Below are 248,947 nucleotides of genomic sequence, written 5' to 3' on the forward strand. Positions count from 1 at the left end.
GTAGAGTTCTCTGTGCTATGTAGCAGGTCCCCATTGGCCAGTCCTTCCATATACCTCAGTGTGCATATGCCAATCCCAAACTCCTAGTCCTCAACCTGTCCCCTTTGGTAATCATAAGTTTTTCAAAGTCTGTGAGACTGTTTCTGCTCTGCAAATAAGTTCATTTGTACCCCCCCCTTTTTTTTAAGATTCCACATAAAGGTGATTTCATATGATGTTTGCCTTTCACTGTATGGCTAACTTAGAATGATAGTTTCTGTGTCCATCCATGTTGCTGTAAATGGCATTATTTTGTTCTTTTTTATGGCTGAGTAATATTCCATTGCATATATGTACCAAAACTTCTTTATCCATTCCTCTGTTGATGGACATTTAGGTTGCTTCCACGTCTGGCTATTTTAATAGTGCTGCAATAAATATTGGGGTGCATGTATCTTTTCAAATTATGGTTTTCTCTTGATAGATGCCCAGGAGTGGGATTGCTGGATCATATGGTAGTTCTATTTTTTGTTTTTTGAGTAACCTCCATACTATTTTCCATAGTGGTTACATGAGTGTACATTCCCATCAACAGTGTAAAAGGATTCCTTTTTCTCTACACCCTCTCCAGCATTTATTATTTGTAAACTTTTTGATAATGGCCATTCTGGCTGGTGTAAGGTGGTACCTCATTATAGTTTTGATTTGCATTTCTCTAATAATTAGTGATGTTGAGCATATTGTCATGTGTTTTTTGGCCATCTGTATGTCTCATTTGGAGAAATGTCTATTTACATTTGCCCATTTTTTTGACCGGGTTGTTTTGGATTTTTGATATTGAGCTGCGGGAGGTGTTTATATATTTCAGAGATTAATCCCTTGTCAGTTGTTTCATTAGCAAATATTTTCTCCCATTCTGTGGGTTGTCTCTTTGTTTTGTTTATGGTTTCCTTTGCTGTGCAAAAACTTACATTTTATTTAGGTTTTGGAGTCTCAGTCAGGTATGCTAACCGAAAAGGCTCAGAGGGGGTTACTTTACACGTCGTAATCCCGTTCCAATTCCTTGAAAGTGTTGTGGAATCCTGGGCTGCCTTCGCTGGGCGGAGAAGTGCCCCTCCCCCGAAGCCCAGAGCTGTCTGCCCCGCACCGCCTTCGGCGCCACCGCACTGCATGCTGGGAGTCGTAGTTGCAAGTGTCTGTTCTGGAGGAGAGATCAGAGGGCATGGGAGTCAGCCCGCCCCCTAGCTGCTTGAGCTTGCGTTTTTTCCGCTTCTCTCTTTCGTTCTCTCACGGGCGGAGCCTTCTGTGAGCACTGCAGGATTTGTCGGTGCTACCGTCTTTCTTCTGGGTTTCAATAAAGTTTTCCTCTTGCTCCCCGTGTACGGAGCTCAAGATGGCGGCCTCCTGGTCGCCCTTGGTTACTCTCCGCTTAGCGCAAAGCCGGCTGAGAGGGAGATGTGTTGGGTGCAGGGCCTGGGCCGCTGCTCTCGCCCCTCCGGCCACCGCCCCTGGAAACTCTCTCTGTAAAGGTCAGTGACTGTGCCTGGAGTAGGCCGAGCCGACTGCATAGGACCGGGGCAGTCACCCTCACTCCTCGAGCTGCTCGAACGCCTACTTGGTTCATAATTTTCGAGAGGTTTTCTCCAGAGGAGTTTCATGCTCTCTTGCATTTTCTGTTACAGTCTGCTGATGAAGGAGCCCTGGGCACTGAGGGAGGTGGCTGAGAGTGACCTTCATTTTGAGGGTTCAGAGGTCGACTCAGGGTTCGTTCCCTCCCACATGTTAGAAAGTTGAGACGTTGTAAACCCAAGTGGGGGAGTACCTGGCATGAAAGAATGCAAGTGTCAGGTTAAGGCCTGGGGACTCTTCATCCTGCGCCTTTCCTGTTGACCTGGGACTGTACCTAAAAGCCAAGCCTCTGACGCTTGCAGGCCCTTTTGGCTCTCTGGCTTCTGGGAGTGCAAGTGTCCGAGCATTCCCAGACTGAGGGATTGATTCTTTTTGTTCTTTTCAAATTACTAGAGGCTTCAGCAAGGTCACTTTGTCACCAGGCTTGCTTCATATATTCATTCATTCATTCAAATTGTTACGTGTTTCTAAATGAATGAACCTATATTTTGAGTAACCAAGCCCACAGGAGTGATAATTTTACTGCTCTATTCATATACTCCCACTAAATCAGGGCTACTCAATGGCAAGGACCAGGTGTCATTGGTTCTTCAGCACTTAGCACAGTGTTTGGTGCCTGATGGGCAGATATGTTTTTGAACGAATAACATTATTCCTATTGCTCACTCATCCAAATTCTTGAACGCTTTCCTTTTTTCATTTTTTTTAAATCTTCAGGCATCCCTCCCCATACATCTTAAAATGATTCGCATTGGCTAATTTAGCTAAAACTCTCAGTCTTTGATTGTTATAATCGATAAAGTTGAAATTGATGCTAGAAATGTGACTACAGGTTTTTCTGCAAAGTTTAGTGTAATCCACTTATATAATGGAATATTTTGGTAGCATGAGATTTCCATCATAATATGAACTATTGTTAAATTTTGAACTAGACAATTCAAGCAAATGCTACAAAATTCAAAAGGGAAAAGAAAGAATATGGTAAAGCGTTGACTTTCTTCCACTCCTATTCCATAGTCACTCAGTTTGCCTTACCAGAGGCAGCTCCTAATACTTGTTTCTTATGTATTTTTCCAGAGACATTCTGTTTATATACAATCATATGTTTATAAATATATGTATTAAAAAGTAGAAGTGGTAATATACACGCTGTTCTGGTCCTTTTTTTTTTTTAATTCAGTGTATCTTGGGGATCATTCCATATCACTAGGAGTAAAACTGCTTCATGTTTTAAATGGTTAAAATAGAATTTCATTCTATGCATGGACCATGATTTATGAAATTTAGGATTTAAGGAATATGATCGTAATAACATGAATGCTTATTTTGTGTCATGTAATATGCTAAGTGCTTTCTACATACTTTCTCTTGTTTAATTCTCGTTATCAATTAGGGGATAATCAATCGAAGGGTGCGGAAGTTACATAGCTAGTTAAATGCAGAACTTGTGGGTTCAAGTGAAGGCTATACTTGGACTTACATCTGAGCCTAGGGATTGTGCTATTAACCTGTACTCAGAATTTATCCAGTTTTGAATGTGGACATTTGATGAAAATGCAGTTGGATGTCAATTTAGTTGTATGTAGAGTTGCTACTTCCCCCTCTTTAAGTAAAAGAAAAATTAAGTTGAAGTATTATTCATTATTTAGAGTCTGATTTAAGTTTGTTTTCTATCCTTTTCTTGATTTTTTGTTATTTAACGGTTTACATTTATATTTTATCTTCATTTAAGAAAATCTTTTCAAGTCTACTGTTTGCTACAGTGTAATGTGAGGGAAGCATTAGCTTGATGTTAAACAAAGGAAGGAAATAAATGAAGGAAAGGAATCAGGGGAAAGGAAGAGCATGTTCTTTGTTTTTATGCTTCATGTAAGCTTTAATTCCAGCCCTGACTCTAAGACATTTTGGATAGTGGAACTGTGAAAACTTTAGGAGTCCTAAAATGCTGTTCATTCAAATCACCTACCTGATGGCTTAACTTTAAATTCCTTACGAAAAACAATTTATTCCATTTTGGGATTTAATGGAATATTAAACTTAAAAATAAGTGTATATACTCAGTTTTTATTTCATTGCTTATTTTCTCTTAGATATATCTTCATATAATGAAACATTAATTCAGCCATCAGGTAGTTATGGGGAAGCATTTTATTAGAAATTAGAGTGGTCATGGTGTGGGTGGAAAATGCCTCAAAATTGCTAATTCAGTTGAAGCCTTGTTTTAAATATGTGGAGGGGGGAAAGTGAATGAAATTGGGTCCCAGACCTTGAATAGCTCACAGTCTTGGAAGGGAGATGAAATTACAATAGATAACGTTTATTGAGCCCTTTCTGTGTTCCAGGCAGTCTGCTAGCAGTTTCTCTCTCATAATTTGTCCTCTCGATTTTATGTATATATGTATGTATTTATCTTTTTAGGGGCAAACCTTTGGCATATGGAAGTTCCCAGGCTAGGGGTCCAGTTGTAGCTTCTGGCCTATACCACAGCCACAGCAATGCAGGATCTGAGCCACTTCTGCAAGCTACACCACAGTTCAGGGCAACACCGGATCTTAACCCACTGAGCAAGGCCAGGGATCGAACCCGAGACCTCATGGATAGTAGTCGGTTTCATTACTGCTGAGGCATGACTGGAACTTCCTGTTATCTCTATTTTATAAATGAATAAACAGGCTGGCCACTCAAGTGGTATTTGAACCCAGGCATTTTTGCTTCGGAAGCATAAACTTAACCATTCTGTTCTACTAGCTATTTACCATGGCAGTGAACATTAACACCATGGTGTAGGCCCACCTAAAGTGTTGTAGGACTACAGAGGAGAAGGGAGCTCTGCTTGGAGGGGAGGGTGCTTTTTAGCAGGAGTGTAGAAGTGAGTTGCACCTGGTCCTTATTGGTGTATAGTCCTCAGGGAATGCTGCTGGTGGCGAAGCTTGGAAGGTGGGCTGGATTCTGGTTAGCAGAGTCCTCTATACTGTGTGAAGGTGTGTAGGCTTAGGGGGTACTGAGCCTGGAATTTTCTTAAGGGAAGTGATCGGATCTGTTTTAGCGTGATTACCCTTGTGGCCACCTGAAAAAAAGATCAGAAATGCCTGGATAGGGGAATATTGGAAGCTTGGCGATTATTTAGGAGAAAGTTGTAGTAGTTTGGAGAGAGTGATTTGGGGCCTGAATAACTGCTGTGATAAAGATGGAGAGCAGGCCAGCAAAGGAGGGAATGCAAAGACACCACCTTGGTAAAACTGACGGGCTTTGGGGGAGACAACGAAAGAGAAGAGTTAAGGTCAATTTGGGTTTCCTATTTTGGATAATTTAATGACATAACATTCTATTTATCAAGGGAAACTAAACAAAAAGGCCAGAGGCATTTTAGGGGGAGATTCCGTTTTGGATATGTTAAATTTGAGGTGTTAATGACAGTCCATGTAAATGAGTCTATTTGTAGGAAATATGGGATCTGAGTCTAAGAAAGTTTATATGAGGTGTTGAGAGCCATGAGAATTGAAGGACCAGCCTGAGAATATTTTTTTTTGTCTTTTTTTGTCTTTTCTAGGGCCTCTTCCTGCAGCATATGGAGATTCCCAGGCTAGGTGTTGAATTGGAGCTGTAGCCACCGGCCTACGCCAGAGCCACAGCAATTCGGGATCTGAGCCTCGTCTGTGACCTACACCACAGCTCACGGCAACGCCGGATCCTTAACCCACTGAGCGAGGCCAGGGATCAAACCCGCAACCTTATGGTTCCTAGTCGGATTTGTTAACCACTGCGCCATGACGGGAACTCCTAGCCTGAGAATATTTGTAAAATGAAAAGCAGAAAAGGCTGGGGATGACCTCGTCAGAGAGCAGTTAGTGAGGTCATAGGAAAAATAGACAGAAGCCAAGGAGGAGAGTGCTTCTAAATTTTCTAAAATTTAGAATTAGCATATCTGTTTTACTTAGGCTAGGCTTAGAAATTAAATTTATTTCGTAGAGGCAAGGTAATATGAGAGTTATGTCTTGTGATTTCTTTTTATTATAGTGTCCTTCTGTATCTCAATGTTATATTTTTAGATCTCTCTATTAACTGATGATTCATATTTACCTTTGGGTCACAATCTCTTCTTTAGTACATGTTCACTGGAAATCTTGTTTAGGTATTAATATGAGTAGAACTAACCCACCTGCCATATGAATTGGTATTATTTATTGGTTGTATAAAATAGTGGTTAAGAAAATGGGCTTTGGACTTTTATTACTCAGATGAATAATACCAATGTGAAACTTAATGTTTCTTGGATTTCCTTTAACAATTATTAATATATTAGAAAAGAATATTCATGCTTTCTCCAGAGACTGATTTACTTCTTTCAATTAAGTTTTTTTTTTTTTTTTTTAATGTCTGCATCTACAGCATATGCAAGTTCCCAGGTCAGGGGCTGAATCTGAGCTGCAGTTGCAGCCTCTGCCACAGCCGTGGCCACACCAGATCTGATCTGCATCTGCAACCTATGCTGCAACTTACGGCAATGCCAGATTCCTAACCCACTGAGTCAGGTCAGGGATCGAACCCATATCCTCACAGATGCAGTGTTGTATCCTTAACCTGCTGAGCCACAATGGGAACTCCATGTATGTGTGTGTGTATATATATGTATATATATATATATTTTTTTTTTTTTAAGCATAGCACAGCTCATTACCTGGCAGAGCTAGTGCCGAGATGTAGTTCTTGGGTGGAGGGTGGGCAGCTGAAATAGGGTAGGTTTAAGAGTAAAACCCATAGAGCTCTAGAGGCCCGGAAATGGGTTATTGGTCTACCGTAGAGTAGCGCTGCTTTATACCTCAAGAGCTCATTCTCTTTAGGTAGATGAGGAATTTTTAAATGAGAATAACTATTTTGGATTTGTCTTTTCACAGAAGTACCATAGAAATAATAGATACCAAGAGTCTGGAAATTGATCGTTCAGCCTTGGGCCCAGTGCAATAACATACTCTACAAATTCTGATGAAAAGTCATCCACCCTCAGTTTGAATATATTTGACACTGTTTTCCTAGGCCACTCATGTTTCTCTCTGACCTGTGACTAAGATTTGTTCTAATTTTTCTCTTAAGAGACTTTTGAATATGTCTTTTCTTCCTGCTGTGTTTTATCTTCCTTGCCTAAGGTCCTCTGTTGAGGTCTTATTTCTACGTGTGCCCTGCTGGAGGTACCTGGTACTTTAGTATCCAGAATCTTTTTCATAACCTTCTTTTACTGTCCTGCTTGTCTGTATTTCTTCTCCCCATTTAGCTCATACTAGAAAATGCTTTTCCAAGTCATTATCTATCCATATTTTTGACAAGGTATGTCAGTTTTCAACAATTTTTAAAGCTGGAACGTGTACTTCTTAGAGCAGTTCCTTCAAAGCTTCCTAATGCAATTTATATCTTAAATGTAACTCCTGTGGATTCTGTTTAAAAATTCTCATTTATATGTGTGGGGGTATAAGATTTAAAATAAATGAGTATAACAAGTAGATGTTATTTTTCTTTATTGTTTGAAAGAAACTAGGTCCCTTAGATCTCATTATTAAATAGTGTTTGAACAGGGTGAATATTAAGGAGTTACTCAGTATGCTAGGCCATGCCTGTAATTACTTCAGAATAGCTTTATTCAGATTTTTAGGCAGTATTTTACTGATTTGTTATGAAATTTAAAGTACTTTCTCTTTCCTTTTGTAAAGTTATACACATTGGCAGATTTAAGATTAACCAGCTTCTAAAGGAAAAGAATCATAACCAGCAAGCATTTAGTTTTAATTTTCATAATTTTTCTATTTAAATCAAAAGCACCCTTTTAAAGCCCCTAAATCAGCCTTTTATAAATAAAGTAAATCATCTTGTGATGCATTCCTTGATGATGGCTTATGTTGTTTTTCTAAAGAAAGAGTTTAATTAAGATTTGATTTTCTTCTATTCTGCACTTTGTTTATTCATCCCTGAATCAAACATAAGTCTTTAATGTCACTGGTAAATCTGACTTTTTGGGTTACTGATGACCATTGCAGTTTTCAAAAAAAGCAGCTGAATATTTGTCCTTTGGGTATGATTAGAACATAATAGAGCATAAACAGGTTGCCTGTGACCTTAGCATGGGTTTCTGTCATTGTAGGAGAACATTTCTGGTCAGTGGCCACTGTTTACAGTTTGTTAAAATCAACACAAATCTACAAAAAATTCATGAGTAATTGTGAACACAGGATTTGAATAGATGTTTAATAAATATGCATTAAAAATCTAATTACAGTAATGAAGTTTACAGCTGAAATTTTAATCCAGCCCTTTAGAAATATTAAACGTGCTTTTCCTGATTGTGCATTTTTCTCACAGCAGTTGGGTAAACATTTTAAACTGGAAATCTAAATTCCTTATATAATTTTGATTTCATTTAACTGAGTGTGGTTCTTTTTGGCAACGATCTTTTTTCTCTTTGAGAAGAAGTGAAGCTTCTTTTATTCCATAACTATTACTTAGAAGAATTTTGATCACTTCTGCCTTAGGACTGATGAATACATGGGATACCATATGAATAATAAAATATGACCTGAGGGTGGGTTAAGGATCTGGTATTACTGTGAGCTGTGGTGCAGGTTGCAGACATGGCTTGGATCCTGCATCGCTGTGTCTGTGGCGGTGGCGCAGGCTGGCAGCTGTAGCTCTGATTGGACCCCTAGCCTGGGAACCTCCATATGCTGCAGGTGCAGCCCTGAAAAGATGAAAGACAAAAAAAAAAAAAATTAATTAAAAAAAATATGTATATAACCTGAGGGAGTTCTCCTGTGGTGCAGCGGGTTAAGGACCTGGTGTTGTCATTGTGGTAGCTTGGGTCACTGCTGTGGTGTGGGTTTGATCCCTGGCCAGGGAAACTTACATGTAAAAAAAAAAAAAAGAAAAGAAAAACAAAATAAAATGTGATCTGGAAAGACTAAATTGTGACTTTGGTTCCATACTATAGTACTGGATCTATCTATTAATTTGGTATTTAGGTTTTCTTATCTATGGAATGTATTAATCATCCTAATTCTACCTTATGTACATGTCATTTATGAGGTTCAAATAAGTTATTATATAATATGAGAAAGTCATTTGAAAACTATAAAAAAGTTATATAAATGTGGGGCTATGCTAGGAGTAATTGAAACAATAATACTGAAATGCTAGAGGTGGTGGGTTCCAGTAAATGAATAGAGATGGAACGAAGTTAGCTCTGTGTATAATAACCAAAACATTTTAATTTTGGGGGAAGACTCACTGATATTAAAAATGGCAAAAGGCTCAGTCTAATTCAGTGCTGTGAATTCTATGAAACGCAATTTGGGTTTTTCCAAGATTGGGCAGCGAGCCTCTGTAGATAACCAGAGATGATTTTTGCTATCCTGTGCTTAACTACTTTTTCTCTGGCTCTTCTGAACATCTTGAAAATATGAGCTACTGCTTTCATCATGCTATTTCAGAGAAAGGTGTTGAAATTTGATTTATAGTATGCAGGTAAGTCACTAAGGTAAAATATCTTCATTTAGTAAGATAGTGCTTATGGGTATTGTTTTCAGAGAAGCTCCAGTTGTTGTGGATTATTTGCTGTGCAGCAAGATATGAAGATAATGTTTCATAGGATAAGAATAACAGAGCTGAAGAGGACCTCTGGGTTGTGTAGTCATATGTCAGATGAGAATGTAGTTTCTGTCTTAATTGTTTCCTTTTGAGGTATCTTTATGAATTTTTGGGTAGCTCTAATTTCAAGAAAATTCTTTTAAGTTAGCTGAAATTTGAGCTTTTCTGTAACTTATCTCCACTCATCTTGACTCTTTCTCCAGGCACAACATATGTAATTCTAGTACTCATTGCACTTAGGACAGTCCTTAAAACATATCAGGACTGATAATATGTATTCATTTATTTATTCATTTATTCATTTGTTATATTATGAGTTGATTCCTTGTCCCAGTTCCATTTGACAATCTTTAAAACATTAGAGGCTCATATTTCTCCCATTCAACTATTTACTCATCCATTCATTCCCAATATATTTCCTGGTGCCATCTATGTGCTAGATATGGAGTGCTAGGCTATTAGTTACTCTCTCCTCAATGTCAACTGTCTTTTGTCTTATCAGTCAAATCTTATAAAATAGTTTCTAGATCTTTGAATTATTTCCCTTCTTGAGATTACAGTCTGCTTTCTGAATGTCACTCTGAAAATGCAGCCCCCATATCTCAATATATTCCTTCAGACATGTTTGGCCAGAGCAGTCTCATAGGTTACCATTTCTGTGTTCCCTTGCATTAACTTGAATTCAGATCATATTCCTGTCTCACCTTAAAGATTCCTAGGGCTGGAGTTCCCGTCGTGGCGCAGTGGTCAACTAATCTGACTAGGAACCATGAGGTTGCAGTTTCGGTCCCTGCCCTTGCTCAGTGGGTTAACGATCCGGCGTTGCCGTGAGCTGTGGTGTAGGTTGCAGACGAGGCTCGGATCCCGCGTTGCTGTGGCTGTGGCATAGGCCGGGGACTGCAGCTCCGATTCGACCCCTAGCCTGGGAACCTCCATATGCCGCGGGAGTGGCCCAAAGAGGTAGCAAAAAGACAAAAAAAAAAAAAAAAAAGAAGATTCCTAGGGCTCTTAGGTTGGGTCTCACCAGTTTGTATTTGATTAGTTATTTTTTCCTATTAAAAATTACTTTTGCACAGCAAAGGAAACCAAAAAGAAAACAAAAAGACAACTTACAGAATGCGAGAAAATAGTTTCAAATGATGCAACCGACAAGGGCTTAATCTCTAGAATATATAAACAACTTATACAACCCAACAGCAGAAAAGCCAATCAATCAATGGAAAAATGGGCAAAAGACCTGAATAGACATTTCTCCAAAGAAGATATACAGATGGCCAACAAACACATGAAAAAATGCTCAACATCGCTGGTTATAAGAGAAATGCAAATCAAAACTACCCTGTTATCACCTCACACCAGTCAGAATGGCCATCATTAATAAATCCACAAATAACAAGTGCTGGAGGGGGTGTGGAGAAAAGGGAACCCTCCTACACTGTTGGTGGGAATGTCAACTGGTACAGCCACTATGGAGAACAGTTTGGAGATACCTTAGAAATCTATACACAGAACTTCCATATGACCCCGCAATCCCACTCTTGGGCATCTATCCGGACAAAACTCTACTTAAAAGAGACATGTGCACCCGCATGTTCATTGCAGCACTATTCACAATAGCCAAGACATGGAAACAACCCAAATGTCCATCGACAGAGGATTGGATTCGGAAGAGGTGGTATATATACACAATGGAATACTACTCAGCCATAAAAAAGAATGACATCATGCCATTTGCAGCAACATGGATGGAGCTAGAGAATCTCATACTGAGTGAAATGAGCCAGAAAGACAAAGACAAATACCATATGATATCACTTATAACTGGCATCTAATATCCAGCACAAATGAACATCTCCTCAGAAAAGAAAATCATGGACTTGGAGAAGAGACTTGTGGCTGCCTGATGGGAGGGGGAGGGAGTGGGAGGGATCGGGAGCTTGGGCTTATCAGACACAACTTAGAATAGATTTACAAGGAGATCCTGCTGAATAGCATTGAGAACTTTGTCTAGATACTCATGTTGCAACAGAAGAAAGGGTGGGGGAAAAATGTAATTGTAATGTATACATGTAAGGATAACCTGACCCCCTTGCTGTACAGTGGGAAAAAAAAAAAAAATTACTTTTGGAGTTCCCGTCATGGCGCAGTGGTTAACGAATCCCACTGGGAACCATGAGGTTGCGGGTTCGGTCCCTGCCCTTGCTCAGTGGGTTAACGATCCGGCGTTGCCATGAGCTGTGGTGTAGGTTGCAGACGCGGCTCGGATCCCGTGTTGCTGTGGCTCTGGCATAGGCCGGCAGCTACAGCTCCGATTCGACCCCTAGCCTGGGAACCTCCATATGCCGCGGGAGCGGCCCAAGAAATAGCAAAAAAGACAAAAAAAAATTACTTTTATATAAAAATACTACATTTGCAGAGTAGAAAATACGGAAAATATAATTACTGTTAACTTTTTTATTTTTAAGTATACTTATTGAAGTACAAGATTGATTTCAAAAGGTACACAAATGAAAAGCCTACTGAATTTTCATGAAGAGGATAGATTTGTGTAAATATAGCCTAAATCAAGAAATAGAGGGAGTTCCCGTTGTGGCGCAGTGGTTAATAAATCCGACTAGGAACCACAAGGTGGCAGGTTCGATCCCTCCTCCATATGCCGCAGGAGCGGCCCTAGAAAAGGCAAGAAAAAAAAAAAGAGTTCCCAACCATGGTTACTGGTTGGAAATGAATCCAACCAGTAACCATAGGTTGCGGGTTCAATACCTGGCCTTGTTCAGTGGGTCGAGGATCTGGCATTGCCATGAGCTGTGGTGTGGGTCGCAGGTGTGGCTCAGATCCTGGCGTTGCTGTGGCTGTGGCGTGGGCTGGCAGCTGTAGCTCCCTAGCCTGGGAACCTCCTGATCTAACTTGGGAACCTCCATATGCCAGGTGTGGCTCTAAAAAAGGAAATAGAACATTTGTAGTAACCAGAGGCTCCAATTTTACATTTTACACCCTCCAAGTCACTAGCTTTTTACATCCTGTTTTATGTTGCTATTGATTTGTAGCATCTGTTGATGGATGCTTAGGTTGTTTTCAAGTCTTGGCTATTCAAATAATGCTGCAGTGAACCAGAGGGTGCAGATATTTTGAGACAGTGATTTTGTTTCCTTTGGATAAACAGCCAGAGGTAGTATTGCTGGATTCTATATCTTTTTTTTTTTTGTCTTTTTAGGGCCTCATTCGAGGCATATGGAGGTTCCCAGGCTAGGGGTTGAATCCGAGGTGTAGCTGCTGCCCTATACCACAGCCCCAGCAACTCAGGATCCCACCTGCGTCTTCAACCTACACCGCAGCTCACAGCAACGCTGGATCCTTAACCTGTTGAGCGAGGCCAGGAATTGAACCTGAGTCCTCATGGATGCTAGTCAGATTTGTTTCCACTGAGCCATGACGGGAACTCCTAAGACGGTAAATTTTTTGTTGTTGTTTGTTTTTTTTTGTTGTTCTTGTTGAATTGTGTGAGTTGTTTGTTTATTTTGGAGATAAGCCCTTGTCATTTGCATCATTTGCAAAGATTTTCTTCTATTCCATAGGTTGTCTTTTCGTTTTGTTTATGGTTTCCTTTGTTGTGCAAAACTTTTAAGTTTGATTAGGTCCCATTTGTTTATTTTTGTTTTTATTTCTATTGCCTTGGGAGACTGACCTGAGAAAATATTTATATGGTCGAGGTCAGAGAATGTTTTGCCAGTGCTCTCTTCTCGGAGTTTTATGGTGTCTTGTCTTATGTTTAAGTCTTTAAGCCATTTTGAGTTTATTTTTGTGCATGGTGTGAGGGTGTGTTCTAATTTTATTAATTTACATGCAGCTGTCTGATTTTCCCAGCACCACTTGCTGAAGAGACTGTCTTTTTGCCATTTTATATTCTTACCTCCTTTATTGAAGATTAATTGACTGTAGTTGTCTGGGTTTATTTCTGAGCTCTCCATTCTGTTCCTTTGATCCAAATGTCTGTTTTTGTACCTATACCACACTGTCTTGATTACTGTATCTTTGTAACTTTGTCTGAAGTCTGGGAGAGTTATGCCTCCTGCTTTGTTTTTTTTCCCTGAGGATTACTTTGGCAATTCTGGGTCTTTTATGGTTCCATATAAATTTTTGATACACAAAAGCTTTAATTTTGATTAAGTTCAATTTATTTTTTCTTTGGTTGATTTTGCTTTTGGTCTCTTATCTAAGAAATCATTGCCTAATCTAAGGTCATCAAGATTTACAAATATGTTTTCTTCTAAACATTTTGTGGTTTTAATTCTTTCATTTATGTTTTTGAACCATTCCTCCTGGGATTTAATTGTTATTTATTAAGTCTGAGTTTCACAAATGATTGTGATGTCCTGGCATGATTTAGTTTAGAAAGTCCACAACTGTTGGAGTTCTGCCTGTGGTGCAACAGGATCAGTGGTGGGCACAGTGGGTGGGCACAGTGGGTAAGGATCCAGTGTTTCTGTAGCTGCAGCTTAGGTTTCGGCTGTGGCTCAGTTCTAACCCCTGGCCTGGAAACTCCATATGCTATGGGGCAGCCAAAAAAGGAAAAAAAAAAAAAAAAAAAGAAGTTCCACAGCTGTTAAGAGAGTAGATCAGGGATTGGCCGATTTTTTTCTGTAAAGGGTCAGATAGTATTTTTGTCCTTGCCTGCCTTATGGTCTCTGTTGGTAACTATGGTTGGCCCTCCATATTTGTGAGTCTGGCATCCATAGATATGGAGAGCCAACTGTGTTCATTGCATTGTGCCATTTTATAAGAGGGGCTTTGCAGACTTTGGTATATGCAAGGGCTCCTGGGATCAGCCCCCTGCAGATACTGAGGGACAGCTGTACTCAGCTCTGGTACTGTAGTGTGAAAACACCCAGAGACAATAAATTAAAGGGCATGGCCAATTTGTCCTACAAACCATAGTTTGTAGAGCTCTTGACTAGATAAATAGTCATGTATATATATATATATTTTTTGTTTGAAATGTTTTATATATTTGTATTTTAAAGCTATCTATAAATTATTTTCTTACGTAGTATGAGGGGATGATCTAAGGTAATTTTTTCTATCATCATCCACTTGTCCTGATGGCACTTGTTGAATATCTCTTGGCTCTTACTGCTTAATTCCTTTATTCAACAAATAATTATTGTGTGTCTATCATATACCAGACATTGTAGCTGCTAGGTATACAGTGAATGAAACAGGCATGGTACCTTCTTCTCTGTAGCTTACAATCTAGTTGAGAGGGACAGACATAAAATAAATAACAAATATATCATTATAAGTTGGGTGATAATAGAAAAGAATGGTGGTACTCCCTCTTTTACTGTATATTTAATTGTTCCATAAAGACTTCCTTTTTGAATATCTAATTCTATTCATTGATTTTTTATTAAAATGTTTCATATTTATTTTCTCATCTGGTTGGCAAGATCACCCTCATTAGTTTGCTTGTTTATGATTTTCTAAGGATTTTAGATTAGGATTTTGGTGGAATTGTGTTTAATCTGTAAATTTGTAAAGAACTGACAATGTTATAAATGTTGTGTCTTTCTTTCCAACAACACTGTGTCCAGTTTTCCAAGTTTTCACTTATGCTTTTGGGAGAGATTTTGTTTTCTTCACATAGATCTTTCAAATTGATTGTCAATGTGACTCTCTTCTTTATTCTTGACTTTTTTTTTTTGTCTTTTTGCCATTTCTTGGGCCACTTCCGCGGCCTATGGAGGTTCCCAGGCTAGGGGTTGAATCGGATTTCGGAGCTGTAGCCATTGGCCTACGCCAGAGCCATAGCAACTTGGGATCCGAGCTGCGTCTGTAACCTACACCACAGCTCATGGCAACGCCAGATCCTTTAACCCACTGAGCAAGGCCAGGGATCGAACCCGCAACCTCATAGTTCTTCGTCAGATTCGTTAACCACTGAGCCACAACGGGAACTCCTATTCTTGACTTTTAATTATAAGTAAGATCCTTTTTTGTCTATTGTATTTCCAGCTGGTCCTTGGTAATATATCAGAAAGATAAAGCTGTTAAAATATTTTTCATTATCCTTCTTTGCTTAAGAGGGGGTATAATTAAGCCACTGAGTTCTTTAAAACTCTTAAGTGGCTTCCTGGTACCTTCAGGATTAAATTCAAATTGCTTATCACTGTACGGCCCTGTGTCTGTCACTTGGCTCCTTTATGTTTCTCAAGTAGCCCAACTCATGCCCGCTCTGCTTTCCACTTTATATCTCAGCCATACTGACCTTGTTTTATTTTCTTTAGTGTGCCATCCTCTCATATATCAAGCCCTCTCCCAGCCTAATGCATCTCCTTCACTTCCATCTTTCTCTAGCTAGCTCTGGTTTGTCCTTTTGCTCTCAATTGAAACATCATTTCCTTGAGTACCTTTCCTTACCTTCCTAACCTAGGTCACCAACTTTGGCTGTATGATCTCCTAGCTTCATCCTCTTCCCCACACTTTAATAAGCTCATTTGTATCTCCCCCAGTCCCTTGTCGGTATTTTGAGGGTAGTTACAGTTGTCTGTCTAGCTGGTTGTCTTTGAAGTTTTTAGTACAGAGATTTGCACTCTAGAGATGCGTTATGATTATTTGCTAAATTAGTTGTTGCATAGGCTTTCCACTTAATAGGTTTTCAATCAATTCTTTTAAATATAATTAGGTGGGTTTTTTTTTTTTGGTCTTTTTGCTGTTTCTTTGGGCCGCTCCTGCGGCATATGGAGGTTCCCAGGCTAGGGGTCGAATCAGAGCTGTAGCCGCCGGCCTACGCCAGAGCCACAGCAACGCGGGATCCGAGCCGCGTCTGCAACCTACACCACAGCTCACAGCAATGCCGGATCCTTAACCCACTGAGCAAGCGCAGGGACCGAACCTACAACCTCATGGTTCCTAGTCGGATTTGTTAACCACTGCACCACGATGGGAACTCCTAATTAGGTTTTTGAATCTAATTGTACCTGATGGTACTTGGTATCCCATTTTTTAGGACATCTACATCATCTCTAATCCTGACTGGGATCCTGCATTGATTTGTCTCCTAACTTTGTGTTGTCTTTGTATTTGAGGGCTAGGTCATTATGTCTTCATTTAATACCAAATATATTAATATTTTTTTCTCAAAGCTCATGAAAGTATCCGTAAATATAGTTAGCCAAAAGTCTTAAAAGTCATGGGAAATGTAAGGGCTTTTAGATTTATATGGAAAGGAATTTCTTTCCTCTAACACTTCAACTTTAGGCTTTTAGTAAGAAAGCTGCTGCTGAAGTTCCCATTGTGGCTCAGTGGTAACAAATCTGACTGGTATCCATGAGGATATGGGTTCAATCCCTCCTTGCTCAGTGGGTCGGGGATCCACTGTTGCCATGAGCTGTGGTGTAGGTCACAGACTTGTCTAGGATCTTGTATTGCTGTGGCTGTGGTGTAGGTCAGCAGCTGCAGCTCTGATTCGACCCCTAGCCTGGGAACTTCCATATGCCGCAGGTGCAGTCCTAAAAAGACACACACACACACACACACACACACACACACACACACACACACACACACACACACGGAAAGAAAAGAAAAGAAAAAAAAGAAAGCTGCTGCTGTTGGTAGGTTTTAGAAGAGTGTGTTTATCAGCAGAGGCAGGTTGACCCCTCAGGTAGGGCAGAGCTCTAACTGGGCCTGAGGAGGATGAAGACCCCAGTGTGGATTGCTGGTTGCTCCAAGAGGCCTGAGTACTTTAAATTAGAGGGCCTGAGTGAGGTTTGTGTTTTGATTTTCTGCTGCCTGGCTGCAATAAAGAGGAGCACAGCCTTCACTTATGGATGGTGTTATGGTGGTTTTAATGAGGACCAGATCCTGGTGGTTTGGGGTCACTTTGCTTCAGATCCTATCTTGCCCATTGGCTTAGATTTTCTGACCTTTTTAAGGTATTTTAGTTTCCTCATTTGTAAGAAGTAACAATATCTACCTTAGATTTTTTTGGAGAATATACTGTGTCCTGGGTATGTAATAGTCATTTATTAGTGTCTTCCTTCTCTTTTTTTTTAACCTTTCAGAATTCTGTCACTCATAAATTTTCAAATGAATCCAAATTTTGCAAAGAAAACCTTCAGTTGTTAAAGTGAATATAAAGCTTATAGATTTTCTGGGTTACATAAATACCCCTTGTGATCAGTTGATTTTGTATAATGTTCTTAATTCTACTGAGGTAAACACACATAATGCCTTGAAGTAGTCAGATTCATCACAAATTGTATTGAATATTTCTGGACATACAACTGTCTAGAAAGGAATGATGCAAAAAGGTAGTTTTCTGTTCCTTGGCAACTCTTTAAATTTGTAAGGTCATGTTTTATTTTATGTATTTTCAATTCTTTCCTTTAATCATAGGATATTTTTGAGCTGAGAAATCTTTTCAGAGTGTTTTATTATAAGGTGTAGGCACTTTACTGACAAATTGTATGTAAATTTTCTGCATATTTAACCACATCTTTATCGATTTTGAATATGAAGTTGGAGATGGGTTCTCAACAAATTTTTAACTTCAAGTTTTAAGACAAAAAACTTTTTAAGGATGAAGCGAACCTTTAGGATAGCATTTCTAAAAGGAAAATGCTTACTTTCTGTTGAAATAGTCTCGTCCACCATTTTACTTCAGTTTCTAAAGAATATCTCAGATTTTCTTAACTATTTGCCTTTGAGTAGAATTTGAAATTCTATTCCAATTTAAAGACCAAAAAATACAGAGCCAACACATCTCATTTGCTCTTATCACCCCAGTTCTATGGAGACAGTATCAATACAATTAAGCTTTATGACATGTGTCTTAGGTTTCTCGAAAGAAACAGAGCTGATAGGATGTATGTATATTTAGAAAGATATTTATTATAAGGTGTAGGCACATGTAATTATGGAGGATGATGAGTTCCAAGATCTGCAGTCAGCAAGCTGTAGACCCAGAGACCCAGGAGAGTTGGTGGTGTAGCTCCAGTCCAAAGGTCCGAGGACCAGGAGAGCTGATAGTGTAGTTCTAAGCCAAAGACCCGAGGTGATGTAGTTCCAGTGTGAGTCCAAAGGTCCAAGGACCAGGAGAGCCAACAATATAGTTCTAAGCCAAAGATTGGCATGCTTAAGACCCAGGAAGAACTTAAGTTTCAGTTTGAGTCCAAAGGCAGGAGAAAACTAGGGTTCCAGCCTAAAGGCAATCAGGCAGGAGGAGTTCCCTCTTACTTACAGGAAGGTCAAACTTTTGTTCTTTCTACCCCTCAACTGATTGGACGAGGCCCACCCACATAAGGGCAGCAATGTGTTTTACTTAGTCTAAGTAAGTTTCAGATGTTAATCTCATCCAGAAATACCCCCACAGACACATGCAGAATACTGTTTGACCAAATGTATAGTCACTCCACAGACCAGTCAAAATTAACCATCACAACATATGTCAAGATTATTGTTGTCTTCCATGTGTCAACAGCATTTTCTCTCATGTTCTTAAGATGCTTGTCGCAGTCCAGATATCTTGATTTCAACAGTAAAAGCACAAAGGCAGGAAGGAATGAGTTTCTGTCTTGGTCTCTTTTTGAAGAGGATCAGGGGAAACTTTGGTGGAAACTGACTTTCTCTTAGGCCTCATTAGCTAGGATGGTGATCATGTACCCATCTGCCATGGTCCAGAGTCAGAAATGGTTGAGTCAGGAGATTAATCCAGAGAGTAATGACTCCAGAGCCCATACTTCTTTCACTGTAACATCCTGCCTCCCTGCTGGACTATGGGTACAAATGCTGGCTCTGCCACTACCTAGCTATGGGAACATGGACAGTTACTTACTTAGCCCCTCTCTATCTTAGTTGTTTCACCTTGAAAGTAATGTTAGTACCTACATCAGAGGGTGGTTGTGAAGATTAAATGAGTTAAGGTATGTAAAGTACTTAGAAAAATACCTGGCACTTTGTGAGTACTCAGTAAAGGTTAGCAATTGTTGCTACTGTTGTTATTAGCTATATTTTCTTGGTCAGTTTACTTAACTTGCAGTGCCAACTCTCTGATCCAAAGCAAGAACATCTTTGGAGTGTTGTTAGAGTTTCTTAACTGGTCTCTCTGCTTCCACTAAAAAAAAAATATGTAATATCTATAAATAATAGTAGATTTGTTGTGTATCATACAATTTACCTATTTCTGCTTCCTTTTGCTCTTCTATTATTTTCTACAGAGTGATCTTTTTAAAAATTGTGTCACAGCCCTTGGAGTTCCCATCGTGGCTTATTGGTTAACGACTAGGAACCATGAGGTTGCAGGTTCGATCCCTGGCCTTGCTCAGTGGTTTAAGGATCCAGCGTTGCCATGAGCTGTGGTGTAGGTTGCAGACGCGGCTCGGATCCCTTGTTGCTCTGGCCCTGGCGTAGGCCGGCGGCTACAGCTCCAATTCGACCCCTAGCCTGGGAAACTCCACATGCCGCAGAGAGGCCCAAGAAATGGCAAAAAAAGACCAAAAAAAAAAAAAAATTGTGTCACACCCCTAATCAAAACCTTCTACTTGTTCTTAATCCTACTCATCAAAGTCACACCCCTGATCAAAACCTTCTACTTGTTCTTAATCCTACTCATCAAATCTACATTATTTACCATGGCGTAAAAGACGCTGAATGGTCTGGTCTTTCCTTTCCTTTGCAACTTCATCTTGTAAAACGCTCCACATTGTTCATTTAAATCAACCACATAAACTTTATTTTTCTTCTTTGAAAATGTGAAGCTTATTCCCATTTTCACTTTAGGGCTTTTGCTGGGACTTTTCTCTCTGCCTGGGAAGTTTTCTCAGATATTCCTCAGGTCTGACTCTTTTAGGCATTCAGGTGTCAACTTATGTCACTTCCACAGGAAGGCATTTCCTTATAATCTATAGGAGTCCTCCGTCCTGTAGCATAGTGCTTCTCAGTCTTTTTGTGCATATGATACACCTGTGTATTTTGTTAAAAATGCAAGTTTTTTTTCCTCTTTTTATGGCTGCACCTGAGGCATATGAAAGTTCCCAAGCCACGGGTAGAATCAGAGCTGCAGTTGCCAACCTACACCATGGCCACAGCAATGCCAGATCCAAGCTGAGTCTGTGACCTACACCACAGCCATAGAACACCAGATCCGAGCCACATCTGTGACCTATGCCACAACTTGTGGCAACACTGGATCCTTAACCCACTGAGCGAGGCCAGGGATCAAACCCACATCCTCACAGAGACAGTGTCAGGTTCTTAACCTGCTGAGCCACAGCGGGAACACCCTAAAAATGCAAGTTTTGATTTAGGTCCCTTGGGTGGAACCTGAGATTCTATCTGTTGAGGTCCCTGGGGATGCCCATCCTGTTGATCACAGGTCTTAGGATATCACTTTTATTTTCACTAGTGTACTGATCATTACCTGATCCTCTCTTGCTTCTTTAATTTTTTGTCTATCTTCCCCTGTGGAGGGACGGCCCCACAAGGAAAGGAATTTGTTTTCAGTGTTTTTTGTTTGTTTGTTTGTTTTTACCAGTATCAAGAGTAGTGCCTGAGCTATAGTTGGTTCTCAAGAAACCTGAGTGAATGAATCAATGAACAGGTTTATCCATGGATTTTTTTTAGTTATTTGTATACTAGCATTATTGTGGGGAGTAATACAAATAAGTAAGTTACTTAGTTCTTGGCACACAGGTGTTCAGTACATGTGAGCTGCTATTAATTGGAATTCCTTCTAAAACTCTAGGTGTTGGCAATTCTCTTTAAAACAGTGGTTCTTAACTAGTTTTTGTGCACAAACTTGTTTGAAAATCTGGAGTCTATAGTATATTTAGAGATTACCTCAGAAAAAATGCGCGCGCATGTGCGCACGCGCACACACACACACACACACACACACACACACACACACACTTTTCTTTTAATTTCAGAGGGCTTTCAGACCACCCCTAGTCTCCACCAGCCTGTCATGGATCCTAAGTTAACACCTTGTTTTAAAAAAAACCCATGTGGGATTTCCTGTCATGGCTCAGTGGTAACAGACCCAACTAGTATCCATGAGGACGTGGGTTTGATCCCTGGCTTCGCTCAATGTGAGCTGTGGTGTATGTCGCAGACCCAGCTCAGATCTGGTGTGGCTGTGGCTGTGGCTGTGGCTGTGGCTCTGGCATAGGCCAGCAGCTTTCATCTCCAGTTTGACCCCTAGCCTTGGGAGCTTCCATATGCAACGGTGTGGCACCAAAAGAAAAAAGAAGAAAAACCAAACAACAAAACCCATGTGAATTTTTATTAGGGCTATTAGTGACAATTTGCCTTTTTCTAATTTCTTTTATAATTGTGCTGTTGAATTGCCTCTTTTTTCTGTGTTAGAGTTTACCAAGTACCACTGAGAAGAGTATAATTGTGGTTTATTATATTATTTATCAGTGTGATAATGAGATTATTTAAGTGGAACATACTAGTGTAGACTGCAAGACTGCAGAACTTCAGAAGAATTTTTTTGCTCTAAACCTCTGTCTCAAGATGAAAACTTCAATATTGGGGGAAATCAATTCTTTCCCTGCTGATAATACCCCCCACAAACAAATGTGGTGTATGTTCTTAAAACTCAGCAGATTTCGTATAAGAAGTGTGCCAAGCATTAAACCCACAAAGTGGTAGAGGATAAGAAGGGCAAAGATCCTCTGTATGCCCAGGGAAAGCAGCCTCATGACAAGAAGCAGAGAGGCTGTGATGGGCAGATTAGGCCGGTTTTCTGAAAAAAGGCTAAAACTACAAAGGAGATTGTGCTGAGGCATGAATGCATGGAGCCTAGAAAGTGCTACAGATTTAGGGAATGCTGACTATTAGGACATGCAAGCATTCTAAAGTGGTAAACGATAAAGAAGAGAAAGGGCTAAGTGATCCAGTTCTAAGCTCAGTCTTTTGTTTTATTATGAACATAATAAAATCTTGAGGTTATGCTCACTTCAAAAAAAGGATGGGAGGGCTGAAGTAATCACAAATTGCTCAAAGCCTGGGGAAACTCTTTTCCTGGGGGAAAAAAAAATAGAGGTACTTGTTAAAATACTGTCTGGAAAGTTATATTAGTCAGATGCTAGGGCATCATGATATTGACTAAATTTTATAGCAAGTGGGCAATGGAGTATAGTGGGATCTTCCTAAAACTTAGTTTAGGAGAAAGTAGTGAAATAAGGTACAAAATTGAGGTATTGGAACAGCGCAGACTTTTTGTGTCTCTAAAATCTTCCATTTATGTTTGTAGATTAGTGTGTGGATCTTCAGAATGGCATTTTCCCACTGTCCATTTGGAGTACAATACGACAAATTAATACAAATCAAAATAATATGGCAGTGCATCACATAATTTGTGTACACTGATGTAGTAACAGATTTAATTTAGTGCAGCTTTTGAGAAGTCTTTTGTGTGTCAATTTATACAGCTGCTATCCAGGCCTAAGCTGGCCAGTCTCTCAGCCTTGAGTATCTTGACTGGCTGATTCTCTTTCTCTTTCTCTTTTTTTTTTTTCCCCTGCATCTGCTGCATGTGGACGTTCCCAAGCTAGGGGTCAAATTGGAGCTGTAGCCGCCAGCCTACACCAGAGCCATAGCAATGCCAGATCTGAGCCGCATCTGCAGCCTACACCACAGCTCATGGCAACACTGGATCCTTAGCCCACCTGAGCTAGGCTAGGGATCTCACCTGCATCCTCATGGATACCAGTCAGATTCATTTCTGCTGAGCCATGATGGGAACTCCTCTCTTTTTAAAAAGACTTTATTATTATTATTTAGAGCAGCTTTAGGTTCACAGCAAAACTAGGAGGAAGATACAGAGATTTCCCATATTACCCCCCACCCTACAGGTCCCCTATAATCAATACTCCCCAATTATCAATAGCCTATAGCAGAGTGGTACCATTTGTGACAGCTGATGAACCTGCGCTGACATGACATCATCATTCCAAGTCCAAAGTTCACAGTTGGGTTCACTCTTGGTATAGTGCATTCTACAAGTGTGAACAAGTGTATAATGATGTGTCCATCATTATAGTATCATACAGAATATTTTCACTACCCTAAAAATTCTCTGTGCTCTGCCTGTTCATCCCATCTTCCTATCCACCTCCTCCCTTTCCCTTTTTACTGTCCCCATAGTTTTGCCTTTTCTAGAATGTCATATATTTAGAATATAGGACCTTATAGTATGTAGTTTTTTCAAATTGGCTCTTTCACTTAGTTATGTGTGTTTAAGTTTTTTCCCTGTGTTTTCATGGCTTGATAGACTCATTTCTTTTTAGTGTTCTTTGGATATACCTGCTATCCATTCATCTACTGAAGGACATCTTGGTTGCTTCCAAGTTTTGGCAATTATGAATAAAACTGCTATAAATATTGCTGTGTGCAGGGTTTTGTGTGAACATAAGTTTTCAGCTCCTTTGGGTACATATCAAGGAGCATAATTGTTGGATCCTGTGGTAAGTGCATGTTCAGTTCTGTAAGAAACGGCTAAACCATCTTCCAAAGTGGCTATACCATTTTGCATTCTCAGCAGGAATAAGGGGTTCTATTGCTCCACATTCCTGGCCAGCATTTGTCAGTGTTCTGGATTTTGGCCATTTAATAAGTGTGTAGTGGCATTACATTATTCTTGTAATTTGCATTTCCTGATGAATAGGTCTTTTGATGTGGAGATCTTTTCATATTGTTCTTTATCATCTGTATATCTTCTTTGGTGACCGGTTTGTTAAACTCTTTGGCTCGTTTTTAATAAGATTGTTTTCTTGTGAAATTTTTTTTTTTTGTCTTTTTGCCATTTCTAGGGCCACTTCCGTGGCATATGGAGGTTCCCAGGCTAGGGGTCGAATCAGAGCGGTAGCCGCCGGCCTACACCACAGCCACAGCAAGGCGGGATCTGAGCCGCATCTGCAACCTACACCACAGCTCATGGCAACACCGGATCCTTAACCCACTGAGCAAGGCCAGGGATCGAACCTGAAACCTCATGGTTCCTGAGCCACGATGGGAACTCCTTTTCTTGTGAATTTTAAGAGTTCCTTGTATATTTTGGATAACTGTCCTGTATTTTATCCTAGTCTGTGGCTTTTCTTCTAATTAGATCATGACATTGTCTTTTGCAAAACAATTTTTAAATTTTAATGAAGTCTGTCTTATCAATGATTTCTTGTGCCTTTGGTGTATCTAAAGTCATCACCATACCTAAGGTCATCTAGGTTTCTCCTGTATCTCTTGTGTTTCTCCTGTGTTATCTTCTAGGAGTTTTATAGTTTTGTGTTTTACATTTGGATCTGTGACCCATTTTGAGTTCATTTTTGTGAAGGATATAAGGTCTGTGTTCAGACTCTTTTTTTTTTTTTGCATGTATATGTCCAGTTGTTCCAGCACCATTTGTTAAAAAGACTGTCTTTGCTCCATTGTATTTCCTTTGCTCCTTTGTCAAACACCAGTTGGCCATATTTATGTGATCTGTTTCTGGACTCTCCATTATGCTCCATTAATATATTTGTCTATTCTTTTGGCAATACAACACTGTATATTAACCTTGTATCCTGCAACCTTACTATAATTCCTTATTAGTCCCAGGAGTTATTTTGTTAATTCTTTTGGTTTTCTATATAGATGATCATGTCATTGCAAACATAGACAGTTTTATTTCCTCCTTCGCAATCTGTATACCTTTTATTTTCTTTGCTTATCTCATGGCATTAACTAGTACTACGTTGACAGGCGTGAGGAGAGGGGCCATTTTTGCCTTGTTCTAAATTTTTTTTTGTTTTTATTTGGCTGCCCTGTGGCCTATGGAGCTTCCAGCCTAGGAATCGGATCTGAGCCAAAGTCTTGACCTAAGCCGAAGCTGTGGCAATGCTGGATCCTTAACCCACTGTGCCAGGCTGGACATCAAACCTGCATGCCAGCGCTCCGAAGACACCGCTGATCCCATTGCACCATAGTGGGAGCTCCACCTTGTTCTTGATCTTAGTGGGAAACTTCTAAATATATTAAGTATGATGTTACTATAGGGATTTTTAAAATAGATACTCTTTGTCAAGATGAAGAATTTACCTCTATTCCTAATTTACTGAGACGTTTTAAATTTAATTCATGAATGGATATTAGAATTTGTCAAATGCTTTTTCCACATTTATTGATATGATCATGTGATTTTTCTCTTTAGCTTGTTGATGAAATGAATTATATTAATTGATTTGGAAAAAATTCAGATGAGGGAGTTCCTATCATGGCTCAGTGGAAACGAATTGACTAGTATTCATTAGGACTAGTATTCATTGGCTGTGGCATAGGCCGGCGGCTACAGCTCCCATTTGACTCCTAGCCTGGGAACCTCTGTATGCCACAGGTGCAGCCCTAAAAGGACAAAAAGAAAAAAAAAATTCAGATGATCCCTTTTATTTAGAAGCCCTGCACCTCTTTGTTTCAATCAAGTCACGTAGCCTTTCTTCAGCTTATTAGAAAAAACAATTCTACCTAAAATATAGTTTTTTTTTTTTTGGTCTTTTGTGCTATTTCTTTGGGCCGCTCCCGTGGCATATGGAGGTTCCCAGGCTAGGGGTCGAATCGGAGCTGTAGCCACCGGCCTACACCAGAGCCACAGCAACGTGGGATCGGAGCCGCGTCTGCATCCTACACCACAGCTCACGGCAACGCCGGATCGTTAACCCACTGAGCAAGGGCAGGGACCGAACCCGCAACCTCATGGTTCCTAGTCAGATTCGTTAACCACTGCTCCACGACGGGAACTCCATAGTTGTATTTTTTAAATAAAAAAATATTGCCAGCTTGTAGAGACGTGGGAGGCCAGGTGTTGCATATCAACTTTTATCATTTCTCTACAAGTGCTGCTGCTGCCATCAGTATCCTTATGCTTTCTTTTGCAGAAGACATCATTTCTTCAATTTCAGCATTTATGTATTACCTATTCTGTTGCTTCTCAGCCTAAATTTATTAACACTTGAAGATATACTTGCCATCAGCCCTTCAGAGTGCTGAGACTGACTCCTTTCAATGGCAATTAAGAATTCTTGAGTAAAAACAGTTTTTTTCTGGGTCTTAAGAATGTGGTTTGTATATGTCTCTCATCTCCTGGAGCTAGCTGTATTTGTAAATGAAATATTAGATTTAAGTTCTGTTGTTTTCTCTACAGGATCCACTCACTAGAGAATGTTCTTCACATCTGTTTTAGTTCTTGCTGCACCAATAAGAGATATCACAATGGAAGGCAGTCCCCACTCCGTGCTGAGGAATCTTTGGTTGTGCAGCTTTCTAGAGGGATCTCTATGTCTGTGCAATACATTAACTCCAGCCACACTGAGTTCACAAGGTTTGAGTATTTCTGCATTGCAGCTGTTGTAACAGTTTCCTATGGGTGGTCAGTATCTTCATGGTACTTGTGACCCGCGTGGAGGTGCTAGGGTGCAATGAAGCAAAGAGGGTACTGTTGCCCTGTCTTGGCCCCCCAGCCACCATCTACATTAAATAATTTTAAAATGTTGAATCAGCCTTATGTTCCTGGGATAAATCTCACTTGTTCGTAGTGTGTAATTCTTTCTATACATTGTTGGATTTGATTTACTAGTACTTTGTTGGGAATTTTTGCATTTATGTTTATGAGAGATATTGGTGTGGTTTTCTTTTCTTGCAGTGTCTTTGTCTTATTTTGGTATTAGAGTAATAATGGTTTCATAGAATGAGTTAGGTAGTATTTTTCTGCTTCTAATCCTCTGAAAGAGATTTTAGAGAATTAGTATAATTTCTTAAGTGGTAGAATTCACAGTAAACCCTTTTGTGCCTGATGCTTTCTGTTTTGGAAGATTATTAATTATTGATTAAATTTCTATAATAGATGTAGGCCTATTCAGATTGTTTCTTCTTGTGTGAATTTTGGCAGATTGTGTGTTTCAAGGAATCTGTCCATTTCATCTAGGTTATCAGATTTATGGGTTGAGTCATTCATAGTGTTTCTTTATTACCCTTTTAATGTCCAGGTGATGTCTCTCTTTTATTTCTGATACTAGTAATTTGTGTCTTCTCTCTTTTTTTCCTAGTTAGCCAGAGGCTTAACAGTTTTATTGATCTTTTCAAAGAGCCAGCATTTGGTTTCATTGATTTTTCTCAAGTTTCCTAAGGTGGACACTTTAGATGATTGATTTTTCCTTCCTTCCTTCCTTCCTTCCTTCCTTCCCTCTTTCTTTCTTTCTTTCTTTCTTTCTTTTCTTTTCTTTTCTTTCTTTCTTTTCTTTTCTTTTCTTTTCTTTCTTCTTTCTTTTCTTTTCTTTTCTTTTCTTTTCTTTTCTTTTCTCTTTTCTTTTTCTTTTCTTTTCTTTTCTTTTCTTTCCTTTCCTTTCCTTTCCTTTCAGAGGTGAAGTGGGCTGTGCCCACAGCACATGTGAGTTCCTGGGCCACAGACTGAACCCTCACCACAGCAGTGACCTGAACCTCTGCAATGACAACAACACTGGATCCTTAACCTTAGATGGTTGATTTTAGATCTTTCTTCTTTTCTAACATATGCTTTCATTTCTATAAATTTCTCTCAAATCACTGCTTTTTCTATTTCCTGCTTATTTTGATAATTTGTATTTCCATTTTCATTTTCATTTAGTTCAAAATATTTAAAAATTTATCTGAGTTTTCTTCTTCTTTTTTTTTGTCTTTTTGCCTTTTCTAGGGCTGCTCCCGTGGCATGTGGAGTTCCCAGGCTAGGGGTCTGATCGGCGCTGTTGCTGCCAGCCTACGCCAGAGCCACAGCAGTGTGGGATCTGAGCCGCCTCTGTGACCTACACCACAACTCATGGCAATGCCGGATCCTTAACCCACTGAGCAAGGCCAGAGATTGAACCTGCAACCTTGTCGTTCCTAGTTGGATTCATTAACCACTGCGCCACAATGGGAAGTCCCGAGTTTTCTTCTTTGACCCATGTATGTTATGTAGAAGTATATTGTTTAATCTTTGCATATTTTAGAGTTTTCCGGTTATCATTCTGTTACTGATTAAACTAGAAAGTTTAATTCCATTGTGGTCTGAGAGCAGACATTGTATGATTTCTGTTCTGACTTTGTTAAGATGTGTTTTTATGGCCTGGAATGTGGTCTATCTTGGTGAATGTTCTATGTGAGCTTGAGAAGAATGTGATTCTGCTGTTGTTGGGTGATGTATTCTATAGATGTCAATTATAGACGATTGATTGATGCTGTTGTTGAGTTCAACTAAGTCCTTACTGATTTGCTGCCTGCTGGATCTGTCCACTTCTTCTAGAGGGGTGTTGAAGTCTCCAGCTATGATAGTGGATTCATCCATTTTTCCTTATAGTCCTGTCAATTTTTACCTCATGTAGTTTAGTTTGATGTGGTTTGTTAGGTGCATATGCATTATGATGGTTATGTCTTCTTGGAGAATTGATTCTTTTATCATTATGTAATGTCCTTTTTTTTTTTTTTTTGTCTTTTTGCCATTTCTAGGGCCACTCCCGCGGCATATGGAGGTTCCCAGGCTAGGGGTCTAATCAGAGCTGTAGCCACAGGCCTATGCCAGAGCCATAGCAACGCGGGATCCGAGCCGCGTCTGCAACCTACACCACAGCTCATGGCAACACTGGGTCCTTAACCCCCTGAGCAAGGCCAGGGATGGAACCCAAAACCTCATGGTTCCTATTCAGATTCGTTAACCACTGAGCCATGATGGGAATTCCTGTAATATCCTTCTTTATCTATGATGACTTTCCTTGCTTTGAAGTCTGGTCTGTCTGAAATTAATATAGCTACTCTTGTTTTCTTTTGATTAGCATTAGCATGGTATATTTTTCTCCATCCATTTACTTTTAATATGAGTGTGTCTTTGTATTTAAAGTGGGTTTCTTTTATTTATTTATTTCATATTCATTTTTTTTTCATGGCTGCACCTGTGGCATATGGAAGTTCCCAGGCCATGGACTGATCCAAGCTGCAGATGTAGCCTACTCTGCAGCTGCTGCAATGCTAGATCCTTTAACCCATTGTACCTGGCCAGGGATTGAACCTGTACCTCCTAAAGTGGGTTTCTTTTAGACAAAATACAGTTGAGTCTTGTCTTTGATCCACTCTGACAGTCTCTGTTTTTTAATCTATTCATTTATACCATTGATTGTGTGGTTATTGATATAATTGGATTAATATCTACCATATTTGTTACCATCTTCTATTTGTTGCCCTTGTTATTTGTTCCTATTTTTACTTGCAGTCTTTTTCTGTATTTTGTGGGGTTTTTTTTGGCCACACCCTTTGTATGTGGAAGTTCCCCAGCCAGGGACTGAACCCATGCCACAGCAATGACATGAGCTGCTGTGGTAACAAGGGTGGATCTTTAACCCACTGCACCACAAGGGAACTCCTGTGTTTTGTGGTTTTAATTGAGCAGTTTCTATTTTTTAGTTTTCTCTTTCTTAGCATATAAGTTATACTTCTTTTTTCATTTTTTTGGTGGTTGCCCTAGACTTTGTGATATACCTTTCATCTGATCCAAGTCCACTTTCAAATAACACTCTACCATTTCATGGGTAGTGCAAATACTTTATAATAACAAAATAATCATAATTCTTCTTTCTTGTCCCTTATATCGTCTCTGTCAATCATTTCATATATATAAATATGCATATATGTATATACTTATATACATATAATAACTGAATACATTGGTACTATTATTACTTGAATAAATTGTTATTTGTTAGATCAGTTAAGGACAAGAAAAATAAAAGCTTTTTTTTTTTAACCTTCACTTATTCCTTCTTAAATGCTTTTCCTTTATGGAGATCTGAGTTTATGAACTATATTATTTTCATTCTTTCTAAAGAACTTCTTTTAACATTTCTTACAAGGCAAGTTTACTGGCAACAAATTCCTTTAATTTTTGTTTGCTTGGGAAAGTCTTTATTTCTCTGTTACCTTTTTTTTTCTTTTTTTTTTCTCCTTTTTAGGGCCACACCTGTGGTATATGGAAATTTCTGGGCTAGGGGTCGAATTGAAGCTGCAGCTGCTGGCCTGTGCCACAGCCAACAGCAATGTGGGATCTGAACTGCATCTGCAACCTATACCACTACTTGTGGCAATGCCAGATCCTTAACCCACTGAGAAAGGCCAGGGGCTGAACCTGAATCCTTATGGATACTAGTTAGATTCTAATTCTGATAAACCACATTGGGAACTCCCTATTTCTCCTTTACTTCTGAAGGATAATTTTACAGGGTGCAGATTTCTAGATTGGTGGGTTTTTCTTCTCAACACTAAATGTTTTGTTCTACTTTCTTATTGCTTACATGATTTATGAGACGTTGCATTTAAATTATTCCTTTTTTACCCTATAGGTATGGTGTTTTTCTCTCTGGCTTCTTTCGGGATTTTTTTCTTTTCTTTTTTTTTTTTTTGTCTTTTTAGCTATTTCTTGGGCCGCTCCCGCAGCACATGGAGGTTCCCAGGCTAGGGGTCCAATTGGAGCTGTAGCCACGGGCCTACGCCAGAGCCACAGCAACGCGGGATCCGAGCTGTGTCTGCAGCCTACACCACAGCTCACGGCAACGCCAGATCCTTAACCCACTGAGCAAGGCCAGGGACCGAACCTGAAACCTCATGGTTCCTAGTCGGGTTCGTTAACCACTGTGCCACGACAGGAACTCTGGGATTTTTTTTGTTTATTTTTGATTTTATGTAGTTTGAAAATGCTATGCCTAGGTGTAATTTTCTTGGCATTTATTCTGCTTGGTGTTCTCTGAGCTTCCTGGATCTGTGGTTTGGTGTCTGTCATTATTTCAGGAAAATTCTCAGTCATTGTTGTTTCCAATATTTCTTCCGTTCCTTTCTCTCTCTCTTCTCCTTCTGGTATTCCAGAAGGAGAAAAGGTATGCTACACTTTTTGTAGTTCCGTAGTCCTTGAATATTCTGTTTTGTTTTGTGCATTCTTTGTTTCTTTGCCTTACAGTTTTGGAGGTTTCTGTTGATATATCCTTAAGCTCAGAGATTCTTTCTTTAGTTATGTCCAGTCTACTAATAAGCCAATTAAAGGCATTCCTTATTTCTGTTACAGTGTTTTCATCTCTAGCAATTCTTTTTGGTTCTTTCTCATAATTTCCATCTCTGCTTATATTGCCATATGTTCTTGTATGCTGTCTTCTTTATACATTAGAGCCCTTAGCACCTTAATAATAGTTGTTTTAAATTTCTAGTCTAATAATTCCAATATCTATGCTATGTCTGGTTCTGATGCTTACTCTGTGTCTTCACATTGTGTATTTTTGCTTTTAGTGTACCTTGTAATTTTTTCTTGATAGCCAGACATGATGCACTTGGGTAAAGGGAACTGCTGTAAATAGGCCTTTAGCTATGTGGTGGTGAGGTGTGTGGAGAGACAAAGCATTCTATAGTCTATGATTAGGTATTGGTCTTCTAGAGAGCCTGTGCCTCTGGGACTGTGAACTTAATAAATGTTTGTCAGTTTTGTTTTTTGTTTGTTTATCAGTTTTTTCTCTCCTCTGAGGTGGGGAAGGATGGCTAGAGTGGGCTGCGGTTGCATATTTCCCTTCTTCCACATGCAAGTCTAGAGTTGAGTGGAGCTGAATATTTCTCTTCTCTCAGGTCATTTAGGCACTGATTATACCCAAGGAGTTTAGGTAAATAGTTTCCCTTGATGGCAGGCTTTTCCCTTCCCCATGCCAGAAGCACAAAGCAACTTCTCCTGTGTTACCATGAGAGCTTGGTCAAGTTCCTGGAAGTAAAATTCATAAACGTGTACCCCCCCCCCCCCCACCATGGTTCGGTACCCCTGGAATCTTTAACTCTCAGCATTGTCTGCATTCAGCCTCCATCAGTTCCTCACTTTCAGTTCAGATTTTCCTTCCCTGGCAATGTATCCTGTGGTGGTTTCCACTTATGAGCCTCTACTACTGAGAGCCATCACTCCCTGTATTTGCCTGTCTTTCTCTTCAGGCTTGGGGAAGCAGTTTGCCGTGTGTCCTTCCTTTTCCTGTGGATCTGAGATGTTGATTTTTCTGTCTGATCGGCTTTTTACTTATTGTTAGGATACAGTGGCAACTTATGAGCTCCTAACATGTGGTCCTGGATAACCCATGATTCTCTTTTTATGTCTGCTGACTACCTGAAGTAATGCCTTGTCTTCAGTGTGCCTTGGTTTTCTTTTTTGGGAAAAATGAATGAAATTACATACTGCTAAATAAAGATATTAGGTTAGTAAAAATAAAAGTGGAAACAAGGGACTTTAAACTCTCTGAAGGCAGGTCCCAATAGAAACAATGTACTTTGCTCACAGTCCTTATATTTCCTATGAATAACTTTAAAAATTAGATATTTTATAATTATGAATGAGATTATGAAGACTGAGGAGTAGCTATTGGACTTGGCAACAATAGGCCTTGGGTGAAGCTGTCTTTGTAGAAGCTTGATCGCAGGAGGTTGAGAAATGAGCAGGATGTGAGAGAATAGGCAGAAAAAGTAAAGGCAATTCTTTCAAGTGGCTTGGCTGTGAAGGGAAGGAGGGAGAGCAGATGTCTAATGGCTGTAGGGTTAAGAGGTTTCATTGTTGCTATTATTTTTTTTTAAGATAGGACAGGGTTGACCTGATATGAAAAAAGCTAGTAGGGAGGGGAAAGGATATGCTGTAGTACAGAGCTAGTTAATGAAGAGAATGACACCTCTGAAAAGGTAGGAAGGGAAGGGATTCAAGGAATATTTAATAAGCACCAATCATATCAGGTCTATTCCCTGGAAAATACAGCTTGAATAAAAGAGACAAATTCCTGTCCTTGAAGAGCATATTACTAGAGGGGACAGACAGAAAAAAAAATAGGTAAGTAAGTATAATATATAGATAGCCTTTAGTGTAACTAAACCTATTGGTTCTTAAGGTGTATGTAGTAAAAGTACATGTATATAAAATACGGGAGAATATCATGCATAGAAAGATCTTTTTGGAGTTCCCCATTGTGGCTCAGCGGAAACGAATCTGACTAGCATCCATGAGGACTCAGGTTCGATCCCTGGCCTTGCTCAGTGGGTTAAGGATCTGGTGTTGCCATAAACTGTGGTGTAGGTCGCAGATGCGGCTGGGATCCTGCATTGCTGCGGCTGTGGTGTAGGCTGGTGGCTGCAGCTCCAATTCAACCCCTAGCCTGGGAACCTCCTTATGCCACAGGTGCAGCCCTAAGAAGACAAATAAATAAATAAAACTGTAGGAATCCTTTGAATTTTTGTAGATGTGAGGAAAGTGGAAAGATACTCTTTCCAGTAAGGCAAAAAATAAAATGTAAAAAAAAGTGTTTTTTTTTTTTTTTTTTGTGCCACACTTGTGGCTTATGGAAATTCCCAGGCTAGGGGTTGAATCAGAGCTGCAGCTGTCAGCCTATGCCACAGCCACAGTAATTCAGGATCTGAGCTATATCTGCAGCCTACCCCACAGTTCACGGCAATGCTGGCTCCTTAACCCACTGAGAGAGGCCAGGGGTCGAACTTGCATCCTCATGGATTCTAGTCAGGTTCATAACCCCCTGAGCCACAATGGGAACTCCCAGAAAGATCTTTTTTTCTTATTATTTCTTGCTTTAACAAAATCTCTTATTACATAAAACTTGCTTTTCAGTTATATATATTTGTATGTATATTGGGTCATGATGTAGAAAGAAGGTCCAAAAAATTGAAAGCCACTGATTAGGGGACAAGTGAAGACATTAATAGCCTTTGATGGAATGAGAAATAGCTTGTAAGCTGTAACATAAGAAAAGAGAAAAGGATGGAGACCAATACAGGTGTTTGGAAATCTAAGTAGCTGAGGGTGAGGTAAGATTTTTGTGGAGAAGAAATTAGGCTGGCAGAGAGTTGGCCAGAGAGGCTGCCAGGAGACTGTCCAGTTAGGAACCTGTGTGAACAAAGGCATGACTATGAAATGAAAGAATGGAAAATGTTTGAGACACAGCGAGTAATCCAGCTTGACTACAAGGCAGCCCACAATATTGAATTTACCTTTGTACTTTCCATTCTCCCCAGCTTCCTTAACACTTCTGCTTTTGCCATCCTAGTTTGGGCCAGTGTTATTCCCACTTAGAATAGTTTCATAACCAATTTCTCTGTACCCAAATTCATTTTGCATGCTGTATGGCCAGTTGATTTTGATAGATGACTGCTACATTTTTTTTGTTGTAGTTCTTTCACTCACTTAAAATAAATCAATCTTGATATTCTCTATTACTCATTGCATATGGTGGGTAACTCAGTCATTTCATGTATCAATAGATGCAGTTTGGTGAGAAGAGGGAAGGTAGTCTGAAAATGCAGGCTGGGGCCCTGTTATGGATTCCTTGAACCCCAGAATGAGGATACTATCTGTGTTGGGGATCCTCAAGACTACCCCCAGGTTTGGTAATTTGCTAGGAAGACTCAGAGAGCTCAGCGTAGAGTCATACTCACAGCTATGATTTATTATAGCAAAAGGATACAAAGCACAGTCAGCAAAGGGAAAAGGTGTGGGACAAAGAGGAAATGAGGCACAAGCTTATACGCATTTTCTCCCAGTGGAGTCAAACAGAACATGCTTAATTCCTCCAGCTACTAACTGTGACAACAGATGTGAGATGTTGTGATTAGGGAATTCATTAGAGACTCTAAGCCTAGGGTTGAGTGGTGATCACATAGGCACCTTCTGCCTGGCATGTGCCAACATTTCAGATTAGTAGAAGGAGGTAGGTGTTCAGCAGAAACCACATTGCTTGTATGTGGTGCGAATATTTAGGAACAGTGAGTTACTCTCACCAGTTCTGGAAATGATGGGAATCCAAGTTTCCAGTCAAGGCCCAACTTTTGCAAGCAAACATTTAAGGACAGTAGTCTCAGGCCTGCTGTGTTAACTCTTTTCTTTTCTTTTTTTTGTCTTTTTTTTTTTGTCTTTTTGTCTTTTCTAGGGCCGCACCTGTGGCATATGGAGGTTCCCAGGCTAGGGGTCCAATCGGAGCTGTAGCGACTGGCCTACACCAGAGCCACAGCAACGCAGGATCTGAGCCGAGTCTGCGACCCACACTACAGCTCACAGCAACACCAGATTCCCAAGCCACTGGGCGAGGCCAGGGATCGAACCTGCAACCCCACGATTCCCAGTTGGATTCGTTAACCACTGAGCCACAACGGGAACTCCTGTGTTAACTCTTTTCTGCACACTATTCTTATGTAATGTGATTCTTTAAGGTAGGGAAGTGGTTTTAGAGGCTGCTTTGGAAATGGTTTGGTATGGGTTTGGTAATGAGGGATACGTGAAGAGGAAGGGACTTTGTTGTCCCCACCTCCTTTCTCTTAAATAAATGGAAGATCCCACAAAAAGTTCTATATATAAAAAAGCTGGTGCTGTTAAAATTGCTTGTGAAAACCACTCCTTTAAACACTGAGATGAATGTCAAGCAAAATATTGATAAAATCACGTTTGGATTTTAGCAAGATGGTCGCTGTAGTTGATGGAAGATATTTTTAGAGATTGTGGTAGCGGTAAGTTTGAGGTGTTGAGGTGATCAGAGGCAGGGAGGCCAAGCCAGAGGTAATGAGAGAGTCTGGAAGGAGTGGTAGGTAGTGTGAGGAAGGGAAGAGGGATTGGACTGGAGAGTATTTAGGGTGTAAAACTGAGTAGCACGGATGACTGATTGATTGGGTAAGGGCCTGGCTCACAGCTGGGGACAGGGTCTGTGGGATAGAGGGAAGGGAAATTAGCATTATCTTAGGTTTCTTTCTTTCTTTCTTTCTTTCTTTTTTTTTTTTTGTCTTTTTGCCATTTCTAGGCCCACTCCTGCGGCATATGGAGGTTCCCAGGCTAAGGGTCTAATCAGAACTGTAGCCGCCGGCCTACTCCAGAGCCACAGCCAAGCGAGGTCCGAGCCGCGTCTGCAACCTACACCACAGCTCACAGCAACGCCGGATCCTTAACCCACTGAGCAAGGCCAGGGACCGAACCTGAAACCTCATGGTTCCTAGTCGGATTCGTTAACCACTGCGCTACGACAGGAACTTCTAGCATTATCTTAGGTTTCTTGCTTGTTTGACCCTATCGACTTAAAGGAGGGAGTGGAAAAGAACGTTTTCCCAGGTCCTAAGATTCTCACATCCTCCAGTGCTAATGGGTATCCAACAATTCAATTCTGACATTGTCTGCTTGGAGGTAGCATCAGCTCTCCTGTGTTAAAGGGCCAATCTCATAAACTGGTCCCCCTTCATATGCCAGCTGTAGGTGGGCTGTTTAGGCTACACACACTGCAGCCTGGTGGACCACAAATTTGGGGGTTCTCACAGCCTGCACCTCAGGTTTGATGATTTGCTAAGCTTGATAATTTGCTAGAAATGTCTTATAGAACTCAGAAAAAACACTTATGTTTATCAGTTTATTATAAAGGGAACAACTCAGGAGCAGATAAATGGAAGAGATGCATAGGGCAAGGGATAAGAGCAGGGGTGCGGAGCTTGCATGCCCTCTCCAGGCACCTCACCTTCTCCAGCACCTTGTGGTGTTCACCATCCTGGAAGCTCTAATCTCCCTGCCCGCCCCCCCCCCCCCCCCCCCCCCCCCCCGCCCGCCCCGGTTGTTGGTAGGTGGGACTGAAAGTTCCAACTTTAAACTCTGGGTCTTTCTGGGGAGCAGTCCTGAGCTATCTTGGGGCCCTATTCTGAATTCATTAACATGAACTCAGAAGTGATGGAAAGAGGCTCATTATGAATAACAAAAGACACTTTATCACTTAGGAAATTCCAAAAGTTTTAAGAGCTCTCTGCCAGGGACTCTGGACAAAGGGCAAATACGTTTCTTCTTATACTACTCTGGTAAGCATCTCCAGTTGCTGGAAACCTTTATGAAACTTTCCACCTATGCCTCCAGCTTCAACCCTGAACCCAAGCCTTGTCCGTGGTCCTGTGAGGCCTAGGATTCCAGGGGACCTTTCGTCTGGTTCTCTTTTGCAGGCTATTAGCCCCCTGTATTAGTTAAAGTACAATTTAGGCCTCTGTAACAAAGAGACCCCAAAATACACTGCTTGAAAGCAAGATAGACGTTTGTTTTACATAAAAATCCAGGCAGGTGGTCCAGAGCTGGTTTGGCAGCTCAGCATTGTTGGGGAACTTTGCTCTGCTTTGCTCAGCATTCTGTGTGCCTCTCCTTGCCAGGTTGGCTCTTCCAGCTGCAGTCATGGCACTTTCTTTCCAGTCAGAGGGAGGGCAGGAAAAGGGATGAGGGGGATTTGCCCTTTCCCTTTAAGGACTCTGGAGCAGGGCTGTGCATATGTCAGCTTACACCCCCTTGGTCACGGGGCCATCCTGGCTGCCAGAGAGGCCGGGATATGGACTATTTCACTGGGCAGCCTTGTGCTCTGCCAAAACCTCTATTCAGAGAGGAAGAACAGTTCCTGGGAATAGCCCTGTGCTCTCCCCAGCAGTCATGGTATGTTTGTTTAAGGAATTGTTTTTTCTTTCTTAGAAGAAGATGGAAATCATGTTGTGACTGTTAATTTTTTTCTAAAGAAAGTAATTTTCATATTGTTGAAACAAAGAAAACATGGTATTCAGTGTAACAAGAGAAACACTGGCAAGGTACCCTTGCAAAATCTTTGGCTAGAAATGTACCAGTTTGTTTCTCATTGAACCTGCGTCAATGGAATTATGATTGGACTTAACACAGACAGCTGGTTTTCTTACCGGAGAGGCTAAAAAAAAGGATCATTAGAATACCTCCCTGCTTTGAAGCAGACCCTCTGTTGTGTTCCACCTCTTTATGTCCAACCTAAAGGTGATGGAAAAGGGCAGGGATCTTGTAAGCAGAGGGCTGAAGTCAAGGTGGTAACATCTGAATGTGGGGTTGTTTTGAACAGTGAATAAAGAGGTAGTAGAAAACCCTTTATGCTAGCCTTGAAGTCTCTGCCCTGGGACTGAAGAACCAGATTTAGGCCTAATGCAAAGAAAGGCATCACCCTTGCTCGGGGGAAGGATCTGATGAGCCCACGTGGCTTGTTCAGTCGAGTGGAGGCAAAGCAGAGACTCGAGTTGGGGGGGCGGTTAGGCTTCCTAGAGGAGGGATTATATTGATAGCGTAGGAGTTTGGAGTTTATTAAAGTGAGATAATTATACTTATTATACAAATGTGTTTTATATTATTTTCATCAAAATGATATGTACAACTGCTGAAATTTATACAGTCATAACCGGCTAAAAGTTTTAATGTGACCATTAAGCAATAATATAGAATCTATGAAATGTCTTTATTTCGGAATGTTTCAAATTTTACATATATTTTTGTTTATAGCCTATACAATTCAGACCTCTGAGAGTATATCTCCAGCTGCTGCTACAGAGGCTTATTCAAAAGCTTTGGCTGTTTGCCATGGACCACTGGACCACTATGACTTTCTGATCAAAGCTCGTGAGCTAAAGGATGATGAACATCAAAGAAGAGTCATACGGTGTTTGCAGAAATTACATGAGGACCTTAAAGGATACAGTATAGAGGCAGAGGGCCTTTTTTCAAAGGTGAGGTTTGTGTGACATTAAAGATTGAACAGTTAAAAATATAAGCATTTAAAAAATGAATTAAATGCAGTTGGGTACAATCATAAAACAGCTTGAAAGTTTCCTATTAGTTCCTTTGCTTTAAACAAGCTCTTTTGGATCCCCGTTCCCGACCTCTTGATGTTCCATAGCTTTCTTTTGCCTTCAGGGGCTTCAAATAGCTTCATATTGAAGTATTTAAAAAATACCTAAATACCAGTCCAAGTGAAAACTTGCGTGCAGTTCAAAGCTCCCCCTGCTTCCAGCACAGGCCTGGCCCAGCAGTGGAGAAGGGGAAGTGACTTATTCTCTCTCCCTCCTTCTCTCTCTGCTGGCTTCTTTAGGTCAGAACGAGGGGGATAGAAGACTGGAGCGAGTGAAACTGCAGAGTCTTAAGTGACCAGTGAAGGGCCTTTAGCGTGGCAGATGCTGGCATGCCAGCTCTTTGTAAGGGGTTTCGGATGGGATCTTCAGCCACAAGGACCTCCCCACTGCTCCACTCTGTGGCTGAGCTCTTAGGACTCTCTCGGAACAACCTCTCACACCACTGTGTGGGGCTGGGACATGCTTGCCCTTGCACTTAGCCTTGTAGGACTGCTCTAGCCAGGTCACCATCATGGTGTAGAGGTATAACATCTTCTTTCTTGAACCCCTCATGCATGGGCAGCTTCTGCCATCCTCCTGCCCTTGGGCTCTGCAGGTGGAAGAAGCAAGCCCCAGTGTCTGTCTTTGTCCTGTACACCCCCATACTCCTGGGGACATGGGTCAAGTTCTTCTGTGAACTTGTCCCCACCCTGCTTTGATTGCTGCCTATAGATTTTCTCACCCAAAGGATGCCTGTTTTGCCTTAATTCTAATCTCTTTGGATACTTCTCTTGGGGACTCCGAACCACCCCACCACTGCCAACACACACACACACACACACACACACACACACACACACACACACACACACACACACGGCATGAGGTTCTTCTGGGGGAAACAACTTTCTGCCTTGATTACTTTTTTTTTTTTTTTGTGGCCGTTTCTTTTTCTTTTTAAGTAATTTCTGCATGGATACAACTAGAGCTTCTCTTTACTACCTCCCCTGTCCTCAACTTTGAGTTTTTGCCAAAATTCTGAGACAGCAAGAAAACCCCCATTCCTTATTCTGCTATGGAAGCCACTGTCATCAGAGGTGTCATCCTCAAATCGTGAAGGATATTAACAGCGATAAGAATTAGAATATGTTTCAGCCTAAGAAACTAGTTTTCCTTTAATTGACTGACCAAACCACCTTCCCACTGCCCTTTTATTAGAAGGTCTTTAGAAGAAAGTACTGAATAACTATGTTAGTAGTACTTTATTTAAAAACTCTAATGAAAATTTTACTTTTTTTTGTGTGTGTGTGTCTTTTTAGGGCCACACTGGAGGCATATGGAGGTTCCCAGGCTAGGGGTCTAACTGGGGCTACAGCTGCCAGCCTGCGCCACAGCCATAGCAACAGCAATGCCAGACCTGAGCCGTGTGTGTGACCTACATCACAGCTTTTGGCAACGCTGGATCCTTAACTGACTGAGCGAGGCCAGGGATCGAACCCACAACCTCGTGGTTCCTAGCCAGATTTGTTTCTGCTGTGCCACGATGGGAACTCCTGAAAATTTTACCTTTTTAAAAAGCACTTGTGAGTGTAATAAAATACATGGTTTCGTTTTTATATAGAGAAAAAGACTTATTGTGTTTACATCTTTTGGTTAAAAGGAATAGAGAATCATTTGAGTTTGAGAAAAATGGAGATACAGAATAAGATTACATAAGAAAATAGGAATGGAGGTCATATCTGTCACTTAGCCAGGCTTCACAGATGAGGCTCAGATCTGGCGTCGCAGTGGTGTAGGCCTGCAGCGGTTGCTCCAATTCAACCCCTAGCCCAGGAACTTCCATATGCTATGGGTGCAGCCCTAAAAAGACAAAAAAAAAAAAAATCGTACTCCTAAGAAATTTTCCTGTAAGGGTAAACCATAATGTTAGAATAAAATGCACCTTCTTCACAAGATGCTAGAATTATTAATCAATGAGAAGAAAATTGGTGGCAGACAAATTTCTAGACAGGCTGCTTTCACTTACCTACATAATGTTGTTTCCTCTAATAAAAATTTGAAAAAATTATGAGCAGATGACCATGCTCTATGAGCCACAAACTCTGGAAAAATGAGCATTTATGAACACTTTTCTTCTGTTATCAAATAAAACCTACAACCAGGTTAATTGACACATTTAATGTATGCATAATTGTTATTGTGTTGTGAGGTAATTAGGCATAAATGGTAAGTAGTTCATGTAAATCACTATAATTAGAATTACTTTTACACAGCCAAATCAAGCATTTCTAGAGTCATGGAGAGAGAATTAAACAGAGTGTAGAGCTACTCTGAAAATTTCTGTTTCCGTTAATCAGGGGTACATAGACAGCCAGGTTTTACCATCTCTTGGGAGGAGACACCATAGCCAAAGAGACCTGGGAATTGGGGAAGGGGAGCAGGGGACAAAATTCCTTTTCCTTTTCTCCTGCTTTCCACAAAATAATTTTGTTTTCCCCTAATGAGAAATTATCTCCTTTTAGCACCTATGATCTTTTATTTGAATATTGCTCCTCAACCTCCTAAGAACAAGTGCATATAGCAGGGAGAAAAGACCTGTGCTAACCTAAGGTCTTGGTGCTTTCCTTGACCTGTCTTCTAGCACCTGGAGGCTGAGAACAAGAGACCTAGAATGCTGGGCTGTGGACTTTTCTCTCAGGAGATGCAAGAGGTCTAGCTGTCTGGATCCCTTCAGTTATTTATCCAGGATGGGTGGTTTGCTGTTTTTCTTCAGTTCTCCCTACTCTCCCCAGCTAAGGGAGTGAACAATATTGTCTCTGTTCCTCTTCATAGAACCGGTATTTCCTATAGGTGAAGCAGGTTGAGCAGTGTGATTTAGGTAAAGCATCCCTGATCCCTGGTAATTTATCCTTTAGAACATCATAAGCAGCACTGGATATGAAATAGATAACATCTATAGCTACAGCTTTATTAAAAAGACCAGGCAACTATCTATCTGTCTGTCCATTTATCATCTATCATCTGTGTATCTATTTTGGCTGCACCTGTGGCATATGGAAATTTCCTGGCCAGGGATTGAATCTGAGCTGCAGCTACAACCTTCGCCAGCAGCTGTGCAGTGCAAGATCCTTAACCTGCTGTGCCAGGCCCAGAAATATATACATTTTTTTTTGCTTTTTAGGGCTTCACCTGCAGCATATGGAAGTTCCCAAGCAAGGGGTTGAATCAGAGCTACAGCCGTAGGCCTAACCACTGCCACAGCAGTATCCAAGCTGAGTCTGTGACCTACACCACAGCTCATGGCAGTGTCAGAGCCTTAACCCACTGATCGAGGCCAGGGATCAAACCCACAACCTCATGGTTACAGTCGGATTCATTTCCGCTGCACCACAACAGGAACTCTGAGAAATGTTTTTAAATGAATATTTTCTTCTATCAAATTTTTATGAAAGCTGAAGCAAAAGATTATGTCCTAACCCAGTGACAGCATTATCTGTAAGAAAGTGAGATTGGGAGTCAAGCTACATTTTGTTTTGTGAACTAACACAGGCCGACTCATTTAAAAAATGAAATTTGAGAAGCAGTGTAATGGGTCTGCTTCTGTCTCCAGAATAAACCAATGTATTCAACTACATCTTAAGTTTTGTCATGGTTCTAAAGGTAAAACTATGCCATTAACCTAGATGAGAATTTTTTTTGAGTTTTTTTTCTTCCAATTTTATTGAGATATATTTGACATATAGCATTACATAAGTTAAGGTGAACCAGCACAGTGATTTGACTTACATGTACATCTTGAAATGATTACTGTAATAAGTCCACTGAAATCCATTATCTTATATAGATACAAAAGAAAAGAAAAAGACAAAAAAAGTTTTTTCTTGCAATGGGAACTCAGGATTCACTCTCCTAAGAACTTTCACATTTAACATACAGCAGTGTTAATTATATTAAGCATGTTGTACATTACATCCCTGGTAATTAGTTCCTTTAACTGTGGGTTTGTACCTTTTGACTACCTTCATCCATTTCTCCCATTCCTCACCTCCCAGATGAGAATGTCTTTTGTAAATTCCTTAAAATGAATGTAAAGAAAAGGGGTATAGCCCTATTTTATAACGTCTAAGATAGGTATAGCCCTGTTTTACAACGAGCTTTCAACAGAGCAGATGCAAGTGGTATTGTTTTATTTCCCTCCAGTTTCTTCTCATTCAATGCATTCTTCACAGTGTATCAAGAATACTTCTAACAGGTAATCGGATTGAGCCATTCTCCTGCTTAAGGCTTCTCACTGCCCTCAGAGAAAGTACAAACTCATTAGTGTGTTCTACAAGGTCCTTGAGAGCCTGCCTGGTTCCAGCCTCTTGCCAACCTCATCTATCTTTGTTCTCTGCTGGCAATAAAAGCACCAGCTGTGACAAGCTAGTTGAAGATCCTTAGAGAAGACTGGGGCCTTCTCTTGTCTCCGGGTCTTTGTTAATACTGCCTGTCCTCCTATCCTTTTACTATGGCCCATCTCACGTTGTCCACCTGGTGACCACATACTCCTTTAGGAAGTATAATATTGTTTTCTGGTTCTTCCAGGCCTGCAGACCCTAACTCACTGCCTGGTACAAAGTAGGTGCTCAATGCTCAATCCATATTTTTAAATGAAAAAGATATGATTATTTGAATGAATAACAAAGCCATCACTGAAGATTCAAAAAATAATTCTCTGCCGACTCTGAAAGCAGTTGTCCTGGTGGCTGAGTCTATCCATGTGTCTGTGTGAGATTACAGGTGTTTCCCGTAAGTTCCTATATTACTTACTTCTCTTTGGACATGTTTGAGTTCTCATTTCCTCCATAGTATCAGTTCTTAGAAAATCCAGGAGAAGCGAGGAAGGCCATTTTAATTCCTCAATTTCAGAACGTCAAGCAGGTTCAGACTGAAGAATATTTTCCCATCCTTCTTTTGCTAAACTCCGGGTCAGTTTGAGAATCATGCTCATGACCTGGACGTCCCTCAGAACGAGTGGTGGACTGGAGTAGATCACACCTGGCTTATCTTCACCTAGGCTGCTCCAGAATTCCAGCATCAAGAGTGGGCGAACATAGCAGATTTGCTGAGGAAATTGTCTCCTGCTTTTGTCTCCCACTCACACATATAGGCACTTGGAAGTGCTTGTCGCTTGAACACATGGAGCATTAAAAAGTCATTTCCATCTTCAAATTCTAAATCAGAAATTGAGCCATTTCTTATGGTAGTTGTTTTATAGGTTTAACCCCCCACAACACACACACACACACACACACACACACACACACACACACACACACACACACACTTGCTAGTTATTTAGGTACTTAAAAGGCTTAATTATATTAGTAAACTGAACAAATTGGTATACCGTGGGTTACAAGGGTTCTTTGGCAAATCAGCTGAAGGCATTTTAAAAAGACTTTCACTTAAGAATTTATGGGTGCTAATTCTTTAGTTTTTAAAGATCTTAGAAACCTGGAATAATGTACTTTTATCAAACAGTAGTCTATGTTGAGAATGATTTAATGCTTGTTTTAAAAGATGTAATTATGCTCAGCATTCCAGCTGGAATCATTGTCTCGTATTCTGTCATTTTGGGGAATAATAATGGAATGGTAAGAGGAGTGGGGAGAAACAGGAAAAGTGGTATTCCTGCATTTTAAATAAATTGAAAACAACACTTTACTTTAAAGCATCACTGTTATTATCTAATTGTTGGAAGGGAAGTTATGCTGGACTAGCAGATAGACAGTAACCCAGGAAGGTGAGGGACATTCTATTTTTTTTTTTTTTTTGTCTTTTGTCTTTGTTGTTGTTGTTGTTGTTGCTATTTCTTGGGCCGCTCCCGCGGCATATGGAGGTTCCCAGGCTAGGGGTTGAATCGGAGCTGTAGCCACCGGCCTATGCCAGAGCCACAGCAACGCGGGATCCGAGCCGCGTCTGCGACCTACACCACAGCTCACGGCAACGCCGGATCGTTAACCCACTGAGCAAGGGCAGGGACCGAACCTGAAACCTCATGGTTCCTAGTAGGATTCGTTAACCACTGCGCCACGACGGGAACTCCGGGACATTCTGTTTTAACTTGTGACTTTGTTGAGAATCACCCTGGGTTATTTAAGATTTTTTTTTTCTATTATAGTTGATTTTCAATGTTCTGTAAATTTATGCTGTACAGCAAAGTGGCCCAGTCATTTATATATATATATATATATATATATATATATATATATATATCCTTTTTCTCACTTTATCTTAACATCATGTTCCATCACAAGTGAGTAGATATAATTCCATATGCCATACAGCAGGATCTCATTGCTTAGCTACTCCTTGGGTTATTTTTTAATGCCATAATTTTTGTATCATAAGGAACAAGGATAAAGTTAGAATAATTAAATCAAAATATTGGGAATGATGGTGACAGGTGTTTGCTTTGCAGAAATTAAAGGAATAGTTTTGAGAGCAACTATCTACCATGCAAATATGCAGGTACTTTTGGGCTAATTTTAGACTTCGTTCAAGAGTAAGAGTGATACAGTAATTAGTTACCTTACCAAATTTTGTTTGTTTTGTTTTTGTTTGTTTGTTTCTCCCCACTTTTTATTTTGGAAAATTTCAACAATACAGTTAAAACCACTAGTGATTAACATTTTGCCATATTTGTTCTCTCCCTCAATATTTTTTCTTTAATGATCTGAAATTAAGTTGTAGCATTATAAGACTCAACCTCCAAAAACCTCATTATGTATCTCCTAATAAGGGCTTTCTCCTGCATAACTATATCACCATTATCACGCCCAAGAAATTTAACATCAATGTAGTGATAACTAAAATAGGGTCACCCAATTCAGCAAATAAAAATATGGAATGTCCAGTTATACTTGAATTGCAGATAAATAATCAATGGGTTTTTAGTATATGTATGTCTCATGTAATGTTTGGGACATGTATATACAAAAAAATTGTTTGATGTCAATCTGAAATTCAGATTCATCGTGTATTTTATCTGACAACCTAAAATATGAAGTCCATATTCAAATTTCTTCAGTCGTCCCCCAGATGTTTTTTTTAACTGTGTGTATGTGTGTGTTTGGATCCAAGATTCATGCTTTACATTTGATTCTGTCTAATAAAATTTTGGTAGAACAATTATCAGATATTTACCTTAAAAAATATAAACCCTGGATTAGATTCTTTCTGTGAAAATGGTCTTTTATGTATATAAAATTCAAAACATAAATTTTTACTAAATATAATGGTTTGGAGTGCATGTATAACAACTAGGACCCAAAACACTAGTACATCGTTGCATTTCCTTATTGGACAATTGGCAGTATATTCATATTCTTTAAAAAAAAATTAATGATATTTTCCTGACACTTGCTTTTTTTATTCTCCTCCATTTTGATTTAGGTTATTATGGTAAGTCTCCTAAATTTGAGATACTCTCTTGACTAGATAACTTTGAGTTTAGGTTTTTTTTTTTTAGATTCCACATATGAGGTCATTTGATATTTGTCTTTCTCTTTTTTTTTTGTCTTTTCTAGGGCCATTCCCACGGCATATGGAGGTTCCCAGGCTAGGGGTCTAATGGAGCTACAGCTGCCGGCCTACGCCAAAGCCACAGCAATGCAGGATCCGAGCCGTGTCTGCAACCTACACCACAGCTCATGGCAATGCCAGGTCCTTAACCCACTGAGCAAGGCCGGGGATGGAACCCACAACCTCATGGTTCCTAGTCGGATTTGTTAACCACTGAGCCACGATGGGAACTCCTTCTCTTATTTTTTTTTAGTATAATGCTCTCAGTGTCTGTCCATGTTGTCACAAATGGCAGGATTTCCTTCCTTTTTAATGGTTGAATAATATTCTAGTGTGTATGTGTGTGTTTGGGTGTATATAATATTTTCATCATTCTTTCATTATTCATCCATCATCGGACACTTAGGTTGTTTCCATGTCTTGGCTATTGTAAATAATACTGCAGTGAACAAGGAGGTGCAGATGTCTTTTGGAGTAACTGCCATCCTGTTTTCCGTAATGGCTATAACAATTTACATTTCTAACAACAGTGCGTCAGGGTTCCCTTTTTTCCACATCTTCAACACTTATTTCTCATTTTTTTTTGATGGTAGCCATTCTAACAGGTGCGAGATAATAGCTCATTGTGGTTTTGTTTTGCATATCTTGATAATTGGTGATAAGCATCTTATCATGTGCCTGTCAGCCACCTGTATGACTTCTTTGGAAAAAATGTCTCTTCAGAGTTTCTGCCCTTTTTTGTTGTTGTTGTTGTTTTGTTTTTGTCTTTTTGCTATTTCTTTGGGCCGCTTCCGTGGCATATGGAGGTTCCCAGGCTAGGGGTCTAATCGGAGCTGTAGCCACCGGCCTATGCCATAGCCACAACAACGCCAGATCCAAGCCGCATCTACGACCTACATGACAGCTCACAGCAATGCCGGATCCTTAACCCACTGAGCAAGGCCAGGGATCGAACCCACAACCTCCTGGTTCCTAGTCAGATTCGTTAACCACTGCACCACAACAGGAACTCCAGTTGCCTTTTTTTTTTTTGTCAAATCCAAAAAGTAATTGCTGAGACCAATGTCAAACAGTTTACTGCCTGTTCTCTTTTAGGGTTTTATGGTTTCAAGTCTATAAGCCATTTTGAGTTGGTTTTTGTGTATGATATAAGCTAGCAGTCCTGTTTCACTTTTTTGCATGTGGCTGTACAGTTTTCGCAATACCATTTATTGAAGAAACTATCCTTTACTCTTGGTTCTTTTGTATACCTGTGGCTCTTTTGAGATAAATTAATTGATCATATATGTGTGGGTTCATTTCTGGGCTTTCTCTTCTGTTCCATTGATCTATGTGTTTTACTGCCAGTACCATACTGTTTTATTATAGTTTTCTCTTGAGAATAGATACTTTCAGATACTTTTATAAATACTTACATCAGGCCACTAATATAGTTAAGTAAAACATATTATGACATCAGTTAGAATGCTTTCAGTTGTGAATAACAGAAAACCCAACTAAAATTGGGTTAAACATTTCAAGTAATCAGTTGGCTCATGAAGAAGTCCAGGAAATTCTATAGGTAGGTGCAGTGTATGAGAGCCCAGGCTCCATTACTGACTTGGAGATCTTCTTGATTTTGCCTTCCTATTATTTTGGCTTTGTATTCAGCTTGGGTTATGTCAAAGTGATAAACTACCATCACATCTATGCACCATATTGCCCAGAAGGCAAGAGCTTTTCTTTTACTTAGTGTTGAACAGAGCTCTGCTTGATAGAACTTAGGTCATAAGCTCATCCTTGGACCCCTCATCTAGTTGCAGAGCATAGAGCTGGGAGTGGGGTCATTCTCACTTGAAGGATATGGCTGCTGCACAGTTGTGGAAAGAGTGGAATGGAATGGATGTGTGAGGGAGTTGAGGCATAGTTACATGTAAAGATAACTTCCAAAAAGAAGACATGCATTTGAGGTATTTTCTTTTCTTTTCTTTTCTTTTTTAGGGCCACACCCACAGCATATGGAGGTTCCCAGGCTAGGGGTTGAATTGGAGCTGTAGCTGCCAGCCAATGTCATAACCACAGCAACTCGGGATCCGAGCTGCGTCTGCGACCTACACCACAGCTCACGGCAACACCGGATCCTTAACCCATTGAGTGAGGCCAGATATTGAACCTGTGTCCTAATGGATACTTGTCAGGTTCATTAACTGCTGAGCCATGACAGGAACTCCTGAGGTATTTTCTAGTAATATGGTGTTTGCACTAAAATTCCATATTTCACCAAGTCTTTTTGTGAAACATTTGAGAGACGTCTGACTGAAGTTGCTGTGGCCACAGAAGGATCTCTTATTCTAAAGTGCTGAGAATCCAGTGGTCCTCTGACTATGATTATAATCACCATCACCTCAAGACACTTGTGTTTGCTTGTTTATGCAAGGCTATGATTAAGGTAATAAATGTAAAGAAGGCTGATTTATTTTAGAACTAATGGCTGTTTGGAACTATCCACATTGATTCTGGGATGAACTCAAAGCATATGGTCCAACAAAATTTTCCTACTGCTGTCTTCAGACTTTGTTTGTTCTATTTTTCTTGCTTTTGTTAATATAAAGTTTTAAAATACATTAGGTAACTAATATTGATTGTAGGGAAGATCAGTCAATTAGCAAGTGACTTATAAACCAGAGATAGGGATCCCAACAAAAGACAGTACAGGAGTGAGAGGGGGAGATTTTTATGACAATGAGTCAGCTCTCATCTTTTGTTTCTGTATGTAGTCTATATCCAGATTTTTTGCTTTTGCTGTTTGTTACTGCTCACCATTGCCTGTAATTCATTAAGGCATTAATTCAACACTCATTTTTGAGCGTCTGCCCTGTGTGTTGTGCTGTGGACACTAAAGTGGTTTATGTCCCTGTCCCTGCCAGGAGGAGATCCTGTTGTAGTTTAGCAGCATCAGGAGCTTGTCTTCTAGGCGTTGTGTGGGGGTGGCAGGTGGTGGCTGTGGTTGTATGTGACTTCTTATGCATATGTTCGCTCCATCCTTCTCCCCCACTTCTCCTCATGGTCCCCACAAGGCCCTTTGTTTCTGAGATCTTCCCCTCCCAGATGCCCACCCTCGGGGCCTGTCTCTCGAGGGTCAATCTGTCTTCTGCCTTTCCCACCCTGCTTTCTCAGCTAACCCTCCTCTGTCAACGTACCATCTTCTAATGCCTTGTTAAAATCTGTAATCACTGACTTTTCTAGTCCTGTTCTCTTCGTACATAATACCTTTTTTTATTCCTTAACTCTTCTTGTGTTGTGGCCAATGGGTCCTCTGTCAGAAGCATTATCTTCTCTTCTTTAAATCAAACTTTTTAATGGAAAGGGAAAAAAACCCATGTATTCTTGGTAACAAATTAAAACGTTATGAAAGAATGTTTAATTAAAATTAAGTCCCTCTTATCACCTCCATTCCCTTTCCAGAGACATTCACTGTTGACAGTTTCTTGCAGAGCCACCCCCCATGAGCTTTCTCTTTCTTTCATGTGAATGTTCTACAATTTAATAGCTTATAATAATGGTATAGTATTCTATCATATAAATATACCGATATCCTACCCAAATAATGGAATGATAACATATCCTATTAGTGGACTATACCTGCATCTTTGAATACATGTGTAGGTACTCCTTTAGAAATGGAATTTTTGGGGAGTTCCCGTCGTGGCGCAGTGGTTAACGAATCCGACTAGGAACCATGAGATTGCGGGTTCGATCCCTGCCCTTGCTCAGTAGGTTGCCGATCCGGCGTTGCCGTGAGCTGTGGTGTAGGTTGCAGACGCAGCTCGGATCCCGCGTTGCTGTGGCTCTGGCATAGGCCGGTGGCTACAGCTCCGATTAGACCCCTAGCCTGGGAACCTCCATATGCCGCGGGAGCGGCCCAAGAAATAGCAACAACAACAACAACAACAACAACAAAAAAGAAATGGAATTTTTAAAGGGTATACACCTTACGTTCTGATAGACAATGCCAAAGAGGTTGTAGCAATTCATAATTTTACGTTTATGAGCCTTCCTATCTCCCTACATCTTTTTTTTTGTCTTTTTTTTTGTCTTATTGCTATTTCTTTTGGGCCGCTCCTGTGGCATATGGAGGTTCCCAGGCTAGGGGTCTAATCGGAGCTGTAGCCACTGGCCTACGCCAGAGCCACAGCAATGCGGGATCCGAGCTGCATCTGCAACCTACACCACAGCTCACGGCAACGCCAGATCGTCAACCCACTGAGCAAGGGCAGGGACCAAACCCGCAACCTCATGGTTCCTAGTCGGATTCGTTAACCACTGTGCCATGACAGGAACTCCTCCCTACATCTTTGATTATACTGTATCCTCTCAGACTTTTAGATTTTTGTCATGGTGATATTTCATTGTTATTTTAAGTCACATCTTTCTTATTTTGAATGGGATTAAGTATACTTTCAAAGGTTTAAGCCATTTGCCACTTGTTTTTGTTATTGATTTAAAGGCTATTTTTTTAAACTAAGGAAATAAGTTCTTGCCTGCAATAAATGTTACAATTTTTTGCAATTTATTATTTGCCTTTTTACTTTTCTTAGTTTTTTTTTTCCCCCTCCAACAGAAATGTTTATTTCTTTTAATGTATCTATCTTTTTCTTAAACTTTGGGGGTTTATTACACTTCAAGACTAAAAATAAATTCACAGGAAGATGTTCATAAAGATGCTGAGGAGAAGAATTACAAGAGAAGTGAAAAATTTAACTTGACAGGCTATGGTTCCTAAGAAAGTGGTGGGGGAGGTGAGGACTGAAATCCAGAAATTGATAGAAGATTGCATAGGAAGAGGAAGCATCTTCCTTTGTCCCAGGAGGGAGAGAGGAAGGGGGGTGCAGATATGGGTGGGATTGCAATTTCATATAGGAAGTTGAAGGAGTTCCAACCCAATGTCTTCTGTTTTCTCTTTATGAAGAAGTAGACATCTACTTAAAGCGATAGAGGAAGTGTAGTTTAGCTTGCATGAAGCTGAGAAGGCTCCAGAGAATTGCTGCAGGGACAGAGGGTGAACTAACCAGTGAAACAGACTTGTTGGCACGATAGAGGGTTTGACACGATGGAGGAACCCTCCTCAGGGCTTTCAGATGTTCCTCACCAATCTTCAGAAGTCTGAATGAACAGGAGGGAAAGTCAGTATCTTAGTATGAGGTTTTTCTATTTTTAGCAATCCTTTAGTCATCCTTCCATAATTTATTTCTAGTTTTATTCCATAATGGTTGGAGTGCAGTGATTATTTGGATTTATTGAGGTTTCCTTTATGGCTTAGAACATGGGTGATATTTGAAATTGTGCTTCATGTTTTTGTTGTTGTTGTTGCTATTTCTTGGGCCGCACCCGCGGCATATGGAGGTTCCCAGGCCAGGGGTCTAATCGGAGCTGTAGCCACCGGCCTATGCCAGAGCCACAGCAACGCGGGATCTGAGCCGCATCTGCAACCTACACCACAGCTCACGGCAACGCCGGATCGTTAACCCACTGAGCAAGGGCAGGGATCGAACCTGCAACCTCATGGTTCCTAGTCAGATTCGTTAACCACTGCACCACAACGGGAACTCCCTGCTTCATGTTTTTAAATGTATTCTTGATTTGTTTCGTAGAGTTTGCCGAGATAAAAAATAGCTTGAGTGTACATTAATGTTCAGATCTTTGAGAGGGGTGTGTCAAAGGGTTTGGTGTTTCTTTTTTCATGGTCCACATGTTTGAATACAAGCAGATACCACTACATGAAGTCTGCAGTCTTCAGGGTGAGCAAGTGGGCCTTGTGATTAGGCATGCAGGGGTGGGCTGTGACCTGACACTTCCCTGTGTCCTGCGCTGCACCCAATAGATAAGGAAATGGCAGCTTGTAGTATTGGGTGTGGCTTACCCAGAGTCACACAGCTCCTAAGTAGCAGAACCAGAATTTGTACCCAGGTCTTTTGGGTTCAACTCTAATACTCTTCCTCTATGTCTTTTACGTTTAGTGGAGGTAGGTGACAGTTTTCCACTGTCTTAGGCTTACCATCTGCACATCACTGTACTTTACCATCTGCTTACCATCACTGTACAATGTCACTGGATCTTTATCAAAAGCCCATTAGAGAAGGTGTCATCATTGCTACTTCACAAATTCCCTAAGATATAAGTAACACGTCAAATCTTATAACTGGTCACTGGAGAAACTTATGTTCAGATTTTCAAGTCTTTGTGTAAAGTGTGTGTATTTTAGGAGCTGGGCATATATCAGAGTCCTGGCAGGAAACTGTTCACAGCAGTTTCAAATAGAGACTCAATCAAGAGATGACTTAGTCTCGGGCTGGGCAGGCCCAAGGCAGCAAACAAGGGATGGAGGAGTGAAGGAGGAGCCTGAATAGAGCTGGAGCTGTGGCCCCAGGGCCTGGGGGTTCTGGAGGGATGCAGCTCTTCCAGAGACAGGGCACTGAAGCAGGGAGGGAAAGGGATTACCCCTCCCTCCTGTCTCCTGGAAGGAGTACCTCCCAGGGGCAGTACTAGCCAGCAAGGCTAGCATCTCACAGTGGAGAGCAGGATGGATGAGACCGGGGGTGGGGGTGGGGGTGGGGGTGGGGGGGTGTAGGGATGGGAGCACATGGAGAATCCCAGCACCCAGGAACTTCGCCAGGGTGGAGTGCCCTGAGACAGAAGAACAAATTAGAGGAAATTAAAACATTGAAAAAGGAAATTTAACGGACCCGAAAATAGGGTAAATTGTGAGAAAATGTAAATTAGAAGCATGTAAATGATGTGAGTTCCTGTGTAAGTTAGTTGTTTTGAAGAAAACTGTGTGAACCTAACTCTCCCTGAATTCACCGCTATGAATAAAGAATTAAAAACTTCTTTAAGACCCATTTTACAGCCTTCTAAAGAGTCTTACTGTTCTCCATTCGATCCTCTGATTTCCCCCTTAAAATATAGATTTTAAAATCATTTGAAATAATTTCAGTAATTTTTGGAAGACTGAAATTTTATTGGGAGAAAATGAGCTTGTCTCTCCAAATGAACATACTTGATGTATATAATATAGTTAGATAATATCTAACATTTATCATTAGAGGAGTATCCATTTTGTTGATCAGTTTATTTGGAGTAAAATCTGCATCTTAAACAGTGTTTATGCCGTGCTAGATATTTATGATCCCAGATGTTTGAGGATCTTTTCCTTGGGTACTCCACAACCATATCTCTTTTTCATCTTCTAAATATTGCCATAGGAGATCCCATCGTGGCTCAGCGGAAACGAATCTGACTAATATCCATGAGGACTAATGGGATCGAACCTGCAACCCCATGGTTCCTAGTTGGATTCATTAACCACTGCCGGAGGCTACAGCTCCGATTCAAACCCTAGTCTGGGAACCTCCATATGCCGCAGGTGCAGTCCTAGAAAAGACAAAACAACAACAACAAACTGGATTTTATTCCTGCCATATAGTTTTTTTCTTTTTTTTTTTTAGGGCCACACCTGCGGCATATAGAGATGCCATGGCTAGGGGTCGAATTGGACTGGCCAACACCACAGTCACAGCAACGTAGGATCTGAGCCCTGTCTGCAACTTACACCACAGCTCACAGCAACGCCGATCCTTAACCCACTGAGCAAGGCCAGGGATTGAACCTGCAATCTCATGGTTCCTGGTCGGATTTGTTTCCTCTGCACCACAACGGGGATCTCCTGTTTCTGCTGTAGTTTTAATAACTTCTTTTCATTTCTGTGGCATACCGATTATATTGAGTACAGTTTTAATTTTGAAGTTTCTTTTTGCTGTCTGTGTAGCCTCTGTTTCCCCTGAGTTTTTCACCCCTGTGTATTTGCTGTGGCCTCCAACTTTCATAATGGAAGGGTTTTTTTCTTTTTCTTTTTTTTTCAAATTTCTATTGATTTTTGGCTGCCAATTCACCTTAGAGTCTTTTCAGATACTAATGAACTGACTGAAGGCTCCATCTTAAGAGGTTTGTTGACTAGTGTGCTCTACTATAAGGTGATCTAATAGGGACCCAGTTCTTTCTTTGGGAGAAACCCATATGTAAGTGCCTTTGGGCCTTTTTTTTCTGGAGACCATTCAGTTTCTCCAGGAAAAGGCTTCTGATCTCTCGCATGGTGAGAATGAGCCAGCCTGTTATGGTCTGGGGAGCCCATTTGTGAAAGCAGGGGAAGATTACATGGTTAGTAATTTTAAAGGGATATAAACTTAAGTTGTGTAACTTCAGAGCCTTGCTCTGAGCTAGTATGATTCTTGCCTCCTATATTAAATCTAAGTGGGGCCTCATAGCCTTTCACATTGTTTTTTTTGTACTTATTCTATGCAATAGCCCATTTTAGCCCTGTTGTTAGGAACACTATATATATGATGACATTAAATTATTTCCATGTTAGAGATTTCTAATTTGTTCTTAATTTGCAGCTTTTTTCAAGGAGCAAACCTCCAAGGGGCCTGTATGTTTATGGAGATGTTGGTAAGTGTGTTAAAGTAAGTTTTAAGTGGTCCAAACAGAAAGTTTCCCAGTTTTCACTCAGGAATAACTTCTATTTCTATCCCTCAATCCACCACCAGCAAGGGAATAGGATGAGAGGAGGTAAAATAGGGGAGAGGAGAGGAGGGTAGTTATCTTAGTTCTTATTTATTTATTTCTCACAGCGTGACTGCTGTTGAAGGCAGGATTAGTTAGCATGTTATGGTGCAAACAGTAATGTATTATGTGAGTTGATCTTGGGGAAGGAAATCACCTCTAGATAGCTTATTAGATAAATCAGAATCTCATTGCTCAGTGCCATCTGACTCAACTTAATACTTAAAAAAAAAAGCTGTTCATTTTTACTTTTAATTTCCACTAGTATTTCTACCTGTAATCTAAGCCCTTGTCCTCAGTTTCATTATTATTTTTAATTTAATGATAGTGGACATTCTGAACGACTGGTAACATTTCCTTGGTCTCCTGCTCTCATGCATTGGGCACAAAGACTCACCTTTTCTTGGAATCCTTATGAATTATTACTTACTTTCTAATTTTTCCTAATCAGTTGCTGTTGTCTTGCTTCTCCCCTGACTTCATTCTTGTTGGAGTTGTCTGTTTTCTGGTTTCTGTTTCCTTTAAACAGACCCTTTGCTCCTGGTCCCAAACCTTTCACCGGTTACCTACCTTCACTGCTGTCATGAGGGTGTCTCCTCCTTCTTCTGGCCTTGTGGCTTGTCAGTCATTTCTTTCACTGCATCCTCCGAATGCACATTTAATGTAACGAGGTCATTTTTGGGCCTCGACTGATAAACAAGCTTCAAGCTCCCCTAGAGCCATTGCAAGTCTGTATTGTGAGGAAGTTGGTGGCAGAAATTAATGATCCTAGGTAGATAAAAAAATAATAGGAGTTGAATAAGTAGTTACATACACTGCCTTAAAGATCAAATTGTGCTTGGGATTTCCCGTTGTGGCTCAGTGGTTAACAAATCCGACTAGAAACCATGAGGTTGTGGGTTCGATCCCTGGCCTTGCTCAGTGGGTTAAGGATCCGGCATTGTAGTGAGCTTTTTAGTAGGTCACAGATGCAGCTCGGATCTGGCGTTGCTGTGGCTGTGGTGTAGGCCGGTGGCTATGGCTCTGTTTAGACCCCTAGCCTGGGAACCTCCATATGCTGCGGGAGCAGCCCTAGAAAAGGCAAAAATACAAAAAAAAAAAAAGATCAAACTGTGCTTTTCTGGGTCCTCCCTCTTCTGGTTTGTTTACTAATGCCTCTAAATGCCTTTTTTATATTTATAGATTTAGAAAACCTAATAAATAGAGAATTGTTCCGTTTTCAAAAAGTGAATGATAGAGATTCTTCAAGTTCTTCAAACTTGTAGATTTAAAAAATGTGAAATAAACTCAAACTATTCATTTTCTTAGTTCATTGGCTAGTTGGTAATTTTGACACCAGTGTATACTTACTTCTTATTTAGAATGTAATTTATACCAGCCAGTTTTATGTGTATGCAACTTTAAGTATGGTAGACAGATCTCATTCTGCTGTCTTTTCTCCTTTTTTTGCCCCTTTGGAGAACGTTTACTTTCTAAACCTTCACTTTTGTGTTCAGTCATTGCTAAAATCAGCATCTTTTTTTCTCCTGTTACCTTAACCACTTAACCATAAATGGAGATGGTTAGTTAAAGCATAACTGTTTCTGCTTCTGCAAAAGGACTTAAAACAACAACAACAACAACTATGAAAGACATTGGATTTTAGTTTGGAAAATACAGCCATATCTAAGGAATTGAAGGGAGGTACAATATACATAATTCATCTGAATGCTTAAAAGAATTTGAAAAAATGTGATAGCATGGGATGTTCACACAGGCTGGGGGTGTGGCAACCTTTGGCTAGGAATATCTTTACAATGTAGAGAGAGGAAGAGAAAGGAAATCTGAAATGGGAACTGAGATCAACATTTTGGTGGCCATACTCAGTTTAGTTTAGAATACTTACAGAATAGGTAATAAAAGATTGGTCAGATTCTTATTTGGGGGGCTTGGATTCTGGGAGAATAGACTCAGAATGCCTTGATAAGCTCTTATTCTTTATTATTTTCCGTTTTTTAGACTTAGGAAACAAGTATTAAATTTTTGAAAGACTTGATGGAAAAGAGATGTCTGTTTCATAGTGTCCCCTTCCTTCTCCTTATTCCTGCCCTTGGCTTGGCCCTGTCACTCTACTCTTTCTTCCTAGATGTGTTGGGGTGATTGACTCAGACCCTCAATTCAGGGAACCCCAAGACCATTGATATCATGGTTCAATATTTCAATGTTTTCATTAATAAAGTGCTTATTAGCACATCTCATGCACAAGGCAAAAGCTGCAGTAATAGTATCTTGTGGCTGCGTTTTTACCCTACAACTGGCTTTCTTACAGCATGGTTTCAGCTCTTGACTAGCACACTGAGTGGTGATGGCAGGGTTAATGATTTCTCTGGTAGCTTAGAAGAAAATAAAGTACATTTGTGTTTATAAGTCACTTTTTTGCTGTCTCCTGGTTTAACCTCACCTGTTTTACGTTGATAATTTGATCGGTGGAAAGGTAGGCTGATTTTAAGTTTAGGAGTTGGAAAGTAAAATTCCGCTGGAGTAGGAGGCAGTGAGGGAGGCTCTACTTTCAGCTTCTTCCTGCAGGAGGTCAGCTCTGAAAAGGGTGCCACTAGAGGGGGCTCTCGAGTAGTCATTTTGGCTTCCCAACTATAGGCTTAAAAGCTAGAACTTTAATAAGAGTTTTAGGTTTTACAAATGGCTTTCCTAATAAGTATCTTTTCTTGAGAAGATTACAGAGTTTTATTTAGGATTCTGCAGAGACCAATGAAAAAACTGTGAAGTAGGTGAAACTTAGTGTTGATTTCTTCCCTACTTTCCCCCAGCATCTCCTGTCACTTCACAAATGTTTGTTGAGCATCTGCCTTGTGCCAGGCAATCTCTTGTTTCTGGAGATGTAATAGTGACACAGCCTTTGTTCACCCAAAGCTTACAAATTGTGGTAATGGCTTTGAAATATTTTCGAACATGACTCACTGTAAGAAATATATTTATGTCCTGAGGTACTGTATGCTTGAATGTGCATACCACTCACATATACATACATACATACAAAAAAACTTCTTTGTCCTGTAGGATTTCCTCCAACCTAGATTTTACTGATGCATCTCTGTGGTGTGATGTGAGTCTTCAAACTTTGTCTTTTTTCGAGATTGTTTTGGCTATCCTATGGCCTTTGCATTTCCACATTCATTTTAGAACTAGCTATAATTTCTTTAAAAAAATACTGGGATTTTGATTGAGGTTATGTTGAATCTATAGGATAATCTTACAGAGAATTGATTATTTAAACTTTTGAGTATTCCAGTCAAAGAGCATGGTATATTTCTTCATTTTAAAATATCTTTAATTTCTCTCAGTAGGGTTTTGTGGTTTATAGTGCAGAGATCTGCCATGTTTTTTGATAAATTTATTCCTATGTACTTTATGTTTTCTTTTCTTTTTCTTTTTTTAAAGCCACATCTGTGGCATATGGAAGTTCCCTGGCTAGGGGTAGAATCGGAGCTGCAGCTCCTGGCCCACAGCCACGGCAACACCAGATGTGAGCCACACCTATGACCTATGCCGAAGCTTGCTGCAAGGTTGGAGCCTTAAGCCACTGAGCAAGGCCAGGGATTGAACCTGTATCTCCACAGACACTATGTCAGGTTCTTAACCCACTGAGCCACAATGGGAACTCCCTACTTTGATTTCTAATGCTACTGCCCATGGTATTGCATTTTAAAATTTTAATTTCTATTTGATCACTGCTAGTATATAGAATCAATTGATTTTTGATGACCTTGATAAATTCAGTGATTAACTCTACTGGTTATTTGGGAGCTTCTTCAGGATTTCTTATATATGCAATCATGTCTGTGAATAAAAACAATTTTACTTTTTCCTTTACAACTTGTATGCCTTCTAGTGCTTTTTCTTGCCTCATGGTACTAGCTAGGAACTCCAATACAATTTTGAATAGAAATAATGAGAGTGGATGTCGTTGCCTTATGTCAAATTTTAGGGGAAAAGTGTTCGGTTTTCTGCAGTTAGTATCATGTTAATTGTAGGGTGGGTGTGTGTTTAATGTATTAGTTTTGGTATTGTGGAAAAATAGATATAACACAAAATTTACCATTTTAACCATTTTTAAGCCTACAGTTCAGTGGTATTACCTACATTGACATTGTTGTGCAAACATCAATGCTCTTCATCTCCCAAACATTTTTATCTTCCCGAACTGAAACTCTGTATCTATTAAACAATAACTCCTATAAGCCCCTCCCTCCTTGTCCCTGGAAACCACCATTCTACTTCTGTCTCCATGAATTTTATTACTCGAGGTACCTCATATAATTGGGGCCATGTAATATTTATTCTTTTGTTTCTGGCTTATTTCACCTAGCATAGTGTCTTCAAGATTCATCCATGTTGTAGCATGTGTCAGAATTCCATTCTTCTTTCTTTTTTGCTTTTTAGAGCTGCATGGTATATGGAGGTTCCCAGGCTAGGGGTTGACTTGGAGCTGCAGCCGCCAGCCTATACCACAGCCACAGCAACTTGGGATCTGAGCCACGTCTGCGACCTACACCACAGCTCATGGCAATGCCAGATCCTTAACCCACTGAGAGGGGCCAGGGATCAAACCTTCATCCCAGCAATCCAGAGATGCTGCTGATCGCATTGCACCACAGTGGAAACTCCTATTTTATTTTATTTTTTACTAGGAGGTCTATTTTATTTTACTCATTTATTTATTTATTTTGCTTTTTAGGGCTGCACCTGCAGCATATGGAGGTTCTCAGGCTAGTGGTCGAATCAAAGCTACAGCTGCTGGCCTACACCACAGCCACGGTAACATCAGGTGCAAGCTGCATCTGCAACCTACGCCACAGCTCACAGTAACACCAGATCCTTAACCCATAGAGTGAGGCCAGGCATCAAACCTGCAACCTCATGGTTCCTAGTCGGATTGGTTCCTGCTGCGCCACGACGGGAACTCCTGGGAGGTCAATTTTAGAGTTATGTTGTCAAGTTATTCCTAAATTAATTTTGATTGGGATTGAACTTTGAAATAGTTTAGATAGCAAAAATATTTTCCATAATTGATTTTGTTTCTGAGTATTTTTAAACCTTTTGATAGACATGACCAAACTGGCTTTCAGAAATATGTCAGAGTGCTTATTTTCCTGTCTTTGCCAACATAAAATGATATATCATTGGTGTTTTAATTTGTATTTGTATTCCTTTTATTTCTAGCAGAGTTAAACTTAAAAAATATATATTTAAAGATATTTAGTTTTTGTGTGTCATTTGAATACTTAAGTTCTTTGCACATTAATCACCCTCCCCTCCGTTAATTCTATATTGTTCAGTATCCTTTCAGTTTCAGTGAAGGAAAAAAAAAAAAAAAGCCAGCTGAATTAACTGAACTAGAGATGGAATTATTTGTTGGTTTAATGGTTAAATCAAGTAGATCTGAACTTAAATGATAATTTAGGAGTCTTTTCTTCCCTCCATCCCTTTCTCTTCTCTATCACCTTTTGGTTCTACTTTCCTTATTGTTGGCTTCATTCTTGGTCATCATTTTTTTATGCTATAGGAAAGATGGCTCCTGGAATCTTCTAGATTGATCTCTTAAAAGGAGAAGGGGCCATTCTCATTTTCAGAATCCATATTAACTCCTCCTGGGGACTGCTGACCTAACTGGGTAATATCCCCACTGCAGGACCAACGACAGTGTATAGGGTTATGGGGTATTTTGATTGACCCAACTTGTGGTTGATACTACCCTCAAAGAAACATACTCAGTAGAGAAGTTTTCAGAAGGAAGATAGTTAAGACAGGAAAAAAAAAAGCTGTATATTTTAGTTTCCAAGAGCTCTTTGTATCTTAATGATATATAAGCTTATTTTCCCAAGTACCATGAGGACAAAGATTTTTGTCAGTTTATTTCATTGCCTTATCTTAAGTACCTAGAATATAGCCTCACACATGGTAAGCAATCAGTAAAAATATGTTGATTAAATAAGAATATTAATTTTATTTATGGTGATTTTGATATTCAGAAGGTTGGATTTCATGTGGCTAAATCTATCAGCTTTTTCCTTTGTAATTTCTTCTTTTTGCTTTTATTTCCTTTTCATATGATAGTTTTGTTATATTTTAAGCCCATTTTGGAAAAAGAGTTAGCACACAGATTATGCTCAAATATGTAGTGTTCACATTTTTGGTTAGACAATTTATAATTTTTTTTCTGGATATGTAAGTACACTATGCTTCATGCAGCAGAATTTGAAACTTTATTAATTTACTTCATTGTGTGAATGTAATAATATAAAATTTGCTGCCACTCACTGTATCAAGAGATTTGTACTGAATTTTTTTTGTTTGTTTTGTTTTGTTTTGTCTTTCTGCCTTTTCTAGGGCTGCTTCCCACGGCATATGGAGGTTCCCAGGCTAGGGGCCGAATCAGAGCTGTAGCCACTGGCCTACACCAGAGCCACAGCAACACGGGATCTGAGCCACGTCTGCGACCTACACCACAGCTCACGGCAACACTGGATCCTTAACCCACTGAGCAAGGCCAGGGATTGAACCTGCAACTTCATGGTTCCTAGTCAGATTCGTTAACCACTGTGCCACGACGGGAACTCCTGTACTGAATATTTTGCAAAAATTGCTTTTCAATCTAAATGATCTCCTTGTTAAAAAATCTGTTTGATGAATTTTAATTTTCATAAACAAAAAACTTTCTGACAATTCAAATGGTATGGACCCAAAGTCATCTGATGGAGTGGAGGAAGGCTCAATAGATTTAAAACTCAAATAATTTTCCTCAGCTGCCTTCAAGGTTAGTAATTGCTCCTGTGAAGAGAGCCTGGCCACTGTGGTGGGGTGGTTGTTGAGGAAGCAGTGAGAATGAAAGACAGTACCAACATCCCCTAGCCTGCCTGCCTGGGAATGCCAGGTATGAGCCAAGCTTGACTACTGCCAGCATCCCGAAGCTTTGGGCTTTCTGCAAGGGAATAGGCTTCCTGCGTGTGCCTTATTAAATGCTTAGGCTCTTGACTCTTCAATTACTAATGCAATCATAGTGATTAAAAGTTTCAGAGTGCTGAAAATTAGATACTTTAATTTTAAGGGTTAACTGTATCTGAATTTTCTCAGGTAGGCCTCATTTTGAAAGCCTATATTCTCAGCTTTTTTAAAAAAAGTGTTATAGGAGTTCCCTTGCGGGTCAGTGGGTTAAGGATCCAGCATTGTCACTGTTGTGGCTCTAGTTACTGCTGTGGCATGGGTTTGATCACTGGCCCAGGAATTTTTCCATGCTGCAGGCATGGCCAAAAAATAGGGTTATAATTGGCAATCCAACAGCTCTAATCTACATCTCTTATTTAGTTTCAGTATTTATGTTAGACGCTAATCTGTTTTCTTATTTTTCACTTTTGAATTTTCCCATAGTGCCTAAGACAGTTCCTCATGCTTAGTAATGGCCCAATCCATGTTTATTTAATTACTAAGTTATTTTATTCATATTGGTGCTTTTTGGAAGAGAGACTGAAGAATGAATAATCCGTAAATCTTGCCAATTTGTGAACGTAGTTTTTTGTTTTTGTTTTTGTTTTTGGTGTTTTTAGGGCTGCACCCACGGCACATGGAAGTTTCCAGGCTAGGGGTTGAATCAGAGCTGTAGCCGCTAGCCTGCACCACAGCCACAGCAACGTCAGATCTGAGCTGTGTCTGCTACCTTCACCACAGCTCATGGCAACGCCGGATCCTTAACCCACTGAGCGAGGCCAGGGATTGAAACTACATCCTCATGGGTACTAGTCAGATTCGTTTCTGCTGAACCACAAGGGGAACTCCATGAACATAGTTCTTAAGAGGACATAGTCTCTGTAATGTTAACTCTATGTTGTATTTCCTAAAAACAGGATTTTAGCAGAAAAGGGTAATATCAACATTTTATTTTTAACTAGTTTAACATAAAAAATAAACACTTTGAAAAAGTAACACAGTCTTAGGCTTTCCAGTAGCAGAGTGTGGTTTCATTATCCCAAATCTAATGAACAATTATTAGAGCAATCAGTACATACTGTTTAATAATATTCTTTTTTTTTTTTTAAGGTACAGGGAAAACAATGGTGATGGACATGTTTTATGCTTATGTGGAAATGGAGAAGAAAAAACGGGTTCACTTTCATGGTTTCATGCTAGATGTTCACAAAAGTAAGTTAATGGTCTGAAAGAAGTGATTTTATTTTATCTATTTTTTTCTTTTTATGGCCGCACATGTGGCATATGGAATTTCCTGGCCAGGGGTCAAATTGGAGCGGCAGCTGCAGCCTACACTGTAGCTTGCAGCAACACTGGATCTTTAACCCACTAAGTGAAGCCAGAGATCCAACCTACATCATCACAGATAGTGTTGGGTCCTTTAACCCGCTAGCCACAACAGGAACTCCCTGAAAGAAGTGATTTTGAAATGGGTAGACATTACCAAATAATTTTCCTCATTTTATAAAGTTCTTAATCTTTTACTCTTTTAAAACATTAGATTTTTGATGTAAGAAAAATTTTATTTGGTTTCATTTGTTCGGTGCTATATTGAAACGATTGGTACTGTGTCCAGATTTGGTCTTAAAGACAAATTCAGCGTTTCCAAATAAGAGAGTAGAGGTAACTGTGAAGGTCAGGCATTTTCTCTTTCTACTAAGGATGAATAAGAAATGTTAAAGCCTCACATATTTTATAGAGTTATTATTGGTTAGGCTCTTTCCTTTGTGTCACCTTTAGCATGAAGGCTTTCAGCTTATCCTTGTAAATATGTTTTATGGCTTTGTCATTGTTCTCATGTTATTTCATCTTTGCATTATTTGTTTACCTAGCTATGCTGTAACCTCCATAGGGCAGGAACATTGTATTTTTGTTCAAATACTTTTAGTACACACATAATGAATGAAGTGGGACTGGCTAGAAACAAGGGAACATCCTGCTTAGATATGCTAGACATAGAGGAGGATCACCTTCTGTGCCTGTGCCCCTGAAATCCTCAGGGCGGAGATCCATCAGTCAGCATCTAGTCATCTAGTCTATCATCTCTCAAGTGATTGAAAAATGGAGATGGAATGACCACAAAACGTCCTTGCAACCATGAGACTATAGTAATATGTGAACAATTTACGTTGAGGTAGAGAAAATGCAACTAACCTCAATAATCGTATTTGTTTCTGGAATTTAAACTTCATTTTTATGTTCACACTAATGTTTCATATACATATTAAAAATTTATTGTGGTTGTCTAAAATATACTACTAATACGGCATTTGGTTTAATTTCATTTAAGGAATACACCGCCTTAAACAGAGTTTGCCGAAAAGGAAACCAGGATTCATGGCTAAATCATATGATCCGATAGCTCCCATAGCTGAAGAAATCAGTGAAGAAGCATGTCTCTTATGTTTTGATGAATTTCAGGTAAGGTAGAGATGTTTCATAAGTGTAGAATTATATACTGAATGAAGTATGAGTATTTAAATTCTATTTTATAAATTGATTTAATACATTATCTGTTATGACTTTAATTTTATTATGTAGTCCAGAGGTTGGCAAACCATGGTCTGCACAAGACAGATCTGGCCCATTTGCTTTTGTATGGCTCATGAGAGAAGAAAGATTTCTATATTTTTAAAGGGTCATTTAAAAAAGAGAAAGAAAATGCAATAGACATCATATATGACTTGAAAAGCCTAAAATATTTGCTATTCAGCCTTTTATAGGAAAAGTTTGCCTACTACTACATTCTCATCAGTGGATTCACATTTCCCCTACACTATGATGGAGATGATATAATGATTACAAAATAACGTCTTTAAAGATGTTTGAGTTTTTAAGTGTTAGGTAAAAAACGAATGATTTCCATATCTCATTAAGCCTCACACCTTATCTGTGATGAAGAGAGGGAACTGCCCTAGTTGAAATTTTAAAGATTATTCTAGTTTTAGGATTTGAAATTGTGCATTTAACCTGGTAGTAAGTTATCTCCTGATCTTTATTTCTTATGAGAGCAAATATCACATCAAGGCAAACACTATGTGTTACGCTTTTTCTGTATCCTAAGTCATGCCCTATGTTATAATAGTAATAATAATGATGATAAAAATTTAAAAAGATACTCTAGGTTAAGAATTACTTCCTCTTTATTTTACTGTTTTCTTTAGTAGTTCTCAAATGCAATAGCTGGTTTTTCCAAGATGCTTATCTTAAGAGCAGTTGATTATTGGACTGAAAATAGAAAAATCCACGAGTACTGAGTATAGCTTAAAAACGGCATCACACTCAAAGCTTTAAAAAAAAATATTTCTGGAGCTGAGTGCAGAAACTCATGTGTCTGACTGTCTAGCATAGAGGCCCAGAGAACAAGAGTAGGAAACTAACATGTTATATGCCTACTCTGAGGCAGACCCTGGGTGACTCATATATCTCATTTAAGCCTCACAAAATATTTGTAATGAAATGAGGAAATTTCCTTAGTTGAATTTTAAAGCTTCTTCCAATTTTAAGATTCTCTGAAATTAATGCATTTAAATTGGTAGTGAGTTCTTTCCTGTTCTTCTATGCTTAAAAAACTGAGTTAGTGGGAATATGATGTGGCCAGGATACCTTTATCCCAAATGAGGCACCTAGGTCTCTTCAAGCAAATCAATACACACAGCTAACAGTGGTCCTGATTTATGACAGAGGAGAAAGGAGAATTTTCAACAGGAAAGGCGTTGTACTGAATCATCTGGGAAGGAGGAATTTTTACGTCTTTCTCCCTTCGGTCATATCAAGACAGGCTGGCATTCACCCTTTGTATTCTAGAACTACAAAGGTCTTCAAAGGAAAGGCTCGTGGAGAAGAGATGTTCCTCTGCTCTTTTGAAAAGAGGTACACCAAGAACAACAAGTACTTCCAAAGAGAAGGGCCTCATTTAGTTCTAAAAATAACACAAGTGAACAGTTACTGGTCTTTACAATAAAAGTCAGTGATGAATCAGTGACGGCCATCTCTTTTGGTTTCTCATTATGAGTTTTTTAACCAAAATATCTCCAAAGAAAATTGAATTGACACAGTTAATTTTTTATCCATGTAGAAACCAAAGTTTTATTGAAACAGAGAAACAAGTGATGTGAACAAAGTACTATTTCTCTATGTTACTTTTTCTTTTGAGTTTATTTGTTTTTATTGAAGTATACTTGATTTACAATATTGTGTTAGTTTCAGGTATGTAGCACAGTGGTTCAGTTATATGTATATTCTTCAGATTCTCTTCCCTTATAGGTTATTAAAAAATGTTGAGTATAGTTCTCTGTGCTATATAGTAGGTCTTTGTTGGTTACCTATTTTATATATGGTAGTGTGTTTATGTTAATTTCCAACCTCCTAATTGATCTCTCCCCTTATCCCATATCAGCTTTCTTTTTAATTTTTTAAATTTTTAAAAAAATTTTTTTGTCTTTTTGCCATATCTTGGGCCGCTCCTGCGGCATATGGAGGTTCCCAGGCTAGGGGTCTAATCGGAGCTGTAGCCACCTGCCTACGCCAGAGCCACAGCAACGAGGGATCCGAGCGTCGTCTGCAACCTACACCACAGCTCACGGCAACGCCAGATCCTTAACCCACTGAGCAAGGGCAGGGACCGAACCCGCAACCTCATGGTTCCTAGTCAGATTCTTAACCACTGAGCCATGATGGGAACTCCTCTATATCAGCTTTCTTAAAACAAAATAAACTTTTAGATATATGACCCTTAATACAGTCTCCTTTTGCCACAGTGTTTAGATAGTTGACACAGTTAATTTTTTATCCAGGTATTGAAATTAAAATTTTAAAAGTATATTAATACCCAAGCTTTGTAAAATAATTCATGGTTTACAAAGTGTTTTTACATCTTTACTTCATTTAATTCTATGAAGTAGTTAATTTTATTTCTGTCATACATATAAGGAATATAAAGGCATCAGAATTTCCTAGGTATCATGTAAAAATCATTACCCATAACTTAAAAAAATATAATTTTTTAAAACATTTAGAGAAATGATTGACATGTTTCTGTAACTGAGGACCGCTAGCAAGACTGTTTAAGAAGTTTAGGAAAAGATATAAATCTGGTAGCACAAAGGAGATCCTAGAAGATTTATGGCAAGCAGGGCCAGATGACCCACTAGGCACAGTACGTACAGGGATGAGGGTCCATGATACTTGTGGGAGCCCACAAAAATATTTTAATTTATTTTAAAATTTGAAGAAGTGAATATATCAATAATGAATCCAGCCTATATCTGTTGGCCTCCGAATTACATTTGTCTTGTACCAACACACTTATAAAATATACTGTATGTATATATGTGTGTCTGGGTGTAAACTTTTAATTGCGTGTGGGGCTCATGAAGGTTAAAGGGCCCATGAAAGTTGTAACGCAGCCTTTATAATGAGGTCCTAACAGAAACCCATCTGGTTGCTCTGGCCATTCTCCCCGGAGTTCAGATTTCAGAAGATTGATACATAATTGGGAAGAAGGAAACAAAAGCAACTATGTATCAGGATGAGTGAAGTCTTGCAAGGGAAATGCAGGCAACAAAAAGGATTTATCAATTATTATTATTATTTTTTTTAAATTAACTCTTTATTTTTTTATTTATTTATTTTTGTCTGTTGTTGTTGTTGCTGCTATTTCTTGGGCCGCTCCCGCGGCATATGGAGGTTCCCAGGCTAGGGGTCGAATCGGAGCTGTAGCCACCGGCCTATGCCAGAGCCACAGCAACGCGGGATCCGAGCTGCGTCTGCAACCTACACCACAGCTCACGGCAACGCCGGATCGTTAACCCACTGAGCAAGGGCAGGGACCGAACCCGCAACCTCATGGTTCCTAGTCGGATTCGTTAACCACTGCGCCACAACGGGAACTCCGGATTTATCAATTATATTTAAAGATGTAATATATATATGTATATACATATAGAATATATAGCAAAATATAAAGGATGATTATATAGTAAGGAAGATTAACATTATAAAATGTTGCTTGTTAACAGTGAGGGAGTAGATGTGATGGAGCTGCCCATTATTGCCTGCTTTATCCAGAGCTGCTTTGATGAACAGTCACTCCTTTACTCATTCATCTCAGTTGTCTTTTTTGTTGTTGTTGTTTTGTCTTTCTAGGGCCACACCCACTGGCATATGGAGGTTCCCAGGCTAGGGGTCCAATCGGAGCTGTAGCCGCCGGCCTACGCCACAGCCACAGCAGCACAGGATCTGAGCCGAGTCTGCGGCCTACACCACAGCTCATGGCAACGCTGGATCCTTAACCCACTGAGCAAAGCCAGGGATGGAACCCACATCCTCATGGATACTAGTCGGGTTCGTTAACCTCTGAGCCATGACAGGAATTCCCCATCTCCATTTTCTCAAAGAGCCTTCTTCCATACCGCAGGACCCTATCTGTCCTACAATCAAATGGCCCATGTCTGGACATCTGGTCAATGAATAGCTAGTCCAGAAGCTTGTCAACAACCTTGAACTTGCATGGTATGGCCTGGAGATTGAGCCAATCATATACTTTTCATGTGTATTTGAACTAAAAGGCACAGAGGGAAGTTCTTACTTATTAAATGAGATAGGAACAAAGAGATATAGGAAGTAGCCGAATCACTTTAGGGGGAGGAGTCCTAGGGTGCACCTTAGACAGCTGCTGAGCTCTCCCCAGCTTTTGTAATCCCAGACCAATCTCTAGCTCTTCTTCCCAGGAGGTGCTCTCTGTGCTCTTCCATCCTGGAGTCCCAAGGATAAACCCTTTTTCTTTAGCTGAATCTCTTGTGCTTACTTCCTGCAAAGAGTTTTTGATGAGAGTGGAACTATTCAATTCAGATAGTTGCTCCTATCTTCCCTGTCAGGAAGGATTTCCGTCCAATCTAGAAAAGATAACATAAATAGAAGCACTGTGTGGAAATGTCACCTTCCTTAATATAAAATCTGTTACCTCCTGTGGAAGGAGAATTACCTGATAAACCAAAGCCCAAGAAAAGCAAAGAAATGAGGTATCTGTAGGATGCTTTTGGCTACAGGTAACAGAAAACCCTAACTTAAAAGGGCTAAAATTCTCAGGCAGGATGTATGATGCTGTGTAAAATGGTGTCATTCCCCTTGTTCAACCCCTCCTGCTTCCTCTCTGACCTTATCTCCTATGCTTTCAGACTCACTCAATGCTCCCTACTGTTTCCAATCCTATTTTCTTCATAGATTAGGGAACCATAGTTAATTGTGGGTGTTATACCAAATGCCTCTTTCTCAGCATTGCTCTGAAGAAAATAGTGCAGAGACAACAAAACAAGACTGAAATCAAAATTGATTGCTTTTATTTGATTGCAAATTTCAGTTCAATATTCTAGTATGTTAGAGATGCCTGAATGTCCTAGGATGAAAAATGTTAATAGTCTCGTCCCCCGTCCCCCCCCACTGCCCCCCTCCCCAGTCCTCTTGGAGTTTACCATTGTATGGAAGAAAAGACCAATTTTTGCATATACTCCTTGTTCAGAAGAGCCAGGGAAAGCCAGACTATAAGGGCAAGAATGTGTGCCCTAAGGGCAAGGTTATCACTGAGAGAGCCTAGATTTCTTAGTTTCAATATCCTGGAGTATCTTCTGCTGGTCTTAGAGAAGCTCCTCTTGCACACCACAGCTAGATTAATTACAAGTCCAGATCTCTACCTGTCCCCCCTTTTCTAAAATCTAAGAGGGTTAAAAGGATGCCCCAGAATATTGCTGCACCAGCACTCTGACCCTTCAGGATCCATAAGTTTAGAACAAACAAGATGAGCCTTTGTGCTGGATGCTCTTTTTGGATGGAATGGCCTCCCCCCACCAACATACCCATCAGAATAACTCTCACACTTCTTCAGATCTTTGCTCAGTCACCTCCTTAAAAAGGCCGATATGCTGTTTAAAATTGCATTTGCCATTTACCCCCACGCTTCTAATGCCCCTTACCCTCCTTTTCCCCATAACATATGTATTATTGTTATGTTTCCTGTTTATTATATATATTCCTCTATAGGAATGTAAACTTGAAGGCAGGAATCTTTGTTTCGCTAATTGATGTATTGCAAATACCTTGAACAGTATTTGAGAATGAATGAATGAACAATAATAATGAGTGAATAAATGAATGAATAAATCCTAGTACCAAGTGATAGCTGTTAGAGTAGTCCCCCAACTAGTTTCTACTTCCTGTTTTTATAATGGCCTGCATTTTTCTGTCAAAGTTGAATTATCTTATCATTTTTGTCTAATGAAAAATGGTTGATTTTTCCATATCTCTTTGTTTACTGTTAAAATCTCTCTTATGAACTGTTTGAATCAATGCCTATTTATTTATTGGAATCCTTGTATTTTATTAGCATTTCTGTAGTAATATTAGCTATTGTTTATTAAGTGCTTTTTATGCACCTATGTTCTTAACTGTTGCACTGTGCTATGTATCATTTCATCTACAGCTAAAATTCTATACAGCTATATTTAAATAATATGGACTTATACTAACATGCATAACATACATAGGTAATAGTCATAATTAACATTTCTTGAGGACTTACTGCATGTATCATAACAATTTTACAGGGTAGGCATTATTACTGCCTTTATTAGACTGATGAGGAAGTTAAGGGTCAGAGAGGTTGAGTAACTTGTCCATGGTCACACAGCTGGTAACTCAATGTGAGTCCACCATCACTGCTCTTATTAGAATTTCTAGTGGAAATAGCTCTGTTATATGTTCTCTTTGATATATGTCTTCTGGGTTTAAATATGTAGACCTAGAACTGAGTGGGCTTTTAGTAAATGTTTTATTTTTATTTTTTACTTTTTGTCTTTTTAGGGCTGCACCAGTGGCATATAGAAGTTACCAGGCTAGGGGTCTAATCAGAGTTGCAGCTACCAAGCAACACAAGATCCGAGCTGCGTCTGCGATTTACACTGCATCTCATGGCAACGCTGGGTCCTTAACCCACTGAGTGAGGCCGGGGATTGAGCTCACCATGGATACTAGTCAGGTTCTTTACCCATTGAGCCACAGCAGGAATTCCTTAGTAAATGTTTTAAAGATAGAACTTAAAAATTATTCTTTTTTTTTTTTTTTTGGTCCTTTTAGGGCCGCACCTGGGGCATATGGAGGTTCCCAGGCTATGGGTCAAACCGGAGCTGTAGCCTCTGGCCCACGCCAAAATCACAGCAACTCGGGATCCGAGCTGCATCTGCGACCTACACCACAGCTCACAGCAGCACCAGCTCCTTAGCCCACTGAGCAAGACCAGGGATCGAACCCGAGTCCTCATGGATGCTAGTCAGATTCGTTAACTGTTAACTGTTGGTTAATTCGTTAGCCATTAACTGGAGTTCCCGTTGTGGCTCAGCATAAACCAATCTGACTAGCATCATAGCATAATATTTATTTTACTAGGAAGATGAATGGGATTTATTGCTGCTTAAAAATGGGAATATATTATTTTTTTCTGTGCTCTTGAGTTTAGGGCATTTTTAAGATTATATTTTGGTAGCATTCAGATTACATTTATAGAATGTATTCCTCACTAGCTTGGTCGTCTTTACTAAGAATAGCATTTCAGTTTTACCTGTAATAAAGATACACTGTTCTTATCTTGTTTAGAAATTTGTCTAGATAGGATGTTTTTATGTGTTCTAATTGCTGAAATAAATGGTTTTCTTAAGGGTGTTCATTATATTCTCCTTTAATATTTGTATTTCTCATTAAACCAGTTATGATTCTGAAGATAGCAGAATACTGAAGGAAACTGAATTTTTAAAATATGTCATTTCTTTCTGTCTCTTTTTAGGGACACTGGATAGATGGTTTACTAGTATATTCCAAAAACAAAAATTCTGATGAACAGAATGTCATGCAAAATTCTCCTTTATAAGCTATCAGTATCATTTAAAAAATAGTTTTGACCATTTTTTATAAAACAGGAAAGCTATTAAGAACTGCTAATAAAAGATAGATGCTTATTTTTGTGCTAATACTAATTACCGATAATGCATGCTTATGTTTGTCATTCATTACATGGCACTGTACCAATCAGTAGATGACTGAGACTCAAGCACTTACACATGTAAATTAACAAGTAGATTTTTTTTTTTTTTACTTAAGTGAGTCATAATGGAAAGCAACTCTAGGTCATAAAAAATCTTTTCTCTTTAATGCTAATGAAATGTCTCCACTCTCTGTATTAGCAGACTACCCTTAGTGGTAATCTGTAGCCTTCTCTTTTGTTTCTGGTGGTAATGAAATGCTGGGTGCTGAAAAAGCTTGCTCTTCAAGAATGTGTGGCCAATTGTCTTCTGTTCACTTATACTGTAAAATTGCTGTTCCCCAGCAAAGCTGAACAAGTGCGGGTACAAGATCAAAAGAGTATACATTGGCACCCAACTACACCAAGTGACTCCTGCTTTATTAATTAGCCATCGCTTCGCCGAGTTAATTTACTCGGCTAGAGCAAAAACATTCCATAATACAAAAACAACAAATTATAATTCAACCACAGGTTTTATTGTTTGCTTTCTTCAACTTTCAGTTTAAACCTTTGCACTGTGTTATAAACGAAATGTCCCTTCACGTTTCTGAAACTTAGGGCACAAAAGCTCTAATTTTTTCAAGAACATCAATGAGATAGTTAAATGATCATTTTTATTCTCTAAAATTGGGTAATTTTAATTGATATCAGTCTTTTTAAAAGTCAGTGTATTGGGAATCTAATTTAAAAGTGCAGTTGCTTCTAAAATTTGCAAGCTTGTTCTGTCTTCTCATCAGAAATGCCACTGGTGTTTAAGCATTTGAAAAGGGCCTTCTCTGTGAGTGTTTTGGCGGAAGCAAAATTTGACAGTGATCCTAAGCTCCAAATTAAATAATATCAGTACCACTTTCCTTTTCATTTTAATCACCACTTTGTAAGTTCCTGAAGTCTTTTTAATTTAAGGAATCTTAGTAGTTTTTTAGCTAATGTTTTAAAGTTATAACCTGAGACAGAAAAAAAAATCTGCATATCCTCATATCCTGGTTTGGTTTGGTTTTGTTCAGGTGAGAAGGGAATAATTAAACTTTTGAGTAAAATGTCAGCTGAAGGAGAAAAGTGGTTTAGAGCTGTGTCATCCAGGTTGTTGTTGTTAGTTGTGTTATAACCACTTAGTTGGTAACTTAGTATTTTGATCTAATTTGAAAGAATTCTGCTAGTTTCTCTGTATGTTAACATGTTTAAAAATAACAGTGAGATATATTTTGTGATAAATTTTGTGGATATAAAATAAGTTTTATTGAGATTATCTAAAATGTGCTATTAAAGAAAGATGAAAACATTTTTACATGGGGAGTATCTAAAATCCATGTTATTATATTCATACAGGAAGGTGCAATGATTAATATCACCCTTCACTATATATTTGCTTTTGATGTCAGCTTCCTTCCCTCACTAATTTCTGTATTTCTTTGTGATTTTTAAAAGCTTTTTAAAAAGTTATCATTAAAATTACTTGTTAATTACGGATTTTAAAAATAATTTTAGAAAAGATCAGTGGTTATGTGTATCTCTGTAACTTGGAATAGTTTTATCTGCATTTTGCATTTCTGGTTTTGTGAGAAGCAATTTTTTTTTTAAAGCACTGTGTTAATCATTTTTGTAAAATTTTTTTTTTTTTTTGGTAGAAGGAATATTTGTGTTTGCAAAGGTTAGCAGAGCCTGGCTGTGCTGGAAGTGACTGCAGTGCCTTTTGATTATTCATGGACAGTAATAGAAGGCACTTAAAAAGAACAATGAAATTGCTTATTTTTGTGATGGGCCATCTGTTGAATTGTTTTGTGCAACAATTGCACAATAGTATCTATGTCATATCATTCTATTTTCAACAGCAGCTGATTATGTCTCACTGGCTACTTGTCCTTATTTCTGAAGTCCCATGACCATTTAAAGTCACCTTTTCAGGGACCTTTGCCAGAAAGGTATTAGAAATCTCAAACAGCCTGTGTATATATTTTTTTCTTTTTCTCTCTTTCTCCTCTTTTTTGGGGGAGGGAGGCTGTATGGGAGTCGGAAGAGGGAGTTGGCCATGTTAGTTCTAATTAATTAGACTTCCTAAATGTTAGGACAATTATCTATGTATTCCACCTGTAGTTCTATAAAAGAAGTTAACATAGAGTCATTTGATAATTTGTGTGGAAATGATAGGCTTGCAAAAAAGAAGAGTCAAATTTAAAAAACTACAGTCTTTCCTGCTTTTAATTATCTACTCCTTTCTTCATGATGATAATTAGAATTTTTCTCTTGGAATTTACTTCCATCGTAGAAAAAGATGAGCCATTAGCAAATTTGTTAGAGCAGAAGTGAAATTAAAATAAAACAAATGTGTTGCTGTCCATAGGTCACTGACATCGCTGATGCCATGATTCTGAAACAGCTTTTTGAAAATCTGTTCAAAAACGGGGTCGTCGTTGTGGCAACATCCAACAGGCCACCGGAAGGTAAAAACAAACATTGTGCTAGTCTTATCCAATTAGGTGAAAACTAACAAGCTTTTACAAATCCACAATTTTGTACTCATTTTATTGTGTTAATAAATCTGATGACTTTGCTTTTCATTAGTTTTATAGCCGACTTAATCTAAAAAATCAGTCAGTATTCGTATTTGATAAAGGTTTATATTCTTAGCAAGCTAAATCCAGATGATCTCCCATGTTTTATGCATTTGGAGTTTTTCTCTGAGTATTAGATGTGTCATATGCACATGTCAAAAAATGTAGGCCTTTCTAACTGCTTTTCATGGACCGTACGTAAGAAACTCAGTGAAATGAAAGACAAAACTCCTAACCGAATCTTGGAAAAAGACTTAAAACTTGCCTGCATAAGTAGTTTTTGATACTTGATTTGTCATTTCTAAAAAAGCACTTTTGGCTTATTAGGACATTATTTAATAATTCAAATACAAGAATATGTAGATAAAAACAATGTTTAAAATCTTCTCTCTTTTAGCCTCATGTGGTCAGTTGAAGGTTGAAGGAACCAAAAATAATATTTTATGCATTCTTAATGTGAACATCTGACTGGAATACTATTCTGCCAGTTATCTGCCTGGCTAAATCCTTACCTTTTTCAGGTCTGTGCTCAAAGGTTACTTTGCTAATGTAGCCTAGACTTATTTCCTTATTTGAATCTACAACCCATCCTTTTTTCCTGGCATTACTTTCTACCTGCTTATTTTTTTTCCTACAGCATTTATGGACCCACCACATAATTTACTTATTTACCATGTTTATAGTTCATTGTCTGTCCTCTTCCAGGATGCAAAAGCTTCATGAGGGCAGGTTAAGGATCTGTAATTATTGTGGGTTCCATCCCTGGCCAGGGAACTTCTACACGTTGCAGGTGTAGCCAAAAAAAAAAAAAAAAATCAACATAAATAAATATCGAACATTGTAGACAAACTAGCTGAAATGTAATTGGAAGAAAAAAGGATCAACTACACAAATACAGAAAGAGAGAGACCTAGTTTGACAGTAGCTCACATAGTAATATCTGGGTAAGGGAGTTCCCTTCATGGCGTGGCAGAAACAAATCCAACTAGAATCCATGAGGATGCAGGTACAATTCCTGGCCTCACTCAGTGGGTTGGGGATCTGGTGTTGCCGTGAACTGTGGTGTAGGTCGCAGACCTGGCTCAGATCCCACTGTTGCTGTGGCTGTGGTGTAGGCTGGCAGCTTTAGCTACTAATTTATGCAGATTTTTTTTTTTGCTTTTTAGGGCCACCCCTCCCCCCCCATATGTGGAAGTTCCCAGGCTAGGGGTTGAATTGGAGCAGGTTAAGGACCTGTAATTATTATGGGTTCGATCCCTGGCCAGGGAACTTCTACATGTTACAGGTGTAATATTAGATTATCGAGGGGGCCATGAGGCTTGACTCCACTCCAGCCGACTTGTTGATTTAATAGTAGCTTCAGTTTTACTTTTAGACATTCAAGGATAAATTATGTTCATAAAGAGCAAGGTGTGGAGTTTCCGTCGTAGCTCAGTGGAAGCGAATCTGACTAGTATCCATGAAGGTGAAGGTTCCATCCCTGGTCTTGCTCATTGGCTTATGGATCCGGTGTTGGCATGAGCTGTGGTATAGGTCACAGATGTGGCTTGGATCCCGTGTTGCTCTGGCTGTGGTGTAGGCCAGTGGCTACAGCTCTGATTCAACCCCTAGCCTGGGAACCTCCATATGCCACAGGTGCAGCCCTAAAAAGATAACTAACTAACTAACTAACTAACTAAAGAGCAAGGTTCTAGAACAAGCTTGGAGCAACCCCCTAAAAAAGACTGCTGAAAAAAAAAATTGTAGTTGGCTGCTCAAGCACAGTGTGGTAAACTGAGGAAGGACACCATAGGAGAGGTTAAGGAATACTCTGGAGCTCATAGCTTTGTAGGATTAAGCAAAGTCATAGGCCCATCAAAGTAGCACACAGAAATCCAAGGTGGAGCCATCCTTCTGGAGAAAAATGAAAGTCCAAGGTATGCAGAATTCCAAAAGTGGGCATGAGCTACAAACTTACAGAAAGCCTTTTCTAAATATCTATCTAAATGGGATGCTTAGCATACCCCAGGTTTTTTAGCCACAACAATCATCTTATTATTAGTTTAATATTTTAATATAAAGACAATGGTATGTGTATATACCATCTCCTGATAGTGTATGTATATATATATATAATTTCATGAGTGAGAAGACAAGACACAGATTATGTATGAATCTCAGGAAAAGGTAAACATATAGGACAAAGAAAGGGCCAGTGGTTGCCAGAAGCTGAAGTGGGGAGGTGTTGACTACAAGGGGCCATTCCAAGAGAATTTGGGAGGTTTTGGAACTGTTTTGTGTTCTGATTGTATTGATGATTCCATAGAACTGGACAACAAAAAAGTTAATTTTCCCGCATAGATTCAAAACAAATCACATGGATGGTAAGTGGCAGAACAGGGTTTAGAACGTAGGTTTTATGACCCTTTTGACACATTGTCCTCTGTCTCTCCTCCTTATTGGTCATCACTTATCTTTGTCTACCCTGCTCCACATATAATATCCTCTTTTCCAGTCATCAAAATACATTCAACTTTTTCTTTAGGTCATGGCTTTTAATCCACAGCTCCCACACGGTTGGTATTATTTTAAAAATAGCATCTACTGGAGTTCCCGTTGTGGTGCAGTGGTTAATGAGTCCGACTAGTAACCATGAGGTTGCGGGTTTGATCCCTGGCCTTGCTCAGTGGGTTAAGGATCTGGCGTTGCCATGTAGGTCGCACACGCGGCTCGGATCCCGAATTGCTGTGGCTCTGGCGTAGGCCGGTGGCTACAGCTCCGATTCAACCCCTAGCCTGGGAACCTCCATATGCTGCGGGAGCGGCCCTAGAAAAGGCAAAAAGACCAAAAAAAAAAAAAATAGCTTCTACTTATTCTCAGGGTGTTAATGAGAGGTGGGAGGAGAACCTTCCTGGTGGAGGGTTGAGGCAAAGCCCAGGGGATGGAGAGAGAATAGCTCATTTGAGGAACTGAAGGGTAGCTGCTGTGGCTGGAGTGCAGTGAAGGAGGGGAAGTAGGACTTAGGTACAAGAAGCATCTGGAGAAGTGAGAGATAGGACTTTATAAAGCAGAAATAAGGATTTTTGGATTTTATTCTAAAAGAAGTGGAAAGCCACTGTGGTGCTTTAGGCAGGGATTGGTAACATCAGATTTGGAATATCACTCTGGTTATAGTATGAAGAGTGGGTTATGGGCTTGGGTGCAGTAATATGATGGACTTGGACACCTATTAGGAGGCTTTTGCAGTATGCTGGGCAAGACATGATGATAACTTGGTATAAGACAGTGATTCTCAATGGGGAGGGTGCTGTTTTGTAAATCAGGGGATATTTGGCAATGTTTGGGATATCTTTGGTTGTCACAACCAAGCAGGATAGGGGGTGGGTGCTGCAACTGGCATCTAGTAGGTAGCAACCTGGAATTCTGCCAAAACATCCTGTAATGTACAAGGATACCCCAACAGAAGAGAAATATCTGGCCCCAAATATCAGTAGTTCTGAGGTTGAGAAGACCTGATACAGGGCGATGCCAGTGGATATAGAGAATATAGATTTGAAGTCTATCTAAGAAGTAAAATGGATAGCACTTGATTATAGGTTGGATACTGAGGAAAAGGGAAGGGATAGTTTTTAAATTTCTGGCTTGTACAACTAGATGGGTACTGGTGCCTTCATTCAATAAAGATAGAAAAATCTGGAGGTTACAAGCCCAGAAGATACTGCCCAATGGAGAAGAATGCCATATCCCCTCCCCCCACCTTGACTCTTTAGGCTCTTTGTTTAATCTCCTCCCACATCCATTCCTTCCATTTCTACTTATAATGCATCAGTTTTCCTGGGCAAGAATGGGGGTCGTTGGTAGAGATTTCAGTCATATCCTCATCTTTTGTCAGGTAATAACTTACTTGTTAGTTTATAGGCAAATACATTATTGATTTTTCATAGAAAATGATCAAACCGTTTAATAAATAATAACTTTGATAGAAAGTAATTGAGAGCCAAGTAAAAGCAATACTAGAATTTGGAAACTTAGGAGAGAAGGTATCTATGGAGGGGAGTGGTCTGGGAAAGTCCAGGAGAAGAAAAGAAAGGGAAGTAACACTTGGGGCAGTGAAGGGAATAAGGTACCAAAGAGTGACTGCATGTCCCTGTTTGTTTTCTAGTCCGTATTTCTAGGTCCTACCTTGCTTGGGTCTAAGGCTTCATCCTCTCTACACCATGTAGTTGTTAAAACTCTAAGCCAGTATTAGCTCATATTACTCCTTTAGCTTTTAGCTTCCTGTTTGTTTACTGGTCTGCAGGGATTTTACCACTTTCTTGAACACATTACAGAGAGAAAGATTTTAAGAACAGCTAGGTGAATAGGGAGGGGAATCACCACTCATCTTGATTATAGGGTTTCTCCAGGGTTAGTCATACCGCTTCTTTTTTTAAGGTTGTGTGAACAGAACCCTATATACCCTAATATGGGAGCAATAAGTAGGAAAGGGAAGTAGGTATTAGAAAATTCTGTTTTCTTTAAAAATCAAGAAAACATAGACTCTAATATGGAAGGTCTAAGCTGAGAGAAGACAGATTGAGTTGAAAACCATTGTACTAAGAAATCAGCTGAAATAAAAGAAAGCTAGATGAAATAAACAAATTTAATTAAATCAATTAAAATCAGCATTAGAAGCACTGAAGTGAATTGAAACTATAGGAGATGAAATCAGTGATGTAGGGAAACAGGTTAAGAAGCTCTGCCAGTGTGTAGAAAGAGAATAAAGAATAAAATGATAAAAAAAAAAGGTAAATAAATACCCTGGAGGAAAGGTGATCTTAATATGAAGTTAGTAAAAAGAAGGGTTTGAAATAAGAAAATTGATCATAATTGTGACTTGAGTATAAATTACTGCTTGCTTATATATTTGTAAATTTGTCCCCCATGGAGAAAGGGTTTACAGATCATGAATGACACAGTATCCTCATTTGTGGCACTGATAGCTAGGGAAAACAGTCCAAGTATTTTAGAATTTAAGATACACCTACTTTTCAAATTCCTAGAAAAGACAAGATCAAAGTAAAATTATTTCTTAAAGCAAAACGTAGAAAGCAGAAGAAACAGCAAAAAAAAAAAAAAAAGATATATGAATAAAAAGAAGAAATAAGATCAGGCATGACAATGACAGGAAATATAAATGAGTGATGTTCCTCTATTAAAAAACTTCTGGTGGGGTTGAGTAGGCTCTTAGCCAAATGACCTTCTTGATGTCAGTGATTTATACATATTGAACAAAATATATAATAACAACCATCCGAGAGTCCTAGGAGAGGGGACATAAAACTTGGAAGAGGATCCAAAATGGAGAGAATTTTCTGTCTGTTTGTTTTTTTTTTTTTTCTTTCCCTTCCTTCCTTCCTCCCTTCCTTCCTTCGCTCCTTCCTTCCTTTCCATTCTGTTCTGTTCCATTCCCTTCACTTCCTTTCTTACTCCCTCCTTTCCTCTCTTTTTTTTCTTTCTTTCTTATGGCCTCACCCAAGGTATATGGAAGTTCCCAGGCCAGGGACTGAACCTGAGCCTTGCTGCAGCTTATTTGCAGCTTGGCAACACTGGATCCTTTACCCCACGGTGCTGGGAAGGGGATCAAATCTATACCTCTGCAGGGATCCGAGCTGCTGCAGTTGGATTCTTAACCCATTGTCCCACGGTGGGAACTCCCTCTTTTTCTTTTTTTAAAATGGCTATCAGCTTTAAGACAAGTAAAGTCAGTGTTATAATGGGTGACTAAAGTGGTAAAAATCATAATTCTTCTGCCCAGAAGAACCAGATGACAGTTCAGGGCAAGCATTACTGCTGGGAAATATGCAAAATGAATCTCAGAAAGAACTAGATTGATATAGCCCCAAGTTCTGTGTATAATTCCTGTCCAAATCTCTGACTGACCTATGAACCATACGTTTGCAGGGTAAACCACAAGCTTCCTAAGAAAAGGATACTGAACTGAGATTTGAGTTTATGGTTTGAGTCTAGCCAAGGTAGTTTCCCACTAAAACAAAAATGGCAGCACTCTTAGAAAATGAAACTGAGTCCACAAGGTCTAGGATATCATCCCAAAGTGGAAAATGAAGAAAATATGACCTATCCTTAAGAGAAAAAAAATCAACAAAGACCAACTCCAACATGACCCAGATATTGGAATTAGCAGACAAGGACTTTAAAGCTGTAACTATAACTATAATTTGGAGGGAAATGAGGTAAAGAAAATATGTTCATAATGAACAAAAAATAGGAAATCTCAGCAGAGAGATAGAAATCATAAAATAGTACCAAATTTAAATTCTATATCTAAAAAAGACAGTATCTTAAATAAAAATTCACTTCATGTGCTTAATAGCAGAGTGGAGATAAGAGAACAAAGAGCCAGAGAACTTGAAATTATCCAAAGTGATGAGTAGAAAATGATAGAAATAAAGAAACAGAGACTTAAGAATTTGTAGACCCATAACAAGCCTTCTAACTTTTTTTTTTTTTTTTGCTTTTCATGTGTAATATGGAGGTGCCTAGTCTAGGGGTCAAATAGGAGCTGAAGTTGCCAGCCTATGTCACAGCCACAGCAACACCAGATCCAACTGTGTCTCTGACCTATACCATAGCTCATGGCAATGCCAGATTCTTAACCCACTGAATACCTAGCCCACATCATCATGGATACTGGTTGGGATCATTACCGCTGAGCCACAATGGGAACTCCCTAACATATTTCTAATTGGAATCCCAGAAGGCAAGGAGAGATAATGGGCAGAAAATCTTTTGAAGGAATATGAATGAAAATTTCCCAATCTGGAGTGAAGACATAAACCTACAGGTTCAAGATGCTCAACGAAATCCAACCTACCTAAAGAGACAAAAGACCTGTACTCTGAAAACTATAAGACACTGATGAAAGAAATCAAAGATGACACAAATAGATGGAAAGATATACCATGCTCGTGGATTGGAAGAGTTAATATTATCAAAATGGCTATACTACCTAAGGCAATATACAGATTCGGTGCAATCCCTATGAAATTACTAAGGACATTTTTCACAGAACTTGAACAAAATATTTTAAAGTTTGTTTGGAAGCGCAAAAGACCCAGAATAGCCAAAGGTATCCTGGAAAAGAAAAATGGAGGGTTGGGGATTAAGACGGTGGAATAGAAAGACTGGAGCTCAACTTCTCTCCTAAAAACAACAAAATTCACAAAGAAAGATTGAGCAATCTTCACCCAAATGGACCGGAAACCTTAAAAAGATATCCTACTCCAGAAGCAAAAGAGGAGGACACATCAAGAGGTAGGAGGGGTGATTTCATGATATAAACAACCCCATACCTCCTGGGTGGGAAGCTCCACAGACTGGAAACTAACTGGTTCACAGAGACTCACCTGCAGGAGTGAGAATTCTGAGCTCCACATCAAACTCTCACATGTGGGGATCTGGCACTGGAAGAAAGAGCCCCTGGAGCATCTGGCATTGAAGGCCAGTGGGGCTTGTGCACAGGAGCACCACGGGACTGGGGGAAATGGAGACCCCATTCTTAAAAGGTGCACACAGACTTTCATGTGCACTGGGTCCCAGGGCAAAGCAAAGTCTCCATAGGAATCTGGGTCAAACCTGACTGCAGTTCTTAGCAGACATCCTGGGAAAACAGGAGTGAACGTGGCTTGTTGTGAGGGAAGGAGATTGAAAGCAAAGCTCGGGAATACTCAGCAACTGTGCCTTTTTCTGGAGGTGGCCATGTTGGGAAAATCTGGCCCCACCCATCAGTCAGTGCTGATAAGCCCCAGGGCAAGCAACAATCCAGGTGGGATCATAGCCCCACCCCTCAGTAAACAGGCTACCTAAAGACCCCTCAGGCACACAGCTGCCTCTAATCCCATCCAGAGACTAAGCCCCACACACCAGAGGGATCAGCCCCTCCCATCACAAAGCCTACAGCAAGTGCCCCATACAGACTTCACCCATGGGGCCGGGGGCGAGGGGGGGGGCAGGCAGACATCAGAAGTAAGGGAGGGAGTTCCCGTCGTGGTGCAGTGGTTAACGAATCTGACTAGGAACCATGAGGTTGCGGGTTCAGTCCCTGCCCTTGCTCAATGGGTTAACGATCCGGTGTTGCTGTGAGCTGTGGTGTAGGTTGCAGATGCGGCTCGGATCCTGCATTGCTGTGGATCTGGCGTAGGCCGGTGGCTACAGCTCTGATTCGACCCCTAGCCTGGGAACCTCCCATATGCCGTGGGAGTGGCCCAAGAAATAGCAAAAAAGACCAAAAAAAAAAAAAAAAGAAGAGAGGCTACAACTCTATTATCTGTAAAAAGGTCACCACACCAAAAACCTATAAAAATGAAAAGACAGAGAACTATAACTCAGATGAGGGAGAAAGAAAAAACCCAGAAAGTCAGCTAAATGATGAGGTTCTCAGCCTCCAGGAAAAAGACTTTAGACTGTTGATGCTGACGATGATGCAAGACATTGGAAAGAAACTGGAGACAAAGATGGATAACTTACAGGAAACACTAACCAAAGAGATACAAGATATAAAACTTAAGAAGAGATGCAAAATACAATAACTGAAATAAAAAACTCAGCTAACAGCAGAATACAGGAGGCAGAAGAACGAGTAAGCGAGGTGGAGGACAGATTAGAAGAAATTACGGATGCAGAACAGAAAAGAGAAAAAAGATTGAAAAAAAATGAAGAGAGTCTCAGGGAACTCTGGGACAATGTTAAATGCACCAACGTCCGTATTATAGGGGTGCCAGAAGGAGGAGAGAGAGAGAAGGGGACAGAAAAAATATTCCAAGAGATGATAGTCGAAAACTTCCCTAACATGGGAAAGGAATCGCTCACTCAAATCCAGGAAGCACAACAAGTACCATATAAAATAAACCCAAGGAGGAATACACCAAGTCACATATTAATCAAACTGACCAAAATTAAAGACAAAGAGAAAATCTTGAAAGCAGCTAGGGAAAAGAAACAAGTAACATACAAGGGAACCCCAATAAGGTTATTGGCAGATTTTTCAGCAGAAACTCTGCAGGCCAGAAGGGATTGGCATGATATACTTAACGTGATGAAAGGAAAAAACCTCCAACCAAGATTACTTTACCCAGCAAGGCTCTCATTCAGATTTGAAGGAGAAATCAAAACCTTCACGGATGAGCAAATGCCGAGAGAATTCGGCAACACGAAACCGGCCTTACAACAAATACTAAAGGAACTTCTATAGGCAGAAAAGAAGAGAAGACGGAAAGAAAAAAGAGCAACAAAAACAAATCCAAAGCAATTAGTAAAATGGCAGTAAGAACATATCAATAATTACCTTAAATGTTAATGGACTAAATGCCCCAACCAAAAGACATAGACTGGCTGAATGGATACAAAAACAAGACCCATATATATGCTGTCTTCAAGAGACCCACTTTACTTCTAGGGACATATACAAATTGAAAGTGAGAGGATGGAAGAAAATATTTCATGCAAATGGGGAACAAAAGAAAGCTGGAGTAGCAAGACTCCTATCAGACAAAATAGACTTTAAAATGAAGTATATTTTAAGGGACGAAGGACATTACATAATGATCAAAGGGTCAATCCAAGAAGAAGATATAACAACTTTAAATATCTACGCACCCAACATAGGTTCACCGCAATATATAAGGCAACTGCTAACAACCTTAAAAGGACAAATCGACAATAACACAATCATAGTGGGGGACTTTAACACCCCACTTACAGCAAAGGGACAGTTCAACCAGACAGAAAATCAATAAGGAAACACAGGCCCTGAATGATGCATTAAATCAGATGGACTTAATAGATATTTATGGGACATTCCATCCAAAAGCAATAGAATACACATTCTTCTCAAGTGCACATGGAACATTCTCTAAGATTGATCATATCCTGGGCTACAAATCCAACCTCAGTAACTTTAAGAAAATGGAAATCATATCAAGCATCTTTTCTGACCACAACACTATACGACTGGAAATCAACTACAAGAAAATAACTGCAAAAAACTCAAACACGTGGAGACTCAACAACATGCTACTAAACGACCAATGGATCACTGACGAAATCAAAGAGGAAATTGAAAATACCTAGCAGCAAATGACAACAAAGATATGACACTCCAAAACCTGTGGGATGCAGCAAAAGCCGTTCTAAGAGGAAAGTTTATAGCAATACAGGCCCACCTCAGGAAACAAGAAAAAGCTCAAATAAACAAGCTAACTTTACTTTTAGAACAGCTCGATAGAGAAGAACAGACAAGACCTAAAGTTAGTAGAAGGAAAGAAATCATAAAGATCAGAGTAGAAATCAATGAATCAGAAATGAAGGAAACCATAGAAAGGATCAATGAAACTAAAACCTGGTTCTTTGAAAAGATCAACAAAATTGATAAACCCTTATCCAGACTTATCAAGAAAAAAAGGGAGAGGACTCAAATCAATACAATTAGAAATGAAAAAGGAGAAGTAACAATGGACACCACAGAAATACAAAGCATCATAAAAGACTACTACATGCAACTATATGCCAATAAAATGGAAAACCTAGAAGAAATGGACAAATTCTTAGAAAAGTACAATCTTCCAAGAATAAACCAAGATGAAATAGAAAAGATGAATCGACCAATCACAAGAACTGAAATGGAAACTGTGATTAAAAAATTCCAACAAACAAAAGTCCAGGACCAGATGGCTTCACAGCCGAATTCTATCAAACATTTAGAGAAGAGATAAAACCTATCCTTCTGAAACTATTTCAAAAAATTGAAGAGGAAGGGATACTCCCAAACTCATTCTATGAAGCCACCATCACCGTGATACCAAAACCAGACAAAGATATCACAAAAAAAGAAAACTACAGGCCAATTTCACTGATGAACATCGATGGAAAAATCCTCAACAAAATACTAGCAAACTGCATCCAACAATACATTAAAAGGATTGTACATCATGATCAAGTGGGATTTATCTCAGTGATGCAAGGATTCTTCAATATCTGCAAATCCATCAGTGTGATACACCACATTAACAAACTAAAGAATAAAAACCATATGATCCTCTCAATAGACGAGGAAAAAGCCTTTGACAAAATCCAACACCCATTTCTGATCAAAACCCTTAAGAACGTGGGCATAACAGGAACCTACTTCAACATAATAAAGGCCATATATGACAAACCCACAGCGAACATCATTCTCAATGGTGAAAAGCTGAAAGAATTCCTGCTGAGATCAGGAACAAGACAAGGATGTCTGCTGTCTCTACTACTCTTCAACATGGTTTTGGAAGTCCTAGCCATAGCAATCAGAGAAGTAAAAGAAATGAAAGGAATCCAAATTGGAAAGGAAGAAGTAAAACTATCCCTATTTGCAGATGACATGATACTATACCTAGAGAATCCTAAAGACTCTACCAGAAAACTGTTAGAGCTCATCCATGAATTTGGCAAAGTTGCAGGATACAAAATTAATACACAGATATCGATGGCATTTCTATATGCTAACAATGAAAGAGCAGAAAAAGAAATTAGGGAAGCAATCCCATTTACCATCACATCCAGAATAGTAAAATACCTAGCAGTAAACCTAAAGATGATACAAATAGATGGAAAGATATACCATGCTCGTGGATTGGAAGAGTTAATATTATCAAAATGACTGTACTACCTAAGGCAATGTACAGATTCAATGCAATGTCTATCAAATTACCAAGGACATTTTTCACAGAACTTGAACAAAATATTTTAAAGTTTGTTTGGAAGCACAAAAGACCCAGACTAGCCAAAGACATCCTGAAAAAGAAAAATGGGGCTGGAGGAATCAGGCTCCCTGACTTCAGACTATACTACAAAGAAGCAATCATCAAAACCATATGGTACTGGCACAAAGACAGAAATATAGATCAGTGGAACAGGATTAGAAGCCCAGAATTCAACCCACGCACCTACAGCCAACTAATCTATGACAAAGGAGGCAAAAATATACAATGGAGAAAGGACAGCTTGTTCAATAAGTGGTGTTGGGAAAACTGGACAGCCGCATGCAAAAGAATGAAATTAGGATACTCCCTAACTCCATACACAAAAATAAACTCAAAATGGATGAAAGACCTAGATATAAGACCAGACACTATAAAACTCTTAGAGGAAAACATAGGCCAAACACTCTGACATAAATGACAGCAACATCTTCTCAGATCCACCTCTTAGAGTAATGATAGTAAAAACAAAAATAAACAAATGGGACCTAATTAAACTTAAGAGTTTCTGCACAGCAAAGGAAACCCTAAACAAAACAAAAAGTCGATTCACAGAATGGGAGAAAATCTTTGCAAGTGAATTGACTGACAAGGGATTAATCTCCAAAATTTATAAACACCTTCTGCAGCTCCATACCAAAAAAACAAACAACCCCATCAACAAATGGGCAGAAGATCTAAACAGACAGTTCTCCAAAGAAGACATACAGATGGCCAAAAAAAAAAAAAAAAAAAAAACACATGAAAAGATGTTCAACATCACTCAGGATTAGAGAAATGCATATCAAAACAACTATGAGGTACCACCTTGCACAAGCCAAAAGTCTACAAACAATAAGTGCTGGAGAGGGTGTGGAGAAGAAGGAACCCTATTACACTGTTGGTGGGATTGTAAATTGGTGGAACCACTGTGGAAAACAGTGTGGAGATTCCTCAGAAAACTAAACATAGAAGTACCATTTCAGCCAGCAATCCCACTCCTGGGCATCTATCCAGAAAAAACCATGACTCGCAAAGGCACATGTACTCCGATGTTCATTGCAGCACTCTTTTCAATAGCCAAGACATGAAAACAACCTCAATGTCCATCAGCAGAGGAGTGGATCAAGAAGATGTGGTACATATACATAATGGAATATTACTCAGCCATTAAAAGGAACGAAATACTGGCATTTTTAGCAACATGGATGGACCTAGAAATTATCATGCTAAGTGAAGTCAGCCATACAATGAGACACCAACATCAAGTGCTTTCACTGACATGTGGAATCTGAAAAAAGGACAGACTGAACTTCTTTGCAGAATAGATACTGACTCACTGACTTTGAAAAACTTATGGTCTCTGGAGGATACAGTTTGTGGGGTTGGGGGGATGTGCTTGGGTTGTGTGATGGAAATCCTGTGAAATTGGACTGTGATGATCATTATGCAACTATAGATGTGACAAATTCATTTGAGTAATAATAATAAAAAAAAGAAATCCCAGCAGAATAAATACAAGCACACACTGCTTAGGTACATTGTAGTCAAACTGCTAAAAACCTAAGGTAAGGAGGAAATCTAGAAAGCAGCCAGAGAAAAATGACATTAAATACAGGAGAACAATGATTAACTATTGATGACTTCCAGTAGAAACCATGTAGAGACAGTGGAACATCTTTAAAATGCTGGCGAAGAAATTGTTAATCTAGGATTTTTTTTTTTTTTTTTGTCTTTTGAGGGCTGCACCCGCGGCATATGCATATGGAAGTTCCCAGGCCAGGGGTCTAATCAGAGCTGCAGCTTGCTAGTCTACGCCAGAGCCACAGCAACACCAGATCCGAGCCAAGTCTGTGACCTATACCACAGCTCATGGCAATGCCGGATCCTTAACCCACTGAGCGAGGCCAGGGGTTGAACCCACTACCTCATGGTTCCTAGTCAGATTCATTTCTGATGCACCACGACAGGAACTCCTAACCTAGAATTTTATATCAGTCAAAAGTTTCCTTTGGAGTTCCTGTTGTGGCTCAGTGGTAAAGAACTCGACTAGAATCCATAAGGATGCAAGTTTGATCCCTGGCAGTGCTCAGTAGGTTAAGGATCTGGCATTGCTGTGAGCTTTGGTGTAGGTTGCAGATGTGGCTTGGATATGGCATTGCTATGGCTGTGGTGTGGGCCATCAGCTTTAGCTCTGATTCAACTCCTAGCCTCGGAACTTCCATATGCAGTGGGTGCAGGCCTAAAAAGACCAAAAAAAAAAAAGTTTCCTTCAAGAATAAAGACATTCTGATATCAAAGAAAACTAGACAAATTTATTGCCATCAGATATGCACTACAAGATATTCTAAAAGAAGTTCTTCAGGTGAAAAGGAAATGATAACAAACTTTGATCCTCAAGGAGAAATGAAGAGCATCAGAAATGGTTAATATTGGGCTAAATATAAGTAAGTAGTTTTTCTTCTTACTTTCTTAAAAATAGAAACAATTGGGAGTTCTTTGGTGGCTCAGTGGATTAAGGATTTGGCATTGTCACTGTTATGGCTCAGGTCACTGCTCTGGTGCAGATTTGATCTCTGGTCTGGGAATGTCCACATGGCCAAAAAAATAGAAGTGATTGTTTTATGAGAAATTATGACATTGTCTTGTGGGGTTTATAATACATATAGATATGATGCACATGACACCTATAACAAAAAGGAGTGTGTTTAGATAGATTTATATGGCTGCAAGTTTTCTGTATTTTTTTGGTGCAGTATAATTCTAAGTAGAGTGTGAAAAGTTAAGGATACAGTCATACTTTGGAGATACTGCAAGTTCAGTTCTAGAACACTGCATTAAAGTGAATATTGCAATAAAATGTCACACAAATTTTGTTTCCTAGTGCATTTAAATGTTATTTTTATACTATAGTCTGTAAAGTGTGCAATAGTGTTATGTCTAAAAAAGCAATTTACACACCTTAATTAAAAATACTTTAGGAGTTTCCATCGTGGTGCAGCAGAAATGAATCCGATTAGGAACCGTGAGGTTGCAGGTTCGATCCCTGGCCTCAGTCAGTGGGTTAAGGATCCGGCGTTGCTGTGAGCTATGGTGTAGGTCGATGATGCAGCTCGAATCTGGCGTTGCTGTGGTTCTGGCATAGGCTGTCAGCTGTAGCTTCAATTAGACCCCAAGCCTGGGAACCTCCATATGCCACAGGTGCAGCCCTAAAAAGCCAAAAAAAAAAAAAAAACAAAAAAAACCCCACCAAAAAAATAAAAAAACTTTATTGCTAAAAAATGCTAACCATCATCCAAGCCGTCAGTGAGTTGTAATCTTTTTGTAATATAGTATCAGAGGTCACTGAGTATAAATCACCATAACAGATATAATAATAATGAACAAGTTTGAAATATTGTAAGAATTACCAAAATATGACCTAGTGACATGAAGTAAGCAAATGCTGTTGGAAAAATGGTGCCAGTATATTGCTCGACACAGAGTTGCCACAAACCTCTAATTTGTGAAAAATGCAGTATCTGCAAAGCTTAATAAAGCAAAGCACAATAAAGTGAGGTATGCCTCTTTATATCGTAACCCCTACAACAGCAACAAAAGTAAAATGAACACCAGTTGACAAGGAATTTTAAAATATATACAAATAAAAAAAAAAGTCAAGAAAAGAGGAACAGAGGAAGAAAAAATAGGGGAGATAAAAAGAAAACAAATAAAATCATAGACCTAATATGAAATGTTAAGTAACTTTACATTCTAGTTAAAAGATAGAGACTATCAGAATGGATTAAAAAATATCGAGATATAGTTTACAGGTAATTGAAAGTAAGTGGATGCAAAAAGATAGACAGTACAAACAGCAAAAATACAAGGTTTGATGTGGGCTTAGTAATGTCAGATTAAATTTGACTAAGGCTGGCCCTGCCCATCACTGTGACCTCACCAGACGATGCTCATGCTAGGCTCTGCCTCTCTGGAGTTCATGGCAGCAGTGGACCTGTGCCCCTGACTCCTGAGCCTTCGTGTTGGAGTTTGTCTTCTAGAGATTACAGTTGTGGATTAATCAAGTATTATGTGGTGGTTTGTGGAAAATATATATATATATATATTTTTTTGCTTTTTAGGGCCACAGCCCCAGCCTATGGAGGTTCCCAGTCTAGGGGTCCATTCGGAGCTACAGCCACAGCCACACAGGATCCAAGCCTCGTCTGTGACCTACACCACAGCTCTACTGAGTGAGGCAAGGGAACGAACCTGAAACCTTATGGTTCCTAGTCGGATTTGTTTCCTCGTCACCATGATGGGAACGCCAGAAAATAGTCTTGAGCCTAAGATCAGTTCAACCACAGGCCATCTTTTGTCTAGGAGAAAAATAAATGACATAAATTCCTAATCTGGGATACAACTGCACAAGTACGATATTCTGCCTTACCACCAATGTACTACTACAGTTAGCTTCATTTATAGTCATCAATGATACCAAAAAGGAGAAATATTTTCAGCACTAGGGAATGAATTAAAAGATCTCTGACAGCAAATCCCATCTAATTTCGTGGTTGACTTTGCAGGAAATTAAATGTGATATTATTGCCAAAAGGAATTCAGCCATATAATTTTTGTAGAGATCAGTGCAAAACCCACAATGAACTTAAATGATTCCAAAGAAGTTACGCAAAGAATTTCATTCACTCACACCAACCCTCCATCTAGTACTAAGGGCTTCAGACTCCAAGGACAACCTTTAGAGTCAAAGTGAAAGCTGTTGTTGGATGAGCCTCAGCCTTTCACACTTGATAATGAAATAGATGGTTCTAAACATTAACAGGAGAGTGAGTCTCTGCCACTAGTTTTTGCCTGACTGATTTGGGGTCTTCTTCCTGTAGAAGGGATTTCCAGAAGTACCCAAGATCTGTTTTCTCATTGAAGGCTCCAGTCATGTTTTCATTCATGGAATTATGTTATAAAAAGAAGTCCTGATGTGAAAACCTATGTCACTGGTGTTTGACTTTACTGAAAATAAATATATAAGTGTAAGTGTATGGATGTTAGTGCATTGTAATAAAGATTTTAGGTAACATTTTCTTCAGTTTCTCTTTCATGATTCTTTAAAAAAAAAAAAAGCATAGAGCTTATAATTTCCTTGGATTCTCATTGTCACTATTAGGGGGATTGCAACCATTTAAAATGTCATAGGATATCTAAAGTAGAGGCTGGCAATTGTTATTTGAATCAAAATTGGATTCAAGAGTTCCCACTGTGGCTTAGCAGGTTAAGGACCTGATATAGTCTCTGTGAGGATGTGGGTTCTATCTCTGGCCTTGTTCAGTGAGCTAAGGATCCAGCGTTGCCACAAGCTGAGGCCTAGGTCACAGATGAGGCTTGGATCCAGTGTTGTTGTGGCTGTGGCTTAGGACTCAGCTGCAGCTCCAATTAGACCCCTAGCCTGTGAACTTCCATATGCCACAGGTGTGGCCTTAAAAAAAAGGGATTCAATTTATAGGACTATTTGTAGGATTGATGGAAAGGATTTCATCTTCCAGTCATCTCTAAAGCAGTTTCATTCAAAATAGTCGCCAAGGATACATGTGGTAAATTAACATCAACAACAATAAATGCGTAGGTCTCCCTAAATTTTCTTTCTGATTCTTTAATTTGATTTTTGTTTTTTTTTGTTTTGTCTTTTTTAGGGCTGCACCTGTGGCATACGGAGGTTACAAGGCTAGGGGTTGAATTGGAGCTGTGGCTGCCAGCCACAGCCACAGCCACAGCCACGAAGGATCCAAGCTACATATGTGACCACAGCTCGTGGCTACGCTGGATCCTTAACCCATTGAGCGAGGCCAGGGATTGAACCTGTGTCCTCATGTATGCTAGTCAGATCCATTTCCACTAAGCCACGACGGGAACCCCTGGTTCTTTAATTTGTGTATGCAAACACATTATTGACACTCAGCAATAACAATGTGAATGAATTTCAGAAACATTAGACTGAGTTTAAAAAGCCTTATACAAAAGAATATATATTCTATAATTTTAGTTTTATGAGATCTAGATAAGGTTTTATGGATTGCTTTGGGGACAGTAGTATATGCCTTTAACTTATCACAGGCTTTGCAGACTGCCTCAGGTATAGTATAAGGATTTATTACAATATACATCCATTTTTCTCCTCCCAGACTTTGTATTACTGTGTTCATACACTTTATTTCCATGCATGTTGTAAATCCCACAATATATTGTTTTTATTTTTGCTTTATTTATTTATTGGCCATGCCTGTGGTATGTGGTAGTTCCTGGGCCAGGACAGAACCTGTACCACAGCTATAACCAGAGCCACCTCAGTGACAACATGGGGTCCTTAACCCTCTGTGCCATAAGGGAACTCCTATTTTTGCTTTACATCGTTATCTTTTAAAAGTGTTTAGATAATGATTTTTAAAAAGGCTCATATTTACCCATTGTTACCATTTCTGATGCTCTTTACTCCTTTATATATTCCCCAGTTTTCTGCCTAAGGACTTCTTTTGAAGATTTCTTATAGTTGTGGTGTCCTGGTGATGAATTCTTTCAGCATTTGTATGTCACAGAAAGTCTGGCTTTTTTTTTTTCTTCTTTTTTTTTTGTCTTTTTAGGGCCGAACACATGGCACATGAAGGTTCCCAGGCTAGGGGTCCAATCAGAGTTGTAACTGCTGGCCTACACCACAGCCCTAGCAACTGGGGATCTGAGCCGAGTCTGGGATCTGAGCCGAGTCTGCGATCTACACCAGAGCTCATGGCAACGCTGGATCTTTAACACACTTAGCAAGGCCAGGAATCAAATCCGCGTCCTCATGGATACTAGTCGGGTTTGTTAACCACTTAGCCACAACAGGAACTCTGAAAGTCTGTATTTTTAAAGTATATTTTTGCTCAGGATAGAATTCTGTGTTGATGGTTTTGTTTTTTCTCTTTTGACCTTTAAAGATGTTATGTTGCCATGTTCTGGATTGTGTTGTTCCCATTGAGAAGTTGCTATCATTTTTATCCTTGCTCCTCTGTATGTAATGCATCTTTATCCCTCTGTCTGCTTTTAAGTACACGCCCCCTTTAATCACCAGTTTTAAGCAGTTTGATATAGTTTTCTTCATGTTTCTTGTGCTTGGCTTTTAATGAGCAGTTTAGATCTGTGGGCTTGTAGTTCTCCAGGTTTGTAAATAATTTGGCTAATTTGGCTATTATTTCTTTTTTTGTTTGATTTTTGTTTTTGTTTTTGTTTTTTTAAGGGGTGCACCCCCCCACAGCATATGGAAGGTGGGTGGCAGCTGTAGCTCCCTTATGGGATCTGAGCTGCGTCTGTGACCTACACCACAGCTCACGGCAACGCCATATCCTTAACCCACCGAGTGAGGCCAGGGATTGAACCCTCATCCTTATAGATACTAGTCAGATTCATTTCTGCTGCACCTTAAGGGGAACTCTGGCTATTATTTCTTCAAATACTTTTTCCACCACCTCCTTTTTTCCCCTTTGCATACTTCAATTATGCATATATTCAATTGGTTAAAGTTACCCCAGAACTCACTTATTCTCTGTACATTTTTTCTTTTTCTTTTTCTTTCTCTCTGTGCTTCACCTTGGCACAGAGAGTTTCTTTCTATTGCTGTGATTTAAAGTTCACTAGTATTTTCTTCTTCAGTGTCTAATATGCTATTATTCTCATCCAGCATATTTTTCATCTCACATGTTGTAGTTTCCATCTCAAAAAGTTCATCTTGGGTATTTTTTAATATTTTCCATGTCTTTATTTGATATGTTCACTCTTCCAGCTGCTTGAAACATGAAATACAGCAATAACTTTTTTAATGTTCTTATCTTCTAAATTTATTAACTATGTCATTTCTAGGTCTGTTTCTGTTGATTGATTTTCTTCTCATTCTGGGTCATATTTTCCTGTTTCTTTGCATGCCTGGTAATTTTTTATTGCACGGCAGACAATATGAATTTTATTTTATTGGGTACTGGATATTTTTATATCCCTCTAAATACTCTTGAGCTTTATACTCTTCCTTAGAAACAGTTTGATTCTTTTGGGTATTGCTTTTAAGTTTTGTATGGTAGGATTAGAGCACATTTATTTTAGGACTAATTTTTCTCACTGAGATAATTCCCTTCTTGGTATTCTGCCCAACACCCCATGAATAAAGAGGTTTTCCACTATGACTGGTGGAGACGTACACTTTTTCCAGCCATGTCTGAGCCTCAGTGATGGTTTCCTTGAGTATGTTCAGATGATTCTTTCCCTGATTTTGGGTAGTTTCCTCACTCGCATATGATGATCACTACTCAGCTGGGGGCTCAACTGGGACCCTTCTCAGATCTTTAGAACTTTTCTGCTGGGTACCTCTCTTTTCTCTGGTACACTCCCTGTGAACTCTAGCTTCCCTTTCTTCCCTGGACTATCATTCATCTCCCAGGTGGGGGAGACTTCCAGTCTCTGCTTGGGTTCATTCTTCCTTTGCAGAGTGCTATGAACTTTCCCCAGGCATTAAGATGGGGGCATTTGTAGAGCTCAGTGCATTTGTTACTTATTCTCAGGGTCAACTGTCCCTTGTTCCTGGTGTCCAGTGTTTATACCAAGCTATGAACACCAGGGCTGGGGATTATGGAAGGCCACTATCCATAATCATGGATTCAAGGAAAGCTTGATAGAGAATGTGGCATTTGAACAATAGATTGTACAGTATTAGAAAAGAAGGTTAAGTCATGGGTTCTTGCTGACTTTTCTGCCTAGGATGTCTTTTCTTCCCCTTTGCTTGGTGGCACCCTGATCATTTTCCCAAGGTAGTCTAATCTCATTATTACCTGTAAGCTGCCTTTGAACGCAGATAAAACGAGTAGCTTCTTGTTCTGGGTCTTAGGTTTATACCTTGTATCCTTTTTAACTTGTATCGTGGTTATGATCTGGTTGTGTCATTTGTGACAAGTCCAGTTGGTCACAACATGATTCTGAAAATGTCTACAAGTTTCAGCCTCATTAAAGACTTTGCCTCTAAAATTCTAAATATGCTAATCATGGGCTGAGAATTCAGCAAGTTATTTTAAAAACTCTGAATATCAGTTTCTTTATCTGTAAAATGGAGGTAGAAATATTTACTTTGTAGTATTGTGATAATTTGTGTACAGTGTCTAGCAAATTGCCTGGCTCCTGGTAGGTGTTTTGTAACTCATAGCCCCTCCTTTTACTAATCTTTTTGTCTTTAGCACTTATTTCAGTGCAGACAAATAATAGGTATTCATGATATGTTGAATTGAATATAAAATTATAATATACAACTAAATGGAAAAATTTAATTAGCAGTATTATCAACCCATTTAATAAAATACTGTTTGAACTCTAATTAGTCGTTTAAAAAGAAGCCGAATAGCTCTTCCTGCTTACATGGTCAAAAAGACACCATTTTCTCTTAATCTATACTAAAATAAGAATCTCCTAGAAGGATAAATCAGATTAGTTCCATAAAGCCATATAATTATTATGTGCTAATTTATAGGAAAATTCCTTTTAATTACCTATCTTAAAAGTTTTTCTTACTGTAAACCCATATGTACTTACATAAATAAGCATTATTGCTCCTGTTGGTTTTGACACTTGGATTTTTAAGGAAGATCTGCATATCCATGTGCATATCCCAAGTTTTTATGTAGTTTCTTGTAATTACTTTAAAAATCCTCTTTGCATGTATTTCATCTGTAAGTATTATTACAGTTATTCACTGTGGAGAACGTAGAGGTCCTTGTACCATTCTCAAAAAATGAATGTCCCATAATTCCAGTACTCTATCTTATATGACCAAGTGCTCATTTAGCTCTGTTTAGAGATCATTAAAAAATCATAGGCAAGAACTTCTGATGAATTTAAAAATAGTATTTAGTAAATAATGACAAATGTTGATATAAATGTATTATAAAATCTTTATGTCTAAGAAAAATAATATTAAACAACTAATATTAAAAATTTTGGTAGCTAAATAACATTTCAGGAGATGGGTCTATTGTATTGATAATTAGCATAATATTTGAATTGCAAAAAACTCTTCAATTTAATGAGTACAATCCTTCTCCACTTAAGTGTCTTATAAAAACCTAAAGGTTTTCAAGTGAAATGAATTCTGTTTAGAATTTTGTTTAGAAAATACTTCCCAGAGCAAAAAGTTTGAATTATATATCCTTGTAAAGGCTGATTCTTTTTTTTTTTAAAGTTAACCTTTTAAAAATTAAATCCCAAAGACTTAAAGGCATTGTTATTCTACTTTAACCTTGCTGAGTGGAAATCTTTTAATCAAGAATATTACAAGTGAGCCTTTACATTTCTCATTGTCATTAACCTACTAAATGGTGCATGTCTATTAAACTACATCTCAGGGCCATCCTTATATGTTCATAGAAAAAGATATTTCATAAGTAAGACTAAAAGTTACCTTAACATAGATAAACTTCCATTAGTGTAATACTTTAGTTTTAATTCTTTAACATTGCATTCTTTGATATTTATTGCTGTTGTGTATATATTTTTTTCCCAAGTAAGTTTTCAAAGAGCTAATTGACGCATAGTTGACATATAATAAATGGCGCATAATTAAAGGATACATTTTAAAAATATTGACGTGTATATAACCTCCCATCACAATCAATACAATTAACACTTCCATCACACTCTAAATTTTCCTCTTCTCCTTTTTTCACTTCTTTCTGCCATCCCTATCCCAATCCCTCCCTCCCTCAGACAATAACTGATTTGCTTTCTATTACTGTAGATTAATCATCTTTTTCTAGAGTTTCATGTAAATGGATTCACACAGTATGGGTGGTGAGGTGTGTCTTGCTTCTTTTACCCTGCATAATTATTTTGAGATTTATTTTATATTTGTGTAAGAGTAGTTTATCTTTTTGTTGTATTTCATTATAAAGATATGCCGCAGTTTATCCATTCATCTAATGATGGGCATTTGAGTTGCTTCCAGTTTTGGGCTGTTATAAATAAAGCTGTAGTTTTTAGCTGTTATGAATAAAGCCGCTATAAACATTGAGTGTGTTTTAAAAATTACTTCATTTTTATTTTTTACCACTAACTGGCAATCCTGATTGTCAACTCTTATCGTACAGCACCATTTTTATACACCTTCCCCAGCAACTTGGTAACTAGGGAAGACTATGAAAATACCTGACTTTAAACCCGTTTCCTGAATTTTACCCATTTTACTCACTCAAGATATTGATTATAGGAAAGAAAAGATCTGATTTTAAATTTTGAAATCCTTACAATCTAGCTAGCATTATCTTACCTTTTTCTAACATCCCTAAATAAAAATTTTAAATGTAACTGAATTTAAAGCCTGTAGTCCTTAATTAACCAGGAGCTTATGCAAATACTTTCTTCACTATAATGATGTTGTGATGAATATTTTTCCAAAGAGAATAAATGTTTCCTAATGACCATATTTTATTTCCATAAGTAAATGTGGCATTTGAAATCTTAGTTATAAAATTTTCTCTAAACAAGAAAATATAGAAAAGATTTAATAATGCAATACTTAAAAAGAAAGACTGAGATATAAGCTAACTTGTGGTGTTCCTCAGTGAGGACTTTTTACTGTTTCCATTTTATACATTTTTATTTTTTATTTTTTTGTCTTTTTGCTATTTCTTGGGCCGCTCCCGCGGCATATAGAGGTTCCCAGGCTAGGTAGGGGTCGAATCGGAGCTGTAGCCACCGGCCTACGCCAGAGCCACAGCAACGCGGGATCCCAGCGGAGTCTGCAACCTACACCACAACTCACGGCAACGCTGGGTCGTTAACCCACTGAGCAAGGGCGGGGACTGAACCCGCAACCTCATGGTTCCTAGTCGGATTCCTTAACCACTGCGCCACGACGGGAACTCCACATTTTTATTTTTAAAATCTCATTACTTTATAGAGTTAACTTTTGTTTTATTTTATTTATTTCATTTTTTTTTTTTTTTTTTTTTTAGGGCTGCGCCCTCGGCAAATGGAAGTTCCCAGGCCAGGGGTTGAATCAGCTACAGCTGGTGCCCTATGCCACAGCCACAGCAACCTGGGATCTGAGCTTCGTCTGTGACCTATACCATAGCTCATGGCAATGCTAGATCCCCGTCCCACTGAGCGATGCTAGGGATAAAACCCGCATCCTCATGGATACTACTTGGATTCATTTCCGCTGCGCCACACCAGGAGCTCATAGAGTTGACTTTTAACAGGAATGTTTTATATGCCATAAAATTGCAACCTCTTGGAAAAATATTGCAAGTCTCTATTTTTAAAAATAAAAAAGAATATAAAGCTTAAAATCTGTTTCTCCTTTCCCCTTGTTTGTTCTTAACAATATGTATTTTTGTGTGTATGTGTATAAACATACATACATCATGGCACATACATATATAAAAAACGCCATTCTAAGGTAATAAAAGCCACTCATTTATGATATGTAATTGCATTACACTTATAGGCTATTAAGAATGGAGTTTTATTTAATTTTTTTTTTCCTTTTTGGCCACATCTGTGGCGTCTGGAAGTTCCTGAGCCAGGAATTGAACCTGCACCACAGCAGTAACCTGAGCTGCTTCAATATAATACAGTATCTTTAACCTGCTGAGCCACAAGGGAACTCTAAGAATGGAGTTTTAATTTTTAGGTAATTTTTTTTTTTTTGTCTTTTTGCCATTTCTTGGGCCGCACCCGCGGTATACGGAGGTTTCCAGGCTAGGGGTCTAATCAGAGCTGCAGCCACCGGCCCATGCCAGAGCCACAGCAATGCAGGATCCGAACCGCGTCTGCAACCTACACCACAGCTTACAGCAACGCCGGATCGTCAACCCACTGAGCAAGGCCAGGGATTGAACCTGCAACCTCATGGTTCCTAGTCGGATTCGTTAACCACTGCGCCACGATGGGAACTCCGGTAATTTCTTTTAAATTAAGTTGGCTTTGGAGTTCCCATCGTGGCTCAGTGGTTAATGAACCCGACTAGCATCCATGAGGATGCCAGTTCGATCCCTGGCCTCGATCAGTGGGTTAAGGATCTGGCATTGCCGTGAGCTGTGGTGCAGGTTGCAGACTCGGCTCAGATCCCGTATTGCTGTGGCTGTGGCATAGGCTGGCAGCTGCAGCTCCGATTCAACCCCTAGCCTGGGAACCTCCATACGCTGCCAGTGCGGCCCTAAAAGGCAAAAAAAAAAAAAAAAATTAGCCTTAATGTTATTTACCTTAATGGCAACTATATAACCTTGATATAAATACATGCACAGTTTTATTGAGGTATTTCCTTAAAAGGCTAATTTATTATACAATTTTATGTACTGAGAACATTTATTACAGTTTGAGAAAAGGAGAAATATTTGTTTCCCAGTAGAATCTGTATGTTCAAATATTATGTACTTTTAAACATTATCAGAGTTTTATGTTGAGTTATTGATTACAATCAGTTGTGATAGTTTCCAAATCCTTTGCTTGCTTTTTATTATGGTTTAAAGCTAATTTGATTGAATGCCTTTTGATATTCTTTCTGTGATTGTTTATTTTTTCTCTTATTAAGAATATAGTACATTTTGTGTAGTACCAGAATACAGATCAGTTTGGGTTATTTGTGTTCTCTTTTGCTTCTTTATATTTTTCATCAGAAGAAAGCTTTATTTGCTAGACTAAATTGTAAGCTAATGGTATGATTAGTGAAAAACTAATACTGATTTTTTTCTTTCAGATCTCTATAAAAATGGACTCCAAAGAGCTAACTTTGTACCGTTCATAGCTGTACTTAAGGTAAGGAGAATCACTTACTTGTGTGCACTGACTAATATCATATTGATTGATAATCAAGGGATTTGATAGGATTGCCATAGTCTTGTATTCAAGCAGAATTTATTTTGTTATTCAATAGTAATAGTCAAAGACCCTGAAGGAGAAAAGAACCTTTTTTATATAGTATTCATCAATGTGTACACAGGAAAATTTACAAAATATAGTCTAAATTATTGTCTAGCTGAAACATTTGATAGTTTGCATTTTATAAATTTTAATTTGAGGTTTGCTCATAAATATTATAGTGGAATGTTTAAACTTATACATTGATTTCTGAAAAAATGTTTAATGTTCCCTGTTTCCTTCAGGTTAATGGCCATTAACATGTTTTCCCAGCTATTAAAGTTGCTATTCTGGAGTAGCATTATTACAAAAATATTATAATATATTTAAATGTGATTGCCATCAAGTTATCATGAAATTATGTCAAGTTGAGGCACATAAATAGTTTAAATATTTGTGTGTGTCATCACTGCATAGAGTTTAAAATAGTCTTCATTACAATATGATTAAGAATAAAGTAGCCTTCTTTTCACTGTTAATTTTAATAATTTTTTTACATGATTATTTGATAATTCTACATTATACCAATGTTTATTGGGAACCTACTATGTGCCAAGTGCTACATTAGGCATAATGGATAATTTAATCATTAAGTAGGCTATGTTTCTTGCTTGCAAGTCATTTATAATCTAGTTGGGCATATAATAGGAATACAAATACCTGTAACACCATGCAAAATGTAATAAGTACCAAAAAGAAGCATATGTGCCAAAATATAATTCCTGAAATTCTTTGGTACTTAATTTTTCCCTGTTCATATCAACATATCTGAAAAAAGGACAAAGTTGTATTTTTTTTTAAAGATTTAAGGAGAGGTAAAAATATTTTATCTGCAAATATTGTAAAGATATAGTCAGATGATCTTTTTGGGATATACTTAAGTTTGAAATATACTTTAGTTATATTTTTGAAATGTACTTTAATTTTGTTGTTAGTGCCAAACTTTATTCCCTGTGCTATACTTAGGAGAATCTAAACATCTGTTTCCTTGACCAATTGTAGGTTCCCAGAGGATTTAATTTCTCTGAGATATTTATAGACGTAGGAAAAAAGTACTTTTTGAAGATTTATGCTGTTAGTAATTTTTCTCCCCTTTGTATTCATGTTTCGTATTTGAGGAGAAGGTGGATTTGCAGTGTTTTCTCCATGCCGGAACCCAAAGTAATATGGTGTATGTAGATACCAAAATATAAACAGGGAAGCTAAGAAAAATAGATGCTAAAAATAATTACTTCATGTAGCGTAAAATATACAAAATATAAAGAGAGAAGCCACAAAGAATGAAAGAAGTTAAAAGGTTCTCAGGGAACTTTCTTGTTGTATTTTTTTTAAACCCCAAACCTTATTTTTTGGTCAGTATTTTCATGCTTAACATATAATAGCATTACTAATAAGCAAAGTATTGGCCAGATTGAATTTAATTTCCTTTCCCTTTCCCATTCTTATTTTTTAAAAGAGGAAGAAAAACCAAAGAGATAAATAATCTAATTTGAAATCCAACAAGAACGAGTTAAATAAACAATTTGAAATTGAACATGAACTGAAATTTTCAGGAAACTAAATATGACATTGGATGATAAAGGGTCTAAAATGTCTCATTTATTTGAAAGACTTTTCACATATAGCAAAACATCAGCCCATTTGAAATGTATGCTAGAGTTGCTTCCCCTGGAGGTTTTTCGTGGGTTTATAAGGTTTCCCTTGTAAGGCAAGTTTGTTTCATATTAATTTAAAAATTATATTCTGCCTGTTCACACATCTGTTACTCTTTCAGTTTAGTTCAGCTGAGAGACATGTATAGTAGAAGTCAGTCTTAAACAAAGAGGAAACTTAGTTTAATCAAAGGAGATTATAAACAAGATAGAAATTTATTTTGGGAAAAATAGCTTGTAAAATCCATTTTCTCTTTTATGTTTTCCTCTGTGTATCAAATGATAACAAGTTTGTAATTCACCACAAGAGTTTGTGATTTGTTGGAATATTGCAAAATGACTAACACTTATATAAGCTATTCGTAAATAATATTTTCATAAGATAGTAGAAATGATGAAGAGGACTAATATACAATGAAAAGTCATAGGTCCATCCACAGACAATATGTGATATAGTCATATAATGAAATATTGTTCTAACATAACAAAGAATGAAATTCTGAGGTGACACATTATGGCTGCCTCTTGAAAACATGTTAGGTGAGATAAGCCAGATATAGAAGGACAAATGTTATATGATTCCACTTATCTGAAGTACAAAAGGCAAATTCATAGAGACAGAAATTAAAATAGGGGTTACCAGGTGCTAGGAGGAAAGAGGAATGGAGATTTACTGTTTTATGGGTGTAGAGTCTCTGTGTAGGATGATGAAAAGTTCTGGAAATGGATAATGGTGATGGTTGTGTAACATTGTGAATGTACTTAATGCCACTGAATTGTACACTTAAAATGATAAGAATGATGAATTTTATATTATGTGTACCTAACCGTAATTTATAAAAGAAGAAAGGAAAAAAAGCCATAGGACTGGAAAGGATATAAAAAATGATCAGGTATATTTCCTCCAGGAACCCTTTGTAAAAAGCAAAGGAAAACAAAACAAAACAAAAAATCCAAACTTTTCCATATAATTTTTACTGTCGTTTAAGCAGGGAGGTTCCTCTTTTGCTCTCATATTTTCTGAGTTTATTTTGCTGTTCTTTTTTTAATTTATTGAGATTAATTTTTTTTTTTTTTTGGTCATGCCCGCAGCACATGGAAGTTCCCAATGCATTTAAGGCTATTTATTTCCCTCTAATTAGCTGCATCCATGAAGTTTTGATTAGTATTAGTATTTTTACTCTCAAGTTCAAAGTATTTTCTAATTTCCATTGTAATTTTTTTCTAACTCATGGGTTATCTAGAAGTATGCTTCTTAATTTTCAAACATAGGAGAAATTTCTGGTTATACTTTTGTTACTGATTTCCTGATAACTACTTAATTGTGCTGTAGTCAGAGAAGGTACTCTTTGTGACTTTGTTCTTTCAAATTTGTTGAAACTTGCATGATGGCCCAAAATGTGGATAATTTTTATAGATATTCTCAGCATTCTTGAAAGTGATACTCTCCAGTTACATTATATGATGCATATAACATCCTTTAATGTTTATTATTCTATTTAAATCTTTACTCATATATTTTTCTATCAGTTACTGAGAGACTTGAAAACATTTCTGACTGTGATTGTGATTTTTGTCCATTTCCTCATGATTATTCCACTGTCCTAACATATTTGAAGTCTGTTATATACTGCATGTAGACTTAAAATTATTAAATATTGCTTGTGATTGGAACTTTTTAAAATCATTTTTATCAAGTGGTAACATTCCTTTGGTTTAAGCACAGTCATAATTTTGCGTTGAAGCATTTTTATCATGTCTGCTTTCAAATCTTTTTTAGATAATTGTTGTGTCTCTGTCATGTTGCTGTTGGCATTTGTTGATAGTCTCTGTACATTCAATTTGAGGTCCTTGTGGGTTTTCGCTATGAGTGATTTTCAACTGGAACTTGGATGTTTTCATAATTTGTCATAAGATTTTGGATCTTATTTCTTTAAATCAATACTTTATTGTGGTGAAATATATATAACATAAAATTTACCATTTTAACCATTTTAAGCGTACAGTTCAGTAGCAGTAGTACATTCACATTGTTGAGTAACCATCACCACCATCCATCTCCAGAACTTTTTCATCTTCTCAGACTCAAACTCTGTGCTCTGTTAACAATCACTGCATATTCTTCCCCTTCCTCAAATCCTGGTAACCACTGCTCTACTTTCTGTACCTATGAATTTGTCATTTCTAGGTAGCTTATGTAAATATAATCGTATTTTTTTTTGTATTTAGCCTATTTCATTTAGCATAAATAACTTCAAGGTTCATCCATGTTGTAGCAGGTGTTAGAATTCCATTCCTTTTTAAAACTAATATTCTATTATATGTATATACCAGTTTTATTTATTCATTCATCTGTTGATGGGTATTTTGATTGTTTCTACCTTTTGCCTATTATGAGTAATGCTGCTGTGAACATTTGTGTACAAATATCTGTTTGAGTTTCTGCTTTCAGGTCTTTTGTGTATATACCCAGAAATGGAATTGCTGGATCATGTGGTAATTTTATGTTTAATTTTTTGAGGAATTACCATACTGTTTTCCATAATAGCTGCACCATTTTACATTCCTACCAATAATGCACAAGGGCTCCAGTTTCTGTATATCCTCTCCAATGCTTGTTACTTTCTGCATTTATAAAAAATGATAGCCATCCTCATGGTTGTTAGGTGGTATCTCAATGCGTTTTGATCTGCATTTTTTCAAATGATTAGTGATGTTGAGCATCTTTTCCTATCCTTCTTGGTCATTTGTGTATCTTCTTTGTGGACCTTATTTTAAAAAACTTTCTATTTTAACTGGCTATTTTTGACTTTATTTTGGAAGGAGGAGAGCCACTGCCTTGTTACTGCCAGATATGGGTAGAAGTACAGGTTCCCTATTCAGCCTGTTGTCATGTGGAGGCAGGTGTATTACATGATACTGCTAGTGGAGGGGTTCTCATTTCCACTGACCCAGCAGTGGGAGGATGCTCATTATTGGCTGGCAGGGATGAAAGTACCAGCAGCCTGTTTGGCCTTGTTTGACATTAGCCTGGCAGAAGTGGTGGGGTGCTTCATTACATCCTTGTGAGAGTGTAATTCTAGGCTCCCTTCAGCCTTTGCTGGAATGGGCAGAGGTGGCACCACAATTTTCCGGGTTATTTGCTGCAGTAGAACAATTATTGTCAAAAAGTTTTCTCTCTTGTTATGCTGCCATTTTCCTGGCTAGAGAGAGCAGGCTTTTTTTATGGTCTCATTTGTCTGTGTCCATTGGCATTTTTGAGTTGCTTCTTCAGCTCCAAGTCTGAGATATATGAGTCCAAAAGAAAACCAGAGAACTAGAGTTCCCGTCTTGGTGCAGCAGAAATGAATCCGACTAGGAACCATGAGGTTGTGGCTTCAATCCCTGACTTCGCTCAGTGGGTTAAGGATCTGGCGTTGCCGTGAGCTGTGGTGTAGGTCACAGATGTGGCTTGGATCTGGCATTGCTGTGGCTGCAGTGTAGGTCGGCAGCAGCAGCTCTGATTACACCCCTAGCCTGGGAACCTCCATATGCTGTGGGTGTGGCCCTAAAAAGACAAAAGACAAAAGAAAAAAAAAAGAAAAAGAAAACCAGAGAACTCACCATTCTGTTATTTAAGTCTTGAGGCCCCTTGCTGTTTTTTTTCCTTTCTACTTTTCAGTGTTTTCTTATGTTTGTTTCTTATGTTTGTTTTCTTCTGTTGTATATAATTTCCAGAATTTTGAATTGTACTTAGGAGGAGGAACAGGGGGAAATGTATCTGCTCTGTTTTCCAAGAAGCAAAAGTCAGTTTATTAAAAGTTCTTGTCTGCTAATTCCATTATTTCCGTCATTTCTGGTTTTGTTTGATGGTCTGATTTCTTTTTTCCCCTGGTTGTGAGTCCTATTTTCCTGCTTGGTCATTGTGATGGGATGCTGGACATTGTGATTTGTTACATTGAGTCTCTGTACTTCCTTTAAGGCTGTTGACTTTTATTTTGGCAAGTGATTATTTCTTCAGATCAACGTGATCATTCTAAGGCTTGTTTTTAAACTTTGTTAGGGTGTATAGTATAACCTTTATTCTAGGATTATTTTAGCCCTTCTTCTAGATGTGACCCTTCTAGCTTCTCTACTGAATCCCCCCTTAGTGTGTACTGAAGTCTCTCTACTCTGGCTGTTCAGAATGCTCTATCTCCCAACTTTGTGTGGATTGTTCTTTGCCTAGTCTTGTCAAGTCTCACCATAAACACTCACAATTTAATATATAACGAAAGATTGCAGACCTTTTCTATGTAGATTATCTGGAGCTTTTTCTCTGAATAGCTTCCTCCTGTGTTAAAATCTACCATACAAATTCCAGTTGTCTCAGATTCCCCAAACCCTGTTCATCTCCTCCATTTATTTAGACTGCTGTGCTGAAATCTAGACGTTGCCCCTAGATGGAAGGCCGGAGAAAATGTAATGCTCACTTGCCTAATTTATTTCCCGCACTTCAGGGATTGCTATCCTTTCTACCCATTTTTTTTTTTTTTGTCTTTTGAAGACCGCACCCACTGCATATGGAGCTTCCCAGGCTAGGGGTCTAATCAGAGCTGTAGCTACCAGCCTACGCCAGAGCCACAGCAATGCCAGATCCAAACCGAGTCTATGAACTACACCACAGCTCATGGCAATGCCGGATCCTTAACCCACTGAGCAAGGCCAGGGATTGAACCCGCAACTTCATGGTTCTTAATTGGATTCGTTTCCGCTGCGCCACAATGGGAACTCCTTGACAAAACAAGTGAAACATCTGATGTCAGATGTAACATAATGGGTAGTGGGTTGCTATGTTTTGAAAAGTGTTTTAGAGATTTATGGCAGGAGGGCAGAATTGAATTTCACCTACTCTGCTATGGCCAAAAGCATTATCTCTTCTTAGTTTTAATTATAAAGAAGAATAATGTAGGGTTTTTTTTTTTTTTGTCATTTGGAAACTCAGAGCCATATTTTTCCATAGATACAAATACATAAATAGAATAACTATAAAAAAATCAGTGATGTTTTTCTCTCTCATGTTTAGAGGGTTTGTTAAGTAAATGATGGTACAGTCACAGGAGGGGATATAGTATAGTTATTTAGAATGACATTTTGGAAAAACTCGTGATAATGTAGAATAATGCTTGAGATCACATGAGTGAGAAAAATACAATGTAAAAGTATATCTTTTAAAAAAAGAGTATATCACTCTCTCAACTTGGGAATTGATACACATTCATGGAAAATACTAGAAATACACATTCCAAAATATGAATAGAGCTTATTTCTGAATAATAAGATTATAGATGATTAAAAAAAGATTATATATGATTTAAGTTATCTCTTTTAGACCTTTCAAAGATTTCTGGAATATTACATTGGTTTTACAATAAAAACCATTTTTTAGCGGGTAAAATTTTGCCCACCCTTCTTAGAAAATTAGGAGATGTGGATAAGACTACCCACATTCAAAACTGAGAAATCAGCAAAAAGCAGAATGGACTGAACATGGGTCCTGGGTATAGAGACTATTATTTAAAAATGGAATGGCAGGCATAAGAAGGAGGCAGCAAGAGCAGATAGGAGAGGTATACATAAACTGACAAGTGAAAGCATATGAAGTATATCCTTTGGAAGAATTATCTCAGGATATGGGAGATTTTTTTTTTTTCAAGTTAAAACTGCTATATTTTAAAAGAAATTAAAGAAGTTTTGTACCATGAAATAAGAGACGAGAGATGAAAAACTATTAAGATTAGATGAAAAATGAGCTTCTGAGCAAACTACTTTAAGATTTTGTACCATGAGTCAAAATTAATAACCTATTAAGGGAGATATTATGGTAAGAAAACACTGGTGGTGGTCATTGAATTTGATTAAATAGTGTCTTAGTGTGGTCTGTAAATCAGTCAGTAGAATTCTCTTCATATCATGTGTGAACTTCTGTAACTTGGTTAACTATAGAATGCAAAGAGCATAGAAAAGGGGCCCCAACCCATGCTAGAAGTTTGAGTAGAGGGCATGGCATATGTCAGGAGTATTTCGAAGGAGTGGATTTGGCTTAAATTAAGAGCTAAATGACAAATTAAAGTTATCAGTCAAAGTGGGAAAGGGCATTCATCATGGAGGAGAAAGCACACAGGAAAGGCAAGGGCATGAGAATTAGAGATTTAAGATATTGCGATTAGTACTTAGCTCATTGAGATTTTCATAAAATAATAGCTATTACTATTCTGTTTACTTGAGGCTTAGAAATTATTTAGAACTCAGATGCCTCCCACTTCCCTCTCCTTCCATCCATGTGATAAAAGCAGAACATGTTTTATTTTGTATACAAGTAAAAAAAGACCATTTTGGTGGTTAACATGTTCTTATTTATATAAAAAAGAAGGTTAATATTATGATTATTGTGCCTGCTTCAAACTTGAGACTTCATATGACATAATGTCCTAATTTTGCTCATTTATTCTTGAAGAATCTTTGTTTTGATTTTAATAAAACTTAGGTAATTCTTCTGAAGTATATGGTCAGATACAGTTGTGAAAGCATTTCTTGGTATTTACATAGCACCAAATTATAAAATTAAATACATCTGTCTCAGACTTTGCACTGTAGTATTTTAAAGTAGACGATGGTCATCTATACCAGGAGTAAATAAACCTCAGTTAGTGGCCAAATCTGGCCTGCTACCTTCTTTTGTAAATAAAGCTATATTGGAAAACTTCATACTCATTTTTTTATGTATTGTCTATGTCTGTTTTCACATTACAGTTGTAGAGTTGAAGAGCTGTAGCAGAGAACTGTAGTCTTTAAATCCCGAAATATTTACCATCTGGCTCTTTAAAGAAATTTTCCCTACCCTTGATCTAAGCAACATACAAAGGACAGAGAGACAATTATTCTAATAACATGTAAATAGTCCTTGTTTTCTATAAACTCTTGACTTGTTTTATGTGATGGAAATCATGTGTCAGCATAGATTCATTAGGAGGAGTTGGAGAAGGTGGAGTTTCAAGACCTTATCAGATAAATAGTTGATTGAAGGGAGGATGCCTGGTGAACTAATGGCAAGAGGGTGGTCCGGTATCAGTTTCAAATAATTTGGTGACTTGAGAAATGTCAGATTTATTAGGATAAACTTTCTGAATGTATACATTTAAAAAGAATAATATCTTACATGTACATGCATTGAGTAATACTTGAACAAAATTTCACTGCATGGTAAACATTATTTAAAATTATTGTGGCTAAAAGAAAAAGAGGACCAATTTGTATTTTGATCAGTTTCTTAGTTTAATTTCATCTGAACTATGGTTATTGGCCTTCTTGATAAATAGATTGCCTGGCAAGCATTGCTTCTTCCCATTTGATCAAATCTAGCACTCCATCATATTTTGGAAGGTGTTTTATGTTTGAGTAAAAATCTCCCTTTTCACTCTATCCCTTATACCTACCTCAACTATTGTCTTTGATTCATCCCGTAATGAGCTCTGAAAGAGATAAATGCTGTTTTTAATTTTTCGAGCTAAAAAAATTCTCCATGTGGGAGTTCCCATTTTGGCTCAGTGGGTTAGAAACCTGACTAGCATCCATGAGAATGTGGATTTGATCCCTGGCCTCACTCAGTGGGTTAAGGAGCCAACATTGCCATGAGCTGTGGTGTAGGTCACAGATGCAGCTTAGATCCCATGTGGCTGTGGCTGTGGCTGGCAGCTGCAGCTCCAATTTAATCCCTAGCCTTTGACCGCTGCCACAGGTGCTTCCCTAAAAGGCAAAAAGAAAAAAAAAAAAGAATTTTCCATGTGAATTTCGTTAACTTTCTTTTTACTTGATTTAACAGCATGGACAAATCTAAAATAATCCTCCAATGGGAAGTGTTCCTGTGCAGTATTGTGTATAGTGTTTTTGCCACAGAAAATTAGATTCTATTATCAATAATATAGGACTTTAACTCTCATTGACACTAACATTTTAGCAAACTAATTCTTACATTTTTACTTTTGTTTAAACCTGAATTAGGTGATTAATAGATTATGGAAATAACTGTAAGCTAGTCAAAAATAACCAACAAGGAATTCTATAGTATAATTTTTTTGATACGTCTGATGATGAAATTAGAGAAAAATGAGATACTAGCATTAACACTTATAAATATGAATTTTCCTTTTCCTGATAAAGAGCCCTTCATTTGGAAATCATCATAATCTTAAATGATTTAACATTGTTGGGTTTAAATATTCAACATGAAAATACTTTGTAATCTAAGGTAGTAATAGTTTTGTTATTATTACTATAGACTTTATTTCTTCTACATGATTATTTATGTTTATCAATAGTTATGCATCCCTTGTCTAAAACAAAAAAAAAATTAAACTATATATACATTAGCCTTTGTGTTGTTGTTTGCTGAGGAATTTTATTCCCCCAAGGAATCTTAGGCCAATATGATCTTTTTGAGTCTATTACGATGGTGTGATATCCAGTTATAAACTTGAGCAAAATTGTGTGTAACCCTTATATAAAATGCTTCAGTGTTCAGCCTTTGTCCAAACATATGCATTAGGATTTATAGACTTGCTATGTGTATATTTGTCATTTTTTTTCCAGCCACAAATTTCATTTCATTGGTGAAATTGATTTGTCAGTTTGTTTGCTATAACTTTCAATACTAGAGGTTTCACAGGGCTTAATAATCAGAATCAGTGTCAGCTCCACTGACCTCCACTGTGTTGTCACCTGAGTCAGCCTAGAAGGGATTAACCCTTTGTTAGTGTGATAAGGTCTTTACTTATAAGTTGGCTTTTTAATACTTAAGATTGAAAGAACCAAAGAAGAGAACAAAACTAGTAAACTGAACTCCTGAATTGAAAAGGGTTTTGGCTTTGCTACATAAATCATTGGTGTTAGTTTGAATTTTAGTATTTAATTTTTTTGATAGCTTTTATTTACTTACTGTTTTTAAAAATTTTATTGGAGTATAGTTGACCTACAACGTTGTAATAGTTTCAGGTTTACAGCAAAGTGAATCAGTTATACATATACAAATATTTATTCTTTTTCAGATTCTTTTCGCATATGGGTTAGTTACTGAATTCTTTTCCCATATGGGTTAGTTACTGAATTTTAGTATTTAATATTTTACAATAACAAAATTACTATTTGACTTACAAAACATTCCTGTAATTACCAAATTTTAGGCTAGGTAAATTAAGAAAATTACCTAAGATATTCTCATAAACTATTTATATATATTTGAGAAAAAAAAAATTTCAAAATTAGCTGTAGTACAGACACTAAACTTTATTTGTAATAGTATTTTTGTGCTGTGCCCATGAATTTATGACTATCTAGAATAAAAATTGCTGTGATATGGACTTAAAATATAATTTTTGTCCTTCTTCATACTAGAATATACACCTTCTATTAGTCAGGGTCTACCTATGAAGAAGTCATTTTGGATGTATGCCTTTTAAAATAAGATTTTCTGTAAATGTCTTACATAAAATGAGAATAACGATTTCCCATGAAATATATAAATATATATCTGTATTTGTGTAATTACTTATAAAATATATAGCTACATATTTGTATCAAACTGGAATACAGCAAATCATTGCTTATATGTAAAACATTCTGTTCAGATTTTGAATTCTCTTCTCTTAGAATAATAAATGTTATTTTGGGTTAAATGATAAGAAATCAATTCTTTGATGAAAATTGGTTAAGGGAAGTGTGTCTTAAATATGAATTAGTTGTTTCTCTGACTCATGAGATAAATTAGTTTAATTACACATGGCAATTTTCTTGTCCAGTGGTGTAATGTGAAGTAAAATTCCCTGTTTCCCTTCCCTGAAAACTCAAGCCAATTAATAGAACTTTTAAGCTCTTTGTCATAGACCACCGTGGAGGTCTGCAGAGAAGAACTTTAATCCAATAAACATTTCATTTAGATCATGAAAAGAAAGCATGAGGAGAAGCTCCTGTAAGAGAGGGTGTTACTATGATTCCAACCATGAAGAGATGTGAGGAATTTGCCAAATTAAGCAAGAGGTCCTCATATTTAACGCATAAATGTGTCAAAACTAACAGAATAATTATTTAATTTGCTTGAACTCTATATTGAGAAAACTCTAAAAGCCACAACTGTTTTCTTCAAAGCCTTCACTGTTGGGCTGGATGGACAGGGCAAAGGGAGGTTGTGAGAAATCCAGATAGCAAATAACACTGGCCGGAGCTGGTCAGAAAAGGGAATAGATAATTAGACATAATTAGCGTGTATGAATTGTTGTCTCTCTGCCCTTAGCTTGAATAAATTTTGAAGAAAAAACCCTAGTGGTGAAAATCCTTTGATGTAGGAAGAGTCATTGTGGCTTGGCAGCATAAAGGCAGTGTTTTATACTTCTTACATAATGGTTGTGATACAGAAAGAGTGAATGGACTCTGCACCCCCCTGTCTGCTTTATAGCAAGGACTTTTGGATTCTCTTGAAACAAAATGCATCACAAGTTTTCAGTTGTTAGTAATGAGGTAGCAGACCTCATCAGTGCTCAGAGGAAGCCATCTTTAGCTTTTGTTTAAATCTTAATCACAGTGTTTTTTCTTTCTGGGAAATCTGTTTTCTTAAATCAACACTTCTTTTCCCTTCTTTGCTTGCACCTCCAATAAAAGAAAGGAATAATGGTCAAGAGAGCTAAATAGAAGAGTTAAACAAAAATTATCACATAAAAGACTTACACTTTTTTGTTTTTAATCCTATATGAAAAAGATGCTTACTTATATTCCTTTTTGCCTCAGCTTGGTAACATTCTAGTGATGCTGTTTTATAGTGAAGTGTGTATAAGAACACATATAGAGAGAGTTTTAGATTGGTTTACAAATTGAAATTACCCAAAGTAAGGTGGGTAGTGTTTTTCTGTTTCACCACAGTTAAGTTTTTAAATGGAAATCAGTTTGGCTTAAAAATATTATTCAGTAGATTTACTCTAAACTTTACTTTCTTGAGGGACTTAATGGAAATACAGATTTGGGGACCTAGCCCTGTGTGGATATTTTGTATGTACTATTGGGAACACAAGAAATAGTCTTGAGAAAGCATTGCATTTATTTATTTTGACATTTTCTAAAACCTGAAACAATAAATCACTTAAAATGTAGTAAAAATTTATTCTGGTTGTTGAATTATGTTCATTTTTACTATTATGTTCATTTAAAAATATTAAAAAAAATTAGTCCTCAGCAAAAAGGGAAATTAGCTATTTTAAAATTCTGATATAAATAATGTATTTGGTGAGGGTGGCTCAAAATTTATACATTATCTTCAATATCAGAATAGTATCTCTAAGTAAGTTTATATTTCTGATAAATTTTCATCTTCTTCCATCATCTATTTTGGAATTACATTAAAAAAAAATCTCCCCTTCAGATACTTAAGTGCTTGGATTTCCTTCCAATTAATAGTCTTATTTTAACATATTTTATTTATAAGCTTTTCTGCAGTAGTCATCAGTGATCCATTCCTTAATGTGTAATCTATGAATCTATTTTTATAAGTGCTGCTTTTGCTTTAGTGTATTTTTGTTCTGACGTTTTGATTCTGGATAGACTTCTTTCAAGCCACAATGCTCCGAGATGCTTTTGGCTACTTAACCCATTTTGCATATTGTGCCATTTGTAGAATAAAGTAGCCTTTTTTACTTGAAGTTGATTTGAACTCTGAAAGGCAACACCTGAACATCTCACAAAACTGGATAATTATGGCTGATTGTGTTTTTCAGGTATAGGTCACAGGAAATTCATTTGAGGTAAAGTATGTACAAAGCTAAGAAATATGCAGATTTTCTGTTGTAGGATTGTGTAAAAATTATTTACAGTTAATACTTGCATAAAGGTTAGAAAGGTTGATGAAGTGATATTTAGTTTTGCTTTACTATTCACTGCATGTCAGAATGTAATTATGACTGATTCATGAAACTGTCTTAGAAACGAACCATCTTTATTAAAATGCTGATCAAGATAAGAGCTGACAGTAATAAAGAATAGAACATTTTAGTCTTGTTGCTTTTGAATGATTGCTAATTACCCCAGAGGTCATGTATAGTGCTTGGTAGGATTCATTGACATTATTTCTTTTAAGTCTGCTGTTTCAACAACATCTGAACATGAAGACACAAACTGTGTGCACATTGAACAATAGTTTGGCCAAGTTTTTGAGGCTTCAAGATATCCAAGAAATCTTTTTTTGCTGTAGTGAATTTAGGTTTTCTCTCTCAAAATTATAATGTATTGGGGTGCTTTGTCCAAAATACTTTATGTATTTATTTACTATTGACTGTATCTATACTTGCCATTTTTAAGTTGGTGTTAAATAGTATACATAGGTTATTGAGACAGTATCCACTCTGAATGTAAATAAAAACATAAAAATTAATAAGAACAAAATGTAGATTGGCATTTAAATTAGTCTTCATAGAAAGAACTTCTTAATATATAATCAGAATATTCTCTACTATCTGTAATCAGGTTCAACTTTTTTTTGTTGTTATTAAATGTGAATTTTGTAATTTGCCTCTAAAGACATGTGGAAGTCCTTTTAGTGTATTCCTGGGCCAATAATGAATAATAATTACTAGAATTCATAGTATAAAGATATAGATCCTTAACTGAATAAACTTTTGGATAATGTCTAAAATAACTTAAATCTTTAAAATTCTTAACAACTGAAGGTACAAGAAACCAGATGGTCATGTCACATATTTGTGTGGTTTCTATGATAAAGCAGAAACACAATGGGTTAAGAAGGCAATCCTTTGTGAATCTGGCTCTGCCACTGAGGATAGTGGATATTATGGAGGATATTATGTGAATTCTGAATTGACTTTTATGTATGTCTACAAATATCAGAGGCTGATGAAACTAGAGCTTTGTTTTGCCTTAAATTAAAAAAATTTTTTTTTGGTTTTTAATTTCTTCATTTGGATGTATCACTGCCATCATTCTTAGTTTAACAGTCATGCTTATGATTTTGTTTTGCTCTAATTGGAATGAAGTAGAGGCTTTCTTGAAAAAAAAAAAAAAAAACCCAAAACTGGCTAAGGCCTAGAAGGGACAAGGAGAAGGCAAAGGAAGAAAGCTAAAAATAGTTTCATTCTATATGGGAAGTTACCGAACACGAAACCAAGTAAGATATGAATAGTGAGAGCTGAGAAATACAGGACATGGAATGTGTGGAAACTCTTTTCAAGGGTGAAAAATGTAGTAGGAAAAGGGCTGTACTCTAAGTTATAAGTGGAGGTTGAGAGAGCCTGCTTAACTTTTGGTATATCCTCATTGTATGTGGAAGGCCAGACTGCTAACACAGGGCTTTATGTACTAGACATTTTGTAAGTTGGGGGTGGCTGTAAATAGGATGATCATTCAAACTGTTTAACAACAGGTACAGCATTGACAGACCAATCGGAAGAGGGTTGCACTGTGAACAATCAGTCGTGCCATGCTGGTATGTGCTGGTGAGTGCCAACCTTGCCTATAAATAAAAGTATGTGTGTGTGTGTGTGTGTGTGTGTGTCCACACCCACAGGGTGTGAGGGTTTGAAGAAGCCTTGGAAACATTTGTCCTACTACCTTGCTGTGCAGTGGATGTAACTGAGGCTCATGCCTAAGATCATCCTGCCTAAGATTATCGCCCAGCTAGTGGCAGAGCCAGGTCTAGAACTCAGATTTCCTGCTTTTTACTGAGAGGTCTTTCTTCCAAACCATGTTGCACAGGGTGCATTTGTGTGTTTTAACATTATATACTCATTGCATTTACATATTATGATTATATTGTCTTTGGGTAGAAGTAATTATATTCTCAATTGCTTTTATCAATCTGGAGCTCTTTATCTTTCTTTTACAAAAGAATAATTTACCTTACTTATTAATCTGATTTATTAATCAACCTTTAGTTTTGAGCAACGATAAGTTAAATATAGTGATATCCAAATCTTGTTTTAGCTAACAGCTTATATTTACTCTTCAGATCTTTTATCAGAGAGTAAGAATGAGCTGAAAGATTGACTGAATTCATCTTCTTTCTCTTCCTCTTTTCATCTTCAGATAAAAGTGCTAATGAACAGTGAAATGACAAAAAGTCGAACAAATGCAATGAAGAAAGAGCAGAACCGGAGTTTAGAATATTTATAAATGTTACCTTGGATATTAAAAGTCTTAATAATGAACTCTCTGAAAATAGAATTATTGAGACTTAGTTTTTCTTATTATTCTAGAAATTATGATTATAGTGTAAACAAATCATATGCATTATGGACTTTGTGTATTTGTGGTATGGTTATATATTTGAGATAAGTTATTGTCTACCTCTGATTATTTGCATAGAAGAAGGGAAATCTTGTGGGTAAATTTACTAGAATTGAAAAAATAGAGTTTTCAAAGCTGCATGTATAGTGGCAACTTCCTACTCGGGTAGAAATATATCACACAGTTCCTTTTTGTGGGTAAAAACGAAAGCTTACAGGAGCTGTAGTTATGTGTTTGGTAGCATGGTTAAAAAAAATTCTGAAAAGGTACATACATAAACTTCTTTCCAGTCTGTTTTATATATATCATTCTATGTTTTTCTTTTTATTTTTCTATTTTACCTCTGGAATAAGAACTCTGCTTTTCTTGGATAAAATAAACAGCAGGAGAAGAATGGACTATTAAATTAAAATTGTTTGTTACAACAGAGCTGGAAATGTATAATGGCTGTGATTTCAGTAAGATGGCTAATCAGCTTTTTCTAAGCACTGCTATTTGGGCACAATGCATGGAGTTCTCTAAGATCTTTTATAAAATTTCATAAGAGGTAAATGAATGCACGCTAGGTTAAAAAATCCAAACATCGCATAAATGTCTATGTGCTACATATTGAAAGCTCCCCTTTCATCACTCTATCCCCATTTTCTCCCACTCTTCACTGCAGTCCCATTACTACTTCCCTCCTCAGGAGTTAACCACTGATAAAAATTGAATGTTGGGGAGTGACATCAACCTGGTGGCTGAATAAGATACCTCCTGTTCATGTTCCCCTGTCCACCACCGACAATTTGGCATCCACCCATGGACAAAAGTGCGTTTGTGAGAGCTATCGGATTCAGCACCATATACCAAGGGATCCAGGAGGAGGCTTGCCCAACCATGCATCAGGTAACACACAGACCTCGGTCCTTGCTGTGGACTCTACAGTGGCCATGAGCTAGCTTCAGCCATTCTGACCATGGTGTAGGAGCCCTTGGAAGTAGTATCTTAATTGATTACCCAAGGATAAGGGAGAGCCTTTGTGGATGTCTGGATTTTTAGTGGAGAAGTTCCAGCACACTGTGGAGCAAAAAACAAATGCAAAGTTGGAGCGCTATTTTGACTTTACCTGCATCATTCTCCCCCAAGACAGCACAGCTTGGGGCCAAGAGAGATCTCCTTGGCCTGTGAGTTCTCCTGTAGGGGAAAGTAAGAGCATGTGAATGATCACCAGGCTTCCTAGCTATGCACTACTGCCAAAGAGGCTCATTTATCTTTTGCCCCATCTAGTGTACTGAATCGTGAGCTGCACGACTAGAGCATGGGAAAAGGCTTGCAGAGCATCAGATAGGACTGTTGGAGAGGGGATCCTATTAACTGCTTCATGGACGCCATCAAGAAGCCCACCTACCAGCTACTATGCACACCTTCCCTACAGATCCCCCCAACTGGCCAACTCACCTCCAGTGCTCTTCACTCCTCACCCCAACACAGACCCACTCCAGGGGTCGTGGTGAGAGTGAGCTTTATCAGATGACTTGTACATGTTCAGAAAGGCAGCCTGAATCTGTGGGCCAGAAAGAGACCACAGCTTGAGCTTTATTTCCACCTTTGGGAAAACAAAAGAGAGGCTGTCAGCACTTGGCCAAGTGTGTTGCAGGATCTGGAGAAGTCATACAAGCTTAAGTATTCTGTCCCAAGAGCAGCAAGAATCATGAAGCAGGTATATCCATGGAAGGTCTGAGAAAGCCTCAAAATCCCTAGTAGGACTGATGGAAGATATTTCTCTGCTGAAAGCAATTAGTAAACAGTGGAGGTGACTGCTACTTCAAATGTGAAGACAGCAACACAGAACATCAAGGAATATGAACAGTTAAAGAAATGTGACACCACTAAAGGATCACAATAATCTTCCAATAACTGATCCCAAAGACATGGAGATATGGGATTTATCCCATAAATAATTCAAAATAGCTGTTTGAAGGAAACAAAATGGCTGTAAGAAAACACATGAAGACCATTAAAAAAAAGATCAGGAAAGCAATCCACAAAGTGAGGCGTTTAACAAAGAGATAGAAATCATACAAAAGAACCAACCAAATTCTTAAACTGAAGAATACAATGAATGAAATGAAAAAAAAAAAATGCAGCAGAGAATATCCATTATCAGACCTGATTACCGAGGACAAAGAACCAATGAAATTGAAGACAGAATCCAGTCAGAGGAAAACAAATGAAAAAGAATGAACAAAGACTACATAATCTGTGGAATACCATCAGAAGAAATAATCTGTGAATGATTGGGGTTCCAGAAGGAGAAGAGAGGGAAGAGGGGCAGGAAGTTTATTTAAAGAAATAATGACCAACTATAATGGAAAAAATAAAAATCATTAAAAAAATAAAAGAAATAATGACAGAATTTCCCAAATCTGGGGAGAAATTTGGATATCCAAGTTCACAAGAGGTCATTAAACAAACCTGACTTAAATAATGCTTTCCAAGACACCTTATAATAAAGCTGTCAAAAATCAAAGACAAAGTGAGAATTTTTTTTTAGGGCCCCGCCTAAACATGCGGAAGTTCCCAGGCTACGGGTCAAACTGGAGCTACAGCTGCTGGCCCATGCCACAGCCACAGTAAAGCAAGATCTGAGCTGCGTCTGCAACCTACACCGCAGCTCATGGCAATGCCAGATCCTTAACCCACTGAGCAAGACCAAGGATCGAACCTGCATCCTCATGGATACTAATTGTATTTGTTTCTGCTGTGCCACAACGGGAACTCCTGAAAGTGAGAATCTTAAAAGCAGAAAAAGAAAAGAAACTTAAAACTTATAGGAGAATCTCTATAAGGCTATCAGGGGATTTTTTTCAGCAGAAAACTTACAGGCCAGGAGAGAATGGGATATATTTTAATTCAAAGTGCTGAAATAAAAAAAAAAAAAAAAAACACCTGCAAATCAAGATTTTCTATTCAGCAAAGTTGTCCTTTTGAAATAAAGTGTAGACAATAACTTTCCTAGACAAAAAGAAGCTGAGAAAGTTTATCACCACTAGACCTGCCTGACAAGAAATGCTGAAAGGAGTTCTTCAAACTGAAATGAAAGGACAGTAATTAGTAACATGAAAACATGTGAAAATATACAACACAGTATTAAAGGTAAGTACATAATCAAATTCAGAATACCCTAATACTGTAATATGGCAGGATTTTAGCCACTTAACTTTAGTATAAAGGTTAAAGGACAAAGGTATTAAAAATAACTATAGCAGTAATAACTTGTTAATGAGCATACAGTATGAAAATAGGTAAATTGTGACATCAAAAGCAAATAATATGGGGTAGTAAAAGGGTAGAGTTTTTGCATGTGATTGAAGTTATGTTGTTAGTGTAACATACACTGTGATGCCTATAATATATTTTATGTAAGCCTCATGGTAACCCCAAAGCAAAAACCTATAGTAGATTCACAGAAGGTAAAGAGAAGGGAGTCACAGCACATTACTAAGGAAAATTATCTATTCACAAAAGAAGGCAGCAAGAGAGGAAAGGGATGAGAGAACTACATAACAGCCATAGAACATTTAATTAGATGGCATTAATAAATCCTTACCTATCAGTAATTAAATGTAAATGGATTAAATTCTCCAGTCAAAAAGCATAGAGAAGCTGGATGGATTTTTTTTTTTTTTTAAAGGCTAAACTATATGCTGCCCACAAGAGGACTCACTGGAACTTTAAGAATTAGTAGGCTCAAAGTGAAGGGATGAAAAAAGATATTCCATGCAAGTGGAAACCAAAAGAGAGCAGGGATAGCTATACTTATATCAGACAAATTAGGCTTTAAATTAAAAACTGCAATAAGAGGCAAAGAAGATCATTATATAATGATAAAGGGATCAATTCATCAAGAAGGTATAGCAATCATAAATACGTATGCATCCAACATGGAGCAGCTAGATATGTTAAGCAAATACTAGCTGATTTGAAAGAAGAAATACGTATCAGTACTATGATAGTAGAGTACTTCAAAAACTCAGCAGAAGGAGTTCCCGTCGTGGCGCAGTGGTTAACGAATCCGACTAGGAACCATGAGGTTGCGGGTTCAGTCCCTGCCCTTGCTCAGTGGGTTAAGGATCCGGTGTTGCCGTGAGCTGTGGTGTAGGTTGCAGACGCGGCTCGGATCCCGCGTTGCTCTGGTTCTGGCGTAGGCCAGTGGCTACAGGTCCGATTCGACCCCTAGCCTGGGAACCTCCATATGCTGCGGGAGCGGCCCAAAGAAGTAGCAAAAAGACAAAAAAAAAAAAAAACTCAGCAGAGGAACTGAATAGACACTTTCTTCAAAAAAGACATACAGATGGCCAATATGTACAGAAGAGATGATCAGCATCAGTAATCACATCAGGAAAATGCAAATTAAAACCACAGATACCACCTCATACCTATTAAAATGGCTTTTCTCAAAAGGACAAGAGATAAGTGTTGAGGAGAATGTGGAGAAAAGGAAACTCATGCACTGTTGATGGGGCTATAAATTGGTGCAGACATTATGGAAAACAGTATAGCAGTTCCTCAAAAAATAAAAGTAGAACTAATATGATCTAGCCATCTGACTTTTGGGTATTTAATCAAAGGAGATGAAATCACCATCTTGAAGAGGTATATGCACTCTCATGTTCCTTGCAGCATTAGTCACAGTAGCCAACATGTGAAAACAACATGTGTCAATCTAAGTGTCTGTCTGTCTATCCATCCATCCATTCCCGCCTCCACACACACACATGATGAAATATTTTTCAGCTGAGAGGAGGAAAGAAATCCTGCTGCTTGTGACCAAATAGATGAAACTTGAGGGTGCTATGCTAAGTGAAATAAGTCACATAAGGCAAATACTGGATGACATCAGTTATATGTGGAATCTAAAAAAAGCTGAACTAATAGAAACAGAGCAGGGCCTTAGGAGTGGGGGAAGTGAGGAAATGTTGGTTAAAGGGTACAAAGTTTCATTGATGAGATAGCTAATGTGTGGCATGGTGATGATAGTTATGCTATATTATATCCTCTAAAGTTGTTAAGAGAGTAGATCTTAAATATACTCAACACAGAAAAAAAGAAATGGTAACTATGTAAAGTGATGGAGGCGTTAACCAAGGCTACTGTGGTAATTATTTTGTAGCATACTTAGTGCATCAGTTATATAGCTTAAACTTAAATAATTTTATATGTCAGTTATCTCTCTCTCTCTCTTTTTTTTTTTTTTTTTGCTTTTTTAAGGGCTGTACCTGAGACATTTGGAAGTTCCCAGGCTAGGGGTCAAATTGGAGCTGCAGTTGCCAGCTACGCCACAGCAACACCAGATCCGGGCTGCATCTGTGACCTATATCGTAGCTCATGGCAATTCTGGATTCCTAACCCACTGAGCGAGGACAGGGACCACACAGCCATCCGCATGGGTACTAGTCGGGTTTGTAACGCGTTGAGCCACAAGGGATCTCCCTATCAGTTTTATCTTCATTAAGCTGGAAAAAGTTAATGTGTATCTTTTCAAGCATTTATATGCATATATCTCTCTATATACCTAAACATAGAGTTTTGTTCTAAATCAGTGGGGTAATAGTTACATATTAATCTGATTTGTGCTTTAATCCCTTGGTGATATCCTAGAGATCTTTTGATCTCAAATATGACACTATCTCATTCTTTTAAATGAGTCATTTGTACTTCACGTTATGGCTACACTATTATTTTAAAACTGATCAATTTTTGTATACTTAGGTTTATTCTGGTTTTTTACTTTTCAAATAATGCTTAAAAAAAACCTGTTTACAAATGTATTTTTAGTCATGAGTCAATGTCTCTATAGGTTAGATTCCTAGAAATGGAATTTCTAGATCAAAGGTTCTGTACAATTAAAGCTTTGTTAGGCTTTATCAAATTACTCTTGTGTATTAGCTACACTGAAAATTAAATAGTGAAATTGAAGTTACAAATGGTAAGGTGATTTTTTTTTTTTTAAGAAACCACATAAACTCTTGTAGGATACAATAGGGTATAAATAAACAAGTAAATGATAAGAAGTGTGGAATGGAGGTATGATGCCCTGGGGATTTTATTGAAAGTTGCTTATATATGTTGAGTTAGCAACAGGTTATTGCAAAATCATAATTATCAACATGCTTAAGGATGGTAGAATTTTTGAACTTTTGTTGTATGTCTTATTCTGAATGTAAAAGTATGTGTAGTGGTGAAGAAGAGCACATGGTCTGCAGACTTGAATTCAGGTCTTCTGCTCCAAAGATAAATAGCTCCAGGCAAGGAGAGATCAGAATCCTTGATCTTTTTAAACCTCAAGTACTGCCTTGGTAAATTTAGGCCAAAAATTCTGTCTTTATAGGTTTCTGTAAAATTAACTACCAAGAAATGGTAGCTGTTGTTGTTTTTCTTCTTCTGTGACAGTTTATAAAGATAACCATGGTTAAATACATATCTTCTGGATTAAATGGCAGCGGGGCTTCCTCTGTATAACACATAGAAAACATGTAAACTCTGTTGCCATGGCTCAAAGGTTACTACTTTTATGATGAACAGAAACAGTCTCTTATAAACATTTAGGATTCTTTGTTTTGTTTTCCATTTCTATACCAAAGCAATTTGATAGTATAAGGACATGACTTCATCAATCTGATTTGCTCATCATCTTGTCACATAGCTATTTGGGATACATACGGATATCTTGGATCCTCCAAATTAATTAAGTCTTAATCAGAAAACTGATATGCTAACGGCACCCAAGGGCACCCAAGGTCTTAACCAAGTTGACAGAGTCAGTACAGATTTCCTATTCCTGATAGTTCAAAGATCATAAATACCATATTGTACTGTAGTCCAAATATTTTCTGGAAATCAGTATGTCTAAGGGAAACATGTGGAAGAAAAGTAAGTCATTGACATTCTGAACAAAACCTCTGGTTACATCGCTGCATTTGCCACAGTCAGATGGTTCATCTTTCCTTTTAGAGGTGGTGAGAGTGGTGGTGTGACTGAAGGACCATGCTTCCATTTCAGAGTTCCAGATACTGACAGAGACTGCTGTGCTGGCCTTCAGCACTATGCTTGCTAGATTTGATCGGGAGTGCCACCAGATGCTGGTGCTTTGCTGCTTTTTTTTTTTTTTTAATTTTTGTAATTTAGTTGCTTTGAAAATATTTTTAGTGACATATTCAGAAGCTCAGTATTTCAAAGAAGTATTGGGATATTCCAAATTATAGTGGTGTTCAAAAAAGATGAACATGTAACCTTCTTTACAATAGGAGATGTGAGTTGAAAAGCTAACTCTATAGTTTATAGTCACCTTGTTTGAAATGTTGCAATCTTTTGCTGGACTGATCTGTAGTATCTCATCACCCAGGTCTTCCTCTATCCTTTCTGTATATTCCCATCATTTGTTTTGTTTTGTTTTTTCCCCTAGGCAAATTTGTTCCAAATCCTTTTCATCTAATCAGACAATCCCAGCTTTAGAACATTTCTCCAGCCCGCATTCAGTTTTATCAATACTTTGGTTTTTTGTGATTCAGTTTTTTCCCTTTGTTCATTCAAATAGTGCTGACAAGACATATGCTTTTATGTCCTTTACCCATTGCAGAGTAGTGCTGATTTCCTTTTTACCTCATTTTATCCAGACATTTACAAGAAGAAAGTCAATGCTACCAGTCTCTGGCTCTGCAATTCTAGGATCATAAATACCAACCCTGGGTCATCCTGTGGCTTTAGTTACCACCTCAAGTGGACATTGTGGTTATTTCTCCCAAATCTGTTTCATCTTTCTGCTATTGTGTAGTAGCCATTTGATTTGGTAGGGCCTGATTAGGCTAAGCCAGTGATTCTCAACCTTGGCTGCTCTTTAGAATCACCTAAGGAGCGTAAAACAAAAGAGACACATTCAGCCAACCAAATCTTCCGCCGCAATGATGTCTGGGAATGGAGCCTCGGCATGGCACTTTCTAAATAATTCCCAGCTAAAACTAATGTGTAGCCAGTGTTGAGAACCACTGGTCTACCCACGAGGGCATCTTCCCTGCCACTTGCATTGATTTAAGAAACTCAAACTTAAGCCATTTAGCTTGTGCCATTCCCCAAGCTACATGAACTGTTGTGGTGGTTATAACCAGCCTAATCAACACAGCCCAGAACTTTTGTTTTATGGATATGGAAATACTCTGTGTTTCATCTCTTTGTTGTGATGAAATCCTGCTTTGGGATGAAACTGTTACTTGGAGGAAGACAGAGCTCCTTGGCTGAATTTCCTGTCTTAGCTGACTTCTAATTCTCTCTCTTGGACCATACTTTAGTTAGCTTCCTCTGAGCTGTCTTTTTTTTTTTTTTTTTTCCCCCAGTCTTTTCAGGGTAGCACTGCAGCACATGGAATTTCCCAGGCTAGGGGTAGACTCAAAGCTGTAGTCACTGGCCTACGCCACAGCCACAGCAATGCCAGATCTGAGCTGCATCTGTGACCTACACCACAGCTCACAGCAACGCCGGATCCTTAACCCACTGAACAAGGCCAGGGATTGAGCCTGCGTCCTCATGGATACTAGTCAGGTTCACTTCCACTGAGCCACAACAGGAACTCCTGAGCTGTCTTTTTAAACTAGGCCTCAACTTTGGCCTACCATGTCCATGTCTATCCATCCTGAGTCCAGTTTTAGTGAGAATCCTGCTAAGTCCATTCCCATAAAACCTCCTTAGGAAAAGGACTGTACTGTTGGCTTCTTTCTGTAGTTCTTAACATCCTGATTTGCACCTAAGCTTTGCAGCATAGATGAGTTGCTAATGATCCATTCAGGTGATCAGTATTTACTGAGCATTTACTGTCTACTAGATGCTGTGCTGGGTGTTGGAGACACAACGATGAACAACACAGATATGATCCTTGTCTCATAGAACTTACATGCTTGAAACCCAAATCTGTTTCTATTATCTCAATTATTATAGGAGGACTTCCAGCTTTTTATGTGCGGTGTAATATAATTGGGCAGAATCTCTAAAAAACTGGCCCGTATCATTTTTTGTATGGGGTTAGATTGTACATAGGTAAACAAATCTGTTTGTCACAACATAGCTGCTTCTCCAAATGATCGTCAAGACCAGAGCTCTTACTCAGCATCTGAGCAGCAGGCAGAAGAGGTAGGACTTTCTCAGCAGGCTGACAGAGTACTGCAAGAATTTGCCAATAAGCCCCCATGAGTTGTGCATTGCTCTGTATATCCAAGCAAGAGCCTTGGTTGCTTGAACATATCCTGGGGTGGCAAAGTAATTTAGAATGTGAACACTGGGAGCTCCCGTCGTGGTGCAGTGGTTAACGAATCCAACTAGGAACCATGAGGTTGCGGGTTCAGTCCCTGCCCTTGCTCAGTGGGTTAACGATGCGGCGTTGCCGTGAGTTGTGGTGTAGGTTGCAGACGCGGCTCGGATCCTGCGTTGCTGTGGCTCTGGCATAGGCTGGTGGCTATGGCTCCGATTCGACCCCTAGCCTGGGAAACCTCCACATGCCGCAGGGGTGGCCCAAGAAATAGCAAAAAAAAAAAAAAAAAAAAAAAAGAATGTGAACACTGGAGCTGAAATGTTTGGGTTTAAATCATGGTTCTACCACTCTTGTACTTTTGAACTCTGAGCAAGTTATATAACGTCCCTGCGTTTTATTTCCTATCCATCTGTAAAATGCGAATAATGATAATAATAGTAATAATGCCTACCCGTTAGAGTGGTTAAGAGGAATATAAAGAAATTAGAATGGCTCCTGGCACAAAGTTAGCCCTCATCTTCCTGTTTGCTATTTGATGATGTTGATAATGTAGACCTACTTCTTTACATTTTAAATTCTCTTCCTGGGTTTATGGCAATCTTAATTATTTTTATTTTTATTTTTCGCTTTTTAGGGCCACACCTGCAGCACATGGAGGTTCCCAGCCTGGGGGTCACATTGGGGCTGTAGCTGCCGAACTGAACTATAGCCACAGCAATGCAGGATCCTTAACCCACTGAACAAGGCCAGAGGTCAAACCTACATCCTCATGGATGCTAGTCAGATTCATTAACGGCTGAGCCACGATGGGAACTCCAGTCTTATTATTGAGATTGTTTAAATATGAGCAGAATTTTCGTGTGTGTTTTGCAGAGGGAGAATAATCATCAGAGATTAGTTTGCACTTTACTTTTTCCACTTGTGGGGGAGGGGAAAGCGTCGTCATCATCACTGTACTCCTGTCCTGCTTTGCAGGGCCTGTGAGCATGCAGTGCTGTGCAGTGAGTGAGGCATGCAGTCCCTGCTCTTCTCAAGTTTTCTTTCCAAGCCAGACAGCATTAGTTTAGAGGATCAGGTAAAGGTCATAAAAACAGTTGTCCAGACACTTAAACTTAGAAAATGTCCTATATGGTTGAAGTTTACTGTAATACAACCCTTCAAAGTATAGAATTTAATATAATTTAATAAATTCTAGAATTTAATAGGGTGCATATATTTCATACACAGTTTTGGGCTAAATACCTAAGGAAATCATAATAGAATTATATAGTATGGGCCTGTAGAAGAGGAATTAGCATATATATATGTGTGTGTATATATATATGTGTATATATATGTACTGGGCAGAGATAAGTACTTTGGGACAGGGACAGAGGAGCTGGGGAGCAAAAATGAATCCTATAAATTGTATAAGACATAAGAAAAGGATCCTGTGGCTACTGTTTAATAAAGCAGTGTGACATAGTGGGAAGACTATGGATTTGGGGGCAGGGATGACCTGGACAGATCATGGCTCAGCTACCTACAAACTAAGTGGGCTCTCTGGAGCTCTATGAATTCTGAGGAGAACTACTTTTCCTTCCAACTGTAGCTGCAGAAAAAGGTAAGATTTGTGGCTCAGCTTATAAGCAAGTACCTACAGGTGTGCTTTTTAACTTCAGCCCTACTTTTTAAAAAAAAATCTCAAATTATTCTTTCCTTTTTCACTTTTTTTTTTTAAAGTCTTCCTGTATGCTTATTAATGGAACAAGAGTGTTAGCGATTGCAATTGGTTCACCAGGCTACCATAACAAAATACCATAGCCTGGGTGGCTTAAACAGCAGGGATGTATTTTTCTCACAGTTCTGGAGGCTAGAAGTCCAAGATCAAAGTGTTGGCAGGGTTAATTTCCTCTCTCCTTGACTTGCAGATGGCTGTCCTCTCCCCCTCTTTCTTCACACGGTCCCTCTGTGCACATGCATATCTTTGTCTTAATTTCCTCCTCATATAAGGACACCAGTTGAATTGGATTAGGCCTAACATAAACACCTCATTTTAATGTAATTATCTTTCAAAGCCTTTATCTCCAAATACAGTCACCTTCTGGGGTCCTAGGGTTAGGACTTGGGTGTATGAATTCGTGGGGAGGCAATTCAGCCCATGGCAGTGATTAAAAAAATAACAACCTTCCCCTCATATGTTTCCTTAACTATAAAATGAGTGTATAAAAATAATTAGATTGTTCTGTGTGTGATTCTTGTGAGGATTATAATGAGATAAATTCAAGTCAGTTGCTTAGCACAGTTGAGTCTTTGTAATGGCGACTTGGCAATTGTTAAATATCTTCCTTTCCTGCTTTTTGGCAGGGGAGAGAAACTTGGAAACTGCTTGATTAAAAGAAAGGATACAGACCTTACCTACTAAAGTGATAGGGCCTGGGTGTTTTAAATGTGAGAAAAGACTGGGGTAGCCGCTTCTTCCCGAAGGAGTGAGATAATGGAGGGAAAAAAAGCTTTCATTTACTTTGGAGCCTGAGTGATGAAAGCAAAGGAGACGAGGTGGCTTGAGTAGATTCTAAGGCTGGGATATACTCCAAAACTCAAAAAGCCCAAAGAAGAACTTAGCCCTGATGTGAGAGAACATGTCAGCAATAATATTGAGAATTTTATACTGAAAGGGGTCATGATTTAATTCCTTTATTTAATGGAGGAGAAAACTGACATCCAGAGAGGTTAAGTAACAGGCTAAAATCACATAGCTAGGCAATTGGTGGAAGACTGGACAACTCTGAAAAATTATGACCATGATTGAGAGAAGAATATGATATGAGGAAAATATCTAAATTCTACCAGACTATCATAGCTAAAGCTATATCTTATTCATAATTATATCTCCAGTAATCAAGGATATACCCAGCATATATTATTCAATGATGATTGTTACATTGATTCAAAATAAATGTTGAAATTTGCTTGATTCAAAATAAATGTTGAAATTTGCAGGGAACTTGTTAAACCAGGGGTATACGTTTTTGTGAATAAAACAATGTAGTGTATTTATGAAACATACAGACATCCTCAGTATCATCCTGAAAATCAGTAGATCAAAAAATTACATTAATAAGTGAATTCTGGAGTTCCCGTTGTGGCTCAGTGGTTAACAAATCCGACTAGGAACCATGAAGTTGCAGGTTTGGTCCCTGCCCTTGCTCAGTAGGTTAAGGATCCGGCGTTGCCGTGAGCTGTGGTGTAGGTTGCAGGCGAGGCTCGGATCCCGCATTGCTGTGGCTGCGGTGTAGGCCGGCAGCTATGGCTCCAATTCGGCCCCTAGCCTGGGAACCTCCATATGCCGCAGGAGTGGCCCAAGAAATGGCAAAAAAGGAAAAAAAAAAAAAGGTGAATTCTTGGAGTTCCTGTCATGGCTCAGTGGGTTAATGAGTCCAACTAGGAACCATGAGGTTGTGGGTTCGATCCCTGGCCTCACTCAGTGGGTTAAGGATCCGGCATTGCTGAGAGCTATGGTGTAGGTTGCAGATACAGCTTGGATCTGGCGTTGCTGTGGCTGTGGCGCAGGCCGGCAGCTGTAGCTCTGACTAGACCCCTAGCCTCGGAACCTCCATACGCCACAGGTCCGGCCCTAAAAAGCCAAAAAAAAAAAAAAAAAGTGAATTCCTAAGACTGCTGGAAATAAAGGTACTATTCAAAAATCTGTTGTATACATACTTAGGAATGCATGTACACTAGTGGTGGGAGTGTAGGTTATACAGTCACCTCAAAACTGGCAATATTCACTAAAGCTGTGTATGCTCTTACTCTGTCATCAAGCAGTTACTTGTCTAGGTAGCATATATCCAACAAGAGCATTTGCATATATTTACCAAAAATAATGGGCGGGAAGTTTGTGGCTGCATTATTTCAAAGAGCTAATAACTGGACACAACTTAGATATCTATCAACAGTAGAATGAATCAATAAATTGTGGCATATTCATCTTGTGGATAGGATACAACAATCAATAAACTACAACTATAGAAAACATGGATGGATGAATCTTGTAAACCATAAAAGAGCCCAGTCACAAAAGAACACATACTATATAATTCCACTTATATAAAGCTCCACAAACAGGCAAAATTGTATAATTCTAGAATATCAGGATACTGTTTATCTTTGGAAAGGTAAAAGAGAATAGAAAGGGGCTTCAGAGGTGCTAAGAATGTTCTGTTTTTTTTTTTGTCTTTTTTTTTGTTGTTGTTGCTATTTCTTGGGCCGCTCCCGCGGCATATGGAGGTTCCCAGGCTAGGGGTCTAATCAGAGCTGCAGCCACCAGCCTACGCCAGAGCCACAGCAACGCGGGATCCGAGCCGCGTCTGCAACCTACACCACAGCTCACGGCAACGCCGGATCCTTTACCCACTGAGCAAGGCCAGGGACCGAACCCGCAACCTCATGGTTCCTAGTCGGATTCGTTAACCACTGCGCCACAACGGGAACTCCAATGTTCTGTTTCTTGATTGAGCTAGACACTTATATACTTTTCTATATTTGTTATACTGAAGTTTAAAAAGGCTTAAAAGCACGTAGCTGTTTATGTACTGAATTTTTTATGTATCATTGTTTAAACTTAGAAATAGTAGCACATGATTATTTTATTTGTTTATTTTATTATTGTCATTATTTTTGTCTTTTTGTCTTTTCTAGGGCTGCACCACGGCATATGGAGATTCCCAGGCTAGGGGTCTAATCGGAACTGTAGCTGCCAGCCTACGCCAGAGCCACAGCAATGCAGGATCCGAGCTGCGTCTGCGACCTACACCACAGTTCACGGCAATGCCAGATCGCTAGGCCAGGGATCGAACCTGCAACCTCGTGGTTCCTAGTTGGATTCGTTAACCACTGAGCCACGACAGGAACTCTAGCACATGATTATTTTAAATGAGACTAAAATATGCATATTTGAATGTGTAGCTGCCTGAACAAATAAATAAAAATTTAAAAGTCATCCCCTCCCAGTCTACCACCCTTTTTTTGGTTCAGTATCTTTTTTGTACTCTTTGTCATTTACTTATGGAATTGTATTCTTAGCAAACAAAATAGTACGGTGTGCAGTATAGTTTTTCAGTATTTAAATATAATAGTTAATTCTCTCATAGAATATATATATTTTTGGCCACACTTGTGGCAAGTGCAAGTTCCCCGACCAAGGATCAAATCTGTGCCACAGCAGCGACCTGAGCTGCTGCAGTGACAACACTGGATCCTTAACCCCCTGAGCCACAAGAGAACTCTCTTATAGAACTTTTTTTTTTTTTTTTGGTCTTTTTGCTATTTCTTGGGCCGTTCCCGCAGCATATGGAGGTTCCCAGGCTAGAGTTCCAATCAGAGCTGTAGCCACCGGCCTACGCCAGAGCCACAGCAACGAGGGATCTGAGCTGCGTCTGCAACCTACACCACAGCTCACGGCAGTGCCGGATCCTTAACCCACTGAGCAAGGGCAGGGACTGAACCCGCAACCTCATGGTTGTTAGTCGGATTCGTTAACCACTGCGCCATGACGGGAACTCCTCTTATAGAACTTTTAAGGTACCAAAATGAATTAAGCTTAGAACTTAATGGTCTCAATTTATCTATCTAATTTTCTTCTGTCTTCATCTCTATCTGTAAAGAAAAGCTTGAAGGGTATAAATTATAAGCAAACATTTTTCTGTGAAGGGGATAGACTTTCATTTCTGCTTTTATATGTTTAATGTTCAAATTTTTTACAATAAGCATGGATCATTTTTAGTTTAAAAATGTATATTTTTAAAGAATTAAGCCAAAAGATAGATCTCTTATTAAAATAGTTTATACCCTGTAACTAGAAAAAGTCTCAACCTGTTTTCCTTTTATGCTTTCTTATTAAAAATGTATGAAACCTATCAGTTGAATACTGTCAAGAGAAATACCAATAATTGTGATCTTTAAATTCCTCTTTAATGTAATCACTTAGATAAGACATAAAACTTTGGTTTATGTGGTTTTCTTTTTCTCTTTTTCCAAGTGTTCTAGAGTAAGCAATATTAACTTTTATCATAAAAGAGGATCTAAGGGAGGCAAATCTTTATTATTTCAATCTTTGCTTACAAGGCTAATATGTTGTACTTTAAAGGACTTTTCTCCACAATATTTATTGTTCTTTTGTTTCAACTGGGAAGGGAAAAGCCAGAGTGGAAGTTATAAAATGTTATTTTGTGAAAGCCTGTTTTTTTTTTTTTTAATTCCAAATTGCTAAAAATACACACAATAGATCTTGAGGAAAATGCAAACTGCTGGACTACTGTACTTTTAGTGGTGTATTTTTCTTTCCAAAGTCAAAAGGCTTTAACTCAAGAGTGTGCTTCCCAAGGGTGTGCAAACCTCCCTCCTTTTCTTCCTCAAATTTCCTAATTGTGCTTTTAGCTTGTGTAATTGTATTTTCCCTTTGTATACATAAATATACAAACTATTTTAAAATAAATTTACTTTAATGGCTGATGCGTTTTACATATTTGAATTGGTTGGTGATAAGAGGTAGCAGGTCTCGTAAATATCCCTGGAAATTAGAAAATTGCTTAGAGATCATGCCCTTTTGACTAGATTCATTCTCAACTTGGAAATAGCTTAGTTTTCACCCACCTCCACCCTTCTGCAAAGTGCTCTGAAGAATCTAGCTTAAGTGAGTAAAATCAGAAATTTCGAGGTTTATTTTTCTTTAAAAATATAAACTGAGTGTTAGTATTTTTCCGACAATTAAGAGCTAACATCTAAGGGTTTTGGTTACCGTTCTTATCCTGCTGATTAGGTATTCCTTGGTGGTGATTAGTGAATGTACAAATGCAATCATTTGGTAGGGCTTAATCACTCATATGAGAGAGAAGTTAGTTACCCAGAAGGAGAAATTGAAGCTTATATGACTTTCATTAGCCTTACTTTTTAATAGCAAAAAAAGAACATTTTTTGACTAAATTAGGAGTATTGAGTAATACAAGATAAATTATAGTTTTAAAGAAATGGAGAACCTGAGGAGATACACTTATATGAATATCTGTTGCTCCACTATGTAGTATATTGTCTGTAGTACAGGTAGCTTTTGAATAATTGGCTCTTACAAACCAGAACAGATTTTCCTCAGAGAGAGAGTAAGAAGTGTTACCTAAGCAAGTACATCTTCTTTCGTTGCGTTGGGGGGCTGAGCCCCACCGTTATAGCAGGGGCTGGGGGAGAAAGTATCTCTTTGCTCAGGTTTACCACATTACTTAAAGTTGAGAAGAAGTGAGATGTATGGCTATACATTTTTTTTTTTTACAGGTCATCTAAGGGGAGAGTGGAATGCATGTATGTAAACAATGCTGTATTCCTTTCTGGTGGGATGGATTGTAGAGCCCATATCCTGTGTGTGGGCTTGAGCTTCTTGGAATGAGGAGCTAGGACTATGTGGGTGAGGAGGCCACTGGCTGCTTAGACCAAGCATTGTAGGGTGGCATGACTCCGTTAGGTTTGGGGTGGTTCTTCAAGTATGAATTTCAAAAGTGTAGCTCTGTAGACTTTCCCAGAAGACCCGCCTCTTCATGGGGATCATTTTATTCTAACCTAATTCACAATTGCCAATATATAAATCAAAATGCTGTAGCTTTTCCAGCCTTCACTCCTAGAGGAGCAACTAACCCAGCGTGCCCAGGACTATCCTGGTATAAGCACTGAAAGTGCTACTTTTAGAAAAACCTCTTGGTCTTGGAGAAACCTCTCAATCTCAGAAGGATAGTCAATCATCTTGTTTTATTTCCCTGAGCCCCTTAGCCGCTTTCCCATGGGAGGAGGGGAAATGCATTCTCACTGCTACTGTGCACAGCCTCTTCTTCCCTGTAGCACAGATGATAAACAGCCCTTGCATAGCAGTACAACCTAGGACGTAATTTCAGGGAGGAAGAATGTTGCTGCATCTCAGGTGTGCCCGGATACTGCTCTTATGATAATCAATTGCTGTGTAACAAATGACTGCAAAATTTAGAGGCTTACAACAACTTTATTTTATTATCCCTTCTGGTTTCTGTGGTTCTGGGATTTGAGAAAAGCTCAGCTGGCAGTTCTGGCCCCCTCATTGTGATAATGGCTACATCTGGAACATCTGAGGACTGGTCAGACACCTCTGTCTTCATGTCATTTCAAGGCCTCTCTGTATCGGCTATTGTAAGTTTTCCTGTGGCATGGTTGCTTCCTGGCAGTTCAGGGTTCCTGAGCAAGTGTTCTCCCCAACAAGTAAGAAGCCGCCTCAGGGCCACATCAGATATTATTGCATAGCATCAATTTCACCATAGCCACAGGATTCAAGTGGGGAGCCTAGACCTCACTTTTTGATGGTTAGAAGGTCAACATCTTAACATGTCAGCTTGGAGATATTATTGCAGCCATCTTTTGAAAATATATATCTACCACAATTACTTTAGCCCTTGAATGCAGTTTTTCATTAATAAAAGTAGTGAAGTTGTTAAAATATGATTTTTTTCTCATGAATTTTCATAATGCAGTTTTTATTTTGAATGAAAACAAACAAACAAAAAGTCACCCTGTAAATGTTTCTTGAATTGTTCTGAAAACTCTTAACCTACCACTGTTCTACTGGAATAAGTATATATATAAATATGTACATATGTATGTGTGTGTATGTGTGTGTGTATAGTCCCAGAAGCCAGCTGATCAAGAAAGCTGGGAGTAGCAAAAGTTGTTTTGCTTCGATAGTAAGAATTTTTTTTTTTTTTGTCTTTTTGCCATTTCTTGGGCCACTCCCATGGCACATGGAGTTTCCCAGGCTAGGGGTCCAATCAGAGCTGTAGCCACCAGCCTACGCCAGAGCCACAGCAACATGGGATCCGAGCTGCATCTGCAACCCACACCACAGCTCACGGCAACGCTGGATCCTTAACCCACTGAGCAAGACCAGAGACCGAACCCGAAACCTCGTGGTTCCCAGTCGGATTCGTTAATCACTGTGCCACGACAGGAACTCCTTATAGTAAGAATTTTAGTGTGTGTGTGTTTCCATGTACACATGTGCCCAGGAGAATGGAAAGGAAAGAGTATTTGGGAGGAGACAAGGACAGCAGTGGCACTGGATGACTAAGGCTGAAGGGAGGCATCTACAAGAAGAACTTTGAAGACATGGATGGCTGTAGAGGGAATTAAAGAACAAGGGCTTGGATGTTGTTCAGAAGTGAAGGGCAGGTACACATACAGCCTCACTTTTGTATGATCCTTCCATTGAAAATGCTTCTAATGTTCTGATGTAACTTTCTTATTTATTTACTTATTTTGCTTTTTAGGGCCACACCCATGGCACGTGGAGGTTCCCAGGCTAGGGGTTGAATCAGAGCTACAGCTGCTGGCCTATGCCACAGCCACAGCAACGTGGGATCTGAGCTGTGTCTGAGACCTGCACCATAGCTCACAGCAATGCCAGATCCTTAATCTACTGAGCAAGGCCGTGGATCAAACCCACAACCTCATGGATTCTAGTCAGATTCATTTCCGCTGCGCCACGATGGGAACTCTTGATGCAGCTTTCTTTTTCTTAGACTATCTCCCATGGTAATGTTATGACCCATGAATTATTCTTCCTGATAGCCTTTAGCTTCTCACTTCACAATAATGGAAATTGGGATTTTAAAAACCTAATGCAAGTATAAGGAGAATTTGCTGACAGTAATGTTTAGCAATGTTTCAGAAGGCTTGCCGTAAATCTTAATTTAATTAATTAATTTTAATTTTTTTAGTTTTAAAAAATTGATATATGTTTAATATTGCAACATTTATGTTCTTATATGAGTTCTATTGTTTTGTCCTAAACTCATTATATTACTTTATTGAGGAGAATTTTTTTTCTCTTTTTTTAATTTTTATTTTTCTTTCTTTATATATATATTTTTTCTACTGCACAGCAGGGTGACCCAGTTACACATACATGTATACATTCTTTTCAAAAAGATCATACACCACGACCTGGTGAGAATTTTAAAAATTGAAAGATAGGATAGCAGGAAGATTATAATTCTAAGCCGCCACTTGTTTATAAGGATATTTTGTGTGTTTGGATTGTAGGAATACTGTAATACTGTCCAGCTAGACTCTGGGATAGATTATCGGAAAAGGGAACTTCCTGCTGCAGGAAAACTCTACTACCTGTAAGTGTATTTTTAATTTTCTAAGTTTAATGTCTAATAATTAATCAGGAAAAGATGAGAAAAATAATCAGGGTAATTATTAGAACATGAAAGGCTATTTCTGAAGCCTGTGATTTTTAAAATACAAAATGTTATCATGTTAACTTCTTTAAACTGTGTTTTTTGCCATCCGCATTTGCATGATTTATAATGTGTGATTGGAGGAAACCCTAATTAGTTTTGGGGGAGGAGTGATGACAGATGGTTAGAAAGTAATGAGTATCTTCTTATAAGAAACTCTAGGATTAAGAGAATATCTTTATTGTGCTATAGTAATTAATTATTTGTGGACATCTTCTGACAAATGTGTCCTTTCTGTTCCCTGAAAATTGTTGTTTTATTTTGTCAGACAATCTGTTTGTATTTATCATTGTTGACTGACTTCCATACATAGCTATGTACAATACACACACAAGCACAGCTCGATATATTTTGTCTTTTAAAAGCTCAGACTCTCCTGAGTAGGAGCAATTTATAATAATAGATATATTTAGCTCATGCAGTTAATGCTGAAAAACAAATGCAGTTTGTTTTAAAATGTCGTTTGTGCGAACCTGAAAAGGAAAATTGCTTTACAAATGCAAACTGTTGTTTAGCATATGTTGTCGGTGTTGGGCACATAGTGGGTTCTCAGTAAATAGGTCTGTCTAAGGGCTAATTGTGATTTAACTTAAAGGCATGTTTCTGCTAATTTAAATTTTGATGACAATGTACTTATGAGAGGTTCAGAAAAGTTCTCCTCTCTGCCACCTTGCAAGCAGAAGTACTTTACTGTTTTTGAAGCAGAAATTAGCTAGAAAAATCACATAATTAAAATTGCATACTTTACAGTGTACCAAGGGGACTATTTCAGTTTATTATTCAGATTCTGATGATTATTATAGGAGGTTCTTCATCTGCCCTTAAGTAGTTTGTCTTTAAAGTACTTTATAATTGTGAAAAATTCTTAGAGCACTTTTATTCTGCTTTAACTTGGACTTTTCCCCCTCAGTTTCTTTTATGTTTGTGCTTTCTGGTCTTTTTATTTTTCTGATATTCCTGAGCTTCCCCCCAAGCTTCGAAACCTGTTTCTTGATATACCAGATGTAGGGCACTTAGAAATTAATTAATTAGTTATTATTCCTTTTATTCTTTTTCTTTCTTTCTTTCTTTCTTTCTTTTTTTTTTTTTTTTGGCATGTGGAAGTTCCTGGGCCAGGGATCAAACCCATGTCACAGCAGCGACCCAAGCCACTGCAGTGACAATGCCAGATCCTTAACACATTGTGCCACAAGGGAACTCCTCCTTTTATTCTTTTCAATGAAGATAATTCTCATTTCCTGTTTCCCTAAAAAATGTATCTTTATGTGGAAGAATTAAGACATTTTCCTGAAGGGAAGTTCCTTAAATAAACATAGTCATCTGGGTCTAAGTCATGAAATGTGTTTCCTGGAACTAGAGAGGACTTGGTGGGGTTTACAGGAGGAGGAAAGGCTGCTTTTGCTTTAGCAGAGCCACTTTCTCTCTGACCTACCCGATGTTGCCTCTTACTCTTTCTGATAAAAGTAATATAGTTCCAACACAACGGAATTCAGATTTGTACTTTAAACATGCACTGGGGGAAATCAGAATCTAACAGCATCCAAGAGACCAGGAAACTAGAATATGTAAAGGATACTATGAAACTCTGGAAGTGCTTTCTTAAAAGTACATAGATTCTTTACTCCCCAAAGAAAGTAGATTTGTTTAAGAATTTAACATCAAAAGAGCTTCACCGTAGTCTGATAACCAAGAATAGAGAGCCTGGTGGCACACCTTAGGGGGAAGACAGATATGCGTCCCTGAGGAGAATTAGGAATTAAAGTCATCTCAGAAGTGGGAGAAAAATGTTAGAAACCATGATGAGTTGCTGGGGATATCATTTATATTGTTTCACATGAGCCCTTGGTAGAACTTCTTTCCTGAAAGAGTGAAAGAAGGGTTCCTGGGGTCATGTTAACATTTCTGATTTAATTAAGTTTCATTTTATCTTTTTTTTTTTTTTTTGGTCTTTTTAGGGCTGCATTTGCGGCATATAGAAGTTTCCAGGCTATGGGTCGAATCAGAGCTGCAGCTGCCAGCAACAGCCACAGCCACAGCAGTGTCAGATCCAAGCCACATTTTCAACCTATACCACAGCTCACGGCAACACCGGGACCTTAAGCCACTGAGCAAGGCCAGGGACTGAAACCTCAGGGATCCTAGTCCGGTTTGTTACTGCTCAGCCATGACAGGAACTCCCATTTTATGTTGTTCTTATAGAAAATCTTAACAACTGCCCCTCTATGACAGATTTTAATGTGCCTTGCTATATATTGCCCTGTTAAAGCATATATTTTTCCTCTTTATTACCCTCTGCTTAAATATCTGGAATTAGTTTCTGAATATGCAAGTTCAGACTACCCCTTTGTCAATCTCACTGGCATCCCAACTGACTGAAAAGAAAAGCAAAATTCTAGCTTCTTTCCAGAGGAACGCAAGCACTATTTCAGAATTTCATATATGCAGAATCCCAAGTATGATCTTTAATAGGTAAAAATAGTCATTAATTCAGTATTTTATTAGTCTAACTTTCCCAAAAGCCAATTTAAAATATCTTACCACAATCCAAATAATATCAAGAATTACCAGAGATTTATGAAGTTGCCATGTGGCTCAGCAAGTTAAGTACCTGGTATTGTCACTGCAGTGGCGCTGGTTGCTGCTATGGTGCAGTTTCAATCCCTGGCCCAGGACTTTCTGCCTGCTGTGGGTGTGGCAAAAAAAAAAAAAGAAGAAGAAGAAGAAGTTGACATGGAACAGCGTCTGTGGCTCATAATATTCTTTGAGCTACCATAAGAACTAATTCATTCAAACCATTGTCTGTATATAATCTATTTCTGTTGTAGTTTTTATCATATGAAATTTAGAAATCCTAGAGTAACTTTATAAGTAAGTTCCAGATGTTTTTGGCTCATCCAAAGAAAATTGTTTTTTGCTTTTTTTAGGGCCGCACCCATGACATACGGAGGTTCCCAGGCTAGGGGTCGAATCTGAGCTGTAGCCACCAGCCTACACCTCAGCCATAGCAATGCCAGGTCCAAGCCCCATCTTCGACCTACACCACAGCTCACAGCAATGTCAGATCTTTAACCCATTGAGCGAGGCCAGGGATTGAACCTGCATCCTCATGGATGCCAGTCAGATTCTTTTCCACTGAGCCACAACGGGAACTCCAAGAAATTTTTAATCGTATATAAAACAACCCCAAAAGAGAGTTTAATTTTAGCATGTTGCACGTCACAGAGAACTTGAGCCTAAATAGCCAAACTTTTGCATAAAATAACCCATGTTGTCCTGTTTTTCATTTTGTGATAACTGATCTCCCCAGAGGTGAGCACAAAGTCATTTTTTTCCCCGATGCTTTCTTGGCGAATTTGGCTCAGTAAGATCCCCACAAGTGGACTATGGTTGCCAAAATCTGCACAAGTCAACCAACCCTTGGGCTTCTTGTTTGCACTTCACTTGGACCAGTAATTTATTTTGAACTACCCGGTGTTTGCCAAGAGAGGCCCCATACCATGGCTTCCAGGGAATTTAACCACTTCAGATTAGCTCTCTGCTCTGAGGTTGGTGACATTTGAGATTATCATCTCACATATGCAACAAGAGCATCTCTTCTCCAACAGGAAACACCACTGTTGAGGGGTCCGTGGGATGCTGCCCCAGACCCTTTGCTGTCAATTCTGTGAAGGGTTATTCTTTCCTGGAGAGAGGAGTCAGGTCACCTTGGATTCACCCTCACTCTGTCTCTTTTCCTTTTTCATTAGGAGCTGAGTAGTACAGGTTCTTTTTTCTACCTAACCTGTTGAAGGAAGTTGAGGAGATGGTTCCATATCCCCATCATCCTCACACCCTATCCCTTGCATAGAAGCCATGGCCTCAATTGAATATTATAAATTGAACTAAAAGGGGTAGTGGGAGGTATTAGGCCTTGGATTTGATTTCACTCTACTTATGAAGTAGTAGGTTTTCGTGCATTGTTTCATGGATGATGGCAGAAGATACAAGAAACCTGGGTCAGAGACAAAGGATTTTAATACTTTGGGCACAGATAGCATACTGAGTCAGCTCCCTCCTTGCTCCCTAGTCCCTTTGGGGAAGGGAAGAGGAGTTTTGCTGAGGGTCCAGATGGATGCCTGCACTGTCAATGCACAGTCAATGTGTTAACAGAAAGGGATTCTGAGTTTGGGAAATGTACCATTTTCTTGGCAGAAGTAAGCAAGCCTGATTTTTGTCTCCAGGGAGTCTTTGCCTTATCCCTCAAGGTTGCTGTAAACACACCTTTAGAAATGGTTAGGGCCTTGCATTCTCAGCAAGATGTGCGTGTGAGTGAGAGACCCAACAGTTAATTACCAGACTTTTAACTTTGAAGAAGCCCAACTTTCTCCCTTTATATTATGTGGTTTCTACCCACCAGAATCATCTACTACTTCAACTAAATTACATCTGAGTACCTTATTCTGTTATTTAACACCTCAGTTAAGTTGTCTGAAGACCATATCAGCTCCATGTATACGGGGACTGTGAATCATACTGAAATGATGAAAGATATATGTTACAACTTTTCAGACACAGCCCAAATACTCATCTGTTTTTATCTGGCAAGTATTCGTCCATCTGTTGAACAGTTTTAAGGAGCTTCTTTTCTTTTCTTTTTCTTTTTTTTTTTTTTTTGCCTTTTTAGTGCCGAACCCTCAGCATATGGGAGTTTCCAGGCTGGGGGTTGAATTGGAGCTATAGCTGCCAGCCTACACCACAGCCACAGTAACACAGGATCCGAGCTGCATCTGCGACCTACACCACAGCTCACGTCAACACCGGATCCTCAACCCACTGATCGAGGCCAGGGATTGAACCTGCATCCTCATGGGTACTAGCCAGATTCTTTTGCACTGCGCCACAACGGGAACTCCCTTAAGATAGTTCTTCTTAATTACTTTTATAAATGGAATTCATGTCTCAAGTACTCTTAATTTTTCACTTAGGAAACAGTTATTCTAAAGAGGAAATTATTTCTAAGAATATATCTTTGAACACCATTAAAAAAAAGTTGCAGGCTAAAAACACACAGCTTCAAGGTTATAGCTCTGTTTTAGAAGAAAGGCCTATGAAAACAAAGACTGGAACTCACATATGTTAAAACTTACTTCCCCATAATTGAAAACTTTTTGTTTCTTGGCATTTCCGTTGTGGCTCAGTGATTGACAAACCCAACTAGGATCCATGAGGATGTAGGCTTGATCCCTGGCCTTGGTGGGTTAAGGATCCAGTGTTGCCGTGAGCTGTGGTGTAGGTCACAGACACAGCTCGGATCTGGTGTTGCTGTGGCTGTGGGGTAGGCTGGCAGCTATAATTCCAGTGTGACCCCTAGCCTAGAAACCTCCATATGCTGCAGGTGCGGCCCTAAAAAGACAAAAAAAGTAAAAACAACAGCAAAAACAACAAAAAAACCTTCTTGTTTCTTGCCTGTGATACTCCCTACACATGCTCCCCTGCCCCTAACTAGGACAACCATTGATGAAAATTTAGAACATTTCTTAGCTTGATTGTCACATCTTCTTATCCCTAAAATTTTGGCAGAGAACTTTCTTCTGCTTGGAGGGTTGCCACTTTCTGGTTCAGAAGAGTCTCTAGGGCATCTTGGATCCTTCTCCTCACCCCCCATCATTACCATTCCAGGTGTTTCTATCCCAGACATTGGAATCTGCAGTTTTAGTCTTAATTTTTCTCACAAGATTACTAGCCCAGTCATTTCCTGTTTCAGTTCCCACTGAAGAACCTCTGAAATATCTGCCAATAGGAGTTACTTAAAAATTAAGTCTAGCTCCCTTCCTTTTAGACTTGATTTGTTTTAGTTCCAAGTACTGGCCTGCCCAGAGTCCCTGCAGCAGGCTGTGTGCATACCCCATGGAAACAGTCTCTCATTACCTACAACAAAGTTGCTATGGACTGATGCCAAACATGGGCCTGCTATACGTTCCCTTCATTTCCTTGAATTCTCTCATGTGTCTTTTGGAGTCTTGTACATTCACATCATTCCTACTTCTGACATTAGTGCATGGTGTCACGATGGAGCAGTGATGGTATTGAAGAGAAAATACCACTCCTAGGCTGGGAACCTCCATATGCTGCAGGTATGGCCCTAAAAAAGCAAAATAAAATAAAATAATAAAATAAAATGGTACAAATTTCTATTTTTTTCTGATCATGCTAGTGAGAGTTATTACTTCTATTCATCTTCTCAAAGAAATAGCTTCTGTTTTATTGATTTTCTCTATTGCTTTGTGTTTTATATTTTATTGATTTCCACACTTTATCATTTACTTTCTTCTGCTGAGTTTGGATTTAATTTGCTCTCTTTTTTTGAGTTTTTAAAGATAGAGATTTAAGTCCTTGGTTTTACACCTTTCAGCTCTTCTTATGTAAGTATTTTAATGCTATAATTTTCTTCTAAGTACTACTTTAACTGCATCTCATACATGTCCTATTTTTCCCTATGATTTTATTTTTTGACCTGTGGGTTATTTAGAAGTGTACTGCTGAGCTTCCAAACATTTGGTGATTTTTATATACATCTTTTGGTTACTGATTCCCAAATTAGTTCTCTATGGTCAGAGAACCTAAGCTGTATGGTTTGAATCTTTTAAATTTATTGAGACTTGTTTTATAGCTCAGAAAATGATGTCTCTTGTTTCTTTTGCAATTAGAAAGACTATATATTCACTGTGGTTGGTAGAGTGGTGTTTAAATGTCAATCGAGTCAAGTTGGTTTATAGTGGTATTCAAGTCTCCTATATCCCCACTGATTTTTTTCTCCTACTTTTTCTACTGACTGCTGAAATAGAAGCATTGAAATTTCCAACTTAATTATAAACTTATCTTTTTCTCTGTATAGTTCTCTTTTTGTTTCATGTATTTTCAGGCTCTGTTATGAGGCGAGTAAATATTTAGGATTGATATGTCTTCTTGGTGAAGTGATTCCTTCGTCACTGTGAAATGAACCTTGTTATTCTTGGTAACGTTCCTTACTCTAAAATCTACTATGGTTAGTATTAACATAGCCGCTGTACTTCTTTTTTTAAAGTAGTGTTTGCATGATATATCTTTTCCCTTCCTTTTATTTATTTTTTTTATTTTTTAATTTTTTTTTTTTTGTCTTTTTGCTATTTCTTGGGCCGCTCCTGCGGCATATGGAGGTTCCCAGGCTAGGGGTCAAATCGGAGCTGTAGCCACCAGCCTATGCCAGAGCCACAGCAACGCGGGATCTGAGCCGCGTCTGTGACCTACACCACAGCTCATGGCAACGCCGGATCGTTAACCCACTGAGCAAGGGCAGGGATTGAACCCGCAACCTCATGGTTCCTAGTCGGATTCGTTAACCACTGCGCCATGACAGGAACTCCTCTTCCTTTTTTTTTTAACCTGTGTGTATACTTAAAATGGGTTTCTTGTAAGCAACATATAGTTTGCATTTATTTTTTTATAATTTTTTACTGTAGTTGATTTACAGTGTTCTGTCGATTTCTGCTGTACAGCAAAGTGACCCAGTCTCACACACACACACACACACACACACACACACACACACACACACACACACATTCTTTTTCTCACATTATCCTCCATCGTGTTCCATCACAAGTAGCTAGATATGGTTCCCTGTGCTACACAGCAGGATCTCATTGCTTATCCACTCCAAATGCAGTAGTTTGCATCTACTAACCCCAAACTCCCACTCCATCCCTCTCCCCCTTTGCAACCACAAGTCTGTTCTCTATGTCCATGAGTTTGTTTTTCTGTAGACAGGTTTGTTTGTGCCATGTATTAGATTCCAGATATAAGTGATATCATATGGTTATTTGTCTTTCTCTTTCCGACTCACTTCACTTAGTATGAGAGTCTCTACTTCCATTCATGTTGCTGTAAATGGCATTATTTTGTTCTTTTTTATGGGTGAGTGGTATTCCACTGTATATATATACCACATCTTCTTAATCCATTCATCTGTCGCTGGACATTTAGGTTGTTTCCATGTCTTGGCTATTATGAATAGTACTGCGATGAACATAGGGATACATGTATCTTTTTCAATGAAAGTTTTATATGGATATATGCCCAGGAGTGCAATTGCTGGATCCTATGGTGGTTCCGCATTTAGTTTTCTGAGGTATCTCCGTACTGTTTTCCATAGTGGTTGTACGAATTTACGTTCCCACCAACAGTGAAGTTGGGTTCCCTTTCTCCACACCCTCTCCAGCATTTGTTATTTGTAGACTTATTAATGATGGCTATTTTGACTGGTGTGAGTTAGTACCTCATAGTAGTTTTGATTTGCATTTCTCTAATAATTGGTGATGTTGAGCATTTTTTCATGTGCCTATTGGCCATCTCTATATCTTCTTAGGAGAAATGTCTATTCAGGTCTTTTGCCCATTTTTCTATTGGGTTGTTGCTTTTTTTGCTGTTGAGTTGAATTGTTTGTATATTTTGGAGATTAAGCCCTTATCAGTTGAGTTGTTTGAAACTATTTTCCCCCATTCCATAGGTTGTCTTTTTGTTTTCTCTTATGGTTTCCTTTGCTTGTCAGTTTGATTAGGTCCCATTGGTTTTTTGGTTGGTTGTTTGTTTTTATTTCTGTTGCCTTGGGAGACTGACCTAAGAAAACATTTGTATGGTTGAGGTCCAAGGATGTTTTGCCTGTGTTTTCTTCTAGGGGTTTGATGGTGTTTTGTCTTATGTTTAAGTCTTTAAGCCATTTTGAGTTTATTTTTGTGCATGGTGTGAGGGTGTGATCCAGTTTTATTGATTTGCATACAGCTATCCAGTTTTCCCAGCACCGCTTGCTAAAGAGACTGTCTTTTTCCCATTTAATATTCTTGCCTCCTTTGCTGAAGATTAATTGACCATAGGTGTCTGGGTTTTTTTCTGGGTTTTCTATTCTGTTCCATTGCTCTGTATATCTCTTTTGGTACCAATACTGCATAGTCTTGATTACTGTAGCTTTGTAATATTGTCTGAAGTCTAGGAGAGTTATGCCTCCTGCTTGTTTTTTGTTCCTCATTGCTTTGGCAATTCTGGATCTTTTATGGTTCCATATAAATTTTTGGATTGTTTGTTATAGTTCTGTGGAAAATGTCATGGATAATTTGATAGGGATTGTATTGAATCTGTAGATTGCTTTGGGTAGTATGGTCATTTTTATGATATTAATTCTCCCAGTCCAGGAGGATAGAATATCTTTTTATTTCTTTGAATCCTCTTTAATTTCCTTGATTAATGTTTTATAGTTCTTAGCATATCAGTCTCTCACCTCCTTGGTCAGGTTGATTCCTAAGTATTTAATTTTTGGGGGTGTGATTTTAAAAGATATTGTATTTTTATATTCCCTTTCTAATATTTCATTGCCAGTATACAGAAATGCAACCCATTTCTGAATGTTATACTTATATCTTGTTACTTTGCTGAATTCATCGATCAGTTCAAGTAGTTTTTGTGTGGAGTCCTTCGGGTTTTCTATATTTAGTATCATATCATTCGCATACAGTGACAGTTTTACCTCTTCTCTTCCAATATGGATGCATTTCACTTCTTTTGTTTGTCTGATTGCTGTAGCTAGGACTTCCAATACCATGTTGAGTAAAAGTGGTGAGAGTGGCCATCCTTGTCTTCTTCCAGATTTCGGTGGGAAGACTTTCAGCTTTTCTCTGTTGAGTAATGTATTGGATGTGGGTATGTCATAAATGGCTTTTATTATGTTAAGGTACGTTCCCTCTATACCTATTTTGGTAAGAGTTTTTATCATGAACGGATGTTGGATTTTGGCAGATTCAGTTTTTGACTTTTCTTTTGTTGATGTGGTATATGGTATTGATTGATTTGCATATGTTGAACCATCCTTGTGAACTTTGAATGAATATCACTTGGTCATGGTATATGATCTTTTTTCTGTGTTGTTGGATTTTGTTGGCTAAAATTTTGCTGAGAATTTTTATGTCTATATATATTTTCTTTTTTCTTTTTTGTCTTTTTGCCTTTTCTAGGGCCACTCCCACAGCATATGGAGGTTCCCAGGCTAGGGGTTGAATCGGAGCTGTAGCCACTGGCCTACACCAGAGCCACAGCAAAGCAGGATCCGAGCCGCGTCTGCAACCTACACCACAGCTCATGGCAACATCAGATCCTTAACCCACTGAGCAAGGCCAGGGATCAAACCTGCAACCTCATGGTTCCTAGTTGGATTTGTTAACCACTGTGCCATGACGGGAACTCCTGTCTATATTCATCAAAGATATTGGCCTATAATTTTCTTTTTTGATACTATCTATGTCTGGTTTTGGTATTAGCGTGATGGTGGCTTCATAGAATGTCTTTGGGAATATTCCTTCTTCTTCAACATTTTGGAAAAGCTGAAGAAAGATGGGTACAATTTCCTCTTTGTATGTTTGGTAGAATTTGCCTATGAAGCTATCTGGTCCTGGACTTTTGTTTGTAGGGAGTATTCTTATTACATATTCAATTTCATTTCTAGTTATCAGTCTGTTCAGTTGATCTATTTCTTCTTGATTCAGTTTTGGTGGGCTGTATATTTCTAGAAAGTTGACCACTTTTAGGTTGTCAAGTTTGTTGGTATATAATTGTTCATGGTATTATCTTATAGATTTTTGTGTTTCTTCAATGTCCATTGAGATTTCTCCTTTTCCATTAAAAAAAATTTTTTTTTTAGGGCTGCACCTGAACCACATGGGAGTTCCCAGGCTAGGGGTGGAATTGGAGCTGCAGCTTCTGGCTTATGCCATAGCCACAGCAACACAGGATCTGAGCTGTGTCTGAAACCTACGCCACAGCTCATGGCAATGCCAGATCCTTAACTCACTGAACCGGCTCCCTCACCTACCAGGGATCAAACTTGCTTCCTCATAGATACTAGTTGGATTTGTTTCTGCTCTGCCACAATGGGAACTTCCTTCATTTCTTATTCTGGTTAAGTTCTCTCTCTTCTTCTTGGTGAGTCTGGCCAGAGGTTTTTCAATTTTGTTTACCTTTTCAAAGAACCAGCTCTTAGTTTTAGTGATTTTTTTCTTTTTTTTTAATTACTTAATGAATTTTATTACATTCTTAGTTGTACAACAATCCTCACAATCAAATTTTATAGCATTTCCATCCCAAACCCTCAGTGCATCCCCCCACCCCCACCTGTCTCTTTTGGAAACCATAAGTTTTTCCATGTCTATGAATCAGTATCTGTTCTGCAAAGAAGTTCATTGTGTCCTTTTTTTTTTCCAGATTCCACATATAAGTGATAGCATTTGATGTTGGTGTCTCACTGTATGACTGACTTCACTTAGCATGATAATTTCTAGGTCCATCCGTGTTGCTAAAAATGCCAGTATTTCGTTCCTTTTAATGGTTGAGTAATATTCCATTATGTATATGTACCACATCTTTTTGATCCACTCCTCTGTCGATGGACATTTATATTGTTTCCATGTCTTGGCTATTGAAAAGAGTGCTGCAATGAACATTGGAGTACATGTGTCTTTTCGAGTCCTGGTTTTCTCTGAATAGATATCCAGGAGTGGAATTGCTGGATCAAATGGTAATTATATTTTTAGTCTTCTGTGGAATCTCCACACTGTTTTCCACAGTGGTTGCACCAATTAACATTCCCACCAATGGTGTAATAGGGTTCCTTTTTCTCCACACCCTCTCTAGCACTTATTGTTTGAAGACTTTTTGATGATGGGCATTCTGGCTGGTGTAAGATGGTACCTCATAGTGGCTTTGATGTGCATTTCTCTAATCATGAGTGATGTTGAACATCTTTTAATGTGTTTTTTGGCCATCTGTATGTCCTCTTTGGAGAATTGTCTGTTTAGATCTTCTGCCCACTTTTTGATGGGGTTGTTTGTTTTTTTTTGGTATTGAGCTGCAGAAGGTGTTTATAAATTTTGGAGATGAATCCCTCATCAGTCGATTCATTTGCAAAGATTTTCTCCCATTTTGTGGGCTGTCTTTTCATTTTGTTTAGGGTTTCCTTTTTTGTGTAGAAACTTTTAAGTTTAATTAAGTCCCATTTGTTTATTTTTGTTTTTATTGTCATTACTCTAGGAGGTAGATCTGAGAAGACGTTGCTTTTGTTTATGTTGGAGAGTGTTTGGCCTATGTTTTCCTCTAAGAGTTTTACAGTATCCGGTCTTGTATCTAGGTCTTTAATCCATTTTGAGTTTATTTTTGTATAAGGTGTTAGGGAGTGTTCTAATTTCATTTTTTTCCATGTGGCTGTCCAGTTTCCCCTGCACCACCTATTGAAAGGGCTGTCTTTTCCATTGTATATTTTGCCTCCTTTGTCGTAGATTAGTTGAATGTAGGTGTGTGGGTTTAATCCTGGGCTATCCATACTGTTCTACTGATTAATATTTTTGTCTTTGTGCCAATACCATATGGTTTTGATGACTATAGCTTTGGAGTATAGTCTGAAGTCTGGGAGCCTGATTCCTCCAGCTCCATTTTTCTTTTTCAGGATATCTTTGACTATTCTGGGTCTTTTTTGTGCTTCCAAACAAACTTTAAAATATTTTGTTCAAGTTCTGTGAAAAATGTCCTTGGTAATTTGATTGGAATTGCATTGTCATTTTGACAATATTGACTCTTCCCATCAAAGAGCATGGTATGTCCACCTGTTTGTGTCATCTTTGATTTCTTTCATCAATGTCTTATAATTTTCAGAGTACAGATCTTTTGTCTCTTTAGGTAGGTTTATGCCTAAGTATTTTATTCTTTTTGATGTTATGATAATGGGATTGCTTCCCTAATTTCACTTTCTGATTTTTGTTGTTAGTGTATAGAAATGCTGTTGATTTCTGTGTATTAATTTTGTATCCTGCGACTTTGCCAAATTCGTGCATGAGGTCTAAGCGTTTTCTGGTAGAGTCTTTAGGATTCTCTAGGTATAGTATCATGTCATCTGCAAATAGTGATAATTTTACTTCTTCCTTTCCAATTTGGATTCCTTTTATTTCTTTTACTTCTCTGATTGCTGTGCTAGGACTTCAAAAACTATGTTGAAGAGTAGTGGTGAGAGTGGACACATGCTTGTCTTATTCCTGATCTCAGCAGGCATTCTTTCAGCTTTTCACCATTGAGAATGATGTCAGCCGTGGGTTTGTCATATATGGCCTTTATTACGTTGAGGTAGGTTCCCTCTCTGCCTACTTTCTGAAGGGTTTTGATCAGAAATGGGTGTTGGATTTTTGTCAAAGGCTTTTTCTGCATCTATTGAGAGGATCATATGGTTTTTATTCTTCAGTTTGTTAATGTGGTGTATCACACAGATTGATTTGTGGATATTGAAGAACCCTTGCATCCCTGGGATAAATCCCACTTGATCACGGTGTACAATCCTTTTAATGTATTGTTGGATGCAGTTTGCTAGTATTTTGTTGAGGATTTTTGCATTGATGTTTATCAGTGAAATTGGCCTGTAGTTTTCCTTTTTTGTGATATCTTTGTCTGGTTTTGTTATGAGGGTGATGGTGGCCTCATAGAATGAATTAGGGAGTGTTCCTTCTGCAGGAGAGGTGTTAGCTCTTCTCTAAATGTTTGATAGAATTCGCCTGTGAAGCCATCTGGTCCTGGACTTTTGTTTGTTGGAAGTTTTTTAATCACAGATTCAATTTCAGTATTTGAGATTAGTCTGTTCATCTTTTCTATTTCATCTTGGTTTAGTCTTGGAGGATTGTACTTTTCTAAGAATTTGTCTATTTCTCCTAGGTTTTCTGTTTTATTGGCATATAGTTGCATATGGTAGTCTCTTATGATCCTTTGTTTTTCTGTGATGCCCATTGTTACTTCTTTTTTATTTCTAATTTTATTGATTTGAGTCCTTTCTCTTTGTTTCTTGAGAAGTCTGGCTGAGGGTTTATCAATTTTGTTGATCTTTTCAAAGAAACAGCTTTTAGTGTCATTGATATCTTTTCTGTTGTTTCCTTAATTTCTATTTCATTGATTTCTGCTCTGATCTTTTTGATTTCTGTCCTGCTAACTTTAGGTCTTGTCTGTTCTCCTTTCTCGAGCTGCTTTAGATATAAAGTTAGGTTGAGGAGTTCCCGTCGTGGCGCAGTGGTTAACGAATCCGACTAGGAACCACGAGGTTGCGGGTTCGATCCCTGCCCTTGCTCAGTGGGTTAACGATCCGGCGTTGCCGTGAGCTATGGTGTAGGTTGCAGACGCAGCTCGGATCCCGAGTTGCTGTGGCTCTGGCGTAGGCCGGTGGCTACAGCTCCAATTCAACCCCTAGCCTGGGAACCTCCATATGCCTCGGGAGCGGCCCAAGAAATAGCAACAACAACAACAACAACAAAAAAGACAAAAGACAAAAATAAATAAATAAATAAAAATAAAGTTAGGTTGTTTATTTGAGCTTTTTCTTGTTTCCTGAGGTAGGCTTGCATTGCTTTAAAATTCCCTCTTAGAACTTTTTTTGCTGCGTTTCATAGGTTTTGGAGTGTTGCATCTTTTTTGTTTTTTGCTTCTAGGTATTTTTTAATTTCCTCTTTGATTCCTTCAGTGATCCATTGGTTGTTTAGTAGCATGTTGTTTAATCTCCACTTGTTTGTGTTTTTTGCATTTTTTTTCTTGTAATTGATTTCCAGTCATATAATGTTGTGGTCAGAAGAGATGCTTGATATGATTTCCATTTTCTTAAAGTTACTGAGGCTTGATTTGTAGCCTAGGATGTGATCAGTCTTAGAGAATGTTCCATGTGCACTTGAGAAGAATGTGTATTCTGTTGCATTTGGATGGAATGTCCTCTAAATATCTATTAAGTCCATCTGGTCTAATGCTTCATTTAGGTCCTGTATTTACTTATTGGTTTTCTGTCTGGATGAACTGTCCATTGCTGTTAAGTGGGGTGTTAAGGTCCCCCACTATTATTGTGTTATTGTTGATTTCTCCATATAAGGTTGTTAGCAGTTGCCTTATATATTGTGGTGATCCTAAGTTGTGTGCATAGATATTTAAAATTGTTACATCTTCTTCTTGTATTGATCCTTTGATCATTATATAGTGTCCTTCCTTGTCTCTTAAAATATTCTTCATTTTAAGGTCTATTTCATATGATATGAGTATTGCTACTCCAGCTTTCTTTTGATTCATGTTTGCATGGAATATTTTCTTCCATCCTCTCATTTTCAATTTGTTTGTGTCCCTAGAAATGATGTGGGTCTCTTGGAGACAGAATATATATGTCTTGTTTGTGTATCCATTCAGCCAGTCTGTGTCTTTTGTTTGGGACATTTATTCCATTAACATTTAAGGTAATTATTGATATGTATGTTCATATTGCCATTTTATTAATTGCTTTGGATTTGTTTTTGTTGTTCTTTTTTCTTCCCTTCTTCTCTCATTCTCTCCTCTTGTGGTTTGATGACTATCTTTAATGTTGTATTTGAGTTGAATTTTCTTAATTTTGTGTGTATCAGTTGTAGATTTTTGGTTTACAGTTGCCCTGAAGTTTTGATATAGGAGTGTATATATATATATGAGAGATTGTTTTAAGTTGTTGGTCTCTTAATTGCAAATGCATCTCCAGTGTTCTACATCTGTACTCTCCTCTTCTCCGAATTTCTGATTTTGGTAGCATAATTGTGCATGGATAGTTTCCTATCTTTATGGTATATATGCCTTTACTTGTGAGCCTTGTCATTTGTGGTATTTTTGTTTGTTTGTTTCTTTTTTTTTTTTAAACAAGTGGCCACACCTGTGGCATATGGAAGTTCCTGAGCTAGGGGTCGAGCCACAGCCACTGTAGAAGCAATGCTGAGTTGTTATGTTGTGAGTCACATGGGAAGTCTGTATTTTTGTTTCTTGTTGTGGCCTTTTCTTTTCTGCCTAGAGAAGCTCCTTTAGTATTTGTTGTAATGCTGGTTTAGTGTTGCTGATTCTCTTCAGCTTTCGCTTATCTGTTAAGCTTCTGATTTCTCCTTCAAATCTGAATGAGAGCTTTGCTGGGTAAAATAATCTTGGTTGGAGGTTTTTTCCTTTCATCCCGTTAAGTATACTGTGCCACTTCCTTCTAACCTGCAGAGTTTCTGCTGAAAAATCTGCTGATAACCTTATCAGGGTTCCCTTGCATATTATTTGTTTCTTTTCCCTAGCTGCTTTGAATATTTTCTTTTTATCTGTAATTTTGGTCATTTTGATTAATATGTGTCTCAGGGTGTTCCTCCTTGGGCTTATGTTACTTGTTGCACTTCCTGGATCTGAATGAGTGGTTCCTTTCTCATGTTAGGGAAGTTTTCGGGTATTATCTCTTCAAATATTTTTTTCTGTCCCTTTCTCTCTCTCTTCTCCTTCTGGCACCCCTATAATGGGGATGTTAGTGTATATAACATTGTCCTAGACCCCTGAGATTCTCCATTTCTTTTCAATCTTTTTTCTCTTTTCTGTTGCACATTAGTGATTTCCACTAGTCTGTCCTTCACCTTGCTTATTCATTCTTCTGCCTCCTGTGTTCTGCTGTTGGCTGCTTGTAATGAATTTTTTATTTCAGTTATTGCATTTTACATTTCTGCTTGGTTAAGTTTTAAATCTTGTATTTCTTCACTCAGTGTTTCCTATAAATTATAAATCTTTGCCTCCAGTTTATTTCCAGTGTCTTGCATCATCTTCAGCATCCACAGTCTAAAGTCTTTTTCCTGGAGGTTGATAATCTCCAGATCACTTAGCTGTTTTTCTGTTTTTTTTTCCTTTCTCCCTTATCTGAGTTATAGTTCTCTGTCTTTTCATTGTTATAGGTTTTGTGTGTAGTGTCCTTTTTGTAGACAGTGGAGTTGTAGCCTCTCTTACTTCTGGCATCTGCCCCCCTTGTGGCTGAAGTTGGTATGGGGGCTTGCTGTAAGCTTCCTGATGGGAGGGACTGGTACCTGCCCACTGGTAGGTGGGGCTAATTCCTATCCCTCCAGTGGTTGGGGCTTTGTCTCTGTGTGAGATTAGAGGTGGCTATGTGCCTGGGGGGTCTTTAGGTAGTGTGTTTACTGATGGATGGGACTGTGATCCCACCTGGATTATTGTTTGGCTTGGGGCTTCTCAGTGCTGATAGGTGGGGCCAGATTTTCCCAAAACAGCCTCCTCCAGAGAAACACACACTGATGACTATTCCCAAGAGCTTTGCCTCCAATGTCCTTCCCCCACGATGAGCCACAGTCACCCCCTTTTTTCCCAGGAGATCCTCCAAGAACTGCAGTCAGGTCCAACCCAGACTGCTTTGGAGCTATGCTTTGCCCGGGGACCCAGTGCACATGGAAGTCTGTGTGCGCCTTTCAAGAATGGGTTTTCCATTTCCCCCAGTCCCATGGAGTTCCTGTGCACAAGCCCCTTTGGCCTTCAATGCCAGATGCTCTGGGGCCTCTTTCTCCCAGTGCCAGATCCCCAGGTGTAGGTATTTGACGTGGGGCCCAGAACTCTCACTCATGCAGGTGAGTATGTGTGATAGTTATTTTCCAGTTTGTGGGGCTTCCCATCTGGGAGGTATGGGGTTGCTTATATCGTGTAATTGCCCCCCTACCTCTTTATGTGGCCTCCTCTTTGTCTTCTGGAGTAGAATATCTTTTTTCAAGTTTTCAGTCCATTTGTTTGAAGTTACTCAGTATTTGTTTGTAATTTTGTTGTTTTTATGAGAGAAGTTGAGCTCCAGTCCTTCTATTCCACCATCTTAATCCTCAGTGATTTTTTTTCTATTGTTTTGTGAATCTCTATTTTATTGATTTCCTCTCTGACATTTATGATTTCTTCTTTTTCTAATTCTTTTAGGTGGTAGTTTAAGTTGTGGATTTGAGATTTTTCTTCTTTTTTTGAGAAAGGCCTTTCTTTATCACTGTGAACTTCCCTCTAAGAACTGCTTTTGTGGCATCCCATAAATTTTGAATGGTTTTGTTTTCAACATCTTGTTATACCTCTTAATACCTCTTAATAATATAAAAACCTTGCAACAGCATACTTCCATTTTCATTATGCTGGCCTTTGTGTTATTGTAGTCATATGTTTTACTTTGTTATTTTATTATGTATTATGTATTTTATTGTGTATTATTGTATGTATTATTTTATGTTAAAAATCTCATAAAAATACATTGTTTGTGATTCTTGGGTCTGTGCATTTATAGTTTTTTATCAATTTTGGAGAATTTTTAACCCTTATTTCTTCACATTTTTTTTTCTGTCCCCTCTTGTCTCCAATTCCTGGGACTTCAGTTACATCTACATGAAATTCCTTTATGTTGTCACAATCTCACTGATGCTCTGTTCTTTTTTTCCCCAATATTTTTTTTTCAATATTGTTTCATTTTGGATAGTTTACTTATTTTTGTTTATTTTGTCTTTTTGCCTTTTCTAGGCCTGCTCCCACAGCATATGGAGGTTCCCAGGCTAGGGGTCTAATCGAAGCTGTAGCTGCCAGCCTACACTAGAGCCACAGCAATGTGGGATCTGAGCTGCATCTGCAACCTACACCACAGCTCACAGCAATGCTGGATCCTTAACCCACGGAGCAAGGCCAGGGATTGAACCCACAAACTCGTGGTTCCTAGTCAGATTCGTTAACCACTGAGCCATGACAGGAACTCCTAGATAGTTTATTTTGTAGTGTCTAATCTGTCTAATCTGCTGTTAATCCAGCCAATGTATTGTTCTGTTATTTTATGCATAATAGTTTGTGCCTCCAAATCCGCTAATCCTATCTTGCCCTTCCCCCTTTCCTTTCTCCACTAATAACCACTAGTTTTTTCTCTTTGTCTACAAGTCTGTTTTGTTATATACAATAGTTTGGGGGTTTTTTTAGATGTGGCATGTAAGTGAGATCATACAGTATCTGCCCTTATCTGAATTATTTCTCTTAGTGTAATACCCTCCAAGTTCAGCAATATTGTTGCAAAGGGCAAAATTTCATTATTTTTATGGCTAAATAGTATTCTGTTTTGGATATATACCACATCTTCTTTATCTCTTCATTTATTGATGGATACTTGTGTTCCTTCCATATATTGGCAATTATAAATAATGCTACTGTGAACAATGGCATGCGTACACCTTTTCATTACTGGTGTTTGTTTGTTTTCAGATATATATGCAGAAGTGAAATTGCTGGTTGTATGGTAGTTAGATTTTCAGCTTCTTTGAGAACCCTCCATACTATTTTCCACAGTGACTACACCAATTTATATTCCCACCAACGGTGTACAAGTTTCCCTTTATCTCCACATCCTTGCCAGCATTTCCTGTTTGTAGTTTTTTTTGATGACACCCATTCTGACAGGTGTGAAGTGATATATCTCATTGTGGTTTTAATTTGCATTTCTTTAATAATTAGTGATATTGAGCATCTTTTCATGTGCTTGTTGGCCATCTCTGTCTTCTTTGAAGTAATGTCTATTTAGGTCTTCTGCCCATTTTTAAACCAGATTGTTTGTTCTTTTCATGTTGAATCATATGAGCTGTTTATGTATTTTGGATGTTAACCCCTTATCAGTTATATCATTAGCAAATTTTTTTTTTTCAAAGCATTCAGTAGTTTGTCTTTTCATTTTCTTTATGGTTTCCTTTGTTGTAGAAATGTTTTTAAGTCTGATTCGGTCCTATTTATGTATTTATTTATTTATTTTTGTCTTTTTTCTTTTGTCTTTTGAGGGCTGCATCTGTGGCATATCGAGGTTCCCAGGCTAGGGGTCTAATCAGAGCTGTTGCTGCTGGCCTGTGCCAGAGCCACAGCAATGCCAGATCCAAGCCACGTCTGTGACCTATACCACAGCTTGTGGCAATGCCAGTTCCTTAACCCTCTGAGCAAGACCAGGGATCAAACCCTCAACCTCATGGTTCCTAGTTGGATTCGTTTCTGGTGCACCACTACAGGAACTGCCCATTTATTTATTTTGATTTTGATTTTGATTTTGCTATGATTTAGGTCAAAGAGTGTTTGCCTATGTTTTCTTCAGGGGTTTTATGGTTTCTGGTCTTACCTTTAGGTCTTTAGTCAATTTTGAGTTTATTTTTGTATATGGCTTGAGAAAATGACCTAATTTCATTCCTTTACAAGTAGCTGTTCAGTTTCCCCTGCACCACTTACTGAAGAGACCATTTTTCCCCCCTTGTATATTCTTACCCCTTCTGTCATAGATTAAGTGACCATAAGTATGTGGTTTACTTCTGGGCTCTCTATTCTGTTTCATTGATCTATGTGTCTGTTTTGTGCCAGAACCATACTGTTTTGATTAATGTAGCTTTGTACTCTGTAGCTTTGACTTCAGTGTAGTCTGAAGTTAGGGAGTGTTATACCTTCAGCTCTGTTCTTTTTCCTCAGGATTATTTTGGATTTCAGGGTCTTTTGTGTTTCCATTCAAATTTTAAATTATTGGGTCTAGTTCTGTGAAAAATGCCTTTTGTATTTTGGTAGGGATTACAGTGAATCTGTAGATTTCCTGGGTAGTATGGTCATTTTAACAATATTAATTCTTCTTGGTATATCTTTCTATCTGTTTGTGTCATCTTCAGTTTCTTTCATCAGAATCTTACAGTTTTCTGGGTATGTGTCTTTTACCTCCTTAGATTTTTTTCCTAGATATTTTATTATTTTTGATGCAATGGTAAATGCGATTGTTTTCTTAATTCGTCTTTCTGATCCCACATTGCTACTGTATAGAAATGCAACAGATTTCTGTATATTAATTTGTTTCTTGCAACTTTACCAAATTCCTTGATGAACTATACTAGTTTTTTGGTGGCATCTTTAGAATTTTTTTTATGCATTGTATCATGTCGTTTGCAATGATATGATATTTTACTTCTTGCTTTCCAATGTGGATTCCTTTCATGTGTTTTTCTTGTCTGATTGCTGTGGCTTGGACTTCCAGTACTATGTTGGATAAAAGTGGTAGGAGTTGGCATCCTTATCTTATTCCTGATTTTAGAGGAAATGCTTTCAGGATTTCACTGTTGAATATGACTTTATCTGTAGGCTTATCATATATGGTCTTTTATTATGTTGAGATATGTTCCTTCTATACTCACTTTGTTCAGCATTTTTAATCATAAATGGATGTTGCCTATTCTTATTATACTCATGCCTTCCTCTATGTTATTGAACATATGCAGTATATTTATAATCACTGTTTCAGTATCTTTATCTACTAATTTCTATCATATCTAGATATGTTTATATGTATTAATCTATGAGTTGTATCTTCTGGCTTTTTTACATGTATGCCATTTTTTATTGGTTGTCAGATATTTTGAATTTTACAATATTGGGCTTTGTTCTGGGATACCATCAAGTTACTTGGAAATGATTTTATCCTTTTAAGGCTAAGCTTTGTAAAGGAGAACTGGGGTAGCTTTTATTCTAGGGCTGATTATTCCCACTTCAGAAGCAGTACCCTTCTGAGGATTCTGTTTCATATCCTACATGTTAGTAGGGTATTCTACTCTGACTCAAAGGAACGTGAACTATTCCTGGCTATTTATGAGCTCCAGGGCTCATGCTGTATGATTCCAGTGGCATTTTCCCCCTCTGGCCACAAGTGATTTCTTCTCATGCATGCACAAATCTGTATTTGGTTCAAAGATGTGAGAAGGACATTCTGTAAACAGCTGGAACTCTGTCTCTCCTTGTGTAGCTCTGTTTTCAGTACTCACCTTTCAGATTCTAGCTATTATGGCCTCCCCAAATTCTTAAATCTGTTTTTTCAACTCACAGAGACCATTTGGATCTGATCAAGTTCTCTTTCCTGAAGCCTGGAAGCTCTTACTAGGTAGTAAGTTGGAGCTCACCTCATTTATTTCACTTCTCTTGGTGATGGTTGGCCTGTGCTTTGTGTTACCTATGCCTGAAAACCATTGCTTCATATATTTTAGGAAGTTTATAATTGTTTAAGATGGGAGGGTAAATCTGAGCCTAATCTTCTAGCCCTCCACCAGAAGTGAAAGTTTCCGACCCAATATCCTGAAAACCGGTAAATAAAGAGAACCAAGTGTTTTTCCTGCTTGTTTTAGAAGAATTAATCTTTTGGTATATTTAAATAGTCGATGAGGTAAGTTTATGTTTATAGTAGTTTTCTAGATAACAAATGAAAAAAGAATGAGAGAATTTGAGTAGAATTAGATATCACCATTTTACAAAGCCCTCATGTTTTAATGGATACAGTCAGTGACCGTACATTCTACAATAAGTGCTACAGAAATGGAACTTAGATTTAATCAATTTACAGGAAATAGTAAGGCAATGGAATATGTTAGATAACATCATGGGGGTGCATTTATCAAAATGTAGACTGTAGATTTTTGTAATAACATAAATGAATTGCTTCTTCAACAAATAAAAAAGAAAAAGAGAGATGCAGAGGCACCTATAGTTTAAAGAGAGCCTGAAGGAACATATCAACCAGTATCAGCGTATAGACTTTGTTTGGGTTCTGAATCAAACAAACTGTAAAAATAGAAACAAGAACAAAACAAAACAGAAAACTAAGGGGCAATCAGAGAAATTCAAACACTAACTTGATATGTCATGACATTGAAGAATTGTTGTTAACTTTCTTAGATGTGATAGGATACTATATGTTTCTTTTGGCCACACCCACTGCATGTGGAAGTTCCTGGGCCAGGGATTGAACCCATGCCACAGCAGCAGCCCAAGCCATTGCAGTGGCAATGCTAGATCCTTAACCCATTGAGAGCCACAATGGAGTTCCTATATTTTTATTTATTAATTATTTATTTATTTTTATTTATTTATTTTTTGTCTTTTTGCTATTTCTTTGGGCCGCTCCTGTGGCATATGGAGGTTCCCAGGCTAGGGGTTGAATCAGAGCTGTAGCCACTGGCCTACGCCAGAGCCACAGCAACGTGAGATCCGAGCCGCGTCTGCAACCTACACCACAGCTCACGGCAACGCTGGATCGTTAACCCACTGAGCAAGGGCAGGGATCGAACCCGCAACCTCATGGTTCCTAGTCGGATTCGTTAACCACTGCGCCACGATGGGAACTCCCCTATATTTTTAAAAACAGTTTATTAAGCTATATTTCATATGCCATACAGCTCACCCACTTAAAGTATACAGTTCACTGACTTTCAGTATATTCACAGAATTGCACAAGCATTAATTACCATAGTCCATTTTAGAATTTTTTGTCACTCGAAAAAGAAATCTTCCTTCTCTTAGCCATTATTTCCTTCTCCCTACATCTACCTATGTCTACCAACCTTCCTAGACAACCACTAATCTTCCTTCTGTCTCTATAGACTTGCCTATTCCAGATATTTCATATAATGGAATCATATAAGATGGGGCCCTTTGTGATCTCCTTCTTTCACTAAACATAGTATTTTCAAGATTTATACATGTTGTAGCATGTATCAGTACTGCATTTCTTTTTATTGCCAAGTAATATTCCCTTGTTTAGAATACATAGCCAACTGATGGATATTTGGGTTGTTTCTACTTTTTGGCTATTATGAATAATGCAGCTTTGAACATTCATGTACAAGTTTTGTTTGGACTTACATTTTTATTTCTCTTGTATATACCTAAAGTGGAATTTCGCAATGTGGCAATTCTATGTTTAGTCTTTTGAGGAACTTCCAGCCTGTTTTCCAGAGCAGCTCTACCATTTTACATTCCCGACAGTAGTGTATGAGGGTTCCACTTTCTCTGCATTTGTGCAAATAACATTTGTTGCTATCTTTTCATTTTTTGCCTATTGGTTTCCTAGGGATACAAACTGGGCAGCTTAAAGCAACGGAAATATATTGTCTCACCTTTGGAGGCCAGAGATCTGAAATCAAGGTTTCAGCAAGGCTATGTTCCCTCTGAAAGCTTCAGGGGAGAAACTTACCTTGCCTCTTCAAACTTTTGTTGTTTGTCATCAATACTTGCTGTTCCTTGGCTTGTAGATGTGTCACTACATCTCTGCTGTCACATGCCCATCTTCCTGTGTATCTCCCTCCTCTTTTATAAGGACATTGGTCATATTGAATTCAGACTCACCCACCTAACTAATTACGTCTATAGTGACCCTATTTCCAAATAGGGGTACTTTTTGAGGCCCTGGGGCTCAAGACTTCTATATATCTCAACCCAAACACAGTCCTACTGTGAAATGACATCTCATTCTGATTTTTATTTGTATTTCTCTGATGGCTAATGATTATCTTTTTATGTGCCTGCTGACTGTATATGTTCTTAAGAGAAAGGCATATTCAGATACTTTGCCTTTTTAAAAATTGGGTCCTTTTTTATTATTGAATTTTAAGTGTTCTTTATGTATTGTAGGTACAGGTCCCCTGTCAGATGTATGATCTGCAAAAATATTCTTACATTCTGTAGTTTTTAAAAATTTTCTTGACAATGTCCTCTGAAACAGAAAATTTTGAAATTTTAATGAAGTCCAGTTTATTTTTTTCTTTTAGTGCTTATGTATTTGGTGTCATATTTAAGAAACTGTTGCCTAATTCAAGGTCATAATGATTATGCCTGTTTTCTTCTAAGAGTTTTCTAGTTTTATCTCTTCTATTTATGTATTGGGTTAATTTCAAATTATTTTTATGTGTATTGTGGTCTGTCTTCATTCCTTTACATATGGATATCTAGTTACCCTGGCACCATTTGTTAAAAAGATTATTCTTGCCCTATTATTGAATTATATTGACCCCCCCCCACCCTTTTTGAAAATCAGCTGAGTGTAAATGTAAGAGGTTGTTTCTGGTTTCTTGTTTATATCCTGTTGACCTATTTGTCTTTATGTCAATACCACACTATCTTGATTGCTATAACTTGTTCTAAGTTTTGAAATTAGAAAGTGTCAGTCTTCCAACTTTGTTTCATTGTGTTGTGTTTTCAAGATTATTTTGGCTATTCTGGGTCTTTTGAATTTCTGCATGAATTTTAAGATCAGCCTGTTGAGTTCTACAAAGAAGCCAACTGGAATTTTGAGACAGATTGTGTTGAATCTGTGAATCACATTGGGGACGACAATATTAAGTCTTCTGATCCATGAACATGTAATGTTTTATTAGTTTCCTAGGCCTGCTATACAAAGTATCACTAAGCAAGTGTCTTAGAAAACAGAAATTGGGAGTTCCCATTGTGGCGCAGTAGTTAACGAATCCGACTAGGAACCATGAGGTTGCAGGTTCGATCCCTGGCCTTGCTCAGTGGGTTAAGGATCCGGCGTTGCTGTGAGCTGTGGTGTAGGTTGCAGACGCGGCTCGGATCCCGTGTTGCTGTGGCTCTGGTGTAGGCTGACGGCTACAGCTCTGATTCGACCCCTAGCCTGGGAACCTCCATATGCTGTGGGAGCGGCCCAAGAAATGGCAAAAAAGACAAAAAAGAAAAGAAAAGAAAAGAAAAAGAGTTCCCTGTGGCTCAGGGTGTTGTTGCTGTGGTGCAGGTTCAGTCCCTGGCCTGGGAATTTCCAAATGCTATAGGTGAGGGAGGGAGGAAGGAAGGAAAGAAGGAAGGAAGGAAGTTAGCTAGCTAGCTAGCTGAAGGCTAGAAGTCTGAAATCAAAGTCTTGGCAGTTTGTTTCTTTCTGGGCGGTATGAAGGAGAATCTGCTCCATGCCACTCTCCTAGCTTCTGGTAGAGTTCCTTTACTTCTGGATACATTAATCTCTCCTTTAGTTTCACATGGTATTTTCCCTGTGTATATCCAGTTTCCTAATTTTCTCTTTGTATAAGGATACCAGTTATCACATTAGGAACCACCCTAATACAGTACAACCTCATCTAAATTTATTTACATCTGCAAAGACCCTATTTCAAAATAAGGTCACATTCACAGGTACTGGGTGCTAATATTTTAACATCTTTTTGGAGAATACAATTCAGCTCATAACAAATGTCTTTCTACTTATTTTGGTCTTTAATTCAACAATATTTTATAGTTTTCAATCTATAAAATTTGCAATTCTTTTTTAAAATGACTCAAACATTTTATTCTTTTTGAAGCTAGTTGTAAATGGAATTGTTTTCCTAATTTTACTTTTGATTTCTCCATTACTATTGTATAGCAATGTAATTGATTTTTGCATATTGATATTTCAACTTGAGACCTTGCTGAACTCTTTTTTTTTTTTTTTCCCTAATAGTTTCTAGTAGATTCCTTAGGGTTTTCTGAATATGAGATCTTGTCATCTGGAAATAAAGATAGTTTACTTCTCCCTTTCAAGTTGGAATGCATTTTATTTATTTTTCTTGCCTAAATTTCCTGTCTAGAACCTTCAGTAAAATGTTGAATAGAGTGGTATATTCTGTCATAGAAAGTGGACACCCTTGTCTTATTCCTGAGCCAGTGGGAAAGACTTCAGTCAATCACCATTGGGATGTTAGCTCTGGGGTTTTTATAGATGCCTTTTAGATTAAGTATATTTCCTTCTATTCCTAGTTGTTGAATGTTTTTGTTATGAGGAGACACTGGATTTTTTCAAATGCATTTTTTGTTTCTATTGAGATGATCATGTGTTTTTTGTCTATTACTCTGTTGATATGGTGTATTTTATTACTTGATTTTGGATTTTAAATCAATCTTGCATTTCTGAGATGATTCTCACTTGGTTTTGATGTATAATCTTTCTTATATGCTGCTAGATTTAGTTTGCTAGTATTTTGTTGAAGATTTTTGTGTTTGTTTTCATGAGAGATATTGGTCAATAGTTTTTTTTTTTTTGGTGATATTTTTTTCTAGTTTTGCTATCAAGGTAATACTGGCCTCATAGAATGAGTTTTGAATTGTTATCTTGTCTTCTATTCAGATTTTATCTTTTTTCTTGAGTCAGTTTGTATCCTTGTAGAAATTTGCCCATTTCATCCAAATTGTCTAATTTGTTGATATACAGTTGTTAATAGTAGTCTCTTATAATTCTTTTTATTTCTATAATAAATGTCCTCTTTTTCATCCCTGATTTTAGTAATTTTAGTTTTCTCTCTTTTTCCAGTCCCTTTTATTCACCTTTTCAAGGAACTAATTTTTGGTTTTATTGATTTGCTGTATTTTTCTATTCTTTATTTCATTAATTTCCACTCTAATCCTTATTATTTCCTTCCTTTCACTTGTTTGAACTTTAGTTTTCTCTTTGTCCAGGGTCTTATGCTAGAAAGTTAAGGTGTTGGTTCAAGATTTTTCTTCTTTTTTAATGTAGGCATTTATAACTTTACATTTCCCTGTTTGTAAGCACTATTTTTGCTACATCTTAGAAGTTATGGTGTGCTATATCTTCATTTTTGTTGTCTCAAAGTATTTTCTGATTTCCCCTTTGGTTTTTGTTTTGACCCATTATGTAGGAGTATGATGTTTAATTTCCACATATTTATGAATTTCCCGAATGACTCTGTTACCAATTTCTAATTTCACTCTACTGTGACTGGAGAACTCTTTTTGTGTAATTTAACTTCTTTTTAATTTATTTTGGCTTGTTTTATGGTCTATGAAATGACCTTTCTTTGAGAATGTTTTATGTGCATTTGAGAAAATGTGTATTCTCTGGTTATTGAGTGGAGTATTTATGTAGATGTCTGTTAGTCTAGTTTACATATAGTGTAGTTCAAGTCTTATTATTTCCTATTGCTCTTCTCCCTAGTTGTTCTATCCATTATTGAAAACTGGATATCAAAGGCCCTTAGTTAAGGCAGTTTTTGCTTCATGCTTTTGAGGGCTCTATTTCTAGGTACATATATATGTTTGTAACTGCTATATCATCCTGCTGGATTGATATTTTCATCATTATGAAATGTTACTTTTTTTGTCTTTTTTTGTTGTTGTTGTTGCTATTTCTTGGGCCGCTCCCTCGGCATATGGAGGTTCCCAGGCTAGGGGTTGAATCGGAGCTGTAGCCACCGGCCCACGCCAGAGCCACAGCAATGCGGGATCCGAGCCGCATCTGCAACCTACACCACAGCTCACAGCAATGCCAGATCGTTAACCCACTGAGCAAGGGCAGGGACCGAACCCACAACCTCATGGTTCCTAGTCGGATTCGTTAACCACTGCGCCACGACGGGAACTCCTATGAAATGTTACTTTTTGTCTCTAATCACATTTTGGTTGTTGTTTCAAAGTCTGTTTTGTCTGATATTAGTCAGGGTTGCTGTTTTCATGATATATCTTTTTTTCATTCTTTTACTTTCAACCTCTTTGTATCTTTGAATCTAAAGCATATCTCCTGTAGATAGTATGGTTGGAACTTGCTTTTTATCCAGTCTAGCAATCTCTGCCTTTTGATTAAATTGTTTAATTCATTTGCAAATTATGTTATTATTGATATAATTGGATTTACATCTGCTCTTTTACTTTTCATTTTCTTTGTTTCATGACTTCCTTGTTTTTCTGTTCTTCTTTTAATGCTTTCTTTACATTAATATTTTCAGTGCAACATTTTCATTCTTTTAATGATTTTTTCTATTGTATATTTTGTAATTTTTGTAGTGAAGAACTATTTATGTCTATGGGTAGTATAAAGTATCTCTTTGGGTAGTATAAAGTTGCATTCAAACTGCAATGTTGTCTCAAATTCATAATGAAGCATTGTATGTTGCTATGTGTTTTGGTAATTAAAATTTCAATAATAGTAATGAATCTTTACTCTAAGATCCCTTGTAGGATAAAGGTGTCTATGTTGGTAAAATATAGTTGATTTTCAAAAGTAGATACACAGTGGTGTCTTTGCCACAAGAATTCCTCTTGATATATTATCAACGAGTGAGCCTCTGACATTGCAAGCTTACAACTGCATATTAGTAAAATACAGCAACAACAAGTTTCTATTTTATACACTATAGAACATAGTCAGGTAGGCCACTTATTAATTACATCTTTTAAAAATCACAGAATTGTCCTATTTGACATAGTTTAGATATACATTTAAATATTAATTAATCATATTAATTTAAGGATTACTATATTAAAAATTTCAAAGATGTGAAACTATTTGAAACACCATCTAAAAAGTAGAACAGCAGCAAAAGAATTACGTCTTGTATAGATTTCAATATCAAGTTCCATCAGTCAGTTCAGTACACTTTTTATCTTCTATTCCTTTATTAAACTATAATTTGACAATAGCATATCACAGTGTTTGTTTTCCAGCAGGTCAGACAGGACCAGGGTTAGAGCTGTCCTGCCATTTCCAGATAAACACATTGACAAAGTATTCAATAGTATAACCTGTACTCATCTAGCAAAGAATAAATAAGCTATGTATATATATATAATATGTAAGCAAGTAGACATATACTTTTAACAGTACAGAAGAGAGTTGCTAAATTTCCTTAGAACGCTTATTATTTCACCTTTGAAGAAATCGCATTTATAACTAAAAATCTTCAACATAAGTAAAGTTGATCTGGCAAAAGTCCTATGTGTTTAGTTACTTTTGCTATGTTCTGTTTTTAACCTATTAAAACTCCCTCGCCTCTCCTTCCGAAGTGGATGTGATTGTCTTCTCCTGAAAAGAGTTAGAGATTCTTAACTCTCCAGCTTCTTCTTCATTTTTATTATTGTTCTTTAAAAAGTTTATAGCCTTTTTGAAGTTTTATGAAAAATAATTATTTTTGGATCTGCCAAGTTGCAATTTTACATGTTACACCACTGATTTATTTGGGGGAGAATGCATTATATAGATTTGGTAGAAATTTCATACGGCGTTTGGGACTGGGAAGAGAGGGTGAAGGTCTGGAATTTGAGAGCTAAAGGTGCTAGATCCCACTTTCTGCATTATGCGTAGGTCAAGATTAATGGAACCAGTTAAGTTACTCTCCAGGTGATTGAGAAGGGTGGGAAACTTAGAGACTGAAATGGATCTCTGAACAGTCAATTAAGTCTTTGAGTGATTGAGAAGAAGATAAATACTAGGACCAAAATCCATCCTAACAACCAATTCTGTTATGTAAAACAAACCTACAGGATTTGAAATGCAACCATGTCTGTTTTACATTGAAGTGAGTATAAACCAACTTAATCTTAGACCTGCCTCCAGCCCCAGATTATGTTTGGTATGAGCACAAAGAGCTGAACAGCATGAATGCACAAGGAATCAGTAGAGGGAGAAGGCTCATTGCCAGGGAGGTTTGGCACAGGAACTCTAAGAGGAAGGGGAAATTTCTCTGTCATTGAATCAACTTTGGCTCTCTGGAATAGAGAACATGGAGGGAGAGGGACCAAGGAAAGCCAACCCTATTCTACTTGTTGATACCTTAACAAGCTGTTGATTTTTAAAAGGGATAAAGAGGCAAAGTGTGGGTAGCATTCTGTTCCTCTGAGTCAATCCTAATGAAGTAGGAGGTTCTTAAAGAAATTAATTTCCATTTAAATTCATGTGTGACCCTCTTCTAGAAACCTCCACTTGTTTTGGAATTTTTGTTGAGAATTTCAAATGATTCAGCAACAATAAGGGCTTTTCTTTCTTTCTTTCTTTCTTTCTTTCTTTTTTTTTTTTGGACATATTTCTTGAGTGTAAGTTTTATGTTGAATGCCTTATTTCAGTCCTAGAAACTTTCTCAAAATTGAAATGACTAACTACTTTCCTCTCTGTTTATTAGTGTAATATGGAAAAATAAATCATGTTCTCGTACTTCCAAAGTGTCAGACTTTTAATCCAGGGTACTGTACTCCAGGAGTCCCATAGCTGTTGGTGCCAAATTTCCTGGCAATGAAATTGTGGTGGATTCCAGGGCTTTTCTGACTTAAAGACACAGTAGTACTACTCAACAGAAAATAGAAACCTGCCCCTCCACTGCAGTTTCTGAGCTTAACAAAAGATGACAGAAGCAATGAAATGGGTGGATTTTACCAGGGCATCATAGAACAAAGGGAAAAAGAGTCCATGCTCTGCTTGGGCCCCTCACATTCCACCCCCCAACAAAAAGCATTTCAAAAGAGCAGCTCTCCTTCTTCTTCAGAAATGACTTTAATTCTCTAACTGTGGTCAACTTTTAATGACCTGTGAGCAGATTTTCTATTTTGCATCTTATCTGCTCTACAGTAGCATCCCACTTGACAGGGCAGGTACCCAGAATTAAAGTTCCTTAAATTCTTTAGCCCCACTCACTTGTAGGAAGGAGATCAAGTTTCTGTCTCCCCTCATGAGAGGAAAGGGGATACGATTCAAAGCATCAGAACTTAACTCCTGTATTTTCTCCCGATTGTTTTTGATGCTACTCAAGTCACTTTTCCTTAAGATATGCTTCTTTGTGGTTAAAATCCAACTGCACAAAGCTGAGCAGAACATTTTCTTCCATCCATGTGACATGATATTCTTGTAGCCCCAGAAGAAAACGCTGAATTTAGCTCCCCTTTTACACTGAAAAAATTATATTTAATTTAGTGCCATCTTTATGCGTAGCTTTTCCGTGCAACTGCTTTTGACTACCAGGTTTCGTCTCTCCTCAGTTTTACTGGTTAGACTGGAATATTTTTCAAGTATGTTTGTAATTCCAGAGTAATTTCCTGGAGTTGCAGACTCATTGCTGTTAATTTCATTTTTCTCTGTTATAGGTCCCTCTCCCCACCCCCCCACCCCTATATTGAAGTTAAAAGCATTTTCTCTGGTCAAAATTTTCACAATAAAGTTGTGTTTTTGCAATTTCCTACTTGAAAAGGTCAAGAGAACCTAGGTGTTTTTAAGAATAGATTTATAAATTTTTCTGTATATCACAGTGACATTTTACTAAGAAAATGCTTCTAGATTAACTATGGCATTAATTAAATTACATTCGTATTTTTATTCCATTTCCAAAAATAATTTGAGGCAACTTAGATAAAAATTATTTATCATACATCTACCATAATGGCTAAAATTGAAGAGATGGAAAATACTAAGTGTTGGCAAGGATGTAGGGCAAGTAGAACTTTTTGTACACTGCACTGAGAGAGTAAATTTCTACAACCCCTTTGAAAAGCTGCTTAGCAGAATCTACTAAGCTGAATGTAGATGACCTCATGAACAGCAGTTATTTTACTTTTATTTATATACCCAGCAACATAAGTTTACCAAAGAACATTATACTAGAATGTTCACAGTAGTACTATTCACAGTAGCCCCAAACTGTAAACTACACATATGCTCATTGTTAGGGACCGAATTGTGTTCCCCAAGATTCATAGCTGAAGCCCTAATGCACCGTGTGACTGTATTTGGGATAGAGCCTTTAAGGAGGTAATTAGTTAAATGAGGTCATATGGGTGGACCCCTAATCTCTTAGGACTGGTGTCCTTATAAGAGAAGGAAGAAACCCCAGAGGAAAGGCCATATGAGGACACAGCAATAAGACAACCATCTGCAAGCCAAGGAGATAAACCTCAAAAGAAATCAAACTTGCCTACACATTGATTTTAGAGTTCTAGCCTCCAGAACTGTGATAAAATAAATCTCTGTTGCTTAAGCCACCAGTCTGTGGTATTTTTTTTTTTATGGCAGCTTTAGCAGACTAATACACTTATCAACAGTAGAATCATGATAAATTTTCATGCAATAGAATACTACTGTACACAAACAAAAATAAACTACTTCCACATGCATTGATGTGGATGCATTTCACATAATACTGAGTAAACAAAGCCATATGCTTGGTAATAAAGGAAATGAGTTTATATGAAGCAATACATACACTAATACTCAATTTGAAAATAATTTAGGGAGTTCCTGCTGTGGTGCAGTGGGTTAAGGATCTGGCTTGTCTCTGTGGAAGCACTGGTTCAATCCCTGCCCTGGCATGGTGGGTTAAGGTTCTAGTGGTGCTGCTGATGTGGTATAGGTTGCAGCTCCAGCTTGGATTTGATTCCTGGCCTGGGAACTTCCATATGCCTCAGGTGTGACCAAAAAAGAAAAAAGAAAACGGTTTAGGACACACTCATTGACCAATGTCAGTGCAAAGTGAAAGACACTTTTCCTATGTCTGGAATATTTGTTAACCAGCAAAAATCAAGACCCTCAGATCCAGTAATTAATACTTTGTGTTTTAAAAAACCTTTAAATACAAACAAAAACCTTAAAAATGATGACTTTGACATATTAAATTTGAGATGTTTAAAGTTTAAAATAATTTTATCTAGCATTTATTTTGTTAATGTTTCCTTGTAATGTTTTCTTCTATCGTAAGTCTATATCAGGTAGAAATAATTTTTACCTATTATTGAACTATATAATCTTAGAGTATATTGGCTTATACTAGTGATAAGCCATGAATTTATTATTATTTTTTTAGCAGAAATCTGCTGAAACTTTTAGTATAAGCCTATGATAGACAAATGATTCACTCTTTATTATTATGGACACATTATTTGAGAACACAAAGTATTATGATAAATATAGAATTACTTATAATTTCAGGAATTTTCCAGATTAATATCTTTTAGGAATTTGGAAACACTTTTTCTGAAATTCCCCCTGATTTTCCAGCTGTGTGGTTACCCCCAACTCCCCTCTGGTTCTTCATGCCATAAGGACTTTAGGTTTTCTATTGGAAATTTTATTTGCCTCAAGCAGTACTTTGTCTTCAGGCTGAAAGCTGTAAAAACAAGTAATTTACACCATTTTCCTCTTCTCCCAAGTGTCAGCTCCTTCTAGAATCTGCCTGCTTCCGTTCACTGCCCAGTGCCTTCAAGTCACCTGTTTTTTGTATTTTGTGCAGTGGTTACAGCTCCTGTCAGCAGGAGAGTCAGCTAGGGCAGAGCTTAGTTGGCCCTACTGAAAAGAAGCATAACTCTTCTCCCTGTTCTGATAAAACACACCCTCTAGTATCTTCCGGAGAAGGCTGCACAGGAAATAGATTTTTTCGAGGGCTCATCTGTTCAAAAATGTCCTTATTTTGCTTGATTAATAGTTTGGGCATGGATAGTTTGACAAGAAAGTTCCTTTCAAAACTTAAGATACTATAGCATTATCTGCATTTTTCCATTATTGCTGTTGCAAAGTTTTCTGTGAATGTTTCTTGACTTTTTTATTTGACCTTTTGAAGTTTTTAGGATATTCTTTCTTTATTCCTAGTTTCCTGAAACTTCATGATAATGTACTTTAGAATGGAACTTCCCCCTATTCTTTGTGCTAGGTATTCATTGGACTCTTTCAATTTAGAAAATCGTGTCCTTCAGTTCTAGGAAATTTAATTTTCTTTTTTCTTTGATTAATTGATCCCCCCCACCCCACCCCCCTGCACAGTCCTTAGAACTCCTCCTGGTTAGATATTGAAACTTCTGGTTTCAACTTCTGATTCTTTTATTTTTCTTTTTTTGTCTTTCTGTTCTATTTTCTGAAAGATTACTTCAACAATTTTCCTGAATTTTTATTTTGCAGTCATATTTAGAGCTCTTTCTTATGCCTGAATTGTCATTTCAGTTTACAGCATTTATGCAATGCAATATTCGAGTGTATTTGCCCCCCCCCCCCCCCCCCCCCCGCCTTTTTTTGTCTTTTGTCTTTTTTGGGCCACACGCGAGGCACATGGAGATTCCCAGGCTAGGGGTCTAATCGGAACTATAGCTGCCGGCCTACACCACAGCCACAGCAATGCTGGAGCCAAGCCGAGTCTGTGACCTACACCACAGCTCACGGCAACACCGGATCCTTAACCCACTGAGCAAGGCCAGGGATTGAATCTGTAACCTCATGGTTCCTAGTCAGATTCGTTTCTGCTGTGCCACGACGGGAACTCCTATTTTTCCCCTTTTGGGCTCTGTACTTTTTCTTTCCGTCCTCCTGGATCCTTTTCGATTACTTTTTTTTTTTTCTTTTGCCCTGTCCATGGAGGAAGTTCTCAGGCCCAGGACTGAACCTGTGCCACAGCAGTAACCAGAGCCACAGCAGTGACAATGCAGATCCTTAACGTACCGAACCAGTAGGGGTTCCTTTTCTCTACTGTTTTATTGTGGTCTTAATCTTTTATCCTAGAGGATTTCCTTAAAAGCCTCAAAATGCTTTGTTGGCCATTCACACTTAAGAATGAAGCACTAAGAAGCTGATTAAAAGTTCTGTGTGCATAGATAGGATTTTATTGATTGGTGGTGTGAATGAAAAATGTTGTCTGCTTTCTGAGTAAACAAAGTATGTTGCAGCCATCAAGCCGTCACATTACAGCTGCTCCCAGCATTGAGGCCTGAGGAAACTCAGGGTAGAAACTGGATGCCCACGTCTAGCCCTCAGCCACCATAGCCCACCCCCAGTATGCATCCTGAGGGGACTCAGGGTGGGAAAGCACTGGATACTGACCCCAGATAGCTGAGGTGCTTATCAAAGGAATGCTTTCGATGACCCCAGACTCTTGCATCTTCCCATACATAGAAAAGCATGACATTCCTCAAGACGCCTGGTTTTCTTTAATAAACGGTAATTTTTTTGATATTTCGACTACCTGGTCTTTGTTGGAAAAACTCCTGTATATCCTGGCTCTTATCTTACCTCTTTTCTTTTTTTTCTCGTTAAAACTACTGTTTAAAAAATTTTCTAATGAATTTTATTGGAGTGTAGGTGATTTATAATTAGTTGTATTAGTTTCAGGTGTACAGCAAAGTGAATCAGTCATGCAGATTCTTTTCCCATGTAGACCATCACAGAATATTGAATAGATTTTCCCATTGGTCCTTGTTACCGATCATTTCTGTATGTAATAGTGTGTATATGGTAATCCCAGCTCCCATTCCATCCTTCTCCCTAGCATTTCCCCTTTGGTAACCATAAATTTGGTTTAGAAATCTCTGAATCAGTTTCTGTTTTTCTAAGTTCTTTTGTATCATTTTTATTAGATTCCACATATTAGTGATCTCATATGTATTTGTCTCTCTCTGCCTGACTTACTGCACTTAGAATGATCATCTCTAGGTCCATCTATATTGCTCCAAATAGCATTACTTCATTATTTTTATATTCCATTTTGTGTGTGTGTGTGTGTGTGTGTGTGTGTGTATCACATCTTCTTTATCCAGTCCTCTGTTGATGGACATTTAGGTTGCTTCCATGTCTTTTTTTTTTTTTTTTGGCCTTTTTCTGGTGCTGCTCCTGTGGCATATGGAGGTTCCCAGGCGATTAGGGGTCTAATCGGAGCTGTAGCTGCCGGCCTACACCAGAGCCACAGCAACTCGGGATCCGAGCGCATCTGCAACCTACACCACAGCTCACAGCAATGCCGGATCCTTTAACCCACTGAGCAAGGCCAGGGACTGAACCCACAACCTCATGGTTCCTAGTCAGATTCGTTAACTACTGCGCCACGACAGGAACTCTGCTTCAATGTCTTGGCTATTGTAAATGGTGCTGCAATGAACATTGGGGTGCATGTAATTCTTTTGAATTACAGTTTTCTCCAAGTATATGCTCAGGAGTGGGATTGCTGATGTTGGTTCTATATTTAGTTTTTTAAGGTACCTCTACATGGCTCTCCATGGTGGTTGCACCAACCTACATTCCCCAGGAAGAGTAGGGGGGTTCCCTTTTCTCTGTACCCTTTCCAGCATTTATTGTTTGTAGACTTTTTGGATGATGACCATTCTGACTGGTGTGAAGTGATAATCTCATTATAGTTTTGATTTTCATTTCTCTAATAATTAGTGATGTTGAGCATATTTTCATATGTTTCTTGGCCACCTGTCTTTCTTCTTTGGAAAATGGCCACTCAGATCTTCTGGCCACTTTTTGATTGGTTTGTTTGGTTTTTTGATATAAAGCTGTATGAATGTACATATATTTTGGAGATTAATCCCTTGTCAATTGCTTCATTTGTAAAGATTTGCTCCTCTTCTATGGGTTGTCTTTTTATCTTTTTAATGGTTTCCTTAGCTGTGCAAAAGCTTTTAAATTTAATTAAGTCCCATTTGTTTATTTTTGTCTTTATTTTCATTACTCTAGGAGTTGGATCCAAAAAGATATTGCTGTGATTTATGTTAAAGAATGTTCTATGTTTTCCTCTAAGAGTTTTATAGTATCCAGCCTTATATTTAGATCTTTAATCCATTTTTAGTTTATTTTTGTGCATGGTGTGAGAGAATGTTCTAATTTTATTCTTTTGCATATAGCTATCCAATTTTCCTAGCATCACTTATTGAAGAGGCTGTCTTTTCTCCATTGTATATTCTTGCCTCCTTGGTCATAGAGTAATTGACCAGAGGTGTGTGGATTTATTTCTGGACTTTCTATCCAGTTCCACTGATCTATATCTCTTTTTTTTTTTGGCTTTTTTGTTTGTTTGTTTTAGGGCCACACTTTCAGCATATGGAGATTCCAAGGCTAGGGGTCGAATTGAAACTACAGCTGCTGGCCTACATCACAGCCACAGCAACACCAGAGCCAAGCCACATCTGTAACCTACACCACAGCTCACAGCAACTCCAGATCCCTAACCCACTGAGCAAGGCCAGGAATCAAACCTGCAACCTCATGGTTCCTAGTCGGATTTGTTTCCACTGTGCCATGATGGGAACTCCAACTGATCTATATTTCTGTTTTTGCGTCAGTAACATACTGTTTTGATGCCTGTAGCTTTGTAGTAAAGTCTGAAGTGGGGAGACCTGATTCCTCCAGCTCTGTTTTTCTTTCTCAAGATTGCTTTGGCTACTCAGTCATCTCTTGTGTTTCTATACAAATTAAAAAAATTTTTGTTCTAGTTCTGTGAAAAATGCCATTGGTAGTTTGATAGGTATTGTGCTGAATATGTCAATTGCCTTGAGTAGTATTGTCATTTGACAGTATTGATTCTTCCAATCCAAGAGCATGGTATTTCTTTCTGTCTGCTTGTGTCATCTTCAGTTTCCTTCATCAGCATCTTATAGTTTTCAGAGTATAGGTCTTTTGCCTCTTTAGGTAGGTTTATTCCCAGGTATTTTATTCTCCTTGATGTGATGGTAAATGTGATTGTTTCTTTAATTTCTCTTTCTTATCTTTTGTTGTTAGTATATAAGAATGCAAGAGATTTCTATGTATTAATTTTGTACCTGCAACTTTATAGAATTCATTGATGAGCTCTAGTAGTTTTCTGGTATCATCATTGGATTTTCTATGTATAGTATCATGTTGTCTCCCTTACCTCTTCAGAGCAGTCTCTCAGGGCTATTCTAAGAGGCTGTCTCTCAGCCTTGAAGTCCTCAGAATGTCAGATGAATAAAAGCTAATTCTCATCTTTTGACTGTGCATTTTTTTCAGTCATTGAAGGATGATAAGGTGGCCTGTCAGTTTTTCCATTGAAGAACCCACAAATATCAGTATCTACAAGGTTTTTGGGTTTTTTTTGGGGGGGGGGGTTGGCTAGTTTCCTCCAGAGAGTTTCTTCCAATCTTTCTGTCTACTTTCTGGAACAGAAGCTTTCTGGACTGGTAGGGTTTTGGATGCTGAAGAGGTAAGTACTGTTTACCTTGCAGAATTGTATATAGTATGCTGCCTCTCACCCTTTCTTCAGTGTTAAAACTGTCCCAGGCAGTATACTAATTGGTTTCAGCTGGAGTGGAGGAGTTTCAGGAATCTGGTTGTCCAGGTAAAAGGAGGGAATCTAAGACACTGTCTTTGTCTTATTTTCAAACAATACCTCTGTTTCTAGCCTGACTGCTCATCTGTATCTTTGAGTAATATCTATTAGTGCCTAACCTTTGGAGAGTTTCTGGTGAGAACTGGCTTGCTTCATTTTGGTTCGGCACCCCACCTCTCCCTTTCTGATTTCTCAATCTGCTGAGGTCCTGCTCATCTAATTAAGGCAAGCAACACCCACCTTTTCTTCTCCCAGGCTTCCCTAATCTTTCCAAGTGATTCTCTTAGAGAACTCTTTTCCCCTTCACTTGTTTTGGGAGGAGGATAAATCACCCTCTTCTTTCCTAAGGGAAAGGAAGGGAAAAGGCTCTTATCACAAATACTAGACACAAAACCAGTGACTCCTGATCCTCTTTTTCTTCCTTATAAAGACACTCTGGTGTGGGGAATAGGGGTTATGGTGGAGGAAAGGTTGCATTTGGAATAAGGCTAGTTCTTCCCATTGTTTAACCATAGGGGCAGGAATCTGGATCTAGTTATTGGTGGTTCTCTTTAGAAATTTGGGGGTACGTAGCACTTCTAGCCATCAACTTTGAGCCATCAGCAGTTCCAGAGCAAAAGAGAAACAATGCACACAAAAACTGCATAATGATCCATTGTATTCGGTGTATCTAAATGTACTTTAAATTTCCATTGTTGGACATTTAGGTTCTTTTTCACTTTTTTGATATTAACTCTGTCACAGTGAACATCCTTGTAGTTGTTGACCATTATTATTTCCATCAGTGAGATTTCTGTGAATGGAATAGTTAAGTGATGGGATAATGCATATTTTTAATGCTTTTATTAACATATTACCTGGTTGCCTTGAACTCCCCTACCAGTTTTACATTCCCCTCTGTGGTACACAAGAGGGTCCTTTTCCCCTTTACCTGCATTTGCTCTAGCTATTTTATCTTTTCCTTTATCTCTACCAATTTAAAAGAATGGCCTCTCATGATTTTACTTTGCATTTTCATCACTAGTAGGAATGAACCACTTTACACATGCTCTGTGCCCACTGAGCTATTGTTTTTATTAACACATTGTCTGTTCAGGTACATTGACAGTTTTTCTGTTGGGGTATTCAATTTTTTTTATATGTTCGAGTTTTTAATACATTGATAATATTAGCTGTATGTCATAAACGTTCCCAATGTATTTCCCAGATTGACATGCCTATATATTTTATTTATAATCCTTTCCATTATACAGAAGTTTTTTTATGTATTCAGATCTTAGATAAAGTGACAATTCTGAGTTTCAGTTTTCTCTTCAAAAAATATGTGACAATAAGACATATTACATGGTAAGGTGGGGTTGTATAAGTAAATTAACTGCTACATAATAGTTGCTCAACAAATGCTAGCTTTTATTATTCTTCATGTAACACATTGAAAAAATTTAGAATCATACGAATTTTTTACTAGAATTACAGAACATGTTCAAAGATGTTATAACCAGATATGAACTTGAGTAATAAATAAAACTCTGTATCTTTTAGGCTAATATGGACAGATAAATTTTAATTTCTTATTACTTGTCTTATTCTTAAAAAACTAAATGAGCTCTGTTAGGTAGAGAAACCTGAAGTCTGAGTGGAGTGTGAGAAGACTAGTGTTTTCTTGTAAGTTATTGTTAAGAGGTTATGAGTATGTTCATTTCTGGTAATGATTCCTTTCATAGAATATTTATTTTATATCGATATAGATAGATCTGATAAAACCAAAACCCAACACTGGCCCCTCCTGCTTTTCACATATGAAGATAAGGTTCCTGTCCCCCAGCAGGCTGGCAGAACCTTGCTTCCTGAGGTCAAGTGAAAGTTGGCTTAGATGGATAAGTCTATTCAGTTGTGAGCTGCATAAACTGCTTTTATGAATGTTTATTTTTAGACCACTGTACAATGGTAAATTTTTTTATTTTACATTATGACATCTGAGTAACAGTTTATGATAATATAATAGAAGTCTTATAAGATACTATTACAATAAAATAATTGTATCATTTCAAATATAATTTCACTATAAATGAAATCACATATAGTAATTTCACAGGTGGCATGCATGTGGCCTAAAGTCTAGTGATCTGTATTTTAATATTTAGTATTATAGTATATTTGAGCACAGGGTTAAAAAGAAATCACCACTGAGGAAGTTTGGAAGCAAGCGTTTGTTCATCAAACATGCTATTAGAAATGTGACTGTCTTCTATTTTGGTTATTTTTCAGAATTCATTTCTTCCCCCTCTACTGGGTAATATGCTTTACCTAAGGACAGGTTAACTTTCTGAAAACCAGCAGATGTCCTGGCTGGCTAATATTGCTCTCTTCTTTCTGTATTCCTTAAAATTAGCTCACTTCTCCAACAGTTGTGCATGTGTACACCACCATTGCAAGGTGGGAACGATTCCAAATGAATTCCTAAGAGTGAATTCTTATCTGGCAAAGCCATCTAAACATACATATGTTTTGCATGGCCATTGACATTGACATTGGCTTGTATGGTTTCTTTGTACGTTTAAAATTAATTTCAAATCTCATACAAGGCTTTATATAAGTCAAATAGCATTCCCCTGCAAAGTTAACCATTGCAAATGATATTTTTAGGACCCTTGAGGTGGTGTGATTATTACTTAGAATGTAACAGTTCCAAACCCTTCACAATGATTGTGTGCTTTATTGCATTTTAAAGGCATTTGCTGTAGAACAGTTGAAGAATTAGGTGCTTATGTGTTAAATGCTTGCCACCTGATAATTATCTCAAGGGAGAAATTATTTTGGCTTACTTTAAGCTTACTCTTGAGAAAAAATAATTTGTCTTATTAGTTTTCGGTAAGACTTTATTAAGATGGATGTCCTGGATTGAGTTTATTAATTGCTTCCACACCTAGTTAAGAATGATTTGTGTGTTAGAATTAAACATATTGGCAGGTCATCCTGTGTAAGTTGTTACATAGAGTTGAAGTAAACTTATATTTTCACTTGAAGTTTTTTTAACAACATTTATTTCTTCTGTCAGTTATTTTATTGACTGTTAATTTATCAACCCTTCTTTTTAAAAAAAAAAAAAGTGAGAGGAAAAAAGGCCATAGTATTATCACATTTGTATATGTGGGTTTCCTAAACCATATGGTGATTTCTAATTAGAATACAAAGGATTCTTTGACGATACTAACTTCATAGTGGCTGCAATGGTAAGCATCACAGGAGAGTTTTCTTAAATTTACAACAAGGACACTTTTGAGAGAAATCGTGTGGTCTGTAATTGTCCGTATACTCAAAGTCTGATAAAGTTATTGATGTGCAGATTAAGTTGGTATTTTGAAGCTGGTAATTTAATTCTGGATGTTTGATCCTCTCAGTCAGTGGCTTGACTTGATTTTTTTAAAAGGCAGCTTCAATATTTAATTTCACATGTACCCTCTCAGTAGAGATTTCAAAGGATACTTTCCTGGATGCTTGACTGCCTTGTCTATTTGCTCTTGTTTTGCATGCAAGAGAGAGCCAGAAGCCTTTCTTCTCATTGTGTACACATAGTATTAATGGATTTACTCTGCCTGTATCGTCTCATTACTGGAAACAGCCAGAAGCACAGAAGTCTTTCAGTGTATGCAAATAAGGCAGAATCATCTACCTGAGAGTTAATATTCTCTGCTTTTAAGTGTATTCTAAATCTAATGTTTGTATTTAGAGCATAACATCCTGTTCTCTTTTTTTATGGGCAAAAAGCTAAGCAGGCTCAGGCAGCTGTTTGATGTTGGCTTCAAGTGTTATTAATTTCATATTCTATTATTCTTTTCACTGTAGCACAAGTGAAGCTGATGTGGAGGCTGTCATGGATAAGTTGTTTGATGAGCTGGCTCAGAAACAAAATGATTGTACGTAAGTTAATTTCTCTTGAAAGAGAATACATTTAGAACACAATGCCCAATCTCCACTGACCAATTAATAAGTTCCATTGCTGTATATGGGTTGATGCCACGCTCAAGTGGCAGTCATTGTATCAGCATTTTGTCTAATTTATGTGTTGAATCATGTGCTATTATTCATCAAGCTATGCATTTCCTATCTGTAAGAGATGAATTTTATAGTAATTATCCAGACAAGATTGAGTCTTTGTTCATGTTCCCATAGTAACTAGACCAAGGATTCTAAAAGTGCAAGGCAGAGAGCTGCGACTGAATAAAGCCTGTGGAACCATTGCCGACTGCACATTTGAAGAGCTATGTGAGAGAGTGAGTATCCAGACATGTCCAGACTCACTGGCCTTTTCACATGTTAAAATTCTTCATATTTTCCTCTCTGCCTGTTTCTGAGTTTAGAACACTATTCACAGAGTCAGAACTGGGTTAAAAGTCTCATTAAGAGAAATACTCTTTGTATATGCCAGGTGCTTTTTATAGATATTGGCACAAAATTTACACTTAGATAAAAGGGCTCTAAAGCAAAATTAGAAATACAGAGAGATCTGTAAACTACTGCTGGAAGCAAAAATAAAATCAGTTTTAGGGATATTTTGTAAAAGTGAGACCTAAGAAAAATTTTTTAAAAAAGGAGGTGAGGTTAGTATGTGGGGTAAGGAAGATGAAGTAATGCTACCATGATCCAAGGAAGTATGACATAAACCAACTTCCATTCCTTGATTCTCATAGCCCATCTGCTGTTGTATAATATCTGACCTGTTTGGGCCAGGGTCAAAGAAAGTAAATTTTTGTAACTGTGACATCTACATTATATAATAATAAATATAACAAAGGAAAAATATATACACATGCATTCATATAAATGAGAAAGACCTTGATTACAAACTTATTATAGATATGAATTCTGTCTTTTAAAAGCTCTGGGAATTTTCAGTGCTTAATGCGTATTTAATTGACTGTAAATCTTGAGAAAGACAAATCCAAATCACATGTAACTTTCAGGCATAATACCTCAACCATCATATGCCAGTTGCAATGGCATATCTCGATGTTTAGGTAGCTAAAAAAGAATTCTTTTCCTGTAAAGAGGAAGAGAAAGTATTCATTTATACCTGTCAGCCATTTTATAGGTAAATAAGCCAATAAGGATTTGGATGAATTAGAATCCTCTGATAGGGTGATAATGTCAGTCTCTGGCTGTGAAAGTCATTCTGGGTGATATGGACCCTTCATGCTTCTACTGGATCAATATCAAGGCCCTGGTAACCTAATATCTTCAGACATCATTTTATTAAGGCTTCCAGTTAAGTTTTACTTTGCCAGAGAAATAAACTTGAGGAAAGTCTTATTTATCTGGAAGCTTCTCCCCCTTCCCGAGAAGGAGACCTAGTAGGAAAGGGGAAGACCTGTTGTGTTTTGAGGTAGCAAGGCAAAGATGGTCTCTTGGAGAAGCTACTGAGTTTGTTTCTCTCTCTCTCTCTTTTTTATTTTCGGCTGCACCAATGGCACATGGAAGTTCCTGGGCCAGGAACTGATCCCGCACTAGAGTCAAGACCCAAGCCACTGCAGTGACAATGCCGGATCCTTAACCTGCTGAGCCACAAGAGAACTCCAGTCTCTATTTTGTATGTCGTCATTATTTCAGGAGACTTATTGCCAGGAAGAATCTCCTAATGAGGGGATTACCCCAAATCTTCATAAGTATACTACATGGGGGTGGTGAGGAAGGAGATCGATTGGGACTTTATCTTGAAAAATGAAGATAATACTTATAAAAATAGACATTTTGGTCTTATTTGACAAAAATTTGGCCTGTAATAGCAATTAGAAACTAAGTTCCTAAAATAAAAAATGAACAAATTATTTTTTGGCATAACTTTCTTGACAAAATTTTAGAATGATAAAATATTATATCCTGCCCTTCATGATTTGGTTGTTCAAATGCATGGAAAATCACTTTTATAAAAATACTTAAGGTTATCATTAGTTTTTTTAAAGTCCTATTTTAATTCATGAATATATTAATTACTTTCTTTTAAAGGTTTTATGATGTCATTATCCTTGTTATTTTTTTTCATCTTCAGGTTGACTAGATCTTCATTTGTCAGTGGCTTCATGTATAGGTTTGCTTTATATCCATATATCCATCTCCAAGCACTAGATGACTAACATTAGACTTTGAAATGATGGATTGGATTAAGAACTAGTATTAAGCTGTGATGGAATTTTGAGGAGGGGTTACATTTTTTTAAATTGGGGTATAATTGACCCATAACATTGTATTGATTTCAGGTATATAACATAATTCAATATTTATATACACTGCAAAATGCTTACCACAATAAGTCTAGTTAATATTTGTCACCTTACATAGTTAAAATTTTTTTCTTGTGATGAGAACTTTTAAGATCTACCCTTTGAGCATCTTTCAAATACTTAATACAGTGTTTTTAATTATAGCTACCAAGCTATATACATTATATCCCCATGACTTAGTTTATAACTGAAAGCTTATACCTTTCAACCCCTTTCCTTCATTTCTCCCACTCCTCAAACCCTACTTCTGGCAACTACCAATCTACTCTTAGTATGTTTGAGCTTGGTGTTTTGTTTTTTTGGTTTTGTTTTTTGAGATTCCAAATATAAATGAGATCATACATTATTTGTCTTTCTCTCTCTTATTTCACCTAGCATAATGCCCATCTGTGTTGGCAAGGTCCATCTATGTTTTGCATATGGCAACATTTCATTCTCTTCATGGCTAAATAATATTCCAGTGAGGAGGTATACCACATTTACTTTCATTCATTGATTGACACATAGTTTTCATGTCTTGGATACTGTAAATAGTGTATTAGTGAACATGTGCATCTATCTTTTGCAGTTACTGTTTTTGTTTTTTTCAGAAATACTCAGAAGTGGAATTGCTAGATCATATGGTAGTTCTATTTTTAATTTTTTGAGGAACCTTCATATTGTTGAATTTTTTAGGGAACATCCATAGTATTTAAATTTTTGAGGTGTCTCCATATTGTTTTCCATAGTGACTATACCAATTTACATTCCCACCAACAGTGAATGAGGGTTCCCATTTCTCCACATCTTTACCAAAACTTGTTATTTCTTGCCTTTTTTATAATAGCCATTCTAACTGGTGTGAGGTAATATCGCACTGTGGATTTGAATTGCTTTTCCCTGTGGCTTAGTGACATTAGATATCTCTTCTTGTACCTGTTGGCCATCTGTGTTTTCTTTGGAAAAATATCTGTTCTGATCATTTGTCCATTTTTTAAGTTAGATTTTTTATTTGCTATTAAATTGTATGAGTTCTTCATATATTTTGGATATTAACCCCTTATCAGACATATGATTTGCAAATATCTTCTCCCATTCCGTAGGTTGCCTTTTCATTTTTGTTGATATTTTCTTTGCTATGCAGTCACTTTTTAGTCTGATGTAGTCCCATGTTATTTTTGCTTTTGTTGTTTCTGATTTTGATGTCACATTCAAAATAATCACCAAGGCTTAGGTCAAGGATCTTACTAACCATGTTTTCTTCTAAGAGTTTTATGGTGTCTGGAGTTACCATTGTGGATTAGCAGTTAGCAAACCCAACTAGCATCCATGAGGACGCAGGTTCAATCCCCAGACTTGCTCAGTGGGTCCAGCATTGCTGTGAGCTGTGGTGTAGGCCACAGACATGGCTTGGATCCCGCATTGCTGTGGCTCTGGTGTAGGTAAGTGGCTACAGCTCCGACTTGACCCCTAGCCTGGGAACCTCCATATGCCACAGGTGCAGCCCTAAAGAAGACAAAAAAAAAAAAGTTTTATGGTTTCTGGTCTTATATTCAATTTTTACATCCATTTTGAGTTAATTTTTGTGTATGGTATAAGATGGTGATCAAGTTTCATTCTTTTGCATGTGGCTGTCTAGTTTACACAACACCATGTATTGAAAAGACTGCCTTTTCCCCATTGAATATGCTTGACTCCTTTGTTGTAAACTAATTGACCATGTATATGGATTTATTCCTGGGCTCTGTATTCTGTTCCATTGATCTTTGTATCTGTCTTTAATGCTAATACCATACTGTTTTTGTTATTGTAGCTTTGAAACATAGTTTGAAATCAGGGAGCATGATGCCTCCAGCCCTGTTTTCTTTAAGATTTCTTAGGGTATTCAGAGTCTTTTATGGTTCCATTTTAGGATTGTCTGTTCTATTTTTGTGAAAATACCACTGGAATTTTAATAGGGATTATACTGAATCTATAGATTGCTTTTGGTAGTATGGACATTTTAACAATATTAATTCTTCTAACCTATGAGCAGGATATTTCCTTCTATTTATTTGTGTCTTCTTTAATTTCTTTCATCAATCTCTTACAGTTTTCAGTATATAGATCTTTCACTTCCTTAGTTTAATTTATTTTCAAGTATTTTATTCTTTTTGATGCAATTAAACATGGGATTTTTTCTTAATTTCTCTTTATTTTTTAAAATGTTAAAATTATATTGAAACTTTCTCTTTTCTGATTGCTTTTAGTGTGTAGAAACACAACAGACTTTTGTATATTTATTTTGTATCCTGTGACTTTACTGAATTCTTTTTATTAGTTCTAACAATTTTTGGTGGATTCTTTAGGGTATTGTGTATATATCATGTAATCTGTAAACAGTGATGGTTTTACTTCTTCCCTTCCAATTTGGGTGCCTTTTAATTCTTTTTCTTGCCTAAGTGCTCTGGCTAGGACTTCCAATACTATGTTGAATGAAAGTGGTGAGAGGGAGCATCTTTGTCTTTTTCTTGGTCTGAGAGGAAAAGCTCTTAGTTTTTCACCATAGAGTATAATATTAGTTGTAGGCTTATTATATATGGTCTTTACTATGTTGAAGTATGTTACCTCTGTATCCACTTTGTTGAAAATTTTTGTCATAAATAGATGTTGAATTTTGTCAAATGCTGTTTCTGCATCTATTGAAATGACCAAATGATTTTTATCCTTCATTTTGCTAGTGTGCTGTGTCAAATTACCCATTAAATTACCCATTTTGAACTATCTTCGCATCACTGGAATAAATCCCATTTTAATACTGCATGTGATTCTTTTAATGTATTGTTGAACTTGATTTGCTAATATTTTGTTGGAGATTTTAGCATCTGTGTTCATCAGGAATATTGGCCTGTAATTTTCTTGTGGCATTCTTGCCTGGTTTTGGTATCAGGGTAATGTTGGACTTATGAGATGAATTTGGAAATGTTACCTCTAGTTTTTGGAAAAGTTTGTGACTGCTGGTATTCTTCTTTGAATGTTTGGTAGACTGCACAGGTGAAGCTTTCCGGTCCTGGACTTCTGTTTGTTGGGAGGTATTTTTATTTTTTTCATTTTTAAAAGTTTTATTGAAGTATAGTTGATTTACAGTGTTATAATTTCTGTACAATAAAGTGATCCAGTTATACATGTACACATATGGGAAGTTTTTGATTATTAATTCAATTTCACTGCTATTTTATCCTTCATGATTCAGTCTTGGTAGGTTATGTTTCTTGGAGTTTATCCATTCTAGGTTATCAGGTTTGTTGATGTATAATTGTTCATAGTAGTCTCTTATGATCTTTTTTATTTCTGTGGTAACAATTGTAATATCTCCTCTTTAATTTCTGATTTTATTAATTGACGAGTCTAGCTAATAGTTTGTCAATTTTGTTTATGTTTCAAAGAACCACCTCTAGTTTATTGATCTTTTCTAGCGTCTTTTTAGTCTCTTATTTATTTCTACTCTGATCTTTGTCATTTCAGGATATTTTAAGTGGCTAGCTTATTTGTAACTATTTTCTTATTATGATGATTTTACATTTCTTTGCAACCTTATAACCATGGCAATTCAAATATTGAATACTTTGCATGAAGAGGACTCTTGAAATCATTCTGCCTCATATGTAGCCTAAAACTCTTAATTAGATATAATGATATTATAAGCCAGGCTATATAGTTGCCACAAACCATTTAGCAAAGAAGAAAACACATCCAACTCAAGGTAAAGAAATAGGCATCTTGTGTGTCTGGGACAATCCCAGCTTTGGATTGCCTTTCTAATTTTCTGGGAGGCTCTTGGTTTGAGACTTACCCAACCACCCCTCCTGACATTATCATGAAAAAAGTCTTTGGTGAGTGGATGACTTGATAGTCTGTAACCACTATTTTTGAACCATGGCCCTTTCCAAGGAAAAATGTTTATTGACATATATATTAGATAGAAACTTAGCTATTCATACCTTAATAGGTAAAAGAGGTTTCAACTCTAAGCGCTTAATGTGTGCTGTAAGTAAAACTAAAAAGCCTGGGGATAGTACCCTCTTCTCACACCTGTCCCTTTCCCAACTCCAAGCGTAGTTCCTCAGATCTGGAATTGTGCAGCTTAACATCTAGTCCTTCGATTTCTCTGGGATTCTCTTTCTCTGCAAATCTGCAGTTCAACAGTGTCATGCTCAGAGAAACAGTCTCAATTAGGAGACCCTATAGCACCTGCATAGTAATAATAGCAAACATTGCCATGTATCAGGCATTGTTCTAAGTACTTTATATGTATTAAATCCTTTAATACTTGCAGTTGGAGGTACTATTATTGTCCCATTTATAGGTGGAGAGATTGAGGCATCAAGATATTAGGTTACCTTCCCAAGATCACAGAGAGCCAGGGCTTGAACTCCTTGGTTCAAGTAGTCTAGGATCTGGAAATCAGATTTGTGTTCTTGATCAGAAACTATATCTGAAAATGTTCTGCAAATGTTCTACATCTAATCTTTAGTATAAGTTTGGTTCTACTATAAAGTATAGTCCTACTTTGTGAATTCCCATACTTGAGCTAAGCTTTGAGCCTTTTACAAAGCTTGAAGCTAACTGGGGAACAGATATCCTCCAGTCTGAGAACCCCCACCCCCACCCCTGCTAGAACCTTAGTACAGAATTGTCCAACTCATGTGCTTTGATGTACCCACTGAGAATTGGTCCAGCTACTGACCCCTCTATCCTCCTGAAGGCTGTATATGGTCTGTGCCTCAAGGATAAGGACCGCAAACCTTAGAACAGCCTCATTCCTTTCCTCCTTAATAAAAATATTATAATTTTTTCCTCTGGCCATACTATGAAAAAACCCTGCTTTGGAGAACTGCAGAAGGGTAAAAGAGAATATATTTGAGTGATCTTCATTCCCTCTATGTCAGAGCTGTGGTAAAGGAAAGTGAAGCAGATTCATTTCTTTTGACATGACATAAACTTTAAGGTTTCCTTTCCTTACCTTGACATAGTTACCTGGCTTAATCAGAGGGTAATGGAGAAGTCAGAAATATTATTACTTAAGTCAGTAGTTTTTGAAGTGTGCTTCTTAGACTTCTAGGGGTTCTAAGACCCTTTCAGGGGTCCTGGAGGTCAAAATTCTCTGTAATAATACTAAAATAATGTTTGCCTTTTCCACTGTGGTGACATTTGCGGTAACCATGCAAAAGAAATGGTGGATAAAACTGCTGGTTCTTTAGCGTGAATCAAGGCAATGTCACTACGTCATATTATATTCTTTTTTTTTTGTCTTTTTGTCTTTTTGTTGTTGTTGCTATTTCTTGAGCCACTTCCGCGGCATATGGAAGTTCCCAGGCTAGGGGTTGAATCGGAGCTGTAGCCACCGGCCTACGCCAGAGCCATAGCAACGCGGGATCTGAGCCGCGTCTGCAACCTACACCACAGCTCACGGCAACGCCGGATCGTTAACCCACTGAGCAAGGGCAGGGACCGAACCCACAACCTCATGGTTCCTAGTCGGATTTGTTAACCACTGCGCCACAACGGGAACTCCATATTATATTCTTTATTGCCCATGTACTTAGAGTTAAAAATGTCCTTAAAGAAGCAGTAAAAATGGATTAATATTATTAAATATAAATACCTCAGAACATGCCTTTTTAATATTCATTGCAATGAAGGAAGTACACTTAAAGCTGTATACCAAATATGATGGTTGTCTTGAGGAAAAGTACTTGTGCAGTTGTTTCAGTTGCTAGCTAAACTAGCTCCTTTTTTCACAGAAAACTATTTTCATTTGAAAGGATAAATAAGTGACAGACTGTGGTTATTCAGGCTTGGCAGATACTTTCTCACAATGTTTGAGAGATATTTTCTTGAAAATGAATGAACTAAAACTGTCACTTTAGGAAAACAACTACCAGTATTTGTTGCCAATGATAAAATTTGAAAAAACAAGTGAAGAATAGAATTTTGGAATACTTGTTGCTACCACCATGAATTTGACCACTCCCAATTCTTAACTATTTTTTTTCTGATGAGATTGATGGTGATTTTAACAAATACCAAGTTTTAGTTTTGTATAATTAAATATGTCAACATTTAGAAAATCTACATATATGCAAATTATTGCATTTAGAGTGGATAAGCAATGAGGTCCTGCTGTGTAGCACAGGGAACTATATCTAGTCACTTGTGATGGAACATGATGGAGGATAGCATGAGAAAAAGAATATATATATGTATGACTGGGTCACTTTGCTGTACAGTAGAAATTGATAGAACATGGTAAATCAACTATAATGGAAAAAATAAAAATCATAAAATAAAAAAAACTCAAAAAAAGATCTACATAAATCTTTAAATGAATATTTTCCAATAAGCAATGCATACTCTTACAAAATCATGCATGACAAAGGCCCATTTAAAATGCCAGAAAGGGAGTTTCCTGGTGGCCTAGAGGTTAAGGACTCAGTACTGTCACTGCTGTGGCTTGGGTTCAATCCCTGGCCTGTGAACATCCACATGCCATGGATGCAGCCCCCCAAAAATTCAAGAAAGACTAATGGATTTTAAGATAACAGAATTTTAAAGCTAGACTAATATTGTTTCAGATTCTATGTTACAGCTCTTGTTTTAAAAGTTATTTCTTGTCAAGTTTTTTAAAATTTTAAATAAACTATTTTTTAGAACAGTTTTAAGCTAACAGAAAAATTGAGAAGGTAATGCAGAGAGTTTCTGTACACTCCCAAATCCAGTTTCCTGTAATTATTAACATCTTACATTAGTATGGTATGTTTGTTGCAATTAATGAACCAATATTGACATTATTAACTAAAATCCATATTTTATTCAGATTTTTTTTCTTTCTTTTTTTTTTTTTTTTAGGGCTATACCCCCACAGCATATGGAAGTTCCCAGGCTAGAGGTTGAATTGGAGCTACAGCTGCCAGCCTACACCACAGCCAGAGCAATGCCAGATCCAGTCTGCATCTGCCACCTATACCACAGCTCACGGCAATGCCAGATCCCCAACCCACTGAGTGAGGCCAGGGATCAAACCCTCAATCTTATAGTTACTAGTCGGATTCATTTCTGCTGCACTGTAACGGGAACTCCTACTCAGATTTTCTTAGTTTTTACTTAATATACTCTTTCTGTTCCAGGACCCCATCCAATATACCACATAACCTTTAGTCATCAGGCCTCCTTAGAGTCCTTGTTTGTGACAGCTTCTCAGACTTTCTTTGTTTTTGATGACCCTGATAATTTGAGTAGTACTGGTCAGTTATTTTGTAGAACGTCCCTCAGTTGGGATTTGTCTGATGTTTTTCCTCATGATTAGACTGGAATTGTAGCAATGGGAGAAAGACCACAGAGGTCAAGTGCTGTTTTCATCAGATCATATCAAGGGTATATTCTATCAATGTGACTTATCACTGTTGATGTTAACCTTGATCACGTTCGTCTGAGGTAGTGTTTATCAGGTTTCTCTGCTCTAATTTCTCTTTGCCCCCTCTTTCTTTAGTGAGCTCTTCAGAAGGAAGTTCTTGAGTTTTCATGTAGCATCAAAGAAGAAAATCCACAATTATCTAATAAGGCTGCTAAAATACTTTTCCCTTTTCCAACTACATGTTTGCATGAGGCTAGATTTTTCTCACATCATTCAACCAAAATAACATATCACAATAGTTTGACTTTAGAAACAGATGTGGGAATCCTACTCTCTTCTATTAAGCCAGAAATTAAAGAGATTTGCAAAAAGTGTAAAACAATGCTACTGTTCTTACTAAATTATTTTCATTTTAGAAAATATAATTATTTTCATTAAAATGTTTTCTATTTTATGAATCATATGCAGTGGTTTTATCATTGTTATTTTAAATTTTTCTCAGTTTTCATTTCTAATACAATAAAATATTGGGAGAGAGAACCCACATAAGCAAAAGGTTTTGTGTTCCTCAATAATTTTTAAGAGTGTTAAGGGTCCTGAAACCAAAAAGTTTGAGAACAGCTTTCTCTAGAGTTAAATTTCTGTGGACCAAAAACGAAAGTGTCCTATTCAAAGAAAGAAAGCCAAAACTGAATTCTAAAGGCTTAATGAGTGAACTGACTATACCTAAATTTTCCTTATTGAGAAATGTAATTTTTACACCTGCAGAAAATTGTTTCCTCAACTGATAACTATGCTCACAAGTAACTGTTTGCAAGAGTAGTTTGTTATTTGTGTCTTAAAAATAATGACAGTGGCCAGGTGTGTTTGTAAAAAGTCTGAACAGAAAAATATATCAGTTGATGCATATGCATGGATGTACACATTGTTCACTGTCAACTTTTTGTTCATTAGCTTTCTTCTTTGGTTCTTAGTATTCATGGAGTGGAGATCCATCATACATGTTTTGGCCTTCATCTGTCTATTAGTCTAGATTCTATCATATTAATTTGTATATTGTTAGATTTATTGAACTGTTCAAACAGAACCTCTTGGGGAGTTGCTAGGAGACGTTTTCCCTCTCTTTCTCTGTTTTATCTGTATTTCATTTCATGTATTCCTAACAAAACCACTGATTGGGAACTACTTCTGGTTCATGTATGTGGTACACTTTCAGTACATACTAAAGACTGAATGGCTTTTATCTCTACTCCTTGGCCAAGAGTCAAGGCTGATGGTGTTTGGATGCCAATGGTGGTGATTAGCATCAAGGAATAAGGGCATTAATCACTAGAGCTGAGGCAGTCCAGGAATCTCCTTGGTTCTTTACTGTCCCAGCAGCAAAACCATCCTGGTAGCATTGCTGATCCATGCATACCCATCTCTCAGATACTCTGACCTCTGACCTCACGAACCATATCTAAATAAGGCTGCCAGCCTGGCTACAGCATAGGGGATGGGTAGGCAGAAGTGAGACTGCAAAGAGTTTAGCAGAGACTGGGTCAGATTCTTGCAGGGAGGAATGTAAATCCAGTGTAAAAAATGCATGTTAAGTCTTTCTGTCCATTGTCTTTCCCTGCCCTCATTCCTGGTCATCTCTTAAGTTAAAGAGTCATAGTCTTGGTGTTGAAAGGCACCTTGAAAGTCATCTTCTCCAACCATCAAACCCATCCTGAATTCTCCCTACAAACCCACATTACCTTGCTGTCCAGTTTGAGGGGTGCAGTTAAATGTGTGAGAAGGAATAGAGGACATATGCAGTAAGATGTCAAATTTCAACCTACCTCCATGGACCTAGTTGTTTCCTCTGAATTAAGAAGAATGTTTTTAGAATAAAGTCTCATAATTGATGCATTCCATAATTTTATTTATTTACTCATCTGTTTGTTTAAACAGTGGTTTTTAATTTTTTTTTTTATTTTTTACTTTTTAGGTAACAGTGTGCAGCAGCTTGATGTAGGATCTGAGTTCCCAGACCAGGGACTAAATCCCAGGCCGCAGCTGTGACAGTGCTGAGTCCTAACCACTAGACCACAACGAGATTCCCCATAATTTGATTTTAAAAGTTAAGTTGGGAGTTCCCATGGTGGCACAGTGGTAACAAACTTGACTAGTATCCATGAGGACATGGATTCGATCTCTGACCTCACTCAGTGGGTTAAGGATCCTTTGTTGCCATGAGCTGTGGTGTAGACTGGCAGCTGCAGCTCTGATTCAGCCCCTAGCCTGGGAACTTCTGTATGCTGTGGGTGCAGCCCTAAAAAGACCAAAAAAAAAAAAAAGTTAAGATGTATACAGGTAGCTTTTTACTTGAATTTATACAATTTAAAATTTTAGATGAGGAAAAAGGAATTCTCCATAAGGTTGGAGGTTAGACTGAAGGATCGCTTTTTATTAATTATTGATAATGATTTGATCTTCCAAGGAAATAACTATATATTGGGTTAAAAGTTGTTATATTTTTTGTGTTTTACTATTGTAAAGGAAAAAAGTCTTGTAGAGAAATGCCCATAAAAAGGGCATTAGAAATTAGAAAACTGTGGCCACTTGGAATAATTGTGGTCATTTTCATAATAAGAAGGGAGGTAAAGAAAGATCCAAGGGAATGGAGGAAAACAGGGTAGAGAGAGCACCTTCCTAGTTTCTTCACAGGTGAAGTTTTCTGTTATGGAACATATTGTGAGGCTGAACAGCCTTGCTCAGCTTCTGTTCCAAAAGTGGGGCAAGAACAGCTCCTTAGCTAATGCAATAAATATGGCAACAAAAAATCTAAACTCTGCAGGCCATGGACTTTTCAGATTCAACTGCCTGAAGCTTCTCTGAGGGAGGAAATTTGCTTTCATTTTCTTGAATATATTTATGTTGTGCTGCTACCTGAAGCCATTTAAAAATACATTCCAGAGAGTTCCCATTGTGGTGCAGCAGAAATGAATCTGACTAGTATCCTTGAGGATGCGAGTTGGATCCCTGGCCTTACTCAGTGGGTTAAGAATCAGGCATTGCTGTGAGCTGTGATGTAGGTTGCAGACGTGGCTCAGATTGGACCCCTAGCCTGGGAACTTCCATTTGCCGAGGGTGTGGCCCTAAAAAGCAGAAAAAATAAATTAAATAAATAAGTAAAATAAAGAAGTAAATAAATAAATACAAACAAATGTGTCTGGTTCCTATAATGGAGAGAAGTTACCTCAGGATTTCCAAGGGGTCTCAGGGGAAGAGTCAGTGTGCTAAGAACTGTACACCTTCAACATAGTCTCTTAGGAATAAAACTGAGGATCAGATCTAATAGTAGATGCAGCTTCTCATATTCCTCTCAGGATCACTTCTACCCTAGGGAAGCATGACAAACCAATATGTAATATTTCTTTGGTCTTTGGGAGGAACGTATGTACTTGTACAAACAATGATTAAGAAGTATGAATTAAACTTTAAAAATTAAAGTGGTCATCAACTTTGTAAATAAGAATTTTAAAAATGTAAAGTGAATGATCTCATTTGGCTTTTTTTTTAATAATGATTTTTATTTTTTCCATTATAGCTGGTGTACAGTGTTCTGTCAATTTTCTGCTGTACAGCAAAGTGACCCAGTTACACACACGTATGCATTCTTTTTTTCTCACATTATCATGCTCCATCATAAGTGACTAGACATAATTCCCACTGCTATACAGCAGGACCTCATTGCTTATCCATTCCAAAGGCAATAGTTTGCATCTATTAGCCCCAAATTCCCAATCTATCTCACTCCATCCCCATCCCCCTCCCCCTTAGCAACCACAACTCTGTTCTCCATGTCCGTGATTTTCTTTTCTGTGGAAAGGTTCATTTGTGCCATATATTAGATTCCAGATATAAGTGCTATCATATGGTATTTGTCTTTCTCTTTCTCACTTGCTTCACTTAGTATGATACTCTCTAGTTCCATCCATCTTGCTGCAAATAGCATTATTTTGTCACTTGGCTTTTAATAATAAATATATCACAGCCATAAATAATAATTGGGAATAGTTCTCTAAACAGAAGACCTATAGAGACCCACACAATGATTGGTAAAGGGTTGAAAAAAATCTAGGCCAATGTATTAAAATGACTACAAAACACTTTAAAAATACTTGTTTGATCTTTGAAAAGAGCTTTAACACTAATGGCTTTTCTCCAACTGGCCTGATTTTTTTTTTTTTAAACAGGAAAATTTTTTAATCAATTAATTCTTTGATTTGTAGTATTTAAGTTTTTCCATTTCTTATTATAAAGTACATGATTGATATACTCCATAGTACCTTCCTCCAGATTAGGTCAGTTAACTCAAAATTAGTAATCACTTATTGCATTGCTAATTAGAATATTCAATAAAATATATCTCATTAGACATATTATTACTTTGGAATATATTTTATTGAAAAATTTTGAGACTTATTAGAATACACTGTTTTGTTTCTTAAAATAACTTGTGAAGGTATTATTGAGTCAGGCTAAATATTTTGATAAAAAAACTAGAAGTGAGCTATAGTATCAAGAAATTATAAGATTTCCACATATTTTAGGGTGTTGACTAAAAAAAATACACAATGTGAGAGACGTGAGTTCAATTTTATTTGGGAACTTACTGAGCACTACAGCCCAGGAGACAGCATCTCATACAGCTCTTAGGGACTGCTCCAAAGAAGTAAGGGTTAGGTCAGTATATATGTGATTTTTGGCAAAAAGGATCCATGTAATCAAGCACACATCTCAGTAGAAGTTTGCTGCAGTCATGAAGAGCAGGTGTTTCTGTCAATAGTTTTAGTGCTTTTCTGAGTAAGAGAATATGCAAGAAATTGGGTTCATAAAGTTTTCTCCTGAAAATAACTATCTGAATGTCTGTTCTGGCAGTTTTAGCAGAGCACAGATGTCTCCTTCCTGATCTCAACCCTGAACTCCTTTCAGGGTGTGTTAAAGGTCAGCAACTTACATGGCTAGTGGCTTCATTCTTAGAATGGTGAGCAGCATTATTTGTTGTCAAGGGTCAAGTACTATTTAACTCTTTTATGTTTTATTGTTAATCAACAAAGATGTAAGCTTTCCCTCCCAAGATTGTTACAGTGATTCAGTGGTCAGCAACTATTTCTTAAGTGCCTTCATATCTGTATCCCACTAGGTTATGAGGAATATAAAAAAAGCGGAAGAAGTTTCTTTCAAACAGTTTACAATATAGTAAAGGAAGTAATACTAACCAAATTCCAAACAATGCAGTAGAGTAGAAAGAGGCTCAACTGAAATAACAAATGTAAATCCCAGTCCTTACTCAGATACTGTGTAGCTGAGTGGCTTTAGACAGGTCACTTAACCTCCCGAGGTCCAAGTACCTCATCTGTAAAGTACATGATGTGATCAACTAATTAATGTTATTCCTTTCAGTTGTAAGATTCTGTTTTAAAGAATTGTGCTCTTTAGTTAAGCAAGTATTATGAGTGCATCAGGAGTTTAAAATAAGGGTCGTAAGAATTGGGAAGGCTCTCAGGAGACTTGAGATTTAAGGAGGAAAGTGAGCTTAACTTTCAAAGGTGAGTAGAATTTAGAGTGAAACGATTTCAACTCTGATCTGAAGCCAAGCACCAGGTGTTTCAGGAGGAAGAGAAGATACTTGCCTAATGAGACAGATTCACCATAAAATCAGGCAGAGAAATAGAAACTTCTTACCCTGATCTACAGAGAGTTATCTATAAAGGTTTTGAGCAGAAATATGGCATATAAAGTCATGTTTTGGGAAAACGTATGGAGCAGTAAACTCAAGAAAGTGTTGTAACTTTCCCCAGCGTGTTCCAGTGAGTTGGCAAATGGTGTCTCCTTTTGGGAATGTCATTCTTTCAGGAAGGAAACTTGCTAAATAATCCAACATGCTAGGTATTTGTTTAAGTAACCTTTAAAGCAGGGTAACAGAGAGAGCCCTATCCCCTTTATATTTGTGGCCTTTTCCCTCAGTTATTCAATAGAAATTTCATGAGTACAGTAGTTCCCCTTTATCTTTGGGGATATATTCCTAGGCCTTCAGTGGATGCCTTAAACCATGGATAGTACCAAACCTATATATACTATTCTTTTCCTATACATACATACCTATGATAAAGTTTAATTTATAAACTAGGCATAGTAAGAGATGAACAGTAATTCAGGTTAATTATAGTAATATACTGTAATAAAAGTTATGCGCATGTGATCACTTTCTCTCCAAAGGCATCTTATTGTACAAATTTAACGCCTTTTCCATCTTAATTAGGCACTTCTCATGCACTGTTATAACTTCCGCAGTTTAAGATACAACAGCAAAGCAAGCACAAATTTCTTTTTTTCACAATTTCCTGGATAGACGATTCATTCTTACCATAAATCTTAGCAACCTCAGCATACAATTTTTTTCTTTCCTATTAAATCAAGAATGTTCACCTTTTCCACATAAAGGAAGCACTTTACTCGTTGGCGTATCTGAATTGCCCGCATCACTAGTTTGATACTTCAAGGCTATTATTAAATTTAAAAAAAAAAGGGGGGTTACTTCCACATAAGCACTGGGATACCAGGAGAGTCAGTCTGATGCCCAAGGTGGCTACTAAGTGACTAATGGGCAGGATACTCTGAGCACAGGAATGATTCATATTCTGAGTGGGGTGGTGCAAGATTTCATCACATTACTCAGAATGGTGCGCCATTTAAAACTTATGAGTTGTTTAGTTCTAGAATTTTCCATTTAATATTTTCAGACCGGGGTTCACCACAGGTAATTGAAACTGCAGAAGGTGACACGTACCGTACTTAATGGAAAGCTGGCATAGGCCTAGGTGCTATAAGGGGTACCAAGATGAATGAGACCGTCACCACACTTGGTCTTAATTTAGAGGAGAAAATGTGATCAGTATGTAGATCTCCAGAATGTGAGACAGATTATAATTAGTACTATAGGATCTGTATGACTGGAATGCTGTAGGTAATCAAAGAGGAGCTGAGCCTTGAAGGCTGTAGGCTTGGAGGCTCTGCTGGTGTGGAGGGGAGGAGCAGGAGAGTATGAGGGGTGGCTGTTTGGTATTCCTAAGAATAAGGGATCATCAGGGAAACTTTTGTGACCTCTTCCTCTTCTGAAGTTTTATGTTTCTATGTAAAACACAGAGGTAAGAAGAAATTATACCTATATTTGGAAAACTGAAGACTCAGGAGGATCCTACTTCCATTAATGACACAGTAGCTCCTATTTGACCAGCCCACCTGTATATTAGAGCTGTAACACTGGACAAAATCTGAAATATAATTATCTTGAAGGCAGAATTATGCAAACAAAAACAGGGAGAAAGTGGAACAGCACCAACCACATGGAAGAAAATTGACACTGGTGAATTCTTATTTTATACTTTTTGCCTGAGAGCAGATCACAGTTGGCCTCTTATGGGACATCTGAAAATAAATGGAAACCTGCAGTGTTCCTGGCTTGAGGAACCAGAGGAGAATGGCCATAGCAGCTGGAAAATAAGAGGAGAAATCATAAAAGGAGAGGACCACAGAGAAAAAGCCCAAGATTCTTCATGTAAACTCTGCCAAAATTTTGGGCTGACCTGTGAACTATATATGCACAGCTAAGGCTAAGAAAACTGGAACAGATTTTTAGTCACTGCCCATCCCATAGAATACATAGTTTGGAGTTTGAGACTAGCCAGGGTAATTACCTGCTAAAATACAACAACAACCCAAAAAATCAATATACTTTGGTAGAATGTAAGAGAATCTCAAGTCTCCACAACATATCACAATATTCAGAATACAATCCAAAATTACTAGATATGTGCAGACATAGGGAATCTGACCCATTTTAAAAGAGGAAAAGGTAATCAATAGAAATTGATCCTGAAATGACACAGATTTTGGAATTAGGGGAAAAGATTTTATAGTAGTTTTTCTGTCTATATTCAGGGATATGAAAGAAATACATACTGAATGAACAAATAGGAAGTCTTAACAGAGAAAATTGGAATTATAAAAAGCACCAAATGGAAATTCTAAAATTAAAAATTCTAGACTTAAAAATTTTAATGTTCGCTATATGCACTTAATACTAGATCGTAGATGGCATGAGAATCAGTGAACTTACAGATAGATCAATAGAAATTATACCATATAAAAAACAAAAAGATTGAAAAAAAAAAAACCAAAAACAAAAAAAAATCAAGCAAAGCCCTATGACTTAAACTATATCTAAAAGTTTAACTCATGTTGTGTTGTTAGGGTCTTAGAAGGAAAAGGGAGAGAGAGGCAGAGAAAATTTTTTAAGAAATGATGGCTAAAATTTAGTAAAAGATGTAATTTTACAGATTCTAAATGCTCAAAAAACTTGTAGCAGATTCAGAGATCACTTCTAGATACATCATAGTTAACTGTTGAAAACTAAAGATAAAGATAATTTCAAAGTAGCTAGTGGAGCAACAAAATAATTCACTTTTCACTGGAAACATTGGAAACCTGAAAACAGTATAACAGCATCTTTAAAATTGCTGAAAGAGACAAACTACAATCCAGAATTCTCCAGTTAGAGAATTTAAGAGTCGTGGATAGAATTTAGACTATGTGAGGGAGAGTGGTGTGTCCTCAGGCGGGAGAGAGGGAGTGAAGTCAGTGTAAAGGAGCTTGCATATCAGGTGGTAGAGTTTGGATTAGAACCTTCATCAGCACAAAACAAACTAGGCATTATTATTATTATTATTTGGTCTTTTTGTCTTTTTAAGGTCGTACCTGCGGCATATGGATGTTCCCAGGCTAAGGGTCAAATCGGAGCTATAGCTGCCAGCTTAAGTGACAGGCACAGCAACACGGGATCCAAGCTGCGTCTATGACCTACAACACAACTCACGGCAACACCAGATCCTTAACCCACTGAGCAAGGCCAGGGATCAAACCCCTATCCTCATGAATACTAGTTGAGTTCGTTAACTGCTGAGCCATGACGGGAAATCCAGCCATTATTTTTTTTAACAGACCTGTATTGGATAATCTGGCAAAGATGCACAAGATTGGCTCGGCTGCTACCGTATGTGGAGCCTTGTGTGCATAAGGTAAAGCTCCTCTCAAAATGGGCATGGACCTACATGAGCAGATCATGCCTTTATGTGGCAAGAAGTGTGCCCCTTCCTGTCAGTGGATGCTGCACCTCATCAGAGTACATGGCTTGGCAAACAGCATGAACTGGATTTCAGCTCCTGATTGCCCCCTTAACAAGGGGCATAAAGCAGATTTAACATGATAGATTGGAAGAACTGGTAAATATGAGAAAAGTCCATAGGATTGGATGTAGAGTGGTCTCAGGTCCCAGGCAAGCCACCAAGAGCTCTGACATTTTCAGTTTGGATGACCTGAGCAGCAGCAGGACCCTTAGCAGAAGAATGGAGGTAAGGAAAGAGCTCTTACAAACAACTGGAAACCTAGCACTGAAGATAAAGACCTGGAAGTCATGTACAGGGATGTGTCAGTTTGGAGCTTAAAGGGGTCAATGAAATCTCCTGAACTGACATGGAAAAAGGAAGAGATGATGGGTAGGGGTGGTTTTGGAAACGGAGAGTCAGTAGAAGGAAACAGAGCCAAGGTACTAGCGTGGATAAATCAAGGGTACAATAGGAACAGAATTTCCCACCTTTGTATTGACTTTTTTAAAAATAGAAGTAATATACTAAATCGGTAGTATCTTGGGATTTGGATGTTACCTTTTTTTTATTACTCAGTGAATTTTATTACATTTATAGTTGTACAATGATCATCACAACCCAATTTTATAGCATTTCCATTCCATCCCCCCACCCCCCAACCTGTATCCTTTGAAAACGATAAGTTTTTCAAAGTCTGTAAGTCAGTATCTGTTCTGCAAAGAAGTTCATTGTGTCATTTTTTGAGATTCCACATGTAAGTGATAGCATATGATGTTGGTGTCTCACTGTCTAACTTCACTTAGCATGATAATTTCTAGGTCTTGGATGTTACTCTGTAGAGGGTCTTAATAGGAGTATACAACAAGCAATTTATCTTAACCTAATCTTACTGCTTTCAGCCTTAAGGTGTGTGAAAAACTCTGTGAACTGCAAATTATTACTCACATTTATGTGTAAACATAAAAATTATCTTGCACACCTTTTTGTATCGTCACCTTCTTTCCTGAACTTCCTGCATTTCCCTGTCATGTCCTAATGCAAATCCAAATTGTTAAATATTCACCGCATTCTGGACTGCTGCTGCCTCTGCAGTACATTTCCTAGTCTCCTTCTTCACTACTCGGCTAAAGCCAGTGATGGTTTGTTTTTCCTAGTTTTCCTCTTCCTACACCAAATTCCATTTAATTCCATGTTTATGAAATAGATTTCTACTTTCCTATACTGGGAAAATTCTCTCTCCATAATTCCACCTTCTCAAAGAATACTGTTCTCTGCATTTAGTGCTATGTAACTGGTGGGTGTTAGTGCACACTTGTTAACTAACAAAATTAAGAGACACTGTTGTTATCTGAAGTTCTTACTGACATTTTATTTCCCTGATTCTCTTTTACCTCCTATTTAAAAGCAAACTAAATAACAAAATAAGCTTTAAAAAGAAATAGAAGAAAGTTAATTTTAGTGTGTATTTATTCATACTTTACTTAATTCCAAAAAGTATTATATATGTACACTCACACAAACACACATCTATATAAATACACACAGACACCCACATATACACACACATAGACTTAAATAGATTTTTAAAGTTAGAGCAAAGGGGAAATAGAGAATAATTAAGGTGAAAGACAGGAAAAGTTAGTATACATCAATCCATGTCATAAACATCTACAAAGTTCTTAAAATTGAATAATTAAATTACCTTTCAGCCTCCCTTCAGCCAAAGAGGGGAAAAGATATTTAGTAAGTTAGAAGATAGAAGCAAGTTACTCAGAAGAAGTAAAGATTTTGCAGGCGGACTTGGACTTTTCATAAAGGGACTTCTTAAGGATATCAGTGGACAGTTTGCTCTCTGCACCCTTCCTGCTGCTAATACAAGTTTGAATGATATAGATTGTTACAGACAAGCTGAGGCACAATGCAGAGTGCAGTTCAAAGAAACTCGTTCTATAGAGGTCAAAAAGTGCTTTGCAACTAAGCTTTTCTCTTTATTATTTGATTTGATCCAGAGAAATAGTTTTAAATATTTAGAGATTAGACAGACTCACTTTCAACTGTTCACAAATGTTGTTTCTTTAATGAAATTTGGGCAGCAGATTATTCAAAGTCGTCTTTTTGGCAAGAAGATGGAATGAAGAATTCTAGGTCTTAATCAGTTTCAAGGGGTTGGCCCTTTGTGTATCCAACATTATAGAGAGGCATATGACCATGCTCTGATATGCTTCTTAATATCTTTAGAATATGAACTTAGCATTTTTCACCGAGTATTTCTGTGCTTTGGAAAGCAGGAGAGTGTGAGGAAGAACACACACTTCTTTGATATCCACTTCTTTTCCACCTCTGCTTAGGCTTTTCTAATACCCTCCTCTAAGAGGATTCCGTTTCTTCCAATGAATGCCCACAAAGAAAAGCAAAACAAAAATAATAAAATTTATGCATTTGTTAGACTTTTAACAATTCGTTCAGAAATCATCATTCCCAAATTTAAAGTAATTTCTTTGCTATTCTAAAGGCTTTATTCTCTTTACTTTTTAGGGTCCTAGATGTCACTTTTCATACCTTTAAGATCTGAAATCCATAGGAAAAAGTTACCATTGATTGAGCTTTCATTTCATATGCACAGGTAGGACCATTAGCAAAGGGTGTAAATCTCCATCTTGCATCATATGAGGGTGATCTTCCAAATTTCTTTTGGATAGTTCTCAAAGCCAGACAAATTTATAACACTGCCTTTCTTCCCATATATAGCAAATACTGCCCTCTACTGAGGGGATGGATGCTCAGGAAGGCTCAGTTAACAGTCCAGTTAGTGATTTCAACAATTTCTTAGTACTGTTACTAATTCTTCATCATTATTATATACATTCTTATTACAATCATTATATTAAAATAGAAGACAAGAAAGATGGAAACATATCTCAGCCTTGGCCACATACATTTATTACATTCTGTAGTCTATCCATAAAGTCACATGTCATAATGTCCTAGGTATTAACAACAATGTTTAAATCTCTATTTGTTCTGAACTAGCTAAGAGAACTCCCCTTGCAGAGGAAATTAGAAGGCAATTTTATAGCATTATTTTAATAAAGGATTTTGTGAAATAATTCTAGCAAGCATTGGGCTATTTTTCTTCCCCCTGCCAGTATTTTTTTTTTCACTGTTTGCTGGATTGCTAATATCTAGGTTAATCATTTCAAAGAACTAGCTATTTGTGTAGTAGCTAAAATAAAATTTTCTCATTCTTTATGATTTTAAAGGATTAATTGTACATTGTTACTTAACAGCAGAGGACCACATTAAACTAAATACATTCCAACCAAAAACTCCTTAATGAAACTAAGGAAATGTTTATACACACACATACATTTGTGTATGGCATGTTTTTGAAGAGTGTTGTGCTGTCTGTGTTCCTGGACATGGAGAATATGGGTTCTCTTATTAGGCTAAATGCTCAGTATAATGCAGTTTTCAGCTCACTTGTCTTCCCATTTTTCTAGAATCTGGTTAGAATTGGCTTAAATCTAAACAAATTTGAGGAGTCATTAGGGGAAAAAACTAGTAATTCAAAGTGTCCCCATGGCTTCTTATAAAATCTGAAGCAGATACTTCAGATACCAAGAAAACTAGCAAGAAAGCCTAGGCAGGTTGAACAATCTCATGGTGGGGTTAGGTTCTAGAACATAGTTAGCCAAAGGAGGCTGTGAAGACTCATTTCCCTCAGACTTAAAAACCAAAGAAGCAGTCCTGTTTTGCATAGACTCCAGGCTGCTTTCTTACTCTCCTGCTAGAGTTGAAATGGAAATTTAAACTGAATAAAGTACCTAGACAGGACTTTCTAATCCCAGATGTATTTAGTGCTTTTCTGAGTAGAGGATTCTAAGCTACACTAACTCATTCACGATGTTAATTTCGTTGGCATGGTAGAACCCAGTTATCTCATCTCCCAAATGGGCAGCTTTTGACACTTCTCAAGTTTTAAATGTCTGTTCAACAATTGGACACTCCTAGTCAGATGCCAACTAACACATTATAGTCTTATTTACTCAATCCCAGGTAGTTAGTATAATCCATCCAATAATTCTTACCATCTCATGGAGACTCTTTTGCAGTGTTTATTTATTGCCTTGGAGTGACATTGATGCTTGCATTCAGAGGTGCTTATTAATAGTAATGATGATGTTGACATTAATGATTTCCTATTTCATATTCTTCTGATGTTGTGCTTTTAACCTATTCCGTATTTTTCATTTTGGTTTTCTATGCTGCAGGCTATAAATCCAATGTTTTCATGCCATTTGTTGAGGGTTTTCCACTCCCCAGTTGAACTGGAAGAATTCCTAGAAATGAACCCGGCACAGTGATTTTCATGTAGTAGACATTCACTAGGTCCGATATGATGCGGTTTGTGTTACGAGAAAGTTTTCCGTTCCAGAATCTCCAGAATTAGTTGTCTCCAGGATCTGTTGCTACACAACAGATCTATTGATACACAAACCCAGTTGAGTCAGGGTGGGGAAAGGTTACAGTCACCTGTGGTTTGCCACATTAATTTTTTGTTGTTGTTGAGTCATTGTTTCTGTTAAAATAAAAATGTGACACCCCCCCAAAGAATATTATATATACTAAGCATTATTATTTGGCCATACAGGGGATAGAGAGGTAGCATAGCAAAGATCTGGCAGATCTAGGTAGAACTAGCCTTATGCTGTTGAGATTGTATATATCAAGTAATAAAATTTTTCCCCAGCACCTAAAGAACATCCTCTAAAGTGATTGAATATGTAAGAGTTGGTGGTGTTTTCTGAAGTGGTGAGATATTTCCCAGCTGGATGATGTGGTCTTCATATTAATGAGATTTCTGACATTAAGGTACCATATGACCAACCTTGGGAAAACATTTATAAATGCACACATTTCAGTGATCTGTTTTTCGAATTATTATCTTTATTAGTTTGGTGCACATGGTTGTTTTAACATCAGTTCTTTTCATCCGAATTCCATTCAAGCTTTTTTTTTTGCCTATTGAAAGTTGGCTCATTTTTAGGTGTGAGACACTGGTATTTCTTTGTAAACTAAGCAAGGTGCCACACATACTTGTTTAATAAGAAGCTGTCAGGGTATCACTCTAAGGAATTTATAAAGAGGAGTCTATACAGATAGAGTAACCCTTAGGACAGTATAATCTAGACAGCGCTTGAAATAATAATCATCCTACTTGAGCTGAAATAATGGTGGCGGAACAAGCATTAGCCAGGCAAAGAAAAAAGAAATTTGAGCTGACAGCTTATTCGTGTTGCTGAAGTGGATCAACCGTTCATTGCAGGGCAAAAGGCAGCCTGGTGGTAACGCTTGTGCCTTTCACACTGGTGTGGCACTGAGAAAATTCTCGCTCCTGGCACCAGGGTCAAACCAAAGCAGACAGCTGTGCCATTTCTCATACAGGAGAAAGAAGACAGCAGGCAAGCTCTTTATTCTTAAAAGTTTGTTGGAGAAACTGTGCTACATATAATCCAGCTGTATATTCTTGGTAATTAAGGAAAACAAGTACTCTTTGCAAACTCATTATAGATTTAAAGTTCTCTAAGTTTTCATCAGGTTTCCACAGGAACAAAGAATTTGAAACAATAGTCGAGAATGCATAAAACCATTGAATAAGTGGATTTTAATTGTTCCTGTTTAGAAAATTATTCAGGTAACCAGCCACATCAAAGACTTAAACTTTTTAATTGCTCAGGTAGAAAGATGGAAACTGTCATCATTATCTAGCATAAGAAGAATCTGCGTTCAGTCATGCTACTTGAATTTTGAGCTAGAATAACATACTCAAGGATGCTACTAACTGGAGTGCCATTTAGTACTCAAAAATAATCACATGCTTTAGTTATTCATAGGACACAATGCATGAATTTATAATACTAATTATGATTTCAAACAGTGTCTTATGCTGTGGCTTACTTACCTAGGCAGATCAACTAATGCAAAACATAGCTATAAATATTTGCAACTGCCATAGGTATCATGTGCATGCAATTTAGTGTATGCTAGTGAAGTCAAGAGTGGAGAAGTGTATCTTCTCTGTTTTGCCAAGTCCTTATAGGATTTAGTACAATGTTTCATATTTATTAAGCATTCAGTAAACAATTGATTTTGAATGGGTTGCAGCATATTCATTTATTCACCAATCTTGTATTATGCAAGATGCTGTTTCCTGGTCTGTGCAAGGTGCTAGGGACACTGAGGTGAATAAGTAGTACAGTTGATCCTTGAACAATGTGGGATTAGGGGGTGCCAGCCCTTCACGCAGTTTTAAATCCATGTATAATTAATAGTTGGCCCTCCGTATACTCTTTTCCTTCATGTCTGAGGTTCCTCACCCTGTGAATTCAACCAACCATGGATCATGTAGCACTGCAGTATTTTTTTTTTTTGGTCTTTTTAGGGCCACATCAGTGGCATTTGGAGGTTCCCAGGCTGGGGGTCAAATCAGAGCTGTAGCTGCCGACCTACACCACTGCCACAGCAACACCAGATCCGAGCCTTGTCTGCGACCTACACCTCACCTCATGGCAATGCCAGATCCAACTGTTCTGACAATTCTGGGACTCCCAAGCTTATACAGAGTTCCAACTGCAAATTTAAATAGATTCGTGAGTCCTTTATGTTGAATATTTTCACATTCACTCTTCATTATTATAAGGGCAGACACAGGGGACTAAATAGACAAAAAACAAAAATAAAAAATATACTTTGGAATTAGTAAAGATCTCAAACATTGTTTTGCTACAACATAATTCTGTTTTTGTTGGGTCAAAATATATTTTGTTTCTTTCCCCTTTGGAAAATACAGGAAAGTTAAAAAAGTAGATGATAAAAAATACCTCTAAGCCTATCACTCAGATGATTTAGAGTTAACAGTTGTTAGTACTTTTTACATATTTACTCAGCCTTTATATATTTTGAGCAAAATAAGGCACCTGAATACAATTATAATTTTGCTTTATCCTTTTTTCACTTGGTATCTTTTTTTCACCATAAGCATGTTTCCATATCATAAAATACTTTTCATAAATACCATTATTTGTTGGTAGTGTATTATTCCATTATGTCAATGTGTCATATTGAACCATTCCTATTTATTATACTTTAAAGTTGCTTTTTTTTTTTTAGTCATAAATAATCCTTGTGTATATAGCCTTTTGTTGAATTTCTGATTATTTCCTATAGATTGATTTCTAGAAGCAAAATCGCTGGGCTAAGTTTATGACTTCTTTTAGGGCTCTTAATACAATTTAACAATTTTTTTTTCTGTAACAACCAACATGATTTACTCTTCCAGTAGCAATGGACGTCTCATTATATGCTTTCAAGCATTGAGTAGTGTAATTTATTTTTCTTTACAAAATTGCTGTGTGAAAAATGATATGTTATCCTCATTTTTTTCTTTCTTTGGTACTATTGAGCCTTCCTAGATTTTTCATTTGTTCATTAGCCTGATACCTTTTATATTTTTTGTTCCATGAATTATCTGTTCAAATTTATTTTGCTGTTAGAATGCTCTTACAATTTTAGTTTTATTGCAGTCAGTCCTTATCTCCTCCAGTTCCCTTTTCATGTCAGCTTGCTTTCTCTCTGTGGCTCTCTGTTTTTATTCAATTGGGTCCATGTGGTCCTGTCCTCTACAAGGATGGCACACACTTTTCTGGCTTTTTTTCTTCTAGTTCTTATATATGGTAAGTCATAAGTTTTATTTTCAGAAATTCATTTTATACTGTACCGTAAAAATTCCAAAATTGATTACAAAAATAAATGAACATAAGATTAATGACACTATATGTGTTTATATATATATATTTGTTAATTATGTAAAACCAATCTTTTGCTATAAAAGCTAGATCATATTTTCCTATGTGTGCTGGACTTGCTAATGACTGCTAATACAAGGGTTTTTCCAAGTAAATCCTTAGTAGCAAGTATCATATTTCAGCAAATCACCCCCTAATTCAGTGGCTTAAAGAAAAAATAAGCATTTTCTATTGCTCTCTAATCGTCTAGGAAATTGAGAAGTCAGCTGGGAGGTTGTTATGATCTCTTTTGGACTCACTTACGCATCAGCAGTCAGCCTTGCTGATCTTGGTTGGGCTCTCTCATCCGTTTGGGGGCCCAGCTGGCTCAAGGCTGGCCTGGGATGCTTTCTCAGTTATCAGGCCAGCCTAGGGTGAGCAGAAGCATGACCGCCTCTTGAGACCTAAGCTCACAACTGGAAATTTGTCCTTTTGTTTGTTCTGTTGACCACAGTAAATTATAAGTCCAGCCCAGATTGAAGAGTTCTCTTAATGTGAGGGCTGGAAAGTCACAATCCAAAGGATGTGGACCAGGAAGGGAGAACAATCGGAGCCCTAACTGTAATGAGGCTACCCCACAGAGGCCTTCTTCATTTCTGCAGAAACACTATAAATGAGCTTTAAATTATCATAATTTTCTGGAGAATTTTTTGGTTAATGCACTTGAGTGCCCCAAATACTTTTTTTTTTTTTTTTTGGTCTTTTCTAGGGCCGCTCCCACGGCATATGGAGGTTCCCAGGCTAGGGGGTCTAATCGGAGCTGTAGCCACTAGCCACAGCAACGCGGGATCCAAGCCGCGTCTGCAACCTACACCACAGCTCATGGCAATGCCAGATCCTTAACCCACTGAGCAAGGCCAGGGACCGAACCCGCAACCTCATGGTTCCTAGTCGGATTCGTTAACCACTGCGCCACGACGGGAACTCCCCAAATACTTTTAAATACTGAATGCTAGGGAAAGAGATGGAGTGGTCCTGTGACAACATTAGTATCAGCTTATTGGTCATAGTGATCAGAATATCACACCAAAAATGATACCATTTGTAGCAGTGGCCTGGTGGCCTAGTGGTTAAAGGATCTAATGTTTAACTGCTGGCTCAGGTCACTGCTGTGACGTGGGTTTGTTCCCTGGCCCAGGAACTTCTGTATGCTGGGGGTGTGGTTAAAAAAAAAAATACCATTTATGTGGCACATTGGGCTGCATAAGATGGTTTGGCAGCATCTATATATGGTTTGGTGAAAACATTTATTATATTTCTGTACATTATGTAATTGCAAGAAGAAAATTAAATTTACAAAGATATTTTAAATGTATCAAACATTGAGTTTGAACAAAAAAGGTTTGTTGAAAATAAAATCTTTTCAAATTTATGAGAAAAGTTACCTCCATGAACATAACATTTTAAGAATCAGATTTCAGGAGTTCCTGTTGTGGCTCAGCAGTAATGAACCTGACTAGTATCCATGAGGATGCGGGTTGCCATGAGCTGTGGTGTAGGTAGCAGACTTGGCATGGATCTGATATTGCTGTGGCTAGCATCTTTAGTTCCAATTTGATCCCTAGCCTTAAAAAAAAAAAAAAAAAAAAAAAAGAAGAAGAAGAATCAGATTTCATGTTGAAAATGGCTATGCAGTTCCTGAATTTTTTTTTTTTTTTTTTTGCTTTTTAGGGCTGTACTCACGACATATGGAGGTTCCCAGGCTAGGGATCAAATCAGAGCTATAGCTGCTGGCCACAGCCACAGCCTTAGCATTATGGGATCTGAGCTGCATCTGTGACCTGCACCACAGCTCATGGCAATGCTGGATCCTTAACCCACTGAACGAGGCCAGGGATCGAACTCACATCTTCATGGATAATAACTGGAAGAACTCCTGTGTGGGAGGTTATTATGGGCCAGATCTAGAAGTGATGCATTTCACTTTCTGTTACATTCCACTGGCCTGAACTTGATCACATGGCCACACCCAAAGCAAGAGAGACTGAGGAATATGATCTAGCTGTGTGCCCAGGAAGATGAGGAAAATGTAGGTATGGTGAGCACTAGCAATCTTTTTGTAAAAAATGAGCTGAGTTGAACTAAGCTTGCTTTTGGCAGCCTCACTGGAATAATGAGACAAAAGGCAGGGACTAGGTCTAGCCAAAGATGGGCCCCCAATAAACTGCTCCCCACTTTAGTTAGAGCACTGAGGGTACTGTGTTCTAGGAATAAGTGTAAGCTGGAAGTAAACCAGCTCTCTTGTGGCCTTCAGTCACTTTGTGTGAGCCGAGCAGCTCCAAATACTTCAAGCCTGGAACTTGAGACTTTCTCTACAAGTTTTTTTTTTTTTTTTTTCCGAAGCTAAAATCCAGTACACAAAGGTAACCAAATATATGAGGAGACAAGACAATGAAATTAAAACTCTAGATGTTGGAATTATGCATTCATATTTTTAAAAACTAAGCTTATAAGAGACATGTCAACTTTGAAAAAGAAGCAGTAGAATTTCTAGAACTGAAAGTATAACCAAAATTAAGAACTCAGTGGATGACTTTAAGAGCAGATAAAACACAGCTTGGGGAAACATAGTGGACTAGAATATAGGTCAGAGGCAGCTGTCCAAAATGAAGCATGAGGAAGTGGGAAAAGGAAAATACAAAAGAATGGAAAAAAGAAATGGAGATGATGAAGTTTAACCTCACGTAGTGTCAAAAGGAGAAGAGACGGAGAGCGATGGAGCCTGGATGGAGCAAATGTAATATCCACGTGCAAATGGACTGGATGTTGTCTGACAGGGAAAAGAAACACTGAAAACTCGCTATTCGTCAAGCTCACATGGAGAAAAATTGCCCAAATAAAGACACAATATAGTTCTCCTTGTAGCTTAGCGGGTTAAGAATCTGACTAGTATTCACGAGAATGCAGGTTCGAACCCTGGCCTTGCTGGGTGGGTTGGGGATCCGGTGTTACCGTGAGTTGCAGTGTAGATCAGAGATGTGGTTTGGATCTAGCGTTACTGTGGCTGTAGTGTAGGCCAGCAGTTGCAACTCTGATTAAACCTGTAGTCTGGGAAACTCCATATGCTGCAGGTGTGGCCCTAGAAAAGACAAAAATAAATAATAGTAATTATTATTATTTTGCTTTTTAGGGTCTTACCTGCAACATATGGAGGTTCCCAGGCTAGGGGTCAAATCAGAGCTACAGATGCCAGCCTACACCACAGCCACAGCAACACAGGATCCAAGCCACATCTGCGACCAACACCGCAGGTCACTGAGTGAGGCCAGGGCAATGCCATATCCTTAACCCACTGAGTGAGGCCAGGGCAATGCCATATCCTTAACCCACTGAGTGAGGCCAGGGCCCGAACCCGCAACCTCATGGTTACTAATTGGATTTGCCTCTGCTGCGCCACAACGGGAACTCCTTAAAAAAAGACTCTAAATGGAAACATATCAACCTAGGCTGTGACATCAATTTTGACATTAGTGGGCCTTTGATCTGGGGACTCTGGTTCTCGGCTGTGAGGGCAGAACGTGAACTATTTGGGAAAGCTGTCATTTATCCTACATTGCCCACTTTCTTGCCCTGCCGCAAAGAAGAATCAGCTGAATGTAACTGCACAACCGAAGCCAGATATCATCCCAAATAGCAAATCCTTTTCTTTTTGTCATACTTTAAACAACATACATATTCAGCTTATGATTTATTTTCTTTTTTTTTTAAATGTCCCTGAAAAAAATCCTACTTCTATAGATTAAGAAAATTTAGGGAAAAAAGAGAAATGTTTATGACAAAACCAATATTATGATCTCACACAGATGAGACATAAATGACAAAATGCCTATTATAAAAAAGATCTCCAGAAAAAGCACTATTGTTTTTGTTATTCAAAAGTAACACAAATTCACTGGGGGGAAAATCCAAAAAATGTAACAAACAAAATTAGTCTTTTATTCCACTACCCAAAGATAACCAATGTTAACATCCTGGTCTGTATCTTTTCTAGACTTTTCCTACATGTATATTCTAGGATATGCAACAAAGGCTTGCCTTGAGAGTGAGGAATTTGGGCCAGCTAAGAAAGAGTGGGAATTTTTTGGTAGATGTTTAATTTCTTTGACGACAAATGGTTACAAAAGAAGGAGTGGACATGCTGCCCAGGCTATGTTGTATGTTATTCATACATTCAGTAAATATTAAGTACTTTCTATGTTTTTTTGGGGGGGTTTTTGCTTTTGTTTTTGTTTTGTCTTTTTAGGCATATGGAGGTTCCCAGGCTAGGGGCTGAATTAGAGGTACAGCTGCTGGCCTACAACACAGTCACAGCAATGCCAGATCCTTAACCCACTGAGCAAGGCCAGGGATCGAACCGGTGGATGCTAGTCAGATTTGTTTCCACTGAGCCATGACAGGAACTCCTTTGTTTTTTGTTTTTGTTTTTTTTTTTGATAAGCACTTTCTATGTGTCATGTACTGGGTCAGGGGCTGCTCCTTATGTGGGCCTGAGGCTTTCCCCCACCCCATGGGTGCTCATGATATTACCACAAGACATGTGGGAAGGAGAGGGTCTGAGACAGTTGCTATTTTTGTTATCTACATATGATTTCATGGAGGGCTAAGGTGTCAGGAGGGCAGGTATTTTGATGAACCGGAGACAGCAGGAAGTACCAGAAGGAGTGGCTCTTCCCTCCTGCGTGCGAAGGCAGAGGCATACTGGACTGTTGAACTGTTCACTTGCTTGGCTTTGTGAGCTGAGGAAAAGGTTATTTAATAGTTAATAAAGGAATAGCTGTTATTTCTTAAGTGTCTGTTGTATCCCAAACAGTATGCTATATATAAATCATTTCATTTACTTCTCACATAAACTCTGTATATTAATAATTAACATTTATTGGTCACTTACTATGTGACCACCACTGTGGTAAGATTTCACATGCAGTCAGTACATGGAATCCTTGGGACAAATCTCTGAGACAGGTCTTGTTATGATCCCCCTCGTACAGATGAGGAAAGAGAAGTTCAGAAAGACTTGTTCAAGGTTACATACTAGACGTGACAGACCATAATTCTAAAATCTCGATGGTATTTCACTCACAACTATGTAGCTTATTTAATTAATAAATTATAGTGTTTCTGATTAATTAAAAAAACAAAAAAAAAAAACAAAAAACAGCTCTCCCAGATTCAGTCCTGGAAGTTTGTTGAGTGTTACTTCTTAGACACTTTTCAACACTGAAGCCAGGATAAGAAAGCATACCCTGAGTTCCTGTCATGGCTCAGTGGTTAACGAATCCGACTAGGAACCATGAGGTTGCAGGTTCGATTCCTGGCCTTGCTCAGTGGGTAAAGGATCCGGCATTGCCATGACCTGTGGTGTAGGTCTTAGACACGGCTCATATCCCACGCTGCTGTGGCTCTGGCTTAGGCTGGTGTCTGCAGCTCCAATTAGACCCCTAGCCTGGGAACCTCCATATGCTGCAGGTGAGACCCTAGGAAAGACCAAAAAAAAAAAAAAACAAAAAAGAAAGAAAGAAAGCATACCCTTTAAATATCTTTTTTTTTTTTTTGTCTTTTTGCTATTTCTTTGGGCTGCCCCTGCGGCACATGGAGGCTCCCAGGCTAGGGGTCCAATCGGAGCTGCAGCTGCCAGCCTACGCCAGAGCCACAGCAATGCGGGATCCGAGCCGCATCTGCAACCTACACCACAGCTCACGGCAACACCAGATCCTTAACCCACTGAGCAAGGGCAGGGACCGAACCCACAACCTCATGGTTCCTAGTCGGATTCGTCAACCACTGCGCCACGACGGGAACTCCTAAATATCTATTTTTAAAAACTATCTTTCTGGGGCTGATTTCTTTTGGGAAAAGACTTCTTTCTTTTGCTTAATACATTTCATTCTTATTTTTCGTGCTTTTGAAGAAAAAAGTGATATTGCTTTCTCCATAGCTAAATTGGGATTTCTTTGGCAACTAATACGCTCTCCTTTATTTAATGACTTATTTTTTATTGTAGTAAAATACTCCATAACATAAAATAACCATTTTAGTCATTTTTAAAGTGCGCGGCTCAGTGGCATTAAGTATACTCATCAGTTGGGCAAACGTCACAACTCTGCATCTCTAGAACTTTGTCATCATCCCAAAGTGAAATCCTGTACCCATTAAACAGTAACTTCCTCTAATGACTATTGTTATTAAAGACAATAACTATATTATGCTTCGTTTTCTTTACATGAATGAGCACATGATTGTTTTAGGAATATGAAGGAAAGGGATATTTGCCAGTGTAATGGCAAATGCAGAGCCTACTGACAAAGGTGTGTAATTTGTAAAAATAGCTGAGTGGGCAAAATTCTGATTTTCAGCTGCCCTAGGCACTTCAGTGCACTTCTGATAATGATTTTCCTTGGGCATGTAGTTACACTGATAGAAATCATATCCATGCATAAAGAGTGAGCTTAATTATACATAACTACATACCTAAGATGAGGTTTTACATTTTTTTTTACATATACTTTGTGATTTACAAAAGATGAGACACTCTCTTCTAACTGATCTCAAAAACATGGTGTATGTGACCGTCAGAATATTGGTGTCTTACTGTATGAGTTATCCTTTTTACAGGAAAGCACTGTGTCTTGCCTTCCTCCTCCCCCTTCCAGGAATTGTTTTCATTGCATGGGACTCCACAGTCTCCTCTGGTCCCTGCTGTGACTCTGAGGACAGGAAAATGCACAAAAGGCTGATTTAGGGTTTTGCATGTAATTGGAGGTAGAGCAGCACTAACCGGTCCTATTGAGAAGGACACTTCTTTACACTTTCAACTCATTTGTACGGTGCCTAATCAGTTGAGCTCAAAATAACCAAAATAAAAAGCAGCCAGAGTGGGTCAGGTGGTAATATATGTTTCAGGTATTGTATTAAATGCTTTACGTGTGTTATTTTGTTTAATCCTCACAATCCTGTGAGATAGGAATCAATTCCCATTTTACAGATGGGAAAACTAAGAAACAAAGATTAGGTAACTTGCCGAAGACACACTATTAATAAGTCACAGACTTGGGATTCAAACCCAGGTGGTCTAGAACCCTTGTTCCAAGCTACTCTGTTCACACACCCTCCTGGTACTTATCGGGCTTGACAGAGTCAAGGTTAGACCAAAGTAAGCCACACACTTGCCAGTCCTCATATGGCTGAGGTAAGCAGGGATTCTCAGCTAAGGTCAGGCCCTGGGTTTGACAGTAGAGCTGTCTAGCCAGGTAGGGAAACAGGGAAGGCAAAGGTCTCTCTCTTTTGGCCTCATTTGTTATCTGGTTAGTGAGAGGAGTAGGGGAAAAGAGGCATCTCTGAACAGATTTCAGAGGTGTCAGGTTATTCTCTGCCATCTTTCTGGTGTTGTGCCCCTTGCCCTCAGCTTGTAGCTGCTGCATCCTTCTTAGAACCACTCTCTGTTGTGGGAACACCCTCTCCAGACGCTCCCTCTCTGATTTAGGCTTACCTGCTTACCTCCCCACACTGCCATGAGAAGTGTTCTGGGTATAACTGACTTCAGCTGCTTGTGAGGATAGCGGTGCGCTTAACCAGATGGACTCTAACGTGGGGATGACTTTCCCCCTCCTCGCAGATCCCTAATTCCCCCAGGAACATAACTGTATCTGCATTTGTGAAAGCAGAGGTTTTAATGTAAATGACCACCCAAGTAATGGAGACATTTTTGAACAGGGAGGCGTCCTGATGGATTCTGCCAGAAATTGAGGAGGCTTAGCTGTCCATGCTCCAGGGGTCAGTTGTGACCATCTAGGAGCTTTCAGAGGGACCTCTGAGCAACTCCTGGCTTTCTCTGCACCCTCAAAGGGCCAAAAACGTACCCCTGCTCACAGTTCCTGATCACAGGGTACAGTCAGCCACACACAACTTAAAGGGAGGAGAGCTGTCTCTCCTGGGAGTGTTCCTAACCCCCGAGAACGTGTTTGCGGATGGTTTTCATAACTTACTTGAGTTACCTTCATGTTTCAGGAACTAGCACTTTCCATCTGTAGGTGGCGCCTTGATCAATGGATTGGTGGATGCTAAGTGCTGCCGCCTCCTGGTGTGGAGAGGTAGCGTTGCTGCGCCAAGCTATGCTTGAGGTCTCGGTCTACTTTGGTTACGAAAACCCTCTAGTATTTCCTACAGGGGTTAGCAGTGGTTACTACATTGTACTTGAGTAATTGTACCTCAGATTAAACGCAAAGTATTTTCTGATGTTTTTCATACCGTACCACAGTCTTTCTTTCAAAATGGTGACAACATCCAGCACGCCACGAAAAGATAGCTCCATTGAACAGTAGTGGCCGTTTGCTGTTGAGCCCCAGGAAGGCTTTGTGAGGACATGTTTAAAGTGAAATCATACAAATAAAGAGTGAAGACCAGATTAAGGATGTGGGCTTCCAAGATACCAGCTGCGGTGGCTGGAGTTATCTTTTCACTTCCCACCATGCTTTTCTCTTTTCTCTTACCTTCCTTTGACAGCACTGTTACAACATGGTATACGCTCTCTTTAGCCTGCTCTGAAAACACTGCCCTGCATGGTCATGTTACCTCAAAGCTGCCACCTGGATCATACTATGACAAGAAAAAGAGATGTTTTCAACCAGAATTGGCTTTAATTTTAATTTTCTGTTCTTTATTTCATTTTAATTATAGCCACTTGGCGCCAGTGACTATTTGGAACTGTCAAAGAATTTTGATACAGTATTTTTACGAAACATTCCACAATTTACCCTGGCAAAGAGGACCCATGCTCGGAGATTCATAACTCTCATTGATAACTTTTATGATTTGAAGGTAAGGATTTGGTACATTTTCTCAAAACTATAAACATTTTGAACTATGACCAAAATTGTCTGGGCTGGAATCCTGGTCTACAACTTATTTCACTTCTCTGTGCCTGAGTTTCCTCATCTGCACATTGGAGATAATAATAGTAGCAAATTACTTCAGGAGTTCCCTGGTGGCTCAGTGAGTTAAGGATCTGACATTGTCACTGCTGTGGCTTGGTTTGCTGCTGTGGCACAGGTTTGATCTCTGACCTGGGAACATCTACATGCTGTGGGCGTGGCCAGAAAAAAAAAAAAAAGAGGTATTTACTTCAGAGAATTAATGTGAGGACAAAATAAAGTAAGCCATGAAAACCATTTAAAACAACCTTGGCACCTAAGCTGGGTGCTGTATAGTACTATTGGTAGTAACAGTAGTATAGTAAAAAGCACATCATATGTATATGTATATATATATATATATATACACACACCCAGCCATCAAAAAGAATGAAATAATGCCATTTGCAGTAACATGGATGGACCTAGAGAGTATCATACTAAGCAAAGTCAGAAAGAGAAAGACAAATATATGATACCACTTATATGTGGAATCTAAAATATGACACAAAACAAAAACAGACTCACAGATAGAACAGACTTGTGGTTGCCAAGGGGGTAGAAGAGTAGGGGAAGGAAGGATTAGGAGTTTGGAGTTAGCAGAGGCAAAGTATTATATATAGAATCAATAAACAACAAGTTCCTACTCTATAGCACAGAGAACTATATTCAGTATCCTATGATAAGCCATAATGGAAAAGAATATGAAAAAGAATATATATGTTTGTCTACATGTATATATATAACTGAGTTACTTTGCTATACAGAAGAAATTAACATAACATTGTTAATCAACTAAACTTGAATAATTTTTTTTGTCTTTTTTAAGGCCGCACGTGCAGCATATTGCGGTTCCCAGGCTAGGGTTCGAATTGGGGCTGCTGCTGCTGGTCTACACCACAGCCACAGCAATGCGGGATCTGAGCCACCTCTGTGACCTTTACCACAGCTCACAGCAATACCAGATCCTTAACCTCTTGTGCAAGGCCAGGGATCAAACCTGTGTCCTCATGGATACTAGTCAGGTTTGTTACCACTGAGCTGCAACAGGAACTCCTACTTCAATAAGATTTTTAAAAATCCCATAAGACACTCCTCTGTATTACCAATTTCATCACTCAACAGGATGTATCATGTTCTCTATCTTTGATGTACAACACAATGCCTTACCTAGATTGAGTGCTCAATAAATATTTATTGCATGAATAAATTACTGGACTGATAAAATAATGAGCAAGATGAATAAATAAATGACTAAAGGACCCTCCTTAGTATTAGAGTTTTCTTCTCTTTCTGACCCGTAAACCCCAGTAACTAATTGTCTCCCTTGAAAAAAAAAAAAAAAATCTATGTGTTTTACTATGAATTGCAGAGCCATTGTCCCTCCATTAGAGGCAGTATTGCCTATAGTTAAGGAGTGGGTACTGGGACCAGGCTGTCTGACCTTGAAAACACTCTTAACCTCTTGAACTTGAACTGCCTCCTGTGGAAAAAGGGGGTAATAATGGTAGTTACATTGGAGTTCCAGAGTGGCACAGTGGGTTAAGAATCCAACTGCAGTGGTTCAGAGATGCAGGTTCAATCCCCAGCCTGGCCCAAAGGGTTAAAAGGATCCAGCATTGCTGTAACTGCAGTGTAGGTCACAGCTCTGGCTTGGATTCAGTTCCTGAGCCAGGAACTTCCATAGGCCATGGGTGTGGCTATAAAATGAAAAACAATACTAATAATGGTGGTTACCTTATAACGTTGTGAGGATTAAATGAGCATGTAAAGTACTTAGAACATCCTGTGATATATAGTAAACTTTCAATGAAAGTGAGCCACTATTAATAGTATATACCTGTAAATATATATTTACAGTAAAGTATAATACTGCTTCAAATTAGAGTTAATTTAAATATTGTTTCATTGTTAGATACAAATTTTCCTTCCTATTCCTTGCAAAAAAGTAGAGTGAGCAGTGATTCTAAAATGAAGGGACTTTGAGGGGAGAAGAAAGTCCCAGAATCTGTTGGGAGGGAGAAGTGAGATTTTTTTTTTTAATTGAAGTGTAGTTGATTTACAGTGTTGTGTTAGTTTCTGATGTCTAGCAAAATGATTCAATTTTTTATATATTTTTCTTTTATTCTTTTTCATAGTCTTTTCCATTATGGCTTATTATAAGATATTGAATATAGTTCCCTGTGCTATACAATTGAACCTTGTATCTGTGAATCCCAAACTTCTAATTTATCCCTCCCCCACCCCTTTCCCCTTTGGTAGCCATCAGTGTGTTTTCTATGTCTGTCAGTCTACTTCTCTTTTGTAAATATGTTCATTTGTATCATATTTTATTTTCTCTTTCTTCTTTTTTCTTATAGTTGATTTACAATGTTCTGTCAATTTCTGCCATACAGCAAAGTGACACAGTTATACATATATATACATTCTTTTTCTCACATTATCCTCCATCATAGTGATTAGATATTATGGTTCCTTGTGCTACACAGCAGGATCGGATTGCCAAATGCTATAGTTTGCATCTACCAACCTCAACCTCTTTATATGCCACATGTAAATTATATCATATGGTATTTGTCTTTCTCTTTCTGACATATTTCCCTTAGTATTATAATCTCTAAGTCCATCCAGGAGTTTCCATCGTGGCTCAGTGGTTAACAAATCTGACTAGGAACCATGAGGTTGTGGGTTCGATCCTTGGCCTTACTCAGTGGGTTAAGGATCCAGCATTGCCATGAGCTGTGGTGTAGGTCACAGTTGCAGCTTGGATCCCACATTGCTGCGGCTCTAGCATAGGCCGGTAGCTATAGCTCCGATTGGACCTCTAGCCTGGGAACCTCCATATGCCGTGGGTGCAGCCCTAGGAAAAAAAAAAAAAATCCATCCATGTTGCTGCAAGTGGCATTATTTCATTCTTCTTTATGGCTGAGTAATAATCAATTATACACACACACACACACACACACACACACACACACGCACGCACACGCACACACACACACACACACACACACACCATTTTCATTCATTCATCTATCCATGGATACTTAGGTTACTTCCATATCTTGGCTATTGTAAATAGTGCTTCTATGAACACTGGGGTGCATGCATCTTTTCAGGCTAGCGTGTTCTCCAGATAGATGTCCAGGAGCAGAGTTGCTGGATCATACTGTAACTATTTTTAGATTTTTAAGAAACCTCAATACTGTTCTTCATAGTGGCTGTAGCAATGAACATTCCCACTAACAGTGTAAGATGATCCCCTTTTTCTCCACAACCTCTCCAGCATTTATTATTTGTAGACTTAATTGATGATGATCATTCTGACCAGTGTGAGGTGATACCTCAGTGTAGTTTTGATTTGCATTTCTCTAATAATAAGCGATGTTGAGCATCTTTTCATGTGCCTCTTGGCCATGTGTATTTCTTCTTCGGAGAAATGTCTATTTAGATCTTCTGCCAGTTTTTTTTTATTGGGTTGTTTGTTTTTGTTATTGAGTTGTAGCATGAACTATATGTATATTTTGGAAATTAAGCCCTTGTCCATTGTGTCATTTTCAAATGTTTTCTCCCAGGTTGTAGTTGGCTTTTCATTTTGTTTTTGTGCAAAATCTTATAAACTTGATTAGGTTCCATTTGTTTACTTTTGCTTTTATTTCTTTTGTCTTGGGTAACTGACCCAAGAAAACATTGGTTGATTTATGTCAGAGACAGTCTTGCCTATGTTCTCTTTTAGGAGTTTTATGGTGTCAGGTCTTATATTTAAATCTTTAAGCCATTTTGAGTTTATTTTTGTGTGTGGTATAACGGAGTCTTCTAAGTTCATTGATTTTCATGTGGCTGTCCAACTTTCCCAGCACCACTTGCTGAAGAGACTGTCTTTTCTCTTTTGTGTATTCCTGCCTCCTTTTATTGAAGATTAATTGACTGTAGGTATGTGAGTTTGTTTCTGGGCTCTCTATTCTGTTCCATTGATCCATTTACCTGTTTTTGTACCAATACCATGCTGATTTGATTACTGTAGCTTTGTAGTATTGTCTGAAGTTTGGGAGAGTTATGCCTCCAGCTTTGTTCTTTTTCCTCAGGATATCTTTGGCAATTCTGGCTGTTTTATGGTTCAATATAAATTTTACAATTATTTGTTCTAATTCTGTGAAAAATGTCATGGATAATTTGATAGGGATCACATTAAATCTGTAGATTGCTTTGAGTAGTATGGCCGTTTTAACAATATTAATTCTTCTCATTCAAAAACATGGGCTATTTTCTGTTTCTCTGAATTATCTTCAATTACCTTTATCAATATTCTATAGTTCTCAGCATATAAGTCTTTCAGAGAGGTGAGGTTTTTAATGTTTCCTTTATTCATTCATTCAACAACCTTTATCATGCCAGGCACAGTCCTAAGCACTAGAAATTCATTGACAAGCAAAGCCGAACATGGTACCTGCCTTCATGGAGCTGACAGTCTAGTGTTGAAGAAACACTAATCAAATATGCATGGAACTGAGTGTAAAGTCAGCACTGTAGGAATATTGTCTTGGAAAGAGGGGAGTTGGTGCTGTGAGAGTCCAGGGGGAGAGTGGCTGATCTTAGTCCCTGACAAGGGGGTGGACATAGGAAATTCTGCTGGGGACCAACTGCACTAGAATCATCTGAGCGATTTAAGATCCAGATTCCAGGGCCACCCCATACCCACCTGCAGGTGGGAACCAGGGATGGGGCCTGGAGCCTGCTTGTTCACTCATAAGTGCTGCTCATAAATGCTGAGAAGTGATGGCCAAACTCCATGTGCAGAGTGAAAAGGGGCCAGTGGGGTAGCAAAGGCTTTGTGATGGGCCTGAGCAGGAAGGGCAGCCAGCAATGGCCCTGGTGCAGCACTGTAGGCAACCTGCTTTAGTGGGTGCTCAGTATCTGCTGTATACTCCCCAGGGGGCCATGTGAATGGGGAGAGGCAGGAAGCTGAGATCCAGAGCTTGGGGATCAGTCCTATCACGTGGTTCCTTCTGGGTCACTCATCCAGAGACTCTACTCTGAGATAATCATGTGGGGTCCAGAATATGTCTCAAGGAGGTGGCACTCCCTTTTTAGAGGCCAATGCTTCAGGAAGAAAGTGGAAGAGGGGCACTTGTAGGATCTAGTTGGATCTTAGAGTGAAGGATTGATATATCCTTATTTTTTTTTAGCTTCCAGCTAGGAATACCTTAAAGCTTATGGTCTGTATCCCTCAGTCCCACCCCCGATTCTACTGTTTCACTTCTTAATTAGAAGAAAAAAAGATTTATCTGGCAATATACTAGAATACCAGAACAATTCTCCTAACATTTGTTTTAACTAAATCACACATTTGGAGTTTAAACTCTTTTTTAAAGCATGATTGAAATTATCTTATTTCAGACATTGGGAATATTAAACAGATATCATTCTAGAATATATTCATGGAAATTTGGGAAATAAGGGCATTCTTATCTAAGTAGTGGGAAAAGTGTCATTTCTGATTAAAAGAATTTGTAAGAAGAGGTAAAAGGCCATTTGGATGTGGAAAGACTAATCCTAGACATCAGTACATTATTTCAAAGTATTGGCATATTTACTTCAATAATGATTTTTAAAGGACAGCTGTGAATTCTGAAAACAAATTTAGATCTTCTTAAACATCAGAAAGAGTATAATGTTGTATTTAAACTAGTGGACAGAAAGCTTAGTAAGCTGCTTTTGATATATGATTACCTGTGCACACTCAAACATTTATGTAATCAAGAAATATTAATGTCAGTCTTTTTGAAGGTATCTGGCAGCATGCTGACATAAATGGAGGTTCTGGAAACTCAGGTGTAATTAAAGTAGCAGTGCACTGAACTTAGCAGTCACCTATACAGCAAAGTGCTAACAGTGCAACTAGGGAGTATCTTTGATGCACACGGAGGTGGGCTCCAAACAGTTGGGTGAAAATGTCAACCTCAGATGCAATGGAAAAACCAGAGGACTTAGATCTGGGCTCACGTCATGAGTTGAGACCTTTCCAGGCCTGAAGTTGCCCAATAGAACGTTTGTTCTCTACTTCACAGGGTGGTATAAGCTGTGTGGAAATATCTGGAAAGTACTATGCAATTTAAAAACACCACTTTAAAGAGACTCAGAATATTAGAAAAAATATGGACATGGTCAAAGTCTTTTTTTTTTTTAATATTTTGTTTCAGAAATACATTTGGAAACATCTGTGATCCCAGGCTATCTGACTATAGGTTCTGTGGTTTATCTATTTATATTTCAGAGATATTTCAGGAATAAAAAAAAGGGTTTCCCAAATATTGAAATCTGCTTTAAAGAAGTGCTGTGTTCACTTATTTGTGCAAGATTTTTATTATTAATGAAGAAGATACAGTATAGATGGGTCCTGCCAGTTTTGAAACTTTACAACCATATTTTGCATATGCTTTTTTAAAAGGTGGAGAGAATAATGAAATGTTAGAGTAGCATTAGGATAATTTTAGGATAATTAGCTAAAATTTCTAATTAGAAGAAACAGATTAATGAAATAAGAAACAGTGTCATAGATTGAAGCTTTAAATTATTTTTTTCCTGAAATAAAGATAGGACTTGGAGAAAAAGTATAGAAGTAGAAAGAAATTAAGACTGTTACTTGAATCAAAAGAGTTCAAGGCGTTGTTCTTTTGTAAACATACATTCTGTAAGCTCATGAAAGTGTGTATTTTCACCATGTACCAATTTTGCTTCATATAGTTGGAACCATTTGCAAATGTATATATCACTTTAAAGAGACTCAAACTATTAGAACAAATAAGAACCTTTTAAAAGCAAAAATCCGAGCTCCCTGTATGACAAACAGACTTCTATTTTATGAGAAATTTGTCTTTACTTTCAACACGTGAAAGGTAAGGAGTAACATTGTGTATGCGTTTTCCTGTTTCAGGTGCGTATAATTTGCTCTGCATCAGCTCCCATAGCGAGCTTATTTTTGTATGAACATCATGACAGTGAGTTGGAGCAAAGCAGAATACTGATGGATGATTTGGGGCTGAGCCAGGTAGGCGATATTAACATAATCTCTTTTTATTATAAAACAGCGTAATTGTTTTTGGTTTGATGCATGGCTACATTTTGAAGAAGGAATGCAGTATGTATTTAACCACTGATTTGCTGCTTTCTTCTAAAGCCAATGTAGCAGACAGATTCTCAACATCACTAAATATAGAGAATTACAGGCTTAGAGTGGAAGGCATCTTCCTGATCATTTTTGCATATGATACAAAGTCCAGGGAGGTAGACTAGTAGGCCTGTGGTCACAGCCCTAACAGGCCAGAGCTGGACGCCAGGCAGCATGTCTGGTTCTGTGCTCATTCTGCTACACCCTGCTGCCTTTTCTGGACATCCTTCTTCATGTCTGCTGGATTTGTAGGGCACACTGGATGTACAGTATCCAGCCATGTAGACCACGTGGACCATTCCAGGATCATGAAGTGCCTGGAAAGGCCTTTGACTTAAAAAGAAATCCATAATTCATCTCCGAACCCCCATTCTGTAGACATTTATGGAGCATCTGTCGCCACCAGGCTCTGGACACTGTAGGGAACCACCCGGTGCTGGCCTGGTTCTCCTGGAACTTGGGGTCTGGCGATTTACCCCAGGCCAAGCTAGAAGTGACTTTGCATTTCTGTCTTCTATATGAATGTTACAAGGTATACTTCTCAACTGCAGACATTGAAATATTAGTCAGAAATGTTAAAACTATCTCTAAATTCTTACCCTCAGAATGAGGGCAACACCATCCTCTCAACCCCAGGGGAAAGGCCATTTGGAAGGAGGAAAAAATTCCTTGTTGACGTGAATAGAAATTATGCATTCTCGGGATTTGGGGGAAATGAGGCCAATAACTCTTTAAAAAGTGAACTCTCAAAATATATCTACATGTAGAAATCAATAACTGCTTATAATCCCATTTCTCTAAGAGCAATGCTCACATCCGAATGACTTTGACAATTTGGAAGAATACACTTAAGAGGCTACATCATCTCAGTTCCTAAAGTCCTTTAAACTGTTGACTTTTAAATTATCCTCTGATCAGGGTTCAGATATAGGGCAAAGTAACTCAGCACTTGGGGCTAATGACCTAAGAAGGAATCATGTGGGTACATGACCCATAGCGTCACGCAGTTTTCCAGTAGGTCAGTAATTTGGACTTAGGAGTCCAGAACTTCACTCTGAAAGAGTGTAATAGCAACCCCCCAAGGAAAAAGACAAAAACGCAATGCCTACCTACTGGGCCCAAGCCTGCGCTGGAATCACCAGGCCCAGCCTTTTCCTGGCCTCACAGAGGGCTCCCCAACTCAACCCTCCACCAGAGGATCAAGTGCCCCAGCAACTCAAGACCAAAAGCAGCTCTGGCCTTCCCAAAGGAAGCTCCCAGGCACCATCTCCAGGCCCAGAGAAGATCCTGTTTGGAAGAGTCTCTTCAGAGGTTGATTCTCCGGCCAGTCCTCAGGAGGGGAGGGTGTCAGCCTCTTCCTGATGTGCCAGAACTGCAGGGTTTGCTGTTGCTTATTTCTGGCATGCACTTTTTGAGAAAGAATTCCTTTTCTGTCTGGAATATCTTCCCTTTAGTTTTTTCTTAATTTTTTTTTCCTTTTTATGGCTGCCCCCGTGGCATGTGGAATAGAGGTCAAATACAGGCTAGGAGTCGAATCGGAGCTGTAGCTGCAGTCCTATGCCACAGCCACAGCCACACTGGATCCGAGCCACATCTGCCACCTCCACCACAGCTTGCAGCAACACCAAATCCTTAACCCACTGAGCAAAGCCGGAGATCAAACCCGTATCTTCACAGACACTGCTAACCCGGAACTCCTCTCTTTAGATTTTGTAGAGAACTTTCATCTGAGCAAAAATTTTCTTATTTGGCTCTCTGGGTATTGTTTCAGCTTTAATTGTTTGTCTAATGTTTTTCCTATTATTTTCTCCTTGGTAGTTTGTTCTGTTTATTGAGTATTGGTTTACATTAATCAATTCTCTAGTGATTGTATATGAAAAAAATTTATAAAGCATTTTTATAATCTAAACAAGGAAACCCAAAAGGTTTTTTTTTTTTTTTTTTTTAAGCCTGTAATTCTTTAAATTTTAGTTGTGGCAATTTTAATTGGTGTTGGGTTGTTGTTTTGTGTTTTGGTTTCCAGGACTCAGCGGAAGGACTCGCCATGTTTACTGGAGAAGAAGAAGTCTTTGCATTTCAGCGCACAATTTCCCGACTCACAGAAATGCAGACTGAACAGTACTGGAATGAAGGGGACAGAAGCAAGAAGTAATCATCACTTTCACATGAATAAAACTGGGCAAATGATTGCCGCAGGGAGAACTCTTTATTATGGGACTTGAAGGAATCATTTTCTCATCATTAATTATGCACTTTGTCCTCTGGACCATTTTTATCTTTGCTGTCAAAGATGTAGTGGATTAGTAAGTTAAAGCCATTTTTAGATCTACTTTTTACCTATTTATTTGGCCTTATTTCTGCACCACAAAATTAAAATCAGCGCTCCTGAAGATGAATGCAGGACCAGACATTTTGGCTTCATATTAAGCCACCTGAATGAACCTTGAATACACACACTTAGTAAATGCAGGGTGCCTGGACATCTCCAGCTTTGGCTACATGGTAGTGGCATGATACAAACACATCTTTTACGAATTTAAAACAAAGAAAGCTTTCTGATCTTATTTTAAACTAAAGTCAATAACATTTTAGAATATGGACTTATCTCATGGATTCGGGGGTGGGGGCTATAAACTACACTCGCCTTACAACAGAGAGTATGTTTTTCACTCAGAGTTCATATTTGGCAGGCAGGACTTGATATACAGCAGACATGCAGTTTCCTGAAAGAAAAAAAAAAAATCAAGGATCATGATGCCATAGAATAAGGAAGAAGGCTGTCAAATTCCAACTGACAGGAAGTTTCCCCCAACTCTGACAGCCAGGAGGAGGACAGACACCAGGAATGGGGACCAATGAGAGGGTATCAGGAGAGGCAGAGTCCTGGACACGCCAAGCAACAGAGTGGACTCCTGCTCACGAGGCCTCGGGACCCCAGGGACCGCGGCTCCTTCCTGCTACTCCCTTGCATTTGCTCGGGTCACAGGATGTCACCCCCATCCATGCCTCAGCTTCTGCAGTACCGTGGGCCCAACAATAAAGTGGGAAGAACGCCTGATGAACCTACTTAAATAAAATCCAGTTTGTCCTCCATCAAAGTCTATCCCTGACTCATTCAGATAAAACCTGACTTTGCTAACCATGTTTGCAGAAGGAATTTTGGTTGAGACTCTTATAAGAGTAAATCCCTCTACAAGAAAAGAAAGAGAAAAGAAAATGTGAAATCCACAAACTTTTGTGAAAATCAAATATTTGGGGGGAATAGGCACAGGTGAGTCTGTTCATATAATGAATACAGTTGTCAACATAAGTAAGCTCTTTGAACTATGTAATTTCTAAGTTAATAATCAATCTCTCTTAGTCTATAGTTGACATTAATCTCAGTCAATCAGATGGATAGATAGGGTCCCCAAGTCCAGAGACACAATGAAATCAAGGCTTCTGAAAATTAAATGTGATTTTAAAATATTTTTATTGAAGTAAAACACTGAGTTCAAAAAAGAGGTTAAATAGGTTATGAGAGAGAAAAGATGGGGAATAACCACTGTGTGCCAGAATTATTGCTAGATATTTATTATACTCAGGCAAAAAATTATTCCTAGAGAAACAACATCATCATCCTATAGAGAAGAAAACCGAGGCTTGGAAAAGTAGCTTGACCCAAGATTCAGAGTTTACAAGTACAAAACTCATGTACTGTGTTTTATACCACACCACTTCTATAAAAGTGAGATCATTTTAAATAGTGGTTCTTTTTTGTTTAACTCAGTGAAAATGAATTTACAATAGAACCATTGCTTTGAACTCAATAAATATAAAATGTACTGTGCTAATCAAATTTGTGCATTTTCAGTGGGATTTCAAATTTTAGTCATAAGGCAATTATTTTCATTTCCCTGAATATATTTCTGGTACCTACAAGTGTGCAATAGCATAATTTTTAAATTACTTGGAATTTTGAGAAAAATTTAAATATTACTTGTAAAATATGTAAATGGATGTACTCATATCCATTTATTTATTTAACATTATTTAAGAAACATCATGCTTTATATGTACTGGGCATGGTTCCAAGTGCTTTATAAATAAACTATTTTGATCCTTATAATAATTCTATTTTACCATTTGTGGATGGGAAGCTGAAGCACAGAAAACAGGTACAACAACATACTGAATTGCTAAGATGTACATGGGAGTTAGTAAAATGATCAAAACACTGATTTAATAAACTTACATGTAATTGCCTCTGTCCTGAAAATGTTCTTCCTACTCTGAGTAACTTGAACCTGCATTTGCAGCCTCTTCATCTGGGATTAAAAACACCCAGAGGGATTAGGGTCCTGGGGCCTGGTGTTTGGATTCCTGATTGACTGTGGGACTCTGTCTGGTGGTAAGTCTGTGATCTTGATCTTATAAGTGACTTTCATTAGATCCACTAGCCTTCTAAGAAATCACTTGCTGGTAGATAAGGATTTTCTTTGGAGATGAGTTTATAAGTTTTTCTTCAAGGCAGATTCATTTTTCCCATTGGCATAGCAGTTCATTTTCCTGGAACAGAAATTTTAAAGTAATATAATCTGTCCTCTTGTTAAGTATCTGCTGCCTCTCAAACAGCTTTGCACCAGAAACTTCACATATGTCACCTCAGCTGGTCACTCAGCCCAATCAAATGTGTCTACTGACCTGTTTGTAACCTGTGATGGTGTGACACTCCAAGAGGACATCTGTCCATCTTTTGTGCTGGCTCAGGAAGTCTTCCGGAGGTTGTCCTGAGAAGTTTCCTCTCTCAGGGCTGTACTTGTCAGGAGCCCAACAGTTGAAACCTGATTTCTCTGATGCACCTGCTCTTCTTTTCCAAGTACAATGAGAAGGGCTCTGGATCTGGTTCTGCCAACTTTTGCTTTGTGACCTTGATTTAGTGCTCTGAGCTTTTATTTTTTTCATCCATAAATGAAAACAATAATACTCATTTCATAAAGTTATTCTGAGGATAGTTGGTGGAAAGCATTTTGCAAATGGTAAAGGATTAAATATTAGTTGTTATTGATAGTAAAAATTATGATCAGAAAGCAGCAATAAATGCCTCATCCGCTTGGCATCATGGCTGCTTGAATGCAAAGCAGGAGACAGCATATCCCAACCCAATAGTTTCTAGCAGAAGGAACGAGATGCGCATCACATGGCTAGACACCAAGGGCACAGAATTCTGGCTTAATGAGATGCTGCAAAGACAACCCATTCTTTCAGGATTCATAGAGAAAATGGATTGTTGTTTGTTGGACATCAAAGATTTCCCAGAAAGAGGGCACCATCTTGTGGTCATTGGGATGAACTGACAGAAGAAAAAAAAAAAATGTCCAAGAATCACACAAGGTTGGAGGACAGAGGCTTTCAAAATTGCAGTTCCAGGCTTAGGTCCCACCGTGGAGAGTCAGATGCAGGTGGTGAGATGCAGGGCCCCAGGTTGGTACCTGGTAACACTCGGCACCAGATTCTGAGGTGCAGCCAGGGTTGATAACTGCTGCTCGGGAGCTCTTACCTGTGACCACACAGTCAGTGAGCAAAGTTTGGCCTATGTAGATCACCTGACTCTATACCAGAGTATAGAGTCTGCACATCCCTAGAAGCAAAAACCATTGCTGTGATGCCTGGAGGACCTGGAGCCTGGAGCCACTGGCACACCAAAGCCTCTCATGGGCCTCACTGCCACCTCCTGGAGCCTGCTGCTCTCCTCCCTTCCTCTGCTTCTCCTCCCCTAGACTCTCAGGCTTTCTCCACCCCCACAGATAACAGAAAATAGCTAACCTAGCCAGACATCCTGCTTTGCAAAGCACTGGGTTCTACCCTATCATTTCATCCTCAGCAGTTCTCCAAAAATGTGATCATCCCTACTTCCTACAGGGAAATGGAGGCTCAAGGTGACACAGCCAGGAAACATGTCTTCTAGACCCAAATCCTGTGCTAATGGCCTTGTCTGTCACACCACTACTAATAATGGCCCTCGTTTCTTGAGTCACTGTGGACTGTGGACCTCGAGGGCTGGAGTAGGAAAGATGTGGATATAGGGGCATGTACAAGGGGGCTGTTCCTCACAGCACGGAATAGGATGGCAAAGAACTAGAACACAGAGGCAAAACTTTGAAGTACCGATTGGCGCAATCACCACCAGCCGGTCTTTTTGTCTGATGAGAAAACTGAGTGTCAAAGAGATGAACTACCAGAGGCCACTGGGAGTCTATCACGAGGGGAATGACTGAGGAAGGTGGACTCTGCTTGCAAGGGAATCCTCTGCAGCATCAGAAGCAATGAACCGTGTTTGTGTATGGCGTCGTGGACAACACTCAGATGCCCTCGATGGAAAATTGGATTCAATGCCATTAATATAAGTTTGGAAACCCACATATAAAATAACACTAAATGTCTTTCTAGGGCACAGAAAATTGAAACATATTTATGGAAATAGATTAGAACATACACTAGAGTGGATGCTTATGGGAGGAAGGCAATGAGATTGAATCCAGTGGAGGAGAGAGGAAAAATAAAAAGGCTGCTTCCTATGGGCAACTGATGTCAAAGTGTCACTAACTGAGGAATATGAACAATAAAACTTGATGCGCCAGAGGTCCCTCAAAAGAGAGAAGAGTGGAAGATATTTTTGGCAGCATCATAGGACTTTCTTCAGCACACGGGGGCTCCAGGGAGATGCAAAGACAATAGATGTTTTGGGGATTATTGATGGGGGTTTGTAGAAAGTCTCTGCAGGGCTGGGACCAATGCATAGCAAAGGAAACCATAACCAAAATGAAAAGACACCCTATAGACCGTGAGAAAACAGTTGCAAATGATACAACCGACAAGAGCTAAATTTCCAAAATATATAAACATCCCATACAACTCAATATCAAAAAAACAACCCAATCAAAAAATGGGCAGAAAATATAAGTAGACATTTATCCAAAGATGGCCAACAGGCATATGAAAAGACACTCAACATCACTCATTAGAGAAGGCAAATCAAAATAAAATGAGCTATCACCGCCTCACACTTGTCAGAAGGGCCGTCATCAAAAAGACCTCAAATAGGAGTTCCCACTGTGGTGTGGTGGGTTAAGAATCCAGCTGCAGCAGCTCAGGTCACTGCCAAGGCAGGGGTTCAATTCCCAGCCCAGTGCAGTGGGTTAAAGATCCAGCGTGTATAAATATATTATTCAGCCGTGGAAAAGAATGAAATAATGCCATTTGCAGCAACATGGATGGACCTAGAGATTATCATACTAAGTGAATAAGACAGAGAAAGACACACATCACATATTACTTATATGTGGACTTTAAAAAAATCATCCAATAAACTTATTTGCGAAATAGAAATAGACTCACAGATATAGAAAACAAATTTATGGTTACCAAAGGGAAAGGGGTGGGATAGGGAGGGATAAATTAGGAGTTTGAGATTAACAGACTACTATATATAAAATAGATAAAAGGGCCTACTCTATAGCACAGGGAGCTATATTCAATATCTTATCATCTATAATGGAAAAGAATATGAGAAATTACTTATGTATATATGCATATAAATCTGAATCACTGCTGTGTACTTGAAACAAACACAGCATTGTAAATAAATTATTCCTTTTTTTAAAGTAGAATAAAAAGTGTTTTTAAAAAGTCTGTGCAGGAGTTCCCATCGTGGCGCAGCAGAAACAAATCCGACTAGGAACCATGAGGTTGCGGGTTCGATTCCTGACTTTGCTCAGTGGGTTAGGTATCCAACACTGCTGTGAACTGTGGTGTACGTGGCAGATGCGGCTCAGATCTGGTGTTGCTGTAGCTCTGGCATAGGCCGCCAGCTACAGCTCCGATTTGAGCCCTAGCCTGGGAACCTCCATATGCCTCAGGTGTGGCTCTAAAAAGACAAAAGCCAAAAAAAAAAAAAAAAAAAGAAAAAGTATGTGCAGATGTGGGAGAGAAGGGTGCTAGTGGGACCCTGGGGAGGTGTGAAAAGCTGGGGTGTCAGCACAGCAGAAGAGCTAGGGTGGAGGAGGGGACACTGGAAAAAGGGAAATGACCCCACCTTGTGGTCACAGAAGGGGAGTTAGGGACCTGAAGAAGGTAAGGAACTTGATAGCAGTTATCAAATGTCTCAGGACCACTTTCTACTCTTCAAATTATGGAAGACTCCAAAAAGGTTTGATTTATATGGGGTATGTGTGTATGTGTTTGTATTTAACTGTATTAGAAATTAAAATTTAGAAATTGTTAAATATTTAATTCATTTAAAAAATAAACTCAGTACATGTTATATAAATAGCATGATGAAAAATACCTATATGTTCCAAAAAAAAAACAAAACCAATTTCCTGAGAAGAGTGGCATTATTTTAAATTTTTTGGCAAATGTCTGGCTTAATAGACTGTAGATTAGATTCTTTTATCTGTTTATGCAATTCAATTTGTTGTGATATTGCATTGTAGCTTCCAGAAAAGTCAAATATTTACTTATGAGAGAATGAGCATAAAAAAGGTGAATAATGTCTTAGTAGTAATATGAAAAAGAGTGTCGACTTTGAGATTCACTGAAAGAGTCTCTAGAGCGCACTTTGACAAGGTCGGGTTTATTTCTAATGAGATAAAGATTGCACTGGGCCCTTTGGAGCCCTGGTGTAGAGAACTGGAATGGGAGGGGGGTTTGGAGTGTGGGGAAGGGTTGGGGCTAAACTGGGGTAGGGGTGGGAATTTGAATACCCTATTCAAGGCAGTCAATGGATTGAAATCAATCTCTCTCTCTATCTCCTGCTGCCCTGAAGCTTTTAGCACTTTGCCACCCCAGCCTCACCCTTATAACTCCTTCCTAGTTCTCGTGATTCTTCTCTCTGAATACTTAGGGTTCCTTTTCCTTTTCTTATGCACTGAGTTCTTTCTTGGACCCATTAAAAATGATAATTATAAAAACACCTAATATTATACAAGGCACTTTCACGTGTATCATCTTCTTCACAGTCTTGATTTCTGCAGCTACAAATATCACCTGATGCCAATAACCCCCCAATATGTATTCCCATCCCTGACTCCCCCAATCTCCTTTCCAGCACTTCCACTGCTCTTTAGTGTTCTTTAAACTCACTACGTCTAAAATGGTACTGACCTCAACCCATTTTTCCAAGCCTGCAATATCTTCATGAAATGTTACTGTCTCAGGCACTCATGCAGCTGCAAAGCTCTATTAATTGACAAGGGCCAGTGAAGAATAATGGATAGACATTAGAATTGTGTTGATGCATGATTGAGAAACAGTAAGTAGAGTAAAATACATATAGTGCCAGACACGACTTGGTGGCTGGCTGGCATTTGGAATGAGCAGCACAGCTGACAATAGGAAGATAGGAGCAGTTTGCACAAACATGTTCCCAGTGCTGTGGGCCTGTCCTGAGTGCTTCTAGAGTAACTGGATCGGGTCTGGAGTCTCCCCAGTCCTCATCATCCACCTCAGGGCTGAGGATAGCCTGGAGTTTTATAGAACGAGGCTGGCCTTTGGGAGTGCAGTAGATAGCCGATGCTTCTCATTCCTCTTGTTCATTCTTTAATTCACTGAATGAATACTGTTTAAGAGCTTCTTATGGTGAGGCACTCTGCTAGATGTGGGATATAATGATGTAAACACTTTTAAAATAGTGGTTATTTTGATAGAAGAAGTTCTGTGTTGATTATACTGTTTCTTAATGAAATCTCACCAATCTAAATAAAAGTAGAATCTCAAGACTGACAGAAGAATGAGACTCTCCTGACTGGAAGCAGCTTCTCCATAGTCTGGCTCCGGCAAGGATGACTCATACTTGTTGAGTTTCTCCAAATCAGAGCTAAGACAAAGACTTCATTCATGTTTGGGGGAATACAGATAATAAAGTCAGAAGATACTTGGAATCTAGATGAGTTGGCTAATAACATTTGATTGTCTTCACTATGCAAATCCCCTTTGTTTCTGCTCCACCTCCACATTCCAGACTCCCTCTCTGTCTCCTTCCACAAAGGGCTGCTCTTATAGACGCAAAGAGAGTTCCAGGAGCTTCCCTGGGAAGAGCCAGGTCCATAAAGAATGCCCTGGCTTGCCCATACCCAGTTCTCCTCTCCTTCCAAATTTACAGGACAGTCATACTCCCTGGCTTCTGGCAGTTAGGCAAAGACATGTGTCACTTCCAAGGCAAAGTTTCTAAGCTGGTTTCTAAGTTTCTAGATGTCTCTTCTCTTGCCACGAAAAACCTGGAAATATTATGTGCAGGCAGATACACCCAAGTTGAACGTAGCCTGGAACGGTAAGCCACCCATGGAAACCCATGGTGGATGTTGCATGAGCAAGAAATAAAATTATATACTGATAAGCAGTGGAGATTTTTAGTGGCATTTGCTATTGCAACATAATGTAGCCTATCTAGACTGTGTCTCAGGACCTGACTCTTTCCTGAGGATTGACCCAAGGAAGGCGTCTCTCTTCAGCTTTATTTCCCAATACATGTGGTGTGACCCTGGGAAGGCTGACAGTATCAGCACGTCTCTGTATCCTCCAGGACGCAACATTCATGCATATGCTCTAACTGTCCCCACCAGCCCCCCTACATTTATTTTTTTAATTAAAAAAATCGTTTTAGGGCCGTACTTGTGGCATATGTAAGTTCCTGGGCTAGGGCTCAAATCAGAGCTGCAGCTCCTGGCCATAGCCACAGCCAACAGCAATGCCAGATCTGGGCCACATCTGTGAGCTACACCACACTTGCAGCAACGCTGGATCCTTAACCCACCGAGTGAGGCCAGGGATCAAACCCACTTCATTACGTACGCTACATCAGGTTCTTCACCCACTGAGCCACAAGGGGAACTCCCCGACTGCCTTTCTTAGTTTCAAATGCTTACTTGCTTTGTTTTTGTGTTCTTGGTCACCGGGAAACTATTATATAGACAGGTTTAAATTTATCCTATTACCTTAAACTCATTCTTGCTCACAATCAGGTGGCCAAGAAAGCTGCTTCAATTTATGTAGTGCTTGGAGGTCAGCCAGTTTTAAAACTCTAAGTAGCTGCAAGTTATAAAAATCATCTGGAGTTTCTGTTATGGGGCAGTGGAAACAAATCTGACTAGGAACCATGAGGTTTCGGGTTCGATCCCTGGCCTTGCTCAGTGGGTTAAGGATCCAGCATCACCATGAGCTGTGGTATAGGTGGAAGATGCGGTTCGGATCCAGTGTTGCTGCGGCTGTGGTGTAGGCCAGCAGCTACAGCTCTGATTCGACCCCTAGCCTGGGAACCTTTATGTCCTGCCAGTGCGGGCCTAAAGAGCAAAAAAAAAAGAAAAAGAAAAAAAAAGAAAAATCACCTGCTCAAGTATACAGTCTTTGCCCAGAGAAAACCACTTTCAGAGATGAAATGAATCTCACCAAAGAGGAAAAGGTAGAGCATAAAAACAAGCAGCACTAGGAGTTCCCATCATGGCTCAGTGGTTAACGAATCCGACTAGGAACATGAGGTTGTGGGTTTGATCCCTGGCCTTGCTCAGTGGGTTGAGGATCCGGCGTTGCCATGAGCTGTGGTGAGGATCATAGACGCGGCTTGGATCCTGCATTGCTGTGGCTCTGGCATAGACTGGCAGCTACAGCTCTGATTGGACCCCTAGCCTGGGAACCTCCATATGCCATGGGTGCGGCCCTAGAAAAGACAAAACAAATAAACAAACAAACAAAAACCAAGCTGCGCTAGAGCACATGCTTATCCTGACTCACAAGGAATCTAGACACTTTGCTCATCAGATGAAGTAAGGATCCAGAGGCAACTGACAGAGGGCTGGCGGGACAAGAACAGGGCACTGGTTAGGAGTGCGAGACCCTGTACTTCTCTGCTCTGCATAACTTTGGACAAGTCACTTGCCATTACTCTTTGGGCCTCATGCATAAGGTTTTTTTCTGTGGAGCTCTGATATTTATAATTTGATTAAATATATGAAAAATGTTTCATGTACTGAGCAAAAATGTTCAATAACTCATTAGAGAAATGCACATTAAAACCACAGTGAACTACCACTTCCCACCCCTAGGACGGCTAGAATCAAAGAGACAGCTAAAAACAAGTGTCAACAAGGATGTAGAGATACTGGAATCCTCCTGCATTACTGGCAAAAATGGAAAATGGTGCATCTTTGGAAAACTGCTTCGCAGTTCCACAAAATGTTAAACATTTAAAGTTACTATATCATCCAGCAATTCCACTCCTAGGTATATACCCAATTGAAATGGAAAATATGTCTCCACAAAAACTTGTACATAAATGTTCATAGACAGCATTGTCCAAATTAGCCCCAAAAGTGAAATAACACAAACATCCACCAACTGATGAACTGATACACATAATGTGCCATATCCACACAATGAGTTATTATTCAGCATTTTAAAAATGAAGCACCGATCCACGCTACGACGCGGATGTACCTGGAGCACATTATGCTAAACGAAAGAAGGCAGTCACAAAGGCCACATGTTGCATGATTCCTTGTCTGTGAAATGTCCAGAGTGGGCAAATCCATAGAAACAGAAAGTAGGGCCTAGAGGTGGTGGCAGGAATGAGGAAGATTTGCTGACACATACAGGGTTTTTTCCTAGGGGTAACTTCAGGGGGTCTGAAATTAGATTGTGATCAGGATTGCACAATTCTGAGACTATACTAAAAACTGCTGACCTGTACACTTGGGTAGGATTTTATGGTATGTGAATTATATCTTAATAAAGGTGTTAAAATTGTGTACAGATCTTCATTAATCATTCATTCATTCAACATTCACTTGTTTTCTACACTGTGCCAGGGGCCGGGCACACAGAGGTGACTGAAACAAACTCCCAAGCCATGAGGGGCTCCTGCCCTTTTGAGGACAGCACATAGACAATGCAGTGTGACAAGACCCCTCCCTCCTGTCCAGGAGATTAACTGAGTGTAGAGAAAGTGCCGATACCCAGGGCAGAGTGTGATAAATACCATGAGAACTTGCTTAGTGCACTGGGAATCTGAAGAGGGAGGTAGAATGACTTGACTGTTTTTCTTCTGGATGGTCATTTGGTCCTCCCAGTCTTAACAGTTTCATCTTTAGAACCCCAAATTGAGGGTGCCTAGTATAAAAACTGCTGCTATCATCAAAATGTGCCCCTTGTTTTGTACTAATAACCTATCATTTTTAACCAGATTGGGAAACATGAAGAATATTAAATTCAATCTCTAAAGAAGTATCAGTTGATTTCTGTTGATTAGCATAACATAGTCTGTAGAATTAAAAATAATTGTTTATACATTTGTGGTACAGACATAATCAGATTTAACAGCACAAAAATAATCCTCAAAATATAAGTTTGGGGCAAAACAGACACCATGTATGGGCGGGCAAACCCTGGTCGGGATTCCTGCAATGAACCCCTGCTGTGAGGAGGCGGAGAAGGAGCTGCTGGGAGAGGCTGGAGAGGAGGAGAGGGGCAGCACAGTGACTCCAGAGCTGCTGTCAGGCCACCAGTTGGAGGGCTCCAGGGTGGCCTTCTGATGCCAGCTGAGAGCAGGTCCTTCTTGCTGCTGGAACTGGTACGACAGCTCCTAGGGGATTTCAGGGCAAGGCTCCTCATTTGGGGCCGAACTGGGTCTGCAGCCTGTGTGGCCTCTAAACCAGCTTGACACCTGCCTCAGAAAGAGCTTTCTCCTCCAAGGCTCTGAGCTGCTCCAGATTGTGCCACTGAGTTTCAACCCTTTCAGCTCGGCCTCAAGGCCAGAAACTGTCACCTGGCGTTTGCTGCAGGGCTGGGGCAAGGTGTCTGCACCCAGTGCTCTACCTGCGTTGAAAGCTGGCTTCTGCCTGGTCATCCCCTGCGGAGCACAGCGCCTGCTTTCTGCCTCCCTCCGCCCTCTCGCCAAGCTCCACGGGGTAGGATGGGTCCCGCTGGGACCAGAAGACACTGTCTGGGTTCACAGCTCCGTGGCGGGGCCAAGCCCAGTGTCTGTGAGCCTTGGTTTTCTCACACATCAGGAGGACGACCTTGCTGTTTGGAGTCAGACAGACCTGGGGTTAAGGGCACACCCTCTCAGGTGTGATGGGGACGAGCACGTGGCACAACCAGCATCCGTCGGACGATAATTGTCATCCATGATGCCCTTCCTAAGAGACTCGCTGGTTCACGGGCTGCCCATTCCTTCCCATTTTTCAGACTGGCACTTTAGCTCTCTCTGAAGGATGAAAGAGGCGACCTGAGAGGCTGCCCAAGAACTCAGAGGCCCAGATGGTGGCTGCTGCCACCCCTGGACTCCTGCCCCCCACCCTGACTGGGGCAGCTTGGTTCTCACCCTCAGGCTGGTGTTTGCTTTTGCGCTTCTTCTGCAGTAGCGCGAGGGGGGCTTGAGTCCCGCCCTAGTGCAAACCTTCCCCTGTGGGTGGGATTGCGCAGGAGCCCGCTGGCAACGTGATTATGTGAAGAAATGGCCTCATTCTCTGAGTTGTGGGTTCCACCAAGAACCTAGGACAAATGCTCAGAAACCTCTCCTCAAGGTACTGGAAACAAGGCCAACTTCTGCACGCAGACCTTTAAGGCCTTTGCATGGATTCTTGCATGGCCCGCGGACCCCACGTGGTCACTCCGCGACTGTGTGCAGCGACCTCTTGCAGGAAGGGAAGGGGGGCTCAGAGTGCCTGTCTGCTCTCTGGAAGCTCACAAGTTCAGGCTGTCCTCAGCCCGGGCGCCGCTTCTGGAGAGGCTGAAGGTGCAGAAGAGACTGAGGACCTGTGCTGACCTGCTCCAGGGAGGCCAAAGGCCTCAGCCACCCCTGAGGCCCTCAAGGTGTTAGGCATGTTCAGGGAGAGTCTGGCTTAGTGTGAACGTTATTATCAGCAAATGGTAAGTAAAATCTTACATTTCTTTAAAGTATTTTTCTCACAGTGATGAGCTTTGCAGCAGTAGAATGAACCATTGATATTTTTTGCTGGATGATGCTAGAAGATAATTTACATATTGGTCCCCAAACCTACTGAACCAGCAGAATCAACTGGGAAGCCGGGTACAGACTATTGGACCCCACCCCAAACTTAGTGAATCTTCCATGAAGAAGCCTAGAAAGTCGTATTTTAAAGAAGTGCTCTCAGGAGTCCCCCTCATTGCTTAGCGGTTAACGAATCCAACTAGGAACCATGCGGTTGCAGGTTCCATCCCAGGCCTCGATCAGTGGGTTATGCTCAGGCGTTGCCAAGAACTGTGGTGTAGGTTGCAGACGTGGCTCAGATCCCGCGTTGCCGTGGCTCTGGCATAGGCCGGCGGCTACAGCTCTGATTCGACCCCTAGCCTGGGAACCTCCATATGCCATGGGTACAGCCCTAGAAAAAAACAAAATAAAATAAATTAAAAAAAAAAAGTACTTTCAGAGAAACTGTGATGAACTAAGCTTGAGAAACAAAGACTTCATATCTTTAACATTCCTAAAGAAATTTGTGGAGAAACCACATACTCAAAAGTTACATAAGCAAAATATTTTAATGTATTTATTAATTCTACCATGTTTTTCCTATAAGTCATCTTTGAGAGGTGCATAAAACACAGGAAGATTGTTTAATAAAAGTAAATAGAAAATGAAATTAGTTAGATATAAATAGGCATTAAACTAAAGCTGCCTGGTAATCTCATACATCAAATTTCACTGGAGCAATTTCCTCCCTCTCTGTCTCTCTCTCTCTCCCCACCTCCACCTTTCTTTTTTCACATAGTGGATTTGGGATAATCTCAAATTGGACCATTTCATCAAACTGACCTCATAACAAGTTTGCTTGTTTGTTTGTTGTTTGGCCATATCTGTAGCATGTGGAAGTTCCCAGGCCAGGGACTAACCCCAGCTACTGTAGTGACAATGCTAGATCTTTAACCTGCTGCACCACAAGGGAACTCCCTATAACAAGTATTTTAAGAGGACCTGGGTGAAGTCTTTCACTCAGTACTTGTGGTCGGTGATCACAGCAGCCCTGACTCTTCTATTTGTGTGTGGAGGGAAGAGGGAGAGGGGAGGGGATGATAGTGAACAAATCAACATAAAAATAAACAAGAAAACATCAGGGTGTTTAGTGCTGAGACAAAAAAGAAGGGTTAGATGATTGAGAGTACCTGGGCTCCTCTCAGTGAGGAAGTCAGAGAAGCCCTTTGAGGAGGTATCATCTGAATAGAAAGAACCCTGAATAACATGGGGACCAGCTGTGTTACCCTCTGGGGAGGGCATTACAGGTAGAGGGAAGCTACTCCCAAAAACCGTAATAAGGGAGGACCATATTAGTGGTGTAGGAGGAATAGGAATAATTATCTATGAAGCCACATATAATGACCTTTTTACCCATTAGGCAAAAAAAAGTGGGTTTTTAAAAAGTAAAATAGAGTTAATTTACAATGCTGTGTTAGTTTCAGGTGTACAGCAAAGTGTTTCAGTGATATATAAACATATGACTGAACATATAACTGGAAACATTATTATACATTATTTTCCAGATTCTTTTCCATTAAAGGTTATTCCAAGATATTGAACACAGTTTCTTGAGCTATTCAGTCTGTCCTTGTGGTTTATGTATTTTATATACAGTAGGGTGTATCTGTTAATCCCAAATTTGTCATGTATCTCTCCCTTGCCCCTTCCCCTTTGGTAACCATAAGTTTGTTTTCTATGTCTGAGTCTATTTCTGTTTTGTAAATAAGTTCATTTGCAACATTTTTTTTTTTTAGATTCCACATACAGGTAATGTCATGTGATATTTGTCTTTATCTGGTTTACTCCATTTAGTATGATAATCTCTAGGTCCATCCACATTGCTGCAAATGGCAATATTTCATTCTTTTTATGGCTGAGTAATATTCAGTTGTGTCTGTAGACCAATTGTCTGCCAATGGGCATTTAAGGTGCTCCCATGTCTTGGTTATTGTAAACAGAGTTGCTATGAACATTGGGGTGCCTGTATCTTTTTAAATTAGTGTTTTCATCTTTTCCGGATATATACCCAGAAGTAGGATTACTAGATCGTATGGTAACTCTATTTTTAATTTTTAAAGGGACCTCCATACTCTTTTCCATAGTGGCTGCACCAGTTTACATTCCTACTAACAGTATAGAAGGGTTCCCTTTTCTCCACACCCTCTCTGCATTTATTGTTTGTAGACTTTTGATGATGGCCATTCTGACTGGTACCTCACTGTAGTTTTGATTTACATTTCTCCAATAATTAGTGATGTCGAACATCTTTTCACAGGCTTGTTGGCCACCTGTATGTCTTTGGAGAGATGTCTCTTAAGATTTTCTGCCCATTTTTTGATTGGGTTGTTTAGGGGTTTTTGATATTGAGTTGTATGAGCTATTTGTATATTTTGGAAATTAAGCCCTTATCAGTTGCATCATTTGCAAATATTTTCTCCCAGTCTGTAGGCTGTCTTTTTGCCTTGTTGATAGTTTCTTTTGCCATGCAAAAGCTTGTAAGTTTGATTAAGTTCCATTTGCTTATTTTTACTTTTTTTTCTTTTGCCTTGGGAGACTGAACTAAGAAAGTATTGCTGTGATTCATGTCAGAGAATATTTTGCCTATGTTCTCTTCTAGGAGTTTTATGGTGTCAGGTCTTATTCTTGAGTCTTTAAGCTATTTTGAGAGTTTTGTGTGTATATGGTATCAGGGTGTGTTCTAACTTCATTGATTTACATGTGGCTGTCCAGCTTTCCCAACACCTCTTGCTGAAGAGACTTTTCTCTGTTGTATATTTTGGCCTCCTTTGTCAAAGATGAGTTGACCGTAGATGTGTATGCTTGTTTCTGGTGTCTCTATTCTCTTCCATTGATCCATAGTCTATTTTTGTGTCGATGCAACACTATTTTGATTATTGTAGCTTTGTAGTATTGTCTGAAGTCTGGAGAGTCATGCCTCCAGCTTTGTACTTTTTCCTCAGCATTTCTTTGGCAATTCTAGATCTTTTTTAAAATTATTTTTTATGTTATTATTATTATTTTGCTTTTTAGGGCCACACCTGCAGCATATGGAAGTTCCCAGGCTAGGGGTCGAATTGGAGCTACAGCAGCTGTTGGTCTACACCATAAACACTGCCACAGCAACACTGAGATCTGAGCCATGTCTGCAACCTACACCACAGCTCATAGCAATGCCCGATCCCCAACCCACCTAGTGCGGTCAGGGATGGAACCCGCATCCTCATGGGTATTAGTCAGATTAGTTTCCACTGTGCCACAACAGGAACTCCACGGCAATTCTAAGTCTTTTATGATTCCACATAAATTTTAGTACCATTTGCTCTAATTGTGTGAAAAATGTCATGGATAATTTTATAGAGATCAGATTAAATCTATAGATTGCTTTAGGTAATATGGCCACTTAACATTAATTCTTTCAACCTAGGAGCATGGGATATCTTTCCATTTCTTTCTTTTCTTTTTTAAATTATTACCCCAATACAATTTTTTTTCTAGTGTACAGTATGATGACACAGTTACACGTACGTATATACATTCTATTTTCTTACATTATCATGCACTATCATAAGTGACTAGACATAGTTTGCATCTTTCCATTTCTTTGAATCATATTCAGTTTCCTTTATCAGTGTTTTATACCTCTCAGCATATAAGTCTTTCACCTCCTTGGTCAGATTTATTCCCAGGAATATTATTTTTTGGGGGGACATACTTTTTAAAAGGATTGATTTTTATTTTCTCTTTCTGATATTTCACTGTTAGTGTAAAGAAATGTAAGAGACTTCTGTATGTTAATCTTGTATCCCACTACCTTGCTGAATTTGTTGATTAGTTCTAATAGGTTTTATGTGGAATCCTTATGGTTTTCTATATATGGTATCATGTCATCTGCATATAATTACAATTTAACCTCTTCCCTTCCAATGTGGATACCTTTTATTTCTTTTTTCTTGTCTGATGGCTGTGGCTTGGACTTCCAATACTATGTTTGAATAGAAGTGGTGGGACCAGGTATCCTTGTTTTGTTCCAGATTTTAGTGAGAAGGCTTTCAGCTTTTTACTGTTGAGTATTGTGTTGGCTATGGGTTTGTCATAAATAGCTTTTATTGTGTTGAAATATTTTCCCTCAATGTTCAGTTTGGTGAGAATTTTCATCATGAATGGATGTAAACCTTTTTATTAAAACCCCAGTATATCTGGAATTCTGACAGAATGCTACCACAATGTCCTAGCCCACTACCTGTGGAATTTTTTAGTTTGTCCTTGTGAGTGACATGTCCATCTATGCTTTCTCCCAACAAGCCCTCCTCCTTGATGACATCTCCTAAAGGGCACTTCATCCTCTTCTCTCTATCTGTTCCCCTTGTTTCAGTGGTACAAAAATCTATACCACTGAACAGAATGCTGCCTCTCTAGGAAGCCTTTCTTCAACCTTCTAGGGAGAATGAACGCAAACCAAAAGTCTTTTATTACATTCTCCCATACCCTTTCTTGCATATCTCCAGCAGCTCCTACTTCATATTCGCCTGGGGTGTATGCCATCCCATATTTACACCCGCCACACCCCAGTACGGGTGGCAGGCTCAAGAATAGGGTCTGGGCTTTATTCATCTCTGAGCCCTACTGCAGCTGGGTCTGCACAGGCATCTGCACATCCCAGGGCTCCTGGCCAACAAAATTCAGTATCCCTTAATCCAGTGTCATGGAACTGCTGAGCTTTGCTCTCCCCTGTGCTGGGTTCTTGGGAGGGATGGGAAGGACCAGGCTCAGCCCCTGTTCCTAAAAAGCTTAGAAATGGTAGGGCGGGGCAGGCAAGGCTAGCATCCTGAAAGAACTACCAAGGGGCAGTGGTCTCCAAACGTGGGAGCATGCACACCAGAGGAGCACATGAGAAGCCCTGGGATGCAGGAAGAAAGCATAAAAAATTCTATTTTTTGTGTTGTTTATTTAAAATTTAGAACTAAACTAAAACTTAGAAATAAACATTATTTTACTCATTTTTTTTGTCTTTTTGTCTTTTTTGTTGTTGTTGTTGTTGCTGCTGCTATTTCTTGGGCCACTCCCGCAGCATATGGAGGTTCCCAGGCTAGGGGTTGAATCGGAGCTGTAGCCGCCGGCCTATGCCAGAGCCACAGCAACGCGGGATCCGAGCTGCGTCTGCGACCTACACCACAGCTCACGGCAACGCCGGATCCTTTACCCACTGAGCAAGGGCAGGGACCGAACCCGCAACCTCATGGTTCCTAGTCGGATTCGTTAACCACTGCGCCACGACGGGAACTCCTATTTTACTCATTTTAGCCATCTGGCTTTCCCTGAGCACCTCTCTAGGTCCAGTGGCAGACAGTCGGAGTCACGTGACTGGTCCTCAGGACCAGGTGGCGGCCACAATGCTGAGGCCTGATGATGGCGCCCTTACTCCTCCATTCACTAGCAATGAATCCCTTTTGTTAGTTACAGGTTGTTACAGGTTGTCATTGACATGGCTACTTTCTAAAGACAAGACCTTTCAATAAGAGGATCTTTACAGTATTTTGCAAATGAAATTGGAAGACAGGCGTGGCCATGAAAATCTCTTGCACCACATAGTTTTGGATTGATCGTGGCAAAGTGCTTAAAAGAATTTTTGGACTTGGAGATGAATTAGGCATTTTTCTTCGACAAACAAACAAAAGAAAAGCTTTAACTGTTCTAAATTTGCCGATCTTTCCTGTGATATGCAGTTTAGTAGCATGCTACTAATGAGTATTTTTAACATCAGTACTTTGAAAGAATGATGCAGCCTTACAACAGCTCTAACTGCTGCTATAAAGAGATCACTTTGAACATGCCTGGGAATATTGCATTAAGATGTGGTTTGTGGCCCAAAATGATGTCATTTATAGAAATTCCAACATTTGCACACTTGAAAAACAAAATTTTATGATCTTCCCTATTAAGGGTTCATTTGATTCGAAAAATAAAATACTTTTTGGTGTCAAGGAGATGGGAAAAAAACTTTGTATAAATTGTGGATAGAAGAGAAAAACTAGTATCAGGAATTAGGCAGTGCAGTTGTTAATATAATTTTCCCAATTTGAATCTACATATCAGTATCTTGTTCTGCTATAACAGCCATTAAAACTAAGTGTAGACATAAACTTAACACTAGGCCTTTGAGTCATAAAGATTAAGCTAATGAGTTCCTTTTGTGGTTCAGCAGTTAACAAACCCAACTAGGATCCATGAGGAGGTGGGTTCGATCCCTGGCCTTGCTCGGTGGGTTAAGGATCTGACGTTGCCATGAGCTGTGGTGTAGGTCACAGACTCGGCTGAGATCCAGCGTTGCTGTGGCTGTAGTGTAGGCCAGCAGCTGCAGCTCTGATTCGACCCCTAGCCTGGGAACTTCCATATGCCACGGGTGTGACCTTAAAAGCAATAAATAAATAAATAAAATAAGATTAAGCTAAGATTTTAAAAAGAGAATAAAGCATTTCCAATCACAATCTCGACAGCAAAAAAGGATTTTTCAACTTTGTTACTAAACAAAATAACATAAAACTTTTTTATAATTTGTCTATCATTTCAGCCTTTAAAATATATTTTTGTGGAATTCCCACTGTGGTGCAGTGGCTTAAGAATCGGACTGCAGCAGCTCAGGTTGCTGTGGAGGCTTGGGTTCAATCCCTGTCCTAGTGCAGTGGGTTAAAGGATCCATCTTTGCTGCAGTAGGTCACAGCTGTGGCTTGGATTCAGTCCCTGGCCCGGGAACTTCCATATGCTGCAGGTGCAGCCATAAACAAATTTAGTTAATTAAATAAAAAATATTTTAGGGATTTCCTGTTGTAGCTCAGTGGTTAATGAATCTGACTAGGAACCATGAGGTTATGGGTTTGATCCCTGGCCTTGCTTTTGCTCAGTGGGTTAAGAATCCGGCGTTGCTGTGAGCTGTGGTGTAGGTCGCAGACGCGGCTCAGATCCTGCGTTGCTGTGGCTCTGGCGTAGGCCAGTGGCTACAGCTCCGATTAGACCCCTAGCCTGGGAACCTCCATATGCGGCAGAAGTGGCCGAAGAAAGTGGCAAAAAAGAAAAAAAAATTGGTTTTATAGTGTACACATATATTGCTACATTAGTAGTAGAAAAATACTCATCATGTTTATTGATTGAGGTATATGATAAAAAACCTTTGGAGACCACACAATGATGTGGTCACTTGTGTGGGCCACCTCCCTGGCATCTATTCCTTTCTTTGATCAAAATTCAGGGTCCTGTTTTCTTTGGTCCCATTTTTCTTTGCCACCTCACTCTGCGGCAGCCAGGAGTGCTGTGTGAGACTGATCCCACCCCAGCTCCAGGATTGGCCCCTGGTTGGTTTATGCCAGTCAGAGAATCCCATCTCCCTTGGGCCTTACGATTGGCTTAGGGAGGAGCAGGGGATCCAGCCTGGTCCTCACAGAGATCGGGAAATATTTACCAAGGGCTTCTGACCAGGATGCTTCCTCAATCTCTGGGCACTACTTGAAGAGATATCCTGTCTTTCTCTGGACGATGTAACCCGCAGATATGAGGCCAGGCCTGGAACTGCTCTAGGGCACAGCAGCCCAGGGATAACACCAACATTCAGAGGCAGTCAGAGGAAAAAGAATCACAGATACATGGACCTGGAACCCTAAGACAATATGAACGTCTGGATCAATCCATGCCTGAGATTCCCATACTTTTTTTTGTTGTTATTATAGGAAACAAGAAATTCCTTTTATTTTGTTAGTATTCAATGTTACTCAAAATATGACAAATCTCAATTAAAACAATTAGAGATTAGTAAATTTAGCGGAACAATGCAGCAGAGGCATCATACATAAATGTTCTGGAATATCACTGATGGGTGTGCTGCAGTGAATAGTTAGTTTTGCACATCAGAACAAAATTGAGTTGACACGAGGGCACTGCACCTACCCAATTTTAGCCAAAGTTCAGCTTGCAACAAGTTGGCATCTGATGTTTTCTGCCTCTGTTTTGGTAACTTCACCACGCTCTCAGACAATCAGTTTCTTTTCCCTTGTTTCATTCTAAGGAGCAAATAAATTATGGGTCCAGTGGATTCTCCCTTCCAGAGTGTGGATTGCAAGGGACAGACTGATAAATCAGAGCCCCAGAGATAATTGGAATTTGCATGTACATTGAGCTCATGGCCACAAGATGGCAGAAGGAGATCAGTAAACATAGGCAAAGCCCGGCACCTCCCAGGCTGAGTTGAAGACTGCCCTGGAGATGCTTTTTCCACCTGAGGGAACCACAACTTGCCAGTGCCTGGCCTGCTTCCACTTTTAGGTAAGTTAGTAAGGACAGGAATTTTTGTTTTTTTGTTTTTTTGTTTTTTGTTTTTCCTAGAGTCCCTTGTAAAAAATAAGAGGTGCTGACCCAAACAAGTAGATGCTGTGAAGTTTGATAGTGAAGGCAGCCACCAGGATGGATGTGCGTTTCTGCTTCTTCCTCTTGCCTTCTACCTCTCTTGTTCCATCTGCAAAATGGGGGTTCTGGCTGTGGCCTACCTAACTGTGATAAAGTGGGTGAGAGATAAAATGAGTGAAGCAGCCTGCATGCCCGCAGGTGAAAGAGGGTTTTCTGGGAAGATTGGCGTCAGGGTGCCATGTGTGTCCGACTTTCCCAGAACCTTCCAGAAACAGTGATTTCTGACAAGGGCTAGAGGCAGTGGAGAAAGACGTTTTTGTCAGGGAGGGTCCCAAGTAGGGTGGATCTGGAGCCGGGGGCTGGGGTTGAGACCTCAGCTCTGTCTGACCACACCTGGGGGTCTCAGCCTCAACTCCTGCACCTGCAAAGGAAGGTAAGTCCTGTCTCATAAACCATCTCAGGCTCAGCCGAGATGACGTTGCCTCTGAGCTGAATAAGCTTTATAAGTAATGGTGTGTGGCAGTTAGAGACGGTCTCTTCCTGGTCCCTCGTGTTCAGTTTTTCCCTTTTCTCAGGATATCGGACTGTCCTCACCGGGAAAAAGTGGCATCTGTGTGTAGAGGAGCCTCATGGCATTCAAATGTGGTGTGGGCACTGTCTCTGGCTCGCTGGCCAGCCCACTTGGGCTTCTTCCACCTTCTAGTGAGTGACTTCATCCTGTCTCATACGCATCACTGTTATTTCTTGGCATCTCAGGCTGTGAGAGAAGCAACATAACTGGGGTCCTGGGTGTTTTCATTTGAATCAGGAGATTCTTCCTGAGATTTTACCAAAGTTCTTTCTGCTCCCATCCTGACCCTCCAAATGCCTTGCACATGGTGGCTGGGAGATAAAAAGGAAAAGGAACCCAAGGGGCTAGAGTCACTAGGATGAAGGCCCTAGTGGAGGAAGCAGGGTCTTGGCCTGGGTGAATAGGATTTCTCAGAGTATCTGCTTTTAAGTGCAGCAGCCTCTGACTGGTTTCTGAGAAACCTGGAAAGCCCACTATATATAAAATAGATAACCAACAAGGACCTACTGTATAGCACAGGGAACTCTATTCAATATTCTGTAATAATTTCCCTATAGGGAAAAAGAATCTGGAAAAGAATGGATATATATCTGAAAAAGAATCTGAAAAAGAATGGATATATATATATGTCTATATATATATATTATATATAACTTTGCTGTACACCTAAAACTAACACAACATTGTAAATCAAGTATACTCCAATAAAAATTGAAAAACAGAAAGCTGGGGAGCTAGGAATGGGGGTAATCAGCAGTCAGGTAAAAATATCCGTGAATATCTTGTGCCCCACCTTTTTGTATATGATGGCCCCTTTTTAATGTCAAAAGGAGCTAAGGCCTCTCCCATGATTGTGGCTTTACTTTATAATCGATTAATTGAGAAGAATGCATAATGACAATAGTGCCTATATACTATTCAGAAACAGTAATGCACGGATGTGTGAGATACTATTTTTCAATCTCAGGCAATGTTTGGAGGGAGAATATTGGCAGAGCTGTGTAAAAGCTTCTGTAAAGCCAGGAGGGGAAAAGGCTGAGATGTACCCCTCTCCCTCTTAAGAAATCTATCATGTAGTTTTTGTTTGTTTGTTTGTTTTGTCTTTTTGCCTTTTCTAGGGCCACTCCTGAGGCATATGGAGGTTCCCAGGCTAGGGGTCAAATCAGAGCTATGGGCACTTGCCTACGCCACAGCCACAGCAACTCGGGATCCCAGCTGCATCTGCAACCTACACCACAGCTCACGGCAACGCTGGATCCTTAACCCACTGAGCAAGGCCAGGGATCAAACCTGCAATCTCATGGTTCCTAGTCGGATATGGATGCGCCACGATGGGAACTCCTATCATGTAGTTTTTAAAAATGGGTGCACATGGGGTCTGACCTCACAGTCTTGACATTAGCACAGCAGTGGGAGGCTGAGAGCTTTGGGACAAAGCAGGCAATTATGTGGCACTTGACATTGTACCCTCCAACCACAAGATCCTGCTGAGGAAGAACAGGGAACTCTGAGGGGAGGGGAGGGGTAAGGAGGGAAGGGAGGGGAGGCAATGCCAAAATTGGCTTTAGGGCCTGACATACAGCCTCTGCTCTGCTGAGCCTCCAGGGAAACCAAAAGGGCGGAGAGTGAGATGCTACCCTCTGTTTTCACTTGTTCCCCTACCTCAGGACCTTAACTCCTCTTTGGCTTTGCCTGGTGCAGAGCTGAGATAGTTCTCTCTGCCCTCTGCACTGAAACTGGTCTTCCTTCAGAGCCTCTTCAAGGCCCAGCTGGCTTGAGAAAGGTCAACCTTGTAGACAGAAACTGAGCCTGAAGGCACTCTGGCTCTACTACAGGTTCATTCCAGTGCTTTGAAAAATAGAGTTCAGCTTTCTTTCTTGAGCTTAGTCCTCTTCACCTCGATCTGTAAAGCTAAGTGGTTAAAAAAAAAAAAAAATCAGTAGGAGCTCCTGCTGTGGCGAAATGTGATCGGCAGCATCTTGAGAGCGCTGGGACCGGTGTTCCATTCCCGGCCTCTCCCACAGGGGATTAAGGATCTGGTGTTGTTGCAGCTGTAGCTTTGTTGCGGCTGTGGCTCAGATTTTATCCCTGAGCCAGGGAGATCCATATGCGGCCCGGCAGCCAAAGTCAATCAGTCAGTCACTCCATTAGTCAATCAATCAATCAGTAGCCTGATGCTCCAAGACCAGCCAAGGGTCAGACTTCAGTGAGTGGGGGTGGAGGGTTGGAGGATGGCAAGTCTGTGTCTCCCTCCCCTGCCCCTACCCCATTTCCCCTCTTCCACCCAGGCCCAGAGTCCATAGCTTTCTTTTCTCAAGGGCCAGGGGTTGTCTCGTGAGTGCAGGAGGCCACCCTGGCTAAGCAGGAGAACCATAGTTGAGCAAACAAGAATTTTGTATTTTACACCTGAGTTAGGGACATGGTGGCAACTTTGGGAAGGAAATGTAATTGGGTCATATTCATAGTAAATCACAGGTCACCAGGAAATTGGCAGGGCCCAGAGCTGGACCCAGGTTAAAAAAAAAAAAAAAAAAAAAAGACCTTCCTAAAGAGCATCTCTAAACCACACTGATGCAAACCAAAAGAAAGCAGGCTGCTTTACAGAAATGCCAATTCAGCAGAAATAAGGATCCTCCAGGGCAGCTCTTCTATGGTAGGAGCCAAATGAGCCTGGTAATTTTCTTATAATATTTTTCTCTTCTTTGCACTCAGGAGCACTTGGCATCTTTTCTCAAGGCCGTGATTACATTGGGTACCTGTGAAAGGCTTCGATAAAAATAATGTAATTTTGTATAGCTCTGATGATTTGCTGATTCAGTTCCTAACCAATGTCAGCTCCATGAACAGGGACTGTGGTTTAAATAGCAACTCTCTTTGTGCTCAGTGATATCACAGGTATAGGAAGATTCCAAAGATCGGTCCCCCCTTCTTTCCTCCCATCCTTCCTTCCTTCTTTCCTTCTCCATTTGTCCTGGGCCTCCTATGTGCTGGAGCGACCAAGGCAAACTAGACACAATCCCTGGGCTTCCAATCAATGGGGGCAAACAGCAGAGAGGGCCCTTGCTAAAAAAGAGCTAAATCTAATGGTTCGAAATAGGTAAACCATGAAGAAATAACAAATACCCACAAACATGAAACAAGGGAAAACCAAACATCTCCGTGGCATTTTACCTGAGCATCAGTGATACAGGCCAGAAGTTTTGTTTGTAAAAGGGCGCAAATAGAAGGTGTGGGATAAGTGCTGTTGAAGCAATTGCAGTCACAGAAGCTCGTGCTAGAAAGTGCCTCTTCGATTCTCTAGTTAGCCCTATCGTTTTCTAGAAGAGGAAATTGAGGCTTGGGAAGGGGGAAGGGCCTGGGGGAGCTGAGGATGGAGCAGAGAACGGCAGCCACATCTCCTGCCCCTGTGTTCTTTCTCCCATGTTGGCCTCTGGCCTGAGCTTTCAACTTGTAATGTGTTTGTTTATTTTATTTAACCACTTGATTGAGGTATGACCACAAAAGCTGTACATATTTAACAACTTGATGTGTTTGGAGATAAGTATGTGCTCATGACACCGTCACCTCCAAAAGTTTGTTTCCACTCTTTTCTTTCTTTAAGGGAGGGTTAATTTGATTTTTTTTTTTTTCTTGTGTAGTAGAGTATTTAACATAAGATCTACCTTCTTGGCAAAATTTTAAGTATACAATTCAGTATTGTTGACCATAGGCCCCATGAGGTATACTGCCAGAATTTATTCATCTTGTGTAACTAGAACTTTGTACCTTTTGACTGACGCCTTCCCAAACATAGGATTTTTTTTTATTTTTTTATTTTTTGCTTTTCTTTTGTTAAGGGCCAAACCTGTGGCATATGGGGGTTCCCAGGCTAGGG

The 248,947-nt window shown here is 38.6% G+C and overlaps 1 protein-coding gene, 2 long non-coding RNA genes and 2 pseudogenes across 4 annotated transcripts; 3 read left to right on the forward strand and 2 right to left on the reverse strand.

Moving 5' to 3' along the window:
• Positions 1–1,183: 1,183 nt before the first annotated feature.
• AFG1L (AFG1 like ATPase) lies at positions 1,184–224,312 on the forward strand. Of its 2 annotated transcripts, XM_047762231.1 has the most exons (13): positions 1,184–1,508; positions 38,573–38,796; positions 54,897–54,948; positions 63,151–63,252; positions 64,370–64,500; positions 74,487–74,586; positions 100,201–100,259; positions 135,678–135,760; positions 178,192–178,262; positions 178,519–178,619; positions 213,707–213,847; positions 220,874–220,987; positions 223,131–224,312. In XM_047762231.1, exons 1-13 carry the CDS (start codon positions 1,373–1,375, stop codon positions 223,257–223,259), a joined length of 1,443 nt encoding a protein of 480 aa, XP_047618187.1. In that variant the 5' UTR covers positions 1,184–1,372; the 3' UTR covers positions 223,260–224,312. The 2 variants fall into 2 exon arrangements, with proteins under 2 accessions (XP_047618187.1, XP_047618195.1); XM_047762239.1 differs by lacking the exons at positions 38,573–38,796; positions 54,897–54,948.
• LOC125116740 (60S ribosomal protein L36a-like) lies at positions 21,828–22,512 on the forward strand (annotated as a pseudogene).
• On the reverse strand, positions 26,095–34,323 carry LOC125121436 (PRELI domain containing protein 3B-like; annotated as a pseudogene).
• On the reverse strand, positions 223,767–227,224 carry LOC125116749 (uncharacterized). The gene is made up of 3 exons (XR_007132415.1): positions 225,791–227,224; positions 225,342–225,655; positions 223,767–223,830 (listed from the first exon to the last, which is right to left on the reverse strand). It is a non-coding gene; the product is annotated as an uncharacterized LOC125116749 (long non-coding RNA).
• Positions 225,437–227,731, forward strand: LOC125116754 (uncharacterized). Its single transcript, XR_007132418.1, has 2 exons — positions 225,437–225,497; positions 227,009–227,731. It is a non-coding gene; the product is annotated as an uncharacterized LOC125116754 (long non-coding RNA).
• The last annotated feature ends 21,216 nt before the right edge of the window (positions 227,732–248,947 follow it).

The sequence above is a fragment of the Phacochoerus africanus genome, chromosome 2, assembly GCF_016906955.1.
Source record: "Phacochoerus africanus isolate WHEZ1 chromosome 2, ROS_Pafr_v1, whole genome shotgun sequence".
Taxonomy (NCBI): Eukaryota; Metazoa; Chordata; class Mammalia; order Artiodactyla; family Suidae; genus Phacochoerus; species Phacochoerus africanus.

Excerpts from the sequence above, each read along its gene's own strand:
- AFG1L (XM_047762231.1), top strand. The coding sequence starts at position 1,373 with ATGGCGGCCTCCTGGTCGCCCTTGGTTACTCTCCGCTTAGCGCAAAGC. Across the intron at positions 64,501-74,486 it reads TATGTTTTGATGAATTTCAG|GTCACTGACATCGCTGATGC; the intron begins GTAAGGTAGAGA and ends TGCTGTCCATAG. Across the intron at positions 178,263-178,518 it reads GGCTCAGAAACAAAATGATT|TAACTAGACCAAGGATTCTA; the intron begins GTACGTAAGTTA and ends ATGTTCCCATAG.